At 43.6% G+C, this 271,447-nt stretch overlaps 2 protein-coding genes across 4 annotated transcripts; one reads left to right on the forward strand and one right to left on the reverse strand.

Annotated features, from left to right (window-relative positions):
* The first annotated feature begins 5,087 nt into the window (after positions 1–5,087).
* On the forward strand, positions 5,088–74,491 carry PLEKHG7 (pleckstrin homology and RhoGEF domain containing G7). 2 transcript variants are annotated; one of them, XM_030215329.1, is made up of 17 exons: positions 5,088–5,256; positions 7,806–8,484; positions 8,772–8,794; positions 38,005–38,132; positions 43,299–43,339; positions 43,439–43,534; positions 47,238–47,387; positions 49,760–49,855; positions 51,708–51,791; positions 53,008–53,121; positions 57,948–58,122; positions 63,662–63,777; positions 66,043–66,136; positions 67,218–67,297; positions 69,960–70,113; positions 72,224–72,321; positions 74,355–74,491. In XM_030215329.1, exons 2-17 carry the CDS (start codon positions 7,825–7,827, stop codon positions 74,460–74,462), a joined length of 2,217 nt encoding a protein of 738 aa, XP_030071189.1. In that variant the 5' UTR covers positions 5,088–5,256; positions 7,806–7,824; the 3' UTR covers positions 74,463–74,491. The 2 variants fall into 2 exon arrangements, with proteins under 2 accessions (XP_030071189.1, XP_030071190.1); XM_030215330.1 differs by lacking the exons at positions 69,960–70,113; positions 74,355–74,491.
* Positions 74,492–81,988: 7,497 nt separating this feature from the next.
* On the reverse strand, positions 81,989–220,077 carry EEA1 (early endosome antigen 1). 2 transcript variants are annotated; one of them, XM_030215573.1, is made up of 30 exons: positions 219,905–220,077; positions 208,853–208,945; positions 208,231–208,347; positions 203,830–203,954; positions 199,404–199,458; positions 199,176–199,241; positions 195,164–195,203; positions 189,193–189,306; positions 188,983–189,104; positions 187,278–187,433; positions 183,054–183,170; positions 176,685–177,023; positions 174,673–174,822; positions 173,407–173,526; positions 172,327–172,530; positions 156,130–156,330; positions 147,855–147,968; positions 137,028–137,183; positions 133,849–133,988; positions 129,315–129,645; positions 120,969–121,070; positions 114,723–114,917; positions 103,094–103,276; positions 102,598–102,783; positions 99,218–99,349; positions 98,708–98,893; positions 93,117–93,355; positions 92,667–92,787; positions 89,830–89,928; positions 81,989–82,560 (listed from the first exon to the last, which is right to left on the reverse strand). In XM_030215573.1, the coding sequence occupies exons 1-30, from the start codon at positions 219,926–219,928 to the stop codon at positions 82,438–82,440; spliced, it is 4,350 nt and encodes a 1,449-aa protein (XP_030071433.1). In that variant the 5' UTR covers positions 219,929–220,077; the 3' UTR covers positions 81,989–82,437. The 2 variants fall into 2 exon arrangements, with proteins under 2 accessions (XP_030071433.1, XP_030071434.1); XM_030215574.1 differs by lacking the exon at positions 208,231–208,347.
* Positions 220,078–271,447: the final 51,370 nt, after the last annotated feature.

The raw sequence follows: 271,447 nt of genomic DNA on the forward strand, positions 1-271,447 counted from the left end.
AATGGGGTACTGTGCTTGATGGACCTTCAGTCTGTTCCAGTATGGCAATGCTTATGTTCTAATAGTGCTCAGCTGCAAAGGGGGCATGGCCATGGGAGGGGCATGAGCAGGCCAAGGGCATTCCCTTAAAATGCACGCCATGTTAAAGAAATAGGGGGATCCGCACCCACCTTGCACACTGAGATTTATACTCGCACCCAAAGTTGAGCGTGAATCCTGGTGCTATGCACTATTCCGTAAAGGGCACCAACCCCAGAATCCCTGTTATAAAATACTGCTCAGCGACAATTTTTTTGGGGGGGGCGCTGAATTTTGAGAGTCATTTACAGAATTTTCCCCTATGTGTGTACTCGGTGTGTACAGTTATATAGGGTGAAACAAAAAAAAGTAACCCCACCCAGAGCTTGGAATTTCAAAGTGCAATTGTACAGTTTTATTTGCTGTTTCTACATTTACGTGCTGACTGGAATGAGATTATCTTTAAACACAGCGAAGTTACAGACTTTTTAGCGTGACCACCCAGCAATTTCTGCATATCCAAAAATGTTTCCACTGTAAAGCTACCATTATTTGAAAAAAAAGAAACGGGGTACTAGCTTACTGTTAATTACATCGCAGTGATGTAGACTTTTGTCTGGGAAGCAATGTTGAAGGCCTGTCACAAGCGCCACCCAAAGCCACAATCACCGAAGTCAAAGAACTGCTGCAGATGATCTGGGACAGCCTGTCACAGGGACCAATCAACAAGGCCCTTAAGTTCCCAAAGCGATTGAAGGCCTGTGTTAAAGCTGGGGGATTGGACACTGAGCATTCACAGTGACTGCGAAATTCTGACATTGTTAATTGTATCATTTGAATTACATTATTTTACTGTGTTTTAGCTCGAACATTTTTAATGTGCAAAAATCGGTAGGTGTGTAATGCTAAAATGTCAGTAACATCAATATAGCTTAAGATAGTTAAATGTTGTTTAATAGTAATATGTAAGTAAGGTGACTAACATGCTTATTTTCGAACGAGAAGGGCGCCCGTCTTTCGACCCAAATCAGCAGATGGGCGTCCTTCTCCCAGGATCACCCAAAGCGGCATAATCAAAAGCCGATTTTGGGCGTCCTCAACTGCTTTCCGTTGCGGGGTTGACCAAAGTTCACGGGAGCGTGTCAGAAGCATAGCGAAGTCGTGGCTGGGGCGTGCTTAACATATGGGCGTCCTCAACCAATAATGGAAAAAAGAAGGGCGTCCCTGACGAGCACTTGAGCAACTTTACTTGGTCCATTTTTTCTTACGACCAAGCCTCAAAAAGGTGCCCGAACTGACCAGATGACCACCGGAGGGAATTGGGAATGACCTCCCCTTACTCCCCCAGTGGTCACTAACCCCCTCCCACCCTAAAAAAAATTTTTAAAATATTTTTTGCCAGCCTCAAATGTCATACCCAGCTCCATGACAGCAGTATGCAGGTCCATCCCCCCTACCTGTTACACTTGTGGTGGTAAATGTGAGCCATTTAAAACCCACCAGAAACCCACTGTACCTACATGTAGGTGCCCCCCTTCACCCGTAAGGGCTATGGTAGTGTTGTACAGTTGTGGGTAGTGGGATTTGGGGGGCTCAGCACCCAAGGTAAGGGAGCTATGCACCTGGGAGCAATTTTCGAAGTCCATTGCAGTGCCCCCTAGGGTGTCCAGTTGGTGTCCTGGCATGTCAGGGGGACCAGTGCACTACGAATGAAGGCACCCTCCCACGACCAAATGGCTTGGATTTGGTCATTTCTGAGATGGGCATCCTCGGTTTCCATTATCACCGAAAATCGGGGACGACCATCTCTAAGGACGACCATCTCTAAGGTTGACCTAAATTTCGCGATTTGGGCATCCCTGACCGTATTATCGAAACAAAAGATGGACGCCCATCTTGTTTCGATAATACGGGTTTCCCCGCCCCTTCGCCAGGACGTCCTGCGAGGACGTCCTCAGGAAAACTTGGGCACCCCTTTCGATTATGCCCCTCCACGTATGTAAAATTTCTCGCTGATATTCAAAGTGGTTGAGAGAACTTTTTTAAAAATCTAATAGATTTACTTTTTTTTTGCCTCGCTTTGTAGAATGACAGGGTATCGGCCTTGTTGTTTTCTTTGTCCTGTTTTTGTATAATTTTATTCTCCTCGGGAGGGCTTAATAAATGGGTGTTATTCAAATTCCTATCATCCTCCTCTAAGGACTTCTTTTACAAAGCCGTGCTACTGATTCTCGGTACGGCAAATGAGAGGAATCCCATTCAATTCCTATGGGCTTCCTCTCATTTGCCGCATGGGAATTGCTAGCATGACTTTGTAAAAGAAGCTCCTAGTGATTTTTTTTCCAGCATGGGTTTTGTGTGTCTGTCCAGACCATATTCTGTCAGGGATCCTTTATACTTGGTCTGTGTGCATAGGAAGAGAGTGGTAGTGGAGATTTCTTTTCTTATATACTGCCTGCAAACTTATCAAAGTGATGAATGTTCAGGTACAGTAGATACTTTTCTGTCCTAGTTCACAGTTTGTTTGTACCTAAGGCAATGGAGGGTTAAGTGACTTGCCCAAGATCACAAGGAGCTGCAGTGAGATTTAAACTGGACTCCCCCTAAGCCTGCTGCTCTAACCACTAGGCCGCTCCTCCACTCACTTTTAAAATTAGAGCTACAAGCACACTCACCTCACCTATCACCTTCATGCCAACTAGAGGGAGCCAGCTATACATGGCTCTCACCAAAGGACTCTCAATGCAATGAATGGACTAAAGTAAACCAGGGTAGTCTGAATGAAGGTTTATGGTGTCAGTTCCTAACCCGGGTTTTGATTGAACAGGAAACCCAAAGGGCAAAGAGGAAACATAGTTCAAAAGAAAATACCAGACATGGACACGTTTCTATAGTTGAGTGACTGTACAGAGCTGGAGGATATTGAAAGATATCAACGCCTCCCTGCAAGAATGTCAACAACATACAATACACAACTCCAGCGTCAAATACTCATATTTCATATCAGGACCACCGAGAGACCCAGCTGGGCCCAGGGCAGGACCGGACCACTGTGCCCCACCCAACTCGGGCTGCTGCCTCTGCATTCACCACACCGCACCCACTTGCACCCCCACACACACACACACTCAGCCTGCCGCTGCACTGCCCGCCCCCTTACCGACTGCTGCTGTCCTCTCCTGCTTTGAGTGCATGCCGCCCGGGACCAGAATGATTGCATTAACATGATATTGCATTAATGCAGTCATCCAGGACCTGGGCAGCACGCAGCAGGAGAAGGAGAGAGACCTTGAGCAGGCAGGAAGAAGCTTGCCTGTGCCAGGCCCGGGTCTGGGGAATTTTGCCCCCCCCCCCCCAAAGGAGAAGTAGCCTAGTGGTTAGTGCAGTGGACTTTGATCATGGGGAACTGGGTTCAATTCCCACTGCAGCTCCTTGTGACTCTGGGCAAGTCACTTAACCCTCCATTGCCCCTGGTACAAAATAAGTACCTGAATATATGTAAACCGCTTTGAATGTAGTTGCAAAAACCTCAGAAAGGCAGTATATCAAGTCTCACTTCCCTTTCCCTTATGACATCACAGTATCAGAAGTGAGCCAAGTATCGGACAATCAAGCCATTGTGACATCACTGATGAGGTTGGCTCTTATTGGTGGCATGAGTGGAGGAGTAGCCTAGTGGTTAGTGCAGTCGTCTTTGATGCTGGGGAACTGAGTTTCATTCCCACTGCAGCTCCTTGTGACTCTGGGCAAGTCACTTAACCCTCCATTGCCCCTGGTACAAAATAAGTACCTGAATCTATGTAAACCACTTTGAATGTAGTTGCAAAAACCTCAGAAAGGCAGTATATCAAGTCTCACTTCCCTTTCCCTTATGACATCACAGTATCAGAAGTGAGCCAAGTATCGGACAATCAAGCCATTGTGACATCACTGATGAGGTTGGCTCTTATTGGTGGCATGAGTGGAGGAGTAGCCTAGTGGTTAGTGCAGTCGTCTTTGATGCTGGGGAACTGAGTTTGATTCCCACTGCAGCTCCTTGTGACTCTGGGCAAGTCACTTAACCCTCCATTGCCCTGGTACAAAATAAGTACCTGAATATATGTAAACTCCTTTGAATGTAGTTGCAAAAACCTCAGAAAGGCAGTATATCAAGTCTCACTTCCCTTTCCCTTATGACATCACAGTATCAGAAGTGAGCCAAGTATCGGGCAATCAAGCCATTGTGACATCACTGATGAGGTTGGCTCTTATTGGTGGAATGAGTGGAGGAGTAGCCTAGTGGTTAGTGCAGTGGACTTTGATCCTGGGGAGCTGAGTTCATTCCCCCTGCAGCACTTTGTGACTCTGGGCAAGTCACTTAACCCTCCATTGCCCCTGGTACAAAATAAGTACCTGAATATATGTAAACCGCTTTGAATGCCTCAGCAAGGCGGTATATCAATTCCCATTTCCCTTTGGCAGTCCTGTTTCATATTGCTTTCTATTGCAGGCAGTCAGGTAAAAGAGGAAAGGGAATGCACAAGGGACTAGAAGATAAGAAACGAGTTTGAGATCCAGGTTCAGGCGAACCTTTCTCATGCTTTTTTTTCTGGAAGAAAGAAGCTTGGGCACAGCCCTTTCATTCAGCTGTCATGCAGGACGATGTTTGCGTTCCCATACAAGATGATTCTTCCTGTAATCAATAGCATTAAATAAATAAATAAAAAATTATTGAGCTATATTTGAAACTTTGAGACATTAACATTACTTTGGTATTTAAATGACCAAAATGGGCTCTTAGGAATGGGGTGGAGGAGTGAAGTATTATTAGACAAACCTGTTCACTGACATACCTGTAGAGAGCAAATTTGCATGCAACCACTACCTGCCGGAGGTTTTCTGTAGGCAATGCTTTTGAGAGTAGACACAGAAAACCAGTAATCTTCCATGTAAATAATAATAATAATATTAATGAAAGCAAACCCACAGATCACGTGACTTGCTAACTGGACTTGAGCCATTAGTCACTGCCTCCTCCTGACCTTTGAAGCTGTCAGACCTCATGGGAAAGCTTCCAGTCACCATTTCACGTTTCATCCCGCAACACAAGAATGTTTAGGCAGGCTCCCAGTGATTGTGGCTGAGGAGCTGAACAAGTTACAGGAAAATGCACATGCTGCCCTCTCGGTCTTTGCATGGAGTCTGATCAACATAATTGTTTGCATTGCAATGAAGTCTTTCACTGTCTAAAGTTATACAGTAAGTCTACCATTTCTGTCTTGTGATATGTGTGTTAAATAAGCCTTCATTATTTCTTTATTTGGATTTTGCTCACACCTTTTTCAGTAGTAGCTCAAGGTGAGTTGCATTCAGGTGCTCTGGGTATTTCCCTGTCCCTGGAGGGCTCATATATGCATTAGGCATCATATATTTCAGTTGTATGGTTTTCAGATAATGGCATCTTATTAGGTAAATCTGCTTTTGAATCTTTAGCACTGAACCGATCAGATTATGATTTTTCTGCTTTTCTAGTCACTGGTTCAATGTATGGATTGATTTTCTTCAGGTTCCCTGGTAAGCACTGAATGTTGCCTGTGATTAACCCGGATGAGATTCTGCACAAGGTTCCACACTGTTTGCATAGGAAGAGACATTAGCAGAGATGTCGAGGAAAAGAAACTGATATGCAGGGGTGGCATCGTCCAATGTATGGTACATTACTTTGCAAGGGGGGGTGGGGGGAATATACCCACCGAATGAGCAACGGCAAAGATCAGTGGGTGAACTTTGTGCCTGAGGCCAGTTTCAAAATTAAAGTATGTGGTGTTTTTTCCCTTTGAAAATTGGTGTCAAGACCAAAAGGGAAAAAAAGTACCCACAGACAACAGCAGTTTGGAAACTGCCCTCCTCTGGCTGCTAATTCAAAATATGATACTAATTCTTAGCTGAATTGATTATGGGAATTGCTTATGGTTTTAAATTCTACAGTTTGGCACAGAACACATTTTATACCATCTAAAAGATTAATCATAGTTAATCAATCTTTTTTTTCCTATGATCCTTTTTGGGTGCGTGTTTTGAGATGTTTCCTGGGATGTGCCCAGTTTTTTTTTTTCCACTATGTAAGCCACCTTGAACGCTTTTTTTTTTGGTAATTGTGGGATATGAATGTCATGTAATAATAATAGACCAACGTGTTTTTCTTAGTTCATATATCTCCCAGCTTCGCTATTGTGAGCAATGAATGGCAGCTCAGCTTTCCTTAAACTGTTTCTCTGTATATACTGTATTGTATTTATATGGTCAGCACACAATAACTGTTTGCAGTTGGCTCAGTTTTCCTAGCTATAAAGCAAAATTGAGCTGGGAGTTGGCAGTTTCATAGTATTACTTACCAGTTCAACAGTCTCCTTTCTTGTTCAGACAGGACCTGTTAACTCTGGCAGTCCTTTCTGTGCATTACTCATGTGTACAGTGGGGCCAGGGACTGCCTGCAGGCTTTTCAGTTTTTTATTACCTCTTGGTTGAATGGTTTTGTTTTGTTATTCCAACAAAACCTCACAAACATGTTATTTTGCTGGTAGCAAAAGTTTAGGAAAATCTAGTGATAACTACCAAAACAAAACGTTCCTTTTCACTCAACTAGACGAGAATTGGAAATGTTTGAATTTTCACAAACATTAAAATACTTCCCTTTGTGCAAGTGTTGAATTTTTTTACCTCAAGAACTCAAAGAAAAAAAAAAGCATCCTAAAGAAAAAAAGTCAGTGGCAAAATGGATCATTAGCGCATACGGTCTTTTTCTGTAAAAATGTTAGAGCGTACTGGTGACTTATTTGGGCAAAAATGTGTCTTATTTTTCCACTTGCCTGAGTCTACGGCAATCTCTTATGAAGTTGTGATTTTGCGAGCCGCTTCTCCTAATATCTCTCTTCTAGATTCAGATAAGAAACTGTTCAATATACTGTTAGCTGTCGCTCTGCACTTAATTGTTTCAAATTGGAAAAATAATGTGAATCTCAATTACAATGAACGGTGTAAGACCAAGCACTACTATTTCATAATGGAATCTTAGCACCAAGACGCCATTGTAAAATTGGTATTAAGCACATGGCATTGGGGTGCCTAAACTGAAGCGTCAATTTACAGAATTGCTCTTTCAGCTCTTTTTAATATTTCGTTTTTAGTTTAGTTATGCATTCTTGTATCCCACTGTTATTCAAAAAACAAGTTTCGGTTCAAAGTGGTTTACAATTTACATTTTGCTGGAGTTGCAATAGTGTTGTGCAATGTGGAGAGGGCATCCGTGGTTCGTGTGGCTATTCATAGAATTTTTGAAGAGATAGATTTGAAGTGGAAAAGGTAGTGGTAACTTTCGTGTTCAATTGTAGAGTTTTGGTGATGTTCATATAGTATTTGAAAGGAAGCCAATGATATCTTTGTGATTAGCTGTAGAATGTTTTGAAGAGGTAGGTTTTCGTTTCTTTCCTGAATTGGAGATTTGCGATGCTTCTTATGGTTTTTACTTGAAAAGGAACCGTTTTCCTCTCCCTCACATAAACATCAAGAAAGAGTGACACAATGCTACATCCTAAAGAGAAAATATAAGAACAATTATATTTTTGTAGTGTATTCCCATTACTGACCTTAATGCACCTTTTCTAAATAGAATAGTTCAGTTCTCAGAGCCATTGATGGCTTCCGTGAGCATTAAGATTCATTAGGAGTAAACTGTTTATTGATTAACATTTAAATGATTAGAGAATCAATGCCTCTAACACCATGTTCATTACTTTATTTTAAAACAGATAAGGGTATTCAATCATTATGGATTTAGACAAAAAAGATGGACTACCTGAAAATGAGGTTGATGCATTGGAAAACTGTCAGTCAGAAGGTGTTCTTTCAAAGGGAACTGAAGCCCAGGCTTTGTCGATCTGTGTTAATAGAACGGGACTTCCAAACGTACCCATAAAAAGGAAAGGCTTCAGTGGGCCACCTCTCCTTTTGAAGATACCACCAGAAGACCTAGCTGTGTACAACACACCCTTTCAGTTTAATAGACTGGCTCCAGGTAGAATTTCGACATCTCCAACTTTGAGGAGGTTAAGAAAAAATACAGCGTCCCAACCTCTAGTATTACAGGAATTCTTTAATGAGGTAGGGTTCGAAAACCAGTTAAAGCAAATTGAAGAGACAAGCATGGTCAGTCACAGCTGGGAAGGTTCTCACTGGAGTCCCAAATCTTTATCATTACCACCACAGCCATCACCCTTATGCATTAGTTCAAGAGATGAACAAATATATTCCGAGAAAGACCAAGCTGGTGCGTCGTCAAACTGTTCTCATGACGAGGATACAAATCATGGCAATGATGCCATTCTCAATGAAAGACCCTCAAACTGTTCAGAGGACAGACACATGAGGAAGCCTTCACAAGAAGCAGATGCTGAGCAGGACTTCAACTCCCCGGATGACTGTGAGCAGGTAATTCATGAAGAAAGGAGATCCTCCTACATTTTCTTCATTCACGTTAACAGTAATTACATTTTAAAGGCTCATTATGGATAATATTAACAATTGAATTGAACACTTTTTAAAGTAGTAAACAGACTCCAAATTTGTTCACAGTGGCTTCTGACATTAAAACATCATAAAACAATCATCATTCCACCAACATTCTATGAAAAACCTATAATAACTCGGACCCAAAATTGTATTCTCATTTATTAAAGGTAAAATAAGGTCACTCTCTCTCTCTCTTTTTTTTTCAGAGGAGGAAATTTCTTCAATCCAGGTATGACTAATTGTTTTACCTTAATTGTTATTGTTGGTGGGAATTACCAGTGGGAACTGTAGTGTGGGTGTCTTCTCCACCTACCACCACGATTAAATAAATATATAAATGTGAAATACATGTATTATTTTGTTAAGTTTAATTAGAATCTGTTTGCTTAGAAAAGGAGAAGACAAAGGATATTTATTTTTTTATACAGGCTTATTCCTACCAACATAATGCTTTTCATGCATCAACGAAGTTGGGGTCTGTTCTCTAAGCTGTATGATTGTGTTGGTGTTTGTTGAATACCAGATTGGGATTATCAACCATGCTTGTTTAAGTGTTATAAATAGTAGGGCTGTTTATCTAATGCGATTAATCACGTTAACATTTCTTGCTTGCACCGATAATTTTAACTCGATTAATCGCATCATGCTGCTCTCTCCTATAAGAAGGAAGAAAAATGGCAGAAAGTTGAATGTGAAAGATGTCATAGGGGAAGAAGTGAAGATGAGAGGAGGAGAGAAAAGAAATAGTGAGGAGAGAGGAGACCCTGAAAATAGAGTTCAGAGCACAGAGGAACAGAGGAACAGAACCAGAGACAGGGAATAAGATAATTAGAAAAGTCAAATCACCGGACAACAAAGGTAAGGGAAATGATTTTATTTTCAGTTTAGTAAGTGAAATACAATATGTCCGTTTTGAGAATTGACCTCTGCAGCCTATATTTTGCACTATACAGGTGAAAATGTGAGGGGGACACTTTTTATGTGATTAACCATGGGATCACAAATTTTAATCACGATTAATCATATGATTAAAACTTTTAATTGATGAACAGCCCTAATAAATAGACAGTAACACTCATAGGGTACATGCTCACAGTGGCGTAGCCACAGGTGGGCCTGGGCCCACCCACTTAGGGCTCAGGCCCACCCAACAGTAGCACACGCTTAGCGGTAGCTGGTGGGGATCCCAAGGTCCGCCAGCTGAAGACAACCCCCTGATAGTAATTAAAACGCTGCTCTCCACGATACTGGCACCTGTGCATGCTCAGTTTTCAGCGCATGCCTACTGCAGACTGCCAAGGTGGAAAGAAGCATTTTCCCGCCAGCTCAGATATTTTTCTGGTGGGGGTTGGGAAGAACACTTGGTGCCCACCCATTTTTTGCCTAGGCCCACCCAAAATCTGTTGTCTGGCTACGCCCCTGCATGCTCATATTTATACCATCTTTGGAGTAGGCATAGAATAAATTTGTGCTTGTGAATTTGTGCACCGTTGGGGCTGTTTTGGGTCTTGTTTTATAAAGACACTAGCCATTGAGCCCGTTAAAACGGGCTGGTATTGGGGTTTTCGGAGGTCGCTGCTGCCCCCACCCACCCCCAGAGTCACTGCCGCCGCCAGCTCTCCACCCGGCCCAGGCCCTCTCTTCGCTATTGAACTTACATCCATTCGCCCGAACGCAGCACGCACATCAGCTGAGCTGCCGTCGGCCTTCCTCCTTCTCTGCCTGTGTCCCGCCCTCGTGTGACATAACGTCAGTGAGGGCGGGGCACAGGCAGAAAAGGAAGGCGGACGGCAGCTCAGCTGATGTGCGTGCTGCGTTCCGGCGAATGGATGTAAGTTCAGTAGTGGAGAGAGGGACTGGGCCGGGTGGAGGGCTGGCGGCGGCGACACCGGGTGTGGGGAGTGGTAGCGGCGACCTCGGGCGGGGGGGAGCGGTAGCGACCTCGGCGGCTTTGCGCAGTTTCCCTCTTTGTCCCGCCCCCGTCATCACGTATTGACGCGGGGCGGGACAGAGAGGGAAGTCTCTACTGCGCATTTGCGAGTGAGTCGGTCACTCGCTGTTTATATGTTTGATATAGGCTTCTGTTACCTTTATAACACGGGTGTCTTTTTGGACTTTTCATTTAAGCATCCTAACATAAAATCACTCCCATAATGGCTCAGTACAGCTGACTGTAAACCTTGCTATCCCTGTTAAGTAGCTCAGGAGGTGTAGTTACCATTTCCTGTGAACAGCAGTGGGTTAATATTCCTGACAATGCTCCTGGCAACACTACCTGGCCCATAATTGAGAATGGGCAAGTATCCAGTGGTGTGTTGGTACATGTTTTAACAATGGGCTCTTCCCCCCCCCCCCCCCAAACAAAATGGCGCACCCAGAGCATCGCCGCCCTTCCCTTACAGTGCTCAGGAGGAAGGAAACCCTGGGACCCCCAGTGGTACATTCACCCTTTTACTTTCCCCCCAACCTCCCCACCCATGATACAATCACCCTTTTACTCTGCCCCCAATCCCCCATTACTCACTCACCTTTTTCTGGCTCTGCTTACTCTGCCTTCTCCTCCCCCACTCCCTACTGCACAATAGGTCACTAAATGTCACTTCCTCCTCCAATGCCCTGACTTTTTTATGTGAACCCCGAGGTCACAGTTCACATAAACATTTGGGTCTAAGCCTGCGCAGAAGGAGGAAGTGACCTGCTGTGCAGCGGTTCACTTCCTCCTCTTCTTGCCGCATGAGCTGCACTGGAGGGCTCAACAAGCAGCTCGGAAACTTCAGGAAAAATTTACAACCAGCTCTTGCAAGCCAGCTCCAGCACACCACTGCATAAACAGCACACACTGGGATAAACATAAAGGAATCCTGTTCAGAAGGAATGGATCCTAAGGAGCTTAGCCGAGATTGGGTGGCAGAGCCGGTGGCGGGAGGCGGGGATAGTGCTGGGCAGACTTATAAGGTCTGTGCCCTGAAAAGGACAGGTACAAATCAAGGTAAGGTATACACAAAAAGTAGCGCACATGAGTTGTCTTGTAGGGCAGACTGGAAGGACCATGCAGGTCTTTTTCTGCCGTCATTTACTATGTTACTATGTTACTACTATGTTACTGCAAATATCCCTGAGTGTGCAATCTCCTCCAACAGATTTACCTATAGCAAAGCTTGCTCTCCCAAATCCCTGCGCCCCTAGACTCAATCCCCCACTACATGAGCTAATGAACTGGTAAACTGAACTCTTTCATGTGTAGGGATAAATTACAATGGCATGAGTATCACAGACGTTATAACTTATGCAGACTTAGAAGAGATAAACAAATTGCTCTTCATTTGTCTTAGGGCACGATGCACTCAAAAATCGTTAAAGCCCTTCCCTTACCGATTCCCTTAGCGAATCGGTAAGGAACGGGCATGCATCAAGGAAAAGGAATGCAAATGAGCTGCTCGTTGTAGCTCACTTGCATTCTCTATTCCATCGTTAAACAGTTGGCCAATTGGCCGGTCGAGCATGCGCAGAGCAGCCAAGCGTTATGCTGGCTGATCTGCGCATGCCAAGGACGTACTTTATGGACGTCCTTCACTATATATTTTTTTTTAAAAAGGCGAGCTGTGCCTATGGACGTCCTTTATGGACGTCCTTCACCCCCCCCCCCCCCTGAGATCGCCGCCGCTCCCCCCTCCCCCTGCATTAAAATGACAGCTTCCCGCAGCCTCGGCCTTCCCGCCATCCTCCACACCCCCGAGGCACCGCCTCCGCTGCCCCCCTTGAGGCCGTCGCTACTGCCGCTCCCCCCTCCACCCGCCCCCCTCCGTCTGCCACCGGGCCAGGCCCTCACAGCGCCTCTGTGAAGGCGCTGTAGCAGGCAACAGCTGATCGCCTCCCTTCGGACTTCCCTCCTTTCCTCCCTTACGTCAGACGAGGGCGGGCCAGGGAGGAAAGGAGGGAAGTCCGAAGGGAGGCGATCAGTTGTTGCCTGCTGCAGCGCCTTCACAGAGGCGCTGTGAGGGCCCGGCCCAGTGGCAGATGGAGGGGGGCGGCGGCGGCAACGACCTCAAGGGGGCGGCGGGGCGGAGCCACAGGGGTGCGGAGGATGGCGGGGAGGCCAGGGCTGCGGGAAGCTGTCATTTCAATGCAGGGGGAGGGGGAGCGGCGGCGACTTTGGGGGGGGGGGCTGAGCTAAACGCACTGTGCGAGACTTCCAGGTCTCTCAGCTGAGTGAAGCACGTCCATAAAGGACGTCCCTGATGAGCACTTTTTTCCCCGATTTTTTTTTTTGTAACATTTAATAGACGTTTTTCAATCTTGCGCAGCCCCAACGACAAGTACAGACCTCTCGTTAGATTTTCCAGCGTTAAGGCAATCGGAAAAGGTTAGTGCATCTCATTACAATAGGGTTTCTACACAATTTGCTCATCTGCATTCCGTTTTCGTTAGCTGCTACCGTCGTCTGAAAATGGCTCGGAGAAGTCTTTGGTGCATGTCAGGGTTTACTACTTGCTCGTTAATGGCTCGTTAAGTTTAGTGCATCTGGCCCCCAGTGAAAAACATTTTTTGACTTATATTACTTGAACTAATTATGAACTTCACAAGAATAAAGGATTCTATTTAGTCCAAGCGTACCATGTAATGCTTATCTAGTCCTAATAAAGATATCTCTCTCCCTCTTCATGGAAGACTCTCACCATGGCCCGGAGTGAGATCCCCTCTGCTCCGCATTTTGGCTGGGGTCTTTCACTCCATGGCTCTTCCTTTTGGTTCCTCATTGTATAGGGTGTGTGCCCATAGACAGTAATGTCTTATGCTTGTCATTGGATATAGACCAGTGAAAGTAGGTGCAGTGCTTTGCTGGCACTTTATGATTGGTCCGGACCTTGAAGCCTGTAGCCTGATCTTATCATGGTCTCAGCATCAGCTGCTGTTGAGTAGGGCCAGTACATGTATGTGAAAAGCACAGCCTAACATGTCATATATTTCACATACTGCCTTTCTGTGCTACAACCAAATTGGTTTACACTTATTACACGCAAGTACTTTCTCTGTCCCTCCTGTGCTCGCAAATCTAAGTTTTTGTAGCTGGGGCAATAGAGGGTTAAATGACTTGCCCAAAGTCACAAGGAGCTGCAGTGGGACTTGAACCCAGTTCCCAAGGGTTCAACTTCCACTGCAGGCTATTCCTCCACTCCATGGGATATTATGACAGTTGTTTACTTGCAGAGATGATTTGGACATATCGGTCAGGGCAGGGGGGGCCCTTTTACTAAGCTACCTTAGGCATGTGTGAAGCCCACAGGAGCAGTGGCGTAGGAAGGGGGGCGGTCCGCCCCGGGTGCATGCCACTGGGGGGTGTCGGCTCCGCGCTGGTGCACTGCCCTCTCTGCCCCAGAACAGGTTACTTCCTGTTCCGGGACACAGAGAGAGCAGTGAACCAGCGCGGAGCCGACACACCCCAGCAACGTGCTGTCGGGGCGGATCGGCCCTCCCGCCCGTCCCTCGCCGCAGGTATGCGCTCCGGGGGGGGTGCGCTTCAGCGGGAGGAGGGTGCGCCGTGCTGCACCCGGGGGGGGGGGTGCGCAGCGGCGACCCGCCCCGGGTATCAGCTCCCCTCGCTACGGCTCTGCATAGGAGCCCTGACCTACTCCACTGCAAGCTCAGACCAAGTTGTGCTCTGACTCTTAGTACCTGCAAAATCCAGATCTGGGCTTTTGTTTATCTCAAGGCAGTTTCTGCCTTTCAGGTATTTTTTTTTACCCATGTCTGGTTCAGCCTGAATGCACATGCCCTGGGGTTGCCTCCACACTGACTCCCAGCACAACTGGACATTAGCATATTGCAAAACAGCCTGGGTCAGAGACTGAGCCGGCCCCGAGTCCTCTGCTCCCAGACTTGGCATCAGGAAGCACCAGAAAAACCAGGGGACAGGGTGGCAGAACATAGATTGATACACACTTCTTTATAGTCATCTCAATAGCCGTTGCTGCCACTGCAGTTAAGCCTCAGGTCAGTCCAGGTCTGTGTGGCAAAAGAGCAGGAACAGCCTTTACCAGTCTGGAGGTGATCAAAGTCAGAGACCACAAGACACAGAAGAGAGCAAGGAAAACAGAACACCAGTAAAGTAAAAAGCGATGTTATCGACAAAATAATTCTTAAGACATAAGAGCTGATGCAACCACGTTTTGGAATCCACCTGCAGCAGGGGAATGACGATGTCCCTAAAACAATCATTGAAAAAAAAATAGATAAGGCAAATGGTATGTTAGTAAAAGCATTCAGAACAACTTCAGTGGGTTCTTTCAACAAGTCAGAGACCGCATGCTTGTTCAACTTCCTGCTGCAGTTGTACAGTTGTTCTGCTTCCCTTTACTGACTTCCATTTGCCTTATTTTTTTTTCAATGATTGTTTTAGTGATGTTGTTCTACCCCCCATTTGCATGGAGGCAGGAAATTGGGTTGTACCCTTGAACTACAAAACCCTGTAATCCTGTAGTCCCCTGTAATAGGCTCTTTCAGAGCACATGTCCAGCTCCATGTGTTATGGGACTCTTTCTATTGGCTTGCCTTGTTCTCTGTGCATGCTGGGCTAGTTACCCCCCCCCCCTTTATTTCTCTTTCTCCATTGGGTCTGTAACAGTTAGTCTGCAGCATATCTCCTCTGTGAACTGAAACTGTCTATGCCATAATTCTGCTGTGTGATCTGTTCAAGTTACTTTGACTCTAGCAAGATTGCACCAGCGTAAAAGTACAAACAACATCTGTACTCAGTGTGGTGTTGAATTCTCCCAGCCTCTTTCACTTGAGAGATAGAGAGCTGGTTAAGAACAGACTCCCAAGCAGTGGCGTAGCTACGTGGGGTCTGAGGGGGCCGGGGCCCCCGTAGATTTGGCCCTGGCCCCCTCCCGATGATCCCCTTGAACCCCTCCCTCCTGCCACCAACCCTCCCCCGCCGTCGCCACCTGCCCTACCACTTCAAATACCTTGTTGTTTGCTGGCCCCGCCAGCCGAGAATCTAGTTCTTCAGCGCCGGAGTAGCGCCTTCATTCAATGAAGTTCCTGGCGCCGTATGTGACGTACGTCATCAGAAACAGCTGATCACGCCAGGAACTTCATTGAATGAAGGCGCTACTCCGGCGCTGAAGAACTAGTTTCTCTTTGGCGGGGCCAGCAAACAACAAGGTACTTGAAGCAGCGGGGCGGGCGGCGACGACAGGGGAGGGTTGGTGGCGGGAGGGGGGTTCAAGGGGATCGTCGGGGGGGTTCAAAGGGGGTCGGCGGGAGATGGGGTGCAATGTGGCGTCGGCTGGGGGGGGCAGCAGCGGGAGGAGGGTTAAACAGTGCCCCCCCCCACCTAGGGCTGTGGCCCCCGCTCCCGGCAAGGTCTGGCTACGCCCCTGCTCCCAAGTTCGCAAGGCAAAAATTCTTGGCCAGCACATCTGAACTGTAAGTTATTCTTCCTTGTTTGATTACTGCATTAAGGAAGATTTGGGTTCAAAAGGTCTGAGTCTTCTCACAGTGATGTTCTACACTCTGGTTTAAGCTGCTTTCTAATTACACCCAGTAATAGGGTAGAACAGATGTAGACATTCCCCCCGAATGCAGGTGGCTGCCAAAACGCAGTTGCATCAGGTCTTGTTTCCAAGAATTATTTTGTCAATAAAGTTGCCTTTCCCCATATTGATGTTCTATTTTCTTTGCTCTCTCCTGTGACTTGTCTCCGACTTTGATTACCTTAGGTGTGACCATTCTGTTTTGTTTTTCTACCAGTCTGGAGGCTGATGCTTAAGAAGCACTTCCATTGATCAGTTTTCTGGTCGTGTTGGCTATCGTTTTCATTTAAGGAAAATTGACTAGGGTTGGCCAAATAGCAACAGATGACAAATCTTTACTACAAGGAAAGGAAGTTCTTACAGTACAGTCCTGTTAATTTCCTGACAGACAGAAGGTCCTGGAGAGAAGGGTTATTTGGCCAACTGGTATAATAAGTACTAGACTGATGACACTCTCAAAAAATGCTTGCAGGCTTACTCAGAGCAACACCTTTACATTAACACCACCTTTAGCTACAGTAAGCAATGACTGTCCCTGCTGTAATAAGGGTGGATGTCAGCAAGCAGCACGCACTAGAGAAACATTTAAGACCACATCCTCTTAAACATTACCTTGTGTTTACTAATGTGACATGGAATTTTTGCCCCAGGTAGTTTTATCTCACATAACTGAAAGACAACAAGTTGGGTGGATAAAAAAAAGATTCACAACCAAAATATTTCAACAAGAGGATTTGAAAAGGGCGGACTTAGGGCAAATCGTCCTCTCAGAAAATCAGGCATGTCCATGTGGAGCACTTAGTGGAAACATACAGTAAAATCTGTCTTGCTAGGGTGGCAGGGACTGTGGGGGTTGGTGAGTAGAGGCAGACTGTATGGTGTGTGTATGTGACTGGTGTGTATGAGGTGTATGTGATTTAGGGGTGTGGGGATGTTGTGTTTATGCGATTATATCTATGTTGAGAGTTGACGTGTGCATTATTGGGGATCTGAGGGGATGTTTGGGGGATAGGAGTAGTCTATGTATGTGGATGTGTATATCTGGGCCCTTGTGTGTGTTTGTGGTTTTTGTGATTAGATATTTTCTTCTATCCCTTCCCTCCCCTCCCCCTCACATGCTCACTGAATTCTCCAAAACCCTTGCACCCTCACCCATCCCCCTCCGCCTTGGACTGTTTCGTGCCCTCTAAACTCATTTCCTCTACCTTCCCTTCCTGCATTAACCCTTTTCTCTCACCCCCCCATGCGTTTTCCAAGAGCTGCTGAGAGACACAGCAGGCCCCTGGGCAAACAATTTTTAGGACCCCACCATTGCCCCCCCCCCCCCTCACACTGCTGCCGCTGCCCCACCACCACCACCACTGATGCTGCTTCCACCACTACCACCTCCCTTCTCCTGCAGCAGCAAACAAGGAGAGTGCTCTGCTGGCTTCCAGGGGCATAGCCAGACATCGGCGGGAGGGGGGCCAGAGCCCGAGGTGGGGGGCACTGTTTAGCCACCCCCCTGCCGCCGCGCACCCCCCCCCCCTCGCCACAACCCCCCAAAAAATGGTAGTGCATCTCATTATAATAGCCTTTGGATAATTTGCATTCCGTTTCCGTTGCCTGCTACCGTGACAGGGAAAATGCCCTTAGTGCATGCCCCCGGTAAACTACTTGCGTTTTAAACTGGCTGGAACCAGTTTAAAACGCAAGTTGTGGGCTCCTTAGGTTTAGTGCATCTGGCCCAAGGACAGGGGGAGGCAGAACCACAGGGAGCAGAGCAGAAGCTCAGCACAACAAAGGGAGCACAGAGAGAGAAAACTAAACAAACAAACTGAAACAATTCAAGGCACAAGCTTACCCCAGACAGCACAAGGTTAGAGCAGCAGAAAGCAAACCAGGTGTAGGGAAGTGAGGCAATCAGGCTCATGCTGGGAATACCCAGCACACACACACACACACACACACACGCAGAATAAACAAGCACAAGTAGAAAGGCTAAACTCCAACGTGAACACAAGCGCCCAAGAACAGGCTGGCTTCAGCTGAGCAAACAAAGCAATCAAATGCTAAAGCAAGAGATGCAGGGCAGTGGCGTTCCTAGGGGGGGCTGACACCGGGGCGGATTGCCGATGCGCCCTGCCCCGCGGATGCAGTGCAACCCCCCCCCCCCCCGGTAAAAGGACACCCCCCGCGAAAGAACCCCCCGGGGTGCACGCTGCTGGGGGGGGGGTGCCGTGCGTGCAAGCTAATTCTATAAAGGGCGCTCTGCACAGATCGGGTTTATGTAACCTCAGGTGCCATTTACTGAATCTGCCCCTGAATATCAATACTTTGGACCAGGGCCCCAGAACGTTCCTCCGGTTACTGAAAGGAAGGCACAGTTTGGTGTCCAGCTACATTTATTTCATACATTCAGTTATCAAATATTTACTATCGGGGGGGGGGGGCATAGCCAGCAGCCCATTTTTTAGGGAGAAGGCCCCGGGGTGGACTGGGGACCACCTCACCCACCCACCCCGATTAAAAATGGTTTGGCTGATGGGGATGCCTAAGCTGTGCTAGCTGTTCTCCATGGCCTGGCCTGACCCTCCCCTTCCCCCGGTACAAAGTCGGCAGCATGCTTTCTGGCTACCAATGCCAGCACTCTTCGCGCATTCTCAGGCCATGCGCATGAACACGGCATGCACGAGGACTGCCAGCGTCGGCAGCTGGAAAGCACGCTGATGACTTCTTAACATCAGGGGTGGTTCGGGCTGTGGTATACCCACCAGCCATTCAGGGTACTGCAGTTTGGGAGGTGGGGCCTGGGACCGAGCTCCCAAGCCCCCCCCCCCCCCCCCCCTGTGACTATGCCACTGTTACATGTGTCTAGCCCTGCTATAACCCCCATGGAAGCATCATAAAGTCCCCAAGAGGTGAACATAGTAAAATAGTAGATGACGGCAGAAAAAGACCTGCATGGTCCATCCAGTCTGCCCAACAAGATAAACTCATATGTGTATATCTTACCTTGATTTGTACCTGCCTTTTTCAGGGCACAGACCATACAAGTCTGCCCAGCAGTATTTCCCGCCTCCCAACCACCAGTCTCGCCTCCCATCACTGGCTCTGGCACAGACCGTATAAGTCTGCCCTCCACTATCCTCGCCTCCCAACCACCAACCTCTCTTCCCCCACCTGCTCTGCCACCCACAACAATCATAAGGTATTTTTCCTTATGACCTTTACAGCCCGAAAGACACACTTCAAATTGACAGGTGTTAACTTTTTCCTGATTTTTCACCCAGCTGCTCCCCTGGAAGAATTTACAAAATCACTCTTTAAATGAGCTGCCACCTGCCAGTCAAGATGCTTTTGAGTTTATTCTTGCGAAAGCAGTTTATGAACCCCTTAGTTAAAAAAAAAAATAACATTAAAAAAAAGTACTTGCAAAATTCTGTTTCCCTGTAGATATTTATTTTTGTTACATTTGTATCCCACGCTTTCCCACTCATGGCAGGCTCAATGCGGCTTACATGGGGCAATGGAGGGTTAAGTGACTTGCCCAGAGTCACAAGGAGCTGCCTGTGCCTGAAGTGGGAATTGAACTCAGTTCCTCAGGACCAAAGTCCACCACCCTAACCACTAGACCACTCCTCCACTGTTGCTACTATTTGAGGTTCTACTTGGAATGTTGCTATTCCACTAGCAACATTCCATGTAGAAGTCGGCCCTTGCAGATCACCAATGTGGCCGCGCAGGCTTCTGCATGGAATGTTGCTAGTGGAATAGCAACATTCCAAGTAGAACCTCCAATAGTAGCAACATTCCATGTAGAATCTCCAATAGTATCTATTTTATTTTTGTTACATTTGTACCCTGCGTTTTCCCACTCATGGCAGGCTCAATGTGGCTTACATGGGGCAATGGAGGGTTAAGTGACTTGCCCCGAGTCACAAGGAGCTGCCTGTGCCTGAAGTGGGAATGGAACTCAGTTCCCCAGGACCAAAGTCCACCACCCTAACCACTAGGCCACTCCCCTGTATGAAATCCAATGCCTTCCTTTTAGAGACTGCTGTAGGAATTCTGCGCAGCTTTTTCTTTGGTTCCTTTGGTGATAAGCTGCTTATTTGCTGTGCGAGGAAAATGGAAAATAGTATGGCGGACTGCTACACTTTGAAACGGCCAGTATTAAACGACAACAATGAAAGGAAACAAAGAATGGAAGCAAATAATACTACAGAAAGCAGTAACCAGGGCAGTCAACGGGGAAGTAAAAGGATACAAATAAACAGCAATGCCATGGCAAGCGTGAGGGAGTAGCGTAAATTAACTGGCGGGCAAATGCTTCTATAAGGGCACCTTGCAACACACGCATAAAATTCACCACGTCTTGATGATGCAATAATTTTACTGTATTAATTATACATGACAGACTTGACCAACCCTACCAACTAGAAACACCATCAGAATCAACAAGATCGTATCTGAATCTGCACTACCCAAGCTGCAAAGGACTTAAATAACAAATCGACGTACGCATCCAGCTTTTCCTACAAAAGCCTCGAAAACGACGTACGGCCACCTAAGCTTCCGGAAATCGCTAAAAACTAACCTGTTCAAAAAGGCATACCCCACCGATCCAACTTAAACGCTTGATCCCTGCAACACACCAAAACTAAAGCACGTAATGGACAAAACTCAACTCTTCCGAAACATGTCTCCCTAATGTGGCCGTGCCACATGAACGTTATCTTACCACAACACCACTTTGTATTTATTCTCACCGGAGTCTGCAAACGCCTCTCCGGTACTATGTAAGCCGCATTGAGCCTACAAATAGGTGGGAAAATGTGGGATACAAATGTAACAAGTAAATAAATAAATATTATTATTATTATTATTATTAACATTTGTATAGCGCTACCAGAAGCACGCAGCGCTGAACATTCAACATAGAGAGACAGTCCCTGCTCAGAGAGCTTACAATCTAAAAATAATACAGACAGACAAGACAATTAAGGACAAGGGAAGTACTGGGTGAGAAGGAACAAGGGGAGACAATTGAGTAGTAGGTAGGAGCCAAAAGCAGTGGTGAAAAGGTGGGTTTTCAGCATAGATTTGAAAACAGGTAGAGATGGAGCTAGACGTATAGGCTCAGGAAGTCTATTCCAGGCATAAGGTGCAGCGAAGGAAAAGGAACGAAGTCTGGAGTTGGCAGTGGAGGAGAAGGGGGACGACAAGAGAGATTTGTCCAGTTCTATAATTTTGAACATTAAAGGCTCCTTTTTACTAAGCTGCAGTACGCATTGGGGGATACTTACCACACACTGAGACATCCTGTGGTAAGTTCTGAACGTGTGTGCGGAAACTATTTACTAAAATATATTTTTAAATATTTCTGGCGGGAGCATATCTGGGGGTGGAAAGTGAGTATTTGTTTCTGTGCTGCCACATGCTAACTGATTAGGTCATGAGCTCCTACCGCCTGCAAAATAAGTTAGCACTTCACACACCATTGTGACCTCTAAGGTCCTCTCAATCAGCATCACTATCAGGGGAATTTTCGAAAGAGAAGGACGCCCGTCTTCCGACACAAATCGGGAGATGGGCGTCCTTCTCTCAGGGTCGCCCCAAATTGGCATAATCGAAAGGAGATTTTGGGCGTCCTGAATTGCTTTCCGTTGCGGGGATGACCAAAATTCATGGGAGCGTGTCGGCACCGTACTGAAGACGGGACTGGGGCATGATTTAGAGATGGGCGTCCTCAGCAGATAATGGAAAAAGAAGGGTGTCCCTGACAAGCATTCGGCCGACTTTACCTGGTCCATTTTTTTTCATGACCAAGTCTCGACACGCCCCCATGAACTTGGTCGTCCCCGCGACGGAAAGCAGTTGAGGATGCCCAAAATTGACTTTCGATTATGCCGATATGGGCAACCCTGGGAGAAGGACGCCCATCTCCCGATTTGTGTCGACAAATGGGCGCCCTTAACTTTCGAAAATAAGCCTGTTAGTCACGTATCCCTGGATTCTATATATGGTCCTAAAAATGTGTGCCAAACTTTGCACACAGATCAAAGATGCGTGCACAAATATATTAGCTAATGATCTACTAGCTTGCAATAAATTCAACAATCAATTGTTGCAGTTAATTGGCAGTAATTGGAATTTGCATGTGCATCTTCCTGCGCATTATTATATAACACCAGGCTCTCAAATCTACTAGTGTGGAACTGAAAAGGGGCAGGGCAGGGGCTTTCCAAAAAAAATTGCACTTTATAGAATAGGACCATTCCTGTGCCCAAATACAGGTATGCGCTGAAAACGGAGAATGCGTAGATGCAGTGCCGTAGCGAGGGCTAATGGCACCCGGGGCGGGTCACCGCTGCACACCCCCCCCCCCCCGGGTGTAGCACGGCGCAACCCCACCCTCTGCAGCGCAGCGCCCTCCGGACCGTGAAACCCCCCCCCCCCCCGGACTGCATTCATTCCTGCGGGAGGGCCGATCCGCCCCGAGTGCATGTCACTCGGAGCTGCGTCGACCCCGCTGGTTCCCTGCTCTGTTTGCCCCGGAACAGCAAGTAACCTGTTCCGGGGCAGAGGGAGCAGGGAACCAGCGGGGCCGGCACCCCCCGAGCGCGTGCACCCGGGGCGGACCGCCCCTCCCGTCCCCCTTCCTACGCCACTGCGTAGATGCTGGTATTGAAGAGAGTAGTGTTTTCATTACCATCGGGGAAGTCTTCAGCGGGCTGAGCTTGGGATTCCAACCAGCTACTGCTAAACGTATGCTACTGTTGGATGGGCCCACCCAGGCTCACCTGTGGCTACGCCACTGGGTGAGCCTGTACCACTAGGTCAATGGGTGGTGGTAAGGGCTCAGGCAGTAAATAGCCACGCACTAATTTTAATTTGAACACACGGCCATTTACTGTTCCATTAAAAAAAAAGCCTTTTTTCCTAGCTGCAGTAAAAAGAAATGGCCTAGCACACCCCAATTTCACCGTACACACTACCGCAAGCCACTTTTTACCGCATCTTAGTAAAAGAGACCCTTATTGCCATGTGGTTTATTTATTTATTGGGATTTAAGAGATTCATCGAAGGCAGGTGTACAGCAGGTACAATTTAACATAAAACTTACACTTTTGTTAACAGCATAACAATAGTAAAATGACCAAATATAAAAACATAAGTACAATAAATGAGGTAAAATTGAAAACAACAAATTGAAACCTAATAATAAGACTACCTTGAAACAGTATCAAAAATATTCATATTTAACAGCACTGAAATTCTAAAGACCAACTTATTTGAAAAGGCACACCCTTCTGATCGAACTTAAATGCTTAACTCAGCAATACAACAAACAAAAACTTATAATGAACACATTATAACCCCTCTTCTCTGTGATTCCCTACTGTGTTTGTAACATATTTATTTCACTGACTATAACATTACTCTGTATTTGTTTCATCACCGGAGGTAGATACCGCCTCACGGTATTATGTAAGCCACATTGAGCCTGCAAATAAGTGGGAAAATGTGGGGTACAAATGTAACAAATAAATACATAAAATAAATAAATAAATAACAGAGATGTATGATGTCAGCATAATGAAACATCTAATAAGCACACATTAGAACACTCAAATAACAGAGATATGATGCTAATGCTTTTCTACAATACAGCTTATCATATAGCGAGGGGCCAAGGGCAGATATATAGATGGGGACAAGATGGGTGGTACAGAGTCAGTGGGTAAATGGGTGGCTAAACCCATTTGTACAGTTTAACAAGATACAAGGAACTGGTCTAAGTTACAGTGTGCTCAGTTATTGTTTCAGTGAATCAGTCCCTAACAGCAGTTAAATGTATTCACTGGGCAGGCACCGTGTGTGTGTGTGTCAGTTTGCTGGCTGGATCCCACTGAAATATTAGCCCCTAAGTTCTTAACTGGAAGGCAAGGAGCTGTTGCTATGTCTGTTTGTCTGCTGCCTGAAATTAGATTGATTATAAGGAAGTTATATTTGCACAAATATTTGCAAATCTTGCCATGCCCAAACCTAGCCATTAATAAACACGCGATCTTTCATTCGAGCACATAACAATAAACATGAAAAAAAAAAATTAAACGGCACAATAAAAGTGTCAACATGTACAAGCTATAGGGCATAGAATATTCCAACTGAAGGAATATTTTAGCTGGAAAAAAATTCATCTGACTCGGCATGAACAACTAGCATTCAGAATTAAGACGCCACACTAATTTAGAACGTTCTACCATTTTTAGGGGACGCTAATACACTTGGGTTTTCAGGATCTCTCTAATGAATATACATACAAATCACTATTAGTTACAACATAAATTATGAACCATCAAGTAAGTACTTCACTCTTTATTGAAAATAAAAACTTACCTCTTCAAGCAAGCCTACTACTACTTAACATTTCTAAAGCGCTACTAGGGTTACACAGCGCTGTACATTTTAACAAAGAAGGACGATCCCTGCTCAAAGAAGCTTACAATCTAATGGACAACATGTGCAGACAGTCAAATTGGAGCAGTCCAGATTTCCTAGATAAGGTGAAATGGTTAGGTGCCGAAGGTGACATTGAAGAGATGGGCTTTGAGCAAGGATTTGAAGGTGGGCAGGGAGGGGGCTTGGCGTATGGGCTCAGGAAGTTTGTTCCAAGCATAGGGAGAGGCAAGGCAGAAAGGGCGGAGCCTGGAGTTGGTAATGGTGGAGAAGGGGACAGAGAAGAGGGATTTGTCCTGTGAGCGGAGGTTTCGGGTAGGAGCGTACGGGGAGATAAGGGTAAAGAGGTAATGAGGGGCTGCAGATTGAGTGCATTTGTAGGTTAGTAGGAGAAGCTTGAACTGTATGTGGTACCTGATCGGAAGCCAGTGAAGTGACTTGAGGAGAGGGATGATATGAGCATATCGGTCCAGGTGGAAGATAAGACGTGCAGCAGAGTTCTGAATGGATTTAAGGGGGGATAGATGGCTAAGTGGGAGGCCATTACGGAACAATGTAAGCCACATTGAGCCTGCAAATAGGTGGGAAAATGTGGGATACAAATGCAACAAATAAATACAGATAATTCACTTTTTTCACAGAAATAATCCCACATGTCATTCCTTAATAAGCGTCCATCAGATCTCAATTACTTTACAATAATGTCCACTTATCTCCATTGCTTTTATTCCAGTGATTGTGAAGACGTTGGATTTTACATCATTTGAATGTTGCGAGTTTTCAATAAAGAAGTTTTTGGAATTTTCAATAAAGAGTGAAGTAGGTACTTGATGGCTGATAATGAATATACATGAGAGAAATTTGTTGCATGCATACATATTTTCCTCATGCATATACATTAGGGATATCCTGAAATCCCAAGGAGATTGGTCTCCGTGGGAGGTGGAGGCTGCCTACCCCTGTAACTGACATGCTGAATTATGTGATGTGGAAAAACTGACCACTGAAAATCAGGGGGGAAAAAAAGCCAATAGATACGATTCAGATCTCTGTACATCAGCCAGATGATTTTTGACCCCTGAAAATTTGAATCAAAACTGTAAATATGGTTATCACATACTTTTGTTCGCAAAATCAATTTTAGCCATTTATAACAAGGAATTCGATGCATTTTACATGATTCCAGACCTTTCACCCCACCATTGTTTTTCTTATCTAAGCATTCTTTCTCTAGTCACTCACATTGGCTGTGCCAGCCTATGGATATACACATTAGTGTTGGAAAACCCCGAGAAGGAGATTTGGTGATAGGAAATTAAATTTACTGAAAGATTTACACTTGGGGAGTGAGACAGTGGAAACCAGGACCAGGTTTGCCCAAAAATTAAACAGTAGTCTCTCCTAAACAGGGAAGGGTTAGCCTCCCTGCCTTGTGGTTACTAATTAGACTGTAATTTTTTTTCCCTTTGTCTTTTATCAAACTGTCCTGGGAGATCTTCAAGCAAGAAGCTCTGTTGTAGGAGGCAAGTTTTGCATTCTGCATGAGCTTGCTGTCCTGCAGTTATAACTACGTTGAAATGAGTTCAAGCATGCACACAAAGTATGTGCAAGGCTTTCAGTTTTTCCTCCCCCTAACCAGGGGTGTGCTGGTAAATTTTTAACAACGGGCTCTCTCTCTCCGGGCATAGCCAGCCCTGAAATTTTTGTTTTGGGGGGTGGGGGAATACATGCCTCTCTCTCCCCTCCCTTGTGCGGGCACGCTAGGCATACCTTTGCCGAGCCCCACCAGCCAATAAATGGACTGCCACCATTCTCTGCTGCTTGTTTCTGGCTCTGAGCAGCATGATGGAACCTTCTTGCGCTTGCATGAAAAGTCCCAGCCTGATGCTCAGAGTCAGAAACAAGGAGAAGGGAGCAGCAGCAGTCTCTTTACTTGGCTGGTGGGGCTAGCATCACTGCCAGCAAAGTAAAAGAGAATTCAGGAGGGGGCCCAAGCCCACATTTTGGGAGTCAGTTGTTAACTTTAACAACCGGCTCCCAAAATTCTTAAAAACTTAAACGGCTCTCGCGAGCCTGTGAGAGCCCGCTCCAGCACACCACTTCCGAACCCCACCCTGGATCTGCCCCTTTTCCAACACAAGCAAAACTATCCACACTGGGCCCAATATTGAAATATGTTTAACCAGCCAGAAATGGCTCCTGACCACTTAAATAGCATTTTAGTGCCTAACCAGGGACATTTGGCAGGCGATAACTGGTTATTTCCCGTTGAATATCTGCTAATCTGCTATATTGTGTGACGTGGAGGGGCATAATCGAACGGCGCCGGCCATCTATATGGGCGGTGCCGCATAAGGCGGTCCCAAACCGTATTATCAAAAAAGATGGCCGCCCATCTTTCGTTTTGATAATACGGTTGGGGCCGGCCAAATGTCAGAGATGGCCGGCATCGGTTTTCGTCGATAATGGAAACTGAGGCCGGCCATCTCAAACCCGGCCAAATCCAAGGCATTTGGTCATGGGAGGAGCCAGCATTTGTAGTGCACTGGTCCCCCTGACATGCCAGGACACCAACCGGGCACCCTAGGGGGCACTTCTAAAAAAAAAAAAAAAAATTAAAATAGCTCCCAGGTGCATTGGGTGCTGAACCCCCCAAATCCCCCCCCCAATGCCCACTCCCCACAACTCTACACCATTACCATAGCCCTTATGGGGGGCACCTACATGTGGGTACAGTGGGTTTGGAGAGGGTTTGGAGGGCTCCCATTTACCACCACAAGTGTAACAGGTAGGGGGGGATGGGCCTGGGTCCACCTGCCTGAAGTGCACTGCACCCACTAAAAACTGTTCCAGGGACCTGCATACTGCTCTCAGGGAGCTGGGTATGACATTTCAGGCTGGCATAGAGGCTGGCAAAAAAGTTTGTTTTGTTTTGTTTTTTTTGGGTGGGAGGGGGTTGGTGACCACTGGGGGAGTAAGGGGAGGTGATCCCCGATTCCCTCCAGTGGTCATCTGGTCAATTGGGGCACTTTTTTGAGACTTGGTCCTAAAAACAATGGACCAAGTGAAGCCGGCGAAATGCTCCTCAAAGCCGGCCTTCTTTTTTCCATTATTAGCTGAAGCTGGCCATGTCTTAACAACAACCCCGTCCCGCCTTCCATACCCTTCCGAAACGCCCCCTTTAACTTTGGCCGACTCTGCGATGGAAAGCAGTTGGAGCCGGCCAAAATCGGCTTTCCATTATACCGATTTCGCCGGCTTCAGGAGATGGCCGGCCAAATCCCGATTTGTGTCGGAAGATGGCTGACGATCTCCTTTGAAAATAAGCTGGATAGCTGGCTAGGCATGGATATTCAATGCCAAACTGGCTATGGTTAGTGGTTAAATTAAACCGTATAAAAAGTGGGTCTGTCTTTAACCACTAAGCACTTAACAGGTTAACGATGAATATCTGCATTGAATATCTGACTTTAATGACGGCAGCAGACAGTAAAAGTGCTGCCTGCCACTAGCTGAATATCAGCGGGACTGTGAATAGTGCAGGGTACTGATGCCCCAGAGGCACTTGGGCAATTTTTAATGGCTGTTCAGCCATGTAATAACCTTTGAAAATTGCCTACCATGGGAGCACTTATGAATAATCTCCAATGGCTCTCAATCGTCTACTAATATGTTAAAATAATACATCAAAACAAAGTAGACTACAATGTTTTCTGTTCACTTTTACAATATGCTTGAGGATTTTCAGGTAGGAGGAAAAGGTCTCATCAATCACAGGGATGTATCACTGCATACTGATTCAGGTGTTAGCCAATGCCTTTTGTGATTGAAAATAATCACAGACTAAAAAAAAAAAAACCCTCTTTCCTCGATATATATTCTCAAAATCCAAATGACCAAACAGCTCAGCAAGAGCAAATGCCATTCCACTTATCTTTGAGCTCAGCCGGTCTCAACAGGCCCCCATTTCGCTGCCGTTTTTTCAAGGAACTGGAGCTGGGATTCACAGGGGTGTAGCCAGACAGCAGATTTTGGGTGGGCCTAGGCAAGAAGTGGGTGGGCACCAAGTGTTCTCCCCCTCCCACCAAAAAAATATCTCAGCTGGTGGGAAAATGCTTCTCTCTATCTTGCTGAAAACTGAGCATGCACAGTTGCCAGTATCATGGAGAGCAGCATTTTCGTTACCATCAGGGGGAAGTCTTCAGCTGGCAGAGCTTGGGATCCCCACCAGCTACCGCTAAACATGTGCTACTGTTAGGTGGGCCTGAGCCCTAAGTGGGTGGGCCCTAGCCCACCCAGGCCCACCTGTGGCTACGCCACTGGCTGGGAACGTTACTGGTTGTCTTGCTGCTGTCTTCTGTCATCTCCACCCTGAACTAACATCAGCCACTCTGACTTTAACACTGCAGCACCTAGTAGCGCACTGCCTCTCGGTGCGTAGCCTAAGGCATAAGCCAAAGGCGCACGCCTTAGCACGCTTCTTTGCACAGCAATGTGCACAGGAAGGAACTGGTTCTTGGTAACAACTGGGTTTCCTAGTAATATGAAATAATACCAGCAACATCAGGATTCTTGAAAGAGCATCCGCTACTGCTATTAAATAATTTGCCCTTTGTGTGAGATAAAAGTTGTCTATTCATTCGGGATGTGGGAGAAGCTCCGTTCACTGCTTTTGCCATCTTACACTGAACGTGGGAGAAGAATCCCCCACTAAATTGTATTTAGTGTATCACTTTCAAATTGATATGTGTTAGTTTATGTGTTAGGCGGGGAGAGTCTGATAGTTACGGACAGGGAGAGGGATCTTGGGGTGATAGTATCGGAGGATCTGAAGGCGATGAAACAGTGTGACAAGGCGGTGGCCGTAGCCAGAAGGTTGCTAGGCTGTATAGAGAGAGGTGTGACCAGCAGAAGAAAAGAGGTGTTGATGCCCCTGTATAAGTCGTTGGTGAGGCCCCACCTGGAGTATTGTGTTCAGTTTTGGAGGCCGTATCTTGCTAAGGATGTAAAAAAAATGGAAGCGGTGCAAAGAAAAGCTACGAGAATGGTATGGGATTTGCATTACAAGACGTATGAGGAGAGACTTGCGGACCTGAACATGTATACTCTGGAAGAAAGGAGAAACAGGGGTGATATGATACAGACGTTCAAATATTTGAAAATGTCAGGAAGTATTTTTTCACGGAGATAGTGGTAGATACTTGGAATGCCCTCCTGCGGGAGGTGGTGGAGATGAAAACGGTAGCGGAATTCAAGCATGCGTGGGATAAACATAAAGGAATCCTGTGCAGAAGGAATGGATCCTCAGAAGCTTAGCCGAGATTGGGAGGTGGGGCTGGTGTTTGGGTGGTGGGGCTAGTTCTGGGCAAGACTTCTACGGTCTGTGTCCTGAAAATGGCAGATACAAATCAAGGTAAGGTATACACAAGAAGTAGCACATATGAGTTTATCTTGTTGGGCAGACTAGATGGACCGTGCGGGTCTTTTTCTGCCGTCATCTATGTTACTATGTTACTATGATATATATAATTATGGAGTTGCTTTGGTGGATGATAGTATTGTGCTTATTGGGTTGTAGGAGGGGTTATGGTTTTAATGGTTTGAGAGGAACTAGGGAATTCTATTGTTATCGCTCACCCTCATTTACTGGTATGAAAAGGTTAAGGATGGTAGGAGAGAATCAATGTATTGATAGGAGAGAATTTAACTCGGAGGTTTATCCTATACAAGTAATTCTGGGCAAAAGGCCTTGTAGAAAAAGATTTGAACACAGAGGTGTTACTTTGAGTCGTGTTGAAATTGATAATGAAGCTGCTAGAGACAAAGGGCAACTGATTCCATGCTGTTATTCTAATGCAAGATCCGTTAGGAGAAAAACAATTGAGAGAATTTATTGAAGAATTAGATTCAGATTTAGTTTTTGTTTCTGAAACCTGGATTACAGATCAGAACAGCCCGGTTGTAGTTGGTTTATGTCCACCAGGTTATAAAATGATAGACTGTCCAAGCCTAAGAAAATTGGTGAAGGACTTGGAATAATTTATAAATCTTTTATGAAATTAAAGTTAGTAATGTCTGTAGCCACATCAGGGCTGGACGCTATGGTATGTCAGCATAAGGATGAGTTGTTAGATGAAACACCGGGGATTATTTTAATTGATAGAGTTCCCGGACGTTGGCAAAGAGTTCACGATCAGATTATGAAATTGATAACTCAGTATTCAACTCAGTTTTCTCAAAACCCTCTACCAAAACACTCATCCACACCCTTGTCACCTACTGCAATCTGTTTCTTGCTGGCCTCCCACTTAGTCACTTCTCCCCTCTCCAATCGGTTCAAAACTCTGCTGCCCGTCTCGTCTTCCACCAGGGTCGCTTTACTCATACTACCCCTCTCCTCAAGTCGCTTCACTGGCTCCCTATCCGTTTTCGCATCCTGTTCAAACTTCTTCTACTAACTTATAAATGTACTCACTCTGCTGCTCCCCAGTATCTCTCCACACTCGTCCTTCCCTACACCTCTTCCCGTGCACTCCGCTCCATGGATAAATCCTTCTCATCTGTTCCCTTCTCCACTACTGCCAACTCCAGACTTCGCGCCTTCTGTCTCGCTACACCCTACACCTGGAATAAACTTCCTGAGGCCCTACGTCTTGCCCCATCCTTGGCCACCTTTAAATCTAGACTGAAAGCCCACCTCTTTAACATTGCTTTTGATTCGTAACCACTTGTAACCACTCACCTCCACCTACCCTCCTCTCCTCTTTCCTGTACACATTAATTGATTTGATTTGCTTACTTTATTTTTTGTCTATTAGATTGTAAGCTCTTTGAGCAGGGACTGTCTTTCTTCTATGTTTGTGCAGCACTGCATATGCCTTGTAGCGCTATAGAAATGCTAAATAGTAGTAGTAGTAGCATTGCTAGGAAACAAATATTTGCACCTGGAAGATGAAACAGATCTAACAGTCACAAATTTTAAAAAACTTTTTAGAGTCTATGCAGTATCACTTTGAGATCAGAAGTCCTACACATGAGAAAAGGAATACATCAGATTTAGTTGCAACACTAACCCAGTCAGGGATGTATCAGATAAGGTCAGAAATGAATTGATTGCCTTTATTATGGTCGGTTCATTATTTAGCAAAGTTTACTGTATTTTAGTAATTTAGAAAAAAAATGAATGAGCAGATACGCGAAAATTTAGGTCCTAGAAGAAAGATAGAACCAGGTAAATTTTGGTCATGTGTTGATAGCAATCTGAATTTAATGAAAATTCAGCCATAATTATGTTATCAAACTGGGAAAAAAAACAATAAAGAATGCTTTAGACCAATTTCCGGAGGAAAGTATTAAATTACATAAAGGAGTTTAAATCTCCATGGTATTCTGATACACTCCGGGATTTGAAAAGATCATATCATAAGTTAGAAAGAGCTTGGAAGAAGTCTCAAGATCCATTGAGTAAAAGATCATGGTGATAAATGATTAAAAAATATAAAATCGAGGTAACTACAGCTAAAAAGCAATATTATAAAAAGTTGATAGGTGAAAGACCTCAAAATACAAAAATGCTTTTTAAAAGTTTTAATAATATGATAAGAACTTCATTAGTAACTGAAGCTTCAGAAATATAACATCCTTCAGCAGAATCATTAGCCAGTTACTTTATTGATAAGGTAGAGAAAATATGATTGTCTCTTATTTAGTGTTCCTTGTGTATCTAAGAAAGTTATAGTAAATCAAAGTGATGATATACCAACAGATAGGATCTGGTCAGCTATTCAAGTGATTCAAGAAACAGAGATAGCAAATTAAGTTGAAGGAATTAGGAAAAAAAATCATGTCTAGTAGATTCATGTCCATCATTTTTATTGAATAGCACACCAAAAGACATAGCATCATGGATAACTAACTTTGTGAATAATCACACCATACTGTTCTCTTCCTATCTCACGAAAATTCTTGGAGTCACCATTGATCGAAACCTCACTCTTGATACCCATGTGAAGAACACGACGAAAAAGATGTTTTACTCCATGTGGAAACTCAAAAGAGTAAAACCTTTCTTCCCGAGACACATCTTCCGCACCCTGGTACAGTCAATGGTAATAAGTCCTCTGGACTACTGCAATGCACTGTACGCTGGCTGCAAAGAACAGACTATCAAAAAACTCCAAACAGCTCAAAACACTGCCGCCAGACTCATATTTGGAAAAACCAAATATGAAAGTGCAAACCCCCTAAGAGAGAAACTACACTGGCTCCCACTTAAGGAACGCATTGCACGATTGTACACAAAATCATTCACGCAGAGGCCCCAGGTTACATGCTAAACCTCGTGGATCTACCTCCCAGAAACACCACAAAATCATCCCGCAAATTTCTCAACTTGCACGTCCCCAACTGTAAAGGACTAAAGTACAAGCTGATGCATGCCACTACCTTCTCTTACATGAGCACGCAGCTATGGAATGCACTACCTACAGACCTGAAAACAATCAACGAAACAACTATCTTTCGCAAATCTTTCAAGACATACGTCTTCAATAAGGCCTACAATGAGAACATATAACCTCACTATTCCACCTCACCAACCAACTCAGTTATGAAAGCCCACCTTCTACGCCTACCCTAATTATTCCCTTCTTTCTTCCTTTATGTAATCTCTGCACATCACTAACTGTATCTGATATCCTGGAACAACAATGTAATAAAACTATGTAAGCCACATTGAGTCTGCAAATAGGTGGGAAAATGTGGGATACAAATGTAATAAAATAAAATAAATAATTGTTTAAGGAGGGAGTTTTTCCAACTGACATGGGTGAAATAATCTTGACACCTATTCCAAAGTCAGAGGGAGCTGGTTTGACGTTGACTTTAAATTTTCGTCAACCTGGATGGCAAAGTTGATTGAATCTTTAGCAGCTTCTCAAACAATGGAGTTTATAGAAGCTTTTCAAGGCTTACATACATCACAGCATGGTTATAAACCTTTTCACAGTACAGAATCTTTGCTACTGACTTTAGTATTTAATATAAAAACATGTTTAGGCAAGAAAATACCATCTGTCCTATTGCACTTTGATGTTTCAGGAGCCTTCAATACAGTGGATCATGCTTTGTTGTTAGAATGATTGAGCGTTCTTGGTTTGGTAGGGGCGGTCTTGGACTGGTTTAAGAGGTTTTTTTTACAGAATAGGAGATACAAACCAAAAAAGATGGATAACCTGTTGAAAAGTTGGTCTCCTGTTTGCGGCGTTCCTCAGGGGTCACCTTTGTCTCCTATTTTATTTAATGTTTTTATGAGTACTTTGGGCCCAGCATTGGAATCCTGGGGGGGGGGGGGGGGGGGGGTTCATCTCTTTTTATGCTGATGATATTTTCATTCTAGTCCCTTTGGAAATGGGCAATGAAAATAGTCAAAAAATAATAGTGAATTGTATTGAAAGGACCCTTAGTTGGGCAACAGAGAACTTATTAAAATGAAACACTTCCACAACAAAATTTATTATATTTTAGTTACACTTTATTGAACAATCCTAAAGCTATTATATTAAAGTCCAAGAAACAACTAAATTTTGAAACTATTAGAAGAGTTTTAGGTGTGATATCGGATACTCAGCTGACAATGGAACATCAATTAAAGAACTTGAGTAAGAAGATTTACTTTAAATTATGCCAGTTAAGGACAATTAGATCTTTGTTTTTTTCCTGATCGTTATTGTATGTTGGTTCAAGCAATTGTCTTGACTTGGTTGGATTACTGCAATGTTTTATATGGTGGGATTAATAAGAAGCTAGTCAAAATTGCGGTTAATGAAGAATACTGTGGCAAAGCTGATTTGGGGTACTAAGAGGTTTGATCATGCGACGCCATCGTTGAGGGCTCTTACATTCCAGCTTATAATCGAAAGTAATTGCCGGCTATTTCCCGTCACAAATCGAGATATGGCCGGCGATTTCGCAAAAGCGGCGAAAAGCGTATAATCGAAAGCTACATTTGTGATAGCTTCGCCGCTTTCCCTTCGCCTCGCCGGCGAAAGTTCAAAGGGGCGTGTTGGCGGTGAAGCGAAGGCGGGACATGGGCAGGCTTGGGCGTGGCTACCAGATGGCCGACTTTCGCGGATAATGGAAAAAATAAAACCCGGCGATAAGCAGTATTTCGCCGGGTTTACTTGGTCCTTTTATTTTCACGACCAAGCCTCAAAAAGGTGCCCCAACTGACCAGATGACCACCGGAGGGAATGGGGGATGACCTCCCCTTACTCCCCCAGTGGTCGCCAACCCCCTCCCACACCAAAATTATTAAAATACAAACCTTTTTTGCCAGCCTGTATGCCAGCATCAAATGTCATACCCAGCACCCTGACAGCAGTATGCAGGTCCCTGGAACAGTTGTTGTTGGTTGCAGTGGACTGCAGAAAGGCAGAGCCAGGCCCATCCCCCCCCTACCTGTTCCACTTGTGGTGGGTAATGTTGAGCCCTCCCAAACCCCCCCAAAACCCACTGTACCCACATGTAGGTGCCCCCCTTCAGCCCTTAGGGCTATGGTAATGGTGCACACTTGTGGGCAGTGGGTTTTGGGGGGGATTTGGTGGACTCAGCACACAAGGGAAGGGTGCTATGCACCTGGAAGCTAATTTGGTTGTTTATAAAAGATGTTTGAAGTGCCCCCTAGGGTGCCCGGTTGGTGTCCTGGCATGTGAGGGGGACCATTGCACTACAAATGCCGGCTCCTCCCACGGCCAAATGCCTTGGATTTCGCCGGGTTGGAGATCGCCGGAAGTTTTTTCCATTATCGCGGAAAAACAAAAGTGGCGATCTCCAACCCGGCGAAATGCCCACACCGTATTATCGAAAAAAAAAGATGGCCGGCCATCTTTTTTGAAAATACGGTTCCGGCCAGCTGTTGCGCCGCCGCCAAAATAGATCGCCGGCGACCTATTTCGCCGGCGACGTTCGATTATTCCCCTCATTGGCTACTGGTTGAAGCCCATGTAGAATTTACGGTTGCTTGTACGGGCTTTAAAATTATCCATGGCTTTTGTCCGAGTACCCATTTACAATTATTGTCTGTGTATTCTGTCTTTTATTTTAACGTCTTGTTTTTCTTCTACTTTTAATTTAGGTTATTCCATAGTCAAAGGAGTTTTATTGGAAAAATTTCATGAAAGCTCATTCTGCTATCAATCAAGCAAGATGTGGAATAACCTTCCAGCACCCATAAGAAATACACTTAATTATTTAGCATTTTGAAAATTGCTAAAAGGCCCATTTATTCAATAAGTATTTAGATTGATTCCATTAGTTCTTTCTTCATCTATTTTTAACTGACTATTTTAGTTGTAACCTGCTCTGATTCTCTGGTTGAAAAAGGCAGGATATAAATGCTGGTTTGGATTGGATTGGATATCCTGAAAACCTGGGTGTGCTCAGAGGTCTAGATTGAGAACCATCGTCTCAGATCAATGGACAAATATCTGTAGTTATTCTACCTGTGGCATTTTATTTCTTGCAACAAAGGAGATATTTGAGCCGGCTTAAGTGATATTTAATTTCTCTGTCTCTTTTTTCATCCTGTTGTGGGCTCTGGTTATTTTGCTTATAGAGAGACAGATATCAAACAGTTGCACACAATATGCCTTTTGTTCCTGCTCTCAATGGCAACCTAATACGTGCAGAAGTGTACAGCCTCACTGTGTATAAGATGTACATTGCGTCCAGCCTCCTATGCTTAAGTGTTTGCATCTGAGAAAGGAACAGACACACAACCTGAAACCGATTTCTTATTTGTAAACATTTGGTAATCATTTCTTAAAGTCAAGGTGGCCCTGCACAACCACAGTGACACAGGGAGTCCTGCACATGTTCATTATAGAAACTCTCTAGAAACCCTGGGGTCCTTTTACAAAAGGTGCACTGAAAAATGGCCTGGGGTAGTGTAGACGCTTGTTTTGGGCGCGCACAGAATCATTGTTTAGCGTCCCTGTAAAAAAATGCCTTTTTAAAATTTTTTGCTGAAAATTGCCACGCATCCATTTTGGGTCTGAGACCTTACCGCCAGCCATTGACCTCGCAGTAAGGTCTCGTGCGGTACCCAGGCAGTAATGGTCTATGCGCGTACAATGACTATTACTGCCCATGCGCCAGAAAACAAATTTCCAGCGTGCGTAGCAGACGCTCGTCAAAAATGAAATTGCCGCAAGGGCCACGCGGTAGCCGGGCAGTAACTCAAAACTGGCGCATGTAGGCGCCCTACGCAGCTTAGTAAAAAGGCCCCTATGTTTACTGGGTGAGTTAAAGAAATGGATAAAGTTCATCCATTATCTTCACAGATAATAGGCAAAACTTGAACAGCAAAAATTAAGACATACAAGGCAATGAATACCCTCTTTCACTCTCTTCTCCCCTGAGATCCCTTGAATCTGCTGGGAAGACTCTTTTTCATCTCTGCACCATAGCAGCTCCTCTTAATCCTCAAAAATACTTCCAAACACTTCTCATTTTTCCTCTTTTCCTCATCCCAGGGAGGACTCTAGTCTAGCAACTACCTCATTTGTTTAGGCAAAATTCCAAGCTCTAATGCACACATCCTGCCTATTTTTCCCCCACTGTACCTCCAATCACTCTAAAGCAGGGGTGTCCAACCTCAGCCCTCGCCAGGTCGGGGTTTTCAGGATTTCCCCAATGAATATACATGAGATCTATTTGCATACAATGGAGGTGAGATATGCAAATAGACCTCATGCATATTCATTGGAGAAATCCTGAGAAAACAACTAGATTGTGGTCCTGAAGGACTGAGGTTGGACAACCCTGCTCTAAAGTAACTATCCAGTAGACGCATCCCATACCTGTACCTTTCAACCCTGACATATCATTGTTTGCTGACTCCACTCTACTTTCTTTTCTGGGTTAGAAAGGAGATAAGACCCAAACACTCACTTTTTCGTTTTCCCCAAGCCTTGTTCTGGTGCTTAAGGGTTCATCCTCCAAACAACTTGAGCATCCAGCCTGTTTTAAAGGACAGAAAAGAGGCAAAACACCATCTCTCCACCCCCCCCCCCCCCCAAACACCTAAATTTATAACCTATGTGACTTTCCTTGGCCATATCCCAATGGGAAAGGCCAACCACATAAATGCTTTCCTTGAGAAACTCAACTTGCTCGACAGTTGCAAGTTGTACCACAGTCAAGCAGTTGAACTAGATACAGCGTCAGTATTAAGAACCACTGAAGATTATAAATTACTGGGACACATGCCTCACAAAATAAAAGGAAAAACCGGAAGGAGGGTTCCGTGTTACTATCAAGAGAAAAATGCATTAATTTCTGACCATATACTAAAGCACTTCTAGCAGAAACATTGTTGATTTTAAGTACTTTGTGTTCATGCTCAAGATAACCCAAGAGTCCAGCATAGATATTAAATCTTCCTTAATTCTTTGTCCAGGGCATCGGAACGTAGGCGGAGCTCTGTGGTGGTAAATCTGGCCAAGTTCGAGGTATTTCCTGGAGACCTGCTAGTATCCGACGGGGCCATGGATAAGCTGCATTATTCAACCCTATTTCTCAATTCAGGTCAGAAAGGGTTTGACCTTGACTTTATTGTTGTTTCAAGATTGGGGGACTGACATGATTCTTGATTGAACCATCTAAAGTAAAAACACTGGAAAGTAGCATTACTGACTTTAAATTCACTGGAAAAAGATAGTTCATGTATGGGGCTACCCCTTTGACACGACTATGGCTGTATCATTTCATGCCTGGGCACAGCAGCAGGTGTATACTACGTTGGCCTTCAGCCCCATTTTAGACAGAACACAGAAATCAGAATTGTCACATCCAGGTTGAGACATGTAATTCAGGCAGTATTTTAGAAAAGGATCTGTTGACGTAGAGTCTTTGCTGAAATACACTCAGGAGTGCACGTGAAGTTGCAGTTGCTGGTGCATGCAGCAGCAGCGGCCATTTTATAATGATAGATGTTGATAGAGGAACAGTAGCAACTTAAAAGTGTAAGCGTTGACAACTACATGTGTAAGATGGTATTTGACATGTGTATCAGCCACTTACATATGTTATGCCTGCTATTTTACAAACTTATACATGGACTTGCTGCCAATTTACAGCAGCAGCAATCTTTAGTTATATGTAATTTGAAGGTGGAAGTTAGCAATGGGAGATTAATGGGGAAAACTCCCTTAATCCCTCCCGTAAAGAGCTAGTCGAAATGATCACTTTTGCAAAACATGTATGTGGGAAGCAGTGGCATAGCTGTGGGTGGACCTGGGCCCACCCACTTTGGGCTCAGGTCCACCCAAACTTCTGGCACCCTTATTAAGGCTGGTGGTGATTCCCAGGCTCCGCCAGTAGAAAAGGTCCTGCTCCTGTGGACCAAAATGCTCCTGTACTAACTACAGCCGGTGGCACTCCCTACGGGCCGCTGATACGTTGGCTCACCTCCCTCCTGTACAAGCTCGGTTTTTGCACGGGAGAGGAGTGAGCAGGTTTGACAGCAGGCCTATAGAAAGTGCCACCGGCTGCAGCGAGAATGGGAGTGTTCTAAGTCGCTGGAACAGGACCTCTTCAGCTGGCGGGACTTGGGGATCCCTGCCAGCTCAGGTTTTTTATTGAATTTGGGTAGTTTGTGCCCACCCACTTTGGACCTATGTCCACCCAAATTAGCACAACCGGTTATGCCACTGGTGTGAAGGAGTTCCAGTAAATCCCAATGTTGAATTATACACACGTATTCCCTTTCTGAAATGGAGAATAAACATGTAGATATTGGGCCTACCCAAACTGCATCCATTTGGAGTGGAGGAGTAGCCTACTGGTTAGAGCAGCGGGCTTTGATCCTGGTGAACTGGGTTTGATTTCCACTGCAGCTCCTTGTGACTCTGAGCAAATCACTTAACCCTCCGTTGCCCCAGGTACAACATAAGTACCTGTATATAATATATAAACCGCTTTGATTGTAACCACAGAAAGGCAATATATCAAGTCCCATCCTCTATCCGTTTGCAATCTACACATAGTGCAGGTCTACATGCTTTCTATGTTTAATTTGGACATTTATAGTCCACTTAACCATTAAGTACAATCAGTTGAGAAACTACAATAAAATGATCATATTAAAATTGAGGTACAGTTTACAGAACACTGAATGAATATCAATATTAACAAGAGTTAAACAATTGCAACAGTGAATTGAACAGTCATTTTACAAGTAATTGAAAAAACACAGATATGAAAGATTATATTGTTGGTCATGTCAGTGGCGTAGCCAAGGGTGGGCCTGGGTGGGCCTAGGCCCATCCACTTCGAGCTCAGGTCCACCCACTAGCAGCACACCTATGATGTGGCTGACAGGGATCCCCAATCCCCACCAGCCGAAAACTCCCAACAACTGTCCCTCCTACATACTTTTTAAATAGCAGATCTTCACCTGCAGTGAGCAGCGACTGATACTGCTTTCACCGGCCCCACAGCCTTCCCTCTGATGTATTCCCGCCTATGTGGAAACAAGAATTTGCATCAGAGAGACGGCTGTGGGGCCAACATGAGCAGTGTGTATTAGTTGCTGCAGGTGAAAGTCTGCTATTTAAAAGGTATGTGGGGGAGGGGGATATTTGAGAGACCCTATGGCATGCAGGTGAGAGAGGAGGAGACCAAATCACTTGTGGGACAAGGCAGAGTTCTTCTGCCCACCCATCTTGGGCCCAGGCCCACCCGAAATTGGGTGTCTGGCTACGCCCTTGGGTCATGTACAGTGAAGGATATGTGATTGGTGTCATATACCGCAAAAGGAAGTAAGGTTGGGTAGTGACAGGTAAGGTAAGAGTTAGTTATAGTGATACAATTGGGCATTGGCTGGAGTTGGGGGCTTAAAGTGCTGGAAGTGGTACACGAGTGTTAGAAAGTCTTGTCAGGTCTGGTTAGACCTCCTAAGAGCGGAAGATTTGGCAGGGTATAGATGTGTAAATGCCTAAGAGATCTTCTAATATAAGGGTCAGTGGCATACCAAGGGGGGGGGGCGGTGGGGGCGGTCCGCCCTGGGTGCACGCCGCTGGGGGGTGCCGCGGCGCACACCTGTCGGCTGCGACTTCGAATTGCTACGCTAAATTCTCTCGTTCACTGCAGCTCCCTCCCTCTGCTCCGGAACAGGTTACTTCCTGTTCCTGGGCAGAGGGAGGGAGCTGCAGCGAACGAGAGAATTTAGCGTAGCGATTCAAACTCGCAGCCGACAGGTGCGCGCCGCAGCACCCCCCCCTAGTGGCGTGCACCCGGGGGGTGGGTCATTTCGCTGGGGGGGGGGGGGTGCTGCACCCAGGGGGGGGGGGCGCATCAGCGATCTGCCCCAGGTGTCGTCGACGCTAGGAACACCACTGATAAGGGTCACTATCTTTTCTGCTAGAAGGTTGCACAAGTTAAAAAGTCAGACCCAGTCAACTATTTTGTGTTATGGGAGCTGCTAACTTCCCCTCTTTTATTTATTTAATTGGATGTGATTCTGTTGGCTTAATGGATGCTTTACACTGCAGTCATTTTAGGTATACTTCTGCTATTAATACAAAGCTGTTGTGTTTGGTTGGCTTCTGCATAATTACAAAAGCCATCTCTTAGAATTCTTCCATTTGTTTGCTCTTGTATTAATTTGCCGTTTACATGGATATTCCCCCATCACTCCGGCACTTCTGCAATCTTTTTAAATCCTGTTTTACTGAACACCTGTAAATGACACCCATTGTGTTCCTTCTCTGCTGTCTGGTTGTACCACAGAAAGGCGGTATATCAAATCCATGACCCTTTACCTCTAAGTTGTGTAAACGCTTTTCCCAAAAGAAAGTACCGGTAGGCTCTGGGCCTGCTTGGAACTTAACTGTGGAGATTTCCATTTGATATACCAGCTAACATGACTCTGAGGGCCGTCTCTCTTATGAATAGCTTGTAGGAACTGAGGAAATTGAAAATTAATCGGAGAACCATGTGTATATTCTGCATTCAGCAAAGAAACGGATATTGAAGGTTTTGGTTTGCTAATAACATGGAGAGAAGGGACAGACTTAAAGATCTCAATATGGATCTCAATTTGGAAGAAAGGCAAGTGAAGGGCGATATGATGGAGACAGTCAAATAGCTACATGGTATAAATGTACAGGAAGTGAGTCTTTCAACTGAAAGGATGTTCTAGAATGAGAGGGCATAGGATGAATGTGAAAGGGTGCAGACTCAGGAGTAACCTGAAGAAATGTGTCTTCATGGAAAGGGTGGTGGAGATAAAGACTGTATCTGAATTCAAACAAACTCTGTACAAGTACGGAGACTCTCTAAAGGAGAGGAATAGTAGATGGCATGGATATGCACCCTGGATAGGTCACGTGTTCTTTACCTTAATTTTTCTATGTTTCCTGCTGTGGCTAGGAAAGTGAATAGAATGTTGGGTATTATTAGGAAAGGTATGGAGAACAGATGTGAGGATGTTATAATGCCATTGTATCGCTCCATGGTGCGACCGCACCTTGAGCATTGTGTTCAATTCTGGTCACCGCATCTCAAGAAAGATATAATAGAACTGAAAAAGGTGCAGCGAAGGGCGACTAAAATGATAGCGGGGATGGGACGACTTCCCTATGAAGAAAGACTAAGGAGGCTAGGGCTTTTCAGCTTGGAGAAGAGACGGCTGAGGGGAGACATGATAGAGGTATATAAAATAATGAGTGGAGTGGAACAGGTGGATGTGAAGCATCTGTTCACGCTTTCCAAAAATACTAGGACTAGGGGGCATGCGATGAAACTACAGTGTAGTAAATTTAAAACAAATTGGAGAAACGTTTTCTTCACACAACGCATAATTAAACTCTGGAATTCGTTGCCGGAGAACGTAGTGAAGGCGGTTAGCTTGGCAGAGTTTAAAAAGGGGTTGGACGGTTTCCTAAAGGACAAGTCCATAGACCGCTACTAAATGGACTTGGGAAAAATCCACAATTTCGGGAATAACTTGTATAAAATGTTTGTACGTTTGGGTAGCTTGCCAGGTGCCCTTGACCTGGATTGGCTGCTGTCGGGGACAGGATGCTGGGCTCGATGGACCCTTGGTCTTTTCCCAGTGTGGCATTACTTATGTACTTATGTAAAAGCCCCCCTCCCCCAAGAAGCAATCTCTTCTACCTCAGTACCATCAGGAAAAACAGCACCAGAGCGGCAGGTGCAACTGAGGATCACTTCTATCCCTTGAAAGTCTGGAGATGGAGGCAGGGCCATGGGAGGGGAATGGGCGGGTCGGGGTTGTTCCTTCAGTTTATGCTCATTGTTATTGAATTAGCACAATCTGAGCCTAATAGGGATTTACACCATGTTTTCAATGGTGTAAGTGGCACACCTAAATGTAGTCGTGGTTCCTGGAAGGAAGCGCTATTCTATAAACTGCACCTAACTTTAAGTGCAGTTTATAGAATAATGGTAAGAGCTATTTTTTTCAGTGCTGATTTTTAGACACTATTTATAGAATCCAGTCCAATCTATGTATTCCTTATGTTCTGATAATGAATACATCGGAGGACCGCAGAACCTTCCTTTAGCCCACTCCATTCTCTAAACTTCTGATCAGCTCTTCTGTTGATATTTCCACATTTCTTTTCCTTCTGTCCTTATGATTTCTGTTCCTCCAACTTATAAAAATACAGGGTGAAAATTTGTATCATCCTCTAATCAGTAATGGTCTGTGTTTAATTTCCATGTTAGAAACAAAGAAAGCAAAATGGCCGTTCTCCAAGAGAGGACCTGTAAGTATTTCTGAACAAGTATATCTTTATGCTTCCAGTCCAAATGTATGTATGTATGTAGGTAAGTTGAAAATAACCATTTGTTATTTTTATTTTTAGACTAGAGACAGACATAAGCAGCTCTCTGACCTAGAAAGCTGTCTTGGAGCCTTTAAAATCTCTGATTTCAGAGACCATGACTTCCACAGTTTTAAGGTATGCCATGTCCATTGCTTATATGTCATTATGCCGCCTTGAATCTCTCACTTATTACATTCATTTATGACCACTGCCAGGGCAGGGTAATTTTCTAAACCATGTCTATGGGTGAAGTAGAGCTTAATTGCAGAAATAGGTTTATATAAAATTGTCTGCCCAGAAGTGGATAAAACAGTAGCATAGCCACAGCTGAGCAAGAGCCCACCCAAAATTGGTACTGCCCTAGGGGGTCCTTTTTATTAGCTGCAGTAGGCACTAGTGCAGTGTGTTCTGTCAGACCTGGAGTATCCCCTTGCTAGTCAGGTTTTCAAGATACCCACAATGAAAGGTTTGCATACACTGCCTCCATTGTGTGCAAATCTTTTATGCAGGGCCGCTGAGAGACTGGGCCGGGCCTGAGACAAGGCTGCTCCCAGGCCCCTGGCCCCACCCCTTGGGCCTTGCCCCCACTGCCACCCCCCACCCCCCCAGGTTGTCGTGGCACCCCTGAGGGGGGCCCGGCGCCACAGTCCCACCTGCCTCCACCACCGGGCCAGGCCCCTTCCACCCGCTCCTCTCAGCTGAACTTCGCTGTACTCTGCAGGGCTTCTGTGCGTCTGATGTCCTGCACGTCAGATGCACAGATGCACAGAAGCCCTGCAGAGTACAGCGAAGATCAGCTGAGAGGAGTGTGTCTGTGTGGGCCACGCACTCCGGAGTCAGAGCAGAAGACAGCACTTCTGCTGGTGGGTGTTTGGGTGGAAGGGGCCCGGTGGCGGTGGCGGGTGGGACTGTGGCACCGGGCCCCCTTGGAGGCCCGGGCCCCGGGAATTTTTCCCCCCCTCTCGGCGGCCCTGCTTTTATGCATACGCATTGTGGGTATGCTGAAAACCTGACTGCAAGGGGATACTCAAGGACTGACATGGGAAACACTGCAGCTTAAAAGGGCTTACCATGGGGCACACTCAGGAATCCCACCATAAGTTACAAATGTGCACATGCTACTCATGCACTAAAAATTATTTTTTATCGTTTGGCTGAGGGGGCATGTTTGGGGGCAGAGAGTGAACATCGCTGTGCTAATCAGTTAGTGCAGCTACTCCAGGACATGGAAAACACTGCACCAGTGACGTTCCTAGGTCGGCTGCCACCCGGGGCAGATCGCTGATGCGCATCCCCCCCAGGTGCAGCACGACCTCCCCACCAGCGCATCAACCCCCCGGGTGCATTCTTGGCTGCTAGGAGCAGCCGCGTAGCTCTTGGCTCCCTGCTCACTGCACTGCCGCTGCACTGCATTAACTCATTGTTTTCCAAGGGCGGTCCTGGAGTAGCCCTTGCCAGTCAGGTTTTCAGAATATCCATAATGAATATGCATGAGCTTAATTTGCATACACTGCCTCCATTATATCTAAATCTTTCATGCATCTTCATTGTGGATATCCTGAAAACTTGCAATGGCTACTCCAGGACCGGACTTGGGAAACACTGAGTTAGGGCATTTACTTTGCCATGTGCAACTGATTAGTGTGAGATTAGTACATGAGCCCTTACCAAACCATTGCAATCGAGACAGCTGATGGCACTGGCTCCGGCCTCCTTGACACCTCCCCCCCACCTTTTCATGCATGTGGTCATGGGATTGTTTTCACAGCTTTTGGGAGGCCATTCCATAGTTGTGCACTTATGTAGGAGAAGCCAATAAACAGGTATTCCAGGGATGACCTCAGGGTCGGGTCTGCACCTAGGTTCCTTATATCTTGTTTAACTGTACGAAGAACTTGCATTGAGTTTAGCCAATCATCTATTTATCCCAACTGACTCTGCACCACCCATCTTGTCCCCAACTATATATCTGTACTGTAGAAAATGCAATAGCATCGTACCTATGCTATTTTAATTTCTGTTTGTTTATTAGATGTTTCATTAGTATTATGCTGACACTGTATTACATCACTGGTATTTGAATTTCAGTGCTGTTAAATGTGTATATTGTTGATACTGTTTTATGTTAGTCCTATTATGAGGTTTTAATTTGCTGTTCTCAAGGTTACCTCATTTATTGTATTTATGTTTATATTTGTTCATTTTACTGATTTGCAGTTAATTTTTATTATCTTAAACTGTATGTGCTGTACACCACCTTGGGTGAATCTCTTCATAAAGGCGGTTCATAAATCCCAATAAATAAATGAATAAATATCTGCATACTTTGAAATCTTCAAATGTGCATGTGAAATTGTTTACAGAAAAATTGCACCTGCCAAATTGCAGATGTAAATGCATCGACATAGCTTTTCTGGAGTTATTTTCAAAGCTGGCGTGCACCCCTACTTTTCACTAATGTAACAATTATATACATTACCCCCTGGGAGATGAATTTTATAAGAGGGTCCTAGACTGTGAAGGCACATAGAACATACACTTTGTCCATCTTGTAAGCGTCACCCCCCACACCTAGAGATCCACGCTGAAATCCAAGCGGATTCTATAACAAATGTGCATAACTTAACAAGCAATGAGCACTAATTGGCAATAATTAGAATTTACACGTACAACTTGCTAAGCGTATTCTATAACAATATGCGCCAATCTTCGTAGGTAAAAAGGGGCATGGTTGTGGGTGCGGAGATGGATGCTTTGCGGGCATTCCGAAATTTACGCATGCAGTTATAGACTATGGCCCCCAGTACATGTAAATCTACATGTGGGATTTACGCCATGTTTTCATTGGTGTAAATGGATGCGCATAATTGTAGGCACCGAGAGATCAACTGACCATATTTTATATACCACGCCTAAATCTAGGTGCCAATTATACAATCCACTTAGTCGCAGTGATTTCAGCGTTCTTTTGGCGCCATAAATAGAATGTCCCCCATGTGCCCCTCTACGGATTGAGTCCCCAAAAGCTGCCAGTTATACATCTCTATCTATCGATCTGAGGTAGGTCCGGGGAGCCCATTGTGATTGGGGGGGGGGGAGGCAGTGGCGTACCAAGGGCGGGGTGGTGGGGGCGGTCCGCCCGGGGTGCATGCTGCTGGAGGGTGCAGAGAGCAGCCGCGCGCCCCTCCGCTGGTTCCCTACTCCCTCTGCCCCGGAACAGGTTACTTCCTGTTCTGGAGCAGGGACCCAGTGGAGCCGACAGGCAGGCGGCTGCTCTCTGCACCCTCCAGCAGTCAAGAATGCGCCGGGGGGGGGGGGGGGTGTCGTGCTGCACCCTGGGGGGAGGGTGCCCCGGGTGGCAGCTGATCCAGGATCGCCACTGGGGGGGAGGGAATCTTGATGTTGCCAGGACCCACATAAGCTCTATTGGCCAGTGCTGGAATGATTAGCACCAGCTTTTCATTGCAGGTCCTCAGATCTGGCCTGGCATTGAATATCTGGGGCAAATATAGCCAGTGATGGTCATTATTAAAAAAAAAAAAAGGTTGATCACTGCTGACTGAATATTGACTGGTGTATGTTTTGTGACCATCTGAACGTTGCCGTCTTTCACTAAAATATGTGATAACACATTATCATTAGAAGCTGGCTTATTATGCTACCTCTGCTAATGGATTTTTCCTGTAATTTTGGAAACATTTCACTGAGTGAGGTCCAATGCTCAAAAATGAGGCAAACTTTTAAAACAGCAATGCATTCTGTGTCATCAATGAGCAAATGTAGCTTTATTCAACGTTACAAAAATTCTACCAATACATGTTTTGTCTCCATTGACCAGGATAAGACTTGGAAGGAGTTTCTACAGTCCCAGAATGTTGAAAAGAAAGCCACTACTGATGAAAAAGATTTGAAGAAGCAGGAAGCAGTGTGGGAGCTTTTTACCAGTGAATGCATTTACTTTCTGGATCACCTCCTAGTTCTTAAGATGGTGAGATTTGAGAGTTCAAGTCGTCAATTTATAAAATGAGTAAAACACTAGAGCATGGTCTTGTTCATTTCCAGAGTCAGAAAATGTTCCACACCAATAAAGCTACTGTAAAGTGGACTACTACTATTTACCATTTTTATAGCGCTACAAAGCGTACGCAGCGCTGCACAAACATAGAAGAAAGACAGTCCCTGCTCAAAGAGCTTACAACCTAATAGACAAAAAATAAAGCAAACAAATCAATTAATTTGTAGAGGAAAGAGGAGAGGAGGGTAGGTGGAGGCAAGTGGTTAAAAGTCAAAAGCAATGTTAAAGAGGTGGGCTTTCAATCTAGATTTAAAGGTGGCCAAGGGTGGGGCAAGACGTAGGGAAGTTTATTCCAGGCGTAGGGTGCAGCGAGACAGAAGGCGCAAAGTCTGGAGTTGGCAGTAGTGGAGAAGGGAACAGATAAGAAGGATTTATCCATGGAGCGGAGTACACGAGAAGGGGTGTAGGGAAGAACGAGTGTGGAGAGATACTGGGGAGCAGCAGAGTGAGTACATTTATAGGTTAGTAGAAGAAGTTTAAACAGGATGCGAAAATGGATAGGGAGCCAGTGAAGTGACCTGAGGAGAGGGGTAGTATGAGTAAAGCGACCCTGGCGGAAGACGAAACGGGCAGCAGAGTTTTGAACCGATTGGAGAGGGGAGAGGTGACTAAGTGGGAGGCCAGCAAGAAGCAGATTGCAGTAGTCCAAACGAGAGGTGACGGGTGTGGATGAGGGTCCTGGTAGAGTGCTCGGAAAGAAAGGGGCGGATTTTACGGATGGTGTAAAGAAAGAAATGACAGGTCTTGGCGATCTGCTGGATATGGACAAGAAAGGAGAACTGTACAAATGAACCAGGGTGTGCTGGAATTTAAAAATGTCAGCAATTATCAACATACTCCCATCCCTGAGTAGTTATAAACTGACCCCCAACATTTGAGGCTTTGTTCCACGTTGTTTTCAATAAGAATGTACCTTCGGTTCAGTAGTGTACCTTAAAAAAATTGGTGTGCCTTACACTGATTTAATGCACTTTAACCTATGAACTAATCCATGTTGATTAGGACATGCTAAAACTTATTAAAATGGATGTGTGAAATGAACTGAAAAGAATGCCTGCAAACTGGGAACAATTTAAGAAAACCACAAAAATGAACTTTTCTTGCCAGAGCACATCCATAATTTTCAAGAGGAGAAACCTCTACATTTTCGTTGGTTTCATTTTGGGGTTTTAGGCTGCACTAAAACCATTTAGTGCACACTGGAACAAACTAAAGGAAGGAAATGGAGTTTGTTTTTTTCCTGCACACCCACATAGTATACAAGTGCTCAGTTATTTTCAGTTTTGCTTTATATAATTTTACTTACTGAGGGCACTTGCATTCACTTTTCCAACTGTGCATTTTCCCTGCTGCCTTAGGTTTTGTTTTGTTTTTCCAGTATGTAGGGTACAAATGTGTGATAGTCCTAATTCAATCCATCCAGCTGTCAGACCTTAATAGCTTGAAACTTGCAGAAATGGTTGCCCAATTGACAATGATCAGAAACTAATAAAGTTTTATTTTCAATACGGTAAAGAGAAAAAGCACCAAACGTTTGCATGAAATTCATGGTATTCACTCTCTTCCTACTAAGACAACATCAGATTTGCCCAGGCACGTAGCCAGACCTCAGATTTTGGGGGGCCCTAAAGCCAAGGTGAGGAGGGCACAGAATTTTGTCCCACCCACATCCACAGACCTGAGCTGGTGGGGATGCCAAGCTCTCTTCCTCACAAAGCCAGACAGTTGGCAGTATTTTTCCTGGACCCATGTCACTGTGCCTGTCGAACATACACGCACCACCACCATGCATATGCTTGTTTTTTGTGAAACTGAGCATGTGCATAGGGCAGGCCTCTCTCGTGCATGCTCAGTTTCACAAAAAGTATTGCGGGGGTAGCCGGCACAGCAGCAGCCCAGGAAAAGTGTCGCTAACTGCCTGGCTTCAAGAGGAAGGCTGCCGCTGACAGAGCACCAGCCAAAGCAGCAGACTGTGTCTCACGTTTTGGGAGGCCCAAGCTCCTCCCTCTCCTGGCTACACCACTGGATTTGCCATCAGTTGTAACAGCGTTCATACCTTACAGCTTCTTTTTCAGTTGTTCCAAGGAACCAGAGTCTACCTCTGGTGTCATTACTGTTACATAACCTTATTTCTATAGTGCCGATATTTCCAATGATTGATTCATGTTTCCACAATTCGTTGCCCTGCATTTTATTGTTCCATCCTACTGTTCCTGAAGGCTTGTCTAGGAAAGCTTCCTAAAGCATGAAAGTTAACAACAACAATGTACTACTGTCCCTTGTAGGTATTCATGAATACATTAAAATATCTCCAAAACAATGAACACCTCTTAGATGTGGACTTGTGGGGACTTTTTGCAAACCTAGAAGAATTAAGCCAGGTAAGAAAAACTGGAAAGATCAATGGAAATGTCTGTCCTACCCCGGGTTATTTCTCCAACCCAATGAATCAAAAATGGGCTAAGTTTTACTAGTGACAACCCCATTGCACGCCAGGGCTGCTGAGAGACTGGGCCAGGCCCGGGCTGCCCCCAGGGGGTCACCCCTGCCACCCTCGCTGCCCCAAGGTCGCCCGTCACCGCTCCCCCCTCCACCCCCCTGAGGTCGCCGCAGCCACTGCTGCCCCCTCCACCCCCCCCCCCCCAGGTTGCCGCCGCTCCCCCCTCTGTCCGCCACTGGGCCGGGCCCCCTGCATTGAAAGCGCAGTCTCACCTCCGTGAAAGCAGCGCTGCAGGCAGCAGAACGCCTCCCTTCAGCCTTCCTTCCCTCCTTGTGTCCCGCCCTCGTGGAAGTTACGTCAGAGGGCAGGACACAGGGAGGGAAGGAGGCCCGAAGGGAGGCGTTCTGCTGCCTGCAGCGCTGCTTTCACGGAGGTGAGACTGCGATTTCAATGCAGGGGGCAGACGGTCGACAACGGAGGGCATGTGGGACTGTGGCGCTGGGCCCCCCTTGGAGGCCCGGGGAATTTTGTCCCCCCTGCCCCCCCTCTCGGCAGCTATGTTGCACGCTGCAGATTTTGAGGAGGGGGAGAGGGAGTACTGTGGATCACTTAATGGTGTTTTCAGCCACATTCTGTTTTTTTTTATTGAAATCCTCAGCCATTATTCTTCTCTGTAATTATGAATCCTTCCCATTAGCACCTCCTGCAGTCAGGGGCGTAGCCAGACAACAGATTTTGGGTGGGCCTAGACAAGAAGTGGGTGGGCACCAAGTGTTCTCCCCTTCACCCACCACCAAAAAAAAAATCTCAGCTGGCAGGAAAACACTTCTTTCCACCTTAGCAGTCTGCAGCAGGCATGCGCTGAAAACTGAGCATGCGCAGGTGCTGATATCGTGGAGAATAGCGTTTTCATTACCATCAGGGGGAAGTCTTCAGCTGGCGGAGCTTGGGATCCCCACCTGCTACCGCTAATACGTGTGCTATTGTTGGGTGGGCCTGATCCCTAATTGGGTGGGCCCAGGCCCACCTGTGGCTACGCCACTGCCTGCAGTACTGAACATGGAGGGCTTCAGGTCAGTATTCAAAAGAACTAGATTTGATGCTATATTCAGAGAGAGCTTTGGTTCAATAATTTTATTTTCTCCACAATTTTCTTTTCTCCACAATTTAATTTTCTCCACAATTAATACTCCACCCACATATAAAATTGTTATACTATAAGGTTTTCGTGCTATTGTTCTATCGCCCTATCTTTTCCCCATTGTAACATTCCATTGTTTCTACGCTCCAAATGATGTTTTGACTTGACTTTGTCTTCCTATAACTCCTCATAATGTAACCCATAATCGTACTGTAACACATTGTATTTCCATCATTCACAATGTATTGTAAGCCACATTGAGCCCGCAAATAGGTGGGAAAATGTGGGATACAAATGCAATAAAATAAATAAAGTGAACCGGATTTGATTTAATTAGACCTGAAATATGTGCTGTCTGGCTTAACCAAAGAGCAATAATTGGATAATACTGAATATCATTGCTATCTGATTAAAGTTTTTACCCACCTCCTGCATTCCACTCAGTTAAATGTTAACATGACATCAGGTTGTCTACTTCAAATGTAACCAATAAGTGGATGCCAGATTTCAAAATGTCATTTACCTAGTTAACTCAAAGTCAACTAGATTAATTGGCCATGATTTCTAGCGTTATCCTTATTCACCAGCGTTTTGATTAAAACAACAAAGAAACAGTGTACAGTTCATTAATACTGTTCTTTATTTTACTCAGGTGAGCCTCAGTTTTCTAATTAGACTGTTCAAATCCATGAAGAACCAATCTGAACCTGATACCGTCACATCTACACTAACGAAGGTACACATTCAACTAATTTCTAGGGATGAACATGGGAGGAAAAACCTTCCTTGCATGATTGCTTCATTTCTGTATTTTAGCACACGCTAAATCACTTTAGCACGTGTGGATACCATCTAGCGAGCACACAAACAACTTTAGCATGCACTAAAACAGAAATAAAATGAACATTTATCTGTGTGTCATATCGGATGTGAAATGACACAGAACACGAAATATCATTTGAGTCTGAGGGTGATTTAAAAGACTTAAGACAAATAGGAGGAAATATTTTTTTTCACTTAACAAAATAGCTAAGCTCTGGAACTCATTGCTAGAGGATGCGGTTAGCCTATCTAGGTTTAAAAAATATATTTGGACAAGTTCTTGGAGGAAAAGTCCATAGTTTGCTATTGAGATAGACATGGGGGAAGCCACTGCTTGCCCTGGAATTGGTAGCATGAAATCTTGCTACTCTTTGGGATTCTGCCAGGTACTTGCCACCTGGATTGGCCACACAGTTCAAAGCAGGATACTTGGTCGGTCTGACCAAGTCTGACAGTTCTTATGTTCTTCCTGGGGTTTATTTCGATGATAACTTCAGTGTGTTTAGTTTTTTTTTTCCTATTAGATACAATGCGTTGGAATGTTCTATTACCTAAGGGGCCCTTTTACTAAGCTGTGGTAAAAAGTGCCCTGCGCTAGCACCGGGGGCTGTCTTTGCCACGCACCAAGGCCCTTTTTACCGCAGCAGGTAAAAAGGCTGAAAAAAAGACATGGCTATGCAGTAAGATTGCTCTTACCTCATAGCCATGTGTGGGGGAGGGGGAGCACTTACTGCCACCCCTTGAGGTGGCAGTAAGGACTCTCACGCTAACCCAGTGATAACCGGATATCACGCGGCTCCACCCCTGCAGCAATATTTTAATATTTCCGCCAGCGCCAGCAATGCAGCACACTGGGGGTGGAGCTACCCCTGGTGCCTGCGTTGGGCCAGTGGTAGCTCTAGATTGGCAAGTGTTAAACCCGCGGAGGGTTTACCGCCGCTTAGTAAAAGGGCCTCGAAGAGCTTTGTTTTATATTCAGATTCCTTATTATAAAAATGTTCTGTATATTGATATAAGAGAAGCCTTGGGCAGTTACAGGATTCAGATATTTTAATTCCTGTTCTAAAGTGCAGATGAGTACCATCTATCTGAAAATGCTTCTGCTAACCATCTAAGTTTTTGTTTTCTAGTATTTCAAGGGAATTCTCTGCCACAGTCACCAGCTGTACTGTCTCAATTACACATCAACTATTTTTTACCTCGAGAACCTGAAGTCGAGAGAAGACTTTGGAGTCTACCTAAAAGTAAAGTTTCTTCTTTTCTGTCCTATGCTAAATTACTCAGCAGAGCTTTCTATGTGAATAAACCACCATTTACCCATGTAAACAGCTTTGAAAAGTCACCTGCCTCCTGAAGAGGTATCGGTGTAATAAGACTGGGATCTACTGATACCAAATTTAATGCATATGGGGACAGCCTAATTTTTCCACCCTGACATAATCTGATTCACCGAGTAGTTAGTGAACTTGCAACCTGCAAGGGAGTGATGGAGGGAATTGGCAGTGGCGTTCCTAGGGCGGCTGACACCCGGGGCGGATCACCAATGCGCCCCCCCCCCCGGGTGCAGCACGACCTCCCCCACCCCCGCGAAAGGCCACCTCCCCCTGGTGAAAGGACACCCCCCCGGGTGCATTTTTACCTGCTGGGGGGGGGGGGGGGTGCCGCGCGCCTGTCTGCTTCACTCGTTCCATGCTCCCTCTGCCCCGGAACAGGAAGTAACCTGTTCCGGGGCAGAGGGAGCACAGAATGAGTGGAGTAGACAGGCGTGCAGCACCCCCCCCCCCCCCACCAGCAGCATGCACCCGGGGCAGACTGCCCCCACCGCTCCCCCCCCCCTTGGTACGCCACTGGGAATTGGAAAGGCTTGGATGAAAGTTTTGTTCCTCTGAAGCGGTTGGTGGCTTTTTGGAAGGTGCTGTGAAAAGATGTAAGGTCCGGCTCCTTAAGAAGCGTAGAGCGAAACAGGAGCTTGCTGTTGGGCACGGACATTCGCTATTATTCAAGCACAGCCACAGCTAAGTACTTTTTTAGACATAGAATCGGGTGAATTGGGAGGTACCTACAACTTGTTTTACTTAGGGAGAACAGAATAGAGAAACAGGCTGCTTGCCCTAGTGTCCATTCTTTTTTTTAAAGAAATGATCTAAGCAAGTTCAAAGCTGTGAAGATGGTGTTCTTACACCAGTAACTTGATTTGTACTAGCGACTACCCTCTAAGAACCCTGGACGCAGGTCATGGACCAAAACACCATTTTTTTCCTTTGTGGGCGTCGGGTGTTTTGCTGCCAGTTCGCTAGCACTGAGTACATTTTGAACATCTAAATAGATGCAGAGGCTTCTTTTTGTTGAACAGTATTTTCATGTTTCTTACTGTGGTTTCACGTAAACATTTTTGATATTTAGATCATTTCTTCAAAAATAAATATAGGATAAAGAACAGACACTATAGCAAGAGATTGATGAAAAGTTATAAAGCTCTGATCTGGAATAGCTTTCGACTATAAGAAATCTCGTAGCTTTCTTATAAACACCTGATACCTTTGTGTCCCATAATTAGATTATAATTAAATATTTAACATTACTTCAGGGATCTGCCACTTTTTACACTTCTTCTATGTGCTTTCTCTGTTATTCGATTGGGAGTGCGTTTTTCCCCCTTTATTTTTGTATGTATTGTTTGTTTGTAGGCAGTGCATTTTTTTTCTAGAGAAAAAGGTGCCGGTACTCAAATGCCAGGCCACCCTTCAGGGGTGAGGTGATCACGAGGGACCAACCCCACAATAGCCAGACCTCCTGCAACCAGTGACACAGAATCTATGACAAGGCAGAATTGTGTGTAGTGAGCCCAAGTTCTTTCATTAAAACATGGGGGGCCATGGGTCAATTTTAGCAGAGAATTGAAAAGGTGCCGGTACTCAGTACCCCCTCAAAAAAAGCCCTCATTGTAGGTATATTCAGTGCCATCTAGCATATAGCTCTGAAGAATGGATTTTTAAACAGCAGGGCCAGAAATATCATTCCCATTGAAAACTGGTTTAGCACTTTTCTGACTGATATTCCCAACATGGTCACTATCTGATGGTGTAACCTTGAAGGTTGTTTAAGATGCCCATGTGCTGCTAGGGGTCTTTTGGGATTCAACACTATCGTTTGAGACTAAAATTAATTATGTAGTTAAAGTGTTTTTTTTAAGTTAAAGCAGCTTATATCTGTACGCTTCAATTTTCATGACAAGGAGTTTGCTCTGGTTGTGCAAGCTATGATTTTATCAGTTCTCAACTATTATAACTCCATTTATCTTGGTTAATTGCAGAAATTGCAATTACTCCAAACACAGCTGTAAGGCTGATTTTTCATCATTCCAGATATGATAGTGTGTCTCCTGTAGAAGTCTTGTCGTTGGCTTTCTCTGCATGGCCGCACCTCGACTATTGTGTTCAATTCTGGTCGCCGCATCTCAAAAAAGATATAGTGGAATTAGAAAAGGTGCAGAGAAGGGCGACGAAAATGATAAAGGGGATGGGACGACTTCCCTATGAGGAAAGGCTAGGGCTCTTCAGCTTGGAGAAAAGGCGGCTGAGGGGAGATATGATAGAGGTCTATAAAATACTGAGTGGAGTTGAACAGGTAGATGTGAAGCGTCTGTTTACGCGTTCCAAAAATACTAGGACTAGGGGGCATGTGATGAAGCTACAGTGTAGGAAATTTAAAACAAATCAGCGAAAATATTTCTTCACTGAACGTGTAATCAAACTGTGGAATTCGTTGCCAGAGAATGTGGTAAAGGCGGCTAGCTTAGCGGTGTTTAAAAAAGGTTTGGACAGCTTCCTAAAGGAAAAGTCCATAGCATGTTATTAAATGGACTTGGGGAAAATCCATTCTTTCTGGGATAAGAAGTATAAAATGTTTTGTACTTTTTTGGGATCTTGCCGGGTATTTGTGACCTGGATTGGCCACTGTTGGAAACAGGATGCTGGGCTTGATGGACCTTTGGTCTTTCCCAGTATGGCAATACTTGTGTACTTATTTTTAAAAAAATGTTATGCTTTGTTCATAAAGGGGTTGTTTTACAAAGGTGTGCTACCGTTTTTAGTGCACTCTAAAAATAAGTGTGCGCTAACCACTAGAAATGTCCATATATTCCTATGGGTGTCTCTAGCTTGTAGCGCCTGCTTGTCAATAGCACGCACTAAAAATGCTAATGTGCCTTTGTAAAAGACCCCCAAAGTGATATATGGTCTTGGTTATCTTTCTTTATATTTAAAACTGAAATATTTGTGTGTGTGTGTGGGGGGGGGGGGGGGGGGGGAGGGAATCATTTTGCCATTGTATGGCGACATGAGACTTGGTTGAATTTCTGCTCTGTTTTGCAGCATATTGGTGTTGGCTTTTGGAGTGTTACAGAGGGAGGGGGTGGGGTGGGGTGGGATTAGGGGAAAAAAGGTAAACACTGATTGATGACTAATGATGAGATAACCTTTGTGAGCATATTGTTATTGGTATTTTTCTCCGACATGCATTATTTATTACATTTGTACCCCGCGCTTTCCCACACATAGCAGGCTCAATGCGGCTTACATAGTAACAGTAAAAAGAATTACAAAGTCTTTGAGAAGATTATACAAATTGTAATAAACGTAATAATAATGGGGTTAACAGATAAGTAAATTGAACATGGGAGGGATTGAGTGTAGAAGGAAATGAACGTTAGGAGGTAGGCGTAGGGAGGATGGAGAGGAAAAGATAGGGGTGTAGCAATAAGGAGAATGGGAGACATGGTCAACGTATAACAATCGTCGGTACAGAATCATGTGGGTAGGCTTTAGTTAAGTTGAATCATTGGGGTAGGCTTTCTTGAAGAGATGGGTCGTCAATGCTTTTCTGAAGGGCAAATGGCCGTTGATTGTTCGGATGGGTCTTGGTAGAGCATTCCAAAAGTTGGCTACCCAAAAAGGAAAAATTGGATGCATAGGAGGATCTGTAATTATGGTGAATTTGTTTTTCTGTTGGTCATCAATAAAAATGTTGAAACATAAAACTGAAATATTTGTCTTCTACTACTGAAAATGTACACTGTTCTAGAGACAGATACATGTTTTTTCCTTCCCCTATTGGGTTGCAATATAATAGGCATTGGAAGTCATCTTTTACTGGCGGCTCTGTCTGGAAACATTTGCCTTTGGAATTTAGGTTGGAACGTCCTTTACAAAACAATTGAAGACGTATCTTATGTTTTGTAGATATGTTTAATTTTGAAGTATTATTTTGATTAGTTTATTTAGAATGCATAGCTGTTTCTTTTTTCTTGATTTAATGTAAAGATGTTATATTGTATATTCTGGGTTTTAAATACTTTGTAAACCGCCTAGGACCATTTGTTTGGATTAAGCGGTATATAAACTTAAGAATAAAATGAATATCCTGAAAATCTAACAAAACTTGTGAGGGAGGGGAATCCAAGGACACTGCATACCCGATTCTGGGGAGAATCTACAAGGCTCCACCTACAGTTCTCCTAGTTTAAATACCAGTCCCTGTTTTTTTATTTATTTTTTATTTGTTGCATTTGTATCCCACATTTTCCCACCTATTTGCAGGCTCAATGTGGCTTACATAGTACCTTGGTGGCAGACACCACTTCCGGTATGAGAAATACAGAGTGGTAATTGATTCAAAGTACATGAGTCATAGAGTGAATTAAGTGGTTAAGAAGAGAATTTAAGCGTCCTGGTTTGGTAACAAGTTTTGTTGTGTTGCATGATTTGCCTCCTAGCCTAAGCTATTCTTGGTTCTCTGCAAGACCCAAACACAATACAAATTATCCTTACTAGACATAATGAAGGAGCTTGCTCAATATTGGGGGTGCTCTGCACCCACCAAGCTGGATCTTGTGAGTAAGGTTACCAGTAGTGACTACAGTGATATCTTCTTCCTATCCATCAATAACCTCCTGCAAATGCAGAAGCGATGTAAAGTCAAACCCTTGCAGCAGTGGCTTTGGCTTCAGTAGCCACAGCCTACGAGAGTGGACAGGACTCGGACACAACCAGTTCTCTTTTGTATTTAGTAGTGGTGTGAACATCATGAACAATGCAAAAGGCTACATCTGTCTGACCTACTGGTGGCTCCTTTGCACCGATTTACACGTTACCCTTTACTGATTAAGAACATCTGGAAAAGAAGTACCGAAGCAACAGAGAAGGTGACGGTCTATTCCATCCAAGAGAAAGTGGATACCTCTATACGTAAGTGTAAAATCAAGCATGCAAGACTTGTATTACAGGTCATCTTTTGATAGCTCTCTCATGCAGCTCTTTGTCGAGTAGTAGGCTAATGCGTTCTGTTCCACTGAGCTGTCAATGGGTATGAGCCGAGGTTTCAAACAGCCTTCTAATAGTATAACACTAAACTGACATCTACTTGAATTCTGGGAATCCAGGTAGATGGTCAGCTGACAATGGATTTGCAGGTACCAAAATTGTGAGACACTCGTTTATTTCATTGAGGAATCTAAGATCAGAAAATATTTTGAGCCACCTACTTTTAGGTTGATTGTACAATCACTCCTAAGTAGATCAATATTTAAGACTTTATATGGAGCTGTACTGCTTTATATGCTCCATCAGGTATACATGGAGGGAATGCTCCTTCTCTTAGGGACTAAGGGCCATATTCTGTGCATGGCACGTTGGAATAATGCACGTAACGCTATTCTATAAACCACATCTACAATAAGATGCATTTTATAGAATAGCGCATAGGTTGGGGAAATGCGTGGCCATTTATATTACTGAAAACCTGATTTAAATGCCCACGTCTAAATGTACACACATTCTCCCCAAATTCTATAACAAATTCTATGAGCGTAGATTTGATTGATGTCCCCGACACACCTACACTCCCTCCCATGGCCGTACCCCCTTTTCAGCAACGTACGTTGGAATTTATACACACCTCTTTTTAGAATACACCTAAAAAGAAGCACATGTAAATTCCAATTATTGCCAATCACTAATTGGCTCTTACTCAATTGAGTTGCACACATAAATTGGCCATGCGCACAATTTAACGTATGCTACTCACTGTACCTTATATAAAATCCATCCCCAAATGGTTTTGAGGAATACAGCAGCTAATAAAAAAAAAAAAATCCGATTCTAAGTATTAACTTCTTCCTTTTCATTTCAAGTGACAATGGTATGGAAAGGCTTTTCCGGTCTCAATTAGAATGTAAAGAGATTACCTTTTATTTAGAGGAAGGCACTGAATACTTTTCTGTTTCAGAAATATGTGTTGAATGCAGAAGCGTCATAGGAATTTTTCATTTGTAGTAAGGATAGTTTAAGCCAACTCTTATTGTGTTGTAATTTCCTTGGATTTATCCAAGCTTCTTACTCACCTAGAGCCTAAGTATCTACAGTTTATAATAATAATAATAATAATGATGATGTGATGTCATGCCCTTGGGTTCTAGTACAAGTACAGGAAACTGTTGTGAGCTCCTCTCTATTAAAATGTGCATTTCTCAACCCAGATATAGGCTATAGGTGCTATTCTGCTGTGAAATGAACCAAGTAGAGGAACCACAAGGAACAAAATCAGTCCCACAGATGAAGCCAAGCAGAAACCAAAGGAGTGGGAATGACCGTGCCAATGAACCAGAACGGCAAGCAGGATGTCCTTTATTCAAATCATGGATGTATAAATGAAACACAGGCCGTGTTTCGGCTACAAAACCTTCCTCAGGGGTCTTCACAATACACTGATATGTGCACGCTGCAAAATCAAAGAGCAAGTGCATAATATCTCCAAACTGCAAAAGAATGAGTTTTGCACAGAGCGCAGTGACTTCTGATAGCTGACCATCAAGGTTCTTTTACAGTTCGGAGACATATGCTTGCGTTCTCTATGATTTTGTACCTAAGGAGCGTGCACATATCAGTGTATTATGAAGACTTTGAGAAGGCTTTGCAGCCAAAACATGGTCTGTGTTGGGTCTATGCTTTCATTTACACATCCAAGATTTGAATCAAGGACTTGCTGCTTGCCATTCTGGTTCATTAGCATGGTCATTCCCACCCTTCTAGTTTCTGCATGAACCGAGCATACAAATATAAACCTGTTCGCCTGCTCTCTTGGCTAACACCTCTCAAGATTGACAAGTAACATATTTAACCTTCTCCAACACTGCAACAACCACTTTCACACACCATCAAGCACCGATACAAGCATTAAATCATTTGCTCAACACTCGTGCCATTGGTACTATAAAAGATTTTTTTTTTTTCCGCAAGGACTGCACAGCAGAATAATAAAAGTGTTTGTGACACATGGCCCACAAAGTTATTCCACAATCAAAAAACTGGAGAAACACACTAATATTTATAATCCTATATACAAAATAAAGTTTGTTAAATAAATAGCAAAAATCTTATCTTCTTAGGGTACCTAAACAATTAAATATTAAACAATTGAAACCTCAAATCTCGTGATCAAAGAATGCGACAATAACTTACTATTGTTGAAGGAGTCCAGTTACTATCATCTGTTTCCGAGAAGAGGAAAGAACCAGTGAAAAAAAAACCCCCAAACCTCCCAACTGACTGATTCTAACAAACCCTCTATCTCCAATACAAATTAGGATAACATAACTGGATGAGACTTGTCAAATCAAGAAAGGGTTCTTCCAGAAATATCAAAACAAAGTTACTCCTTCATAACTTATGACAGATGAACTCACTTGGTAACACTGGCAAACCATTTATCAAAAATGTAGATGTTAATTTGTTAAATCTTTTTTATTGAAAAAGTTAACATACATCTGAAGAACCATCACCATATCTCATTGCTTAACTTTTTTTTACACAAGTTTAACTCCTAACTTATCCCCTTCCCAATTCTATCCCCCACCCTTCAAAAAGGAGAAAAGAATGAAAGGTGGCAAAGGTACAAAGATACTAACAAATCACTCAAACCCCCCTAACCCCTCCATCGCTCCCCTCCCAATCATTATCAGAGGTTCCATAAACTGGAGAGAACCTGTATTCTTACAGCCCTCCCCGATGTTCAATATTAAAAAAAAAAAATCCCCTATCATTCAAAATATAGCTGTTAATTTAACGAACCAACAAATAAAAGGTCTAGTCATAGGTTCTGCATGAAAATGTGCTTGGACTTTTCTATGCAATTCTAATTCATAACTTCAGTAGTCTTTCTGCTCTGTGCTTTGTTCATATATTTTGAAGAGCCTAAACTGAGGATCTAAATTTTGGACTAAGAGCCTTGTTTACTAAGCAGCATTATAGGCGAGTTAACATTTTTAACATATGTTAACCATGTACATGCCTACAGTATCCCTATAGGCGCCTACATGGTTAGCGTGTTAACTAAGTGTAGGCGTGCTAAAAACACTAATGCACCTCAGTAAACAGGGCCCCAAGTATATACCTAAAAAGAGTAGGTCTAAATTAAGTGCCAAGTGTGGAAATTTGATGCTATGCTAATTTTGTTCCCATAGCCACCCCCTTTCTTGGGATCCTAATTTTAGAAACCTAGTGAATCTAAGTGCCTAAGTTTACACACTCAGTCCTAGTCAAATTAGGAATCTAACTACCAAAGTGATGCAATTAAATCTATTCAAATTGAACCCCAGGCAGTTGGTGCTTTATTTGCTAAACAAAATGTCTCTTCTTCTAGTCCTTGCTTACCTAGCTCCTACTCACAGACAAATTTAGGCAATACCTTGTCACTGGACAAGATTTCAAGAATTTATACGCTATTTATCTGGAATAAACAGAAGCAAGGGAGTGCTGTGAATCACTGGTTGAGTTACAATGGTGGTGGTCCTGTCTGAAGCCAAACCAGATGCTACAGGGAGAGATGAAGTAGGGAGGACCACCATAGGTATAGCAAACACCTATACGACACAATTTTGAGTTGTTGCCACCTGCTTTAGTCCTACTCCCATGACCCTCGGGTGCCATTACTTCAGAAGACATGACAGTGGAGGTAGAAAGGGCTGGGAGTCTCCCAGAGGATCCGAAAGACATGTCTTGTATCCTCCTCCTCATCACTTCACAAAACACATAAAACAAAAAAACAAATCCAATAAAAATAGAAATTAAGAATAAAACACAAAATAAATGGCAATTTCTAAACAGCAATTTAATTAACCTCCTTTAAACCACTCGGTCTTCAACCCCTTCCTAAATAACAGGTCTGTCTCACTTTTAACGGTAACTTATTCCATTAAGTTGGGCCACTCACCCTAATTGCCCTCTTGCCCAAGTTGCTCTTTGAAAAGATGGCACCTGCAAAAGATTACTCTGTGATGAGCACAAAGTCCTCCCAGGAGTATAAATAGTAATAATCTCTTAAATCATTAGCTTTGTGATAATTCAATTACCTTGAACAACAACACAAGAAGTGTACAAAATCATCGTTTCTGAACTAGCAACCAATAATTATTGTAAGAAAGGGTGAGAACTCTCCCAACTCTTTCTACCCAATAAACGTCAAGCCGCATCATTTTGAATAATGTTACAACCAACTCATCCATTTCAAATGAAGCCCTACATAATAGGACATTGTAATAAACTAATATACTCATTGTTTGTATTGCAACTGCCAACACGTTTTTGTCAACATATGGCTGTAACTGTTTCACTAACCTTTAACCTTGCATTGGCAGATCTAATAAAATTATTGATCTGCTCTTGAGCAATTCCAAGGCTGCTAATAAATACCCTTAAAACTACTTACTCCACCCAAGGCTAACTCAGTAAATCTACAAAGCCTATATCCTAAAAAAAACTTCAGACCGCCCAAAATGCAGCAGCAAGACTCATCTTTGGCAGATCACGTTTCGAGAGTGCAACTCCTCTCCGTGCAAGACTGCACTGGCTCCCAATCGAAGAACGTATCAATTTCAAAGCCCAGACTTTAATCCACAAGATAATACACGGAGAATCTCCGAACTATATGATAAATCTGGTCGACCTTCCAGCAAGAAACATGTCTGCATCCTCACGAGAGTACCTCGACCTGCACTACCCCAGCTGTAAAGATCTCAATTACAAAACTTATTATGGATCCAATTTCTCCTTCCTGGGAAGCGGTCTATGGAACGCTCTCCCTAGACCTATCCGAACAATCCATGACCACCTACCATTCAGAAAAGCACTAAAAACCCATCTATTCAAACAAGCCTACCCAAAAGACCCAGATTAATCTCATGAACCCATCTACCTTACATATACTGAAGAAAACACGACATTGACCCAGAATCTATCTCCCACCTTACCCTCCTCTCTCTATCACCTGTCTCTACCTACCTACCCATCCTATTACTAACCATCCATCCTTCTATTATGTTATACTTAATTTCCTACTTTACATAACAAAATTCTGTGTTACCTATTACTATGTAAGCCGCATTGAGCCTGCTTTTAGTGGGAAAGTGCGGGATACAAATATAATAAATAAATAATACATCAGGGTGTTTCTAAAAGAGAATCGTAAGCCAAGACAAGTGGTCTTTGCCAAATGAATAACTAAACAGCTTGCTGACATCCTTCAAACATTTATAATTCATTTCCTTCTAAAGGACACAGCAATTGTGTAGACATATAGAGATCCACTGTATGAGTTCTTATCAAACGACCCAAAGGCTGCACCAGCTATACCTCCTTGTAGGAGACTGTAGCCTCGAAGATATTATGACTGAAAATCATGTCTAAAAAAATGTAATAAAGATCTGATATATTGTTATTTTATGTGTTTCAGGCGAACTTGAAGGAAAAGTGAAATGGCTCGACAACTCTCAAAAATTTAAACAGCTTCAAGAGATTATTGTGTGGCCCTCACTTTGGAAGCGGGATAAAAGATTTTTCATTCCAGAGGTAGAGAAATACAAGCTTTGATCTCTTTTTTTCCTCTCAGAACTTCTGCATTTTGAGTACAGAAGATGATAGAGACTGACACGGAAACAAAGTCTGTCCCCATCCCATCCCTCATTCCCCACAATCTTTGACCCATCCCCACAAACTCAAACTCCACTGTAATAGTTCCATCATTTTCGATAAAAGACAATCGCTCACTTTTTGTATGAATGAGATTTTGTACTGTTGTGGGATAGAGATAGTGAAACTTTGTCCCCATGTCATTCTCTAGTTGACATATTGAAAAATAGTTCACTCAAGTAATTCCCATAACACTTTACCCACATGTCTGAAAGGAAGATCATAATTCAGGGTTTCCTAACCCCGTGAGGAGATCCCACAACCATTTGGGGGGGGGGGGGGGGGTTCAGATATCCACAACGAATATGTATGAGAAATCTGCATGCATTGAAAACCCAGTGTGTGCCGATTTAGCTCATGCATATATCTTATAGATATAACTAGTAAATAAGGCCCGTTTCTGAGACAAATGAAACAGGCGCTAGCAAGGTTTTCCTGGGAGTGTGTTTGCTTGAGTGTGTGTGAGAGAGTGTGTAAGTGAGAGAGTGAATGTGCAAGTGTGTGTGTGAGGCAGAGAGTGTGTGCGAGTGTGTATGAAACACAGTGACTGTGAGAGAGAGGGTTGCACACAGATACACTGTGTGTGAGAGAGTGTGAGAGAGTGTGCGAGAGTATGGTTGCAATACACAGACTCTCTGCGAGTCCAAGAGAGTGTATTTGAGCGACTGTGTGAGACCGACTGTGTGACACAGAGTGAATGTGATTCAGTGTGAGACATAGTGTAAGAGACTGTGTGAGAGAAAGAAACTGACTGTGAGAGTGTGTGTGACAGAGAGAGTGCACCTCCAGTGTTCTTTTGAAGCCTCCGAAAGTTCCAACTCTTGTGTAGTGGTGTAGATCGATGTCTGCCCCGCCCTTGCGTCAAACGTGATGACGTCGAGGGCGTAGCGATGCGATTGGTTGAGTGCCATTGCTCCGCCCTCTACATCATCACGTTTGCCACGAGGGTGGGGCAAACACTCATGGGCGAATTTTGATCTACACCACCATGGATTTAGAACGTTGGGACTTGTGGAGGCTTCATTAGAACGTTGGAGGTGCGTTTTATATAGAGAGGTATAGATTGTGAGCCCTCCAGCGAAGGGAAAATGGTAAAACTATAGGACATAAATTGAGGTTATGGGGGTGGTAGATTTAGGAGTAATGTCAGGGAATTCTTTTCATAGAGAGGGTGGTTGATGCCTGGAATACCCTCCCGAGGGAGATACTGTGGGGAAAAAAATGGTGACAGAATTCATAAAGGCATGGCATGAACACAGATGTCAAATTAGAAAATGAATGGTATTAAAAAAAAAAAAAAAAGGCCTGGGGATCATTGTGGCAGGTAGTGATCCCCAGGTCATGGCAGCTGAAGAGGAACCACATCAGTTGAAGAAAAATGACCAGCCGTAGATCCTGAGGCTTTAGCTGCAGCCAAAGAGGTGTGGATCCCAGACCTCACCAGGTGAAGACAAGGCATAGCCATCTAGGGCTGGAGTTTGTACTATTGCACCCTACTGCTCTATTTCCATTGCAAGATCGGCAGCACGAAACGCTAGCCCACAAATTTTCAACATGCTTGCAGTGACAGAAGAGATGAGGCAAAGCAGTGAAGAGCAAGCAGAACAGTGACACAGGCTCCCGCTAATCAGATAACCTGAAGGAGAAAAAGGCAAACGCTAGGAAGGACAAAGGATAGGGGAGGAACGCTGGATAAGGAAGAGGCAGCGGATCCTGTGGGGGAAGGGGAGATGTAGGGAGCAATTGATGGGTAAGGAAGAAAGCAGGAGAAAGAACATATGTTGAGCATCATGAGGCAGTGTGTAGGAGATGAGATGAATGGTGGGGAAAAGGGAAGAGGCATAGGAATGGGTGATGGGCAAGGGGACAAGTGGATGGGACGAGTTTGGAGGGCAGAAACTAGAGAACGGAGAGAAGAATAAAAGAGGGCAGATGCTAGAGAAGGGGACAGAAAGGAAAGGCAGGAGGCTGGATGCTGAGAAAGGGTGAGCAGTAGACAGGATGGGGGATACTGGGGAAGAGATAACTGCGGAAGTAGTGACAGCAAAGAGTAGGGAAAGGGGATGGGACTTGATATACCACCTTTCTGTGGTTACAAAGTGCTTCTGTGATTTAAAAAAAACGTGTTTTCTTTTATCTTGCAAGTATTTGAAACACCTTCTAAAGGAAAACATTGCAGAAAATGTCCTGTCATCCACAAACAGACACCTGCTGCATGAGGGAAGATTAACCCTTGCAGGTCAGTGTTTTGTTCACCACCATTATCTCACGTAGGGGGATTAATGTCTTACATAAGTACATAAGCATTGCCATACTAGGTCATTAAGCCCAATATCACAAGCACCCGGCAAGATCCCAAAAGAGTAAAACAGATTTTATGCTGCTTATCCCAAGAATAAGCAGTGGATTTTCTCAGCTTCATCTTAATGGCTTATGGACTTTTCTTTTAGGAACTTGCCAAACCTTTTTTAAACCCTGCTAACTGCTTTAACCACATTCTCTGGCAACAAATTCCAGAGTTTAATTACATGTTGAGTGAAAAAATATTTTCTGATGTTCTTAAATGTACTACTTAGTAGCTTCATTTCATACCCCCGAGTCCTTATATATTTAGAAAGAGAAAACATATGAGTCATGTCTATTTCACTCCACTCAGTATGTTATAGACCTCATCATCTGTCCTCAGCAGTGGCATACCAAGGGGGGGGGGGGGTCCGTCCCGGGTGCACGGTGCTGGGGGGGTGCCACACACCGGTCAGCTTCCTTCGTTTCCATGCTCCCTGTGCCCCGGAACAGGAAGTAACCTGTTCCGGGGCAGGAGCAGCATGGAAGCGAAGGAAGCTGACCGGCGCCGCACCCCCCCCCCCCCAGCGGCGTGCACCCAGGGGGGGGGGTCTTTCGCCAGGGTGGGGGTGTCCCTTCGCCGGGGGGGTCACGCTGCACTGGGGGGGGGGGGGGCGGGGCACATCGGCGATCCACCCCGGGTGTCAGTCCCCCTAGGAACGCCACTGGTCCTCAGCTGTCTCGTCTCCAAGCTGAAGAGTTCTACCATCTTTAGCCTTTCAGTAAGCTATGAGAATAGGGACTTCATTCTTAGGTGTTCCCAACCCTATCTCCCAGGAGAACCCCAGCCAGACAGGTTTCCAGGTTATCAACAATGAATATGGATGAGAAATTTGCATGCACCAGCAGTAGTGTATACAATCTCTTATGTACAGTATATTCACTGAAAGTGTCTTGAAAACCCAACCGCCTAGGGAATGCCCCAGGAAAAGTTTGGGAATTGTTACTTACTGATTTTTCCATTTCTCCCCCATCAGAAAGCACAAGACTCCTTGATGTTTATCTGTTTCTGTTTGATGACTTCCTATTAATCACAAAAATTAAGCACAATAAAAAGGTAATTATCTGCAGCCAACATTTTAGTATACGTGTGTTGTGCATATTTTAAATTTAATTGTGTGTTTCAAAATAATTATGAAAATGCAAGTTGTTTTATTGGGAAGATGACCTCCTGCAGGGGTTATAAATGTGCATCAGATGAACAAATCTGAAAACGGGTTTCATAGACCTTGAGGAAAAAAAGCATGCTTGTTCTGTCAAAGGGAACAGAGCTCTGGAGCTGTTCTTACCATCCTTTTCCCAGGAATCAGGCATCTGTTTCCCTCCCTCTCTCAGGTGGTTCTAACGTCCGCTGTTCGGGGTCAACGCCTGAAAGGGTGGTGTTCGGCCGATGACAGTTTTCTGGACCCTATCCATTTTTAATTTTTCCCATGTCTAGTGTTTAGCAACGTTAAACGACTGGTTTCCTATTTAATCCACCACCCCACCAATGATTTTATACACTTTAACCATAGGCCCTCAGTTATCTTTTCTCCCTATTGGAAATCTGGATATCTAAATAGCAGATGACATTCAGTGTGGACAAGTGCAATATGAAATCAAGGAGGAGCAGAGGATGACACTAATGACAACAAAGCAGGAAGCTGAATTTTAATAATTCTTTCCTGAAAGCACCAGAATAATGGACCTAACAGTCCGTGTTTCAGCAGATGCAGCTGCCTGCCTCAGGGGTCACAACCAAAACTACATTAAAAAAAAAAAAAAAAAAAAGAGATAAAACTCAAATATAGCAGTCCTAGTATTATTATTATTAGAATTTGTATAGTGCTACCAGACGCACGCAGCGCTGAACACCTGATACAAAGAGACAGTCTCTGCTCAAAAGAGCTTACAATCTAAATAATACAGACAGACAAGACAGTTACGGGTGAGGGAAGTACATGGTGAGAAGGAAGGAAGGGACAAGGGGAGGGCAACTGAGTAGCGGCTAGGAGCTAAAAAGCAGCAGTGAAAAGGTGGGTTTTCAGCATAGATTTGAAAACAGGTAGAGATGGAGCTAGACGTATAGGTCCAGGAAGTCTATTCCAGGCATAAGGTGCCACGAGAGAAAAGGAGCAAAGCCTGGAGTTAGCAGTGGAGGAGAAGGGGGACGACAAGAGAGATTTGTCCGGTGAGCGGAGTTCACGGGGAGGAATGTAGGGAGAAATGAGAGTGGAGAGGTAATTGGGGGGGGGGGGGGCTGCAGCGTGGATGAAAGATAATTGGGTTGGCCCAAATAAAGTGCCTTGTAAGTAAGCAGGATTTTAGAATGGATCCTGCTACTGATATGTAACTGGTGTTAAGCTGAAAGCAAAAGGGTAACCTGATCTCAGAATTATTTTTGAACCCCTCGACTTGTCAATTGAAGGTTACAATCATGATCTCTCAAGTTGTAGTAACAATACACTTTATTCAAAGAGACCTTTACTACTACAAATCATTTCTATAGTGCTACCAGTTGTACCCCATTCTCTGCCTAGTGGAAATATTTTTTACTGAATGAAGCCTAATGTGAAAAAAGTAGATGGCTTCTGTTGAAGAGTGCTATGGATGTTTCATAAAGTGTCCCAAACATTCATTGTTCATCTAACTTTCATCCTGAATACAACGGAGAAAAAAAGTGTTTTTTAAAACTTTTTAAGGGGACCATCAGGTATGATAGCCGCTCACACCATAGGGAACGATTGGTTCCTTTCTCAGTTTGACCAAAGAAAATGGTTGTGGTGCAGAATCTTCATTAGATCACCCTTCAAAGTCTTTTTTTAGAAACTATATATCTCATACTGCTTTTCGTGATCTAATGAAGATTCTGCACCACAACCATTTTCTTTGGTCAAACTGAGAAAGGAACCGATTGTTCCCTATGGTGTGAGCGGCTATCATACCTGATGGTCCCCTTAAAAAGTTTTTTTTAAAAACACCATTTTCTCCGTTGTATTCAGGATGAAAGTTAGATGAATAATGAATGTTTGGGACACAATGAGGCATATTTTCAAAGCACTTTGGGAGGCTAAGTTCCATAGGTTTCTATGGAACTTTGGGAGGCTAAGTGCTTTGAAAATAAGCCTCTTTATGAAACATTTGCTGAATTCAGTCCCCACACACACACACACACACACACACACACATATATATATATATATATATATATATATATATATATATATATATACACACACACAAGTTGGTCTACTCATTAGAATTATTAGGGATGAGCATTTTTGGATTATTTAGACTTTTAATAGTGTGCTTTTCTATTTAGTGCACACTAAATAATGAATGCAGCAACAGCATGCAGTATAATCAAGGAAAGTAATGTTCATGAGTGGTATTAGCACATGCTAACTTATTAAAGATGCTATTAACTGATTTACTAGATAACACTATCCAGAGTCTTAGTAAGAGTGCAATACCTTAGATGTTGTAGGTCATGAGCTTTTGAGAGCTTAGCTATTGGTCCTTTAAAACTGTATCACAACCTCTTAATAGGACTTCAGTTTTCTCCTGGATCAATGATACTAGAACTTCATTAAGGCAAAACTAAAATCCAGGTATAAGAATGCTTAATGATACAGTTGTAGAGCTGCAACAGAAGATCAGCCCGTATACGGCTGCAAACAGTTTGTAGACCAGGGCTTGTGCCAGTTGTGTTAAGTCCTTTGCTTTCTCCACTTTTACAGAAATTGGGGGGCTCAGAAACAGGGCTTATGTTCCCCTTACTTTCTCCTGCACTGCAATCTTTGATAAAAGAAGGCGGCTTTTGCAAAGTTATAGACCAGCCCATTCCTCTTGATCGACTGATGCTCAAAAATATTGATCCACTTCATGTGACAGGTACAGTTGTAAAGGCACACTTCATTCTCAAAGTCCTCAACTTTACAGGCTTGCTTTAGTTCAGTGTGGCAATGACTTAAAAAACCTTTAAGGCTAATAGATAATTCTTTCCAGCGATCTTTTACTTTTCTCGCATTTATCGAACTGTCTCCTTTCCGAGAAACACTGGTATGCTCTCAGACACCTTGTAAAGTTCTTACCTGTTTTAACTAACGATTCTGTACCATAGTATACAACCTATCATTCTTTTAACTAACTTCACCAGTACAAAATCCAATAGTGGCTATATACTAATACTTAGCACAATCTTTTTCTTAACCCCTTATGCCTTCTTTCCCTGATTCCCCCCCCCCCCTTAACAGAACACACAACATTTTTGTTCCTGTCGTCCTACACATAGTGCTTTTTGAAAAACAACATACACAGTAAAACCAACCTTAATTTCAAATGAGAAAGATGATTTTAGTTTCATGCAACTGTAATTAATTAATGTTCGAGATGTACAATTGATACATAGTTTTGAAGTTTCAATGTATTAGATATGCAATTGTAAATTCTCCCGAAGGACTTATTGTTTGTAATCCACTTAGAATCTCTTTTGAACTTAGCGGAATATAAGAATCATATAGCATAGCACAGCGTGACAAGCAAAAACAAAGCATGATAGATAGGAAGATAACATAGGAATAAGAATTAAAAAAAAAGAAGCATCAGTGACCAGCAATGAATTTTGAGATATATGGGTCGAGTTGCTGTTTTAGAGGTCTTATAATTGTTACAACAATAATCTCTTTGGTCCTTGCTCTTACTTAATGTTAATACAATATACGTAATGAGAGCAAGTATAAATCTCCGAAATGGCAACTGTTAATGCTAGTAGAGGAAAAGACTTCAGAATCTCGGTTTCAGCTGTTACCATATAATTCAATATTTAACTAGCTGACCGCTCTGCTCTGCGTGTTAAACTTTTCATACACGCTAGCGAGAATCCTCATCAGTCATAAAAACCTCTACTTCAACACTTTCTTTTGTTATATGACTATTATTCAAATAGTACTTAGCTGTAGTGTGTGCAAGGGCAAAATATACTAGTCCAAGCCCAACGGCAAGCTTCCGCTTCGCTCGTGGCTTCTTAAGGAGCTGGACGGCATAACCCTTCTTCGCACCTTCACAACCCCTCAGCTGAGGGGTTGTGAAGGTGCGAAGAAGGGTTATGCCGTCCAGCTCCTTAAGAAGCCACGAGCGAAGCGGAAGCTTGCCGTTGGGCTTGGACTAGTATATTTTGCCCTTGCACACACTACAGCTAAGTACTATTTGAATAATAGTCATATAACAAAAGAAAGTGTTGAAGTAGAGGTTTTTATGACTGATGAGGATTCTCGCTAGCGTGTATGAAAAGTTTAACACGCAGAGCAGAGCGGTCAGCTAGTTAAATATTGAATTATATGGTAACAGCTGAAACCGAGATTCTGAAGTCTTTTCCTCTACTAGCATTAACAGTTGCCATTTCGGAGATTTATACTTGCTCTCATTACGTATATTGTTTTAGAGGTCTGCAATTTGACACACACTCCTGACACTGTTTATGTATAAAATATAATTTATGATTTCAATGTATTTTAACAGATATACAGTCATTATTTTAAAGCATGGCATTCTGCATGTTATTTTGTCTTACGTTTTTATGAATAATTTTAATTGTTGATTTTAACTTTATATACAACTGGTTAACAGTGAATGTTAAACCTCTGACAAAGCCTTATTGGCAAACCATGGCCACATCGGGTGTTTGAGAATAAAGAATTATATCTGCACAGCAGTTGGTCTGCTTTCTCCTGTTTGTTAAGAAATTGTGCATAATATGGTATATGTTAGCAATTTTTGAAAACAGTATTTTTTTTTCTTATAGACAAATACACAAATAAAAACCACCATCATCACTTTGATGCCTTGGTTTCTTTCAGAAATACTTAGTTTCATATTCTTTATTGTATTGTCATTGTGGAATATTATTTCCAGTCATAAAATATTATGGTTAAAAAAATCTGTTCTGTGCTGAGAATTGAAAACATCAAGTGGTTTTATGTACAAGAAAATCTTCTCTTTACAGTATACGGCCTACAACATGCTTTCTTAATACAGCACGAAAACAGATATCAACAGTGTATAGCCGTTTTTCTACTAGCAGCACACACAGAGGCTATGAAGGTTAGTATGTACTGGTGCTTATCCCCTCTGCTTTCATTCCAAGAAGGTCCTGTAAGCCAGCTTATTTCTTTAAAACTATTTAGGTTTTTACCAACATATGGTTGGTAGAAAAATGCTAAACCCCGCCCCCCTACTTTGACCGTACTTTAATAAAATAAAATTTTACAGATAGACCCCGTTTTGAAACGCATGCAATAAAACGGATTCTGTTTTTATTATATAACATGACTGATGTTTCACTGCCTATTGGTCATATGACTAACAGAAAGTTGTGTAATGCTTACTCAATCCTGCTTCAAAACTTTGGCAGGATGGTGAAGCACAAATGCCATGGGCAGAAGTGGAGGGAAACATGGCTTCTTTCCGATAGTGGATGGGAAAACAAAATCAAGGCAATCTTGTATGATTTTGGATATAGGGTAGGGGGATGTGCACAGGAAAAAAAAAAAATGTTTTTTCAAACTTTTTCCTGATTTTCAGGCATTTGTTTTTCCAATATTTTAATGCATATTAGAACTTTTTAAAATTTATAATCAATTATATGCACATTACTATGTAGGATAAGATGCCTTAAATCAATTTTGCATGCACTAGATTTAAAGGCACACTAATTAACAGAATACATAGTAACAGTGTGATAAGAGACCACAGCAATAAGGCAGAAAAACAGCTGATAAGGTTCCAAAATCATTTGCTATTAAGACTATGATACTTTGGTAATGAGTGTTTCTCATTTGTATGTCCTTTGGAAAAATCTCATGCAAAGCTGGATACCAGAAATATGTTTGAAACTAGTTACAAGTGTGGTAGACTATATGTTTTTGAAGTTTTATTGTAAAGCTCATTGGTATTTTATTTTTGATATATTTGTACCCCGCGCTTTCCCACTCATGGCAGGCTCAATGCGGCTTACAGGTACTTATTTGTACCTGGGGCAATAGAGGGTTAAGTGACTTGCCCAGAGTCACAAGGAACTGCCTGCGCCTGAAGTGGGAATCGAACTCAGTTTCCCAGGACCAAAGTCCACCACACTAACCACTAGGCCAGTCCTCTTCCTGACTGAAGTAACATTGTTAAATAAATCCATATTTTTTTTCTTTATGCACAAGTCCTAGTACCATCAACCACTGAACTCATTAACCTGCCGCCCAGGAATTCCCAACGGTCGGCCCGCTCATACCTTAATCTTCACTACCCGACACCTCGTAGCCTCAAATATAAGCCCACCTATGGTTCCTCTTTCCCATTTCTCAGCACTCAATTGTGGAATGGCCTGCCTTGAGAGGTCAAACTCATTCCAGATCACCCAACCTTTAAGAAGCAACTCAAGACCTTCCTTTTCGGCAGAGCATATGCTGTGAGCCCTTCTGGTGCCACGCCCTCCTAGCTCACGGCTCTCTTTGTGATCATTTTCAACTCCCCCTCATCCTTTTCCTCCACTGTTCTTTCTTTCTTCCTCTGGTGACCTTATATATTGTAGTTGTTTGCTTATTAACTATTGTACGCCACATTGAGCCTGCCCTTGGGCGGGAATACTGTGGGATATAAATGTCAAAATAAAAAAATAAAACTGTTTGCTAATGAAAGTCATTTTGGCCATAAATTACTACTGTAACTAGTATATATGGTCTAGATCTGCAAAATATATGTTTTGCTTACCTTATTTCTTTGCTGACCAGATTAATGTTAGAAAACACATTACCATCATTACAACAGAACTGCCAAGTTAACCATTCCCAGGAGGGAAATTGAAGGCCAGTCCTGGATTTCTAACAATCCTATCCTAATGTTATATGGGCCTATCCTAATGTTATATGGGACCCGCATTGCTGATTTCAATGGGTGGAATTAGGGACCACAAATACCACTGCTCTGGGATGTAAATTTTAAAACAGGGCTGGCTACAGTGTCTCCCTCCTGGAACTGGGTAATTTGGCTCATCTGTTACAAAGATGATTAACAAAAACTGAAAAAAGTGGGGGAGGCAGTTTTATTTTGTATGTTTTAACTAATTTTTATGTTTTATTTTTCAGAAAATATGGATGTCTCAGATTGAAACTGCAATTTCAAGTTACACAGAAACATATGAAAACAAGAGATCTTCCATCTTCTGTTTATCCACAGAATCTGCTGAAATTTAAGTTACTGAAGCAGCACTCCTAGGGATATTTAAAAAAATAGCCTTATCCATCAGAACGGGGGGGGGGGGGGGGGGGGGGGGGGGGATTCCCAAGAAATCATTGTTTATAACTTTTGAAAGTTCTGCCTAGTTAGCTGTTGTCCCCATTATAAACCTATGTAAATCAGACCACCACGGCATTGGTCCTCAACACCACACCCAGGTGAGCGCCTAGAACGTATAGGCAGGGGTGTGCTGGTAAATTTTTAACAAGCTCTTTCTCCAGACGTAGCCAGCTCTGCAGTTGGAAGGGCCAGGGGTGGCCGGGGTGGGGTGGGGGGGGGGGGGGGGGAGAGAGCAACACTTGCCTCTCTCCTCCCTCCCTTCATGTGGGCACGCTAGGCATACCTTTGCTGGCAGCCAATAAATGGACTGCCACCACTCCCAACGTCTTGCTCTGAGCAGCATGCTGGAACTTCTCTCACATGCTCGAGAAGTCCCAGCCTGCTGCCCAGAGCTGGAAACAAGGAGCGGGGAGCAGCAGTAGTCTATTTACTTGGCTGACAGGGCTCAGCATCCCCACCAGCAAAGTAAAAGAGAATTCAGCAGGGGGCCCAAGCCCACATTTTGGGAGCCAGTTGTTAAAGTAGCCACGGAGGACCCTACTTTAACAACCGGCTCTTGCGAGCCTGTGAGAGCCTGCTCCAGCACACCACTGCGTATAGGTAAAGCCAGAGTACAATTTGGAAAAGCAAATAAAAACAGCGTAGTCATGGTCCACGTTACACACATTTCATACCAAAAAGTGTAAAAAATATATATATATGTACATTTAGAGCAAAAAACTATTACCCAGGAGTAATATTAAAGAAGGTGGCATGAAACAAATTAACATTTTGAATAATCCATCTTCAACAGCTGCTTTAAGCTCTCTAGCTTTTCATGTGCTTTTTCTAGTTATAAAGATTTAACTTATTTTTTCATTTCAAGTTTTTCTTTACAAGTTTTGTATGTGCTAAATTTCTCAGAATTTGGACGTATACAGCAACTAATAAATACAAAAGCAAAACATTTGACTTTAACTTATTTTATTTGGAGAAAGTGTGGAAATTATACTTACTTTATATCAAACTGATATGATAAATTAGCAGCAATTTTTTTTCACAGGTCATAAGTACACTGTTTTCTTCTGAGATATTTCTCTATTAGTAATCCACTCCTTTGACAAACAGAAAAAGGATGTTTAATTCTTAAGTGGTGAGGTTTGCCTCAGCAGCAACTGCAAAGATTACAGCTGGTGCAGAGTATTGCTGCAATGTTGATTTTTGGACATTGGAGATATGATAGTATGATGCCATTGTTGACCGAGTTGCATTGGCTACTGTTAGGGCCATAATCTATATAAATAATTCTCACCTCCAACGTTCTGAACCTCACTGTGTGGCAGGGAAACACTGAAGCCCTGTAGTCTTCTAGGCTGTCAGCACCACTCACTCTCACTCACAGACCCGCCCTCAGCCATGCCCCATCCACATATAATTCACAACCCCAACATTCTAAACGTAAATTTGTAGTTGCAAGATCCCATGAGTGTCTGCCCCGCCCTCGCGTCACAACGTGATGACGTGGAGGGTGGGGCTATGACACTCAGCCAATCGCCAGTTCCACCGCCCTCCGACGCCACCCCCCCCCCCCCGACGCACTGCGAGAAACAGCGGCCTACGCAGGGCCTCCACCCCCCCCCCCCGACGCACAGCGACAAACACCGAGCTATGCAGGGGGAGGAGTGCCGTCCGAACACCTGATCCGCCGGGACCCCGAAGCTGCCGCCCTCCAAAAAAAAAAAAACCCACCTGCACCATCCCCACACTGCCGTCCTGCGCCCTCCCGACGCTGCCACAGGTAAACCTTGCTAGCGCCCGTTTCATTGCTCAGAGAAACGGGCCTTTTTGCTAGTTAATGTTAATGTATCTGGTCTTTAAGTCTCTTAATGGTTTGGGCTCCGTTTATATGATTTGCTGCATCGCTGCACCAATTCCAGGTCTTTTAGGATTAAGAATAGTAATTTTCTTATATATCCAACTGTCAAATATCACTTCGAAATGTAATCATGAATGTTCTTATTCATATCAGGTTACCCATTATTGGAATTCATTGCCATTAGATCTGACAGGAAGCTTTCGCAGTTCAATCTGTAAAAATGTGAAAATTTTATTCCAAGAATATTTAGTTTTAAAATGTCAGACAATTTAGGTTTTTTAAAAAAATTTTGATTGTGTTTCTGCAAGTATGATTATTTGATTGTATACCGCTTTGGACCCACTGAGGAATTCAGTGGTATATCAAGTATGAGATTAGATTAAGAACTGCCTTAATGGGTCAGACCAAAGGTCCATCTAGTCAGCCAGCATCCTGTTTCCAACAGTGGCCAAGCCCAATTACCTGGCAGAATACCCAAACGTAGCAAGATTCCATGCTCCTTACAACCTTGGGAAAGCCACCGCTTACCCCTGGGAGTATTTTAACAGTTTATGGTCTCTTTTTAACCCATCTATGCTAACTGCTTTTACAACATCCTCTCCCAACAAGTTCCAGAGCTTATGTGTTGAGTGAAACAAAAATATTCTCTCTTGATGTACTTTGAAAGTACTATTTTGTAACTTCAAGGTACATCTCCCTAGTATTTGCACTTTTCCAAAAAGTAAACAAATGTATGGCTGGACACTAATCAAACATACACGATACAAAACAAACCAATTTTTTTTGCCTGCACACAGCCTTAATAATTGCTCCACATAACACAACAGAATTGAATGTGTAAAGAGTTGTACAATGGCCAGTCTAAAGTTGCTCCTTCTGTGCTCTGGTAGATGATTTAATGAGAACAAAGGTAGACCTCATTCAATGTTGTGTATCCATTTAAGTCTCAAACTGTTTTATTTACTGGGAATTCTGTGCTCATAAGATTTGCCAGACTAACAAGTACAGGAATCCAAAGTCATCCACTTATCTACGGTTCAGGTATACCACAAGCAAAAAGAGTGCAATTCTCCCTAAAAATTCCCTAGCAATGTATTTCAACCCTACTCTGACCAGACCCTTTCTATGGTGAGGCTATTCCATTTCCGTGCAATCTGACCTCCCCAAAACTGCAAATGGTGATTTTGAACAGGACAGAGGCCACTAACTTATTTCTCACAGGTTAAACTGCTCTTATATGGTAAAGATTGGTAGTCACCTCAGATCACGTTTGAACCACTGAAGAGATGAAAGGCTCCATAATCCTTGGGTAACCAATTGAGCCATCCAGTCTCTCTCATTTTCCTCTGCTAGAATTATGAACTAGCAATAAATTTGTTGAAAATATTTTTAATTTACTGCATTTCACACTGTGATGTGTCCTAGAAAGCTATTCATTTTTCTCTAAGAATTATACAATAAATTCATCCAAATGTAGCATTTGAAAGTTGGAAATTAAGCTATAGCAAGCAGCTCAAATTTCTAGTGACTAATACTATATTCCAAAGAAAGCCAACATGAATCTTCCTCCTGAACTAAACTGGGTTGCACTAAGACAATTTCTTTTGAATCTCTAGCTTTTTTTGTAAGTTTATTCAAATTACCACGATATTACACACTACACAGACCAATTTAGAAGGATTTTTTTTCTTTTTAATTTGTTATTCATTGTACAGATTAGAAAAGGGTAACATTTCAGTCTTCTATTGTTCTTCATACAGAATCAGGTAACCTGTGACCTTGTTTTGCTTTAACAATCAATACCTTCTGGATGGAGAGTTTAGACATAACAGTGCATATTGCACTAAAAACTCTTTCACCACATAAGGCACAACTACATGATCACAAGTAGTAAACACAACACTGAAAACAGGACTGGTAACAAATCAAATTTATGAACAAAAATATTCATGCAAAAAACATATCTACAGGTTCTGCAAACATATGATCCAGTTTAAAGATATGTATAGTGTCATGTTCATAAAACCGCACTGTACTAACTTCAGTTCATTCTATTTAGTGCATAACTTATTTCCTATTCTTTTATACAATTCAGTATTATGCATCAATCTAGTCAGTTTTATGCACAATATTCACATCTGCAATATTAAACTAATCTTCAAGATGCAGACAAGAGACGAGGATGCCTTTTTTTTTTTTTTTTAATGTGGCACGTCCATTGTTGAACACCATTAGTTTCATATACTTTATTTTTGAAAATGCTAATAGCACTATAAACTGAATTACAATAAAATGTTGCATATTAACCAGTTGTTGCACAACTGTAAGTTTGGGATGGACTACTGTCCCAAACTAAGCAGCTGTGAACAAATTTATAAGCTCAAAAGGTACAGCTTAATGTTAACACTAACTGCACATTTTTAAAAATGTCCACACAAAAAAAAAGGCCTATAGGAAAAATCATAAATGAACAGGGCCTCACATTTTTGTTTTTGTAGAGATGATGGGAAGGGGGATGATGCTATCAGTTTGGCATTCTCTACAATTTGAAGAAACCCTGTTCAGCTGGAGCACACCCAATGAATTTCACATTGAGAGGTAGTTTAAACAAAAATGTTTTATGCAGTGTTTAATGTAATTTTCTTTACAAAATGGCAACTCAGACTAATAAAATAGTTGTACTCATCTAAACAAGAACTTTCTATAGTTTGTAAAACTCATCAAATGAGCCCAGCTTCTTAAACAATTGGCATCAGAAGAAAGGGCTTTCTAGCCTAATACACCAGCATAGTCTTGACTCAGTGCTTCTTGTAGAACATTTATACACTAACTCACAGGAGTATCAATGATGGCACAGACAACATTCAAACTGTAGGTACATGAGGCAATTATTTGCTGAAAATGCAAAATAAAAATCTGTGTGTTTGTGTTGTGCAAGTCATCATAAGGCTTGCACTCCATGAGCACCTCAATACACATAGCACAATGGGTACTCCTGGCTAGAGAGGTAGAGCAGAAAACTTCTGGATCTAGACATCTAGGACAGATCTAATATTTTTGTGGAAAAGGGCAGTGGACATGTATCCAATAAAAAGCACTAGGTTATTAGCAAAAAAGTGGACTCGTATGTAACAACTTGCCATCCTATTCTTAAACTGGGCATGCTGCACAGTATGAACATAGTTTAGGAGGTGGTTAGCATAACAATGATATACTGTAGTGGTCTTTCAAGATTCGTCCTTCCCAAAACAGGACTGGTTTTCAAGGTAACCAAAAAGCTGAAATGAACCATTTTGTAGCTCCACTGTATGCAAATATATTTCGTGGACACTCATTGTGGCTATCCTGTAGGCCAGGCTTATTTGGAGGCTTTCGAAACCAAATTAGAAAGCCACCAAGATGCTCTATTGTGGAACAATTCTTGGCAAAATGCTATTTCATCACGGCTATTGAAATTGTTTAGTTAAGTGATTATTCAGCGTGCTGTATAAATATCTTTTTCGCATTGGAATGCATACTATACTGAAATTTAAAACAAAATATAAAATCATCACTATTTAACTGCTTCTTAAACCATATTCCACATGCCTTTTAAAGAACATCTTATGAATTTTTTGAATGTATCCACTACACATTAAGACACTTGGAGTGACTGCTATGGATTTGTGATTGAAAATGCTAGATCATTTCTGTACATGGAGGTATAATCATAGCTGATCATCATGAAAAATAACTGAAATAAACCATGTTAATTTCCTACTCTTCTAGGGCTCCCTTCTGGATTTAACCAATATTCTCTACAACATAATTCTATCCCTTAGATTTAAGGCAGAGTCAAATATTAAGTAATTCAAATCTAATCTATAGTGTTATAATCCTCTGTGACTAACAGTTCAACTTCTTAAACCTTTCTGCTATAAACTGTTTTTCTGGAGTTGGGAACATGATCTTTTATGCCACACTACAGAAGGGTTTAAGGGAACCACATTCTGGTAACATGCTACAGCAAAGAATCCGAGTTATCACACAAATAGCAGTATATAAAGTGTCAAACTACGGAAATGCATTTGATTATGGTTGACCTATGGGTCTGCTAAGAAAGTGTGAGCTTTAAAGTGAACACCACTATAACCGTAATGGGAAAGTTATCTTATAGCTAATTTTAAGCATAATTTTTATAATTATAAATAACTTGATTAGCACACAACAGATTTTAACAGAGCATAATATATGTTGTACTGTTATTTAAAAGCTGGTACAAGCCAAGTGATACTGATTTCACAAGAAAAATGTATGATTTAAGTGCCTTATTGTACGGTAAGGTGATTTACAGATTCCTTTTAGTATTTTTATTAAATTCTGTGCACTTGGAAGATACTCTTACACGAAAAGTCTACCATATGAAAGAGAAAAATTCTACCAGGGCAATAAAAAAATTACTGGCCTCCTTGGCTAAACTAGGGGTTCTCCATTACAAGATTGGGGAAAAAGTGAAATCCTTACCCCAACTGGTAGCAGGCAGTCATGGATAGTATGTTGTGGATATAGTGCATTGTTAAAGCTGCTAACTGCCCTCTATGGCAAAGATTTTCATCTCTAGCCACAAGTTATCAATAAACAAAGGGCATGGTACCTCAGCTTCAGGCTAGGAATATGCCCTAGCTAAACAAACCTCAGACACATAATAGGTGAACCAAATAGATGACGTAAAACATCTAATCAACACTTATGCTAAAGCCATAGGATTTAACCATTATCTTAGACAGTATATTTATATAAAATCTCACACAGTTTAATTTTTCTATATAGGTTGTAGAAGGCAAATTTTGTGAACTACTCAGGGGACCATCAGAACCTCAAAGTGAGATACTCTTCTTGTTAGATTAACTCTCTGTTAAAGGGACAGGAAATACATAGCTGGAAGAAAGATTTGTTAAATTTTATCCTTTATCTTATTTGGTATACATCTATTAATTTTGTTTGCAAGTAAAAATGTGTGGTAGTATTAAAATCTAACAGCCAGGCCATGGTCAGATTGGTTGCTGTAGTTTGGGATGAATTCCAGCATCTTAAGTCAGGGCACAAGAGTCATTTAAGCTGTGCTGTAGACAGCTTTGCTTCTAAACAGGTAAGGGAATGGGGTACAGAACAAAAGAAAGGAATGAAAAATGTTATCATACAAGACTTGCTGCATGTAAGAAATCTGGAAAAGGAAAGATCATGAAATTACATTCTGTAATACAAAGGGGGGCAGCAATTTGCTGGTAATTAACTTTTAAACGGTTACAAGTACGCATAAAAATAGTTTAAAAATAGAGATCTGAAAATCTGAAATATTTAGCTCCCCAAATATGCAACCAAGCATATTACCCATCCCCCACCCACCAAACCTACAAAATCAGTATACTGTATTAGACTTATCACATTTTTAGAAGAAAAATTAAACATGCATTTAAGTCCTTTGATGCTCTCTTGCATGATTATGTTAGTGCCCTTCATGGTTTATAGTGATTTAAAACATAGGACAACAAAGTTTCCAGAAAAGATAACTAAGCTTGAATCTTTTTGGAAAAACTGTAATGAACTTGAATATGAAACTATTATGCCAAAAATAAGCAGCAGTTTGTTAAAAAAAATTAAATCTGCTTGATATTCTGCAGCATATATAACAGGCATTTAAATAAACCATTACACAAATGTAGTTCCTTGATTACAGTCAAATTATAAAAAAATACATTGTTTCTCTTCAGTTCGCCCTATTATTTACAGACAGCCAGGAAATGCTAAACTAAATAGGCATAAAAGTTAAGGGCAGAGCAGAGGGTGGCAAGCTCTTGTTTCACAAAACAAAACAAAACCCCAATACGTTTACTTATAGCAATAAAACATTTCAAGATTTGCTTTGCCAAGTATTACAATCAATGTCCAAACCGAACAGTAGTCTGAGTGCCATACTAAGTGCATCAACAAAAATTCTAACTCTAGTGTAACTTCTAGGTGTTACCAAGAATGGCTACTTAGCTCTGCAAATCAACAAAACAAGTATTGCAGACTCGGACAGGCTTCTTGGAGGAAGGCGTTAAGGCATTTTTTGATGAACACTCCGCACAGAAAATATTTCCACACTGTCTGCAGTGATGCTGCAAAGAGAAGAAATAAACCAAATATGTTTTTTAAAATTTATATATACACACACTATTTTATATATATCCATATAGATATGTCTACATTTATATACACATATATATGCATCTTGTTCAAATTCACGACAGCTTGGTTCTACCTCAAAATGTTATAACCTTACCCTTTTTTCAATAAATTTTAAAAAGACATAAGTCACTCAGAAATAAAGCCAAATAGTTCTAAATTTCAAGCACAAATTCTAAACACAGAGGCAATGGCAGCGTGCCCCTCCAATTTAGCCAATTAACAAAATACAGTGCTCAGAAAGTCTGAACTCTATAGGATGGCCTGAATTTTAGCACACTTTCTCCAGGATTCTATACACCGTGCAGAGATTTCTACTCGGAAATCAAAGCGTATTCCATATCAACGCACATAACTTAGATAAGCTAATCAGTTCTGATAATTGGATGTTAAGCAATTAGCATTAAGAAGAAATTAGGTCTTAACTGCTAATTTGCTTTCCTTTAGTCCCGCCAGACCGGCCACGAATATGATCGATGGGTTGTGCACGCCTTCCAACAGGTTGAGACTGAGAACTCTGACTCAGAGCCAATAAGAGCCCTGGCTAGCTAGTTTCAATATGACCTTAAAGCAGGATAGAAAAGCAGAAAGAATAATGCCTGTGCAACTGGCGAACTTGAAAAGACACCTTAAGACACTGACACCTACCCTTAGTAGGTGAATCACTTTGAATAATGTGTGTCTGGAAATCACATCTTTGTCTCTTCTATTTATTTATTTATTTTTATGTTTCAACAATTTTTATTGATGATATAACAAAATTAACAGTCAACAATCTCAGTATATATCCATTTGAAAGCAAGACAAACGGAGTACAAGCATGGTGAAAATCTCATCATCAACATATTTAACATTTCTCCCCCTCCCCCTCCAACTCCACCCCCCACCCCACCCCCTCAGAGTGTATTCCACAAACACAAATGCTCGAAGAAGCTCCATGCGAAACCAAAAGAATCTGAATGACAGTAAACAAATGAAACAAACGAAAAACCACAGAATCTGATAACGGGAGGGATCTGAGCAGGTCCAGAGGGACTAAAGGAAAGCAAATTAGAACTCAAGACCTAATTTCTCCTTCCTTAGCGTCCCTCTGGACCGGCCCAGAATAAGACTGATGGAAAGTAACAAGCAGTGCATTCAAGGGAGTGACCCTAATAACCCTGCCATAAATACAGTCGCACCAAAAACTGCATCCTGACATCAATTCGTTAATGCTTGGAAAAAGAATGCAAAGAAGATCACGTCGCTGCTTTACAGATTTCCAAAGAAGGCACCAAGAAACGCTCAGCCCAGGACACAGCCTGTCCTCTATTAGAGTGCACTTCCACACCTTCTGAAACAGATTTACCAGAAAGCAGATAAGCTGAGACAATCATCTCCTTAAGCCACCTAGAAATGGTGGATTTAGATGCCGCCAGTCCTTTGTGGGAGCCACCAAGTAGCAGAAAACGATGATCCAATCATCTAAACTCCTCCGTAGTCTGCAAATATTGAGAACCCGTCCGATAAAGTTTATGCAAACGCCACTGTTCTTCAGATCCTGAAGAAGATCCAAGCACTAGCAAAACCACTACCTGGCTTAAATGAAATCGTGACAAAACCTTAAGAAGGAAAGAAGGTATGGGGCGTAAAATTACCCGCTCTTTAGAAAATTCCTGAAAAGGAGACTTGTGCGTGTTGGAATTACAAGCATTTTCCTGCATGGAAGAGGCCATGGCCACTAAAAATACCACCGTAAATCTTTAAGGGAACAAGCTGACAAAGGCTCAAAAGAAGGCCTAGTAAGGACTGAAAGTACCAAATTGAGATCCCAAGCCAGGAACATGGATCTAGGACGGATAAGACCCACTCCTAGAAGAAAACAACCTACATCCGGATGACTAGAGACTTTCCTTTGATGCGTCCATGAAAACAAGACAACGCGATCCACACTTTAAGAGAAGTGAGGGCTAAGCCTTTGTCAAAACCATCCCTGCAAAAAATCCCACACCTGAGCCACTGAAGCTCGAAGCGGAGAAACAGATTTGAGCTTCAGGCACACCAAGACTCAAAAACACGCCAAGTTTGAATATAGTTCAGAGAAGTGGAATGACGTCACAAGCGAGGCATCATGACAATTACATTCGCTGAATAACTTCTCTTAGTCAACCGTATCCTTTCAAGAGCCAAGAGGTAAGACAAAATCAGGAAGGCTCTGGGTGAAGTACCGGCCCCTGGACCAGGAGACTGTTGTATCTTCAGAGGAGTGTCCACTAGAAGATGCACAAGATCAGTGTACAAGGCCTGCAAGGCCAATCTGGAGCTACCAAGACTATGAGACCCATGTGCCTTGATCTACTGAATGAGACGCCCCAGGAGGGGCCATGGCGGAAAAACATACAAGAGCTCCAACGGCCACTGCTGCAGAAGAACATATATGCCCTCCACTTTGTGATCCTTTCTGCAACTAAAGAACTGCGGCACCTTGGAATTCAGACTTGTCACCATAAGATCCAGGAGCAGAAGTCCCCATCGGTTGCAAATGGTCTGAAATGCTGATGCAATGAGGGCCCATTCTCCTAGGTCTAGAGTGTGGTGACTTAGAAGTCTGTTGAATATTCATCATTCCCGCTACATGAGAGGCCGACAGCTCCAACAGATGACCACCGCATCAACCACAGGAGGCTTGAGAAGAGATTTGTCCTATCTGGAAATGGATATAAGGCACCTGCTACGAAAGCAGACCCCCATCTCAATCTTCGCAACCTCCGCATCAATCAAGGAGACGTTATCCGAAGTCCTAAGTCTCGTTCGGACCAGCAAAAGCAAGCCCTGGCCACTAGGAAACCACAGATAGCTGCCTTTACCGCCAGAGCAGAGACATCAAAACTATTCTTCAAAAGGGACTCCATACACCAGTCCTACACATCCTTCAAAGCTGTGCCTCCATCCAAGGGCACCATATTTTGCTTACTGAGATTTGTCCAGATCTGCAACTGGATAGAGATGAATCATGGATCTAGAAAGGCAAAATGAAGCATCCGGCACATTGTGCCTGGATGATATCCCTGATGCTCTGATGCATAGGAAAGGTCTTGCCAGCCTTTCTAATGCCCTAGACTAGAAGATCAACCTTATGCTCCTACACGACTGCGGACTCTTCCTCAAAGTTTAAGGTAGAAGATACCAAGGAGATGTGCTCTTGTAAATCTTCTTTATGAAACATCCTCACCACAGAGGGATCCTCTCCAGGAAGGAGCATATCCGCAACTGGCTTCACACACCCAGAATCCTCTGAGAATTCTGTATCCCCTATGCCACCATCCTTCTCCAGGAAAGACATGTCAGGATTCGTGTCTGAAGCAAATTCATCCTTCAAACTCCAGGAGAATCGAGGCCTTTTGAGAGAGGACTGAAGCTGTCCCAGAACATCAGATGGAAGAGCTGAAGAGGGTGCTGATTTCTCCAGTGGAAAAGCCCTATACATCTGTAGTACAAATTCAGGAGGAAACCCTCCTTCAGAAATGCCCTCCTGTTGAGGAACAGAGCACAAAAGGTACCATCAACTGCAGCGGTGCAATAGCAGGCCGTTCCATAGAAGCCGGCTGGCTCCTGTAAGATGACGGAGCTTCTTGCCAAAACCAAAGCCTGTGAGGAATGCGCACCTGAGTCAATTACCGAAGAGACCGCGCCCCCCGATTTAGATGCTATCTCCGACGAAAGAGGAATCGAAGGCACCTCCTTGGCAGTGCTTACAGGTCCTGGCCATTATAAGACCTCTGTGCTAACACACTGAGCAGCGACAGAGCTTATCTGTCATGGCGTTTTTTTTTTTCCAAACCAGAAAACCCCCTCTTGAACGCGAAGACAGACAGCAGCTAAGCCCTCACACCCACAGGGTGAACCGTAGCAAATCGTCTGGACCGGATGGTATTCGTCCCAGAGTATTGATAGAATTGAAAAATGAACTTGCAGAACCTACTGTTAGTAAAAGTCATTTATCTTTAAAATCAAGCATGGTACCGGAAGACTGGAAGGTGGCCAATGTAATGCCAATTTTTAAGAAAGGCTCCAGAGGTGATCCGGGAAATTACAGACCAGTGAGCCTGATGTTGGTGCCGGGCAAAATGGTAGAAACTATTATAAAGAACAAAATTACACAGCATATTCAAAAGCATGGATTAATGAGACAAAGCCTACATGGATTTAGTGAAGGGAAATCTTGCTTCACCAATCTATTACATTTCTTTGAAGGGGTGAACAAACAAAGGTGAGCTGATCGATATTGTGTATCTGGATTTTCAAAAGGCATTTGACAAATTACCTCATGAGACTCCAGAGGAAATTGGCAAAGTACCTCATGAAAGACTCCAGAAGAAATTGGGGAGTCATGGAATAGGAGGTAGTGTACTATTGTGGATTAAAAACTGGTTAAAATATAGAACACAGAGAATAGCGTTAAATGGTCAGTATTGTCAATGGAGAAGGTAGATAGTGGTGTTCTCCAGGGGTTTGTGCTGGGACTGCTGCTTTTTTAACATATTTATAAATGATCTAGAGATGGACGTAACTAGTGAGGTAAGTAAATTTGCTGACGACACAAAGTTATTCAAAGTTGTTAAATCACAAGAGGATTGTGAAAAATTAAAAGAGGACCTTAAGAGACTTGGCACTCTGATATTTGAGTGTTTTCTTCTGTGAACACTCACCTGCCCCAACATTTCAATAGCGATTAAGTTGGGAATTTGACATGACCAATTGGAAACATGAAATCTTTTCTTCAGCCACTCTGCAGATTTACTTAAATGCTTTAGGGAAGTCTTGCTACATGATCCACTTTCAGCTTAGCTTCAAAATCACACTGATGGTCCTTACGTACTCCTATAAACTTTTCTGATTAGATTTATTATTCCATCAATGCTGGAAAGCCATCCAGGTTGCAATGAAGCAAGACAGCACTACATCATGATACCTTCACCAGTGTGCTTGACAGCTAGGAAAAGGAAGGCACTATTTAACAAAATATTTGTCATTGTAAACAATGTTAAATTTTTGACTCATCTGCCCAGAGACCAGTATTCTAAAAGTTTTGTAAATCATTAAGGTGATCTTTGGCAAACCCGAGGCAGGCTAGATATCCTCCCATAAGAACCATTCCGATTCAGCCTTTTACCCAAAGGTTGATGCATGAACCCTTACATCAGCTGCAGTGAGAGGCCTACAGATCTTATGTCATTAGTCTAGTAGTTTCAGTTTACTTTTCAGGTGATCTTTGGATGACTGCTACTGGGTGCAGCCATTAGTCTTCGACTTTTTCTATTTGTCGACCAACTCACAGCAGATGGATGTAATTCTGGTGTATAGAAATGGTCTTGTAACCCTCTTCAGCAGCTGTTTTTTTGTGACATGATGCATTCTCTCCTAATTCTATGGTCAAAACCAAACTCAAAACCATTTGAACCTTTATATAAGATGGTTTACTTGTTAATTAAGCAAACTGATTCTAATTACCAATTAATTTTGCAAACTAGGTGTTCATTTACCATTTAATACACAATTTCTGAATTACTCTGATCTTACAAAGGGAGGAATCATGGATTGGATATATTGTCTTAGTTCCTATATTGTACACTGTGTCTCAATAGACAATTGTTTATCTATCCCCTATTTAAGGGTGTCATGGTAAGAATCTGTAATTGGACTGTATGCCCTAACATTCAGCATGTATTCTCTATTTCCTACTCCATACTACTGAACCATTGTGGTCCCCAGCAGACAGCCTCAACTCATCCAGAAAAAAAGGCTACATAACCCCGAAGTCCACAGCCAGGACACCCACCCTTTAGCAATACAAAGCTATGTTAATCCTAGCAGGTATTTATTAAGCTGTTGTAATGAACAGCCCATGACCTTTGATCTCTTGTGGCTACCCTTCATCCTGTCCAAAGCCCTCCCTCACAACAAATGCTCATAAAGCTGCTCAGATGGATCCATTGGGCCATGAGAATCATCTGTGGGTAACCTGCTCCTCTGCCAGATCCCAGGAAGGACAAATAACACTATCATGCCCCCAAGGTTCTCTTTGTTGCGATCACTCCCACCCCCATGTCCTCACAAACCTGCTATTCTGCATTACCATTAACCTTTTCAATCTATAGCTTCCATGGGTATGTGGAAAAGCCCAATACTGCAAGCACCCATTCCAATTGTGGCCTATTAATGGTCATGCAAGTGTTCAGATCCTGAGCTATCATGATCATCCCCCAGCAGTGATTTACACTGCAGAAACCCTTAAAGTTGAGCACTGATAGCAGCAGAAAGGTGGAAGTGGGGGAGGGGGGAGGAAGAGGGGCGAGCACAGCATTTTAGCCCTTTAAAGTCATCCCAGCTGAAAGATGAGTTTACCAATTCATCAAAACTCTGTAAAATGAACAAAAATACTTGCTGACAAGGTGTTCTTTTTTCACCGTTGAAAGTTAATTTAATATTGTCATTGAGCATTGGGAATTGTGAGCATTTTGGCACTGTTTAGAAAAGTGTTAGGACAACAGACTGAAGGCCCATTCAGTCTGCCCAATTCTCTTCCTGTTGCAGTATCATAAGGGCCTACATCAGAGGTACTCAAACTTGACAAAGGGGTTAACAGGCCAACTGGGTTTGTCAGGATATCCCTAATGAATATACATGAGAGTGATTTGCATGCCTGTCACCTCCATTATACACAAATTTCTCAAGCATATTCATTATTACTAACACAAGGGTTAAACATTCATTAATTAGACACATACATATCAGCTCTCCATATTGTTTGACTAATATTAACTTCAACACAAATTCAACATTACTACATTCAATAATATCAATAACGTTTGCTGAACTTATTGAACATTAACTCTTAACATACATATGGTAAAAAACGTAGTAGGGACTTTACCTGGTGTGTATGTATGTTAAGAGTTATTGTTCAATAAATGCAGCAAATGTTATTGTTGATATTATTGAATGTAGTAATGTTGAATTTGTATTGAAGTTAATATTAGTCAAACAATATGCAATGCATATTCATTAGACACATCCTAAAAACCTGACTGCCTGTGGACCCCTAGGATAAGTTTGAGTATCCCTGCCCTGCATAATACCTAGGTTTTCCATCTTTTGTGTAAGGATCCTCTAACCTCTATCCGATCCACATGAGTAATGTATGTATTCACAAATATACCAACCTTTCTCACTGTCACAGAAAAGCCTTTTCCACACTCCATACAATTCTGTACCTCATTGTCTTCAGCCCATTTTCTGTTCAGAGCCTGAGTGTGTTTAATCTGCACAAAATTAAGAAATTTTAAACCATTTGCTTTTTACCCAATTATGTTCTTATTTAATATCTATAAAAAACAAACAAAACCTTTGTGAAACAGTCCTTGAACGAATAAAGGTGGCTGTACAATGAGTTCATTTTGTACTGTCTATACCAAAACAATAAAGAGTCCAAAATTAAAGATATATTAGAAAACAATGGATTAAGCTGAAGGAAGAATGTACAGCATTAGCAAACACTCTCTTAGTCTGTACAATCTCGCAATATTGACATGCCAACACGGCAACTCAGATTACAATCAATTCAAAATACTGCTACTTATCTAGTTCTATGAGTAAGGATATATGAACATGTTACTTTAGTCTTAAAATCCCTTTCATTGGCCCCTGATTTCGTTTACAGCCAACTGTAAAGTTTTATCTGATTTTTTGAGCATTAGAAGACCCAAGTCTTAACTTGAGAACCACCTGGAACATTACCAGCCAGAGAGAATTATGTTTGACACATCTGAACTACTAAGACTGCACAGAGCCTTTAAGGGGAGAATCACAAAGAGCTATTATTCTGTCTCCATCAGGTTGGTAAATGCACACAGCCCACAGGCTTTTGTCTAGTCTGGTGAGGATGCTAAGGAGGCAAGCTTTCACATATATGCAGCACTTTTTGGAACACAATTATAAAGCAGCTTTATTCAAGAATTATCCTGCATGTCCAAGAAATCTTGGTTCTTACTTGTAACAGGTGCTTCTCTTCTGACAGCAGGACATAAGTCCTCACAGATGGGTGACACTCAACAGAGCTCAGTACAAGAAAGGTTTTCCTAGCTTTGCAAAATTGAAGTTTGATTTGTACCAAGCACTTGCATAAGTACATAAGTATTGCCATACTGGGAAAGACCTAAGGTCCATCAAGCCCAGCATCCTGTTTCCAACAGTGGCCAATCCAGGTCACAAATACCCGGCAAGATCCCCAAAATGTCCTCTTTTAAACCTTAATCTTTAAGTTAACAAGCACAGAATAAAATATCACTTACCCACAGCGATGTCCTCTTCTCTCAGAACTTCTCAGAAAAAAAGTTAAGTGGGACCTTTCCTCTCTATATAGTTTGGATTCTAAGGGGACTGTTTCAAACAAACTCTTTGAAGCCACAGATATGTCCTCTTCTCTCGGAACTTCTCAGAAAGAAAGTTAAGTGGGACCTTTACTATAGTTTGGATTCTAAGGAGACCAAAGAGATGTCCTCTTCTCTCAGAACTTCTCAGAAATTGGTTTTACTGTTCTGGGATTTTGCCAGGTACTTGTGACCTGGACTGACCACTGTTGGAAACAGGATACTGGGCATGATGGACCTCGGTCTGTCCCAGTATAGCAAATGCTTATGTTCTTGTGTTTCCATTCCACCAAGTAATCTCAAATGATCCTGAGAAAAAAAAAAACAGAGTTCTGTGGTGGCAGCTAGTTTCTCCAAGGTTATACAGGCCAAAGATGAGAGTGTCAGAGTCCAAATTTCAAGAATACATATTGCCACTCTGGTTATACATCCTGATGCAATATGCAATGATGCAAAGGTACATAGAATAGTTAAATGGTCTCCTGGGTTCTAAAACCATTCAGCCTCTCAGCACAACCAGGGATATCCTATATAATAATTCTCACCTCCAACAGGATGTGCTTGGGACCGTGCCTGCCGGAAGTGGTCTGCTAGGCAGGCACGCACTGAACTCAGTGACATCAGTGACAGACAATTTGGCAAAGCAAAACAATCTGAGTGCTGGCCATTAGAACACAGGGTTGATAGGAGAGTTTTAAAAGACTGAAGGAACCGAAAGTGTTAAATGGGGGCAGGGGGGGAGTTCTGAACAACTGAAAGACATGAACATTGGGGAAAGGAAAACAATCTGAATGCTGGCCATTAGGACACAGGGTAGATAGGAGAGTTTTAAAGACTGAAGGAAACGAAAGTGTTAAACTGGAGGGGGGGGGGGGGGGGAGTTGTGAATGACTGAAAGACATGCAAATTTGGGACAGGAAAACAATCTCAATGCTGGCCATTAGCACACAGGGTACATAGGGGAGTTTTAAAAGACTGAAGGAACCAAAAATGTTCGGGGGGGGGGGGGGGGGGGGGCATTTGTACACAGGGTAGATAGGACACTTTTTTAAAAAAATGAAGGATGTGAAAGTATTACATCTTGGGGGAGGGGTGAGGAGGAAAGCGGTGGGGTATCCGGATACTGGGCGTTAGGGCTACGGGGGTACACAGACTTTTGAAAGCCTTAAGGAACCCAAAGTGTGGGAAGGAGGAGGAAAAGGAGGGGAGGGAACGGGGTGAGGGGCATTAGGAACAGGGGAGGGGGCCCTGTCACACACTCTCATTCTCACACACACACTGTCACACAGACAGTCTCACTCTGTCACACACCTGCACATTCACTCTGACTCTCTCTCTCAAACATACACACTCCCAGGAAAACCTTGCTAGCGCCTGTTTCATTCATTCCACAAACGGGCCTTTTTTACTAGTAATAAATAAAATACTGCTGCTCTTCACCTTGACCAGGCTCTAGCTATCAGACTGAAGCTGCAACAAAGGGGGCTGTTTTATAAACACAAGAAACAGATAACTGGGGAGAAAACACAAAATTCTAAAAAAGATCAGTTTGTAGACAACGCTCTTGACCTGCATAATTATCTCACAAAAGACCTGTGTAATATACAGTGGATAGCAATACAATATTTTACCTGAAGCGACTGGTTCTCTCTTCCTAATTCCTGCATTGCTGCAGTAGTGTCATCTAATTTTCTTCGTAACTCTACAACTTTGGCTTGAAGCTTTTCAATTTCTCCTTCACTTTTAATACATCTAAAATGAAACAAATGGACACAAAATTATATTGTGCTGCAGAATTCTATTAGCGAACCAATATATAAATGACAGCTGCCACTGAGTGAACTCCTTCAAAAAGGCGGTAAATAAATCCTAATTAATAATTTGAAACTATGCAAGTGCCTTTCTCCAGATGCCACTGGCTTGCAAGTCTATCTTCTCACCTGCCTTATTTCTAAACATTTCAACCCTTCTTTGCTGTACAATGGAAAGGAAAAAATGCTCTTGAAGCCTACTGTAGAAAATTCCCTCTACCCAGACACACTAAATTCTTCACACCCAAGTAGAAAATAAACCCTTTTTACCTCTCTAACAGCGCTCTCCTCTCATCCTGATTATTTTGTACTGTTGCTTCCAATACTGCAATCTCCCCTCGTAAATCATCTGTCTGTTTCTCCAGCTCACTGACCCTGCGCTGGCTGCTCTGCCATTCCTTTTTCAGAGTGCCCAGATTTTCATTCAAGGCAGTAATCTGCATGGTGAGCTTGGCCTCTGCTTCCTCGTGGTTTTTCTTTTGTTTTTCTCTCTCTTTTACGTCTGTACTCTAGAAGAAAAGTGGAACAAAACCAGTATGTTTGACAAAGTCATTAGAAAGCTCTGATGCATCAAACCCGAAAAACAAGACTCTGCCTCCGGTAGATTTTCCGATTGTTTCCTGTGTAATGGCAACACTAGAAGATTATATGAATTGAAGATATTTACCTGTAGTAGATATTCTCCGAGGACAGCAGGCTTCACATTCTCAAAAGTGGGTAGACGATCCATGTTGCCCGGGAATAAACACATTAGCCAGCAATGAAAAAATTCCAGAGCCTTCTGGGGCACCTTCCCTCCTGCAATGTCTCCGCGTTTCTTTAGTTTAATACAATAGCATAAAAATGAAACAAATTACGAAGAAACAACTCCAAGGGGAGGTTGGCGGGATTGTGAGAATGTGAAGATTGCTGTCCTCGGAGAACACCTGCTACAGGTAAGTATCTTCATTTTCTCGGAGAACGAGCATGCTTACCATTCTCACAAGTGGGGAATCCCTAGCATCCAGGCTCACCCAAAACAAAACCAGTCAACTGGGCCTCGCAATAGTAAAGACAAAGATTAACCTGAAATAAAATACTAGATGAGGGTGCAGCCTGGAACAGAATAAAACAGGCCTAGGAGGGCAGAGTTGGATTCTAGACCCCAAACAGATTCTGCAACACTGACTGCCCAAACAGACTGTCACGTCAGGTGTCCTGCTCAAGGCAGTAGTGAGATGTGAATGTGTGGACTGAAGACCATGTCGCAGCCTTGCAAATCTCTTCAATGGAGGCTGACTTTATGTAAGCCACTGACGCAGCAATGGCTCTGACACTGTGAACTGTGACAATACCCTCCAAAGTCAGACCAGCATGGGCATAAGCAAAGGAAATGCAATCTACTAGCCAATTGGAAATGGTGCATTATCAATGGCGACTCCCCTCCTGTTGGGATCAAAAGAAAAACAACTAGGCGAACTGTCTGAAAGACTTCATCCACTCCATTTAAAAGGCCAATGCTTTCTTGCCATCCAAGGTATGCCTGAGGTCGGGGAAAAAATGCTGGCAAGACAATAGACTGGTTCAGATGGAACGCCAACACCAACTTCGGCAGGAAGTTGGGGTGCGTGCAGAGGACTACCCTATTGTGATGAAACTTAGTATAAGGTGCATCCACTACTAAGGTCTGAAGCTCACTGACCCTACGAGCTGAAGTATCAGCCACCAAGAAAACGACCTTCCTGGTCAAGTACTTCAGATGGCAGGAATTCAGTGGCTCAAAAGGAGCTTTCATCAGTTGGGTGAGAATGACATGGAGATCCCATGACACAGGTGGAGGTTTGACAGGGGGCTTTGACAAAAGCAAACCTCTCATGAAGTGAACAACTCAAGGCTGTCCACAGATAGGCTTACCCTCTACACGCCAATCATAAGGACTAATTGAACTGAGGAAGTTGGTCTTGAGACCAGACTCTGATAAGTGTAGAAGGCATTCAAGCAGAGTCTGTATAGGACAAGAAAGGGAATCTATTGCCTTGCTGTCACACCAGGCGGCAAACCTCCTCTATTTAAAAGAATAACACTTCTTCGACCTTCTCTCCCTTCTTTTCCAGGTCAGAAACATGCAGCCATGTGAGTCTGTGCATTGCTATACCCTGGGCAGAGATTATGGATGCCACGTTAAGTGTCGTAAGTGCCCCTGGCCAAGAACTTGCGACACGCCTTCTGCTGCTTGACCAACTGGCAAAAAGGCTCGGCTTGCTCCGGAGAGAGCACGTCGACTAAGTCGGACAGCTGCCTCACTGAGTTCTGCAAGTAGACGCTCGTGAAGGGCTGGTAAGACTCAATACTGGTGATGAGCATAGTGGCCTGTTACATCTTTCTCCCAAATGAGTCCAGGGTTCTAGATTCTCTACCTAGGGGAGCCGAGGCATAGTCCCCAGAACTCCTGGTCTTTTTGAGAGTGGCATCCACCACAATGGAGTCATAGGGTAACTGAGACCTCACCAACCGAGGTTCCCCGTGGATTCGATACTGGGTATCAATTTTCTTGGGGACCACAGGGACACCCAGTTCTGTACGAGGACTGCCTTGAGAACCTCATGGAGAGGAGCCATCACTGCCTCCTTAGGTGGAGAGTAGCCGTCCAGGACCTCGAGCATCTTGGCCCTGGACTCATCCTTTGCTTCTACAGGGAACGAAATGGCCTCAGCCATTTCCCGTACAAAAGAGGTGAAGGAGAGATTCTCCGGTGGAGAGTCTCCTCTCAGGTGAAGGCTCAGAAGGGATCCCATAGGACTCATTGGAGGAAAAGTATGTCCAGGAGCTGGCTCTTGCCTTGTCTCTGGCGAAGCGTACTCCACCGACGGAGAGCTGGCCTGGGTGGCAGTTGACACCAGCGCCGCAAGCAGCGCTGGCGTCAGAGGCCACAACATGGGCTGTAGGCCAGGCGGGGCCACAGCGGAAGGCATGGCAGGCACAGGCACCCCCGATACTGATGAATATCACTGCATCAATCCCTTCAAGAGCTCTGGGAGCAAGGCTCGGATATGCTCATCGAGAGCCACTATCAGTAAAGACTGAGGGGCCAGTGTGGGCTCAGGTTGCCGAACCGCCTGGGGTGCAGGAGTAGGATCTTGTCTGCTGGGAGAAACATGCATCAGCACCTCTTGGATGGAGGGGGAACTGTCCTCCCGGCATCGACACCATCTCTGGGCCAGGTCCAACGACGGTTGATCTCGGGGGGCTTGCATAGCAGGAGGCCTTGAGGCAGGTGGACACCCACTCGACACCTCGCTGCTCCCAGTGTCTTGCAGTAGCCATCTCTACCTCGACTCCTGACGCCGATGTCGAGACCGAAGAACTGGACCGAACTCCAGTTTTTTGTGTTGAGCTTCTCGGGAAATCTGTGCCCTTTTCTTCATACGAGACAAAGGACACAATTTGCCAGACTATGGTCGGGCCCAAGGCACTGAATACACCAAGAATGTGTATCAGTATCTGAGATAGTCCGGTTGCACCGGGAACAATGTTTGAAGCCACTGGGAGTCTTCAATGACATGGAAGGAAAAATGGCTTCGGCAAAATCAAAAGTCACAATTGTGCCTAATTTAAAAAGGGGAAAGGCACAAAAACAATACCTGTCCAAGCAGGCCTAAAAGGCGGCCTGCGACAAAAAAAGAAAGGAAACAAACGCAAGAAAAATGACTAAGAAATAAGGGAAATGTCCCCCCCCCCCCCCCCATTTCTTTTTAAAACAAAGAGGTACAAAAAACAATGCAAAAGCACGGTAAACACTCTTCCCGGGTATGTGAGGAGCAACTAAAACACAGCTGCTTCCTCCCACGGAAAGAAAACTGAAGAGATGCGGAGATGCTGCAGGTGGGAAGGCACTCACGCACGCATGGTGGGCCACTTGTGAGAATGGTAAGCCTGCTTGTCCTCGGAGAAAATTAAGTTTTATTACTTATGAGTCTGCTTAACCACTGCTCTGCGTACATATCAGGATCTGATTTATCTGGAGTTTATGTATTCTAAGAGCATCTTGTTAACACTTATGGGACTACTTAAAGTGAACAAATGCTTCATCTCGAGAAAGAGCAGAGAACGTTAAATACAATACAATGAAACCAAAGCTTTGTCTTCTTTGGAAATGATAAAAAAAACATTTCAGTTCCACTAAAGGTATAGCTTTACAAGATTTATAGCTAAGACACATGGTGTAGGGCAGTGTTCTCAACTCAGGGCACTCAGCCACATTTTGAAGATACTTGCAATTAATATGCACAAGAGAGATTTGAATACAACAGAGGAAGTGCATGCAAATTTATTCCATGCATATTCATTGTGAATATCTCAAAAAACCAGACTGCCTTGATGTGTCCCAAAGACTGGGCTGAGAACCTCTGATGTAGGATCAACTAACAATAATAGATGTTTAGTGGGCACACAACAACTGGCAAGTCATTAAGCTAATGAGATGTACAGCAGGAAACAAATGTGCAATGCTAATGAAAGAACAGATTTTTTTAAAAAGTGGGTGTTCTACAGATTTAAGTCCCTTGTGCTGACTAGACCAAAGTACAAAGGGAGGGAAGAGAAAGGGAAATGGGACTTGATATACCGCCTTTCTGTGGTATTTTGCAACTACATTCAAAACGGTTTACATATATACAGGTACTTATTTTGTACCTGGGGCAATGTTAAGTGACTTGCCCACAGTCACAAGGAGCTGCAGTGGGAATCAAACCTTGTTCCCCAGGATCAAAGTCCACTGCACTAACCACTAGGCTACTCCGCCAGTTAACATTGGAGAACCCCAGATCCCTTTTTCTCCCACTTGTACCTTACAAACAAATAATGGCCTCAAGTGTCTGTTACTCCTTCTCTGCAATCCCCAACCACCATAAACTACAGAACATTTTGTCAATGGGAGGAAGGGAACAGGGGTCAATTTCAGGTTGTCAGGACAGTGTGGATTTAGCAACATTAACACTCAATATAACAGAGCACTTGCTACAGAATAGCACAAGGGCTCAAAACTACCCTATTTAAGTATTTCCACGCACACTAATAATTTAGCCAATTTTCACAAAACGCTAAATAGCAAATTGGACACGATTACTGATGCTCACTAAGGGGCCCTTTTACAAAGGCGCAGCACAGTAGTGCTGTGCGCCAACAGCACTACTACCGGGCTACTGCAGGAGCCCAGCAGCAGTGCCTGCACCCTCTGTGCGCCATTTCTTGCGTGTCAGAATTTTTTGGGTTTTATTTTAGCGCCAGGGGCTTACCCGGCGGTAATCGGCAGTGCCGTGTGCTGCTCAGTTACCGCCAGACTCCCCCAGAAAATGGCTGCGCATCAAATGTTTCAATTACCACATAGCTATTTCCTTCCTCAGCCTGAAATTCCTTTTTACTGGGCGGTGGTAAAAGGCACCCTGCGATGGCGTCGGTGCTTGGGTTTGCCATGTGCCAATGCCACTGTAGGGCCCTTTTTACCACCACTTGGTAAAAGGGGCCCTAAGTGGGTTTAACAGCTACAGATACAGGCCTTTAGTGACTTGGCCCAAAATGAACTTAAACCAACTAGTTCAATCAGACAAGGTAGATATTCTATCAGAATGCATAGATTGTTAAAATTACTCCCAGTCTCAGAGGCTTGCATACCCTTTTAACTAAGGACAGGTATAAAATAAAATTCCTAACTCATGTAAAAAAAAACAACTCATTCTGTAATAGTGAATATATTAAAAAATGTTAAATAAATTGAATGTTCACTGGAACAATAAGGTACATATGATCTTTCTGGGATCATGTTCTATACCTAAAGTTTTGGTGTTCAAAAAACAGTTGTAACAGCAATGTGTGTGTAAATTTACCAGTTTAGCCTCAATCTCAGCACGTTCTTTCAGCCATTTTTCCTCCTCCCTTTTCATTTCATCTTTGATAAGAAGTTGTTTGCTCTTTTCTTGCTCCAGAGCTGAACCCATGCCATCTACTTTTCCTTGTAGTTCTAGTTTTTGCTGAATTAGCAACTGTTTGGCATCTTTAAAATTGATTAGCTTCTGTTTAAATAGAAAGGTTAAGAAAACAAAACAATGGTCACATTTGGAGCACATACCAGGGAACGTTGGCCATTGCACCTTCTAGATCAAGGTATGGGTATATATCATGTGATGCAAACTATTGTGATCTAGATTTACTAGAAGTTGCTACTGTATTACTGCACACTGTATTTATCACATTCCATTTTACACATTTGGACCCATTAACCAACACCACACATTAATGTCATTAGTATGGGTTAACAGTATCAACTGTTCCCTCATATAAACTTTATCAACCAGCAGATGTTATGTCCCTTCTTTAACCAGGCATATCATGTGTACCTTTTCATAATCTTGTTTCAAGGTTTTAAGATCTTCGCTCTGCTTGTTGAAGTTTTCTTCAATCTTTGTCTTCATCTCTTGAAGCTCTGCTGCTTTTGATTTTTCACTGGCTAATTCTTTTTCTATTGATATCTAAGACAAAAAAAATTCAAAATATTTTGGAGACAAAAACATTTATAGCAAGTGACTCAATATCTCATATATTGAAAAAGGAAAAAATGGCAGAATTTGGTGAAAGTATTTTGAATATGTAGACACCCTCCTGTAGCTGAGCCACTTCATTCCTGGCTAACTCTTCAACTAAACCTTATTACCACAGCCATCCCACATAGGCTCCTATTACCACTGCTTGAAGTATCCACTTCAACTGTAAGCTTTGAGGCAGAACATACTGTACCAGAACACTTATCCCTACTGTACCGCACTGCATATGTCACATAGTGCTATAAAAAATAATAACTATTATTATTGTGGGATTTGGTTACACATATGTATGTCCTCATAGCCACACACCCCACCATTTTAAAAAGAACTTGGAGCTTCAGTTGCAAATGCCACACATTGCCTTGTAAAGGGCTTGGGCTCAATTCTCAGGGAAGGCTACTCCCTGAGTCAGTAAGCCCTAAATGTATTACAGAGGTAGCATTCACCATCCCTACAAGGAGGTCTTACTGCTTAGCTATGAAAGCCTGTAACCAGATTAGGGCCCATACTAGCCAGGTACTGTAGAGAACTGCAGTTTACAAACCCTGGTCAAGACCTACTGTTGCAACAGTGGTGGTGTAGTAAGGGAGGAATGGGGGTGGGGAGACAGATGCTTGCAAATGAATGTTCACAGTGCCATAGTCCAATTTTGCTAGAAATCCAAACAGGAAGGAAAAAGACATGCATTAAAAAGATGGAATACATGTTAATTACTGTATATACTCTATACAAACCAAGATTATTTGGTCCCAAAATAAAGCCTAAAAGTTGGGATCTTGGTTTATATTTGAATTTTCCTCCTCCCCGGGTGACTGGTGTTTTTCACTCCTCCTCCTCAACCCCATCCCCCGCGGTCACCAAGAGCTACTATGTACAAATGGACAATGTGATCATACACACAGCTAAACATCTCCCAAGAGCATTATCAAGTGTTATCAGCATCAGATTTGCAGGTAGTCCACTGAAAAAAAAAACAAGCAACAGGGCAATATGCAGGAGATTATAAGATGCCAGACTTCGATCTTATCTGTCTTCTACCAATATCATCAAAGATCAGCTCACTTTCTGTCACAAGTACAAACAGTGGTCAGCTGATTAATGGAAGCGAATTATGTTTTCAGAGAAAAGCATTTTCACTCAGTTCTACAGTTTCTGTAGACATACAAGGAGACCTTTAAATCAGTCATAACCCGGAGGTATGCTATACCCACAGTGAAACAAGTACCAAAGGTTATGGTTTGGGGTGCAGAATCAGGACTGGATTATGTCAAAGAACACCACAATCAGTGGAACGGTATCTGAATGTTTTGAAGGAGAAACTGTCAAACTTTATGCTAATTTACAACACAACCCATTTCCAACAGGATGGTGGACTGGTGCCATGAAACAAAAGCTGTTAAGGCATGGCTGGCTCGTGAACAGACAACTGTTAAGAACCTTGGCTGGGCAACAGCCAAGATTTGAAGACTGAGAATGTGTGGACCATGATGAAGCAAGGGACCATACACAAACCAACATCTGAAGCAGACTTTATATATTGGATCTGCGTAGACTCAGGAGATAACTCTAGAATGCTGCAGAAAACTGGCCAGATCAATGCCAGAATGCAAACAGTTAAGAACAAAGGAAATCACTGTAAATACTGATATCCAGCAGAAAATGTCTGCAGACAAGATTTTAGATGCTAAAACAGCCAATTTGTAGCTTTAAAATCTAATTTGTTTCATGTGTTTGTTAAGTATTAGTCATAAATAATGAAAATGGTGGTGGTCACAAACATTTGGCCATGACTCTATATAGGGAAAGCACTTTCTGTGGTGTAAATAATTAGATCTGCCTCACCCACTTGGGCAGCGGAAGCCATGGGCTCTCTGTACTATCCTACAGAGAACTGCAAATCCCCTCTAGATGCTTAATTACCCCAACCTTAAATCTGCTCATGACGGGCTTACACCATCAAGGCAGTATAGACCCTTGTAATTAGAAAGGAACCCAGTATGTAGTAGATATAATAAGATAGTTTATTACAATCTTACCAATGGTAGTACAGGCAAGTTAAGCATTCACATAATGGAGCAGCATATCATAGCACGTCCTCTCTCTCTCTCTAGCCTTCTGGAGTTTTCCTTCTGTTCTTCTCCTCTTGTCTGATCTAATACTCTCCAGACTGGTCCTTATATACAATTTTGGCTTCATTGGTTCCAATGGACCCCAGTCTCTCTCACCAGGGCTCTTGGTTCTTATCAGTTGATCAGAATGACTTCACATGTTCCCAAACCTTCCTCTAGCCCCCCCTTTGGATGTTCTCACCCGGGGTGCAGCTGACCCAGTACTATCTCTACATAACCATAGCAACTCTTGCTCATGACGTCTTGCAGGTGCCAGTCCCAGAGCAAATGCCCCCCTTCCTTTGCCAGCTCAGCACTTGCTACAGTGAAATGTAACTGTGTCAAAGGTGATCACTGATTTTTACAGGCTAGCTCTTTTTTGTATCAGAGATGATTTTGATTTTAAGAAGCCTAGCTCTTATTATGAGCCATTGGCCTGTATTTTACTGAGAGCAAGGGCTAGCATAACTCTTCAGTGGCTACCCAACGGTTATAGAAATCTGCAACTCTGTAGTGGTTTCTACTATCCTAAAAAGGAATGCATATAATCACTGGAAAAATTCTTGAGGTTTACAGTGGATTCACCTCAGATTGTTTTTTTTTTGTTCTCGAAAGTTAATATTTAAAGGACAAACGAGCATAACTATCACTTATGCAACACACAAGAACAGTGCCCTCCATCAAGGTATGCAGGATTATAAAGAAGAGTAAATACATTCAGTTGTTTAAACCTTTAAAAGTCTTTCCAGAGTGGATGATAAAACTACTATGAAATGGGAAGGCCCTGAAATTCATCCTACAGGATATCTTCATGTGTTAGGCTGGAAGAATTCCAACTAAAAATGTGACTGAGCTACTGTAAATTGAGTGCCTTAAACCTTAATAAAATCTCACTAAGCCTACCACCATTTTACTTGGGGGAGAAAAAAAAAACTTCTACTTTTGTATTTTTAACTTTACTATAAGTTTTTTTTAACAAAGTGAATGCTTATGTTTGGTTTAAGAAACCAGTTGAATTAAGGAGAGAGAAAAAAAAAAAGAAAAGAAAGAAAGTAGAAATTCAATTACCCTCTCTTTCTGAAATTCCTGGAGTGCTTTCTCTTGCTTCTTGAGATGCTGTTCTTGCTTGGATGCATTCTGTTCCAGGCTAGCTTTTGTAGTTTTTAGTTCTTGGATTAACTTGTTATGACTACCAATTTCATTTCTGTTTGAAATTAATTCCTCCTGAGCCACAGCAAGCTTCTCTTCAATAGACTAAATGACAAAATTAAATTCTTAATCTCAGTTCAGTACCCTGTGATACAAATGCAGTTACAGTTCTTAGAATATTACAAGCTTAGTTCCTAACCATGACTCATTAAAAATGAGGAAATCATACCATAGTCCATGGCAAAAAATTAAGTAATAAAGTATCAGTGAGGGGAGCAAGAGTGCTGAATATAGATTTCCATCTCTTATGAAGCATAAAGAATGTGAACATGTACAGGGATTAGGAATTTTATAGAACAGGAGGCATGTGCAAGTCAACCTTTTCAGCCACACAGAACCATCATGACTGACTCACCTTGAGGTCCTGTCGTACTGCAGACACTTCTGATTCTTTACCATATAGATCTGATTGAAGCTTTTTTACATTTTCTAAATTATTTTCATTTACTTTCTGTAGCTCTGATAGTTTTTCTCTTTCTGATGCAAGTTCTGTTGTTAATACTGCTATCTGCTGTTGAAGTTTACTCTCACTTTCTTCCTGTAACATACAAAGGCACTAGATTAGTTACTTCAAAAATTAACAGTACACTGTATTCATACAGAGGCAGTAACTGGAAAATGTAACCTAGACAACAGCATGAAGCCACTCATCCTGGAACTCAAAGCCTCTCTCCATGATGCCTGAGAGGCCCTGAGAGATGGGGAAAGAACCCTCTGCCTTCTCTCATACACAGTGACAGTGATCTAAGGGTCAAAATATAATGTGTGAAAGCCTGAGAAATCTCAGGCCTTCACTATGCTCAATGACCTCTGCCAACACTAAAGTGGCACATACCAAAGTCATAACGGGGAGAATAAAGCCATTTACAAGGGTAAACTCATGTTTACCTGCATAAATTTGTGGGCTGACTGCTTCCTTTTTGTAGCTGTGTATGCGTTCACAGCACATTTGTTTCTACCCATCAAAGAAAACAGGCCAAGATAGATAAGAGAATGGGCATTATATGCATAGGACTGTATAATCAAAACTCCATGCAAATTTCACCATGTGTTTTGTGCCTGTTTCAATGTAGGCACTCTGTACCTGTGCTGTGTGCAAGGGAACAGCAGGGCAAACGATCCACAAGATCCAAAACAGCAAAAGGAGATAACACAATAAAAAGTCCCTTCGGAAATACTTTATTCATGTGAGGTCTATAAGTAAAAAGATGACCGACGCTGGCTGTGTTTCACCCACACAGGGGCTGAGGGGTTGCATCGGGGCAAAGACAACCAGGCAGTGTGCACAAGCCACTTCACCTCCTTGGTCTAAAGCAGTATATGCCAAAAGATGGCAGCCTCACACAGCAATTCAGTAACACAGCTAGAAGAACACACTTCTGAGGAACTCAAAGAAGATAGGAACAATTAATTTATACTCAAGCCTTGAGGCTGATGAGATCACACCTTTTGAAAAGGATCTTTTACATCAATTTTTTAAACTGCAATTTCCATTGAAAAATGCCCACAAAGGAACTACTGCAAAAGGGAAGGAATGAAAGATGACCTCTCCTGAATAAGGGCCTACAACCTCCAGGGACTGTATCTCCTCCTGTATGTGATTGGGCACAGGTTTGTCTTCATTTCCCATTGATCAAAGCATCCAAAGAGGTAGAGTATGTAGCCCAACATACCAAATATGGGAAATGCCGTGACCAATCACCTGACTCAACATAAGCCAATCATCATAGTTATCTGATAAAATTTAAAAGGGGTATCCAAGTTAGTCTAGTGTAACAAAATTGACAGAGCCAGGTGGCACCTTACAGACTAACCAATTAATTGAAGCATGCGATTTCAAGGACCAGAGCCCACTTGAACAGATGCATCTGATGGAGGACTCAAATGCTCATGCCTCAATAAATTGATTAGTATGTAAGATGCCATCTGCCTCTGTCGTATTTGATTGAACAGAAACACCAAAGAGTATCTTATTTAGGGAATAATTCAAATGTCACAAACCTGCATATAAACCATAGACATCCAAACATCTCAACCACAGGAATCAAATAATCACTGTATTTGGCACTCTTAAAATAACAGTCCAAAAGTATCTTTGGATATTTCAAACAACATTTAACACAAAATAAGACTTTGTTCTGATTTTCATTAAATTTCTGCAACAAAGTTAAAGTATCTGAATGTGACTTCTTTATAAATCATGTGTATAATTATAGTACAGCAAGAGGCCCTCACTGGATGCCCACCGGAAGGGTGGAAGGCCAGATTTTAGGACTCAGGCTGTAAAAATACCAGCTAGGTTTAAAAATCTATGACTGGCTGAGCAAGGACTTGCTTTTCCTGCAAGTTAATATGTGTCCCAGCTTGGGATCCATCCACTGGAATAATGGTGGGTCAATTTACATACCTTAAACAGCTTAAACTGCTAAAAGACACTGGCTAGGCCTGAAAAACTTATGACGGCCTGGTTGCTGAGCCCCTGCAGTAGCAGGGTTGCTTGGTAAGCCTTATTAGAATTTAGTGTGACATTCAAAAGCAGTGCAAAAGCCAAGATCAAGGAATTGATGGCTAAAATCCTAAAAAGTTTGGTTCAGAACACGGAGTCTGTTGCAGTTAAAATGGCAGCCAGAGTCACAAGATATGGAACTGATCTCTTCATCTTAGAAGAGATGGTTGCACAAGATTAGGAACAGTCCATATTAGGAGTTGACCATATTAGGAGTTATTTACAAGACAGGAAAAAGATTAAGAAACAGGTGGACACCTGACCTGTGGTTAAGTATGATTCAGAGATGAAGAAACATTAGAAAAAAAAGTCCCTCTCCAATTGAGTTGTATGTACTGAAAATGCTATATAAGAACTGTGCATCAGAGCTATTGTCGGAGTCCCTCCCCAACTTGACTCGGACAACGGCGAAGCTCTGGCCGGTTGAACCCAGAATCTGACTGATGTATGTACCAACTTGAAGTCCTGATTGGGTGAGACTAAAAGACTATTTCTATCTCAATATTCTCTAGTCTCTGTGTTAATTTCTCTGTTTCATTTCACACCTTATATCACATAAATAGACTATCTTTTAAACTCTAGTACATCATGTGGGAGAATAGATGCCCTAGGATGTCCTTGGAAATTAGGAGCCAGAAAACAGAGGTCATATTTAGGAGACTTATTATGAGCCTTCTGAAACCCTCTCTCCACCTCCGTGGGCAAGGGTCCTGCGGGGGTCTAGAGAAGGGTAATTAAAAACACATGCCAACCATTAAGAATTTAGATACACTGGCAGTAGGAGTGAGATAGGGTGGGGGCGAGGATGACAGGTAGGGGAGGATAAGGGGAAGCGAGTCAAGAGCAACATTAAACCCAATGCAATCACTTAACTTATACATACTTGCAATTACACATACAGAATACATTGAAAAGCACCCTCAAAAACAAGTTGTTTTTTTTCAAAGATATAACAAAATTAAAGTTTTCTAAAAGGAAAATCTAACACAATATAACATTTTCACTCATCCGTCCAGAGGACATTATGTCATTGAGATGCTCTTTGGTGAGCTTGAACAGTATTCTTTTTGGAAACTGGCAGTTTGTCCTAGCTATCCCTCCTATAAACACAATTCCCATTCAGTTTTTCCTGATGGTTGATACTTGAAATCATATCAGCTGCAATGAAAGGCTTGAAGATCTTTACACGTTAACCCTTCTGTGCCCCTAATTACTTGTTTCAGTTGCCGTATAACAACCAGGGACATGAAGGTTTATGGAGAAATTAGGTCTTACCTGCTAATTTCTTTCCTCAAGGCCCTCCAAAGCAGTCCAAACAAGTGAAGTGTGCTCTCCTACCAGCAGATAGAGACTGAGAACTAGCTGTGAATCACTCCTATAAGGGGACCTGTGCAGTCCTGAACCAGCCAGTATTACTACTGTCAAAGCAAGATGGGCAAACAATCTCAATAACCGAGGAGAAGAAAACAATCAAGCTAAAACACGTCTCAACCATACATAAAAGTCATGGTGACCTTCCAGCACTAGAACTCTGTTCCTCTAGCCATGAGAATAAAAGTCTTATTTCCAATCTGCATCTTCAAATATTTCCTTGCATCACCTATAAGGCAGAATTGCCACTGCTTGGGAGGGTTCTAGACCGGCTTAGAGGACATGAACAGATAAGATTCCTGACAGAAAAACACTTGTAGCTCCAAAATCCTTCTAGATGAAAAAAGTAGCAACCAAAATTACTACCTTCGAAGTAAGGTCCTTGATAGTTGCCTCCAAAGAGGCTGAAATGGCACCTGCACCAAGACTGACAACACAAGGTTTAAGTCCGGAGACACCACCAATCTAAGCGGAGGCCATATGTGGCAAAACAGTGCGCTTCCAAGCCTGTGAACTGTATTATTTCATGAAGTGCATGTCCCTTCTTTGGCCAGCAGATGGTGACTGTCTTCTTTTTGTAAAGCTGATATAGAAGTGACAGGTTTTTTTTTCTGCCCAAGCTGTGAGGTAATCTTTAGTCTCAGATAGGGAGAGGAGAGAGAAAGATCTCTTTACTGAGGCCCTGTGAGCAGCTATATTTCCTGAACTCTCCATGTACTACTTAGGTAGTAAACAAATGTTTAGTTAGTTTTAATATTAATACCCGTTTGAGTTACCTGTTATTGTTGCTATATTTTGACCATTTTTTCCCTCTTACCATTCACTGTTCAATTCCTTGACAATAAACCTTATTAGTTTATTGACTCTGCCATCATGGACTGACTAAGAATCCTGGTGGTTTGTGTTTTGGTCTGTGGGTGCTTTCTGAGAACTGTGGGACCCCTAGGATTGTGGCCCCAGTGTCCTTAGAAACTACTGAAACAACTTGCAGGTGGGAGACTTGCCCAGAGGCAAGTGGGAAGTGGGACCCAGCAGGCGGGTGAAAGGGTTTGCCAGTGTACAGCGTGTGCACAGGTGGTAGTGGACCTGAGAAGTGCTGGGACAGACCCTTTAGATGGCCGCAGGGTTAACCCCCCACCTCCCCCAAGGTGGGCTCTGGGCGTTTTGCGACAGACTTGTCATGACTTTTTTGGTGGCAGTGTGGTGGAATTGTCAGGCTCAGTTTGGGGGGGGGGGGGGGTTGAGGGTCACCATCCACTGAGTAGTTCAGAGTTTTTTTAATCTGTAACCTCCAGACAGAGCACAGTGAACGAGTGCAGCAATAACACGATCCCTTCCCCATTGTTGTTGTTGTTTTTTTTTTTTTGAAGTGTTAGGAGAATAGCAGCATGCTGATGGAGACCGACAGTGGCCTTCAGACATCAGATATGCCTGTCCTAACAAACGTGACCAATGACCTCATCGAGGAGGAGCTGCAGGACCTTACTGCGCAAGTTCTCCTGAGGGGAGACCAGACTCCTTGTGGGCAGAAGCCCGCGAGTTGGCAGGGCCAGATGCCACACCAACTGAGATCCGGTACATCTACATGGTAGAGTGACAGCAACTAGAACAGCAGCAGCTGTGGCGAGACGAACGAGAAAAGCGGCGAGAGGAAGACCAATGATGGTGTGAAGAGCACAAATTCCAGCTGCAGAAATTAAAGATGGAGATGGAAATGGCTTGCATCCAAAGCTCCAGAGGCAGGATACATGACCCATATCAGGCCCAACTTGTTTGCACAGTTTGATGATAGCCAAGGTGACAGTTATGTATACTAACTGCATCTGAAAAACTGGGTGTGCTATCTGGTAGAGCATTTGAGGCATTCCAAGGACTGTCCATGGAGACGTGCTCCCTGTTTGAGAAGATTATACCATTACTCCCAAGGCCTACAGACCAAAGTTCCGGACTTTGCAGAAGGGGGTGGATGATACTCACAGCGAGTCTGTGATCCAGTTAAGATACCAGCACCAGCAGTGGTTCAATGGAGCCGATGTTAAAACCCTGGAGGACTGCCAAAACCTGATGGTCCTAGAGCAGTTTTTACAGCGTTGTCGTCCAGAGAACATGTTAAGATCACCAGTCCCGTACTCCAGAGAAGGCGGCTGACATCTTTGTGGCTAACTGTCCCAGGTTAGCAAAGAGAAGCCATCTGCATCTTCAACAAGCCAAGATCTTAAGAGCAGCCAGGGCCCTAAGCCAACCATTCCTGCAACCTCAGAGACTGCCAGTAAACCCTCCGGTGTTCCCCCCAAAACCTGAAGACTTTAGGCATAACTGTTACCAGCATGGGCGTACAGGACATTTCAAAGCGGATTGCCAAAATACTCCTAAGCCTGCACTAAAGAGCATTCCTGCACCAAAGCTAGCGGCTTTCGTGGATGGCTCCAGTCCCATGGAGGCCCACACAATTGCTACAGCACAAAAGGTTAATGGCTATTCTTGAAGCAAGGAAGCAGATGGGTTTCCACAACACTACAGCACCCCAGTAACTGTGAATCAAACCCAGGTAGCTGGGCTTATGGATACTGGCTCTAGCATAGCTTTATTACGACCAGAGCTAGTGCCGGAAGATGCTATTCTTCAAGGGCACACTGTGGAGGTAGTGCTAGTCAATGGATCCAGAGACTGTACCCATTGCCAAGTATTCCTGGATTAGGGTACCAAGCCTGGATACAGAGAAGTAGGAAAAATGAAAACCATGCCGGTACTAATGCTGTGTAGAACCAAAACTGGTCCAATGCACATTACCATTGATAACAGAGTCAGCATTTCCGCTATGGTGACCCACAGTCAGGCACGGGTGGCCCAACAAGCGGAAGCAGCAGAAACAACCTCTCCAGTTCCAAATCTTAAGCCAGTCCAGGTGGTACCAGGTGGTACCAGCTGATCAAGTGTCAGGAGGAAGTAACCCAGTGATTCCAGCAGAGGCAGTTCCATAGGTGACCGAGGCCATGAGTATGGGATAGCCTGATTTGACAAACCTATTGATCCTGATTTGTCAGAGTCACCAGTAGAGACTCTTCCAGATATGGATACTGATATAGGACAGAGACATGCTTTTTAGGCAGCACAACACTGACCCTGACCTATAAGCCCTGAGGTAGAGGGCTGGTCAGCCAGCCAAGACTTGTAAAGATCGCATCCTATGGAAAGGGGGCTTGCTGTACAGAGTCTGATCCCATTGATCCTAACAGGCCCTGGACAGCAGGCAAACAGCTTATAGTGCCCAAAGCATACTGAGAACAGCTCCTACAGACTGCACATGACATTCCACGGTACCAAGGGGTGACACCCACACACTAGATTGACACAAAACTTCTAGACTGACCGCTGTCCCGGCGCCCTGAGATGCCAAGCAGGACAGAAACAAAGCCATTGAAGGCAGAGGGGCACACAACTTCACAATGAGTAGGAACCCACTGAGGTGCTCCAGGAGCAGGAACACTAGCTCCCAAAGACAGCCATCAGCAAGACCGGCACCACATGTCATATCGCACGCGGAACACCAATGGATGCACAGAAACCAATCACAGGACATCCAGATATCACGACGACCGGAAAGCAGTCCATCTATCGAATAACAAACGGGACTCCCATCGTCGAGATAAGAACCACACAAAGCAGAGCAACTGGGATATCAGAGTCAGACAGGAGGCTAAACTTACAGAAGACCCCACAAACCCCGACGCTGAGAGCAGAGTGAGGTAGAACCCAAATGAGGCATAACTTGTGCAGACACCAACTCTCCTACACACAAAGAAGAGCAACCGGGACATCAGAGTCAGACAGAAGGCTAAGCCCACAGAAGACCCCCACAAACCCCGATGCTGAGACTGGAGTGAGGCAGAAGCTGAATGAGGCATAACTTGTACAGACACCAACTTTCCTACACAACAGCACCACTTCATAACTCCAAAAAGACTGCTCTGCACATGGAAACAAATCCGACCGCAAGGAAATCACCCAGGTTAAAAAAATTTTTTTTACAGGATTACCAATCTGTGCCTCAACAAACTTAAAAAGGTACACATAAAAACACAGATACTATACCTAATGATCACAGTATGGATAACTGGGACACAAACTACACCACATAACAAATAGTATAAAATCCCCATACTAATCTCTAACAGACGAAGCTCTCAATACCAATTGGAACAAATTGCAACCCCACCAACATGATGATCAACAGCGAAAAATGAATCCGATTATCAACCAAAACAACCGCAACGCCAAAAATGTTAAACCGCACAGACAACTACAAACCGTTATAATCGATAGGTTATATAAATACGAGGTCAGTAGTCAACAAGACAGCAATACTTAGAGACTGGATTGAACATGAACAACTAGGCCCATTTATAACAGAAACCTGGTTGCACCTTAAAGATGACCCAGTACTGCTCGATCTATGCCTACCAGGATATAAAAGAATACACATCAATAGAACCAAAAAGAAAGAAGAAGGGGTTGCCCTTGTATTTAAGTCCTCCCTAACAGTAGAGCATGTTGCTGAACACATATCCCCAAACAATCAAAATCTTGGAATGCAAAAATCACAGACACAACATTAACAGGGCAATTACGCTGCACACTTTTTTACCCTCCCACAGGAAGCTGGTCCAAGGCCCAACAGGATTTAATAGATTTTGTATCAAATATCTGTACCAACTTCACCGACGTCCTTTTACTAGGAGATGGCAATCTGCACCTAGAAAAACACAATACCAACACCAAATCCTTCACAGAATTCCTAAACCAATGGAATTTCATAACACAAACCACCTCATCTCATGCAAAAAGCCACCAACTAGACATACTAGCCTACATGCTATCAGCCAAGAACAACCAAATAATAGAAAATCCTAACTGGGAAAAGGTAATATGGTCAGACTATAAAAAACTCTCATTCACACGTAAATGGAAAGAGAATGGTAAGACTAGAGCACCAAAAACACCACACACCTGTATAACCAGAGGAAAGATGGATAACCAGATATTCTGGACAACAATGCTGAATGAAATTCTGGACAACAATGCTGAATGAATTAAATCTATCACCCAATAATACCCACTGCCTGAGAAACTAGGATGAAATATTCTGGACGAAATAGCACCACTCAAAAAGAAAACAATAAGCAAAAAGCAACCATGACAATGAATTATTGGAGATGAAAAAACTCCGTAGGAAATTAGAACGAAAGTGGTCCAAAAACAAAACAGACACAAACAAAAATAAATGGAGAAAAGCTAATAAACCCGCTAGACAATATGGGAATTAGCGGGACAGTGACTGCATGGTTTAATGGGTTCCTGAGGATCAGATCCTATATTGTAAAGATGACCAACCAGCTTTCAGCCTCTTGGACCACTGAGTGTGGGGTACCACAGGGTTCACCAATATCACATTGTTGCATTTGTATCCCACATTTTCCCACCTATTTGCAGGCTCAATGTGGCTTACATTGTTCCGTCATGGCGATCGCCTTTTCCGGAGTGAGAGATACAAGTGGTATTACATTAAAGATCATGATTGACATAGTAGATTAAGCAGTCAAGTATAAAGACTTCATGTTCGGAATAAGAAAAAGTGGTAATGCGTTAAAGTTCATTTGTGGTAGAGTAGACCTTGGTAGTCGAGTATAGAGAGTTAGGTTTTCTCCAGTTTTTTTTTTTTTTTTTGTTACATTTGTACCCCGCGCTTTCCCACTCATTGCAGGCTCAATGCGGCTTACATGGGGCAATGGAGGGTTAAGTGACTTGCCCAGAGTCACAAGGAGCTGCCTGTGCCTGAAGTGGGAATCGAACTCAGTTCCTCAGGACCAAAGTCCACCACCCTAACCACTAGGCCACTCCTCCACTCCACTTCAGGCTTGAGTTTCGTTGTCTGGTAATTAGGATGGATCGTTGTGGTATGCCTTGTTGAACAGGTTGGTCTTCAGTGATCACCGAAAGTTAGTTAGGTCACGCATTTTTTTCACGGTGAGTGGTAGTGCTTACGTAGGAGAAGCTGGATCCATATGTTAATTTGTATTTTAGACCTTTGCAGCTGGGGTAGTGGAGATTCAGGAATGTGCGTGCTGATCTTTTAGTGTTCCTGGGTGGTAAGTCTATGAGGTCTGACATGTAGACCGGGGCCTCTCCATAAATGATTTTATGGACTAGTGTGCAGATTTTGAACGTAATACGTTCTTTAAGTGGGAGCCAGTGTAGTTTCTCTCTTAGGGGTTTGGCACTTTCATATTTCGTTTTTCAAAATACGAGTCTGGCTGCTGTGTTTTGGGCTGTTTGGAACCTCTTGATGATTTGTACTTTACATCCAGCATAGAGTGCATTGCAGTAATCTAGGTGACTTAGCACCATTGATTGTACCAGGCTGCAAAATATTTCCCTTGGGAAGAAAAGTTTTACTCTTTTGAGTTTCCACATTGATTGGAACATTTTCTTTATTGTATTTTTCGCATGGCTTTCTAGTGTGAGGTTTCGGTCAATTGTAACGTCAAGTATTTTCAGGCTACCTGAAACAGGAAGGGTGTAATTTGGGGTGTTTATAGTGGCGGGTGAGAGGATGCATCTGCCCATGAGTTCACGATTTGTAGGCTGTGATTGATTTCATTAGTGATTTCTTTTAGATCATGTTTGAACGGGATGTAGATCGTGAAATCATCTGCGTAGATGTATGGATTGAAGCCTTGGTTGGATAACGATTTGGCCAGAGGTGTCATCATTAGGTTGAAAAGGGTCGGTGAGAGCGGTGATCCTTTGGGTACTCCACATTCTGGTTTCCGTGGAGCTGATGTATTCGAATTAGATATCACTTGGTATATTCTTGCGGTTAGGAAGCCTTTGAACCAGCTAAGACAGTTTCCTCCAATCCCGAAGTATTCTAGGATGTTTAATAATATTTTATGGCTTACCATGTCGAATGCACTGGACATGTCAAATTGTAGAAGTACACTGTTGCCAGTTGCAATTGCTTGTTTGAATTTGGTTAGAAGAGTGATTAGTACTGTTTCAGTGCTGTGGTTGGATTGAAATCCTGATTGAGATTCGTGTAGTAGTGAGAATTTGTTTAAGTAGTCGGTAAACTGCTTGGTTACCATACTTTCCATTAGTTTGGTTGCCAGAGGGATAGATGCTACCGGGGGGTAGTTGGTTATGTCACTTGTTTTTTTCTTTGAATCCTTAGGTATTGATGATGGCTCCACTCGGCAAAAAACTAGAACAAATGGACTTTAATCCATGCATATTATATACCTTTCAGTAATAACTTCTCAGAAATATTGCCAAAGATCAAAAAGGACTAGATTCCGTGGAAAACTGGGCCGCAACTTTCAAACTCAAACTAAACAGAGATAAAACCAAATTCACAATTTTATGAAGCCCACACAACAAACTGTCACTGCCCCACTAGAAATATTTTCCTGGGTAGGATATCCACCACAAATACTCTCAGACCAACTAGGAACCTATTTGTGTCTTTATAAATTACTAGTGTAAGTGGCAAAAACCACATCTACTTTGAAAGTGTGGACACTTACACCTGCTCTTGAGAAGGTGTAAATGTCCGCCTAGATTATGCCAGTAAACAAATACTTGTGAACTCTACCCATGCTCTGCTCAAACTCTGCCCCTGAACACACACTACTAGCAGCATAAACTCCACCTTATTACTTGTGCTTTTATGTGTCATTATTTTATTAAAGAGGCAAAAAAAAAATGCACAAAAATGATTGTATAAAATTACCTCCATAGTAGCTGAAAATCCACAGATAATGGAGTTATATGTTCACCCATCAGCAGTGAACATACAACTCCATTTTAATATCAGATTCATTTCAATTTAACAAAAGAAATCTTAAGAACTTGTAATTCTCATTATAATTGGTGTTCACAAAATTCTTAACACTATCTTGTAAATCAGTCACATTATGAATTTTCTTCTACTTTTTTGATTCAGTTTACTCTCTCTTAGATGACATTTTATATATGATGTAACATTTAACATAATGACTATAACAGCTTTTTAAAGTACAGTATGAATGAAGCTAGGCTTAGCAATTACCTTTTGTGAAAGGACAGCTTTTGTATCTTTGAGCCGTGTTTCCTGTTGCTTTCTCTCCTGATCAAGTGATTGTTTGAGTCCATTTAACTCTGTTTGCAGCTGCTGCTCACTCTTTTCTTTCTCTTTTAGAACATTCTGTGCCTTTACTACTTCTCCCCGTAAGGAATCAAGCTCCGATGTCAACTGCTTTGAGACCTGATTTAAATAAAACAAAACGGTGCAAAAAGCTGCTCTGTATTAATTTAAGAAATAAGAACACCTCAAATAACAGGCTTTAATTGTTTGCTCTTACTTTGTGACATTAGCACTAACTAGATAGGAGTGTTTTAGTTTTTCAGGTTAACCAAGAATAAATTAGGTCTTACCTAATAATTTTCTTTCCTTTAGCCCTTCCCACTATTCTAGAAACTGTTGGGATAGTTATGTCCATCAATCAGCAGGTAGAGATAGAGAACTGGAAATTTAGCTGAGACGTATCTCTCATGACATCCAGACCAGCTCCTCAGTATTTACGTAGACAAGAAGTAAGGAGAAACTCAGAGCAAAACACAACCTTAAACAACTCTCTAACCTAACACTAACCAGACGAGCGAACGTGTGGACCCCTCATCTCTGGACAACTTTTAGAGAACAAGAGATATGTTGGAAGCATCATGCAAGGTGAGTATCATTATTTGACCCATTACTTTGCACCAACACCTCAGAAACCTCAGGCAGGCCTCTGTAATAGGGGGAAGGACTAATGGAAAGAAAATCATCATCAGGCAAGACCTAGTTTCCCCCTTCCATTATGTAGCTTCCCACTATTCCAGAACCTGTGGGATATTCAACAGCAATCCTTAGAGTGGGTGGGATCTTGAAGTCGCCGCCCTGAGGGCCAAAGCCCCAAAACTGGCTTCCAAGCGCACCGCAACATCCACCCTTGTAGTACTTGGCAAAAGATATCAACTGCCTTGCAAATATCCGCCAAGACAGTAAGGTAGTCTCTGCCCAGGATGTCGCTGTATGCCTCATAGAATGAGCCCGCAAGGCCCGAGGATCCTGCTTCCCCAAGCAAATAAGCAGATGCAATAGTCTCCTTCAGCCATCTAGCAATTGTGGGCTTGGAAGCCACGAGGCAAAGCCTCTGTTTACCACAAAGCACAGTCTGTCCAATTTGTGAAACTCATTCGTGACTTCCACATATCTAATGAGGACTCTACATAACATCAAGAAGTTTCAAGGAAGACTACGGAGTCTCTTCGTGTTCTCTGCGAAAGGATGGAAGCTCCACAGATTGGTTGAGATGAAATGCTGATACCACTTTTGGAAGAAAAGAAGGAACCATGAGCAGGGAGACCCATGCCTCCAAAAAGCAAAGAAAGAGATCCTGACAAGAGAGCCTGAAGCTATGAAACCCTGCATGCTGACACAACAGTCACCAAGAATGTCATCTTTAGTGTACGCTCTCTCAAGGTGGCCTTCTGGAGTGGATCAAAAGGAGGCTGCGGAAGAGCCCGAAGGACTAAATTAAATGTTCCATTCAGGACACGGCGTACAAAAAAGGAGGCCGCAAGTAGCCAGCTCCCCACAAGAATCAAATGATATCCAGGTGAACCACAAGAAACATCTTCTGTAGTCAGCCCCTGAAAAAAAGCCAAAGTCTCAACCTGAACTTTCAGAGATCCCAACACCAATCCTTTCTGAAGATCTGACTGGAGAAACGCTAGGATGTGCGTGATCCGAGCAAAGAAGAGATATAGCCCACACTCAGAACGGACCAGACCTCAGAACATCAGCCCTCAAACATCCTCCACACCCTCGCATACACCATGGATATACAGTGTTTGAGCCTAAAGCAAAGTAGCAATGACCGAATCAGAATAACCTTTTCATTTCAGAGCCCTTACAATGGCCAAAGCCATAAGACCAAAGGGGAATGGATCCTTCACGAGCACAAGACCTTATTTCAGTAGGCCGTGTACCTACGAAAGACAGTGGATCCCTTGTCCAGCAGTCAAAATCAGGTCCGCGCAACAGGGCCCCTGCAGCCAATCTGGGGCTACGAGAATTAATCAACTCCAGCACAACGCGATCCTTTTCAACACGCAACCTACCATGGTCCAAGGAGGGAAGACATACAGTAGGTTTATCTCCGGCCAGGGCTGCAGGACACTGATCTCCATCGAACCCGATTCTTTCCTACAGTTGAAGAACTTGAGCACTCCTTTTCATCACTATCAAATCCAGAAGTGAAGAACTCCATCAGTCCACTATAAACTGAAACTCCTAGTTGGAAAGATCCCATTCTCCTGGGTATAAGGAGTAATTGCTGAGGAAGTCCTCCTCCACATTCAAGGATCCCGTGATGTGAGCTGCCAACAAGCAAAGAAGAATTTTCTCCGCCCAACATAAGGGAGACCACCTCCACTGTCATCGGATTGCGGGTTCTGCCTTGCTTGTTGAAATAAGCTACTGCCGTCACACTGTGAGAAAACTCAGACTGGGTCCCCCGCCAGAAAGGGGGCAAAGTTGTGTAAGGCATTCTGCACTGCCCTGAGCTCCAAGTGATTTATCAACTATCAAGACTCCTGTTCCATCCAGGTGCCCTGTGCCAGATGGAACTTGAAATGAGCTCCCCTAGCTGGCATCAGTTGTCACCACCTTCCACTGTGTTACCGAAAATGGTCAAATTCCTGGGCAACAACCACCAATGCATATTCTGTCTGGAAACCAGCATTCAAGGAAGATGAAGGCTGTACTTCTGTGACACTGGAGACCGATGGCTGAGAAGAGATTCCTGTAATGGCCGCATATGAGCCCTTACTCATGGCACCATTTCCACTGTCACTAACACTGATCCCAGAACCTGGGTTTAGTCCCAGACATTGGGCAAGTCTTGTCTGAGATGACGACGAATCCAATGAACCAGCTTTGACCTCCTGCGCCCCGTGAGGAAGATACTCTCCAGGGCTGTCTCGAATAGAATGTCCAGATATTACAGGATCTACAATGGAGTTAGTCTGCTCTTCTCAAATTGATCACCAACCCGACTGAGTAGGATGGACCACTTTGTCCATCACTGTCATGCTGTCCAAATAGGATGATGCACGAATGAGCTAGTCATCGTGATATGAGTGAACTGATTCCCTGGCGCTGCAGGAAAAAAGCTATCACCATCATAACCCTGGTAAACATTCTTGGAGCCATGGCGAGACCAAAGGGCAAAGCCCTGAACTGGAATGACGTCCCAGCTGCACAAAGCGTAGAAACCTCTGATGCAGCAGGGTATATGAAATTATGCCTCCTTGAGATTGAGTGTGATGAGTAATTCTCCCGCTTGAACTGAGGCTTGGACTGCTTTTAGTGTCTCCATTTGAAAGTGGGATACTCGGGAGGCAGCAGTTTAAACCTTTGAGATCCAAGACTGGATGAAAAATGCCTTCCTTCTTTGGGACAATGAAGTAGACAAAGCATCTGCCTTGTCCTTGTTCGGCCTGGGGAAATGGAACAATGGTCTGGAGTGCCAGCAAGGAATCTACAGTGGCCTGAACCTCGATCGCCTTGGTTCCCTTTCATCAGGGAGATTGCAAGAAGAGAAGAGCAACCAGGCAGGAGAACGACAACTTATAGCCTTCTTTAAGAATATCCAGAACCAGAAGAACTCCAACTTATAGCCTTAAGAATATCCAGAACTCGCTGGTCTGTCGTGATTTTGGCCCACACCTCCCGAAACTCCTGAAGATGTCCTCTCACCGGAGGAAGAGAAGAGTGGACCAGCCTCGCATCATTGCAAATCTCTGGAGGTATTGGGAGCTGTAGCTGACTGAGCAGCTGAGACTTCCTGTTCACACGAAAGTTAGACTGGCATGCCTGAAAGTGGAACTTCTGACCATATTGCTGACGACCAGGCCAGTACCGTCTGCTGTCTCAAAATAAAGAGCCCCCTGAAGATGGACAACCAGAAACTTTCGCTTTATCCTCCATCAACTGCTGTGTCTTAGTTTCCCCCAGTTCTTCCACCAAGTTACTGATATCTTCTCCAAATAGCCACTTGCCCCAAAAGGACAGTTTAACTAGACATCACTGACGCTGTATCCACTGCCACAACCAATTGCTGAAGTGCCATAACAGTCAGAGATACTGCGGGCCGTAACCCATGTCAAACAGCATCCACTAAGTAGGCCAACCCCACTTCCAGCTGGGTTTTATGGCACCCATCTTGTGTTGCTAACTGCTAATGCCACTTCAGGCATGCTCTTGCCATGAACAAGCTGCACACTGTTGCTTGAAGGCTCAAGAGGCCACTTCAAAGGATTTTTTCAGCAAGCCTTCTAGTTTCTTATCCTTGCACCATGGTGGTCTTCTTAGTCACCACCGTAACAAGGGAGTCCACCCTGGGAAGCTGCAATTTATCTTTCTCCTCCAAAACAGGTAGAGGTAAGCCACAGCTCTTCCTACTCTCAACACCACGTCCAGCGAGATCCATTCTGCTATAATCAGGACCTGAATATTTGGATGCATCGGGAAGGACTTAAAAGGGACCAACCCCCTTCATGACTGAAGAAGATGGAACTCCTGATGCCAAAGTAGAAAGCTCCTCAATGGAAAACACTGCCAGGCCCTTAGAAATAAGAATACTGAGCTCCTCTTTATAAAACAACCTCAATACTTTTGTATCGTCTACTTCCTCTTAACGGCTCCTTCAACAATGGCTCCTCTGAATAGACCAAGGGCACATCAGATAAAGAGAAAGAAGCAGAGATAGCAATTGTGGGCTTGGAAGCCATGAAGTGAAGCCTCTGTTTACCAAAAAGCATCTGCCCACTCCTGGAGGTCTAACCGAGATCTCTCATGAGCCAGAGAGGCAGCGGGATGAGAAACTGAAGCATTGTGCAGCAACTCTGATGGTCCCTGCTTCAGTAAATAGGCCTGGTGTAAGAGCAATATAAACTCCAGAGAAAACAAAGAACCCAATGCAGCTGAATGCTCTGTAATCCCTGAGGCTGTAAAATGGTGGCTGTGCTCGGTGCCTGAACAGACAGAGGCTGCTGCTCACTGACAGTCGGCCCAGACAAAATGGTGCCCATTCTGCATCAAGCTGCACATTGGCCCTGCTGGAGAGCCTCAAGACCCCAGTATATTCGAATGCTGCACCAAATCTGAAGATGTGCCACCACAACTGTTTCCTCTGCGTCCTGTGTGTTTCCCAGGTTGCACACACTGCAATGTCTTGATGCTGGCCGGTAGATCCCATAGCAGGAAAACTGCTTAACTGCCTCTGCGGGAGTTGCCATTCAACCCAAGTGTCACAAGCAACATATCAAGCGGTAAGTCGGGATCCCTCCCCTGCACCAAGTAGAACTTGAAGTCCTCCAAACAGTTCCGAGTCAAACTCTAGTCGGACTTACCACTGCCAGCTGCTCCCCACAAGCTCACAGTCTCCACAACTCATACCACAGATGACCGATTCTCTGTCCCATGCTCTCCAGCAATCTTTTTTTTTTTTTTTTTTTTTTTTTTTAAGTTGATGTGCTGGAAAAAGAAAGCTCCACAGTAAACAGGAGAAAGGTGAAAGAAGAGATGAAGTAAATTTATGGGGCACCAGACACAGGGATCTGAAAAGCTCCAGATATGACTCTGCAGACTCAAGCCTCCTGCACAGCTCAACTGTCACCAGCTGATCAACTAGACCAGGAGCAAGCACTCAGAACCAGAGGCCGAAAAGTGTGTCCATCCACCTGCAAGAGATAGAAAATGGCATCCAGTCCAGCTATCTAAGACAGATATCTCTCAGCTCAGTTCTCTTACCCCACCCCTACTGATCGATGGACACAACTATCCCACAGGTTCTGGAATAGTGGAAAGCTACATAATGGAAGGAAGATTTTGGCCTGCTTCAACAGAAAAATGGTGAAATCTGTTTAATCTTTTCTAGCCAGTCTGGTGGAAGTGAAGGTGACACTCTGAAGCAGGTTCAGTCTCGGAGTTCTGTCAGTAAAAGCTCTTACGGATCAATGTGACAAACAGAATTATTTGCAGGTCTGTGGAACTGGGTTGCAAATTTTAAAATTTGCAATCTCTAAGCCTAACCTAAACAAATATCTTTGCCATGTCTGGTGGATTATACGGATAAAATTGTCTACTTAAATGGATATGTATAGCAGGCCTTCACTGAAGCAGCCCCTAAAATGACAAATTTAAGGACATTCCATTATTTTTATTTTGCTATTAAAAAAAAATATATAATATATATATATATATTACCTCATCCTTTTTCTCTACAGTGCTTATCAGTCCTTTTAGTTCCTTTGCTGCTGAGTCCGTCTGTATTTGCAGTTGATGTTTAACCACTTGGCAAGATTTTTCCTACAAATTTAGAAACATTTACAAAAGCTTACTTTCTTCTGAGACCACATGTTACAAAACACCTCCCCTTAACTGAAAGTGCATCATATGGAAATAAACTGTTGCATATTTGAGAAACTGGTGTGTTCACATAAAAGACTGTAAACCTGAAGTGGAGGTGTAGTCAAATATACTTCCAACTCCTTTAATCCTCATATAAAGCACCAAGTGTATTCAAAACAAGCAGATATATATTAGCTAGCATGCTTAAAGGTGAAATTTGGTCTACCTATTAATTTCCGTTATTTGAGTTCTGCTAGACCAGTCCAGCAGATGGATGCAGAGAGCACAAACTTTCATCATCTCCACCAATATAAGGAGTGGTGCAGCCCTGACACTTGCAAGTATACTATTGCCCAAGCTGATGTGAACACACACCCACACTTAGGAGAACCAAACATCCCACCTCCTCACCAAACATCATATTTGGAACATTTGATTATCAACACCTTTGATTCTCAGTATGGATAAAACCACCACCGTTAAATCCATAATCCAAGATACCAGAAGGAAAACATTCTGCAAACCTGGGAAAGGTCCTGTACTGGTCTAGAAGGTTCCAAAGAAAGGAAAATATCAGAAAGACCAAATTTCACTTTCCTTAGCATCCTGCTAAACCAGTCCAGAAAAGAGGGACATATCCAAGCTTTAGGACCCCAGGTGGGAAGAAGGCAAAGCACCCTCTAGAACCACTTCTCAAAGACCCTATCTTCTTTAACCCAAAATGATCTTTTATATTGCTCAACAAAAAAGTGCAGTGGCCCCTGTATATATTCTTTGGCGCAACTGCCTTAGACTCCATCCAGGCCCTTGTAGAGTGCACATAAAAGCCAGACGTAACTTCCCTTCGACTCAAATATGCTAAGTTGATGGCCTCTTGTCCAATGAAAAATTGAGGCCTTGAATGCCACTTCCCCTTTACATGGTGCACTAAAAAGAACAAAATGGGACCTGACTGGTTATCTTCAAATAAAGTAAAATCATGAGAACATCTAGGGCATGAAGTCCCCTGGAAACTTCCAGATCCTGCTTGGTAATGGCCGGCAGACAAACAGCCTGATAAAGGTGAAAGGCAGACACAATCTTCAGCAAAAAAGAGAACATACCACAGCAAAATCAAATCAACAAAAAATGAAAGGTAAAGGCAAAACTATTTCAGTTGGTAAAATGGCAGAATACAACCAATGCTCATACTACCACAACTGCTTTGACTGCACAAGATCTCACTATATATTTTTCAAGTAAAATACTCTTCTCTACAAGCATCTTTACAATCTACCTAGCCACCATGTACTGCAAATGATGATCAAATAACTCCTCACATAATATCAGGACATTACAGCACATTGTCTTGTTTCAATCTTACTATACATGTTCTTACATTCCACTAAATTTGAAAAGATTCTAAGCGGATAACAACTTAAATTCCTTCAGTCAAGGAAAAGTACAACAAGGTTATTAAGCGAAATTCTAACTCCTGATCATAATGTTTATAGATGTCAATATCACTAAACAGTAATGTTTTTAATGCTCTTCTAAAAGTATAGTAAAGCGATAATCTCCTAATAGTTAAAAGGTAAATTATTCCACAGTTTAAACCCCGATACAAAAAAGATAAGTACATAAGTAATGCCATACTGGGAAAAGACCAAGGGTCCATCGAGCCCAGCATCCTGTCCACGACAGCGGCCAATCCAGGCCAAGGGTACTTGGCAAGCTTCCCAAACGTACAAACATTCTATACATGTTATTCCTGGAATTTTGGATTTTTCCAAGTCCGTTTAGTAGCGGTTTATGGACTTGTCCTTTAGGAATCCGTCCAACCCCTTTTTAAACTCTGCTAAGCTAACCGCCTTCACCACTTTCTCCGGCAACGAATTCCAGAGTTTAATTACACGTTGGGTGAAGAAAAATTTTCTCCGATTTATTTTAAATTTACTACACTGTAGTTTCATCGCATGCCCCCTAGTCCTAGTATTTTTGGAAAGCGTGAACAGACGCTTCACATCCACCTGTTCCACTCCACTCATTATTTTATATACCTCTATCATGTCTCCCCTCAGCCGTCTCTTCTCCAAGCTGTATAGCCCTAGCCTCCTTAGTCTTTCTTCATAGGGAAGTCGTCCCATCCCCGCTATCATTTTAGTTGCCCTTCGCTGCACCTTTTCCAGTTCTACTATATCTTTCTTGAGATGCGGCGACCAGAATTGAACACAATACTCAAGGTGCGGTCGCACCATGGAGCGATACAACGGCATTATAACATCCTCACACCTGTTTTCCATACCCTTTCCTAATAATACCCAACATTCTATTCGCTTTCTTAGCCGCAGCAGCACACTGAGCAGAAGGTTTCAGTGTGTTATCGACGACGACACCCAGATCCCTTTCTTGGTCCGTAACTCCTAACGTGGAACCTTGCATGACGTAGCTATAATTCGGGTTCTTTTTTCCCCACATGCATCACCTTGCACTTGCTCACATTAAACATCATCTGCCATTTAGCCGCCCAGTCTCCCAGTCTCGTAAGGTCCTCTTGTAATTTTTCACAATCCTGTCGCGATTTAACGACTTTGAATAACTTTGTGTCATCAGCAAATTTAATTACCTCACTAGTTACTCCCATCTCTAAATCATTTATAAATATATTAAAAAGCAGCGGTCCTAGCAGGGACCCCTGAGGAACCCCACTAACTACCCTTCTCCATTGTGAATACTGCCCATTTAACCCCACTCTCTGTTTCCTATCCTTCAACCAGTTTTTAATCCACAATAGGACATTTCCTCCTATCCCATGACCCTCCAATTTCCTCTGTAGCCTTTCATGAGGTACCTTGTCAAACGCCTTTTGAAAATCCAGATACACAATATCAACCGACTCCCCTTTGTCCACATGTTTGTTCACTCCTTCAAAGAATTGAAGTAAATTGGTCAGGCAAGATTTCCCCACACAAAAGCCATGCTGACTTGGTCTCAGTAATCCATGTCCTCGGATGTGCTCTGTAAGTTTTTAATAATAGCCTCTACCATTTTCCCCGGCACCGACGTCAGACTCACCGGTCTATAATTTCCCGGCTCTCCCCTGGAGCCTTTTTTAAAAATGGGCGTTACATTGGCCACCTTCCAATCTTCCGGTACCACGCTCGATTTTAAGGTTAAGTTGCATATCACTAGCAGTAGCTCCGCAAGCTCGTTTTTCAGTTCTATCAGTACTCTAGGATGAATACCATCCGGTCCAGGAGATTTGCTACTCTTCAGTTTGCCGAACTGCCCCATTACGTCCTCCAGGTTTACCGTGAAGTCAGTAAGTTTCTCCGATTCGTCCGCTTGAAATACCATTTCCGACACCGGTATCCCACCCAAATCTTCCTCGGTGAAGACCAAAGCAAAGAATTCATTCAGTCTCTCCGCTACGTCTTTGTCTTCCTTGATCGCCCCTTTTACCCCTCGGTCATCCAGCGGCCCAACCGATTCTTTTGCCGGCTTCCTGCTTTTAATATACCAAAAAAATTTTTTACTATGTTTTTTTGCCTCTAATGCTATCTTTTTTTCATACTCCCTCTTGGCCTTCTTAATCTGCGCCTTGCATTTGCTTTGACACTCCTTATTAGAGAGCTGCACGGCTTCCGTCCCCACGGGAATCCCGCAGAACCCGCGGGATTCCCGCAGGGACGGAGGCAGTTCCTGCGGGGTTCCCGCGGGGATGGAAGCTGTTCTGCGGGGTTCCCGCGGGGACGGAGTCAGTTCCTGCGGGGTTCCCGCGGGGATGGAACCAGTTCTGTGGGCTTCCTGTGGAATTGTAAGCTCCACCTGCACCAGCCTCTCATCTACCGAATACCAATTTCTTTGAGTGCTGTCTCCTCCTCCTCCTCCTCTTTGCTTTAACAGCATAAATGTGGAAAGTCTTCCATTAAGGAGGTGGTAGAGTCACAAATGATGACGGAATTCAAAAAGGCATGGGATGAACACAGAGGATCTCTAATTAGAAAATGGAAGTTATATAAAACCTAACCTTAAATGGCTGCATGTGTGTGGATGTGTCAAGTGACGCTTAGATGGGGACTCTGGCTGTGATGAATTAGAGCCGATACCTGGCAGACTTGTATGGTCTGTGTCTCATACATGGCAATCTGGTGTAGGATGGGCTGGAAAGGGCTTAGACAGCAACTTCAGTGGCTGGAACATGAGGACAGTGCTGGACAGACTTTTATGGTCTGTGTCCCACAAATGAGAACATGAATAGGCTGGAGTGGGCTTCGATGGCAACTCCAGCAGTTGGAACATAAGGATGGGGCCAGATAGACTTCTGTGGTTTTTGTTCCAGAAACACGAAAGAAAGACCATAATCAAGTATATAATATCACACTCGTTGATTTAATGATGAATTGATCATGAGTGTGACTATTGGGCAGAGTGGATGGACCGTTCAGGTCTATTTGCTGTCACTTACTATGTTACTATTAATCCTCTTTGCTCCCAGGCTGGTGCACAGACCTCAGCTCTGACACAGGCACGAGAATCAGATGTCACCTGACCTACTGGCGCGTGCATGTGGCAACCTCTCAGCACACACTGCCAGTGAATCAGAGACAAATCTTACATGTGCGCACCAGAGTGTTCCAAGTTCCAACTTCCGTTCCTTCCTTGCCTACAGTGCTGTGGCTCAAATCCAGAGAGAGACTGAGGGAGCTGACTGGAACTTTCTTTTATGTACTATTAAATTCTTACGGGGATGGGTGGGGATGGTTTAAATTCTTGCGGGGACGGGTGGGGACGGGTTGGGATGGTTTAAATTTTTGCGGGGATGGGTGGGGATGGGTAAGATTCCAGTGGGGATGGGTGGGGATGGGTAAGATTCCAGCGGGGACGGGCGGGGATGGGTAAGATTTCTGTCCCCGGGCGGGGATGGGTAAGATTTCTGTCCCCGGGCAACTCTCTACTCCTTATGCTGTTTCTTGTTATTTTCAGACGGTTCCTTCTTCCATTTTCTGAAGGCGTTTCTTTTAGCCCTAATAGCTTCCTTCACCTCACTTTTCAACCAGGCCGGGTGTCTTTTGGACTTCCGTCTTTCTTTTCTAATTCGCGGAATATGTATGGCCTGGGCCTCCAGGATGGTATTTTTGAACAGCGTCCACGCCTGTTGTACAGTTTTTACTCTCTCAGTTGCCCCCCTAAGTTTTTTTTTTACCGTTCTTCTCATTTTATCATAGTCTCCTTTTTTAAAGTTAAACGCTAACGTATTTGACTTTCTGTGTACAGTTACTTCAAGGTCGATGTCAAAACTGATCATATTATGGTCACTGTTATCAAGCGGCCCCAGTACCATAACGTCCCTCACCAGATCATGCACTCCACTAAGGACCAAGTCTAGAATTTTTCCTTCTCTCGTCGGCTCCTGCACCAGTTGCTCCATAAAGCTGTCCTTGATTTCATCAAGGAATTGTATCGCTGTAGCGTGTCCCGATGTTACATTTACCCAGTCTATATTTGGATAATTGAAGTCACCCATTATTATCACATTGCCCATTTTGTTCGCGTCTCTGATTGAAAAATGGTGATAGGAGTGTACTACCGTCCGCCTCGCCAGGATGAGCAGGTAGACACACTCCTATCACCATTTTTTTCCCTTTTATACATGGAATTTCAACCCACAATGATTCAAAGGTGTGATTTGTGTCCTGCTGAATTTGTAATCTATCTGAGTCAAGATGATTCCAGTACTGATTTTTTTTAAAACACCTTTCAAAGTAGGATAGTTCAACTTCAAGCAGTGCTTAGATCTTACTAAGGCAAAAGAAGAAGGGAAGTCCAAATAAGTAATCAACTTATTGAAGCACTCACCATATAATGATTTATACACCATACAAATAATTTTAAACTGTATTCTTAGATTAACTGGAAGCCAGTGTAATTCCTTCAATAAATGTGACACCCCATTATATTTTCCCAGACCATGTATCAGCCTAGCAGCCGTATTTTTCAAAAACTGTAGTCTGTATATAAGCTTTTTACTACAACACCCAAGCAATGAGTTACACTAGACAAGATATGGGATCAAAATTGCTTGTGGTATGCTCTAAAGCTTTTAAAATGAAGCTTACAGCGAATCACTCTGAGCTGCCTCAGACGAAAAAAGAATCTCTTGGACAAGGCCTTCACACGTAGCAACTCCCAAAACTTTGGAATAATTCTCTATTACTAGTATCTCTCCTGTTTCTAATTTAAAACTTTTATAGCAATAAGTCATGTTTTCCAAACTACAAAACTTTAGTCTTTAACCTATTCGATTTCAAAAAATTCATTCCGGCCCAATTATCAGTACAAATAATCCTTTTCAGCATGGATATAGTGTCTCCAATCCTATCTTCACATAGTAGAAAAATGTCAACAGCATATGAATAAACCAAACTCCCAAGAAGGACAGCACATTACCCATCAATCTTAAATAGATATTAAATAAAGAAGGTGACAATGGTGACCTCTGTGGGACACCACAATTCGCACTCCACTCTAATATCATCTTAGAATCCTTCTTCACTAAGTTCTTCCCTTCAAAAATTCTCCAAATCACTAAACATCACTCACTCCAATCTGACAGGCTATGTAATAGTTGGTCATGATCCACTGTGTCAAAAAAAGCAGAAATTTCAAACTGTAAAAGAATCATCTGCTTTCCCCTACTTAAAGCAATCTTAATTTCTGTTACTATCTCTAACAGCAAGGTTTCCGTGCTATGTAATGGTTTAAACCATGTTGTGAAACATGAAGACTGAATTTTTTAAAAATATAATCACTACTGATGCCAAAGGACAGTATGCCATTGGCTGTGGATGAAATGTGGCACCAGAGACAGATCTGGATGTCTGTCTTCTGGGAAACCTTCACATGAACAATTGTCTGAGCCGATGTGGGTTGGGATGGTAGGACCTGGGGTACTGTCCTTGGAAACTATGGTGTGCACTTCAAGCTCTGGGTAATTCCTAAGTAGCAGCAACTTCTAAATATGCTCAATATTTTCACACAGTTGGCTGGCCAGATTCAAGCACAGAGTCTAGCCAGTGGAAGCTTGAGTGAATGAATTAAAGAGTTTCAATCTGGCTCAAGTTAAGGAAAAGGGGTTTAATGCCGCACAGGCTGGAATATATGTAAAAAAAATATCAAGGTAGAAGAATGTCTTAAATATTTTACTTTTCTTATGTTGCCCTTGGTGTCTACAGTGGATACAGTATGGAGATATTTTTTTTGGAAGCGTTGGGCTTGCCATTGTATAATCTCCCTCTTGCTTGAGCCATATTTTGTCTGCCTCCAAGAGATGAGCCTGGGTTTGCAGTTCACCAAGAATGAGCTCAGACAGATCCTATGAATCTGACTTAGTTTCTTGAGAGTTCTTTGGAGTTGATAACAGAAAGGTCTACTCTCTTGGTTACAACTTGTACTTGAGCTGGGCTGCAATACTGTATTTGAGACAATACATCTAAAGAATAAATGAGCATTCCTTGGATAATGTATATTTCATTATTTCCTTATATGCCTTAACACAGGCCAAACCAGGAGCGCAGCCAGACCTCAAGGTGGGAGGGGACCAGAACCCAAGGTGGGGGGGGGGGGGGGGCATTTTGGTCCGCCACCCCCTCTACCGCCTTGCCGCCCTGCCTCTCCCCACCCACTTCTGCCACTGTCCCCAACCCCCGCCAGCTGAAGAATTCATCCACCACTTGTCTCCGGCGCCACCACATTACCTGCCTTGCTCTCTCTTCCCCTCATGTCTGGCTCTGAGCCCCGCCTGACCAGAGACCCAGGCCCCCGTGGCCCCACTTAGCTATGCCACTGCGCCAAACAGGGTGCAGATTACATTTACATTTAAATTTGTCATTAATTTATAAGATATGCTTTTTATTTTCCCAAGGGAAGAACCAGTTCTGCTTAGAGGAGTTAATCTACATTAAAATCCTTAACCAACTGTCATAGAAATTATGTCTTTCCCTTAGGTTCTCTTCTGCATGCAAAATAACATTTTTGCTTCAATTCCAAAGTGTTAAAAAATGCCAGCACTGCCAACATAATCATAGAAGACCTATAAGCATGTTTACATGTTTGACAGTTGAAAAAGAAAAACAGTGTCACTAGAATCAATACAAATTATTCTTGGGTAAAATCAGAACCAGAGAAGTGGCCCTCAGTATCACAGGGGTCAAGTCAACTCACCGCTTCTTCTAAAGCTGCTTTTCCTCTCTGTTTTTCTTTTTCCAGTTTATCTTGTGTCTCTTTCAAGGAGCTAATTGTCCTTGATAATTTGTCTTTGGTATCTTCAAGTTCTTTAAGCAAGGAGTCCTTTTCTACTACCACCTTCTGCAAATCTTGTGTTACTGTTTGGATCTTATTATCTGTTTCTTTTTTCTGTTCCTTTATATCTTGATTTAATTTCTGAAGATCTTGTTTCAGGGTGGCTTTTTCCTGCTCTTTCTGTGAACATTTTTCTTTTGCCTGCTTCAGGGCATCAGTCTTGTTTTGTAGCTCTAATTTAGTATTAGCCAATCTGTGTAAATAAAAATGAAAAATCTGCTAAACTGAAGAAAGCATGTAGGAGTTAATTCTAGCACAGTTGTTTTTCCCTCCATACATTTTGTCATCCGATTTCCTACATAAACCATTTGGGGACAACACAGAAAATCCACAGAACAAAGATTTTTTTCTAATCATCGTCCTGAGAACATTTACGCTCAGCCTGCTGGAGCAAGCCCTTCCCTTCCAATAAATTATGATGTATTTGAGTGTTGGTACAGAATGATTTACGAAAGTGTCTCAGATCCAAAATAAATAAGGCTCTTCCACACAACATTCTGGACCACTGGAGCTGGTGAGCAGATTTTACAAATGTAGAGGGGAAACAGGTTGCTACCAGCATAACCCCTTTCAGAGAGAACAGAAGTACAATCTTTGGCTATATTACTATTTTAGTCACATTTTGCAATAAGTGCCCATTGTTGAGGCTGCATGTCTGTCTATCCATATGTACCCTTGTTTTCCAAACGCATGGCTTGACACAGACAGAGCTGTCAGCCATGGAGTGCTGGACCCTGCCATCCAAAAATGATAGCTGAAATGGCAGTCACCATAAGCTCACTAAAGTAGGGGTCAGTCCAAGGCCTGATTGCACTGTAGCAGCATGGAATTGAGGAGGCATTCAGGGGGCCATCAGTGCATGCTCTTATCTCAAACTCCACTTCCTCTAGAAAATAGGGCAAAAAAAAAAAAAAAGGAGCATGCTCAGAGGACTCCACACATCTTAAACTTATGATGCTGCCACCACCAAAAGGCACTAGGGGCCAGATGCACTAAACTTAACAAGCCATTAACGAGCAAGTAGTAAACCCTGACATGCACTAAAGACTTTTTTCCAATGATGGTAGCAGCTAACGAAAACGGAATGCAGATGAGCAAATTGTGTAGAAACCCTATTGTAATGAGATGCACTAAGCTTTTCCGATTGCCTTAACGCTGGAAAATCTAACGAGAGGTTTGTACCTCTCGTTGGGGCTGCGTGGGATTGAAAAACTACAACAAAAAAACAAAAAAAATAGTGCTCCGCTTTAAAAAAAAAAAATGTCAATTTTGGTCTCCCCCCCCCCCCCCCCCCCCGAAGACGCCGCGCTGCTCACCCCCTCTGATGCGGCTCGATCCAGAGGACAGTGCAGTTGAGGATGCCCATCAAAAAAAAAAACGTCCACTTTGGCCATCATTCCCCCCTTGAAATAATAAAAACGTCTTTTTTGGCAGTGCTTCACTCAGCCGAGAGACCAGGAAGTCTCTGAGCCAATCACAGCGCGTTTAGCCGAGGTAAACGTGCTGTGATTGGCTCAGAGACTTCCTGGTCTCTCAGCTGAGTGAAGCACTGCCAAAAAAAGACGTTTTTATTATTTCAAGGGGGGGAATGACGGCCAAAATGGACTTTTTTGGATGGGCGTCCTCAACTGCTCTGTCCTCTGGATCAAGCCGCATCGAAGGGGTGAGCAGCGCGGTGTCTTCGGGTGGCACAGGGAGGCGTGTTTGGCATGCGCAGAGCAGACAGCATAATGCTTGGCTGCTCTGCGCATACTTGACCGGCCAACTGGCTGACTGTTTAACGATGGAATAGAAAATGCAAGTGAGCTACAATGAGCAGCTCATTTGCATTCCCTTTCCTCAATGCATGCCCGTTCCTTACCGATTCACTAAGGGAATCGGTAAGGGAAGAGCTCTAATGATTGTTTAGTGCATCTGGCCCTAGGTCACCCCTATTTAATAAGGGTATTTTCACAGGCACAAGAATGAGCGAGAAGAAATGGTTTTATCATTGTGCCACACTAAACTACACACATTATAAGTTGCTTTTTTCTTGGGTCAGACTGGTATTTGGGCTGTTTGTTTTGTCCCTACCTTATGGGAGGGGAGGTGGGAATAGAAAAGAGGGCAGCTATGCCAACAAACAATATAACTTCACGTTACAATGAATACAGTTCTCTTATTACCCAAGTGTCTCAAACATGGAGGGAAAAAAGCCTCAGAAGCGGATAGGCGTCACATAACTCTGCGCCTCCCATTTTCAATCACTAGCTTAAAAAAAAAAAACCTCAAATCTTTTAATTCAACTACTGCTTCTTTTTAAATTTTCATTGTTCTAATCATTTTTATAAAAAATATATTTACATAACTTGTGATCATATCAGGCCTCCCCAACGCTGGCCACCGTTTCGCAGTATCAAATCCCGCTGCTTCAGGGGGTATTGACCTTTAAACAATTGTTTCAGGTTCTACCTCGATCTCCCCTCAGTGAAGTTATATTTTTTGGCATTTAGTTGCTTCACTCCTTGTCGAAGAAGAGGGCAGCTATTGTATTTTGATGCAAAGTTTGAATACGCTATTGTATTTTATTTAAAATGATTCTCTAAGTGGCGCAAAAAAACACATTCATAATCTACAACCAGAAACTAAGACAATAAGACACTACTTATATAATTATAAACCAGTACATTACTGTATTGCTATGCTATAAGCTCCGATGAGAGCAGTATATAAATATATAGTGTAATATAAAAATACATTTTAATAAACCTTAGTCTTCTTCCAAATAAATTGTAGGTGGATCAGATATATGGTCTGTTTTGTGAAAAGACCAAACTGTATTTTTGCACGTCCAAAACTATTGCTTCATCTTTTTATTAATATTTTAACAGAGTACAAATACATAATCTCCAGAACTTCTCAACAACCATATGTATACCATAATACATCAGTATGCACACTTAATTTCCTATTATATTCCCTCTCCCCTACAACAGCTCAATAACAATTACATCACCGATCAATCTGTGCTTCTAGAGCATCCCTTTTTTCTACATTACTATTTCATAGATTCATATTTTACTTTTCTTCCACCAGTTCTCGAAGGGACTGTATACCTTTTTGTGATGTATTTTTCAACCCGAAAGTCATAAATCTTATTCATTGTTCATATGTCTCCCACTTTCTATATCACATACCCCCTTGTTGGCAAAGCTGCCTGTTACCAATGGCTGTAATAATCTATTTTGCCACCAACATGCAGAAATTTAATACATTTATTCTCCTTCTGGTCCCTCTTTCATGAGTTTGCTAAATAATGTTCAGGGAATTTGTCTCCCCATCACTTCCCTAATCATACCTAGTACAGCCATCCAAAATTTTATAACTTACTGGGCCTTGCCACCAGATATGGAAGTATATGAGATAGACTTGCACAAAATGGAGGTAGCACATTCAAATCTCTCATGGATATCCTGAAAATCTGATTGGTTAGGTGTGTCCCAAGAAATGGGACAAGAACCCCTGTTCCAAAATAACCCACTCTTCCGTGCTTATATTGTTTATTAATTTCATATACCACCTACCTTGCAAACAAATTGAGGCAGTTTACATATACAAAACCCAAGAAATAGAAAAGAATGCCATTAATACCAAAAACAAATAAAATATATTAACCTGTAAATGAATATACAAGAGTTTTTGAACAAGTCATTTAACTGCCCATGCTTGAAGACAGCATACTTTATAGGGCAGATACATTAGCTACATCAACTCTTGTATGATGTTGCATACGTTGCTGGCACTATAAACAAATGCAAAAGCTTGGACCACAGAAGAAGAGATAATTGAACTGAGTAAAATTAAGTAATTTCTCTGCTGTACTCTTAGGTAACAAGAGTACAGTAAACAACCCAAAAAAGCAGGGAACCAGACACAAAGCTTGCGTGTTGCCTTTCCTTGTGAAGATATGGGAGATGAGGTAACAAGAAAAGGCAACAAACTAGCCCATAAACTTGGTATTTTCAAAGAATATCACACACAAACTGTGTGGCTGGCTCCCTGCTTTTTCAGGTTGTTTACAGCTAGGCCTGTGACATTTTGTGGGCAAGTATCCTTGTTGGGGTAGAGTGGGAGATGGAGAAACAAATGTCACATGGCTCTGTCTCCTACAACACCCTTCTTCCTGTGATATAGGAAAATTACCAGTAATAGCAAGACCACCAAATCCATTGATCAGCAGCAGCATTAGCAAAATGGATCAGCTTTTCTTTAAGATTCTTTGAGCAAAACTCTCTTGCTAAGGCGCTAGGAGAGATTTCTCTACATATTACTTCACACAACTTCAAGATACATCACTTCAGTTTTATGCTCTCCTCTATGTGTTTCCCTGAAAAGTACTAAAATTTGAATTACTTACAATTCTTTTTCAGCTTCAAGTTGTCTGCTGAGTTCTGTAGCTTGGAGTCCAAGCTCTGAACATTGCTGCTTTTGCTGCTGTAGCTCTTGTATCACTTGTTCTCTGCTTGCCTTGAGATCAAGAATATCAGTTTCAAGTTTCTACAAGAGTGGAAACATGACATAACATTATTTGTACAGAACATGCCTTATACCTGTCATAACTAAATGATTCCAGTCATAATATAGTTTGCTTAAACGCTCTCACTTATTTTAAGCCTGCATGAAGTGGAGGTAACCTTAAACAGCAGTGGTATGATTGTTCTGGGCTTCCAAGAAAGCACTTGAATTATATGCATGAGACGAACATTATAATAATCACTGGGTTTCCAAGATCATTGAGGTGCCTTCAAGGAAAATTGGAAAGTTGGTCATTTTTCTCCGCCTCACTAGCCTTGGATACTGTGGAGATGAACAAAGATCTACTGAATAAGTCAAAGAAGCGTGTCTGCCTCAGTATGATTAATAAAAAAAACAATATGAAGGTGGTAATATCCAGAATGACCTACCAGAAGAGGCCATTAATAGTTTGGGTATGCTACTACAGATATGGAGGCTAATGATGGGACAAGAGTTGAGAGGTCAGGTGAAAGACATGGATAGGGGAGCTGGTATTGGACTGCATAAAGAATTTAAACATGCATCTACTCTGAACAAATATTAATACTGGATGGAGCATTTTGGTCTTTAACTGCTGTCATTTACTATTCTTATATTCAGCTTCATCAAAATTGTTTTTACACAAATCAATCTGTTAGACACACACTTCTAAATGGTGGAGTAGCCTGGTGTTAGAGCACTGGGCTGACAACCAGGGAAGCCCAATTCTAGTTCAACTGCTGCTCCTGGTGATATTGGGAGAGTCACTTAACCCTCCATTGCCTCAAATACTAAATTAGGTTGCAAGACCTCTGGGAACAGAGAAACAGCTAGTGCACCTGAATGTCTAAATCGTGCTACTACTGAAAAATGTGAGCGCTAAATCCTGTGTGTTAATGCTGTGGATGCTTGGGGGGGGGGGGGGGGGGGGGGGGAAATCAGCAAAAATAACCCCCTCTCCCCAATATTCAGTACACACTTTACAAAACAAACTAGATACTGCATATTTAAAATGTATAGCAGTTGCCAATTTATGTTCTGTAAAACAACTGCTATATATTTGACAATATTACAATATTACAATTTCTGCCATTTTGTGTCTCCCACAAGTTTTTTTCATTCCCATGTATCCCCCCCCCCACCCACCCCCCCCCCAAAAAAAAAGAGCATTTTCCCCTTTGAAAGGTTTCATTTCCTAGCACATATGAATCAAGGGTACTATGAGAATAAAAGGATTCCTAGCAGTTAACAGAAAAGAGCGAGAAAGGGAAGATAGATCACACTACGCTAAGGAAATAAACTTTGGGCCCAAATTCAGACCAACCCAGTCTGTACATAGTGCTAGCATAGGATTTTCATTGCCTGTGTACTTAATTCATGCCACTACACCGGTGATTCCAAAGAATGTTTTAACTATGGCGGAACACCTAACACAGTTTTTCATACACCAAGGAACCCTCAATTTATGTGAACGTATATACGTTCATACAAACAGATTTTATAATCTAATTTCTTGAGAAACCCTAGGGTTCCCAGGAACTCAGTTTGGGAATCACCGCACTACACCAGCTCTAGAAAACCCCTGAACTAAGAGAAAAGGTCAAATATCCGAAATGTAGTCTTGCGATATTTTTAACTGCATAAGGAAAAACTATCTGCAATGGCACAGGAGACATTTAGTTCTATTTTGGAGATATTCCTGTGCATGACTATCCAAGCTTATTTTCGAAACAGAAAGACGCCCATATTTCGACCCAAATCAGGAGATGTGCGCCTTTCTCCCGTGGGCATCCAAATCGGTATAATCAAAAGCCGATTTTGGGCGCCTCCAACTGCAGTCTGTCGCGGGAATGACGGGGGTGCGTCGGAGGCGTGGTGAAGGCGGGACGGGCGTGTTTATCGGCCGAGGAGAGATGGGCGCACTCGGCTGATAATCGAAAAAAGAAGGGCGCGAGAAGCGAAAATTTTCTGGACCCTTTTATTTCACGAAGTCCCCAAAAAGTGCCCTAACTGACCAGATAACCACCTGAGGGAATCGGGGATGACCTCCCCTGACTCCCCCAGTGGTCACTAATCCCCTCCCACCCAAAAAAAAGAACTTTAAAAACTTTTTTTGCCAGCCTGTATGCCAGCCTCAAATGTCATACCCAGCTCCATCATAGCAGTATGCAGGTCCCTGGAGAAGTTGTTAGTGGGTGCAGTGGACTTCAGGCAGATGGACCCAGGCCCATCCCCCCCTTACCTGTTACACTTGTGCTGGTAAATGGGAGCCCTAAACCCCCCCCCCCCCCCCAAAACCCACTGTACCCACATCTAGGCGCCCCCCTTCAGCCATAAGTGCTATAGTAATGGTGTAGAGTTCTGGGCAGTGGGGTTTTTTTTGGGGGGGGGGGGGGGATTTGGGGGGCTCAGCACCCAAGGTAAGGGAGCTATGGACTTGGGAGGTATTTAAAATTTTTTAGTTGTTACAAGTGCCCCCTAGGGTGCCCGGTTGGTGTCCTGGCATGTGAGGGGGACCAGTGCACTACGAATTCTGGCCTCTCCCACGACCAAATGCCTTGGATTTGTTAGTTTTTGAGCTGGGCGCCTTCGGTTTCCATTATTGCTGAAAACCGATACCGCCCAGCTCAAATCCGCCCAAAATCGATGCATTTGACCAGCACCAACCGTATTATCGAAACAAAAGATGGACGCCCATCTTTTTCAAAATACGGTCTGTCCCGCCCCTTCGCGTATCCGTCCTCTGAGATAGGCACCCATGGAGATGGGCATTCGCGTTCGATTATGCCCCTCTATGTATCTCTCATACTTGGGGCAAGGGCGTAAAGAATTAAAATCAGGCTACTTTCATCATTTTAGTTTTTAGGTGTTTTTTTTTTTTTTTTTTAAGCTCCGGCCTTTTCACTAGCAGTTCAAGATTCAAGTACAATAGTTATACCCCTGTACCTGAAGAACTTATCTAATTTTTTGAGAGAGGCAGTGGAGGATGAAGTGACTTGTTCTTGACAACAGGATTTGAACCCTAGCTGAATCCATGCATACCTTAAGCTGTCCTTTTAACTCTTCTGCTTGCTGTTCTAGACCAAGATGTTTTTCCTTGTACTCTTTAATGGTGGCTTCCAGCTGAGTACAGTGCTCTTGCTTGTCATGTAGCTTTGCAGTGATCTGATCCAGCTGAGTGCTAACCTTGTTTAACTCCTACAAAATGAAATACGCATTAAGACATTATTTTATTTTATTTATTGCATTTGTATCCCACATTTTCCCACCTATTTGCAGGCTCAATGTGGCTTACAATACATCATGAAAAGTGGAAATATAAGAAAATATTCTTTTAATATAACAGAAGGATCTTGAGTAACATAACAATAAAACATGATAAAAGTTTGACGAGTAAATACTGTAAGGCAATTCTGGATAAATGTATCGGAGTTCATATTTGTTGATCTTTGTGGTATGCCTTGTTGAAGAGATGGGTCTTCAGTAGTTTGTGGAAGTTGGTTAATTCATAGATCGTTTTTAAGCTGCGCGGCAGCGCATTCCAGAATTGTGTGCTCAGGTAGGAAAAGGTTGACGCATGCATTAGTTTATATTTTAGACCTTTGCAGTTGGGGAAGTGAAGATTAAGGAATGTGTGGGATGATTTTTTCGCATTCCTGGGTGGTAAGTCTATCAGGTCTGGGGCATCTCCGTGAATGATTTTGTGAACTAGGGTGCATATTTTGAACGTGATGTGTTCTTTTGAGTGGGAGCCAGTGTAGCTTTTCTCGCCGGGGTTTAGCACTTTCATATTTTGTTTTACCGAATATAGCTGCGGTGTTCTGAGCTGTCTGAAGATTCTTGATTATTTGCTCTTTGCAGCCAGCGTAGAGTGCATTGCAGTAATCTAGATGACTGAGTACCATTGATTGTTTTGGTTTGCATTAATATTGAGGAAACACTAAGGAAAAATTGTGCCCTACCTGATAATTTTCTGTATTTTAGTCCTACTAGACCAGTCCAGACAAGTGGGTTGTGTCCATCTACCAGCAGATGGAGACAGAGATAGAAAACAGTTCCAAGTGATTCATTCCTTAAGAGTCTAGCCATAGAATGTTCAGTATTTTAATTAGCCAAGCAGTGGTTCAGTATTTTAATTAGCCAAGCAGTGGTGCTCGTAAACAGATTCAGTCAACATAGAAAAGTCAAGATGACCTGATCCATTCAGCAAATAACTTGTAGAATAAATGAAGAATACACTCTACCGACAAACAGGCATTGAACTGAGTCAGAAGAAGTAAGAAATGCTGCTTGCTTGGGAAGTCTAGAGTCAGAGAAACCTATGAATGAGGAAACTAAAGATCAGCAAGTAAGGAGGGGTTCTGGACCATTTGTGAAGTCCCACCCAGTGCATCCCAAGATACACTGGGCACGGAGCCGCCATTTTGCAGGCGGCACTGAAGGAAGAGGAGGTAGGCAGGCTACCTCCAACTCAAGGTAGGGGGTGGGGGAGTAGGGGGATTGACAATGGACCACCAGGGATCCCTTGCTAATGCTGGGGGGGGGGTTTGGGGGGGCTGGAGACCCAACGGTCGAGGGACCGGAGGTCTGCCGGACCTCCAGCTCCCCTGTCACTGGGGGGGAGGGGTTTGGTCACCCACTGGCCACCAGGGACTTTTTAGAAATGCTAAGGGGAGTTGGGGGGGCTGGAGACCCACTGGATCTCCAGCCCTCCCTGAACCTGGGGGGTGGGGGAACGTTCCCTACCAAAGCAGCTTGATCTGAAATATGGTACTGGTACAGGAAAAAGGCAAGCTGAAGGAGGCAGGATGCTGATGCAACAGAGATTTGCAGGCCCAATTTGACACAGACCACGAGTGTGATATGGAAAGCACCGAAGCAGCCGTCACTGGAGCTGAAATAGCAAATCTGCAAAAGGAAGCAGGCTGAGGCAGAGACAACATGCTGCAGCTTGGACGGGAAGGCTGCTTTCGTAGTTGAGCAGGTAGGCTGCTGTCACAGGAGGACTGGAAAAAAACTGCTGTTGCAGTTGGACAGGACAGGAAGGCTGCCATCTCCACCATGAAAGGTGGGTAAATGTCTCAACTTGGGATGAAGACTTTTGCTGTAGCCACGACTGGCAGGCTGATGTTGCAGTTGCTAAATGAAGATTACTGTGGCAGCAAGAACAAAGACTGCTGCTGTATCTGGCGTACACAAGGAGTGGAGCTATGGCAATGGCTATACGAGAGCTGTTGCAGTAGTATGCCATCAGGCGTTGTTGCAGCCGTGGGAAAGAGGCAGCCATGCTGAAAAGGAAGGCTGCTATTATAGCCATTGTAAAGAAATGCAACTCAAATGCAGAATGCACAGCTCACAGGAAACCAATTGACAGTTATCACAAAACCAACATCTAGCTGCCGCCACTGCATCCAAGCCATCTGTACTTCAAAAAACAAAACTACAGCAGAGTGGGATGCAGTACCTTATAGCTGTAGAACTAGCAGGGTAGAACACACCCACACGGTGATACCGCCGCTGTCTGCCAAGCCCCAATGGGAAGGTAGCCGACGATAGTCAGTACAAGTGGCTGATGAGAAACGACGCTCAATGTAAGGGACAACTCACCAACATAGTAAAAAGTTAATCACTATGGTGAGAAAGCCCCAGGAACAAGCCCAGAGATGTAAACACAAATACAACTCACTTGCCTAGAAGATAAAACCCCTAGCCAATGCAAACCGCCTCAAAACTCAAACTCCTGGGACAGAGTAACACCCCAGCAGACAAATTGATAATCCCTATAGATACCACAACTAGAGCCATTCTAACAACTGGAAAGAGAAACAAACCAAAAGGAAAAAGAGCTCGGCAAAACAATGAAAACCAGACAAGCTCATGAAAGGAGCTGTTTTTTTTTTTTTTTTAAAGTAGGCATGGATTGCTAGTGAAGTGCAACCATTGAGAAACTGCTTAAGCCCACCAAGGCTTCTGAGAAAAACTGTCAAACAGTTTCTACCCTGCAAGGACGGCACAGAATAGAGCCAATACGGAAGAAAGAGGCATAGTTAGAAAATACTACAGCTGAAAATCTCTTCAGCTGAAAAAGAGAAATATCGTATTGAAGTAACAGTGTGGACAGAACTCTCAACATCTGAGGACTGTTGAAATGGAGAGTAACAAAACAGAGGCACAGAAGGCTATGAAAGGAAAATATGAATTTACCTCCAGGAAAATTTAAATAAAAAGAGCAACGCATTTATGATGAGTAAACCAACTTACAGAATCAAGTAGGTTTGAGCCTCCACATGCTGCCACAGCAAAACTGCAGAGGAGTAAGAAGGGTGGGGGGATCAGCACTACTCTGTCACCAAGCTCTGGCCAAGTTTTCAAAAAAGGAAATGGAGCTAAAGTCCTCCAAGAGGAAACCCCCTGGTCAACTGATACCCAAGCTTGAACTGTGTCAGAAGCTGGCTGAGAAGCACCCAGTAGGAGCTGAATGTTCCATCAACCGTCCTCTTGGAGGCAGAATATACTATACATTCTATGGCTGCACAATACCTTAAGGGGTGAATCACTTGAAGCTATTTTCTATCTGTTTCCACCCACTGATAGACAGACACAACCCACTTGTCTAGACTAGTCTGGTAAGGGTGCTAAGGGGGGGGGGGGGGCATTTTAACAGTTTTCTCTACAAATTTTCTTTGGATTTCTTAAAAAAAAAATAAAACTTTCACTCAAACTATAGTTATCATGCAAATCCATTTACTTCTATGATTTTTACAATGGTTATTAGGCTATATGTCCAAAGGTGAAATTAGGCCTTACCTGCTAATTTTCTTTCCTCTAGATCCTCCAGACCGTTCAAGACGCTTGGGTTATGCACTCCTAACAGCAGAGGGAGACTGAGAACACTAAAACTTCTTATACAAGTAGCCTGTGCAGACCTTCTACTAACCAGTAAAACAGTAAAGCAGAGGAACAAAACACCTCCACCTAAACAAAACCACTGAATCCACACTCAGATCTCCTCCCCTTAAGACGGGGGAATTCAACTGCAGATGGGCAAAAACGATACCACAAACTGCCCTTAGTAAAACTCCAGGACCCAAATCACAGGAGGTACTAGAAATATCAGCAACTGAAGTCTAAAGAAATTATCATACTGAACTGTCCGATATACTGGGTGGGTTCTTGAACGGTCTGGAGGATCTAGAGGAAAGAAAATTAGCAGGTAAGGCCTAATTTCACCTTCCTCAGCAATCCTCCAGACCATTCAAGACGCTTGGGACGTACGAAAGCAGTAAACACATCTAAGGGTGGGACCTGCGAAGCCCAGAGGACAGGACTGCAGCTCCAAAACTGGCATCCTCCCTTGCCTGTACATCCACTCTGTAATGTTTGACAAAAGAATGCAGGGAGGACCACACCGCCGCTCTACAAATGTCCACCGGTGGAACAAAACTACTCTGCCCAAGCCGCCGCCGCCATCCCCCTAGTGGAATGTGCCTTGAGCTCCACCAGCACCGTACGGCCATGCAATATGTAAGCCGAAGAGATGGCATCTTTCAACCACTGAGCTATAGATGCCTTAGACGCAGCCGCTCCCTTCTTGGGCCCCCCCCCATGAAGTACAAATAACCTGTCCGAAGACCTGAATTCCTCCGACCGCGCAAGTAACCCTTCAACACTATGCGCACATCCAATTTCACCAAACGACACTGAGAAGCATCCCCCATCTGGTCCCTCAAGACCTGCAACAAAATCACCTGATTGACATGAAAGGAGGATACCACCTTAGGCAAAAACGAAGGCACTGGACGCAGCGAAACCTTTTCCTTAGAAAACCACAGAAACGGAGGCCTACATGAAAGAGCCTGAAGTTCCAAAATCCTGCGAGCCGACGATATAGCTACCAAAAAGACCACCTTCATAGTAAGGTCTTTTATCAAAGACTCCAAGGGCTCAAAAGGAGAACCCGCCAAAGAGTCAAGAACGATATTAAGATCCCACTGAGGAACTACCGGCCACTGAGGAGGACGAAGCAACTTCACCCCCCCCCCCTCAAAAAAACGGACCACATCCGGGGAAGACGCAACCGACCTGCCCTGCACCTTACCCTGAAAACACGCCAAAGCAGCCAGCTGCACCTTCAAAGATGACAATGAAAGGCCCTTCTCAAAACCATCCTGCAAGAAATCTAAAATGCACGACACAGAAGCTGTCGAAGGGACACACGCCCGGTCCCCACACCAATCTTCAAATACGCGCCACACACGCACATAGGCCAAAGACGTTGAACGTTTGCGAGACTGCAGCATCGTCTGAATCACCTGAGGGGAAAATCATTTCCTTCTCAACCGTTCCCTCTCAAGGGCCACACCGTGAGAACCGAGCCGGATCTGGCATGACAATTGGACCCTGACACAACAGCACCGATGATCGCCCCCAGCCGCAGGGGCTCGCCTTCTAACAAGCGCATCAGATCCCCGAACCATGGCCGACGCGGTCAATTCGGAGCCACCAACACCGGACCCGCATGACATTCTACCCTCTGCAGGACTCGACCTATCAAGGACCACAGGGGAAACACGTACAGCAACACCCGCTGAGGCCACGGAAGTACCAACGCATCGATCCCTTCTGCTCACGGATCCCGACACCAACTGAAATACCGAGGAACCTGAGCATTCTGTGCCGACGCCATGAGATCCACTACTGGCATTCCCCACTTTAGAACTATCTGGTTGAACACCGACCGGTGCAGAGACCATTCTCCGGGGTCCAACATGCGTCTGCTTAGAAAATCCGCGTTCACGTTGCCCATCCCGGCCACCTGCACCGCTGAAATCTGCACTAGATGCCTTTCCGCCCAACTCAAGAGCAGAGTCGTCTCGATTGCCAACCACGGACTCTTTGTACCGCCCTGCCGGTTGACATACGCTACCGCTGTCGCGTTGTCGGACATGACTCTTACTGCCTTTCCGACCACACTGGAGCAAAACAAGAGCTAGCCGAATCGCCCTCGTCTCCAACCGGTTGATAGACCACTGAGCTTCCTCCGTTGACCACCGCCCCTGCACGGACTGACCGAGACACTGAGCTCCCCAGCCCAGCAGACTGGCATCCGTTACCAGAATCACCCACTGAGGAGGTTCCAACGGCATGCCCTTTTTCAGATGGGCCGAGCACATCCACCACTGGAGACTGCACCGAGGAGCCCCCCTCAATGGCAACCGCAACTCCAAACTGTGTACCTGGGAAGACCACCGGGACAACAGAGCCGCCTGAAGCTGACGCATATGCCCCCTGGCCCATGGTACTACCTCAACTGTCGCTACCATGAGGCCCAGAACCCAAAAGGTACATTCGAACCGTCGGACTCTGAACGGACATTAACAGCCGGACCTGCTGCTGAAGAGAGGCAATCCGAGAACCCGGCAGAAAAACAAGACCCACTGCTGTGTCGAACCGCACTCCCAAGTACTCCAGACTCTGCACTGGGATCAACTGACTTTTGACTACATTCACTACCCATCCAACCGATTCCAGAAACGCGACCACCTGAGCCATCGCCGCAACACTGTGAGCCCGAGACTTCGCCCGGATCAACCAGTCGTCCAGATATGGATGCACCAGAATTCCCTGCCTCCGCAAAGCCGCTGCTACCACCACCATTATCTTGGAGAAGGTGCGTGGAGCTGTTGCCAGACCAAAAGGCAGAGCACAGAACTGAAAGTGCCTCCCTAAAACAGCAAAACGAAGGAAACGCTGATGGGCCTCTCGAATCGGCACATGCAGATACACTTCCATGAGATCCAGTGACGTGAGAAATTCTCCCTGACGAACAGCCACACTATGACCGAGCGCGGAAGGATGGCACCTTGAGCGCCCCATTGACCATCTTGCGATCTAAAATGGGTCGAAACTGGTCCTCCTTCTTCGGCACCACAAAGTAAATGGAATAACAACCCATTCCCTGCTCGTGCCGAGGAACGGGTACCACAGCTCCCAACTGGATTAAGCGACCCAGAGTCTCTTGAATAGCCTTTAACTTGACTCGAGAGTGACAAGGAGAGGGAAGAAACAGATCCGGCAGGGGGTGCTCGAACTCGAGCGCATAACCGTCGCAAATGACCTCCAGCACCCACTGATCTGAAGTAATTTGGGTCCACCCCTGATAAAACAGACTAAGTCGCGCCCCGACCTTCACCAGAGGCTGGACCCACACACCTAAGGAGGACTTATTACCATTTCCGGCACCTCCGGAGGAGTCCCGACCTCCTCGACGACCCCCTCGAAAGGACTGCGTCCGATGGAAAAACCGGCTTTTAGGAGGAGATGCAAATCAGCCCGGCCTGTACCGCCTCGCGTCCTTAAACCAACCTCTAGCCAAACCACCTCGACTAGCCGCCTTAGGCCGTAACTCCAGCAACCGTGAGACCTTGGTATCCCCAAGACCACATCAGTTTATCCAAGTCCTCTCCAAACAACATAGAACCTTAGAAAGGTAGAGAACACAACTTTGCTTTAGAGGCCACATCTGCCACCCAGCCCCTAAGCCAAAGAGCCCTGCGAGCCGTCACCGCCAGAGCCATATTCTTAGCCGAAGCCCTTAGCAAATCATAAAGTGTGTCCGCCAAAAACGAAGACCCCATCTCCAATTTGGCCAGGACCGGAACCAAACCAGTCCTATCTAACGCAGGCTCATCCAAGAGCTTCTCCACCCAACTGAAACAAGCTCTGGCTACCAAGCCCCCACACACAGAGGCTTGCAAGGCCAAAGCCGACAAATCAAAGCTGCACTTCAGAAAGGACTCTAGCTTCCTATCCTGAGGATCCCGTAAGGCTGTACCGCCATCCTCCGGAATGGCCGTAGGCCTTAGTAACCGCCGTAACCACCGCATCCACAGTAGGTGGTTTCAGCAGGGCCAAATCTTCCGGAGGCAATGGATACAGCCGCGCCATAGCCCTAGACACCTTACAAGCAGCCTCCGGCACAGACCATTCCTGAAAAACCATGTCTCTAATGTCTGAATTCATGGGAAAGGAACGGGAGGGCTCTCCGAATCCCCTTAACCAAGGGATCTACCTGGGGTCCCTCCGCAGAGGGAGTGGCCGCCGGAGCAAACATCAAAGCAGAGATCACCTGATCAATGAACTCTTACAACTCCTCCTTATGCTCCTCTCCTGGGTCACTCCAAACCTCCGACCCAGGCAGAGAAAGTATCTCCATAGGCTACGAAATATCCACCCGCGGGCGCTCAACTCCTACTGAGCTAGCAGCCTCCGGGGAACAAACAGCCTGAGAGGGGCCAGCTCTCCAGGCATTATACAGAGACCACACAAACTCAGGGGGGAAACCAGACCCCCCTCCCCCCGATGCTGCTGAAGCCCCAACAACACTTCCCGCAGTCTCAGCGACGGACCCCCCTCACTCCCAAAACGGCAGGTCCATCGCGTGATCCGCGGCTAAACTAGGCGTGCTTCCCACCACACAGGGGTCCCCCGGCGCCGGTACGGAATGTGCTTCCCGCCAAAAACGGCTCCGTCGAGGCCGACATGGGACGCGCAGCCAAAATAGCCGCCGTTCCCACCAAAACCGGCCCCGCTGTTGCCGGCCCAGAATGTGCGGTCAAATCGCCGTCCAACACCTCCGCCGACGCAGGGGAAAGCATGGGGTGCAAGAGCGCTGACAATGTAGGCTCCCCACAAAATTTACATTGGCCACCTTTCACTTCAACGCCACGCTTCGCACAAAACCGACATCTCGCCAGCTTAGACATAATGGCCGCGAACACAAAAAAAACAAACAGTTGCTTTGTGCTCTGACAGACTAATAGGCAAAACCGCCTAAGGCAAGAACGCCCTTGAAGACGTTTTATCTCTGGACTGCCACAAGAACGGCCAAAATAGCCGCCTTTTAAAAACGTTAATTTTTTTCTTTTTTTTTTTTAAACCTCGTTGCTGATGCCTAAACGCCTCAAGGGTACAGAACGAGGTCTATAGCTGAGGTCAAACAGTCCTCCAGAGGAAGAGCACAGGGGGAGGGACTCGGCCACCCGGGTGTGATACCCCACAGGGAATAAGAAGCCCCTTAGGACTTACACTCTGTAATAGAGATCCAAGTGTGGGTTCTCTAACATTTACAACCCAACCTAGAAAGCCCAAACGGGCCTACCAGACTGAGTACACTGCACAGGTTGCACACATCTACCCTCTGCTGAGACTGAGAAAATACTGGTTAGTAGAAGGTCTGCACAGGCTACTTGTATAAGAAGTTTTAGTGTTCTCAGTCTCCCTCTGCTGGTAGGCGTGCATAGCCCAAGCGTCTTGAACGGTCTGTCTGGAGGATTGCTGAGGAAATTGCTATTTATAAAAAGCACTCAAGAGTCACGTACTGTTTATAGAATTGCGTTTAGAGCCAATTTCTGCGCCAAACTTTGGGCACAGGGGATTTATAGTACTGAAAAGGTGTGAGCAAAATCTAAATAAATAAATAGTAACTGAAACCTGGTTTAAATCCTGGTGCTAAGTTAGACGTAGATCCCCTGTATTCAGTAATTCTGCACACATCTTTAGTGAACAGCACTATGGCCATGCCCCCCTTTTGAGTTACACACTACGATTTCAGCACAGATCTTTATAGGATAGCGCTTAGCAAATGCACGCACAAATTCAAATTGCTGCCAACACCAATAATTGTTAGCACCCAATTATTGGGGCTAATTGGCTCACTAGCCAATTTACTTGCACGTGCATCTCAGGATAGCACCCAATTTTGCACAAATAAATTTGGGTGTAATTTATAGAATCGGGGAAAAAGGAATTGCAATGAAAAGGGTAATGGGATTTAATATACCGCCTCTTTGTGGTACAATCAAAGCAGTTTATAATTATTATATGCAGGTACATACTCTGTAGTTGCTTCAAAAATACATCAATTCACAAATACACAATGCTAGAAATGAGCCAGATTCCAAGCAAGTCTGTTCACATTCTTGTCATTTTTATCTATGGCAATTATAAAAACATTACAGATTCTGAATAAAGTGAAATTTTAAAGAGTCCTCTGAATAAAGTGAAATTTTCAAGAGTCCTTTGCATAGGGTTACTTATCTGGATAATAGATTTTTTAGAAACTGAATACCTGAAGCACAAATGACCAGACTTCAACTTTCATACTTTGGATACATCATGAAGAGAAAGAACTTTAGACATTATGATTGGCAAGTTTGAAGTTCAGCGAAAAACAAAGAGACCAGCAATGCAAGGAATCAAAACAAACATGGATGCCATTATCAATGCTTAGATGCCTGACTGAAAACCAAACACAGTTCAAAGCAACTATCCAGAGGATTACCATGAGTTGACACTGACTTGATGGCACTTAACATAATACCTTTTTGTTGAACAATTTTCAAAGGGAAAGCATAGCCATGGCCCTCAGAAAATTGGTGCAAAATCCATCTGTGGACTTTGCAACAGTCACAGTTTTGAAAACAGTCACCAAAAAGTATAATTAAACTATTGGATTCTGACCCATTTACATTTTAATTTTAAAAAGTTATACATACACATATATGTATACGCACATACATATATCTCTCACAGTGTGCTCAAATTTTCCACAGACACATGCTGGGGTTGTAGCATCAATGAACTTAGATACTTTGGTATAGCACAACACTCAAGTGCATGGAAATTCATACCCATTTACCTGATTATTTTCAGCAGAAAATACAAAAATGCATAAAAATCTCAGTGGCTTTATGCTTGTGTCAATATTCCCATAAATGCACTGCCAAAACTGGTACCATTATTTCCATCAAATCCACTTCTCTCAGTTCAACTTACTGGACACAAGACTGGTGTTTTATTTTACCCTACCTGTTGCTTATCCTGAAGTGCATTTTGGGCTGTATCCAAATGATTCTGAAGATCTGCTCTCTGAGCAGCTTTGGCTGCTTCCGTGGACAGCAATAATTCCGTCTTTGCTTTTAGCTGAAACCCATTAATTGTAAATTTAGAAATACAGAAACGCCAGTTTTAAACCAATAGTATATATCGCAAGAAATCAAGCAATTCAAAATACATTTTTCTTCAGAATGTTCTGTACACACTACTAAATCTGAGAAGAAATAGTATTAGAACATTTCTATACAGTCCTTTTAGAAAACAGCTAAATTCTACACACTAACCCCTTAATTCTATGAACTTGCATGCCCAATTTTGTGCTTAGTGTGTAAAGTAGCACACGCAAGTTATAGAATAATGATAAACATGTAAAATTAGCTAATTGGTTTTAACCAATTATTGGCTATAATTGGTGTTGATGGGTACTAAGGAGAAATGAGACCTTACATGCTAATTTGCTTTCCATTAGTCCCTCCGGACCAGCCCAGAATGTGACTGATGGGTTGTGCATGCCTTCCAGCAAGTGGAGACTGAGAAAAAAAAAACCTGTGACTCTAGAGAGAGCCAATAAGAGCCCTTGGCTACAGGAGAAAGATCCAGTAAAAGTACCAAAGCAGAAGGAAGTAAAACAATAAGTAAATGGTCTGTGCATACGAAAGCCTGAGCAGCCACCGGAACACTGCCAACACAGGGTGTGTGCCACCAATATAATGTGACCAATGACATGCCCCCGCATATCATGCACAAAAGGTTACATACTAAACCATAGAATTTGTGTTTTCTTTTTCTTTTTTTAACAATGAAACCAGAAACCAGCAACACCGCTCCCAAGAAAACAATATCACGTAACTCTTGAAGACAAGGAATACCTAAAGGGAGGGATCTGGGCCGGTCCAGAGGAACTAAAGGAAAGCAAATTAGCAGGTAAAGTCTAATGTCTCCTTCCTTAGCGTCCCTCCGAACTGGCCCAAAATGATGGGAAGTAACAAAGCAATAAGATTATGGAAGGGACCCTTACAGCCCCGCCATCAAAACGTGTGCCCCGAAAACAACTTGCAATCGATAGTGCTTAGAAAAGGAATGCAAAGAAGACCAAGTCGCCACCATACAAATGTCCTCCGGAGGCACCAGACAACGATCTGCCCAAGAAGTAGCCTGACCTCTGGTAGAGTGAGCCATAACTCCTTCCGGAACAGCTTTCCCAGAAAGAAGGTAAGCTGATGCAATAATTTCCTTAAGCCAATGAGAACTAGTGAGCTTAGAAGCCATAAGCCCTTTGCGTGAATCTCCGATGAGAATAAACAAACGATTGGACCAACAAATCTCCTCTGTAGACTTGACATATTGCTTCAGAACTCTTTTGACATCCAAACGCTTCAAGAGACGCTGCTCCTCCAACCCAGAGTAAGAACCTAGAACAGGCAACACCACCGGTTGAATGAAAACAAGTCAATACCTTGGGCAGAAAAGGAACTAAAACCACTCAATCCAAGCTGAATTCCAAAAACGGAGACCTACACGAAACAGCCTGCAACTCCAAAACTCTCCTAGCTGAAGCAATAGCCACTAAAAACAATGCCTTCAGGGTTAAGTCCTTCAAAGTACAAGAAGATAAAGGCTCAAAGGGAGGCTTGGTAAGAACCGAGTAACAAATTAAGATCCCAGTGAGAAAAAGAACAGCAAGACGGAGGACGCAGGAGGTTAACCCCTCTTTAAAAACCAGAACACATCCAGGTGGCTAAGCCAGAGATCTTCCTTGAACACGACCTCGAAAACACGACAGAGCTGCAAAGTGCACTTTAAGAGAAGTCAAAACAAGGCCTTTGTTGAAACTACGCTGCACAAAATCCAAAATTTGCAAGACGGACGCGCGAAAGGGAGCTATCCAATCTCCTCACACCAGGCCTCAAAAATCCTCCAGGTGCAAACATAATTCAAAGAGGTAGAACGCCGATGAGAGCGAAGCATAGTAGCAATTACGTTAGCAGAGTATCCCTTCTTGTCAGTCTCACCCTCTCAAGAGCCAGGCCGTAAGACAGAATCGACCCAGATCTGGATGAAACACCAGGCCCTGAGCCAAAAGATCCTGCCTGACCGGAAGCTTGAACGGATCTTCTACTAGAAGCCGCTGAAGGTCGGCGTACCTCGGTCTGCAAGGCAAATCTGGCGCCACCAAGATCAGACTGCCCCTGTGCATCTTGACTCTTTGAAGTAGACGCCCTATCAATGGCCAGGGAGGAAAGGCATAAAGAAGACCGGTCAGCCAGGGAGCAAACAGGTCCATCTTGGGGAACCCCCAACGGGTCACCACTGCCCGAAACACCACATCGCTTAGATCCCACTCCCCGAGATCTAGCATGTTTCGACTGAGAAAGTCTGCATGAACATTTTGAACTCCTGCCACATGAGCCGCTGACAGCGCCACCAGATGCACCTCCGATTAACAGCTGTGACGCTTCTTGCTCTAACTGCCGACTCCTCATTCCTCCTTGCCGATTGATGTAAGCCACCGCAGTGGCATTTTCTGACATCACACAGACTGCTTCGTCCCTCAACAGATGGAGAAAGGTCTGGATTGCTACTCTAACTGCCCTGGTCTCTAACAGATTTATTGAGCAAGATCTCTCCTAAGGAGACCACAGGCCTTGAGCATACTGTCCCTGACAGTGAGCTCCCCATCCCTGGAGACTGACATCTGCTGTAACCACCCTCCAGCTGGGCTGATCCAGAGGCATTCCCTTGGTCATACTGGCATCTCGCAGCCACCAACGTAGGCTGCTCTTCACCTGGGCCGGAAGTGACAATTTCTGATGTACAGAGTCCTTCTGCGATGACCACTGAGAAAGAAGCAACCTCTGAAGTGGCCTCATGTGAACACTGGCCCAGGACACTGCCTCGATCGCCGCCACCATTGAACTCAGGACCTGAAGGTAATCCTTGGCTGCTAGTCTCGGTGACTGCAATAAGTGACGAATCTGAGACTGCTGTTTGAGGACACAAGCTGGCGGAAGAAAAACACGGCCCTGCAACATGTTGAAACAGACTCCCAGGTACTCCAATGACTGAGATGGCTGCAGTCAGATCTTTTGTGCAGTGACTACCCAACCTAGAGACTTCAAGAAGTCTACTACTCGAGCTGTCACCTGAACACTCTCCTGGTAAGACTTTGCTCTAATCAACCAATCGTCTAAATAAGGATGGAGTAGAATGCCTTCCATTCTGAGGGCTGCGGCTACTTCGACCATGACTTTGGTAAACGTCCGAGCAGCAGTCACAAGCTCGAAGGGAACAGTCCAAGAATGAAAATGCTGGCCGAGTACTGCAAACTGAAGGAAAAGTTGGTGTGCCAATCGAATAGGGATATGCAAGTAGGTTTCTGTGAGGTCGAGCGATGTCAGAAACTCCACGGTCTGCACCGCCAAAATGATCGACCGCAAAGTCTCCATATGAAACGAGGGCACCCTGAGGGCTCAATTGACCGTCTGGAGCCCTAAAATCGGCCTGAAGGAACCCTCTTGCTTGGGAACCAGAAAGTATATGGAGTAACGTCCTAGACGCTGCTCTGCCAAAGGAACTGGACAAATAGCCTGAAGGTCGAGAAGTCTGCGTAGTGTGTCCCTGACAGCCCTGGTTTTAAGCAGAGAACGGCAGGGCGACTCCATGAAAGCATTTGACAACGAACGAGCAAACTAAGGCGAACCCCATCGTGAATAACCTCTAGAACCCACTGGTCTGAAGTAATTTGGGCCCACCTCCCATAAAACTGCGCCAACCGAGCTCCTACGTGAACTGGAGGCTGGGCCCACAAACCTTCATTGCTGAGGACGGGAGGAAGACGAGAAAGAATTTCCCGTTTCCTGACCGACTCTACGACTACCCCAAAAGGAGTGGGTCCTCTGAAAAAAAAAAACAAAAAAAAACTTGGATCGTTGAAACGGAACTACTTTGCTGGTCTATACCGAAAATCACGGTTCCTACCACGGCCGGAAAAAACACCACATCCAGGCCCCCTGGGACAATCCTCAGGAAGCCTCAGAACTTTAGCCTCACCCAGGCTACGTAGCAGCTTATCCAACTCATCGCCAAAGAGAAAAGAACCCTTAAAAGGAAATTTACTAAGCTTGAACAGAGGCCGCATCTGCAGACCAGCCAAGAAACCAAAGAGGCTGCCACACAAAGAGCCATAGACTTAGAAGAGGCCCGAAGTTGTAAAGAGCATCCGCCAAAAAGGCTGAACCCATTTCCAACTTCGCCACTTCAGCATCTATCGCTGAAAAATCATCAGAACGGTCCAAGACCTTTTCAGACCAACAAAAACAGGCTCTCGCTACTAAAGAACCACAGATAGCAGCCTGAACTGCCACGGCAGAAATATCAAAACTATTCTTTAACAAGGATTCTATACAGCGATCCTGGACATCCCTCAAAGCCGTCCTGCCATCCACAGGAACCGTATTTCGTTTAGTGACTGCGGACACCACGGCATCCACCACTGGAGGCCGTAAAAGATCCTTGTCTGAATCCGGAACAGGATAAAGCCTGAGCATGGATCTGGCAAGACGAAAGGCAGAATCTGGCACCTCCCACTATACCTGAATGATGTCCCTAATATCCTGATGCATTGGAAAAGTGTTACCTGGCCTACGAATACCTTTCACCAGTAAATCTACCTTTCTGGACTCCGCCACTGGAGTATCCTGCTCCTCAAATCGCAAGGTAGTGGAAACCTGAGAAATAAGCTCCTGCAGGTCATCTTTATGAAAAATTCTCACCACTGAAGGACCCTCCCCTGCAGGGAGAGGCTCTGCACCACCTTCCAGCTGACCGAGGTCCTCAGGAAAATGACCTTCCGGAAACACCTATGTCTCCTCCAAGGACGGCATTTCATGGTCCAAAATCAGAAGAAAAATCCTCTTCTAAATCCCAAAACTGCCTGGCCGCTTAGCAGCCACTGCTTGACCCTCCTGAGACCTTTTTTTTCTTCCTCTCGTGGCTGCCTCTCCCTGCCTCAAAAGCTCTTCCCCTGAAGAGCTTGAGGAAACTGACTTTCTATGCTAATTTTTTTTTTTTTTTTTTTAACTCAAGCACAGCTTAAAAGAATACCAGGGAGGTCATGGGGGGAGTATGCTAATTTTTTTTTTTTTTTTTTTAACTCAAGCACAGCTTAAAAGAATACCAGGGAGGTCATGGGGGGAGGGACATGGCTACCCGAGTTTGACACCCCCGAGGCGCTAAGAGACCCCCACAGGCCTCTGCCCCTAAATAACAGGCCTTTTATAGATAGATAGCTAGATATCCGGATGCACAGAAGAAATAAATTCACCCAAACCAAGATATTAAAACCAACTAAAAGAATTACAGCAATAAATAGAAAAAATATAAAGAATATAACATAACAAATATAATATAAAGAATGAGACTGAAGGGCTCACCACCTTCCACCTGCTGGAGACTGAGATTACTGGATCTTTCTCTTGTTGCCAAGGGCTCTCTTATTGGCTCTCTAGAGTCACTTTTTTTTTCTCAGTCTCCACCTGCTGGAAGGAATGCACAACCCATAAGTCACATTCTAGGCCGGTGGGGAGGGACGCTAAGCAGTTACACACAACTACCATTAGTTGGTATTCTACAACATGTGCATACAAAATCCATCATTTACAACTGCAAAGGGAGGCATGGACCTGGGGAGGGGCATAGGTGGGTCAGGGGTGTGCCTAGCACTTACTCGGATACTTTATAGAAAACTAGCATTTATTTATTTTATTTATGACATTTCTATCCCACATTAGCCCAAGTGGAACTCTGGTTCAATGTGGCTTACAATATAAACAAAAAAGAAAAGAAAAGAAATAGGAGTTACATTTAAAGAATAAATCATAAAAAATATTATACAGGAAGTGATAGGGGCAAATTCAGTGGGGCATCAGGAAGAAGTGAAATATTAGGAACTAAATAATATTCAAGACCGAGTTCTAACACTGCTGAAGATAGAGCTAAAAAGTAAGTTTTCAATAAATTACAAAATAATCCATAATCACTAGTATATCTAATTTGTTTAGGAAAAGAATTCCACATTTTGGTGCATTGATAAGAAAAGTTAGCATTGTAAGATACATTTCTGCAACTGGGGAAATGTAAAATGAGATATTCCCTGGCTGACACGGAAGCATTGTGTGGAGGTAAATCAATGAGTTCATTCATATAGGACAGTGACATACCAAATAAAATGCACATAGCTTGAACAAAATTCTGCTCTTTATAGGTTACCAGTGTAGATTATGGAGTGGGGTAGTTTTAAAAAGCGTGGCGACTTACAAATTAGACAAGCAGCCCTCTCCACTCAACCGAAACTGCGCTTACTAAAGTCTCCAATGACCTATTACTGGCTAAATCCAGAGGTCACTATTCTCTCCTCATTCTTCTTGATCTTTCCGCTGCTTTTGACACTGTCAATCACAGCATACTTCTCGATACCCTGTCCTCACTTGGATTCCAGGGCTCTGTCCTTTCCTGGTTCTCTTCCTACCTCTCCCTCCGCACCTTTAGTGTTCACTCTGGTGGATCCTCTTCTACTTCTATCCCTCTGCCTGTCGGCATACCTCAGGGTTCTGTTCTTGGTCCCCTCCTCTTTTCTATCTACACTTCTTCCCTTGGTTCATTGATCTCATCCCATGGCTTTTCCTACCATCTCTACGCTGACGACTCCCAAATCTACCTTTCTACCCCTGATATCTCACCTTGCATCCAAACAAAAGTTGCAGCGTGCTTGTCTGACATTGCTGTCTGGATGTCTCAATGTCACCTGAAATTAAATATGACCAAAACTGAGCTTCTCATTTTCCCCCCCAAACCCACCTCCCCGCTCCCCCCGTTTTCTATTTCTGTTGATGGCTCTCTCATTCTCCCTGTCTTCTCAGCTCAAAACCTTGGGGTTATCTTTGACTCTTCTTTCTCCTTCTCTGCTCATATCCAGCAGATCGCCAAGACCTGTCGTTTCTTTCTTTGCAACATCCGTAAAATCCGCCCCTTTCTTTCTGAGCACTCTACCAAAACTCTCATCCACACCCTTGTCACCTCTCGTTTGGACTACTGCAATCTGCTTCTTGCTGGCCTCCCACTTAGTCACCTCTCCCCTCTCCAGTCGGTTCAAAACTCTGCTGCCTGTCTCGTCTTCCGCCAGGGTCGCTTTACTCATACTACCTCCTCTCCTCAAGTCGCTTCACTGGCTCCCTATCCGTTTTCGCATCCTGTTCAAACTTCTTCTACTAACCTATAAATGTACTCACGCTGCTGCTCCCCAGTATCTCTCCACACTCTTCCTTCCCTACACCCCTTCCCTGGATATATCCTTCTTATCTGTTCCCTTCTCCGCTACTGCCAACTCCAGACTTCGCTCCTTCTGTCTTGCTGCGCCCTATGCCTGGAATAGACTTCCTGCGCCCCTACGTCTTGCCCCATCCTTGACCATCTTTAAATCTAGATTGAAAGCCCACCTCCAACATTGCTTTTGACTCGTAACCACTTGTATCCACTCGCCTCCGCCTACCCTCCTCTCCTTCCTCTACACATTGATTTGTTTGCTTTATTTTTTGTCTACTAGATTGTAAGCTCTTTCAGCAGGGACTGTCTTTCTTCTATGTTTGTGCAGCGCTGCATATGCTTTGTATCGCTATAGAAATGCTAAATAGCAGCAGTAGTAGTTTTGAAGTTTGTAGTTTTTGAACAAGGCCTCATTTAATTCCAGCACAGATGGAATTACAATAGTCGATTTTGTATTTATGTGCCTGTCTACATTTAGTCAAGCATTTAAACCAGCCTCTTAGCTAGCTTAAGTGCTCTCCCCTAAAGTTAGGCGTGTAAATGCCAACAAGCTAATTTTCTATATTGGTAGTTGTGTAAGTAACCACCATTATAGAAAACTAGCTTGTTACACATAATTGCAGTTACAGAATGCATGTTTAACGTGTATTATCTCAACACTCAACTTTAGGCAACCTATATAAAATTACCCCTAAATGCAGAACAGTTAACAAATCCTTCATGCAGCTAGCTGACAGTTTCTCTTTTATTGTCCTTTGTTAAAACTTAAGGCCTGGAAACTACTCTAGTCTCGAAATTAATGCATCATAAAAAAGGGGCATGCAGACATATTAAAAATAAAGCATAGGTTATTGTTGCTAGGAAATAGTGGCTGCATTCCTTCAGACTAAAACTCAAAGGTAATTTGGTAGGACAACAACAGTATTACCTGTGAATCCAACTGAGACACTTTCTTATTACTTTCACTCAGTTGACTATTGAGCTCATTGATGTTTGTCTCCAGTGACAGAACTTGATCCTGTGCAGCTCTTAGTTGGGACTTTTGCTCCTGTACCTGCTCATGCAAATTCTCTTGGGCCTGCTTATGGCTCTCAGATTGATTCTTCAGCTTTTCCGTTAGTTGGGCTACCTACCAAACATCAAATCAAAGTATTACATAAACATCTCAGAAAAGAAGAAGGCTTCAACACTGTTTTACTGCTTTGTCAAACCACTTCATGCCCTTTATAAGCTATGCACGGTCCTCATTTGTCATCAGCATGTTTCAAATACTAAGAGGGTTCTCATTTCCTCAAGGAGGGAACAGAAACAGATTGTTAAGCTCTTTCTCCAGATTAGAAACAGATTCTTTGTTAATAAATTATGTTTAAATACAGCTAAAACTATCAAACATATAAACGGCAAGTGACCGACTCACCTGCAAATGCGCAGTAGAGTCACTCAGAACGCTAAGAGTGTAGAAGTCCAAGCCCCGCCTCCACCAGCAGTACAGCCCAATAGGGAGGAGGGTTTGGATATGGGCGTGGAAATCGGAGGAGGAGGGAGCAGGGAGGGAAGGAGGGGATGGAACTGAGGGAAACACGCTGGGGGGAGGGCAGAGGAGAGAGCAGGGTTGGTGGACCCGTGGGGGGAGGGCATAGGAAAACAAACAAACTAGCCCGTTGTTATGGGCTTAACGGCTAGTAGTATTATAAGTAGGAAAGAAACCTAGTAATATAGTCAATGAAGATAAAGACCAGTGCCAAGCAGGCTACTCCCCCCATGACATTAAAGATTGCAGAGTTGGGTGGGAGATTATTTCCAGTTAATATTAGATTGTAAACAACTATCGTCAATAGCAACTGTTTAGGATTTGGGAATCATGTTGGTTGTGAAACAATGTATAGGTATACATATTACTGGAGTAGCAATGGGCACCTTTTCTCAGCTGCACAGACTGCCCCGATCATGGACATTTTTTTTCTGCATCTGACTTTTCTTTTTTTTTTTAAATATCTTTATTATGTCTTTGGTGCATAATAATGTCAAGATAAAATACAAATGCATGTCCCTACAGGGGGACTTCCGCTGGTACAACAACAAACAAAGTGAAAGCCAATACACAAGTATATCACAAAATAGACTTCACGTCTATGGCTTATAGTTATGTAAAACACCTTTGACTTTTTGTTTATGGTTAAACTTCCCACCCCTCCCATCCCCCCCACCCCCCCCTGTTGTCCACTGCTAGTAACCAGGCAATTCTAGTCTCTCTGATTTCCTCTTGGAGATTCCTTTCACTCCCCTCTCCCGAGTGTTAGCTTAGCATCATTTAGTCCTCAATTATTCTCAGCCGAGGGATCCAGCAACAATGCTTCAGCCTCAGGAATTCTACCCCATAGCAGTCGGTATTGCTGCAATCCTGGAGATGCATGAGGTTGTATTGTCTTCATTACCCAGCTAGCCATTTCTCTCATCAGGCCCATCCACACTTTGAGATGGGGAGGGGCAGTGTCTATCCATGACATCAGAATACACTTTTTGACTAGTATGGTGGCCACTATTACAAACTTACATTGGGCCTCACTCAGCCCTTGCTCTCTCAGATTCATCGAGCTACCCAAATATGCAACTGAGTAGGACCATTCAAATTCATCTTGCACCAAGCGTTCTATATGTGTAAGGGCGCCCTGCCAAAGCTCACCCAGCTTAGGACATTCCATAAAGGAGTGCAGTAGTGTTCCCACATGCGCTCTACATTTCACACATTGATCATCGAGCCACAACCCCAGTGCTTTCCCTTTTGCCCTGGAGACGTGAACCCTGTGCAAAATGCGAAATTGTATCTCCTGTAAAGCAGTGTTTGGTGTAACCTTGCAAAGCTCTCCAAAGGCCTTCCCTAATTCTTCCTCAGTTACTGTGAACCCAATTTCTTTACTCCAGGTGTGCGCTAATTGCTGCAGATATGTAACTTGTCTATTGTCCCTGATAATCTTATGCCACATAGACAACTTATTTAATATGGGTGGCACTTGCATAAACACCAAATCCAGTTTACCAAAGGTTACCGGGCCCCCATATTTACGCTCTATTGACAAAACATAGTCCCTGGCTTGCAAAAAGGCAAAAAACTGGGTATTATGGAAGTTCCATGCGCGCCTGAGCTGTTCGAAGGACGGGAAAGTCTGCTCACCCACCCGGCGGAATTCCCCAATGTATCTACACCCCTTTGCTCTCCACGAGTGGAATACCGTGTTTCCAAGACCTGCTGGGAAGTCCGAGTTTCCTGTCAAAGTGACAAAAGGACCCACTCCTCCCCTTGTTCCACCCAGCTCTCTCCACCATTTCCAAGCCCTCCGCAATGCAAGCAAATATGGATTAATTTTTACCCTGCCGAAGCCACTAGCCTGTGCCGTGTCTATAAGTACGAATGGATCTAGAGGAGCACACCAACTCTCCCAGAAATCTTCCGGAGAGAAGGTCGTCCCCCCGGAATGTAACTCACGTATCCAGCGCATCAGCGCTGCCACATTGTATGCTCTGAGATCAGGCAGCCGAAGGCCCCCCTGTGTTTTATCTAGGACCAGTTTAGCAAATGAAATTCTGGGTCTCTTCGCATGCCATGTAAACGAGGTAATTAAACTGCGATATTGACTCTCCTCCCGTTTGCGAACCCATAAGGGCACCATCTGTAAAGGGTATAATACTTTCGGTAGCAGGACCATTTTTACTAAAGCCACTCGCCCCATAAAACTGACTGGGAGATCTTTCCATTTGCAGCATAACTTCTTAATAGCTTCCAATCTTTCCACTACATTTTTCTTATACACCCATTCTACCTTTGCACTTAAGTACACTCCCAGATATTTGATCCCCTCCCTGGCCCATCCCAGCGGGAAGTCTGACATCTGTACACATGCACAGGGGATACTAATTGGGAGCACCTCAGATTTTCCAAAGTTGATGCACAAACCCGAAAATTGACCAAACTTTTTAATAAGGTCCATCACTTGGAAGATACCTGTGGAAGCATCATCCACCAACAGCAACATGTCGTCAGCAAACATATTTATGCGGTATTCCCGACCTCCTACCTGAACCCCTTTCAGAGTCGGTTCTTGTCTGATTTTAGCTGCTAGTGGTTCGAGGGTGAGGATAAACAGAAGAGGCGACAATGGGCACCCCTGTCTGGTGCCTCCCCCCAAGCGCACAACAGGTGTCAACATATCATTTATTATAATTTGGGCAGTGGGATTGCTGTATAGTGCCTGAACCCACTCCAAAAACTCGCCCGTAATCCCATATTTTCGGAGCACCCAAAACAAATATTCCCACACTACCTTGTCGAAAGCCTTTTCGGCATCTAGGCTTGCCATAATCTTGTCCCCTGCTGTTTTACTACCCTCCAACAGAATGCGGCTGACCTTCAATATGTTAGCTGATGCGAATCGGCCCTTTACAAAACCCACTTGACCTTGATGGACCAGATGTGGCACCACTGTGCCCAAACGCGCTGCTAAAACCGCCGCCAAAATCTTAATGTCCTGATTCAACAGGGAAATGGGGCGGTAAGAGCCTACAAGCTCCACATCCTTACCAGGTTTTGGTAGTACCGTGATGTGCACGTGATTCAGAACTGTGCCCATGTCACCTGAGTCACGTATTTCCTCACACATGGCCACAAATGATGGGACTATCTCACCCTGCAGTATTTTATAGAACTCTGTCCCCAGGCCATCTGGTCCGGGAGCTTTTGCTAATTTCAATTGTTTTATGACATTCAGCACCTCCCGACCCTCAATCGGCCCATTCAGGCTAGCTACCTGTGTCTCTGTAAGGGATGGCAATCTCAGCCCTGCAAAGAAGCTCTCGCAGCTGGCCTCTGAGAAGGAACCCTTTGCGTAGAGGGAAGAATAAAACCGGACAAATTCTTGTTGAATCTCTGCCCTCCCCGTTTGTGCTTTACCTTGTGCATCCTTAATTTTTCCTATGAAACTTTTTCCGCTTCTTTGCCGCACCAGGGACGCTAGCAGTTTCCCCGTTTTGTTGCCCCATCTGTGCATGCGATATTTGTATAAACGGATATCATACAATGCTCTAGCATCTAGCGCTGTCTGCAGCCTCTTTCTCGCTGCCACATACTCTTCTGACTTTTCTAAAGCTAGCTCTAGAGTAACTACTCAAAGTATATATTAGGGTGGGCAATTATTTCAAAGGGCTACATTATTGGCTCTCTCCTACATCAAGTAGCTGGAAGAGGGTGCATCTCTTGACATTTGCTCAGGGAGCCAAGTTGTGTGATTTAAAAAAAAACAAAGTTTGCTCACTTATGACCTACCTACTGTAATATTAAAGGCTTTTACCCTTTTTAATGAAAACTTTCATTGCTGATTTCACAGTGAAAACTTCAGAAGACCAGACGTCTTTCTTGGTATTTCTCTGCACTGCCCTGGATGTTTTGCTAATGCGTTTTTTTTTCTTTTGTCACCATTTTTACTCCCATAAGGATTACATGGCAATCAAAGGCAGAAAGACGATATTGAGAAAGCTGCAAAATCTTTTCCTTTAAAAAAAAAAAAAAGTGTGTGTGTGTGGGGGGGGGGGGGGGGGGGGGAGCAAAGCAAAGTATTCCAAAAGAAAACAGCATGCTCCACAGAAATTTGGCAACATTATCACAGGGGTTCTCAACCCTATCCTCAGAAGACACCCAGGCTGTCAGATTTCAGGACATCCACATGAATATGCATAATAATCTGCAAGTACTACCTCCATCTGATAACACAAAAGTTATTCAAAGTTGTTAAATTGCAAGAGGAGTGTGAAAAATTGCAAGAGAACCTAATGAGACTGGACATCCAAACAGCAGATGATGTTTAAATGTAAGCAAGTGCAAAGTGATGCACATGGGAAAGAAGTCCAAACTATAGAGAAAGGGAATGGAACTTGATATACTGTCTTTCTGTGGTTTTTGCAGCTACATTCAAAGCAGATTACATAGTATATATACTTATTTGTACCTGGGCCAATGGAGGGTTAAGTGACTTGCCCAGAGTCACAAGGAGCTGCAGTGGGAATCGAACCCAGCTCCCCAGTTTAAAAGTCTGCCGCACTACCCACTAGGCTACTTCTCCACTCCATAGCTACTCGATGCAAAGTTCCACAGGAGTTATCAACCAGGAAAACAATCTAGGTGTCATCACTGACGATGCATTGAAACTCTCTGCTCAGTGAACAGCAGAAGAGAACAAAGCAAATAGAATGTTATATATTAGGAAAGGAACAGAAAACAAAAATGAAGATGTTATAATGCCTTTGTATCGCTCCATGGTGTGGCCACACCTTGAATACTGTGTGCAATTCTGGTCACTGCATCTCAAAAAAAGATATAGTGGAATTAGAAAAGGTACAGAGAAGGGCAACGAAAATGATAAAGGGGTTGGGACGACTTCTGTAAGAGAAAAGGCTAAAGCAGCTAGGGCTCTTCAGCTTGGACAAAAGATGGATGAGATGAGATATGAGAGAGATATATAAAATAATGAGTGGAGTGGAACGGGTAGACTTGAATCACTTGTTTAAAACAAATCAGAGAAAATATTTCTTCACTTGTAATTAAGCTTTGGAATCCACTACCAGAGAATGTAAAGGGGGAAGGGGAAATGGGACTTGATATACCGCCTTTCTGAGGTTTTTGCCACTACATTCAAAGAGGTTTACATATATTCAGGTACTTATTTTGTACCAGGGGCAATGGAGGGTTAAGTGACTTGCCCAGAGTCACAAGGAGCTGCAGAGGGAATCGAACCCAGTTCCCCAGGATCAAAGTCCGCTGCACTAACCACTAGGCTACTCCTAGTAGTAAAAGAAGCTAGCTTAGAGGGATTTAAAAAAGGTTTGGATATCTTCCTAAAAGAAAAGTCCATAAGCCAATATTAGGATGGACTTGGGAAAATCCACTGCTTATTTCTAGGATAACCAGTATGGTGAAATTAGATCTTACCTGCTAATTTTCTTTCCTCTAGACCCTCCAGACCGGTCAAGACGCGTGGGTTATGTCCTCCTACCAGCAGAGGGAGACTGAGAAAACACTAAGCTTTTGAAGCCTGTATATATAACCTGTGCAGAACCTCCACTAGCCAGTATAACCCTGACAAAGCAGAGAAACAAAAAACACTAACAACAACTAGCAACCCTGTACGTGGTCACAGTAAACTGCAAAAACAAGAAACATCTTCCGCTTGCTCTTACGGAAACATGTTCCTTTGCCTTTGATAAAACAGTTGGGCTTCTACAGGTGGACTATCAAAGAAGAGCCTCACCTGTCCCAGACTCCTATCACAAAACAGAAATAAACAGAGTCTGCAATTAGAGAAACAACAATCTACAGCAGCCAAGAATTATCCAACAAACACACCTCCTGGCCTCCAATACAGACAGGGCGGGCTCTTGACCGGTCTGGAGGGTCTAGAGGAAAGAAAATTAGCAGGTAAGATCTAATTTCACCTTCCTCAGCGACCCTCCAGACCGGTCAAGACGCGTGGGACGTACCAGAGCAGTAACTAACTTACGGGAGGGACCTACTAAGGCCAGAGGTCAAAACTGCTGCCCCAAAGCGCACCTCGTCCTTCGCATGCACAGGAATCCTATAATGCTTCACAAAGGAATGCAACGAAAACCAAACCGCAGCCCGACAAATATCTAATGGAGAAATCATACTATTCTCCGCCCACGAGGCTGCCATTCCCCTAGTGGAATGAGCAGACCAGCACTAGGCACCACAGGACCCTTCACCAAGTAAGCAGATGCAACCGCCTCCTTCAACCACCGTGCTATGGTCACCTTAGGAGCCGCTGCACCCTTCTTTGGGCCACCATGAAGAACGAACAAACGGTCAGAGGCTCTGAAGTCCTGAGTTCCAGAGAGATAACAACTCAAAACTCTCCTGACATCCAGCTTGGCAATACCACGTTGCTCCGAATCTCCAGCCATATCACTGAACACTGGCAGAGAGATGACCTGATTAACATGGAACTCGGAAACCACCTTGGGCAAAAAAGGAAAGCACCGTCCGCAACGAAACCTTCCCTCAGAAAGGACAAAAATGGTTCCCTACAAGACAAAGCCTGAAGCTCTGAAACCCTCCGTGCTGAAGTAATCGCCACCAACAAGACCATCTTTAAAGATAAATCCTTACAAGATGCCGATACCAGAGGCCCAAACGGAGGCCTGATCAAAGCATTCAAAACTAGCTTCAAATCCCACGGAGGCACCATCCGTCACTGAGGCGGACGCAGCAACTTAACACCCTTCAAAAAACGCACTACCTGAGGCACAGAAGCGAAGGACTTTCACTGAAGCTTCCCACGAAAACATGACAAAGCTGCCACCTGAACCTTCAGTGTAGACAAGGCCAGACCCCTATCAACACCATCATGCAAAAATTCCAAAACTTCCACCACCGAAGAGCGAAACGGCCGAACTCGATGGTCTTCACACAAGTGCTCAAAGATTCTCCAAACCCGGACCTACGCCAAGGAAGTGGATCGTCTACGGCAACTCAACATCGTAGCAAAGCCACTGGACGAAAGCCCCTTCTTCTTCAACTTGTGCCGCTCAAGAGCCAAGCCGTAAGCGAAAACCGAGCCGGATCCGACTTGATTATCGGGCCTTGACACAGAACTGATCCCAACAAAGGCAGGGCCGCCGCCCCTGCCAACCGCACCAGGTCTCCGTACCATGGTCGACGCTGCCAATCCGGAGCCACCAGAATCACCCGACCGGAGTGATGTTCGATGCGCTATATTACTTGACCGACTAACAGCCACGGAGGAAACACATACAGCCACTCCCGAGGCCAAGGCAACAGAAGAGCGTCTATTCCCTCCGCTCGAGGGTCTCTTCAGCAACTGAAAAAAAAAAAAATCTCTGAACTTGCGCATAGCGAGCCGTTGCCCTAAGATCTATCACCGAAAGTCCCCAGACCGACACAACTCGCTGGAACACTGACCGAAGAAAAGACCACTCTCTGGGATCTAGAGTGTGCCTGCTGAGATAATCTGCATCTATGTGACCTACCCCGGCCACATGCGCTGCCAAGAGAGCCTGAGGATGAGTTCAACTGCGCCGCCAAGGCTCTTCGTCCCCCCTTGACGGTTGACATACGCTACTGCCATGGCGTTGTCGCAGAGCACTCGGACTGCCTTGTGGCGAACCACCGACGGCAAGGCCTGGAGCGCCACCCGAATGGCCCGAGTTCCAGCCGGTTTGATGGACCACTCTGCTTCTGCCCGAGACCACCGGCCTTGAGCTACCTGACTGAGACAATGTGGCCCCCCAACCTTGCAGACTGGCATCCGTGACCATTACCAGCCCCTGTGGGGACTCCCAAATTGCGCGGGTTGAGCCACCATCGAAGACTGAGACGAGGGGCCACCGACAGCGGACAACACCTCTCCAAGTCCTGCGACAGAGGGGACCAACGACTGAGCCGAGCTGACTGTACCTGACGCATGTGCGCCCTGGCCCACGGAACTACCTCTATGGTTGCCGCCATCAGGCCCAGGACCTGACGATAAGTATGGGCCGTCGGCGCCTTCTCTGCAAGGAACCGACGAATCGGACCCTGTAACTTGGAACCAAAAGGCCGCACGAAGGAAAGTGAAGATAAGCTTCCGTCAAATCCAGGGAAGTGAGAAACTCTCCTTTCCAGACCGCACCAGTGACCGACCGCAACATCTCCATTCGGAAAGAGGGCACCTTGAGTGCCGCATTGACCCTTTTGAGATCTAAAATGGGACGAAAAGTGTCCTCTTTCTTGTGGGCCACAAAATAGATCAAATAGCACCCTGAGCGGTGCTGATCTGAAGGAACAGGAACCACGGCTCCCAACGCGAGCAGCCACCGCAGAGTGTCCCTCACTGCTGCCCTCTTGCTCCAAGACCGACAGAGGGATTCCAGAAACACTTCGGGAGAACAGCTTTCGAATTACAGCGCATATCCGCCTCGAAACACCTTGAGAACGCACTGATCTGACCTGATTTGGGCCCAGCTCTGGTAAAACAGACTCAGCCGAGCCCCAACATGCAACAGAGCCTAAGCCGCCACACCTTCATTGGGAATTGCGGCCTGAATACTAACCTCCCGCGGAAAAGCCACGCCCTCCGCGACGACTCTCACGAAAGAACTGTGTGCGCTGGAAAAACCGACCCCTAGAGGTCCTACTACTACTACTATTAAACATTTCTATAGCGCTACTAGACTTACGCAGCGCTGTACAAATTAACATGAAAAGACAGTCCCTGCTCAACAGAGCTTACAATCTAAATTGGACAGACGAACAGACAGCTAGGGGTAGGTCCCACTCGATCTGCCCGGCCTATACCGCTGAGCCTCCCTAAACCGTCCCCGAGAGGAACTAGTTCTGGCCCCTGCCTTGAACCGAAAATCTGGAAGCCATAGAACCTTGGTATCACTAAGACCTCACACTAACTTGTCCAAATCTTCTCCAAAGAGCATAGCTCCCTTAAGTGGCAGAGACCCACAACCATAGCCATATTTTTTGTCTGAAGTACGCAACAAATCATAAAAGCCTCAGACAAAAAGGATGAAGCAACATCTACCGAATCATCCAGGAGCTTCTCGGCCCAACGAAAACATGCCCGAGCTACCAGACCCCCACAAACCAAGGCCTGCAGGGCTAGAGCCGACAAAACAAAACTACGCTTGAGAAAAGATCCCAACCTTCTATCCTGAGGATCACGGAGGGCCGTTCCTCCATCAACCAGGATAGCCGTAGCTATAATTACTGCCGTCACTACTGCATCTACCATGGGAGCCTTAAAGGAATCCCTATCGTCCTGAGGGAGGGGATAAAGCCTCACCATTGCCTTTGCCACCTTACACGGCAAATCCCATTCCTGACAAATCATCTCCCGGAGATCCTTGTTCATAGGGAAGGATCACGCCTGACGCTGAATGCCCTTCACCAACGGATCCTGGACAGTTTCCCCCAAAGCCTCCTCAGGACCAAACTGAAGGGTGGACGACACCTGATCTATGAGTTCTGACAGCTCATCTTTATGGAAAATCCGCACTACTGAAGGATCCTCTCCAGGAATCCAACAATCCTGCTCCTGAGAGCCGTCAATTCCATCTGACTCCCCCAGATCACTAAGCGCAGCTTCTGCAGCTACAGGAGAAAAACATTGCCTGTCCTCTGACCACTCTAACCGTGGTCTCTCAGCCAAGCAGAAAACAGCCCCCTCTTCCAATTGGGGGGGGGGAGGGGGTCCCGATCTCCAGGCCTGATACCGCGTCCAGACAAAATCTGGAGGAAAGCCCACCATTCCTGGACCGTCATTAGGCCCTTTTGTGCCAAAAACGGAGGCCGCAGGCCCAAAAACAGCTGGCTCCACGGGCCGTGTCGGACTCAAGATGGCGGCTGTTCCCGCCGAAACTGTTCCCGCTGACAGCGGCCCTGCCTACGCTCTCGCTGACCCGGAGACTCCCGACACCATCGATCCCTCCGCGGTCAAGTCGGGGGGAGCCACAGCCACTTTTATAGGTGCACTGCAAAGCTACACTGAGCGCCCGGTGCCTCTACCCCTCGCCACAAGCACGCGCGACATCGGAGGAGCTGGGCCGCCATAAACCATGAGGGACGGGAAAAGCTGTTCAGCAAACGCGCCAAACCAAAATCTCACTCACACTGCAAAAGCACTGAAGAAAGCGCTGCTCCCTCGTTCCAGCAAGGAATCTAAACCCCGCTGAAAATAAAGAAATAAATGCCCTTAAAGGCACAGTACTCCAACTCTGGCAGCTGGAAATTGTAAGGCACTCAAGGCTACAATACTGAGAAAGCAGCCGAGGCACAAAGCTGCCAAGCAAAACGAAATAGAATAACTGACCTTAAAGGCACAGTACTCTAATTCTGGCATCTGGAAATTGTAAGGCACTCAAGGCTACAATACTGAGAAAGCAGCCGAGGCACAAAGCTGCCAAGCAAAACGAAATAGAATAACTGACCTTAAAGGCACAGTACTCTAATTCTGGCATCTGGAAATTGTAAGGCACTCAAGGCTACAATACTGAGAAAGCAGCCGAGGCACAAAGCTGGCAAGCAAAATGAAATACAATAACTGACCTTAAAGGCACAGTACTCTAACTCTGGCATCTGGAAATTGTAAGGCACTCAAGGCTACAATACTGAGAAAGCAGCCGAGGCACAAAGCTGCCAAGCAAACAGAAATAGAGAGCAGCACAGGGGGAGGGACCCAAACATAGGTGTAACACCCCAGGGGGAAAAAACTGGGCCCCACCAGACCCAGGGCCCCAAAGCACTTTTTTTTTTTTTTTTTTTTTTTTACACACACGTACAGGGTACTGCAACAGAATAAAGTTTGGAAGGAAAAAATCCTACGACCCAATGACAAACTACCTCACCAGATTATTGGAGACTGCACAGGCTGTCAACTGCTACCTCTGCTGAGACTGAGAAAATACTGGCTAGTGGAGGTTCTGCACAGGTTATATATACAGGCTTCAAAAGCTTAGTGTTTTCTCAGTCTCCCTCTGCTGGTAGGAGGACATAACCCACGCGTCTTGACCGGTCTGGAGGGTCGCTGAGGAAAAAATGTATTGTACTGTTTTGGAATCTTGCCAGGTACTTGTGACCTGGATTGGCCACTGTTAGAAACAGGATACTGGGCTTGACAGACCTTCGCTTATGTTCTTATGTAAATCTAATTCATGCATATTTATTGTAGGCATCCTGGAAACCTGATTGGCTGGGTGTGTTCTGAGCACTGGGTTGAGACCTGCACTAGGCAATGTTTCATTGTTAGTGTGAAAGTTATCACCTTTGGTCAAATGGCTGCAGATGTCAGTCCTGCAAATTGAGATCTACATTACATATAAGAATGCCAATATTTTTGCTTGCAGGCTTCTGACTTGACATTTAAGAACACAAGTCCCCATATGGGAGAGGGCTGGTGGCATCACAGCCCTTTCCTACTGACCCACTGGTGACTTTTTGCCTCTTTTCTTTTCTGTCATCCATCACCTTTCTTGTTCTCGCATGGCCAATTTTAAATCATACGTCTGTGTGGTTCCTCCAGCCCATCTGAAGCTACCAGTGGTCCTCAAACATCTATAGGATGGCGGTGATTAAAAAAAAAATCAATTATCAGCTGTTTGAGTATCAAGGAGGCATCAGTGGGCAAGGACAGTGCAGAACAGGGACTACCACAGGGCAGAACATGGGGCTGCCTAGGGCTCATTGTGGCCCATGTGCTTATACACTGGCCTTCCTGGATGCCTATTGCACTTTGTAAACTTCACACCCTTCCACTTATTTTTTAATTTTTTATATCTGATCCCCAAACAATAGCAAACCAAAACCTTGTCACCCCCTCTCCCTCCCTAAAGCCAGTACTTCAAGCTATAAATTCAAAAGGCAACTACAAGCACGAAGTGGCAAATGATCCCACACTGGGGCCCAAATTTGTTGAAAGGTTTTCCAGGCCCTAGGAGACCACCGACTAACATCCAATCTCTTCATCTTCATCAGTGGCGAACTAAGAGTGGTCTGGGCCCCCTTACTAACTCTGAATGGCTTGAATACACCATTTTGGTTTTAACTTCTCTCCCATCACGCTTTTAGTGTATGCTCTAGTGGATTCTCCTCCACTGCTAAATCACTATCAGTCAGGGTATCTCAGGGCTCTGTCTTGGGAGAGCTCTTTTCTCTCTTCATATTTGTTACCTTGATTGGATCTCCTCTTACAGTGTCCAGTACCATCTAGACTGCTGGCTTCCAAATCTACCTCTCTGCACCAGAAAATTCACACCCAAGTCTCAGTCTGCTTGGCCGACACTGTTGCCTGGATGTCCCATCACTACCTGAAAGTAAACATGGCCAAGACTAAGCTTCTTATCTTTCTCACCAAACCCACCTCTCCTTTTTCCCCATTCTCCATTTCTGTGGATAACACTATCATCCTTCCTGCCATGATATGCTATATGATTCTTATATTCCACTAAGTTCAAAAGAGATTCTAAGCGGATTACAAACAATAAGTCCTTCTAAAGGAGAATTTAGAATTGCATATGGAAAAATTAATTCTTACCTGATAATTTTCTTTCCATTAGTCCCAACAGATCAATCCAGAGACTTGTGGTTGTGTCCCTCTACCAGCAGGTGGAGATAGAGAGAACCTCCGAGGTTTGCTATATGTGGACCTATGCTGCTAACTGAACCTCAGTATGAACAATACAAAAGCAGTAGAATGGAAACAATAGAAAACTCTCCTGACATTGTCAGATCAATTGCCCAACATACTTCCACCACTTCTATATTTATTTATTTTTTAATCAAATGAAGGAACATTCAGAACAGAACCCCCCCCCCCCCCCCCCCCAAAAAAAAAAAAAAAAAAAAACTAACCAACCGCAACAAAACTGCAGACAGTAAACCCAGGGGGGGCCTCAGGATTATCTGTTGGGGCTAATGGAAAGAAAATTATCAGGTAAGAATTAATTTTTCCTTCCATGGCGTCCCACAGATCAATCCAGCGACATGTGGGATGTACCCAAGCAGTCCTCAAGTAGGGCAGGACACCCCCAACCCGGCAGAAATCACCAACAAGCCAAACACCACATCTTGATGAGCTGTCACATCCACCCGATAATGACGAGTGAATGTATGGACCGAAGCCCATGTAGCTGCCTGCAGATATCTTCCAGAAAAACCAAATGGGACTCTGCATAGGAGGAATCTTGAGCTCACGTAGAATGAGCACGAACTTGCAAAGGGGCTTGCTTGCCCAATGCCACGTATGCCAAAGAGAAGGCCTCCTGCAACCAACTGGCTATGGTGTCCTTGGACGCCATATGACCCTTCTTACTGCCTCCAAAAAGGACGAAGGTCAGAAAGACGAAATTCATTAGTTACCTTCAAATACCTGAGAAGAGCCTGGAATTGCTCAGGGTAATCTTCCCGGTGGAAGGCTGGCAATTGCCGGGACTGCCCCAAGTGGAAACCTTGGCAAAAACGAAGGAACTGTCCTAATTGATACCCCCACCTCCATAAAACGCAGGAAGAGGTCTCTGCAAAAAAGGGCCTGCACTCTGAAATTCTCTGAGCAAAAGTAATGGCTACTAGGAAAATCGCCTTCAAGGTGAGATCCTTAATCGTAATCCCCGATAAAGGTTCGAAAGGAGGACGCTGAAGCGCTTTGAGAACTAGATTAAGGTTCCAGGATGGCAGAACTGGCACTTGAGGAGGGCGGAAACGATTTATGCCCCTCAAGAAACGAACCACATCCAGGTGGGAAGTGATGGATGCCCCCTGAAGCCGGTCTCTAAAACACGCCAGAGCTGCCACCTGCACCTTAAGAGAACTCAACACGAGTGATTTTTGTACAGCCTCCTGAAGAAACGCGAGGGTAACCGATACTGAAGCCGATGCCGCTGAAAATCCCAAATTCGCACACCACGAATCGAAGGTACGCCACACCCTAGCATAAGCTATCGAGGTGGATCTTTTCCGAACCTACAGCATCGTAGCGATAACCGTGTCCGGATACCCTTTTCTTCTCAACCTCACCCTTTCAAGGGCCAGGCCATAAGACCAAAGGGGGAGGGATCCTCCATCGTGACTTGCCCCTGCAGCAGGAGACGGTGCTGCGCCAGTAGCAGAACAGGATGATTGAAAGAAGCCTGATCACATCTGCGTACCAGGGTCGTCTGGGTCAATCCAGGGCCACTAGGATGACTTGACCGGGATGACTGGCAATGCGAGTCAGTAACCTGTCCACCATTGGCCACAAGGAAAAGGACTAGAGCAGGCCCCTGGGCCAAGGTTGAAGAAGGGCATCAATGCCTTCTGAGCCCAGCTCTCGTCCCCTGCTGTTTGTTTTTTTCATTTAAATACATTTGAAACTTCAACACACTAGCTGACAGTGAGGGATCTCTTATCCCTCAAATTTTCCCAGTGAAAATCTCAGCTAGTCTATCCCATAGATTAAATGTGCATGCTATAAACAGCACATATACTCGCCCCCCCCCCCCCCCCCCCCCCCCCCCCGCCAATGAGAACCCATGACAATTTATAAAGGCCCCTTTTTCTATGTGTGCACATCTGTTTACCCATGGAGGCAGCCTTCAAAACTGGTCTCCAATTATGGCCCTCTTATTGTCTTTTAAAGTCAATATTTATACAGCAATTTGTACCAGCACATAAAATTATTTAAAAGGAAACCAACAAAGCAAAAGGAGCATAGACAAGGCCTTCATAAGATGAGAACTAAACTGTCACATCTAGAGGGACAAACTGAGCCAGTCCTTCCCCCCCCCACCCCCAAACACCATTGCACAGAGGATGTAGTCCTAATTTGTTTTAGCTCAACTTGTCCCCTACACATGGAGCTATATGATCAAGCCATTTATAATGGGCTCTCATGATTCCAGCAATTTTGTTTTTTCTGTAAATTGTTTACATTATCCCCTGAATTCTATATATGGTGCCCAGATTTGCTCATGTCCAAGATGTGCGTGCAAATTCAACAAGCCCTTAACTATCAATAATTAGGTGCTACCAAGTTAATCGGCACTTATTAAAATGTTTGCACGCATCTGGCTGCATGCTATTCTATAAGACATGGCATTTAACTCCTAGCGTGCAACTCAAAAGGGGATACCACCATGGATGTGTCAGGGGGTATTCCAAAAATCTGTGCGTGTAGTTATAAAATACTGCCTCAGCATGCCTAACTTGGGTGCCAACATTTACACCAGGTTACAGCAGGTGTGAGTCTGGCACCCAAAGTTAGTCGCAGGAATCAGTGCTATGTGCTATTCTATAAAGGGTGAGTACCCTTTACAAAATAGTGTTTAACATTGATTTTTTTCTGGTGCCCACTTTTGATCACTGTTTACAGAGTTCCCCCTTATCAATACATCTGTTATAAAACAAAACTAGTATGAAAACTGTCATTTCATTTGGGTATACCAGTGAAAAAACAGTACACTTGTTTTCAGTATTTGGTTTCATATCTGATTAAATCTATTTTTAACTATTTGCTATAAGCCATTTACAATCTCTCATTAATAGGAATATTAAATTGGGTTTCCACCTATCCCATTTCTCCACCTGTGCTTGTAGTGCGTGGCTCTTTTCTTGAAGCTGATTAAGCACTGCAGTTTCTCCTTCACCAGCTTGAATTTTTGCATACAAGTCTTCCCTCTCCTTTTCAAGCACCGATATGTTTTCTTTGCTCTTCTGAAGTAGGGCCTCAAGGTTTTGAATCTTTTGGTCCTTATCTCCAATTTGGCGTAACACTTGCTCCAAATCATTCTGAAATGAAAGTAAAAAGGCATCAGGATGGGCAGAGGCTATAAATTACCGTTTTAATTCATAATGGATACACATACTGATTCATATTCACATTTTATCACCATTTGCTTGGAGAGTCTTTAGCTTTGCAACCCCCTCAAACCCAGCAAACTCCCACTGTGGTTGACTAGTGGATACAACCACATTAATCTGTCCAGGAAACATCCAAGACGGCAAGGCAGCTGTGCAAAAAATATGGGTAGGTTTATGGAAGTAAAAGGCAGATTTTTCCTAAACCCTTCACATAGCTTTAACAAAAAAAAAAAAAAAAACTTACACTAATACACTAAACATTCTTTGCCCCAACAGCCAGCTTAAATAAGTATTGGCTATCTAATACTTATTAAAGGTCAGAAAACCTATTCTGCTCTCAAAGGTAATGCCTCTTGTTTACCAGTAGCCCACATTAATTGGCCAAATCTTTAAATTAACCAGTGTTTCCAAGCATTTCTAGGTTTGTTTAGATAAAACATAAAATTTAGGACCAACTCAGTTGAGAGACTTCTTGAGCAAGAATGGAAAGAAACTGCCATACAAGTTGTTCCAAGCTGAGGGTGCTGATTTGAACTTCAACCTTCATTATGGGGGCGCAGGGGGACATAAAAAAATACATTTTGAAGGCAGCATGTCTTTCTCCCCAAACTGCTCAGAGCTACTCAGCAGAACTATATGTGCCTATAAAATATGCCCTGGTGCTTTAAATGTCTATGGTACAACAGATCATGTTTAACCGTTCTCAAGTACATTTAAGCATCAACCAAAATATTTTGACACTATTTAGTTTCACCAATACTTCCATACATTATGAAAAGTTTGAGATTTACATGTCCTTTTTACCTGAGCTTCTCGCAATTTTGCTGTAGTGCCTTGCTGAAAGGTTTGCTGTTCTTGATGTTGTTGTCTTGCTTTCTCGAGCTGGTGCTGTAATTCCGTTGAGTTTGCTATTTTTTCCTTTAGCTTGAAATAAGAAAACAACCTCACCTCAGACTTATCTATGAACCAATAAGAAAAGGTAGCCAAACTCAATAACATGCTCTCATCTACATTCTGTTCCGTAAGTCCTGTACAATTACCTAAATGTACATATACACGACTGTTGGTCATATCTACTCAAAAGAAGTGGAAAGTTATAGATTTTGATTTCAGTATTCCTTTTTCCATAGATCAAGGTGAGTGTTACATTCAGATACAGTAGGTATGTTCCCGTCCCCTCCTGTCCTGGAGTGCTTACAGTCTAAGTATGTACCTGAGGCAATGGAGAATTACATGACTTGCCCAAGATCAATTATAATTTTAAATGTGTTAAGATTACATCCAAAACGTTTTAAAAACTATTATAGATTTATTACCTGTCTGATCAACAAATGTTCCAGACATTGCATAATAACAAACACAATCCACAACAAAAAAAAACATCTACAAATGAATACATCCAACTATAACAAATACAAAAACCCAATTACACAAAATTAATAACTTGCATTTCTAAATTGGTGTTTGTCTGTTCTTTCTTCTGAATTATTCTATTTGTCCAAACCCTTACTTATAAGTCTAAGTTAAAATGCACATCTACTTAATTTCTATATCAAGGTGGTATATCCCCAGAAAGAGGCCAAATATATGGCATGTTCAGCAAGAAACCTATACAGAAAAACTCAAAACGTGACAAAAATCGGGCTTGTAAACGGAATTAAAAAACAGCAGCATTACAGTGGCATGCATACATCTGCGGGTACTTTCATCGATGAGCTTCACACTAGTTTTCAAAGGGAATATATAAAGTATACTTTCCCTTTGAAAATTGCCATAAAAAAATATTCTAAACACTTGCACCTGTTTTTACCAAGGGTACTTTTCTAAGGAACTCACCATAACGATTTAAAAATGTAAAACTATCAGTGCTATGGTCTCTCCCAACTGAAACTACAGCTGGGAATGCCTTGCACAGAGTTGTACCCATATTACAACTAAGGATGAGCTTTATTTTTTTGCTTTTCTCAGAAAAGTCAACATATACACTAGTAAAAAGCATTTGAACCTTGCCTTCCAAATGCATTATCCGCATATGTGAACTCAGGTTTCAGAGCCCACATATAAGCTTACCTGCTCCTCGGCACGTGAAAGTTTTAACTGAAGATCTGCCACCTGTTGCTCTTTGTCCATCAGCTTCTCACTAGACAGCTGTCTCTGTTCTTTAAGCCTCCCATGTGCCTCCCCTAGCTGGCGCTCTGTCTCCAGCAGTTTGCTATGCAGCTGGGGAAAAATACTGGAATTGTTTTCCAAGCACAATACATTGTTCATTGACTTTTCCAGTATGATTTTCCTCTGTGCTTACCATACTCTAAATATACATATGTGTGTCTTATAAACCACTGAGCGATTTTGATGGGTCAAGGAGCTGGCACAGAATTACTGTTTAGAGAAAAATAAATATCACCAAAATATCAGTTTTCAACATCAAATTCCTAGTTATTCATCAGCAAAACCCTGAAGACTAGTCAGAATAAATCTGTCTAATCTTTCAGATTTTTTACAAATCAAATTTTGCCTGGCTCAGTGAAAGTACTGTGCATTGACATGCAGAGTAAGTGGATTTTATTACTGGCTTAGGCCTTGTTATCAGTGTTGGTTAGGGATGCAACATAGGCAACACTCATACTCTGGTTTACTGCCTCCTACAAGGGGTCTACGTAACTTCATGTTGACACTAAGTTTAATCTCATTGCTTATGTAGAGCTTTAAAGGAGCATAGTTTCATAGAGACCCTAAAGAACTTATTGTCACTTATCTAAAAAATAGATAGCAGAATGATAAAACAAAATACTACTACTACTACTACATGACATTTCTAAAGCGCTACTAGGGTTACGCAGCGCTGTACAATTTAACATAGAAGGACAGTCCCTGCTCAAAGGAGCTTACAATCTAAAGGACAAATGTACAGTCAGTCAAATAGGGGCAGTCTAGATTTCCTGAAAATAGGAAAATAAGCATTTTCATTAAAAAATAAAATATCCAGACACAAAATTCAACAGAAGAGATGCGAACACTATGCTGCTGGTCTTGCAGGGAAAGCAAGTCTATGCGTCTCCCCTTAGCAGAAGAGTTTCTGCGCTAGTATGCATATTCTTAATCAGCACTTTGGCCACTGTTGACGAAAAGGATCTCCCATATGCTCCAAAAGTGGCTCCACTGTAAACCTGAAAACCTCAGGGGATAGTCAAGTCCAATCTAACTAATGTCTGGTGCATCCCTTGGGAAACTGGACTCTTAGGTTACTGTATCAAGAGACTGATGGCCTTTCCATGGAAGAGTCTCGACTAGTATGCACAGATGTACGAGTATTCTGTACCAAGGAATTCTTGGCCAATTTTTAGAAGACAGTTTTACAGAAGATATTACGTGCTAAGGAGAGCACTGTGCACAGGAAGGGCCACACATACTGAGAACTTTACACTATGTTCTGAGCTGTAAGACAGCAGGTGGGGGGGAAGAGGGGTTGGTGGTTGGGAGGCGAGGATAGTGGAGAGCAGACTTATACGGTCTGTGCCAGAGCCGGTGATGGGAGGCGGGACTGGTGGTTGGGAGGCGGGGAATCCTGCTGGGAAGACTTATACGGTCTGTGCCCTGAAAAGGCAGGTACAAATCAAGGTAAGGTATACACATATGAATTTATCTTGTTGGTCAGACTGGATGGACCATGCAGGTCTTTTTCTGCCGTCATCTACTATGTTACTATGTTAGTTCCAATGCCGTCACCCACTGACTTTAGTCCTGTTTGTCAAAAGAAAATATCTTTAGTGGGTTTGGCCCTCAAATATTGCTTCACTTCACCCCAATATCATTTTCTCCTTTTTCTTGGGGAAAAACAGAGTGAACTGAGAGAAAATGTGATCAAGCAATACAGTGCAGCTGCAGACTATGCCAGAATGCTTTCACATCAGATAGCACAAATAAGCTTCAATTATGTTAACATATGATTTAGCAGAAGCTAAAGATTATTGCTTTACAACGAATTAGCTGTTTCTGTGAACAGCCAACATGAGAGTAATAAATAGGAAAGTATTAGGAATAAAAAAACTGAAACCACTCTGTCTTCCTTGAAGGAATCTCACCTGATTGATCTCCCCCTGAAGCTGCAGGCTATGCTGCTCCTTCTCTTCTTTCTGTTGCTGGAGCTGTTTAAATTCTACCTTGAGATGCTGGCATTTTGTTTCCACTTCTGACAGCTCTTCCTTCAATTTCTGGTTTGCTTCCCCCTTTTCTCCTAGTTCTGTCTGGACTCTCTGTAGTGAGGCCTCAGCTACAGACAGCCGGGATTGGAGCTGCTGACAGTCCAGATCCTTCTGGTGAAAACTTGCCTGCAAGTTCTTTTTGCTAACAAATTCTTCATTTTGCTTCTTCTCCAGCTGGCTATAATCTGTTTCTTTCTTCAATAACTTTTCTGTTAAACTCTGCAAAATTTAGATTAATATTGCATGATGTTTGTGTGCTTCATAGCATACTGTATTTCATAAAGTTCAGTTTACACACAGATCCACTACAAGTAGACCTAAACTCTTATGGCATAATATTCTAAAGTCTCTAAGGAAAGTGCCCTATCATTTTTCAAGGGCATTATCCGGATAATGCCACTGAAAATTCTTACATACCACCTGGAAGGAGCAGGGGCAGAGTGTGGACATTGTGCTTAACTTCATGGCTAGTTTGACATTCACAAAGATGTGGCAATTCAGATACTATTTCTTCGTATTCTGGACCATCAATAAATGCAATAACTAGTATCCAGCGATCTATATATGCTACAAGAAGAGTGGTGAAATGACTTCAGAAATGCCACACCGGGATGATCACAGCGAATTACACACTATAATCGTCACTGGTCAAACTCCACCTTCCTTCCTATTAAGTTATGCTACCTTATAATTTTATTCTCTTCTCCAATTAAATATAAAGAAAGTTTTACTCATCTTAAGTGTTGGTGTTTTTTTCTATAATGTCGGCTTACGGGGAAGTTAAAATCCGACATGGCACATGTTTCGCTAATCGCTTCCTCAAGGATATCCTTTAAATATAAAACAATAAATTAGTGCAATGTTCATGTAAACATTTCTCAAAGTATACACAACATAGGTATACATAAGTATATCTGTGTTGTGTATAATTTGAGAAAGTGTGTAATTCGCTGTGATTAACGTATATCACGGCGTGGCACTTCTGAGGTCATTTCACCACTTTTCTTGAAGTGTATATAGATTGCTGGATACTAGTTATTGCATAGTTTGATATTCAGCCATTATTCATAAAGCTATGTGGATAAAATTTGGCCAGCAAAAAGGTTGCCCTAACAAACCACAAAGCTATACAGAAAGTGGCTGAATTTTGGCACTACAAGTAGAGTCCGTGGTAGTCACAACTGACCATGTACATTCAGTGGTGCTCAAGAGCCAGATAACAGTACTGAATATACAGAATAGATTTAAATGTCATGGCCACTGTTTAAAAAAACAATGACCACAACAATTGAAAATTGACCCTTCAAATGAGTATTTATCCAGTTTAGTGAGTTAAGCATAAGTTAACTCCTTCATGCTCAGCCCAAATAGAAAAGGTGATCCAGAAAATGACAAGGTGAGGGTTCAAGCCAAACAAGTTTTACTGAGGGTCCCTCCTCAATAAAATTTGTTTGGTTGAACCCTCGTATGTTCTTCATTCTGTAGATCATCACCTTTTCTGTCTGTGCTAGTTATGTGTTTTTGCAGATGTTGTTCTCCTGTTTTCTCCCCCAACTCTGTCATGCCCATCAAAATTAATATTAAGGAACACAAAGTCAAAAAAATACTTCTTTTCCACCAGCCTCTTGACTCTTGCTATTAAGGTGATCTGTATAAACCTACAAAAATAACTCATGGATGAGAATGTATTAAGCTTCTGTATTTAATTGCTCTAAATTCTAGTGAGTAAGAAAACATTTAGCCCTACTTAATTTTCTTTGGGTCCTACCAAACCAGTCCAGATATCTGGTTTGTTCCTCTGCAAGCAAACGGAGGCAAAGAACAATTAGATTGCTGTTGTCACCCTATGGCCTCCTTAATCCAGCAAGCTACTGAAGAATTAGATACAGCCTCTCCATTCATTTTACCCCTCACACAGCAAATAAAGTGGTCTGATTTCCTGAAAGGATTGATAATCTTTAAATAAAAGCCCTACGAACATTCAACAGATGGATGTCTTTAAAATTCCCCAATGAATCCTTTCTCCAGAAGGACAGGAGATTGTGACTCATTGACATGAAAGGGGATCATCATCTTGGGAAGAAAGGATGAACTATCCAAACTGTAAACTCAGCTTCTGAAAACAAAAAGGATATGCTGCAAGTGAAAGCCTACAATCTTGAAATCCATCATGCAGAGAATACTGCAACCAAACACAATATTAAGAGTGAAATCCAACAGAGGTTCTCTCAATTGGCCAAAAACAGAGACATAACTCTAAGCACTACTTTGCTATCCCAGTATGGAACTACTACTCAGAGTGCAAATGCACTTCATGCCCAAGAAAATGAGAAATATCTGAGTGTGCAAAAAAGAAGCCCTCCCTCCACAGAATTCTTATAATAAGCAACAGCTGCAACCTGGACCTAGAAATAATTCAAGGTTAAACCTCTCTCCAATCTACCCTGAAAAGCTAAATGAGAAACAGTAGCTTAAATCAAGGCTGTGGAGTCAGAGTTGGAAGCAATTTTGGGTGGCGTTGAAATCAGTAAAAATATACCAACAAACTTCAGCTTCAAAATAAATATCATGATACATGTTAAAACATAACTGTTTCTCATCTACCTTTTCTTCAGGGTAGATATATATACACACATACACACAGTGCAATCCCCATAAGTGCAAGGGTCTGGGACCAAAGAAATGCATGTACATATGTACAGTACTGTTTATTATTTATTATACATACAGTATACAGTCTCAATTAACTGACATTAGGCTTACTTGAAGTAATCAGTTATAGTCATCTGTACACTCTTGGGTCTGTAAGTTCCAGACTACGTCTGCCAGACGGTAAAAACTGTCATAGCACTGACATCCAGTGGCCTCCAGATAGGCCCGCACAGTGTTGAGACTCTCCAGCGCTCTTGCAAAAGTGAAAGGAGGAGGTTGTTGAATTTCGTCAGCATGCACCTCGCTGCTCATTTCTTCATCTGTTCCATCATCAGCCGTTGTTGCATGCGTGTAGGCGCATATCTCGACATTGGTGCTGTCTTCAGCGGTTTGTAGATCGTAATCAACAGATATGTAGCGATGGAACTCCTCTTCAGTAAAACCGGCTGGGATGTCAATAACCTCTTCATCTGACGCGTTTGCAACAGCTGCATCTGTTTCGTCCCTCTCCACATCATTAACAAAGCTTGCCCGCTTGTAGCAGTTCACAATGGTTGCCTGTGTAACATGATTCCAGGCTTCTTTCTACATATGTAGGGAAACCAACAGTGATAGATTAGAGCCAGTTCAACAGCACGTTTCTCCTTGCCAGTCTAGTCATCCATAACGCTCATCAAACGATGTAACACAAGAGCCCGATAATGTTTTTTGAAATTGGCTATTATGCCCTGATCCATAGGTTGGATCAGAGAGGTAGTGTTTGGTGGCAGGAAGACCACCTTGACGTTAGACAACCTGACATCATCCCTGTGTGCAGCACAAATTATCACAAAGCAGCAAAATCTGATTCTTTTGTGCCCGCATTCTAGTGTCTAACTTCTTTAGCCACTGCTTCCAGATTTACCCAGTCATCCATGAATTTGCGTTAGCCTCGAATGACACAGAAAGTCGCTTAACTTTCTTGAAGCAACGGGGCTGTTTGCTCTTTCCAATGACGAGTGGTTCCAACTTCACGCCCATCCATATTGCAGCAAAGGAGGATCGTCAGTCGGTCCTTCGATGTTTTACCTCCAGTAGTTTTGGCATGTTTGAATGCAAGTGTTCCATCAGGAATCGCTCGCCAGTAGAGACCATTTTCGTCAGCATTGAAAATGTCACGAGGTGCAAACTCGTTCAAGATGGTAGGAAGAACTGAAACAACCCAATTTTCAGCACCAAACTCATCAGTGTCTTGTTTCTCACCATGCTGTTTCTTGAATTTTATGCCGTTCCTCTCCTTCCATCTTTCCAACCATCCAACAGTGGCTTTGAATTCAGTTAGTCCAAGACTTTCAGCTAGCTGGTTAGCTTTCTCCATAAGCAGTGGACCACTGACAGGAAACTGTCTGCTCCTGACTCTTCTTTTTTCTCGGTTTTGTAATATATTGTAGTCCTTTTCAGTTATATCATAAGTGTATGTAAACCACTCGTCAGGCCTCCTCCCAGGTGGTATATCGTCCTAACAAAACGTGAAAGTTGAAACTTGATCATGACTCCATTTCGCTCTCCTCAGAGGCCAATTAAGGAAAAATGCCTTACTTGATCATTTTCTTTCCAGACGAATGGGTTATGTCCGTCAACCAGGGGATAGAGAAAGAAAAATATACTTCTCATGATTTTCCCCCTTGAGGGTATCACACAGCCTGGAATGTTCAGTGTTTCGACAGTCAAACAGTGGTGCTCCCAACCATATTGCCGCTCACCTCTGAAAACGAGTGTCTCTCCCATTCAGCTCGTAAATCCATCAAGAAGGGAGGTGTATACTCCTACCTACAGGTATTTCACTGAGGAAGGAGGTGTGTGAGGCTGAGTACAGAGAAAAACACCTGAAAATAGACTGAACAAAATCTGTCACAGACCAACAGAAAGGACCACCACATGGTGGAAATAAGAACAATGAATGAGTCAGGGTAGGTATTTTGACTGGTCTGATAGAACTAAAAGGAAGAAAATCATCAAGACAGACATTATCCTTCCTTGTCATCCATACCAAACCAGTCCAAATAAATGGGATGTAGCAAAGCATTGAAAAAAAAGGAGCAGGACCAGTAGCGTAGCCAAGGGTGGGCCAAGGTCCATCCACTTTGGGTTCAGGCCCACCCAGTAGCAGCATATCTACAATATGGCTGGCATCGATTCCCAAGCCCCACTAGCCAAAAACTCACAACTGTCCCCTTCTGCATACCTTTTAAATAGCAGATCTTTGCGAGCAGCAACTGATGCATACTGCTCAAACCGGCTCCACAGCCTTCCCTCTGATGTATTCCCATCTATGTGGAAACAGTAAGTAGCATCAGAGGGAAGGCTGTGGGGCTAACATGAGCAGTGTGTATTAGTTGTTGCTCGCTGCCGGTGAAAATCTGCTACTTAAAAGGTATACGGGGGAGGAGGGATGTTTGAAGAGACCATATGGCAAGCAGACGAGAGAGGGAGAGACCAAATCACTTGTGGGACAAGACAAAGTTCTGCCCACCCATCTTGGGCCCAGGCCCACCCAAAATTGGGTCTCTGGCTACGCCCCTGAGCAGGACTACAGAGGCAAAACTTGTCCAACCTCAGAGTCAAGAAGGAGAACACAGTATACCCGCAGCCTGATCCAAGATCTACAGAATGCGACGGGAGAGAACATGAACAAAAGCCACAAAAAAAAAAAAAAAAAAAAAAAAGATTGCAAAATGATAGCCACAGAACAGGAAATTCTCCTAGACTAGATACAGAACTGGCACATAAGCTGGTGAACATTCCTCAACCAGTGAGCGCAAAACATGGTATATGAGCCTCGTAGAGGAACAGGCGGTTTAAGAAACCTAAAAGGTTGTTGGGTGTGGAAGTCTAGAACACAACAGAACAAACAGGTGCAAGGCAGATCTAACCACTCCCTCCTGAATTAACAGGAAGTACAAATGCACCAACCAATAAAGAATCAAACTTGTTAATCAGCTGACCAACAGAGGAATGGTGCATCTTGGGCAGACAATGAAACCTAAGAGGTTGTAGAGAAAAATCCCTTCTGCTTCACAGCACAGTCTACCTGAAGAAAGGTGCTAACACTCCTATGGTACTGCCTGGGACACTTTTTTTTTTTTAAGAAGTCTAGACTTTTTTTTCCCCTCTGTCTCCATCTGTTAGTTATCAGATGTAAGCCATTCATCTGGACTGGTATGGTATGGATGACAAGGAACACTACCTTTGTAGCATACCCAGTCCACAAAGGAATGTAAAGGACCCAATCCAGGAATCAAACCAGGGTTCCTCCAGAAGCAGCACACTTTGCCACTGAAATACCAAGTTGGCCTAGTGTAAATATATTTTCAAAACTGCTGCAAACAGTGTTTGGTCATTTTCTTTCATATTTTTAATTATTCCTTTTATTAAAAAAATATCCACCTTTGCAAAAATTGATAAAAGCAAAGAACGGCATATTCAAGAACATACATGTATATCAGGCAGATTATCTACTTGATTCTTAAGAATTCTTTAAGCCATAAAACACATTACACATAAAATGTAGTTAAAGTCAGTGTAAGAACTATTTCAGTTCTAGTATTTATAATTTACCTGATTTTTTTCTGTAAAATTATTCAATGAACTTTGAAGCTTCTGCAGTTCCTGTACGTACACAGCAACCTCCTGAGGACCTTTGGCAAGCTCTCCTCTTAATTGCTTTATGGTAGCCTAGAGGAAAAAAAAAAAATCAGACATGAAATCCTAGGCTAAAAAATAAGAAACGTTATGAAGCCAGTTTTAAGTTGGAGCTGCACATGCAAATTGATGCTTGCAAGGGCATTGTTTAAGGCAAAACACAGCACCCTCTCTAAGGGGCCCTTTTACTAAGCAGAGGTAAGCCCACCGTGAGCTTACCTTAACTATCATCTGCCCAATGCGGGTGCTGGCAGTAGTTCCACCCCCAGCGCATGCTATTTCCAGAGCTAGGGAACAGGGTCCCTAATATTTATTGCAGCAGTTACCCAGCGGTAAATTGAGCAGGGTTACCACCAGGTTAGCGCGGGAGCCATTACTGCCACCTCAATGGGTGGAAGTGCTTCCCCCCCTCCCCCCCACATGGCCACACGGTAAGTGCATTTCTTTTTTTGTAAACAAATTAGGATTTTGTAAAAGGGCATTAACAGCTAGAATGGTGAACAATCATGCTTTTTGTGCAACCAGAGTTTGGTGAGTCACAAAAAAATGTTTTGTGAATATTAACGGGTGGGATGATAAAAATTCTTTTATATATTAGACTGGAAAATAAAGTATTGTCATTTTAAATATATGATGTATACATAAGTCTTTATAGTGATTTTTGATCATTTCTTTTTTTTTTTGGCCTTTTTACCTGCTGCGGTAAAATGGGCCCCAGCGCGTGGCAAGAACAGCCGCCGCTGCTAGTACAGGGCCCCTTTAACCACAGCTTAGTAAAAAGGGCCCCTAAGTTTCCAGTTTACCCTGGACATAGAACTCACTCATCATTGAGTCTTTCCCACCACCAAACAACCCTTGTGTAATGCAATTACTACATTTCCCCTCTTATGTACTTTATCCATAAAACAGCTCAGATGGCATCAATCCTAAACAAAAAGAGTCCCACCAAGTTATTTCGAAGCACTTTCACTCACATACAGAATTGTCAATCGTATTCTCCATGATGCAACAAATGAAAACGTTATTAAAGTATGTGATCACTCATTTAAACAAAGTTAAGTATGTCCAGAAAAAAATTCATGTTTAGTGGTTAATACATTAAACCTCTTAAGAGCTGTTTATTTTGCTCTACATAAAATGTCTTGGTCCTAGTTTATTGCGTTTATAGTCTTCATACTGTTATGCATGTAAATCTGGCATTTTGAATCTTGTGTCCAGTAGGTTCTTAATAAAATAAAAAAATACACTAAAAAAAAAAAGTTATACTTGACAAAAAAATTATTCCAATTTTTATAGGTAAACATTATTTCTGTTTTTGCATCAGAAGAATGCTTCAATTTCACAGAACACCTATAATTTAACCTTCACAATCTCAGAAGATACTCCTCGGAGAGTTCTGTGCCATTGTGGAATGCAGAATATTGTACAAGGGACCGTGAGGCGGGGGCAATTTGCATAGTTTCTCACACCCCCAACTTGTCCTCTTCCTCGCCTCCCTCTCCCAGCATTGATCAGCACAAAAGCTGGGCTACATCCTCAGACTCCTAAAATTTGAACCACACAGGGCTGTACAATAGCTTGTGTGGTTCAAATTCAGTAGTCTGAGCCACAGCAGCAGAGTAGAACACAGCCCAAATGCAGTTCTCCTCCTCCTCTTGTGGGTAGGAGGGAAAGTTTGAGTAAGGGAAGAAAGGCAGAAGGGATATAATAATAGACATTCAAATTTCTCTGTGGCACTAGTGTATAGGAGATGAGCCTTTTTCAAATGAAGAAAAAAAACACTCTAGAATGAGAGGGCATAGGATAAAAGTTAAAGGCTCAGGAGTAAGGAAATACTGTTTCATGGAAAGGGAGGTGGACGTGTGGAATAGCCTCCCAGTGGAGGTGGTGGAGACAAGGACTATCAATTTAAGAAAGCGTGGGACAGATATGTGGGATCTCTTATGGGGAGGAGGAGAAAGTGGATGCTAAGGATGGGCAGACTAGATAGGCCATTTGACCTTTATCTGCCATCATGTTTCTGTGTTTCTAAAACAACAACAAAAAATCTACGCAGCTGTTTGTACCAGGAAAAGGAAAGCCGAAGAAAGAGCAATGATGACATGTACACTTAGGGTGGTGGTGAAGTTTCATAAAGAGATAGCTATGACTGTGTGTATTTGGAGTGGAGGGGGGTGGCCTATGAATCAAAGAATTAGGGTGAACAGGGGTAGATTCAAAAGCAATCCAAGGCAATATTTCTTTACAGAAGGATGACAGGTGCTTGAAACAGTCTCCCAGGGGAGAGTGTAGAGGGGAGATATTTGAATTCAATAACACAGAGCCAGTACACAGAATTTCTGAAGGAGAGAAAGGAATTGTAGATTTAGCAGTTAGTGTGGATGAACAGACTAGATAGGAATAAAATGGGCCCTGCTGCACATAACTCGAGCTAAGCTTTAGTAAAAGACCCCCCAGCCCACCGAGGAGGAGCAGTTGCTAGATTAAAAGTCAATGTCTATATTACAAATCCTTATGAAGCTCATGTTGAGGTAAAAATGTTACACGGCAATTAAAAATTGTCCAGAAAACCAGTTACCTCAAATGTACGTATCTCCATGAGAAAGCAGACAAAAAGAATGAAAAATGATGGATGTAAGATGGAAATTGACAAAAACTGTTAAGCCAATTCATGAATAAATACATTAAATTCCTTATTCTAACAGGTATACACCTGTTCCCTCTTAACACAGGCTACAATGTTATATAGTTCTCTTTTTAATTGCTCCCAAATTCAAACTTCTAGAGATATTTTCATTTTCCACCCCCTGTGTGAAATTCAAATGCAATATTCTATTTTATGCTAAACATATTGAAACAAAAAAAAGATGGAAAATGGCTTGTTAGGGTCTGAAAAACACACACATTGCTTTCTTATGAAGAGACAAGCTAAAGAGTTATGTTAGAGAAGGCAAAGTATATACAGCTTCAGCATTTTCAAATTACTCTGGGGATCTTCTGGCACATATTCCAATGCAAATGAAAATAGATGAGTACAAAGTTCCTGAATTTAGAAATAAGTACATTTTACCTTGGAAAATTCACTTGTAGGCCAGTGGCTACAAATTGTGGTGATTCCGAATTATCCTCTATATAGTGTTAAATGTGAGCAGCCCAGAGGACTTATCAGTACATCAAGTTATAAACTTAAAATATCTAATTGCAATTTTTGCAATTGTTATTAACTACTTCTGTTTGACACTGTCTGCTTCTATGTATAGAATAAATGATCTTTCTTATCTATACTTCATAAAAAAATATTTCTTTGGTTCATTAAAACATGCATTTTAACAGAATTTCATGGGGAAAACCCCACAGAACTTAAAATCCATGGGTCAGTTGTGGAAGAGAGGTAGTATTCTACTCAGATAAAAAGGTAAAGTGTAATGTCAAAACTGGATAAAAGTACTAAAACTTTCTAACATTTATTTGAAGAAGTTCTGGCATAAAACTAAATAAAGTACAAACACAACCAATCAAAATGACACTTGGAAATCAATTTCTCATTGACTCTATAAAACAAATGACAATAAGTGAAGGAGATGTTTCCAAATGCAATCAGTTTCCATATTCAGAGAATGAAAGAGTACCTGCTTAAAAACAAAGCCCTAGATCACACAACACAGCAAGCTTCATATTAACAGTCTTAATCAAATCTGCTGGTTATGTATCTAAAAGGCTAATAAATTGTTTAAAATAATGGCAAGTAGTAATTTACATGCTATGATTTAAAACAACTTGTGTTTCCTGGTTCTATTTCTTCATTCTCCTACTCGATGCAACAAAATAGAAATGTTTTCTTACCATATAAGGTGATCTTGCCTTTCTTTTCCTGGGCTCGCCTGTACAAATCTAAATATTTTGAAATCTTAAAAGTCCACCATCCAGAATATACATAATTGAGCACTCTATTATAACAAGGCAGTAAGAACCTTGGCCCAGCCAAGAGGCAAAGTGAAATACTAAAAAAAGTTGGAAGTAGAATTCTATGGCAGAATTTTGATCTCTGTATATCATGTGCTTAAGTATGACATTGGTTTCCTATTATTTTGGAAGTACTAGCCATCAAAAACATTTTATGAATTTGTTTTGTTACCCTACCTCCGAGTTAACCTTCTCTGTCTGCAACTGTTTGTATTCATCTTTTAGCTTTTCAGACTCTCTCTCGCATTCCAAGGTCATTTTGTCCATCAGTGTCTGAACCTGAACTAGCTCCTTCTTTAGAACAGCAACATCTTCAACACCAGGTCTCTGAAGCTAAGAATTGAAAAAAGAAATATTAAAAAGGCTGCAAGTGTTAAACTTATACATAATCCCACACCACTAGAATTACCCATACTCCAATCCTTTCCCCATATCTCTTACTAATGTCCTACTCTATGTAATTATGTCATCTCTGTAATACTTTGTTCCATACTTTGTTATACATTGTTCCATAAATTGTATTATCTCTGTGATACTTTGTAAGCCGCACTGAACCTGCTACCGAGCGGGAAAGAGCGGGGTATAAATGCCACAAATAAATAATCAAATTCTTTGCCATATGCTTATGAAGCATACCAGCATAATAGTGAAAGATTTTCTTTTCTAATTTCTCTCGAGTCTCTAAATGACAAAAAACGAGGACATCTCTGTGATTGAATCCTTTAATACCACTCCAGAGTCAATGGCTGGTGTGAAGATCAACCCTTGCCCATAATTAGGGCTTCTATTATACGATTTTGAGAGTAGAAAAAAAACAGTGCTTTGATCAGCATGTTTTCAATGGAAGCAAATACATATATTTGCACAACTGCTGAGGTGTCAACATCAAAACAGCACAAAAGAGAGAGAATCCAAGGCAGGCAAGAAAAGTACCATATATATTCTAATATAAAACCATCCAAATATAAAGAGATTAAAAAAAAAAAAAAAAAAGAGAGAGATGACGACTTAACTCAAATATAAACTATATTCCAGCATTTCTCTCCTCCCCTACCTTGTGGTGACCGGCATTTCTCCATCCCTCCCTCCCCACCCATGGTGACTGGCATTGCCTCTTCTTACCTCCCTCCTGGCGGACACAGACGCAGAAATGACCGTGCTTGGTCAGTGCGGGGCTTTGAGCACCTATGCATGTTCAAGGCCTGATGCTTCCCACTCCCTTCAAAGCTTCTAGTCTGAAAGAGTGGGAAGCCAGCAGGCCTTGAGCATGCACAGATGCTCAAGGCTCCACACTGGCCAGGCATGATCATTTCTATGTCAGCGTCAGCCAGGAGAGAGCAGAGAAACAATACTGGTCACCATGGGAGGGGGAGGTAGGGTGATCTGGAGAAACAGCAGTCACCACAGAGGGAGGGATAGAGAAATGGCAGTCACCATGGAGGAGAAGGGAAGGAGAGAAATTTTTGCACCAATAAATATAAACCAAGATCCCAATTTTCTTTTGGGGGTGGCGAGGGAATTTAGATCAAAAAAAAAAAGTTTATATTGATAAAGGAAGTTGCTGTTTACTGTGTTTTTCCAATACATATCTATTTTACATTTTCACACCCAGACATTAAATTGGTGCTTATCAGTTACAACCTAATCACAAACCTTACCCAAAGTTTAAACATAAAACTATTCACAAAATACCCAAATCGAGTGGACAGTTATCTGACATCTATTCAGCCCAATGTGTAACTAGGGGTTCCAAGTTCTGCAACGTTTTATGGTCCAATATATTATATAATACTTTCATAGAAAATGTGCTACCTTAATCTGCAGTAGTCTTCCTTCTACAAATGACAGGTTCAGCATAAAAACAAAAAGGACTTTAAATTACCAATTCAGTCTTTAAATTTTCTATCACAGACTTCTCTCTCTGTATTTCTTGCGTCAAGCTTCTCACTTTCTCATCTGCTGCTTCCCGGAGGCCCTTTTCCTCATCATATTTTGACTTTATCTCTGATTTAAGAGAAAATAAAACCATATGAACCACATGCTCATTTTAGAGGTAGAACACATAGGCAGAATATGTGCTTAACATACTTACCCACAATTTCAGTTGCCAGTTGGGCTGCTTTCTGCTCAAAGAGGTCTTTCATCTGCTTAATATTAAAATTTTCAGTGTGAGCTTCTTCTAACTGCCTTTCTAGTGACTGCACCTCTGGAACAAAAATGTGATAAGCCATATTCATACCAAAGCAGACTTCTCAGGAGACAGTATTGGCAGATAAACACTTTATTTATCTAAGTAGGGCACATCTCAGGGTATTGTTTTCTTGGCAGATTACTACTATTACTACTACTTATTTCTATAGCGCTACTAGATGTACACAGCGCTGTACACTTGAACATGAAGAGACAGACACTGCTTGACAAAGCTTACAATCTAATTAGGACAGAGAAACAGGACAAATAAGAGATAAGGGAATTACTAAGGTGGGGAAGATAAAATAAGGGTACTGAACAAGTGAGTAAGGGTTAGGAGTTAAAAAGCAGCATCAAAAAGGTGGGCTTTTAGCCTAGCTTTGAAGACAGACAGAGATGGAGCTTGACGTACCGGCTCAGGAAGTTTATTCCAGGCATATGGTGCAGCAAGATAAAAGGAACGAGTCTGGAGTTAGCGGTGGAGGAGAAGGGGGGCAGATAAGAGAGATTTGCCCAGTGAACAGAGTTCCCGGAGAAGAGTGTAGGGAGAGACAGATAAGGAAGCTGACAGATAAGGGAGCTGTACTGTTAGGCTGAAGCTTGCTACTCCACGGAGGGAGACAAAATGGCAGCGTTTCCCACCAAAACAGAAACCGCCGGAGCATCAGCGTGAACCGCCAAGACCAGACACCCCCCCCCCCCCCCCGAGGTAGTCAAAGGCGCGGTAGAAGGCCCCAAAAACTTGCGACTGCTGGCTCTGACGCCACGATGCTGACAGACCGCGCACTGTTTGTTTCTCTGCCATTCCGGCAGTCTAACAGACGCGCGCCCAAACTCAGTGCTTCCCCCAGCGTGCTGTTTTTTTTTTGTTTTAAACTTCCTGACAGCCTGGCCGAACAGAGAGCCTCAAGACACCACGAAGGGGAAAAAGAAGCGAGACACTTTTACTGTAAACAGTGTGAAAACAGTGCTTTTTTTTTTTTTTTTTTTACCAGAATGTAATGGCTGCCTCTCCCAGACCCAGAATCTCTTCCCCTGAAGAGACTGGGTTCTACAGCCCCAGGGCATACACCAAAAACAGGGAGGAATTGGGGCAGAGGGACCTGGCTTTCCAGATGTAACACCCCCGAGACCCCAAAGGAGCCCCTCAGACCTCTGCCTCTCACCAAGGTTCCCAAAATTAGGTGCACAGACCGAACCCTTTTAAATAAGTATATTTTAACCAAAGATAGAAGGACAGAAATAAGAGAGACTGATAGGGCTCACCACCTTCCACCTGCTGAAGACTGAGAATACTGGATTCTTCTCTCTCTGACAAGGTCTCTTATTGGCAAACAGGGATGAGTCAGAATTCTCAGTCTCCACCTGCTGGAAGGCGTGCACAACCCATCAGTCAAGCTCTGGACCATTCCGGAGGGACGTTAAGGAAAGTAATCAATTAGATATATTAGCAACGAAATTTGCAGACCCAACTATTTTTTTAATCTCAGATTTTCATTGGACCTCAATACCTTGGTCAGAACACAATAACCTCTTCTTTCAAATTGTACTGGAAGGAAATTGTCATTCCAAACTCCAAAATTTGTTACATTCCTTTAAAACTAGAGGTAAAATTGACCTTTTAAAATTCTGGTCCAATGAATGCATTACTTATCTCAAACCTTTCCCTGAATTTTATTCTGCAATAGAATGATACTTGTAAAGCAGTCCTTTATGTTATTGCACCTGTGACTGTCAAATCTCATCCAAAAAGATTATCTCCGTGGTTCAATGATGATCTTTTACAAATAAAATGTAAATGCAAGAGACAGGAGAGAATCTGGGCTAAGGACAAATCCACTGAAGAATGGATCGCTTGAAAAAAGTGTTTTGAAAATCTACAAAAGGTATGATCTCCAAAGTGAAAACCTCCTACTATTCCAATTTCATTTGTGATACAGTAGTTAACCCGAGGAAACTTTACTTTTTATGGAATCTTAAGATTGCCCAGGATCTCTCTGAGCAAACTTAAGCACCCAAAAGGGCATGGAGGTGTGAAATTTCCTGATCTCCTGCTTTATCATAAAGCCTTCATTATGCGGCAGGGCATGGAATGGATCTCCCCTATAAATGCTGTTTCCCCGCCCAGATGGTTAACCTTTGAACAGGCCCTTATTGATCCGTTACAACATTCCCATATCATTGGCATGCGCCTCCCCAAGAGCATTGTCTCTAATCCGTTCATTCACACCGCCTATAAATTAATGGTATCCTTAGATAAATTAATGGATAACCCTTGGTCTGCTACGCCACTCACCCCTATATGGAATAATCCTAACTTTAAAATTGGCAAAAAACAAGTTTCGTGGTCAGTGGCAGCAAATAGGTATTTGGGCCTTAAAAGATATGATCCATATGAGTAGGTAAACATGGAAAACCTTCTCAGAGATGAAATCAGAATTTGCACTGACACCCAATTTTACCAATGGCTTCAGATTAGCTCCATGGTAAAAAAGAAATCCAATGATAGGTTACACGCCCAGTTCCTGACCCAAACTCCAGAGCTTACTGATTTTACTCTGAAGCTTCAGCACATTGGTCACACTGCTTCCCACATTTACAAGTACCTTCTTAGCAACTCCCGCACTAAATGTACTGGTTTACTGCGGGTATGTTCTGCTGGAGCCAGTCAAAAGCTCGACCCTTGCTTTGCCTGGGGAGAAGTAGGAGCCTCTGGCGCATGATGTTGACGTGAACGAGCAGGCTGAGGTTGAGCCTGAACAGGCTGGCGAGCCGAAGGGTTGTACCTATGCCTCTGACAGTAACATGTACTCCTGTTTGGTTTGCCAAAAGTCCTCCTAACTAAGGAGGTAGATGCAGAAGGCGCCCGAGGGGGAGAGAGAAGAGATAGCATCAGTATGTTTTTTCATTTGGTCTGTGACCTCTCCCTGCATGAGGCATCCACCAACCTCTGCTGAACAGAATGTTCCAAGTCAGAAACACGCAGTTATGACAGTCTGCACATTGCTATATTCCAAGCAGAGATCCTGGCTGCCACATCCAAGTGTCATAAGTACCCCTGGACAAGAACTTTCGACACGCCTTCTGCTGCTTGACCAACTGGCGAAGTGACTCGGCCTGATCCGGAGGGAGCGTCTCAGCCAAGTCCAATAACTTACGTACTGAGTTTTACAAGCAGACGCTCATGAAGAGCTGGTACGATTGTATTCAGGAGATGAGTATTGAAGCCTGGTACGTCTTTCTCCCAAAAGAATCCATGGTTGTAGCTTCTCTACCTGGGGGCAACGAGGCACAGTCCATGGAGCTCCTGGCTCTTTGGAGACTGGATTCCACCACCATGGAATTGTGAAGCAACTGAGGCTTATCAAAACCAGGTGTGCTGTGGATCCTCTACACGGTAATCAATCTTCTTGGGCATGACCGGGACCGACAGAGGGGACTCCCAGCTCCTGGAGTACCTCGTGGAAAGGGACAGTCAGCCTCCTTAGGAGGAGACATGTAGTCCATGACCTCAAGCATCTTGGCCCTGGGCTCGTCCTCCATTTCCAAAGGAAATGGCATGGCATCAGCCATTTCCTTGACAAAAGAAGGGAACGAAAGGCTCTTCAGAAAAGACTTTCTCCTTTCAGGTGGAAGGGAGGGTTCAGAGGGAATTCTATAGGACTCATCCAAGGAAAAGTACATTGGATCCTCCTCCGATTCCTATGAGCGCTCCTTTTTGGTGTCAGACAATACCTCCTGATGGGAGTAAAAACTGAACCTGCCTCGATGTGGGGAAGCTATTTCCTTGGGAATGACGTTGAGAAGTTGGTTCCCGCCTCGATTCCGGCAAAGCTTCCTCCACAGACTTCGAGGGAGTGCCGGCTCGGGTGGCAGTTGACACTGGAGCCGCAAGCAGCATTGATGTCTGAGGCCGCACCGCAGACTGAAGGCCAAACGGAGTCGCAATGGGAGGTAGGGTAGGCACAAGCACCCCCAATGCACACTGTTGCATAAGGCCATCCAGATGCTTACGGAGCAAGGCCCGGATGTGCTCATTGAGGGCTGACATTGGGAAAAAATGAGATGCAGGTTCAGGCACAGATTGCATAGCCACCAGGGTCGATACAAGGAGCTGGGTCTTGACTGCTGGGAGACCAATGCATCAGCACCTCCTGTGTGAAGGGGTAGCAATCCTCCCAGTGTCGACACTTCTCGAGTGCCAAATCCCAGCACCATGTGTCAAGGGCGATCGATGACGATGCTTCTTAGCCTTCACCCAAAGCGTGTCACAGAGGCTCCTCGGTGCCATGGACGACGTGAAATCCACACGTCGCCTACAGCTCGGGTATGTCGATGGACAGTCCCGGGGAGGCTGCAGAGCAGGAGGCCTCGAGGCCAGTGGAGACCCAATCGATGATTCACTGCTCTCAAGTGTCTAAGGGTCTAGCAGCAGCCATACTTACTGACACTCCCGATGCCAGCGCCTCCGACCTCGATGCCGGTGTCGAGGAACCGGGCTTGGCTCCAAAAATCCTCTCTTGTTGAGCCTCTCTGGAAACCTAGGTCCATGCGAAGACAGAGAACACAGTTAGTGAGGCTATGGTCGGACTAGAGACACTAAAGACACAAAGAACTGGTGTCCTTCCCACATATCGTCCGATTGCACCGGGTACAGTGTTTAAAGTCACTGGGAACCTTCGTGAACATGGAAGGAAAAACTTTCTCGGCTAAATCAAAAAAAAAAAAGAGATGGTGCTCAAAAAAGGGGAAAGGCACAGCAAAAAATGAAGGGAAAAATCCTGACCGAAGTCAAGGCCTAAAAGTGGCCGAACGATGACAAAAAAGAAAGCAAACTTAAAACCAGTAAAATAAACTAAAAATATACAGGACATTGCCACATAGAGCTAGGAGTTTGATTATTAATTCAAATTGATTTTCTGGGCCTTGGTGGTGATGCAAGGAGACTCCTTTCAGTAAAGGTGGGATGATTTCAGGGACTCTGGTTGTAAGTGTTGAATATGGTGAGCAACCTTCTCCCCCCCCCCCCCTTCTTTTTTTTTTTTCCCCTCTGAAACAGGATGTAAGTGCTGTTGTTTTATGGTGGAGGGAGGGGAGGGAGGGAAATTCCTGTTACTGTGTTTGATGACTAATGCAGTAATTTGTCTGATATGCACTATGGAGGTTTACATCTATTGTATACTGATCTGATTGGTTGTTTTGCACGTGTCACCAATAAAAATTGTTGAAACATTAAAAAAACATATACAGGAAAATCAAATGAGTCGGGTTCCACAACTGGGAACACAATTAAGGACGAAAATAATCACTGAAAGGCACAAAAAAAGCTCTTCAAGGACAATTAAAAACCACGCCCTCTCCATAACATAGTAGAAAAAGAACTGAGGAAATTTGTGTTCTCGTGGCTGGCGGGAAGGCACTCGCGCATGAGCAGTAGAGCATGGGTCATGCTCCACAAAGTTCTACTTTTGCTTTTCGTAAGTCCCAGACCAGGCGACGTGGGTTGGCCTCACCCACTTTTGAGAATCTATAAGCCTGCTTGTCCTTGGAGAAAACACCTTTATTTTTACCGAAGGCGATAGCAAAAGTGTCACCTGAGACAAGTGTGGAAGTCTCTTCAGAGGATAACTTACAGCTCTAAGAAATTGTAGAGAGTACAACTAGTCAAAGTTTAAATTATATACGTGCATTTTATAAATAGGTAGTACTTTCTTTTTCTAGCGTGGATTTTTGCTCTACACAAAAGAAAAACAAAGCATTTTGTATTCTAATTATCATGCCATTAGACAGTAAATAAGTTAATGAAATCTGTTAATGTAGCATATTTGCCCCACACAGTAATAAAACCATGAAATAGCACAATGTCAGTTTACCTGTAGATGCCACTGTTGTCATCCCATCAGGAACAGAATCCTAAAAAAGAAAATATAGGCATACACAAAAAAACATCACTTATACACACATAGGAGAACAAAATTCAGAAAAATTTGACACTATTTCAAACTTTTATAGCCTACAAGCATGCATGGAAATAAGTTTCTCATTTAAAATGGACTTCTGATAATGTCACTTTTTTGGAAAAACAAAATCCTCAAGATGTTATCTGTTCAAATAACTGGTTACATGCACATCCACAAAAAAAAAAAAAAAAAAAAAAGAATTCTGGCATTTACTTCATTTTTTCCCTGTAGTAATTTAAATGTAAACTGTCTTCAGATGACATTTACAGAAAATGATGAGAGAATGCCCAATAAAAAAAAAATCCAAAAAGATTACAGTGTACTAAAGCTCTCTCACTGGAGGGCCACTTTAAACTAGTCTGATGGTTAAAGGAGCAGGCTGGGGAACCTGGGAAGCCAGGGTTCAAAAACTGGCACTTCTTGTGCCCTTTTGACAACTCACTTTACCCTTTATTGCTTCAGGTACAAACTAGTAAGGGGTCTTTTTCTAAGTGGCAGTAGCATTTTTAGCTCGTGGTAGAGATCAGCAGGCAGTTAATTCCGAGATGCCCATAGGAATATAACAGGCGTCTTGGCTTTTACCACCAGTTGATTTCTACCACAAGCTTAAAACGCTACCACGGCTTAGTAAAAGACCCTCTTAGATTGTAAGCCCTGTGAGGATAGGAAAATACTTATTGCACTTTACTGCAATATGCTTTCAACTACCAATGAAAAGGAATGAGCTAAATAAAAAATAATAATAACTTGTACCTTTGTATATGGGCAGCATTTTAGCATAAACTACAAACTATCCTATATAATAAAAAGCACCTCCAACATTCTAAAGCTGAGTCTGTGGCACTGTGGCAGTGTAGGGTTCGTAAGTCTGTAGTTCAGTGTTTCATTGGCTCTCACTGTCCCCGCCCTCACGTCGAGGAAACGGAATGCTGCATAGTTGCCAAGCAAACGTGACGTCACAGGAACGAAGAACCAATCAGACAGAACGGAACTTGGAGGAGGGAAGTGGAATGGATTGAATCTCTAACAAACAATCATATACAGGGAGGTACGAACATCAGTGGAGGCAAATGCACAGAACGGAAGGGAATACAAACATTTAATCCCTTTGTCACTCACAGACATCACACACACACTCAATCAATCACTTGTATCTCTCTTACACCGTCTGTAAAACACACTGTCACTCTCATTCTCTCACATGGGCAACTGTATGTTGCATTCTCACGAATAAGGAGCTCTTCTGATGTGATTGTTAAACTGATTGAAGGGCCTGAACAAGGAAAACTTTTACCATATTGTAACCCAGTTTACACAAAAAATATTGTATATAAAGAAATCTTACACATGTAAACAACAATTATATTCAGAATACAACCGTGGAAACATTAACGGCAGGAACTCATTACATTGCGTTAAGAAACGGGCCTTTTTTACTAGTAATTAAGAATTGGGCATTTACAACCTCTGTAACAGCAAAAGCCAATAATAGCCAATAATAGCATCCCATTCAATGGATTTGATGGGTCTTCACTATTCTCAATACAGATGCCCTCCAGGTATCTGGGAATGAAGAGGGCTACTTAAAAACTGTAAAGAAAAATACCAATGCCACAGAAATTCTTTCCTCTTACTCCATAATTTTATCAACTATTTTTCCATCTGGAAAGCTTGGAAATTGAACAGCCAACTGTCAAACAGCAACCAGAGACTCCACTAACTCTACCACTGAACTAGGCCTAGGCTTTTAACCAGGTTGTTCATATCCATGCCACTTATTACTCTATTATAGCACCCTTTTCCAGACAATCCCTATTCTGCTTTCCTTTTAGTGTCACGTTTGGGATCCAATTGCTACCACTCTATGAATAGGTTTACCACTTACTATGCAGGATTTCCCAACTAAAAAGCTTGGGACATAAATCTAGTGCCAACATAAAGAAGTGGCTCCAATAGCTGAGCTAGTTGAAAAACCTCCACCTACATTAATACTGGGATGGAGATGAGTAACTTGGCCATTCTATTCTCAGTCTCCTTTTGAGATACTGAGAAGTACACAGAAGACAGGGCTTTCTTTTACAAAATAGGGGAAGGAGTTAAGACTTAAACTTACTAACTGGAAACTTACAGGTCTTGCAATTCTTGCATTTATTTATGTACAGAAACCTCTTCAAAAAGATTGATGGGGTTCAATCAACAATGCTAGTTTTTAAGAGTGTTATACAAAATATGGTTTAATGAACACGTTCCATGTTTAACTCTAAAAAGTAGTTCATGGCTCTATTTGTCCGACCTGCAAAAGTAGCATTGAAAAGTTAACAACTTTGGGGAAGACAGCACTGGTGGCCACACTAGTAACTGACAGTTCATATCAGCTTTATAAGCTATGATGAAAAGGGAAGCAGAACTTTGCATCTGTAGCTTCAAAAGTTCGATGTGTTAATTCTTCTCTGAACCCCCACCATCCCATACAGATTTCAGTTCAGATAACAAAACATGCATGAAAAGTTTGGAGGTCACACAAACAATTTATAAATATTAAGGGGTCCTTTTACTGAGCCGCGGTAAGAAGTGGCCTGTGCTAGTGTAGGCGCGTGTTTTGGGCGCGCACTGGGCCACTTTTTACCACGTCTGCAAAAAAGGTGTTTTTTTTTTTTTTTTTTAATGGGACAGGAAAATGGCATGTGGTAAAACTGAAATCATCGTGTGCCTAAAACCGGCCTGAGCCCTTAACGCCACCCACTGATCTAGTGGTAAAGGTTCACATGGTACACGTGCGGTGACCGGTTGGCGTGCTCCAATTTCCTGTTGGAGGGGATGGGAGTAGCAGGCGATGAATGTGTGCACAGGTGCTGAAAGGTGCACTTGCAGTGCTGACAGTTGCTGTTTTGCTGGCTGTGCCAATTCTGCTGCACCCCTCCCCCTTTCTGGCCTGCTAATCTGGGTGTACACCTAGTCTGCCCAGTGGACAGGCTGGCCCTGGGTTTTCCACAGTGAACATTCATAAGACTTGAATGTGTTTGGGCTAAGAACCAGTGTAATTTTCATATTTTGGTTAAAAAAAGGTAAGGCTCTAATGTTCTGCTATGGTACCCCCCCCCCCCCCCCCCCCCCAAAAAAAAAAAAAAAAAAAAAAAATCCTTTAGCATCTACTTATGGAAGGAAGTGAAGAAATAACTTAGGGTCCCTTTTACAAAGGTGCATTAGGCTCTACGCATGTGTAGCACGCGCCAGAATGAGACTACTGCCAGGCTACTGGGCCCCCCTGGTGGTAATTTCAGATTTGCTGCATGCCTGGATGATTTATTTCCTCCCACGTGCGACAGTAATCAGCAGTTTGTGTTAGAGGAGGGGCAGCAGTTAGCAGCACCCAGCAGGCCATGAGAATGCAGAGTGGTCAAAGACCCACTGCCACGCTGTTACTTTTTAGTGTGGACTGTCTCTCTAGAGGACGGAGGTAGAATGGTGGCAGGTGCAGCAGTGGCAAAGGGATGGAAAGAAGAGGAGATGTTGGACAACAGCATGAGAGTTAGGGAAGGAAAGGGGAGAAGCTGAGCACCTGAAGGTTTGCCTATGGCATCAGACATCCTTGGTCCTACCTTGGTTAAGCCTAAAAAAAGGAGTGCAGAATCTTATGAAAGCAAACATATAACCTCAAGTATAGAATGATTGGAAGTGTAGGTAACAAGCAATTCCTATTAGCAATGAAGAACTTTAAAACATGCAGAATATTAACAATTTTAGAAATTTAGAGAAATTGTTCAATTTTATAAATTGCCAAATTCCAAAGTGAAACTTCATTAACAGAAAAATCAAGAATACTAGAAGAACACAAATTAACAAGCTCTTGCACTGTACAACACCCCTGTTATACAAAGGTTGTTCATGACTTATCAAACTGCTTTAATAACTTTAAAGGAATTACTTGCTTCAGTTGCCCTTGAACTTTTTCCAATTCTTTCTTCAGTTCTTCTGAGTACCATTTCTCTTCCTAGGAAGACAGAACATCAGAATTTCAGTACTTCTAGTATTACTGCTATCAATACTACTACTAATTCTTACAGCACTATCAGAAGTATACAGTGCTGTACACAAACACTAAAATCCAAGTTCAAATTCCCACTCTCTCCCTGGAAAAAAAATATGGGTCTACCTTAAGTGACGCTTGTAGATCTTTGACTTCTTGTTGAAGTAATATTATGTCTCCTCTGCGTGTGCAAAAAAAAAAAAAAGAAGTATTAAACATTAAGGAACCTATAAAGCTGCATAAGCAATTATTGTGGCAGCTAGAGAGCACTAATATCCATGTTAACACTTAATAGAACAAAGCAGAAAATGGACAACAAATGGAATGGGACGGTGCCTTACAGTTAACATGGAGGTAGTTATTGCATGTTAATTGTTAATAAGCCACTATTAACATCACCTGTATCCTATTACCTGCAATACAGTTAATGCATAGTAAAGACATTTCCTCTGTATTAACTGTATGGGCAGATGCTGACAATGTCCCAACAGTTAACACAGGTCTTGCAATTACCATGCCATAATTTTGGTAATTAAAGCATAGTAACAAACCACTCACTTGAGCAAACAGACACACCCAAATGATAACTCAACGGGACTAAAAATGACAGAAAAGCAAAGTTGTTAATAAAGACCATGTAAAAGAAAAAAATTATAGCAGCATTACACTATTTGGGAGAGGGAGGATGTTGGAGAAGACAGAAGAAGGAAGAGGGAAAGGGGAAAGATTTGATCTTAAGCATTAGCAGATCAAGTTTCATGGAGATCAAAAATAATGTCTCTCAGCATCATCAGCAGCTTTGACACAAGGGCAATTTTAGTTGAGCAAGCCAAGATGGCCCAGTGACAGCATTCACTGTGTCAAACTAATGGAGCAGCTTTTGCTCCTCAGGCTGGCAAGAGCAGGGAATGCTATGCAAGCAATACTGACAGGCCCTAGTGAGGAGGGAGATTGCAGCTGTTGCTCAGGGCAACATCAATTGACTGGGTATAGAATAACACTTGGGTTTGGGTTTAGAGGAAAACTCATGCTTCAGTCGTAATAGGGAGTGTCACTGCTATAGCTGGGCTAGACAGGAAGAGTAAGTAAGAGGAATCATAAGACTGGTTGGGGAGACAGGGAAGAGTGGGGGGGGGGGGGGGGGGGGGTCCTAAGTTGTAGCCAATGAAGGCTCATTGTGCAAACAGCCCCAGTTAGAGACAGTTTCAACTGAAGTCCCAAGGAGCAGAATCATCCTGCTATGCAAAAAAAAAAGAAAAAAAAATACCATTTTGCTTCTTTGACCATCAAAAAATATGTATTCAAATATTTCATTAGTAGTTTAACACAACTAACCTACGCTTTGCAATACTAAAATTGTAGAAATATGCACCATTTTTTGTCTCAAAAAACTTTTTCTGCCACGTTATTACTTTTGATATTCATTAGTTGATCACCTATCCTGGCTGCAGCACAACTCTGAACAGTCAGTCTCACCACATGTGAAAGAGGATCCAATAACTATTTGAGTGTGAAATTATCTCTGTGCCACTGTCACAATGGACGAAGACAGTGAATGAGAGGACATTTTAAAACTCTCCTGCTACCATGTTTATTCCTTGAGGCTCAAAAGAATTTCAAGAGAATCAAAGGATTCAACTATCAGTTTCACGTATTCCATGTGTAGTAGCCTTCAAGCAAACCCTTGCTCAAAGACATTATCTGGGACTATACAACAATAAGATGGGTTCTATTGGATGGAAGGGGGGGGGGGGAGGAAGGTAGAATTATCTTCAAGGCCATTACTCCTACAGATAGCAGAGAGATTAAATGAATTCTTTGCTTCGATCTTCATCGAGGAAGGATTTGGGTGGGATACCGGTGCCGGAAATGGTATTCGAAGCTGACGAGTCGGAGAAACTTATTGAATTCTCTTTAAACCTGGAGGATGTAATAAGGCAGCTCTACAAACTGAAGAGTAGCAAATCTCCTGGACCGGATGGTATTCATCCCAAAGAACTGATAGAACTGAAAAATGAGCTTGCAGAGCTATTGTTAGTAATATGTCATTTATCCTTAAAATCGAGCGTGGTACCGGAAGATTGGAGGGTGGCCAATGTAACGCCGATTTTTTAAAAAGGTTCCAGAGGAGATCCGGGAAATTATAGACCGGTGAGTCTGACGTCGGTGCCGGGCAAAATCATAGAGACTATGATTAAGAACAAAATTACAGAGCATATTCAAAAGCATGGATTAACGAGACAAAGTCAACATGGATTTAGTGAAGGGAAATCTTGCCTCACCAATCTACTACATTTCTTTGAAGTGGTGAACAAACATGGAGCCGGTTGATATTGTGTAAAGGGGAGCCGGTTGATATTGTGTAACTGGATTTTCAGAAGGCATTTGACAAAGTACCTCATGAAAGACTCCAAAGGAAATTGGAGAATCATGGGATAGGAGGTAGTGTTCTATTGTGGATTAAAAACTGGTTAAAAGATAGAAAACAGAGTAGGGTTAAATGGTCAGTATTCTCAATAGAGAAGGGTAGTTAGTGGTCACAGACCAAGAAAGGGATCTAGGTGTAGTCATTGACGATACGTTGAAACCCTCTGCTCAGTGTGCTGCTGCGGCTAAGAAAGCAAATAGAATGTTAGGTATTATTAGGAAAGGAATGGAAAACAAAAATGAGGATGTTATAATGCCTTTATATCGCTCCATGGTGCGACCACACCTCGAATACTGTGTTTAATTCTGGTCGCCGCATCTCAAAAAAGATATAGTGGAATTAGAAAAGGTGCAGAGAAGGGCGACGAAAATGATAAAGGGGATGGGACGACTTCCCTATTAGGAAAGGCTAAAGCGGCTAGGGTTCTTCAGCTTGGAGAAAAGGCGGCTGAGGGGAGATATGATAGAGGTCTATAAAATAATGAGTGGAGTTGAACGGGTAGATGTGAAGCGTCTGTTTACGCTTTCCAAAAATACTAGGACTAGGGGGCATGCGATGAAGCCAGAGAATGTGGTAAAGGTGGTAAGCTTAGCGGAGTTTTAAAAATGTTTGGACGGCTTCCTAAAGGAAAAGTCCATAGACCATTATTAAATGTATTTAGATTTTGCTCAAACCTCTCTCAGTAGTAGCTCAAGGTGAGTTACATTCAGGTACACTGGATATTTCTCTGTCCAAGGAGGGCTCACAATCTAAGTTTGTATCTGAGGCAATGGAAGGTTAAGTGACTTGCCCAAATGGACTTGGGGAAAATCCACTATTTCTGGGATAAGCAGTATAAAATGTTTTGTACTTTTTTTGGGATCTTGCCAGAAATTTGTGACCTGGATTGGCCACTGTTGGAAACAGGATGCTGGGCTTGATGGACCTTTGGTCTTTCCCAGTACGGCAATACTTTTGTACTTATGTAATGTTGAAACAATCCAAAGACCTACGTCATGGCACACAGAAGGACCACAAAAAGTTGCAAGGCCTAATGACAGTCTCAAAGGTTTGAACTGAAGATAAGAAGGGTAGAGCCAGGCAGTCCCCAATCTGTTAGGGGTGCTGAGGACACCATGGACATGAAAAGACGTATCAGGAAGCAAAAGATCAAGACGGGCTAAATCTGAGTTGGAATATAAGCAGTATGCAAATGAAATACGACCTTGAAAAATAAAAGATGACAATACAGTGCTTAGCAACCTCCAGCCATGAGAAGAAAAATGCTTATAGGAGCCACGTAGCATGCTAGTTTCCCGCTGACCACATTAGCGCAGCCATTGTGACTGGAACAAATGAGCCTAAAAGAAAAAGGGCCCCCCAAAAAAACATATGTCCCACAAAACAAAATACTGCAAATGCAAACACCCCCCCCTGCCCCCCCCCCCCCCAAAAGAAAAAAAAACGACATAACACTTACCTCAACAGCTAGAAAAGCATAGAGAACAAAAAGCATTAAACAGAAACAGAATACTCCTTGGTTGAGAGAGTACAGCCTTTTCTGTTTTTCTCCACACAGAGCAGTGTGCCTGTCTTATCCTGTTTATCTGTCTCATTTCACTCCTTATAGGAACAAGCCAGTGAAGATGAATAGCTAGAAGATGAGGGACCTGGAACCACTGGGTGTCATCTAGCTCAAGGAGGAGTTCCAGAGAAAGAACAAATTCATCCAGCAGTAACCCCATGCTCAACTGATACCAGTAAGAAACTGCACAATCCATCTACTATCCACTAGGAGACAAATACTGAACATATTCCAGGCTGCACAATATCCTTAAGGGAAGGATTACTTGGAACTACTTCTCTGTCTCCATCTATTAGTAGATGGACATAACCCATTAGTCTATACTGGTGTGGTAAACATGACAAGGAATGTCCGTTAGCGTACGCTAAGCTTCATTAAGAGATCCCCTCAATTTGTGAAGCTGACTTCTAAAATTTAAGAAATAAAAGTGAAAAAAAAAAAAAAAAAAAAGATTTGGAAGTCTATAGTTTCCATTTTTAAATACATTAAGCACAAATCAACTGATTTGATAAACTGTTTCAGATCCTTATCCCGTACCAGAATAAAGTTATTTCATTCACCTGTTTGAAGACACATTAATTCCTCCACCAAGGTTGGAGTCATCTGATTCATGAGCTGCTTCATAATGCATAAAAAGCTCTTCTGCTGATCCATGAGATTTCATGCACAATGGGCAAATAAAACCCTAATACAAACGAAAGATCAAGAGCAGAGTTTGGCTTTTCCCTTCCTTGGATCTTTAAATAAAGACATTTTTAGTATTTTGTAAATAAAACATTTTTCCTCAGATTTTCTGTTGTCTTCCTACTCTAGACCATTCCCAAATATGTACTGCAAATGTGTTACTGTTGTTATTTTAAAGTGGCAATTATCAGTTTGACATTGCCATATCTAATTTAAGATGAGCAAAATATTCCGATAGCCAAAAAGAAACACAATAGGAAGAAAACAAAAATAAAAATGGTTAGGTTAGGTTACAAAATGACAGCAGTGAGGGCCAGAATTGCTCATTCCTGGGAGAAAGATACTTTTTGCAATCTGTAGGATACCTACTATCTGAAACAGGATAGGTTTTTTTTTATATTACTGTGTAAGAGAAAACACTATAGAATGGAGAAAAAAATAAGAAGGGTACACAATGAAAGCCAACTACAACACATAAGAAACAATTAAATGCAGCTTTATGTGGACATGGAAACACCGAACAGGAGAATTTGAAAAATTGGAACAAAGCATATCGTAAGATCCGAGGATAAAAGGAAAGATTCCTGCTTAAGCAGCAGACAGTATAACAATGTTCTGATTGACAATGGGGTAAAACCCTTGAGATTTCAGGAGTGATTTAGACTGAAGTAGGATTTTTATGATATTGGTGAAGAAACAGAAGAATTGCAAGCCTGTGACATCAGTAATAATGATTCTCTCTAAATGTGTGATTTGCGTATAACACACTCGCGTTGCTATTTTTGAACACACTGGGGAAGCAGAATCAGAGTAAAGGTGTGTGCTCAACGTTAGAAACACAAGACTGGATTATATGTCATGTGATCAAAATAATTTTTGTGATAAAGGGACGTGACCATTTAATAAGACATGAATAATAAGCGCGATCTTGATTAGTTTTAATTCATAAAGGTTAGCTGATGAAGGAAACAGTAGTTTTGATAATGATATTTGCTGGTGATGTTTTAAACACTGATCCCATCAAGAAAGTGGAATTGGAGTAGCGATGTAAGTGTTCTAAGAGAACAAATTTCATGTTGTGAATATGATAGGTTTGTGATTAAAGGTTTAACCATTTTCAAGTGTGTTTATGTGAGCATTGCCTTAGTTATCAAGTTTATAAGTCCTCATGCAGGACTGAAAAGGCATTTTATAGAGGAAGAATGCGCTCTACTTCTACTGAAATACCATTGGTATTGGAGGTTAAGGATGAAGTAGCATAGTAGATTAGCCTGCTGAGGACCTCTGTAATGGCTTGACAACTGGAGTGCCAATGTCTCAGCAGGGGGGTCCTGGGAGGATCCCTGTTTTCTCTCCCACCCTTGGCACCGAGACTTCCTCAGATAGTGTGGGAGAAACACAATCCAGGGACAAACTGGCTACCATTCCCATCAAAATCTGCTGAGCTGCAGTGAGGCCTACGGGACACGCTCCACTTCAGTACAGGGCAGCTCTGAGGTACTCCCCAAGCCACTGGAATGCTGACAATCAGCTCCTATCATGTACAACACAAGAGCAGCCAGCGGCACTATTCATCTACAAACATCCACAGCCCCTGCATCATCTGCTTGCTGTGGCAAGGCTCTTTGAAAAGGTTTCCTGCTCCAATTAGGCTTAGGAAAATCCTTAGGTCCTGTCTAAGCAGGCCGGACGCAAGAAAAGAATACTCTGACTTTTTTAAAAATTACAAACTTCTTTATTCTCTGTACAAAAGGAATGACGTTATAGCAGCCTGATCTGTCTTATCTTTTGTCCGTTATTTAAAAAATGGAGATGCCCTGTAGATATGGAAGGGGAAGCACCCTCACTAGAAGTGACCTGGGAACCTATGCCACTCAGGCAGCCACACCATACAAATGAGAGTAACGGACACCTGTGGTTTCTACTACAGAAAGTAATATAGCCAAGTCCCAATGAGATACTGCCACTGGATCACAGGCCTTAGTCTGTGGTCCAGGAAGACAGGCCTATCAAACAAACTGCTATCGTACCAGTCCACAGAAATACTGAAGCGTTCCAGGCTGCAGTGCTTCTTATACCAGTTATGTTACTGGAATCTTCTGTTTTCTCTGCCTCGGTCTGCTGATAGGGCAATATAACCCATTGGTCTGTATTAGTCAAGCACAGGGTATTCTTAACCCAGTACACTGGACACATCCAGTCAGTCATGTTTCCAGGATACCCACAATGAATACGCATGAGAGATTTTCATACAATGGAAGAAGTATATGCAAGTTTACCTCATGCATATTCATTGTGGATATCTTGCAACCCTGTCCTGAGGACTATGTTGAGAACCTCTGATCTAGCAGGATAAGTCGTCTGAAATAAACTGGTAACAGCAGACACTGAACACGAGTAATGAGAGGCAGTTACTTTTCTTAATGATTGCTTTCATAATTTAATGTTACCAATGATTACCAACCCTGGTGTCCTTGAGACCATTAGGAGGTGGTCTACTAAAAGGAAGCAAAACGTACAATTACTCCAAAGAAGTTCTGCTCTAAGTCTGCTCCTGCTGCCTAATTCCAGGCTACCTATGCTACAAAAAGGAATATCACAGCCTCAAAGAGCCCAAATTTATGCAGAAAGAAGATGAAAGCGACCGAGATTGAATCATCAATGAGAAGAGGTAAGGATGATCACCACCAAGAGCCTAAATCAGCATGGAAAACAGATGGTGGGAATGAGTATAGCTGATTCTCTTAGTGCAGCTTCTGGCTTCTAACAATGGAGAAAGTAACACCATCAGCTGCCACCCCAGAAAACTGGAGGTGGAAAGCAGAGCGATAGACTTGAGAAGCATTCTGACAATGCTGCATTTGTTCTGTGAGGTAGAAAAGCTGCTCCGAGTATGGCTACCTTGGGACAAGGAGGAAGGTGACAGTCATTACTGGATCCAGAATTTTCTAAGGAAAATGCACTACATGGCATTTCCCTTCAAAAATTCATTAGTGTACCATGCTGTGAAGGGGAAGAGAGGCTGAAAGGGGCAGAAATTGATGACTAGCAGGGCTGAAGAAAGATCAGACGAGTGGCAATGGAGAGAGAAATTGGCAGGGGAGAGGGAGAGACACTGGTGGGTTGACAACTTGTAGTATCAGAGACTAGTGAGGAGGAGACCTGAAGTGGGGGAAGAGATTGTCTCTTCCAAACTAGAAAGGGCAGGGATAAGCTATATAGAAAATAAAACTGGGAGAAAATAACCAAGGATGAACAATAAAATGATGACAAACTAGTGGGATACTGCTAAGCAGGAATAGGGAGAAAGATACTTGTGAAAAACAGATAGGTGGTGATAGAAACGTTTGGATAGCAGTGATGGGAAGAGGAGGGAGAGAAATTAATAGGGAGGGAATGAAGATGGAAAGACCGATGGAAAGTAGATTGGCTAAGATAAAGAAAGAACACAGTGAGCAAGGGGCTTGGCAAGACCTTGAGAAGAGAGGTAGAGGGGGAGCAAAACTGATGGGGAATGAATTGGAGTCCCTAAAACATGTTTGGATATTGTAAAGGGGATTCCACACATTAAAACGTTGAGAACCCCTGTTAAGACCTATTGAAAAACAGTAGGGTTCTCCATACAAAACAGAGTGGTGGATTAGAAGACTGAAAAGCAGATTCTTTGTTCACATTTTCTGAATAATCTGTAGGATCAAAATGTTTATTCTAAGGTAATTTTAGTCTATAGCTTAACCTAGGAATTTTCTACTTTAAAAAAAATATATATCATGAAATGTTCAGTGTATGTATGTAGTTGTAAATGTCCCCCTAAATTAATGTTTTCTTCAAATGGTATGCAAAAATAAACATCTAAAAAATGACAGTAGAGAAAACTGTATACCTCTTTATGTCTAATAAAAAAAGCAAAAAGATAAAATGTTGGTTCTTTCCCCAGATATTTCCTTAACACTAAATATTAAAAATCCACCTAATAAGCATGCAATCTTGCAGCCAGAATATTAAAAGCAAATGCTTGATCTTCTTAGTCATTGCACAGGATAGTGATCTGCATTCTGCACACCACAGAAAACAGCATAGTACATCCAAAGGACATTTGCCTTTCCAGTAATTTACTATTTTTAAAGCATGCACGTGATTACAACCCGCATTTCCTCACAGCAGAAATTCAGCATAGAGCAGAAAGACACCGAAGCAGTCTAGAAGGCATTTATATAAATCCCACCATTTATTCAACCAAATTCCCAATCACCAAAACAAAGACATACAAAACCCACAGTGGCAGCAGGCAAGTCAATGGGACCAGTCTTTAGCTCAGCATGCTGATTCTGGTAGTGATCAGCCAGTTCAGTGGCACTCAAATACATGTTCATACACAGAGGACAGATGAAACCCTGTGAAACAATAATCTGTTTGGACTACACATTCATCTAGGTGGCATGTGTAATACAACACGTTACTCACTTCACACTAGGATGATATGACTACATGGTGCTATATCATCCTGTTGCTCATGCTAGTAAAAAAAAAATATATATATATATATATATTAGACCATGTACAGCAACTTCAGTTTTCAGCGGATGGAAGGCTCACGAGCTGTCACTGACCATTCCTATACCATTCTTTTGTAACAGCAGACCAAAAATGGCATTTGCTACATACTACAAGATAAATACAAAATTTCCAAGTCCCAGTATACATCAGAGACTTTCTCCTAAATGTAAAAGGTTCTGTCCCTACAAAGTTACAGGCACATACTTTTATCAAGAAAATCATAACATACAATATTCAACAAAACTCACTACAGATACAACTTTGGTTTGTTCAGAAGTCTTGTGTGCCAAACACATTTTCCCAGGTCAAATGAAAAACCTGTTTAAAAAATTAGCCAATTACCTCTGAAGATCCTTCATTGCTCACATCCAATGTGTTTCCTGAGGATGCAGGAGTATCAGAGTCTGAACTCTGAGAACCAACTCTCCCCGGAGTCTAAAAAAAAAACAAAACAGCAACAGAGAGAGAAATCATTTCAGTTAGAATTGTGCTATTATCAACAGCTTTATTACATTGAAGCACACAGCAACACTACTAAAATTACTACACAATCTATGAACAAAAAGGAAATGGTACAGTCAACAAGATTTACCTCAAATGTGATAAGCAGCCAGTTTTGTATTTAAAAGAAAAGGGAAAAAAATTAAACATGTCTCCCAGCAGCTTCTCAATAGAGAAATCTTAAGTAACGTTATTAGTAACATTTGATTACTTTTTCTAGTTCTGCTTGGTTAGGTATGCTTGCAGGCCAGCATTTTATTCACAGAAGTTCCTACAAATTTTTAAGCTAAGATGTAGGTTACTATTATTTTTGTAGTCACAAAAAATATGAATATGAAAAATCAAGAAATTTAACTTTAACCTGGCTTTATTCAAAATTTAAATGAATGATATCAAGAATGATTTAGGGTATCCAGCAGGAACTAAGGAATGAAGTTTGTTCAGTTTCTCACATGATAAAGTTACATGAATACTAGAATAACAGTAAAGCAAAGTTACTTACCTGTAGCAGGTGTTCTCCAAGGACAGCAGGACAGGTATCTTTACTTATGGGTAATGTCATCCTGACAGAGTCCACCGCAGATGCTGCCCAGCATTCTATAGTTTTTAAAGGCTTTTGGCAGCGGCCGCACTGCACATGCGCAACTGCCTTCCTGACAGACGCATGAGCACATGATCCTCAGTAACAAAATAGGTAAAACAGAATGCAACTCCAAGGGAAGGTAGGAGGGTTGTCCTGCTGTTCTTTCAGAATGCCTGCTACAGTTAAGTAACTTCGCTTTCTCAGAGGACAAGCAGGACAGTGGTATCCTTACATATGGGAATTCCTAGCTATCAGGCTCACCGAAAACAACAGTAGGACAAGAGAGCCTTGCAAGACTATTTTGAACCAATTAACCTCAAACCATATACAAACTGGCTGTAAAGGTACAGCCTGGAACCGAATTTAAAAAGGGCCTATGAAGCTGGAGTTGGATTCTAGATACCAAACAAATTCTGCAGAACTGTCTGGGCAAACTGACTATTGTGTCAGGTATTCTGCTCAAGGCAGTAGTGAGATATGCAAAGCTGTGACATGGTCTTCAATCCACATAGTCACATCTCCTCAATTGAGGCTGACCTCAAGAGATTGCAGAAAAAAAGAAGACAGGCAACAATATCTGAAAAAGCTAACAGAAGCTGGTAGAGTGGTCAGGAAAGAATAGATGCAAATGGAAGAAAAAATAGCCAATACAATAAAATGGGGAGAGGGGGGGATGAGACCTTTTTTTAGATATAGGAAGAAGTGCAAAGTGACAGACTCAAAAGTGAAGGGGAGGAATATGTAGAGCGATAAAGATAAGGCAGAATTGTTTAACAAATATTTCTGTTCTGGATTCAAAGCTGAAGAGCTGGGAGCAGGACTGCAGAACACAAATACAAACAGGAATGGAGGGGTGGTACTCCCTGAACAATTTTCAGAGAACTGTTTGTGAGGAGCTGGCTAAAATAAAGGTGGACAAAGCGATGGGACCAGATGGCATACATCCGAGGATACTAAAGGAGCTTAGGGAAGTTCTAGCAGTTCTGCTGGCTGACCTTTTCAGTGCTTCTCTAGAGTTGGGAGTGGTCCCGAAGGACTGGAGAAGAGAATATGTGGACCCTCACCTCAAAAGCAGAAGAAAGGAAGAGGTTGGGAACTACAGGCTGCTAAGTTTGACTTCTGCTGTAAGTAAATTAATGGAAATGATTTTAAAACAGAGAAGGTTTTGGAATCCAATGGATTACAGAACCCAAGGCAACATGGTTTCGCTAGAGGCAGGTCTTGTTAGACAAAACCAATTAATTTTGTTGACTAGGTGACAGAGTTAGATCAAGGGAGAGCACTAGAAGTGTATATTTAGATTTAGTAAAACTTTTGACACGGTTCCACGTAGAATACTAAGTGCCCTTGGTACAGGCTCTAAAGTGACTGGGTTAGGAACTGGTTGAGTGGAAGGTCACAGAGGATAGTGGTAAATGGAGCTCATTCCAAGGAACAGGATGTTACCAGTGGTGTGCCGCAAGGTTTGGTTCTTGGGCCGGTTCTTTAACATTTCTGTAAGCGATATTGCTGAAGGGCTGTCTAGTAAGGTTAGCCTCTTTGTGGATCATACCAAAATCTGCAATAGGGTAGACACCCCTGATGGTGTGGATAACATGAGGAAGGACTTAACAAAACTAGAAGAACAGTCTGGAATTTGGTAGATTAAATTTAATGCTAAAAAAATAATTTAAAAAAATGCAGGGTCATAAATCTGGGCTGCAAAAAGTACATAAGTATTGCCATATTGGGACAGACCAAAGGTCCATCAAGACCAGCATCCTGTTTCCAACAGTAGCCAATCCAGGTCACAAGTACCTGGATTGTAATTAGATTGTAAACTCTGTCGAGCAGGGACTGTCTCTTCATGTTCAAGTGTACAGTGCTGCGTATGTCTAGTAGCGCTTTAGAAATGATAAGTAGTAGTAGTAGCAAGTACCCAACAAGATCCCAAAACAGTACAATACATTTTACGCTGCTTATCCTAGAAATAAGCAGTGGATTTTTCCCAAGTCCAATTTAATAATGGCTTATGGACTTTTATTTATTTAGATTTTGCTTACACCTTTTTCAGTAGTACCTCAAGGTGAGTTACATTCAGGCAATAGAGGGTTAAGTGACTTGCCCAAGATCACAAGCAGCAGTAGTGAGATTTGAACTGGCCACCACTGGATTGCAAGACCGGTGCTCTAATCACTAGGCCACTCCTCCACAATGTAGCTTCATTGCATGCCCACTAGTCCTAGTATTCTTGGAAAAAGTAAACAAGCAATTCACGTCTACTCATTCCACTCCACTCATTTTATAGACCTCTATCATATCTCTCCTCAGCCATCTCTTCTCCAAGTTGAAGAGCCCTAGCTACTTTAATCTTTCCTCATAGGGAAGTCATCCCATCCCCTTTATCATTTTCGTCACCTTTCTCTGTACCTTTTCTAATTCCATTATATCTTTTTTGAAATGCAGTGACCAGAATTACATACAATATTCAAGGTGTGACAGCACCACGGAGAGATACAAAGGCATTATAACGTCCTCATTTTTGTTTTCCATTCCTTTCCTAATAATACCTATCATTCTATTTGCTTTCTTAGCCGCCACTGCCGCACACTGAGCACAGGGTTTCAACGTATCATCAACAATGACACCTAGATCCTTTTCCTGGTTGGCGACTCCTAATGTGGAACCTTCATTACACAGCTATAGTTAAGGTTCCTCTTTCCCATACCCAACATGCATCACTTTGCATTTGTTCACATTAAACATCATCTGCTATTTGGATGCCCCGTCTCCCAGTGTTGTAAGGTTCTCTTGCCATTTTTCACAATCCTCTTGTAATTTAACAACTTTGAATAACTTTTTGTCATCAGCAAATTTAATTACCTCACTAGATCATTTATAAATATGTTAAAAAGAAAGCGGTCCCAGCACAGACTCCTGGGGAACCCCATATCTACCCTTCTCCATTGAGAATACTTATCTTTAAACCAGTTTTTAATACACAATAGTACACTACTTCCTATCCCATGTCTCTCAAATTTCCTCTGGAGTCTTTCATGTGGTATTTTGTCAAATGCCTTTTGAAAATCTAGATACACAATCTTGACCGGCTCACCTTTATCCACATATTTGTTCACCCCTTCGAAGAAATGTAATAGATTGGTGAGGCAAGATTTGATTTACATAGAAACATGACGGCAGATAAGGGCCAAGTGGCCCATCCAGTCTGCCCATCCTCAGTAAACACTAACTCTTCCTTTCTTAAGGGATCCCACATGCCTGTCCCATGCTTTCTTAAATTCTGACACAGTCCTCATATCCACAACTTCCACCGCCCTTTCAGTGAAAGCGTATTTTCTTAGATTCCTTCTAAGTCTCTTTTCTCAACTTCATCATATGCTCCCTCATTCCAGAGTTTTCCTTCATTTGAAAAAGGCTTGCCTGCTGTATATTGATGCCACTGAGGTATTTAAACTTCTCTTAGCATATCACCTCTCTATCTCGCCTCTCTTCTAGCGTATACATGTTGAGGTTCCTAAGCCTGTTCCTGTATGTTTTAGGACAGAGACCACGTAGTGCAGTGGACTTTGATCCTGGAGAACTGAGTTTGATTCCCACTGCAGCTCCTTGTGACTCTGGGCAAGTCACTTAACCCTCCATTGCCCCTGGTACAAAATAAGTACCTGAATATATGTAAACCGCTTTGAATGTAGTTGCAAAAACCTCAGAAAGGCGGTATATCAAGTCCCATTTCCCTTACTAATTTTGTAGCCACCCTCTGGACTGACTCCATGCTGTTTATATCTTTCCATAGGTACAGTCTTCAGAATTGCATGCAGTACTCAAAATGGGACCTCACCAGAGACTTATACAAGGGCACTATCACCTCTTCTTATTTCCTGCTGGTCATCCCTCTCGTTAAGCACCCAAGCACCTTTCTGGCTTTGGTCGATGCCTTTTCTACCTGTCTGGCCGCCTTAAGCTCATTACGCACAGACACAATCACCCCCAAGTCCTGTTCTTTCATACACAGAAGCACTTCACCCCCTATAATGTATCGTTCCCTTGGATTCTTGCAATCCAAGTACATGACCCTTCATTTCTTAGCATTAAATCTTAGTTGCCAATTATCGGACCATTTTTCAAGCTTCACTAGATCCTTCTTAATACCTTCCGTTGTGTCCACTCTATTAGAGAGTTTGGTATCATCCACGCAAAGACACAAACCTTATCAGACAGTCCTTCCGTAATATCACTCATGAAGATGTTTAAGAAAGCCAGCCCGAGGAACGAACCCTACGGTACAACACTGATAACAGCCCTTTCCCTCAGAGCAAGCTCCATTTACCATTACCCTCTGTCTTCTTCCACTTAATCAGTTTTCAACCCAGTCAAGTCATTTTTGATCCCATACAGAGGGCAGTCAGTTTATCTATCAGTTGCATGTGCGGGACTGTGTCAAAGGCTTTGCCAAAATTCAAGTACACCACATCTAGCATCCCTCCCACGTCCAACTGTTTGATCACCTAGTCAAAGAAATCAGATTCATCTGACACAACCTGCCTTGGGTCCTGCAGTCTATTCAATTCAAGAAACCTCACTATCCTCCACTTTAGTAGCATTTTCATTAGTTTTCTGACCACTGAGATCAGACCAACAGGTCTGTAATTCCCAACCTCCTCCTTATTTCCACTTTTGTGTAGAGGGACCACATCCGCCTTTCTCCAGTCCTCCGGGACCACTCCAGACTAAGGAAGCATTGAAGAAGTCAGACAGCGGTGCCACCAGAACATCTCAGAGTTCCCCGAGTACCCTCGGATGTATCCCATCAGGCTCCATCACTTTGTCTACTTTTAGTTTAGCCAGCTCCTCCCAACAGTCGCTTCTGAAAATCGGTCCCGGTCTACCATCCATCCATCCCCATTAGCATTTGTTTTCTGCGGTCCTACCCCGGGCCTTTCATCTGAACACAAAACAGAAATAATTGTTAAGCTTTATCCTTATCAGCTTCTACATATTCCTCCCCCTCAACTTTGAGTCTCACAATACTATTACGGCACTTCCTCCTCTCATTTATATATCTGAATGTCTTGTCCCCCAATTTTATCATATTGGCTATCCTTTCTTCCATTTGCCTCTTCGCATTCCTGACAGCTTTTTCAACTTCTCTTAGCTTTTCCAGGTATTTTTGACTGTCCTCCTCTTTCCGAGTCTTCTTGTAACATATGAAAGCTAACCTTCTTTCCCTTACCTTTTCAGCTACTGTGTTCAAGAACTAAAGCGACCTTCTTTTCCTCTTACTTTTATGTAGTTTTCTAACATAAAGGTTGCCTTTAAAATAGCTTCTTTCAGTTTCGCCCACTGCTGTTCTACTTCCTTCAGCTGTTTCCATCCATATAACGTTTTCCTAAGAAATTCCCCCAACTCAGCAAAGTCAGTTCTTTTGAAATCTAGGACCTTCAATCTTGAATAAGCCCTTTCTGCTACATCTCGAATCTTGGCACCAGGCAGACAGCACACACCCTTGGACATCATGTCTGGTCAGCAGATGGGCGCTTCAGTAACCCTCAGAAGAGAATCACCAACAACCACTACCTTTCGCTTCTTATTGACCACCGATCCAGCGGCTTTTGAATTATTGATCGTTGTCTCCTCTTGTTCCTGAGATGTTTTCAGCTCTTCTGCCTCCAAGGCTGTGAACTAATTCTTAACAGAAAATGGAGTCTGGGGTTGATTTTGAAGATCTGGTAACTTGTGTCCAGCTGCCCTCTTTCTGCACAAGATCTTCTCTCCCTTTGCTTGAGATGTCTAATATTTCAACATGCATCTCTAGGGTGAATTTCCAGTGGTCACAGATGCTTCTTAGTTCTGCCACCTCCTCTCTCAGTTCTTGTACTTTTTTCATGAGGGATTCAATATGCATACATTTATCACATGAAACCAGACTCTTGCCTTGGACCAAGCATTCAGTCTGGACAGAGGCAAGAGCTGTAATGAGAGCTGCAGCTTTAGGGGCACAGTGTTGCTTTGCCATATTTCAAGTGCAGGAGCTTTTTGTGCCTGCGGATCAAAGGAAATTAAAGGACTACCAAGTCCCAACTCTCTATTTGTTATACACCTGAGGGATACATGAAGCAAATAGATTTATTGTGACATATCTAGGAACTTGTTCAAATTTACTCTGTGGGTGTAGTTAAATGTACTTCCTTGCCTATTAATGGGAAAACTTTTAATGGAAAGAGAAGGTTAATTAATATCCTTCTACTAGAGGTATATAAACAAGTAACACTAAATCCATGCTGGCTTTGTTAATTAATCCATGCTTTTGAATATGCTCTGTAATTTTGTTCTACCATTTTGTCCGATACCGATGTCATGCTCACCGGTCTGTAATTTCCAGGATCACTTCTAGAACCTTTTGTTTGGCCACCCTCCAATCTTCCAGTACCATGCTTGATTTTAAAAATAAATTATATATTACTAACAACAGTTCTCCAAATTAATTTTTCAATTCTATCAGTACTCTGGGACAAATACCATCCAGTCCACGGAACAGTACAGTTTAAGAGAAGCGGGACTTGGGTGTGACCGTATGTGATTATCTTAAGGTGGCCAAACAGGTAGAAAAGATGGCAAAAGCTAGATGGATGCTTGGGTGCATAGGGAGAGGAATGGACAGTAACATATCTTGTTTAACCTATAAAGGGAAAGGGAACAGAACTTGATATACCACCTTTCTGTGGTTTTTGCAACTACATTCAAAGTGGTTTACATAGTATATACAGGTACTTATTTGTATCTGGGGCAATGGAAAGTTAAGTTATAATGCCGTTGTATCGCTCCATGGTGCGACCGCACCTGGAGTATTGTGTTCAGTACTGGTCTCCGTATCTCAAAAAAGATATAGTAGAATTGGAAAAGGTACAGCGAAGGGCGACGAAAATGATAGTGGGGATGGGACGACTTTCCTATGAAGAGAGGCTGAGAAGGCTAGGGCTTTTCAGCTTGGAGAAGAGACGGCTGAGGGGAGATATGATAGAAGTGTATAAAATAATGAGTGGAATGGATCGGGTGGATGTGAAGCGACTGTTCACGCTATCCAAAAATACTAGGACTAGAGGGCATGAGTTGAAGCTACAGTGTAGTAAATTTAAAACGAATCGGAGAAAATGTTTCTTCACCCAACGTGTAATTAGACTCTGGAATTCGTTGCCGGAGAACGTGGTACGGGCGGTTAGCTTGACGGAGTTTAAAAAGGGGTTAGATAGATTCCTAAAGGACAAGTCCATAGACCGCTATTAAATGGACTTGGAAAAATTCCGCATTTTTAGGTATAACTTGTCTGGAATGTTTTTACGTTTGGGGAGCGTGCCAGGTGCCCTTGACCTGGATTGGCCACTGTCGGTGACAGGATGCTGGGCTAGATGGACCTTTGGTCTTTCCCAGTATGGCACTACTTATGTACTTATGTACTTATGACTTGCACAGAGTCACAAGGAGCTGCAGTGGGAATCGAACCCAGTTCCCCAGGATTAAAGTCCACTGCATTAACCACTAGGGTACTCCTCCACTCTACTTGCCTTTAGTTTAGCCAGCCATCTATTTATCCCAACTGACTCTGCACTTGGCCCCTCAGCTATAAGGTAAGCTGTACTGTAGAAAAGCATTAGTATCATAGCAATGTTATTTCAATATTCTAATTGTGTAAGTATTATTTGAATTTCAGCACTGTTAAATGTGTATATTTTTGATCCTGTTTCATGGTAGTCCTATTACATTTCAATTTGCTGTTTTCAAGTTTACTTCATTCATAGTATTTAGGTTTATACTTGGTCATTTTACTATTGTTATACTGTTAACAAAATTCTAAGTTTTTCTGTTAAACTGTACCTGCTGTACACCGCCTTGGGTGACTCTTCATAAGGCGGTTAATAAAGCCCAATAAAAATACATTGTTATATTAAGTTTTGTTCATAGAAAAATAGAACATAGAAACTGATGACAGATAAGGGTCATGTGATAACTAATACAGGAATCACCATAAAAAGGTGACCTACAGATGAGCTGACTGGCTAGTTGAGAGAGACTGAAATTTGGGGGTTTAAGAATGTGCTTTGAACCTGCATTTATTTTCTCCCTCTGCTCCAACTACCATTTGCTGCCAATTATGTTATGAAGCTTAGCCAAGATTGGGAGGCGGGGCTGGTGTTTGGGTGGTGGGGCTAGTTCTGGGCAAGACGTCTACGGTCTGTGTCCTGAAAATGGGGCTAGTTCTGGGCAAGACTTCTACGATCTGTGTCCTGAAAATGGCAGATACAAATCAAGGTAAGGTATACACAAGAAGTAGCACATATGAGTTTATCTTGTTGGGCAGACTAGATGGACCGTGCAGGTCTTGTCTCTCCCTAGGCCCCCCCCCCCTCGGGTACTCCGTTCTGTAGTTAAATCTCTCTTATCCGTCCCCTTCTCCTCTACTGCTAATTCTAGACTCCGTTCCTTTTGTCTTGCAGCACTTCACGCATGGAATAGACTTCCAGAGCCTGTGCATCTAGCCCCGTCTTTAGCCGTTTTCAAGTCCAAACTTAAAGCCCACCTCTTTACCACTGCTTTTGACTCCTAACCACTACTCAGTTGCCCTGTCCTTTAACCTCACCTATTTATTCCCTTCCCATTAATTGTTCTGTCTGTTTACCTGTCTCATCTAGATTGTAAGCTCTTTGAGCAGGGACTTTCTTTTTTGTGTATGGTGTACAGCGCTGCCTACGCCTTGTAGCGCTACAGAAATGATAAATAGTAGTAGTATTAAAACTACAACAGTACAGTATGATCTGCTACAGTTGCCACTGATTAGTATGCACCATTGTTGCACCTTCACAGCACGCTATTTAGCTGTGTGGTGGCACTGGCAGGCGATGTATCCAGAACAGTCCAACGATGGTTGCTTTTAGGGGAACTGAGACCCCAAATTTGTACAGCTTTAACTAAATTAGATAAGTGAATTATAAGCCTTACCATCTGACACTACACTCCCCTATAACCCACCTGATTTAAATCTTCCCTTACTATTTGAAGTCAGAATTCTCTATGCCATTTGTTTCTGTTGGCTGTAAGCTCCAAAGAACAGTGTCTCTTGCTGTAATTGGTTTCTGTTCAGCACTGCACACACTACAAAATAATGTATTATGAAGTAACACCCAATTCTCTAGTATGCAACTACAGGATGCACGATACTAGAATGTCCTAATTCGTTGGGAGACAGACGTACAACGCAGTTAACTCGCTGTCCTTTTAAAGGGAGCTGTTCAGCGAGTCATGCAGATGTCACTAACAGGCAGAGAGCCATTCCAACTGTGCGTGTCAATAGAAAACAGGATAAAAACGGTGCTGCACTTAAATATTGCGAGGCCCATCAGAACCATGAGGAACCTGCAATAAAATACGTGCAATACAAAAACCCCTATATACTTAAACAGCTGCACCGCACACGCATTGCAGCCGACTCTGTGGGTGCTTGAGCACCCCCCATTGAGAAAATTTCCTTGTATGTGGCCAGGGAGGGGTTATTTTCATTGGGCTTAGCACCCCTAATAATTTTGAAAAGTCGGCTCCTATGCGCGCACAGCAGGTCAAATACTTGATGCCAGTTCAACAATTTAAAGTGCTGACCTTCACGCGCAGATGGAAGCGACTCTCAACTACTTAAAGTTTCCTGAAAGTGACAGGCTAAATCTGCGACCACGGACTACAAATGTTAACAAGTCATTTGGGAAAGAAGGCCCTTGATTGATGGTTCCCCCGAATTTTAGTTTTGGCCCACACAGGACAAGAAATAGAGTTTCCCCCAACACTAGAGCAATTATTAAGCCCCCTTAGAATAACAGGGGCCACATGAAACGCACCGCAGACAAAGGGAGCGTTAGCTTTAAAAGTGTCGTTCTCGGAAGCAGCCCGAAACGAAACGGTTCATATCCGCCATCTCCATCTTAATAACGACTGACGCATCGAGGCCGGCGCACGCCCACGGCCAACACAACTTCCACCACCACCACCACATCCCTGTCAAGGAACTGCTGCTGCTTCTGCTCCTCTTCCCAGCGCGGAACACCCGCTTCTGTCCCCCTCCTGGGTTCTGACACCCGGCCGCGGTGGGGCGAACGGGACAGAAACGACCGAGAGAGGCCGCGGCGACGCCAAAGGCCCTGACCGTTGAGGAATGGGGGCGGGGGAGGTAGAGAGACCAGAGTCTGAGAAGGAGCGGCGCGCGACGCCAAGCAGCAGACAGACGCGCTCTCTTCCCCGAGGAGGAGGCAAGCGCGCGACGGGCTTCTTACCAGCTGCAAGATGCGCCGCAACATTGTTGTCACCCGCTAGTCAGTTGGCCCGGACGGGGTGCCCTGCTGCTCTCTCTTTCTCTTTCTCCCTGGCTGTGACAGACACACACGCGCGCACGCTCTCCCAGCAGGAGGCGGGGCGTAAAAGACACCGCCCTCTCCTTCCTTTTCAGTGACTTGGCCTCACTCACTCCCCACCCTCCGGGAAGCAGATACGACGCTAAACCCCGCCTAGGCCGGCAAGGGAACGAGTCTGGAACGCTGTGGGCGGGGCGTAAGAGACACCGCCCTCTCCTTCCTTTTCGGTGACCTGGCCTCGCTCACTCCCCACCCTCCGGGAAGCAGATGCGACACACTAAACCCCGCCTAGGCCGGCAAGGGAACGAGTCTCTGGAACGCTGTGGGCGGGGCGTAAAAGACACCGCCCTCTCCTTCCTTTTCGGTGACTTGGCCTCACTCACTCCCCACCCTCCAGCGAAGCAAATGCGACGCTAAACCCCGCCTAGGCCGGCAAGGGAACGAGTCTCTGGAACGCTGTGGCGTGGGCGGGACGTAAAAGACACCGCCCTCTCCTTCCTTTCCGGTGACTTGGCCTCACTCACTCCCCACCCTCCAGCGAAGCAAATGCGACGCTAAACCCCGCCTAGGCCGGCAAGGGAATGAGTCTCTGGAACGCTGTGGGCGGGGCGTAAAGGACACCGCCCTCTCCTTCCTTTTCGGTGACCTGGCCTCGCTCACTCCCCACCCTCCGGGAAGCAGATGCGACGCTAAACCCCGCCTACTAGGCCTGCAAGGAAACGACTCTCTGGAACGCTGTGGGCGGGGCGTAAAAGACACCGCCCTCTCCTTCCTTTTCGGTGACCTGGCCTCGCTCACTCCCACCCTCCGGGAAGCAGGTGCGACGCTAAACCCCGCCTACTAGGCCTGCAAGGAAACGAGTCTCTGGAACGCTGTGGGCGGGGCGTAAAAGACACCGCCCTCTCCTTCCTTTTCGGTGACCTGGCCTCGCTCACTCCCACCCTCCGGGAAGCAGATGCGACGCTAAACCCCGCCTGGGCCGGCAAGGAAACGAGTCTCTGGAACGCTGTGGGCGGGGCTTCGTCGTTGCCGGGTCTAGTGGGTGGAGCCAGACGTATGTTGATTGGCAAGTACAGGGCATATAACTTAACTTTCAGTGAAAGACTGAAGCCTATCCCAAATTTTGCTTTGTGATTGGCTGTCCCATTCCTCGGTCCTCGCGAAGTGAGTGAAGTTAGCGTAGGTGGGAAAGTGAATGGGGAAGAGTGAGCGCGAGGCGGTTCATAAAGCTGTATTGACTTTAATGGTTTGGGCCGGTGTTAAGGATATATGATGTAAAGAATGACAAAGTTTGTTCCCGCCCCATCCCTGTGAGCTCTGTCCTTGACCCTGCAAGCGCTGATGACCCATAGGCGTAGTTCGACTGTTCCATGGGGGGGGGGCAAAATGTGGGCTGTGACACGTTATATTTATTTGCATATATGTATCTCATACATATTCATTATGGTTATCCAAAAAAAAAAAAACCAGACCCGATAGGAATCCAGTTTATTGGATAGTGAAGATTGTTTCATGTCATTCTCTACTGCTGAATGTCCCCAGAGACTGCCTGCCCAAACTAAAAGTGGGCAGGACCTCAGGGGCGATGCTGAGGGCGGCACTGGGGAGGATCCCCCCAGGTTATGTGGTTGCTGAAATCTAAAGAGAATCCAGGTAGGTGCCTCAGTAGATCCCACCAAGAAGCATAAAATGAAATTAAGAAGAGGTGGGAATAAACCAGGCTATCCAAAGAAACTGGAACCAACCAAAGTCAATTGAATATTAAAACAAAAAATGTTTATTAATTTCACATTAAAAACGATTCGACACAACGCTGTGTTTCGGCCTGGTGGCCTACATCAGGAGTCTTATGTCTAAGATAAAAATTAAAGAAAGATCATACATTGATGATATGAAGAAATCTCAAATCTCAGGTAAAAAAAAAACTCTAATAAAAAATCTGCAGACAAGGACATAAAAAAAAGGTCTTGAAAAAGACCGTTTAGAAAATGAAGCATCTAACACTGCAGTCTGCAAACAAGCAATTGCGGAAACAGGAAATGAGGGCGGGACCAGACCAGAGCCGAGAGACAGAAGGGAAGGCTGAAGCGCCGACGAGCCTGCAGTGCACGCTTTTCACTGGCACGAGTTAAGAATAGGGCTTTAAAAAATTTGGACGGAGGGAGGGGTGGCCTTGGAACTCGGAGGGTAGTAGAGTAGTTTTAAAATTCTGGCTGGGCTGGAAGGGAACTTCCGGTCCGTAAAATATTGGGGGTGCTCGAGCACCCACAGCACCCACAGAGTCGGCACCTATGATCACTGGTGGTCCAGCGAGGTCGTTGAGGACAGGAGCACAGTCTCCTCACTCCTGCCCCTTGCGATGCCTTTCTAAAATGGCTACCGTGACCTCTTGCGGCAGCTTGCAGTACTACACTACATTACTTTGAATGACACGCATGGATAGAGATTTTAAGCCAGGATCAGTGTTGGTGATTTGTGTTTTCAGCATTTTGCTTCTATTGGCTCCTTGCCTGGACTCCTGATGAAGGCATAGGTCGAAACATGGACCGTGTTGAGTTCACATTCCAGTGAGGGCGGGGAGCAGCGGCAGCCCTGTGAGGTACGGAGGCAGAGGTGGTCCATCCTTTGCTTCGGGAGAAGGTAATGAAAACATGCGACAGGTGGCAGCAGAACTGGAAGGAAAACATCACATGGTAAAATCTGTGATGTGGGGTTTTTTGTTGTTGTTTTTTACCGCAGGAATGAGTTGCTACTGTTTCTGCAGGATGGTAAACGCTTCCACTTCTGCAGCCATGGTAATTCTTGCAACAGTTTTCTAGTTACCACGGTTACCTGCATCTCCCTGTCCCCCTGCCATTTTCTAATATGATGATGGAACATATATATTTCCTTCCGGGTGCTAGCAGTGTGATATAAGCAAATTAATTTAATACAGAGACATTGTGGATGCCTAAAAACCTCACTAGAGAAGTGGGAAGCCTTTATAGTTGGCACGTACCTTATCAGTCACGAGACTCTGAAAAGCCAATGGGACTCTTTTACAAAAGCCGCGCTACCAATTCTCAGTGCGGCAAATGAGAGGAAGCCCATTCAGGGGGTCTTTTACTAAAGCTTAGCTCAACTTATCTGAAGCACAGCCCATAGGCATAAAATGGGCCCTGATCAGATAACGCGAGTTAAGCTTTAGTAAAAGACCCTCTGAATTCCTATGGGCTTTCTCTCATTTGCCCCCGCGGGAATCGCTAGCGCAGCTTTGCAAAAGAAGCCCAATGTGCATTAAGAATATTTATGGAAAGTAAGCTCACTGTTTCTTAAAGCACTATGGAAAAATCACTGTTCTACCAATGCAGTAAACTAATAGCATGCATGCACATTATTGTGGAATTACATTTAAAAAGTACACAAACCTGTGCACACAGCCAGTTTTCAGTGCTTACCTAAGATTAAAATAATTTTGCAATGATCTGATTTCTAGCAGAAGTTCGTTCCAAATAAGAGGAGCTTAATACCTCTTTAAGGGGCCCTTTCACTAAGCCACGTACATGTCTATGAATGCCCAACGCACACCAAAATGGAGTTACTGCACGGCTACCACGTGGCCCTTGCACGTTTTAGTGTGAAGTCTTTCCCACATCAGTTGTCAAGACAGTGGTAGAATCTCTAGCACAGTTGCAGGTATGTCAGTGATACCAATCTGCCAGGCATTTGACCTATAGCCACATTAAACTAATCAATGAAAACATTTATCCTTCGAAAATCCTTGAAGACATTCTTCTTCTTCTACAATGAGAACCTATAACCTCACTAAGTCACCCCACTAACCCACTGAAATAGGAATGCCTACCTCTTTAACTACCCTAATCACTCTCTTCCTTCTTCTCTTACCCCTCCTAAACATTACACATTAATAATTGTATCTGATATCCTGTAATGACAATGTTTCAAATCTATGTAAGCCACATTGAGCCTGCAAATAGGTGGGGGAATGTGGGATACAAATGCAATAAATAAATAAATCTTTGGAGGGCCTCAACCAGCTGAAGCATTGAGAGGGCTCTTCTCCTTCCTCCTCCCCACATACACACTGTCTGCTTGGGGAAGCATTTAGTCTTGCCACAGTCTTGGATTTGAGAATAACTGGTATAATGTAATTCATTCTCTAACATTAAGCAACCCCCAATGCTGTCCTTGAAGGGTCACATGACCTGTTGGATGGAACTTCTACCAGGCACTAGCTTGAATTTTCCTATTGCCCACGCATCACTAGAAAGTGTTAAAACAGTTGCTGGGCTCTGTTCCTTATTGTCATTTCATAAAACTCATTTGGTTGCCCTGATTGTAAATATGGATACTTAGAAATACAGATCAACAAACTGCAGTAAAGTAAAATCTTTTCATTGGATTAATATATTAGTTTAATGAAGGGAGTGTAGCTTCCAAGACGTAGTCCCAAACACTACGGTAGAAAAAGATCAATCAGCACGTCTAGTTCACTCAGTTATTCATATCCATGCAAAGCAGGGATGCAAATTAATTCGGTTTGTTAAGGCACCTGCAAAATGTGCATTAATGCTCAAATTAACATGTATATTATTGACTTCCATGCATTAACAAGTTCTAATGCGGTTAAAACAAAATTGCCAGCAACATGAAAGGATGAAATCAACAGAAAAAAAAACATTCATGAAAATTGATGACAAAAGCCAGATTTTCCTAAAATGAACCAACATTTTTTTGTCTCTGCATATAACTAATGCCAAGGCTATATCCCAGCTTCTAGTAGAGCATAATCACTTGGAGGATATTGCTCCATTGTCATTATCATCTTGGGCACATAAAATGCCCCATTTTATTTATTTACTAGTAAGAAATGCCCGTTTCGTCAAAAAATGAAACGGGCGCTAGCAAGGTAATCCCCCCCCCCCGCACCATCCTCCCTCCCTCCTGAGTTCAAGCCCCCCCCCCCCCTCCTTTCCGAGTTCCACAGCCCCCTTTCCCTCCCTCCATTCCTCACTAACTTGTTTTCGAGTTTGTGGTCAAAGTTCGCAGCTCTCTCCCCGCTGCTGCTGTCAGAATCTGTGGAAGTTGGAACTCGTGCGTTATGCCTTCGCCGCCCCGCCCTCAATGTCATCGCGTTTTGACGCGAGGGCGGAGCTACAGTGACTGCAGGGCAAACCGGATATCTCGGGCGCCTCATCCAGCTTGAGGCTTCATTGGAACGTTGGAGGTGCCTTTTATATATATACTAGCCGTTAAGCCCGTTAAAACGGGCAAGTATTGGTATGCTCTATTTTGATGTATAACTCCCTCCCTCCCTCCCCTCGGCTCCCCGCCCTTCCTCCTTCCCTCCCTCCCAGCTCCAAGGCCCGATTCCCTCCCAGCTCCATGGGCCCCCCCTCCGTCCCTCCCAGCCAGCTGCAAGGCCCCCCTCTGTACATCCCTCCCAGCTCCAAGGCCCCCCTACTTCTGACCTCCTATGTCCAGCATCCTCCCTCCTTCCCTGCCAGCTTCAAGGCCCCCAGTCTTTCCCTCCCTCCCTAGCTCCAAGGCCCCATTCCCTCCCCTCCCAGCTCCAAGGCCCTCCGTCCCTCCCCTCCCTCGCAGCTCCAAGGCCCCCTCCTCCTTCTGAGCATTTATCCTGCCTTCCCCTCCCCCCCCGAGGTCGCTGTTGTCGCCGCTACCGCTCCCCCCCCCGAGGCGCCACCGGCCCCTCCCTCCCAGCTCCAAGGCCCGATTCCCTCCCAGCTCCAAGGGCCCCCCTCCATCCCTCCCAGCCAGCTGCAAGGCCCCCCTCTGTACATCCCTCCCAGCTCCAAGGCCCCCCTACTTCTGACCTCCCATGTCCAGCATCCTCCCTCCTTCCCTGCCAGCTTCAAGGCCCCCAGTCTCTCCCTCCCTCCTAGCTCCAAGGCCCCATTCCCTCCCCTCCCCGCTCCAAGGCCCCCCCGTCCAAGCCAGCTCCAAGGCCCCCTCCGTCCCTCCCTTCCCCTCCCTCGCAGCTCCAAGGCCCCCCTCCTCCTTCTGAGCATTTCTCCTGCCTTCCCCTCCCCCCCCCCGAGGTCGCTGTTGTCGCCGCTACCCGCTCCCCCCCCCCCCCGAGGTCGCCACTGGCCCCTCCCTCCCAGCTCCAAGGCCCGATTCCCTCCCCGCTCCAAGGGCCCCCCTCCATCCCTCCCAGCCAGCTGCAAGGCCCCCCCCTCCTCCTTCTGAGCATTTCTCCTGCCTTCCCCTCCCCCCCCGAGGTCGCTGCTATCGCCCCTCCCCCCCCCCGAGATCGCCACCGGCCCCCTCCACCCGGGCCCTCTGTTCTACATTTAACTTACAGCGCCGAAACCGCAGGCAGATCAGCTCCGTCGGCCTTCCTTCTCTGCCTGTGTCCCGCCCTCGTGTGACGTAACGTCAGCGAGGGCGGGGCACACAGGCTGGGAAGGAAGGCCGACGGGAGCTGATCTGCCTGCGGTTTCGGCGCTGTAAGTTAAATGTAGAAGAGAGGGCCTGGCCTGGTGGAGGGGGTTGGCTGCGACCTTGGGGGGGGGGACGGCAGCGGCGACCTGCAGGGGGGAGCGGCAGCGGCGACCTCCGGGGGGGGGGGGGGTAGCGGTACCATTAGCGGCAGCGTCGACGGTCCGTGTGGCAGTGACTGCACTCCTCCTCAGCGCAGAGTTTCCCTCTCTGTTCCGTCATCACGTCTTGACGTGGGGGCGGGACAGAGAGGGAAGTCTCTACTGCGCATTTGCAGGTGAGTCGGTCACTTGCCATTTATAGGTTTGATAGATCAGGATTTATTTACCGCCTTTATGAAGGAATTCATTCAAGGCGGTGTAAAGTAAGAATAGCTCAAACATGAGCAATAGACAATTACAGCAGTAAAAATATTCAAATAATACAAAGTATGGCATAGTATACTACTTATAATATCGAATATAGAGCTAGAGAGCAAAAATATAATAGAAACTGCACATCTATAGATACTCTCACTATATCGTCATGGATAATGGACTTTCTAAACATTAAATTCAGTTTAAACAAGTGAAACCTCAAGAGTCCAGGGTGCCTGCAGAGATGTTCTAACCTTTAATGGACTCGTCATCATGGGTTTCATAGAAACCTCCGAAACCAACCACAGTGTGAAAAAGCTCCTTAATGGAGAAAAACACTAGCAAAAAACCGGAGGAATCTATTTATTTATTAGCAAAAGTCTCTTATCCATAACCATATGTTTCAAAAAACTGGAAAAATCTAACAATAATTCAAGAACGGGTGCACCACGTGTATAATATATAAGAAAACCATTACTTAGCTCTGACCAACTGGTCTTCAGTCCAGCATAAGAGCTAAGTAATGGTTTTCTTATATATACACTAGTAAAAAAAGGCCCGTTTCTGGAGCCAATGAAACGGGCACTAGCAAGGCTTTCCTCTGGCCCCCCCCCCCACCCAACGCTTCGTTGTTAGTGACGCCATTGTGCCACCGTGGTCGCCGTCGATGTGTGACTCTGGCCCCCCCACCCAACGCACCTTCGTCGTCGGCGACGCCATTGCGCCGCCCTGGCCGCCGTTGATGTGAGTGAATTGCTCCGCCCTCAACGTCATAACGTTTGACGCGAGGGCGGGGCCCCGAGACTGTGTTTTTCGTGGCTTCAGAGCTTCAAACTTACGAACCTTGGCTTCAGTGACGTCAGACAATAGAACGTTGAGGGTGAGTTTTATATATATACATGTGGTGCACCCGTTCTTGAATTATTGTTAGATTTTTCCAGTTTTTTTAAACATATGGTTATGGATAAGGGACTTTTTCTAATAAGATTAGATTGTAAGCTCTTTGAGCAGGGACTGTCTTTCTTCTATGTTTGTGTAGCGCTGCGTACGCCTTGTAGCGCTATAGAAATGCTAAATAGTAGTAGTAGTAGTAGTAGTCTCTTGTAACCAGAGCTAATAGTGTGATGTCATAATGCCTCAGTCCACCAATAAGAGCTAACCTCATCAGTGATGTCACAATGGCTTGATTGTCCTATACTTGGTTCACTTTTATTACATAGCTCTTTGAGCAGGGACTGTCTTTCTTCTATGTTTGTGTAGCGCTGCGTACGCCTTGTAGCGCTATAGAAATGCTAAATAGTAGTAGTAGTAGTAGTAGTCTCTTGTAACCAGAGCTAATAGTGTGATGTCATAATGCCTCAGTCCACCAATAAGAGCTAACCTCATCAGTGATGTCACAATGGCTTGATTGTCCTATACTTGGTTCACTTTTATTACATAGCTCTTTGAGCAGGGACTGTCTTTCTTCTATGTTTGTGTAGCGCTGCGTACGCCTTGTAGCGCTATAGAAATGCTAAATAGTAGTAGTAGTAGTAGTAGTCTCTTGTAACCAGAGCTAATAGTGTGATGTCATAATGCCTCAGTCCACCAATAAGAGCTAACCTCATCAGTGATGTCACAATGGCTTGATTGTCCTATACTTGGTTCACTTTTATTACATAGCTCTTTGAGCAGGGACTGTCTTTCTTCTATGTTTGTGTAGCGCTGCGTACACCTTGTAGTGCTATAGAAATGTTAAATAGTAGTAGTAGTACTAATAAATAAATAGATTCCTCCGTTTTTTTCCTACAGTGTTTTTTCTCCATTAAGGAGCTTTTTTACACTGTGGTTGGTTTCGGAGATTTCTATGAAACCCATGATGACGAGTCCGTTAAAGGGTAGACCATCTCTGTAGGCACCCTGGACTCTTGAGGTTTCACTTGTTTAAATTGAATTTAATGTTTAGAAAGTCCGTTTTCCATGACGATATAGTGAGAGTATCTATAGGTGTGCAGTTTCTATAGTATACTACTTACAATGTCTCACCCAGTACTTCCTTCTTTTCCATGTCTAATCGCAAAGCTTTGTAATAATCAAACATATAAATGGCAAGTGACCGACTCACCTGCAAATGCGCAGTAGAGACTTCCCTCTCTGTCCCGCCCTTGCGTCAAGACGTGATGACGTCAGAGGGCGGAACAGAGAGGGAAACGGAGTTGGACTGTCGGACGCTGCCGCTGGAGCCTGGAAACGAACATTGCGCGCACCAACCTCCACCCTCCCCCCCCCCCCCCCCCCCTCCGTATCGGGCCCCCTGCACTGACCTGACAGCGCCTCTCACCTCCGTGTGGTGAGAGGCGCTGTCAGGTCAGTGCAGGGGGCCCGGCACGGAGGGGGGAGGGAGCGGCAGCGAGGAGGGTAGCTGGAAATCTCGCCCGTTTTAACGGGCTTAACGGCTACTTAAAAAAAATGATTTAGCAGTATTTAATTTCACATGTCCCTGAAATCGTCCTAGGCAAGGTAAGAATGATAAAATCAAACTAGAAGATATGTAATGGATCTAGTCATCTGTCTAAAAGATACATTTTTAATAAACATAGGGCGTCTTTTACTAAGGCGCGCTCATGTTTTTAGTACGCACTAAAATTGTGGGTGCCCTAAATGTTAGAGACACCCAGAGGCATCTCTAATGTTTAGCGCGCCCACAATTTCAGCGCGCACTAAAAACGTGAGCGCGCTTTTGTAAAAGACCCTCATAGACTTTTTGTAAATTATTGTAAATACAGAAAACATTTATCTTGCGCCCCCTCGCTGGAGGAGAAGGGGTGGTCGCCAGCATCAGGGAAGCCTTGTTGTGGGGGGGGGGGGGGGGCTTTGGGGGGTGAAAAAGGCAGCTGGAAGGACAGGAGGAAAGCTACACTCTACCTAGCTTTTTTCATCTACTGCTGGCCAATGCTTGCATTTCAGTCATTGCTTTTAAACTGTTTACACGTTGCCCTTCCCAGCCAATACACAGCTTTCTGCCACATTCACTTATTTCTGCAGCTTAGACACCCTCATGCTGTGTCTCTCTCAGCACTGGTCTTTCATCTAACTCACACAGCTGTTGTCCTCAATGGAATTCATGTTTCCCGTCTTTCTGCACTGCGACAGCTCTGCATGCATGCCAGAACCCAATGCTGTTTTCCTGTTTCTCAGCCAGAGCCTAACAGTGTCCCTTTGAACAGGTTCCCAAGAGAATTCCATAATATTGGGTTTGCTCAGAACTCTATGGTGGCTACAAAATGAACCATAATTCCAGACTTAAGTTCCAGCATCTTTATGGGAATCATTTCATTGTGAAACCTGTTGATTGCTGTTGATGTTCTCTGCAGTCATCCTTCTGTTTTTAGTCTTCCATTTATTCCTTCATGTCAAAATACAGATAAGTCTCATACGGGATCTAGAGGGAAAGGATAGAAGATCTGATATTTTTAGCTATACCAGCTGCCTTTGACTCATGGATCATGATGACATAACTGTGATGGCAGTTGCAATCCACTGGGATAGCTCGGTGGTCCTTTGGTGGTTCCGGTCTTACTTGTTGGACCATGTATAAGAAGTAAGGTTGGGCAGTTCCACTTCCTCATGGTGCGGGTGGGGGGTTCTGCTCTCTACTCTTCTGTTCAATATCTACGTACCACCATTATAAGGGCAATTTTATAAAGGGCAATTCTATAACTGGATCTAGGCACCCAAATTCTGTCTATGGCAGATGTAAATATGTGCACCCGGTGACTTGAACTGGGTCCTGGACTATATCATTTCAGCACTGAGACATTTCGGTACTGGAACAGTTCGGCACAGGCATATTTCGGCACTGGGACACTTCAGCACTGGGACATTTCAGCACAGGCACATTTCGGCACTGGGACAATTCAGCAAAGGCACATTTTGGCATAGGCATATTTCGGCACAGGCAGATGTTGGCACAGGCACATTTCGGCACTGAGACACTTTGGCATAGGCACAATTTGGCACTGGGACACTTCAGCACAGGCACATTTCGGCACTGGGACACTTCGGCACAAGCACAGTTCGGCACTGGGACACTTCAGCACAGACACATTTCAGCACAGGCACAAATTGGCACTGGGACACTACGGCACAGGCACATTCCGACACTGGGACACCTTGGCACAGACATATTTTGGCACTGGACACTTCGGCACAGGCACATTTCAGCACTGAGACACTTTGGCACAGGCACATTTCGGCACTGGGACACTTCATCACAGGCAGAGTTCGACACTGGGACACTTCGGCACAGGCAGATTTCAGCACTGGGACACTTCCGCACAAGCATGTTTTGGCACTGGGACACTTCAGCACAGGTACATTTTAGCACTGGGACATTTCAGCACATTTTGGCACAAGCACACTATGGCACAGGCACATTTTGGCACAGGCACATTTCGTCATTGGGAAACATTGGCAGAGGCATATTTCGCACTGGGACATTTTGGAACAGGCACATTTTGGCACTGGGACACTCCTGCACTGGCACATTTCGGCACTGGGACATTTAAGCACCGGGAAGCTTCAGCACAGGCACATTTCGGCACAGTCATATTTCAGCACAGGGACACTTCGGCACCAGCACATTTCAGCACTCGGACACTTAGGCACAGGCACATTTCGGCACTGGGACACTTCAGCACAAGCACATTTCGGCATTGGGACACTTTGGCACATGCACATTTTGGCACCGCCATATTTCGGCATTGGGACACTTTGGCACAGGCACATTTCAGCACAGGCACAATTCGGCACAGGCACATGTCAGCACAGGCACATTTCGGCACTGGGACACTACGGCACTGGGACACTTCAGCACAGGCACCTTTCGGCACTAGGACATTTTGGCACTGCGACAGCGGCACTGGCACATTTCAGCACAGGCACATTTCGGCACTGGCACATTTCGTCATAGGAACATTTTGGCACAGACACATTTCGGCATAGGTACATTTTAGCAGAGGCACTCTTCGGCACATGCACACATCGGCACAGGCACATTTCGGCACTGGGACACCGGCACAGGACTACACTTAACTACACTTAGCTTAACCACACTTAACTTTACTACACTTAACTACACTTAACTTAACTACACTTAATTTAACTACACTTAACTTCACTTCAGTTAACTACACTTAACTGCACTTATCAACACTGAACTACACTGAACTACACTTAACTACACTTAACTACACTTCAGTTAACTACACTTAACTTCACTTCAGTTAACTACACTTAACTTCACTTAACTGCACTTAACTACACTTATCAACACTTAACTACACTGAACTTCACTTAACTTAACTACACTTAACTTAAATACACTTACCTTAACTACACTTAACTTCACTTCACTTCACTTAGCTGCACGTAAATACACTTAACTTATCTATACTTAACTACACTTAATTTAACTACACTGAACTTCACTTAGCTTAACAACACTTAAATACACTTAACTACACCGCTTGGTAAAAGATCTCTATTTCTTGAAAAGTCAGCTGCCTATATGACTTGATACTTGATCCCAAATTTGTGGAGTAACTTAAGAGCGCTCAACTTAAGAGCACTTAAACCTAAGAGCACGAGCTCTTATTTTAAGAGCACTTAACTTAAGAGCACTTAACTCTAAGAGCACTTAACTTAAGAGCACTTAAACCTAAGAGCACTTAACAAGAGTAAACTGCACGTAACTGGTCCACTTGGTAAAAGATCTCTATAAAGTCAGCTGTCTATATGACTTGAGACTTCTTGATCCCAAATTTGTGGACTAACTTAAGAGCGCTTAAACCTAATAGCACTTAACTTAAGAGCACTTAACTCTAAGAGCACTTAACTCTAAGAGCACTTAACTTAAGAGCACTTAACTCTAAGAGCACTTAAACCTAAGAGCACTTAAACCTAAGAGCACTTAACAAGAGTACTTAACTGCAGGTAACTGGTCCACTTGGTAAAAGATCTCTATAAAGTCAGCTGTCTATATGACTTGAGACTTCTTGATCCCAAATTTGTGGACTAACTTAAGAGCGCTTAAACCTAATAGCACTTAACTTAAGAGCACTTAACTCTAAGAGCACTTAACTTAAGAGCACTTAACTTTAAGAGCACTTAAATCTAAGAGCACTTAACAAGAGTACTTAACTGCAGGTAACTGGTCCACTTGGTAAAAGATCTCTATAAAGTCAGCTGTCTATATGACTTGAGACTTCTTGATCCCAAATTTGTGGACTAACTTAAGAGCGCTTAAACCTAATAGCACTTAACTTAAGAGCACTTAACTCTAAGAGCACTTAACTTAAGAGCACTTAACTTTAAGAGCACTTAAATCTAAGAGCACTTAACTTAAGAGCACTTAACTCTAAGAGCACTTAACTTAAGAGCACTTAAACTTAAGAGCACTTAACTTAAGAGCACTTAACTCTAAGAGCACTTAACTCTAAGAGCACTTAACTCTAAGAGCACTTAAACTTAAGAGCACTTAACTTAAGAGCACTTAAACCTAAGAGCACTTAACAAGAGTAAACTGCACGTAACTGGTCCACTTGGTAAAAGATCTCTATAAAGTCAGCTGTCTATATGACTTGAGACTTCTTGATCCCAAATTTGTGGACTAACTTAAGAGCGCTTAAACCTAATAGCACTTAACTTAAGAGCACTTAACTTAAGAGCACTTAAACTTAAGAGCACTTAACAAGAGCACTTAAACCTAAGAGCACTTAACAAGAGTACTTAACTGCAGGTAACTGGTCCACTTGGTAAAAGATCTCTATAAAGTCAGCTGTCTATATGACTTGAGACTTCTTGATCCCAAATTTGTGGACTAACTTAAGAGCGCTTAAACCTAATAGCACTTAACTTAAGAGCACTTAACTCTAAGAGCACTTAACTTAAGAGCACTTAACTCTAAGAGCACTTAACTTAAGAGCACTTAACTTTAAGAGCACTTAAATCTAAGAGCACTTAACTCTAAGAGCACTTAACTTAAGAGCACTTAACTTAAGAGCACTTAACTCTAAGAGCACTTAACTTAAGAGCACTTAACTCTAAGAGCACTTAACTTAAGAGCACTTAAACCTAAGAGCACTTAAACCTAAGAGCACTTAACAAGAGTAAACTGCACGTAACTGGTCCACTTGGTAAAAGATCTCTATAAAGTCAGCTGTCTATATGACTTGAGACTTCTTGATCCCAAATTTGTGGACTAACTTAAGAGCGCTTAAACCTAATAGCACTTAACTTAAGAGCACTTAACTTAAGAGCACTTAAACTTAAGAGCACTTAACTTAAGAGCACTTAAACTTAAGAGCACTTAAGAGCACTTAAACTTAAGAGCACTTAACTTAAGAGCACTTAACTCTAAGAGCACTTAACTTAAGAGCACTTAAACCTAAGAGCACTTAACAAGAGTAAACTGCACGTAACTGGTCCACTTGGTAAAAGATCTCTATAAAGTCAGCTGTCTATATGACTTGAGACTTCTTGATCCCAAATTTGTGGACTAACTTAAGAGCGCTTAAACCTAATAGCACTTAACTTAAGAGCACTTAACTTAAGAGCACTTAAACTTAAGAGCACTTAACAAGAGCACTTAAACCTAAGAGCACTTAACTTAAGAGCACTTAAACAAGAGCACTTAACTTAAGAGCACTTAAACAAGAGCACTTAACTTAAGAGCACTTAACTCTAAGAGCACTTAACTTAAGAGCACTTAAACCTAAGAGCACTTAACAAGAGTAAACTGCACGTAACTGGTCCACTTGGTAAAAGATCTCTATAAAGTCAGCTGTCTATATGACTTGAGACTTCTTGATCCCAAATTTGTGGACTAACTTAAGAGCGCTTAAACCTAATAGCACTTAACTTAAGAGCACTTAACTTAAGAGCACTTAAACTTAAGAGCACTTAACTTAAGAGCACTTAAACTTAAGAGCACTTAACTTAAGAGCACTTAAACTTAAGAGCACTTAACTTAAGAGCACTTAAACCTAAGAGCACTTAACAAGAGTAAACTGCACGTAACTGGTCCACTTGGTAAAAGATCTCTATAAAGTCAGCTGTCTATATGACTTGAGACTTCTTGATCCCAAATTTGTGGACTAACTTAAGAGCGCTTAAACCTAATAGCACTTAACTTAAGAGCACTTAACTTAAGAGCACTTAAACTTAAGAGCACTTAACAAGAGCACTTAAACCTAAGAGCACTTAACTTAAGAGCACTTAAACTTAAGAGCACTTAACTTAAGAGCACTTAACTCTAAGAGCACTTAACTTAAGAGCACTTAAACCTAAGAGCACTTAACAAGAGTAAACTGCACGTAACTGGTCCACTTGGTAAAAGATCTCTATAAAGTCAGCTGTCTATATGACTTGAGACTTCTTGATCCCAAATTTGTGGACTAACTTAAGAGCGCTTAAACCTAATAGCACTTAACTTAAGAGCACTTAACTTAAGAGCACTTAACTCTAAGAGCACTTAACTTAAGAGCACTTAAACCTAAGAGCACTTAAGAGCACTTAACAAGAGCACTTAACTTAAGAGCACTTAAACCTAAGAGCACTTAACTTAAGAGCGCTAAACCTAAGAGCACTTAACTTAAGGGCTTCACTTAACTTCACTTCAGTTAACTGCACTTAACTACACTTAACAACACTTAAGTATACTTAAATACACTTGTTGGGCAGACTAGATGGACCGTGCAGGTCTTTTTCTGCCGTCATCTACTATGTTACTATGTTACACTTAACTACACTTAACTTATCTACACTTTACTAAACTTAACTACACTTAACTCGGAACACCTGAGTGCACCCCCCCCCCCCCCCCCCCCGGTAGAGCATTTTAATGTGTAGTAAGCACGCATTAGTGTTTACCACAGCTTAGTAAAAGGGCCCTAAAGATAGGACTGTGTATTATGCGGCCCCATTTATGGGGGTACCCTGGCCAGTCAAGTGCCAACTCTGCCCTGGAACGCCCCCAAAATAGCCAGTTTTCACTTAGGCGCTTCCTGCTAATTTTCAGTGGTGATGGCCAGTTATTTGCTGCTGAAAATTAGAGGATAGCCCTGTTTCTGGCTGGCTAAATCATTTTGAACATCGAGCAGAGAATATATAAACATGTGAGCAGCACAACAAAGCTGAGCATGTCAGTTTCACTCTCTGTTCCAACACATGAAATATTCTAGCTGATCACTAGAGGTCAGTGGCAACGCACAACAAATTAATACGTTAGAAACTATTCAACAGGCATAGACATATGTTTTCTATCTTGATACTGGCTGAATATCGCTCAGCTTTGCTCTGTCTCTGACCCAGCCCCATTTTGTATGGATAGTGTGGAATCAGTCAGTCACAAATTCAGCCCCATACTATCTGTATACAATTTTTAAAATCAACAGATAATTGATGCTGGTGGCTGGTAGCCAAATTAGGGATTGGCTGTCCTTTGGAGCGATATAGGAAATGAATATAACATATTTTATGTCATTACCAAATAATGAGCAGAAAAAGACCACTGCATTTTGTGTTTTATTATTCACTGATGATAATAGTGCCCACACCCTATTTACAATCGTGTGTGCACTATTTCAGAAACAAGATGCACTATTTCCCAATAGTGAAATCACCACATATGGACAAATAGTTGTACATGCACAAACTAGTGCACCTACACAAACTTGTGCATGCATGCACTCATGTCTTATCGTAGAAAGAGTGCTCTCTCTTTTCACCTACTGTGCACTATTTCCAAATGAAAATGAATAAAATGAAAACTCCTGGAAATGACACAAAATATTTTTCTAGCTGTTCATTCTTATATGCATCCTTCTAAATATTGACTTGAATAATGTTAAGATACTGTTGAATGCTGTACAGAATCTTGAGGTTAAAATTCAGAAGATGTGAATGAAAAAAAAATAATTGTGGTTTGATTAACAGAAGTAACAAATATTGATCAGCATGTTAAAATTGTGAAACATGTCAGACTTAAATAGTTATGGCTACATTAAAGGTAATTTAAATTTGCAAAGACAAAAGGCCCTTATATGGCAGCTTGAACCCTAGTGGTAGTACTGTGAAACTACCACTAGGGGTGTCTGGCACCATTTAGAAAACAGTGCCAGAAAGGGACAGGAACAACCATTTGCCCTTATTTGGCAGCTTGAACCATAGTGGTGGTATGTGAGACTACTCTAGGCGTCCTTAGTGCCATTCTGAAACTGGCACCAGCAAGGGGTAAGACCAACTGGCAATCACTCCTGCCCCAAACCCACTAAACACCAGGGATTACTTAAGATAGACTCTTAGGGGGAATAGGGGAGGGTGGGAGGTGCTTTGGCTAATTGAAGGGGGGGTCTTCTGGCCAGGGGAGGCATTGGGAGGAAGGCTTCTTTGCAGGAGGGCATCAGGAGGCAAAGCTTTGGGGCAGAGAGGAATTGACTGAAGGGGGACAGAGCAGCTCCTTCTTTAGAGAACTATTCCCTTTAAGAAGCTCCTGGGAGCATTGGACCACCCATAGGAAGTTGCATCAGAGAGTCGAGATGCAGGCAGAAGAAAAGTCCTGCTGGCTGGAGGCATCTAGTTTTCAGCGCTACCTCTGCTGGCCACCCACTGCAGCACTGGGGAAAAGCCAGAGAGATTGAGGGGGGAGGGAATGGAGAGCAGGAGAGATGCTGGGGGAGCAGGTGTGGTGGGAGAGAAAGAGAGCTTAGGGAAATGGGAAGAGAGAGGCAGTAATGCTGGACTTTGGGGGGGGGGGGGGGCAGATGGAAGAGTAAGAGAGAGACCTGGACCAAAGGAGAGAAGAGTGGGGAAGGGATGGAGAACAGATGGAGGGGGGGGGGGGGGAGAGAGAGAGAGACCAAAGGAGAAGAGAGGGTATAGATGCTGGACTGGAGGGGTGAAGAACATATGGAAGAAAGAGAAAGAGATCTGGACCAAATAGGAGGGAGAAGAGAAAGGGCAGATGCAGGATTAGGGGAGGAGACAGAGAGAGAAACTGGACTAGGGAAGAGAGGGGTAGAGATGCTGGACCAATGGAAGGTGGTAGAGAGAGATGCCACACCACAGAGGGTAGGGGGTGCAAGAGGAAGGGAAGAGAGAGAGGAAAGAAGCAGGGACACAGAAGAGGTGCTGGTTGTGGAGGACGCATAGGGCTAGGGACACAGAGGGGTAATGCTGGACACAAGGAGATGGATAGGGACACACAGGAAAGATTAATGGTGGACATAGAGAGAGACACTGGTGAGAATAAAGAAAAAAATACAGAAAAAAACCAAAAGAGAGACAGTAGGACCAAAGCGTGCTCCGGCAAGAAAGGTAGAAAAAAGTATTTTCTTCTGCTTGGGACCCATTCATTCCTGCTCTCCACAAGCTGTGGCTTCCTTTGGCTCAGTCGTCATGCTTTCTTCCTCAGGAGCAGGGGCGTATCTGCGTGGGGCCACAGGGGCCTGGGCCCCCGCAGATTTCGCCCTGGCCCCCCTCCCCGCCGTCAACCCTCCCCCGCTGCTTACTTTTGCTGGCGGGGTCCGACCCGCAATCTCCATATTTCGGCTTCCTCCGTGGCCATGTGCTTCCAGGAAGTAACGCTGCAGTGCTGATTCGTTGAATCCAGTTCGGCGTCTGACGTCCCAGCACGTCAGACGCCGAACTAGATTCAACGAATCAGCGCTGCAGCGTTACTTCCTGGAAGCACATGGCCACGGAGGAAGCCGAAATATGGAGATTGCGGGTCGGACCCCGCCAGCAAAAGTAAGCAGCGGGGTAGGGTTGACGGCGGGGAGGGGTGGAGAGAGGCGGCGGCGGCGGGGGGGGGGGGAGGCAGGCAAAAATGTGCCCCCCCTCTCTGGCTCTGGCCCCCCCTACCGCCGGATTCCAGATACGCCCCTGCTCAGGAGATGGGCAAAGTTTTCCTCATTAAGTGGGGAAAATCACCTTCTTTGTGCTGCAGGCCCTGAACTGTAAGTTATGGGAATAAACCTCCTATGCTATAAAAGCTAGTCTTTTCCTTAGCTGAAAGCCTCTCTTGCTTGGAGTCATCGTTCTTAATAAATTCAATTCTGGCTCCACCCACCACCTTAACCTCCCTACGCTGACCCCAAAGTCTCATGGGAGATGTAGTCCTCCTGGTGGCCATATTTGTTTATAGTCCCATACTGCTTTGCAAATCATTTTCATACAGACAGCTGATTGATGCACGATTGTAAATAGATCTAAAAATTGCCCTCCCTTTGGCACCTGATTTTCTTGTAAATGCCAGTAGATGGCATCAAAGAACAACCAGGCACAGCATAGGTTACAGCGTTTCATAGATCTTACTAGCTCAAAGAGTTGAGTATCAAATTTAACATTCCATAAGTGTGTATAGTAAGAATCTCAGATGGTGTCATTCAGTAATATTCTACCCCTGAATGTGGGCTGGAAAGTTAGTTTATCTGAGTTATGCAATACAGTTAGAACATAAGAGTTGCCGTGCTGGGCCAGACCATGGGTCCATTTAACCCAGTATGCTGTTTCCAACAATGGCCAGTCCAGTTCACAAGCATCTGGCAGCATCTCAAAAAGTAGCTAGCCTCCGTGATAGGCAAGAGCTAGGAGTGGAGAAGTAGCCCAGTGGTTAGTGCAGTAGACTTTCATCCTGGTTAATTGGGTTCCATTCCCATTGGAGCTCTTTGTGACTTTGGGCAAGTCACTTAACCCTCCATTTCCCCAGTAACAAAATAAGTACCTGTATATAATAGGTAAACCACTTTGATTGTACCCATACAAAAGCAGAATATCAAGTCCTATCCCCTTTCCCTTCACCTCAGAGCTAAGCAGTGACTTTCCCCAGGTCTACCTTAGTAACAGTATGTGACCTTTTCCTCCAGGAAGTAAGTGTACATGTATGTGGTAGAAAGGAGATCCTTTAGCACAGGGATGGGCAACTTCGGTCCTCAAAGGCTACATACAACCTAGTCAGATTATCAGGATTTACCCAATGAATATGCATGAGATTATTTGCATGCACTGCCTCCACTGTATGCAAATAGAGCTCATGCATATTCATTGGGTAAATCCTGATAATCTGACTGGGTTGTGGCCCTTGAGGACCAAGGCTGCCCACCCCTGTTTTAGCAAATAGTACACTAACATTTAATGCCGGTGCAATACATTCAGCACCCAAATGGTCAAAAGTTATTGAGGGAGAAAATTATAGACATGTATTCAATCCATTCTCCTTCTTCTACTGAAATGCAATATGGTGGAAATAGTCCCTCCTGTGAAGACACCATTGGCAACATAGCACTGAATGCAGAATTCTGCTTCTGAAGAACTGAAATATCACAAATATAATCCCACAGTCTTTGGTGATGAGTAACAGGGGCGTAGCCAGACACCCAATTTTGGGTGGGCCTGGGCCGAAGATGGGTGGGCAGAAGTACTCCGCAAGTGATTTGGTCTCTCCCTCTCTCACCTGCATGCCATATGGTCCTTCAAACATCAGCCCCTCCTCTGCATACCTTTTAAATAGCAGATTTTCACCGACAGCGAGCAGCAACTAATACACACTGCTCATGTTGGCCTCACAGCCTTCCCTCTGATGTAACTTCCTGTTTCCGCATAGGCAGGAATACATCAGCGGGAAGGCTGTGGGGCTGGTACGAGCAGTATGTATCAGTCGCTGCTCACTGCAGGCATCTGGTATTTACAAGGTATGCAGGAGGGACAGTTGTTGGGAGTTTTCAGCTGGTGGGGCTTGGGGAATCCCTGCCAGCCACATCATAGATGTGCTGCTACTGGGTGGGCCTGAGCCCAAAATGGGTGGGCCTGGGCCCACCCAAGCCCACCCTTGGCTATGCCACTGATGAGTAATCATACAACAAATAGGAACCGAGACTAATTGCTGCTACTAGAATACATTTGTCAATAATGTAAACCCAAACATGAGCATAAAGCATGTATCTGTTGACTTTTAAACTTTTTGGAGAGTGCCCTCAGCAAAAACCACTGTTTCTTAGGTAATACAGTTTCATTGCCAAGTGGCATAGCACCTCTTTCATTGGGCTACTCTCTTATTTTTTCAAATGTGCTATAATTAATGTGCTCAGTGCTACCACACAAATAAATGAAACAAAAATGAACTTATCTAAAAAAATGTTTTCATCTGATCGTAAAATTCTTGAATCATTTAACCGGCTTCCCCTGGAAACGCCCGACACCATGGGTTTCAAGAAATCTTTCATCAGGGACTTGGGTTAAAGCAGTGGCGATCCTAGCCGGCATGACACCCGGGGCGGATCGCCGATGCGCCCCCCCCCGGGTGCACACCACTGGGGGGGCGCTGCGGCGTGCACCTGTCAGCTGAGTTCGCTGACTTCGCTGCAGCTCCCTCTGCCCCGGCCGGAACAGGAAGTAACCTGTTCCAGGGCAGAGGGAGCTGCAGTGAAGTCAGCAAAGTCAGCTGAAAGGCGCGCGCCACGGCACCCCCCCCAGCGGCGTGCACCCGGGGCGGACCGCCCCCATCGCCCCCCCCCCCTTGGTACGCCACTGGGTTAAAGCCATATAACAACTCAACGTAGAGGCATCTTCTGTATTGCCTAAGAAACACTGGTTTTTGCTGAGGGCACTCTCCAAAAAGTTTAAAAGTCAACAGATACATGTTTTATGCACATGTTTGGGTTTACATTATTTTTTTTTTAGTTCCAATATTTTTATTGTGTTTTATAAATGATAACAAATGGCTAAACTAAAGCAATTAGCCAGCTTAACAGGTTAACAGTAACAAGCATCAGCATACATGTTCAAGTTAGGGCAAGTCAGGGATTATTTCAATAACAGATCATAAGTCACAGGAGTAATACATAATTTCAATTCTGACAAAGGTTATTACGTAGTGAGTTTAGTAAAGGAGACCATATTTTGTTGTACTTAACAAGTGAGTTATGTTTTTCAGCCGCAGCATATTCATATTTAGCTAAAATACACACAGAATTCCACCATGATAAATAAGTTACTTTGTCAAGATCTTTCCAACAAAAGAAAAGTGTTCTAAGGGCTTGATGTAACATTAAATCCAGTAATTGTGCTTGATATTTGTCTATTGATGATTGTAACATTAGTGATCCACATATAACTATATTATATGATAAAACATCTTGAATATTCAAGGTGGAAGATATTGTGTCCCATACAGAATTCCAATATTCTTGAATATATGGGCAAGAATAGATGATATGTTTAAGATTTCCAACATCTTTTTCACAGGTCCAGCATTTATTCGCACTGTTTTTTGGTTTTATTGTGTTCAATTTGGCGAGTTTAGCAGGAGTCCATAGGGCTCTGTGTACTAAGTAGAACATAGATTGTGAAATGGACGCTGATTTGGTGGTATGAGTAATTTTAAACCAAAATTTTTCCCAAGTTTTTTCATCTAGTTGGGCATTTAGATCGCATTCCCATGATTGCATGGTATTAGTAGGTTCTTTGAATTTAGCTAACTGTAGTATTTTGTACCATTTAGATGCGACTTTTTTGGAAGTCATAAAAGACTTGCAAAGTTGCCAACAAGAAGGGTAATCAGTAGTTAATTTTTTGATATCTACGGAGTTAGTTACACAGTGTTTGAGTTGAACCCATTTATAGTATTGAGAACTCCTAAAGCAACACAAAATCTGCTCGACCTAATATCTCAATTTAAACTTTGTGATATATGGAGAATTACACATACGACAGAACATGATTATACCTTTTATTCAAATCCCCATAACTCATACTCCAGGATTGATTATTTTTTAATATCGTCAACTTTGATAGCTGATGTACTTAACACGGACATTGGCAATATTTTATTATCAGATCACGCACACATTACGCTGCAGCTCAGCATCAACCAAACACAAATAAATAGACATCGTTGGAGATTTAATTCCACACTCCTAACTAATCCTAATTTCATAGAATATATTATCAAAAGCAATGCAAGAATATTTTCACTTCAACTGGGTTTACATTATTGACAAATGTGTTCTAGTAGCAGCCATTAGGCTTGGTTCCTATTTGTTGTCTGAAGAACCGAGTCATCTCAGAACACAATATTTTTGTGTGCTGAAATTACAGACCCATAAAGTCAAGAACAACTTGAAAGAAAGAAGCAATAAAAGTAGGCTGAATAAGGCAAATAATGCATTTGTTTGTTTACATTTTTGTTTGTTTGTTTTTTTGCATCTTTGGGTGTCTTCCTTGCTTTGATCCTGGGCTGAGATCTGATGACAGTAAGATCCTTCATTCACAACTAGCCAGGGATTTTTTTCTCCTCTTCTGTATTCCCTTCTTACCCATTTATCCTTGTCATTGCAACCATAGGCGCCAACTTTTCAAAATTATTGGGGGTGCTAAGCACAATGGAAATAACCCCTCCCTGGACACATACAAGGAATCTTCTCAATATTGGGGGTGCTGAAGCACCCACAGAGCCGGCTCCTACGATTGCAACAATAGTTCTCAGATGCTGGACATTTACTAAGGATCTTTCGCAAACCTTGCAAATGTGGGCCTGCAGAGGGTAGTTTTATGGCAAGTAAAAACATAAAATCCACCAATCAAGTGCAGCTATCTTTATTAATGTCTAAGATGACATGACACGGTCCATGTTTCGGCTATATGGCCTTCATCAGGAATCTGATATAATCCAAAAGTGTACCGTATATAACAACTGTTGTATGCTGCTGTATCCAACACACTAAAATGCGTTGTAAATACATTGTAAATAAGACAAATTGACAATTGTCAAATAGGCAAATTCGGAGATTCACCGCACTCTGTACAAGCGTTACTGGCTGCTACAGAATCCTTGATTCAGTGAATCCCTTGCCAGTAACACTGGTACAGAGTGCGGTGAACCTCTGAATTTGCCTATTTGACAATTGTCAATTTGTCGTGTTTACAATGTGTTTACTACTCGTTTTAGTCTGTTGGATACAGCAGTACACAATAGTTGTTTATATACGCCACACTTCTAGATTAAGTCAGACTCCTGATGCAGTATCACGTTATTAATGGAGAATAAGATGACCAATATAAAGTTTGTAGTCAATGTCCAAAAAATAGTGATTATTTTTAATCAATTCTGTTTAAGAAAATTTTTTTCTTTTATCATTCTTTTTTTCAACTATTTAAATGTTTAGTTAACGGAGGAAAAAGAGCCTCAGTCAGTGCTGGGAACTCTACATTGTATTCAAGAGCTTCATATCATAATATCATAACGCTCTGAATCCAGCTTCACTCAGTCATTGGCTCTACAAAACCTCCGTATTCATAATATATTTTATACTTTGTTTATATCAACTTTTCCTTATAAACACAAAAATCGTTCACTAAACAGGCTCAACCTGTGTACTTATATACGCAGGAGAGAGGGGCAGTCATCTTGCAACCGGACCATCCCAATGGGGACCCGTTTCACCACCGCTTCTTCAGGGGAAGTCCTCTTCTGTCCCACTCTCTAAAATGCAAAAAATATCAACATTCACATTCTGTTACAACTATAGGTTGTCCATAATGCAACAAGCGCAAATCATTGACCAATATACTAGTTGCTCACTCGTCCCGTTCTTCTTGATTTCAAAAACAGCACTGCAGTTTGAACGCTAAAGCATGCGCGCTAGCGGGTAGTCCCTTTAAAGAAATACAGACCACTCAATCATATTATTCAATCCATCTTCTGGATTAATTGTTTTCAAATGATGAATCCAGCGTTGCTCACATTGTGTCAGTCTTCTGATGCTCGGAGTCAATTTATCAATTACTAGTAAAAAAGGCCTGTTTCTGACACAAATGAAACGGGCGCTAGCAAGGTTTTCCTCGGAGTGTGTATGTTTGAGAGAGGGTATGTGAGAGTGACTGTGTGTGAGAGAGAGTGAATGTGCAAGTGTGTGTGTGTGTGTGTGTGTGAGAGAGTGAGTCTGGGTGCGAGTGTGTGTGTGTGAGAATGAGAGTGTGTGCAAGTGCGTATGTGAGACACAGTGTGAGAGAGAGAGAGAGAGTGTGTTTCACACAGATACAGTGTGTGCAAGAGAGAGAGTGTGTGTGAGACACAGACTCTCTGTGAGACTGAGTGTATGAGACCAAGAGAGTGTGTGAGTGACTGTGTGACACATAGAGAGTGAATGTGATACAGTGTGAGACATAGAGTGTGTGAGAGTGAGAGAGAGAAAGACATTGACTGTGAGAGAGAGAGTGTGTGTGTGACAGAGATACCTCCCCCCTCTCTGGTGTCAGGCCCCCCTCCCCCCCTCTCTCTGGTGTCAGCCCCCCCCCCCCCCCCCTCTCTCTCTCTGGTGTCTGAGTGTTACTGTGCAGGACGCTGAGCTCTGGCTGTGCTTCAAGGAACTGACCAATCCTATTTAATAGAATGCACCTCCAACATTCTGAAGCCGAGAAACCTTGTGTGGTTGGTCACTTCTGCTTGTGACGAACCCAGAAGTACGTGATGTCAATTCAGGAGATGGATACAGAGAGCAGGAATGCCTCAGCCATGCAGTCCGCTTCAGAATGTTGGAGGTGCATTTTATTATATAGGATTATAAAAATGAAATCTTCAAATTTATGTTGCAAAACTTGACAGTGTGATACCAACGGAGCAGTGACATTTTGATGTTGGATATCAAATCTGTGTTCATTCATTCTCACATGTACTGGACGTGTCGTTTTGCCGACATAGGTTTTACCACATGGAGATTGTAAAGTATATATCACAAAACTTGATTTACAACCTGTCTGATGTTTTAGTCTATATGCTTTTCTATCTGAAGGGTTAATAAACTCTGTGCATTCCTTCATGATTTTGCATGATTTGTACCGACCACATTTGTTATGTGTTCCAACAGCCTGCTCTTCATCTATAGCTGGTAACGCTGCTGGGCTTTATATTAGAGCCTCGAGAATATGCCACACGTAAAAATCTAGATTCAAAAACTGGATGTCTTGTCATGATGTCCCCAAAAAACATCTCTTATCATCAAACATCGCATCTGTGTGCTTATTTTGTAACAACCAACTTCTGATGCAGGCCATCTAGCCGAAACACAGTCTGTGTTGAGTCGTCTTAAAAGTTAATAACGATAGCTGTGCACGATAGGTGGCTGCTTTGTCTTTACTGGTCATCTCCACTGTGTCTTTTCTGAGTACTGAGAACTGTGAAGGCTTGTTCTTCTTTTCTTCGCTGAGGGTACTTTTATAACAGGCAGGAAAGTGCCTATTTTTAGCCTGTTTTATAAAGACACATAAGCATCTGGCTGGCTTTCTAAAATACTAGCAAATGACCATACATCCAAGCAGTAGAGTATCTCTATAAACACTGTATGGTACTTTAATTGTAATTTTTTGAAAAATCTCTTATTTTTCTCTACATTGACTGGAATATTTAAAATATAGGAAGAAAAAACCTGATTAAGACCTTAAGCAAATCAAGGTCAGGTATACACATAAAGTAGCACATATGAGTTTATCTTGTTGGGTAGACTGGATGGACCATGCAGGTCTTTTTCTGCCGTCATCTACTATGTTACTATGTTAAGCCACACTTTTGGAACTTATTGTTTCCTGTATATGTGGTTGGTCAAACAAGTCATCATTGGTCTAAAAAACCACTCCGTTCACTGTTGTTGAATAAACAAAAAATGTTTCATACTTTAATTCACCGTCACTTTCATCCAACAACTGCATATGTAAAAATTGTCACTTAGCTTAGGGAAGCCCACCTCGTAGTCAGCTTCAAGTGATCGCCAATTGATTATTGAAAAACGCTGTCAAATCGTGGGTAGAGGTCCCAAATACTAGCAAAATTGTGCCTACATTGAAGGTACAAGACCAGATGTAAATTTTAGTGCGCACTTTGCATGTATAAGTCTTGCCATACTGGGACCAGCCAAAGGTCCATCAAGCCCAGTATCCTGTTTCCAATCCAGGTCACAAATACCTGGCAGAAACCTAAACGATAGCAACATTCCATTCAGAATCTCAAATAGTAGCATAAGTACATAAGTATTGCCATACTGGGACAGGCCAACGGTCCATCAAGCCCAGCATCCTGTCTCCAACAGTGGCCAATCCAGGTCACAAGTACCTGGCAAGATCCCAAAACAGTACAATAAATTTTATGCTGCTGATTCTAGAAATAAGCAGTGGATTTTCCCCAAGTCCATTTTAATGCATCTTTTATAACTCATAACTCTTGTTATACTCCGCTCTAGCCCCCCCCCCCCCCCCCCCCCCCACACACACTTTCCTGAGTGGTGTAGAACGAGTAGAAGTAAATCGATTTTTTACTCATTCCAAAAGTACAAAGACTAGGGAACACTCAAGGAACTTACAAGGCATAAAACAAATAGGAGGAAATATTTTTTCACTCAACGAATAGTTACGCTCTGGAACTCTTTGCCGGAGGAAGTGGTAACAGCGGTTAGTGCATCTGGGTTAAAAAAGGTTTGGACAAGTTCTTGGAGGAAAATTCCATAGTCTGCTATTGAAACAGACATGGGAAGCAATTGCTTGCCCTTGGATTTGTAGAATGTTGACACGATTTGGGTTTCTGCCAGGCACTTGTGACCTGACTTTGGCCACTGTTTGGAAAACAGGATACTGGGCTAGACGGACCATTGGTCTGACCCAGTATGGCTACTCTTATGTTCTTACGGAATAGTTTCCAAATAGACACTTTCTTGATGTTTAGAAATAGATGTCCCTTTATAGGTGCACGAACCTTCACCTTTTATTGGAAGCTGGTTGTTTTGTTTTTCTTTCATTTACGCCCTCAATCCAGATTCTATACCTGAATAAAAGATAGTACCTGCAGCCGGTTAAAACAAGACACCTTTATTATATTTTGAACAACCCAACAAAACCGAGATTCCTGTGTGGGAAGAGAAGTTTCAGGAACCGCCACAGACACTCAGATCGTGCAAGGACTTCTCTTAAAGAAACAGCATACCACAGAGTCACAATAATTCACATGCAAAGACATGGTACCCACATGTTGGATTCACTTTGACCCCTGACACGATCTATCCTTACAACATCATTCTTCACATGATTATACAATAAGTAAAACTGTTGTCTCAGCAAGATACCCGAGTAGAAAAGCCACCGTTGGCATGCAGTGCTACCCAGTAAAGAGTAAGATAGGAAGGGTGTGAATCAGACTGACCCTTTCTGTGGCTGCGCTGTCAGCAATATGAAAACTCATCCGTCGATGAGTTACAGCAAGTGTGTCATTATCTAGAATTGTGGTGGCCTTTCTGGTAATGATTTTAATCTATTTTGACTAAGCCATTGTCCCAGTAAACACTAGAATTTCCTGGAGAGACTGTGGATCAGCATCCTTGTCTGAACTGCAGGCCCTTAATCTGCTTGTAAGCATAAAGGCAGCATGTTATTATATTCAGGGAGGTTTACTTTCTTCACTGTCTGCTATATAGCAAATCAGCAAGGCAATATAATTAACCTCACAATAGCTATCATGAGCACACTGGAGCTATAGTCTCTATCCAGAAGAAAGATGGAATAATTCTACTGCACAAATTACCCGTGTGCAGGGCAGCTTTGTAAAGTTCATACTCACAGTTATATGCTGACTGTGCATACATTCCATTAAAACAGTGCATATATGTGTGTTTGTGTGCACATAATCATGTAGGTGTCGATATTCAAAGCGACTTCACCGGCTAGAAATGGCGCCCGGGTTAAGTCGCCTGAAAATGACCGGTTAGTGCCGAACTGAAAACCAGCTATTAGGGGGGACGTCCTATTTTTATGCGTTAACCCATAGCCAATTAAGTGCTGAATATCTCACTTTAATCGGCTATGTTTTTACTGGCTCCGTAATCCCGGACATCCAATGCCAGAGCCCGGACTTGGCCTGGCGTTGAATTTCCAGGTTTAACACTGGCGGTGATAAGCAAAACGTTGATCACTACCGACTGAATATTAAGCCCGTAGATACTAAAACTACGCCTAAATGCTATTCTCTAAATACTACTACTACTACTACTCATCATTTCTATAGCGCTACTAGACGTACGCAGCGCTGTACAGCTGAACATGAAGAGACAGTCCCTGCTCGACAGAGCTTACAATCTAATCAGAACAGACAAATAGGCCAGATAAGGGATAAGGACAAAGAGTATCAAGATTCCGGAATCCCAAAGAGTAGGAAGATTCCGGAATCCCAAAGAGTAGCAAGATTCTGTGCAGAATCCCAAAGAGTAGCAAGATTCCGGAATCCCAAAGACTAATACTACTTATCATTTCAATAGTGCTACTAGATGTACGCAGCGCTGTACACTTGAACATGAAGAGACAGTCCCTGCTGGACAGAGCTTACAATCTAATTAGGACAGACAAACAGGACAAACAAGAGATAAGGGAATATTAAAGTGAGGATGATAAAATAAGGATTCTGAACAAGCGAATAAGGGTTAGGAGTTAAAAGCAGCATCAAAAAGGTGGGTTTTTAGCTTAGATTTGAAGACGGCCAGAGATAGGGACCCCCCACACAATTAGAGGAACTAGATAAAGATCTGATTGCAGATATTCAAAAATTAGGAAAGAAAAAAGAGGTTCTATTGATGGGAGATTTCAATCTGCCGGATGTAGATTGGAAGGTTCCATCTGCCAAATCGGAAAGAAGTAGAGAGATCGTTAATGCTTTCCAAAGTGCTCTGCTCAGACAGATGGTGACGGAACCCACGAGGGAGGGAGCGATGCTGGATCTGGTGCTCACAAATGGGGATAGTGTGTCAAATGTGCGAGTGTGTGCACATCTGGGAAACAGTGACCATCAAACGGTTTGGTTTGATATAACGGCTGAAGTGGAGGGCGGCCACTCTAAACTCAAAGTCCTGGATTTCAAGCGTGCTGACTTTAGTAAAATGGGGGAATACCTGAGGAAGGAGATGATGGGCTGGGAGGACAAACAGGAAGTGGAAGGGCAGTGGTCCAGGCTGAAAGAAGCAATAAATAGGGCCACAGACCTTTATGTAAGGAGAGTAAATAAAAGCAAGAGGAAAAGGAAACCGATATGGTTCTCCAAGCAAGTGGCTGAGAAAATAAAGGCTAAAGAGTTGGCGTTCCAGAAATATAGACAATCTCAAGAAGAGGAACACGGGGAGGAATACCGGATGAAACTGAAAGAAGCCAAGAGAGAGGTACGTCTGGCGAAGGCGCAAGCGGAAGAACAAATGGCTAGAAATGTAAGGAGGGGCGACAAAAATTTCTTCAGATATATTAGTGAAAGAAGAAGGACTAAAAAGGGAATTGTGAGACTAAAAGATACAGCGAACCGCTTTGTAGATAATGATGAAGAAAAAGCCAATTTACTAAATAGCTACTTTTGTTCGGTTTTCACTGAAGAAAATCCTGGAGAAGGACCGCGAGGGACTGGCAAAAGTACACCTGAGAATGGAATGGATATAGCACCATTCACGGAAGAGAGTGTGTATCAACAACTTGGAAAGCTAAAGGTGGACAAAGCCATGGGACCGGACGGGATCCACCCCAGAATATTGAGGGAGCTCAGAGAGGTCCTGGCAAGTCCTCTTAAAGATTTGTTTAATAAATCCTTGGAGACGGGAGAGGTTCCGAGGGATTGGAGAACGGCGGAGGTGGTCCCTCTTCACAAAAGTGGGGATAGGGAAGAAGCTGGAAACTACAGGCCGGTAAGCCTCACTTCGGTTATTGGAAAAGTAATGGAAACCATGCTGAAGGAAAGGATAGTGAATTTCCTGGAAGCCAATAAGTTGCAAGATCCAAAACAACATGGTTTCACCAAAGGGAAATCGTGCCAAACGAATCTCATTGAATTCTTTGACTGGGTGACGGGAGAATTAAATCAAGGACGTGCTATGGACGTCATCTACTTAGATTTCAGCAAGGCTTTTGACACGGTTCCCCACAGGAGGCTCTTAAATAAACTAGACGGCCTGAAGATAGGACCCGAAGTGGTGAACTGGATTAGGAACTGGTTGACGGACAGACGCCAGAGGATGGTGGTCAATGGAGTTCGCTCGGAGGAGGGAAAGGTGAGTAGTGGAGTGCCTCAGGGATCGGTGCTGGGGCCGATTCTGTTCAATATATTTGTGAGTGACATTGCCGAAGGGTTACAAGGTAAGTTTGCCTTTTTGCGGATGACACCAAGATTTCCAACAGAGTGGACACCCCGGAGGGTGTGGAAAACATGAAAAAAGATCTGAAGAAGCTAGAAGAATGGTCTAACGTTTGGCAATTAAAATTCAATGCAAAGAAATGCAAAGTGATGCACTTAGGGAGTAGAAATCCAAGGGAGACGTATGTGTTAGGCGGAGAGAGTCTGATAGGCACGGACGGGGAGAGGGATCTTGGGGTGATAGTATCTGAGGACTTGAAGGCGACGAAACAGTGCGACAAGGCGGTGGCAGTAGCTAGAAGATTGCTAGGCTGTATAGAGAGAGGAGTGATCAGCAGAAGAAAGGAGGTTTTAATGCCCCTGTATAAGACGTTGGTGAGGCCCCACCTGGAGTATTGTGTTCAGTTTTGCGAAGGATGTTAAAAAAATGGAAGCGGTGCAAAGGAAAGCTACGAGGATGGTATGGGATTTACGTTCCAAGACGTATGAAGAGAGGCTTGCCGACCTGAACATGTACACCCTGGAGGAAAGGAGGAACAGGGGTGATATGATACAGACGTTCAAATATTTGAAAGGTATTAATCCGCAAACGAATCTTTTCCGGAGATGGGAAGGCGGTAGAACGAGAGGACATGAAATGAGATTGACGGGGGGCAGACTCAGGAAAGATGTCAGGAAGTATTTTTTCACGGAGAGGGTGGTGGACGCTTGGAATGCCCTCCCGCGGGAGGTGGTGGAGATGAAAACGGTAACGGAGTTCAAACATGCGTGGGATATGCATAGAGGAATCCTGTGCAGAAGGAATGGATCCTCAGAAGCTTAGCTGAAATTGGGTGGTGGAGCAGTTGGGGGGAAGAGGGGGGTGGTTGGGAGGCGAGGATAGGGGAGGGCAGACTTATAAGGTCTGTACCAGAGCCGGTGATGGGAGGCGGGACTGGTGGTTGGGAGGCGGGTAATACTGCTGGGCAGACTTATATGGTCTGTGCCCTGAAAAGGACAGGTACAAATTCAAGGTAATGTATACACATATGAGTTTGTCTTGGGCAGACTGGATGGACCATGCAGGTCTTTTTCTGCCGTCATCTACTATGTTACTATGTTACTATGACGTACCGGCTTAGGAAGTCTATTCCAGGCATATAGTGCAACAAGATAAAAGGAACGGAGTCTGGAGTTAGCGGTGGAGGAGAAGGGTGCAGATAAGAGAGATTTACCCAGTGAACAGAGTTCCAGGGGAGGAATGTAGGGAGAGATGAGAGTGGAGAGGTACTGAGGAGCTGCAGAGTGAATGCACTTATAGGTCAATAAGAGGAGTTTGAACTGTATGCGGAAACGGATAAGAAACCAGTGAAGTGACTTGAGGAGAGGGCTAATATGAGTGTAATGACACTGGCGGAATATTAGTTGTGCAGCTGAATTTTGAACAGATTGAACAGGAGAGAGATGGCTATAGTCAAAGCGAGAGGTGGTAAGAGTGTGGATGAGGGTTCTGGTAGTGTGCTCAGAAAGGAAAGGGCGAATTTTGGTGATATTATAGAGAAAGAAATGACAGGTTTTAGCATTCTGCTGAATACGCATGTTTCTTCCAAAGTGTATATTCGGGGGGTAATTCTCAAAAGGTTGCCAAAAGTTAAGCAACGGGATGATGCGCACTAAGCTTCAATTCTATATCGGCCATTACGTGCATTATCGCCGTTAGAGACACATTAGCATAAGTCCAAAATTATGCACTTAACTGTAGTCATGAGCACCTAAGCTAGCTCATTGGCCGATGTGGAACAGTTTACCATTGAGACTTAAGAAAATACAGGCGGTAAAACAGTTTAAACGAGTATTAAAGACCTAGGGGCCTGTTTACTAAGCCACAGGGCTTGGAGCTTGGCAGGAACTCGGAGACAAGGCAGGATCCACCAAAAACCTACTGTACCCAACTGTACATCACTACAATAGCCCTTTTGGGTGAAGGGGGTCGCCTACATGTGGGTACTGTAGGTTTTTAGAGGGCTCACACTTTCCACCACAAATGATAGGTAGAGTGAGTTATGGGCCTGGGTCCCCTTCTCTGCAGTCCACTGCAATGACCACTACACTACTCCAGGGACCTGCTTGCTTCTCTAACAGAACTGGCTATAAATCTGAAGCTGTCATAGAGGCTGGTAATATTTTTAATTACATCTTTGGGGGGGGTCAGAGGGGATCAGTGACCACAGGGTGATTAAGGGGGTCATCCTTGATTCTCTCCGGTGGTCATCTGGTCATTTAGGGCACATTTTTGTGCCTTATTCGTTCTAAAAACAGGTCTAGACCACAACGTTGAAGTTTCAGCCCTAGACATTTTCATTTTGTTCCATTATGGCTGTAAAATGTCCAAGCGTTAGGAATGTCCTAAGCCCACTCCCCCAAAACACCCCTGACACACCCCTTTGTGGTTTGGATGCACTGCAGACGAATTGTGTAGATAAACGTCTGCAAAACATGTTTCAAAAATACCGATTTGGACGTTTTGAGAAGAAGTGGAGGAGTGGCCTAGTGGTTAGTGTGGTGAACTTTGGTCCTGGGGAACTGGGTTCGATTCCCACTGCAGTCACAGGCAGCTCCATGTGACTCTGGGCAAGTCACTTAACCCTCCATTGCCCCAGGTACAAATAAGTACCTGTATATAATATGTAAGCCACATTGAACCTGCTATGAGTGGGAAAGTGCAGGGTACAAATGTAAGAAATGTAGAGTGGAGGAGTGGCCTAATGGTTAGGGTGGTGGACTTTGGTCCTGAGGAACTGAGTTCAATTCCCACTTCAGGCACAGACAGCTCCTTGTGACTCTGGGCAAGTCACTTAACCCTCCATTGCCCCAGGTACAAATAAGTACCTGTATATAATATGTAAGCCACATTGAGCCTGCTATCAGTGGGAAAGCGCAGGGTACAAATGTAATAAAAATAAATTTCATCCAAATGCTGCTTTTAGGCACTTTTTGGACATTTTTCTCTTTTGAAAATGAGCCCCCCCCCCCACCTAATCAACTACAAAGATCCCCCTCAGTGCTGTACCTCCATCCCCCCCCCCCCAATCAGCAATTTTGTCAGATGTGCCAATATAAGTATCCAGGTTATGCAACCTGTCCTTCAATAAATGTCTTTTTTCCTAATCCTAATCCTAATTTATGTTTCATCATTTGATGCGTAGCACAGGCTGTATCAGCCCTAGTGATGTCTTGGTGGTTTCTCTAAGTCAAATGGAAGCTCTCACTGAGGTGAGATGGGAGTGCCAGTGGTTGCCCTTTACCGGGGGGGGGGGGGGGGGGGGCATGGCACTTGAAAAATTTGACAAGTGCTGTATTGCACCAGTGTGTGAGATGGTGACGACAGCATCAGAGAACGTCATTTTTAATTAAAGGATGTTAGTGGCTTAGCTTCCCAGGTGCTGACACACAGCTGTTTTCTATTCCCCTGATACGTGGAGGGTTTCTGCTGCTTACGCATCAGCCTCTCAGCAGTGGTATTTTATGAAAGAATTATGCCTACATGTGCATTTTCTGATTAAACCCTAAAACTCCTTCAATTGCATGGTGTATGGTACAAACGGATCTCACGAAATCAGCAATTTCCTGGTTCCTGCCCGCACCCGTGCTGAGACAGGTGGACGTGCAAGAGTGAGTTAATGTCAGCTGTATCCATGAGAGTTTTACTAACTCAGGTTTTCTGCTGAATAATGAAGCCCTGCACCGTTGCTACTAAGCAGTGATCATTTTGCTGCCAGGGTAGGTTACGTCACCAAGTGGGAATCTTTTTGAACTTGCGTCCTTTTCCCCAATCCAGCTGGGGTGGAAGGCGGATGCTACCTCCAACTCCAAATCACCTAACTTCCTTCCCTAAGTCAGGTCATCACTGGACTGATCATCCCTGGAGATGGAAGAGGAATTCCTTCAAAAGTTCTGAGCAGCTACAGAGTGAAAAGAGGGGAAGGGGGAGTCTGAGGCTCCTTCTAATCAAACAGTGGCATAGCCAAACACCTAATGTTAGGTGGGCCTGAGCCCTAAGTGGGAGGGCATGAGAACTCCGCCCCACCTGGCTTTTCTCCCTTCTGCTCTCCCCCACAGACACTCTGGTATCTCTCCCCCCCCCCCCCCCCCCCCCCCATACAGTTCTTCACCAACAGCGAGTAGTAACTGTCTTTGTGTGTTTTTTCTAGCAAAAAAGGTGCCGGTACTCAAATGCTAGGCCACCCTTCAGGAGTGGGGTGATCACTGAGGGACCCAACCCATAATAGCCAGGCCCCCTGCAACCAGTCACAGCATCTATGACAAGACAGAATTGGTGTGTAGAACCGGAGCTCTAGCATTAAAACTTGGGTTCCATGGGTCAATTTTAACAGACAATGGAAAAGGTGCCGGTACTCAGTACCCCCTCAAAAAAAGCCCTGCTTAAAGACAATGCTCGTGCCTGCCCCAGAGTCTTCCCTCTGATGCAACATCCTGTTTCCACATTGGCAGGACCACATCAGAGGGAAGACTCGGGGAGGGGGGGGGAGGCGGTACAAGCATTGTGTATGAGTCACTGTTCGCTGCTAGTGAAGAACTGAAGTGGTACAAGGGGTGGGGATGGAGGATTGAGAGACACTGGATCACCTGCAGAAGAGGGGAGAGAGAAATGCCAGGAGTCTTCAGCTATGAAAAAGGGAACAAAAGAAACTGTGATGTGAATAAAAAGAAAGAAAAAAGGAGGAGAAAAGGAACTGGAGGAATCAGATATAAACCAGTGGCCAGGCTATTAGGTCTCTTTGAAATCAATCCGCTATTTCAAACCCTTGAGCCTACTGTGTAACATCAGTCACTTGCCAAACCGGAACCAAAACCTCCAAGAAAATCAAATATTACTTTATTGAAAGACCATGTATTAACATGTATTACACACTAACTTTTGGGGGAAAAAAAAAAAAGAAAAGTCAGCGCTGATTGAAAAACTCTACTGCCTGATGCTGAAGGAGTCTTCAGCTGGCAAGGCTTGGGGATCCCCACCAACCACATCACAGGTGTGCCGCTGCTGGGTGGGCCTGTGCCCACCTCGGCCCACCCATGGCTACACATTCTAATGATGTGGGTGCACAAGAACTTAAAAACTGAGAGCTTATACTGCCACTGTAGCAACAAAACAACACGTGACAAAAATAATTTCCGAAAATTACTGAAAACCAACCTATTCAAAAAAGCATATCACAAAGATCCATCCTAAACACCAGTAAGAAATTTCCACCGGAACCACACAAAACGTAACCTTTAATTTTCTGATTGTTCAAACTAACCTATTCACGATTGAAGTTTTTTCAAACTGATTTATCACGATTGAAGCTTAATCTTATACCTTTTTACTTCTCAGCACGAAAATGAACTTTCTTTACCTGAATATCTAACGCACTCTGTCACCTCTATCTAAACTATGTATTTTCTCTTTTCCGGAATTGGTGATCACCGTTACGGAACAATGTAAGCCACATTGAACCTGCAAATAGGTGGGAAAATGTGGGATACAAATGTAACAAATAAATAAATTGCAGTGGTGGCATGGTGTGCTGAGCCTTGCCCCCTCCCCCTTTCCAACAGCCCTCCTCTTCGTTTTAAAGATGGGGGAGAGAGACTAAGGTGTGCGTGAGTAGTGACAGTTCAATTCCTTTCTCCATTTTGAGCCACAGATGTGCCAGAAGTTCAGAACAAGTATTAAGGGCAACTCTCTCCAAAATTGCTATTATAGGAGAAAATATTCAGCCACTGGTAGTCAGTGATATTTTAGCTGCCACTGGTTTTATGCCGAATATTCAATGTTGAACCAGGTCGAGGCAGTGGCACTGAATATCCAGACATGTGTAGCTAGGGTTACCATATTTTGTCCCCCAAAAAGAAAGAAACATGCCCCGCCCCCCACCACACACCCCGCCCCGCCCCCTTTCACACCCTCGCTCCACCCCGTCACATTTTCCCCTCCCCCCTGTCACACACCCCGTCACCCCCCTCCCCTTACCTTACTACTGCCCTGGTGGTCTAGTGACCTCTTCGGGGCAGGAAAGAGCCCCCTCTTTCCTGCCCGGAGCGCTGCCCTGCATGCGTCCTTCCTGTTGCTGATCTGGGCGCCGATTCAAAATGGCCACCGAGAGTTGAAGTCTCGCGAGGTCACTTCAACTCTCAGCGGCCATTTTGAATCAACGCCGAGATCAGCAACAGGAAGGATGCATGTAGGGCAGCGCTCCGGGCAAGAAAGAGGGGGCTCTTTCCTGCCCCGAAGGCGGAAGACGTCACTAGACCACCAGGGAGGCTAGCAATCTGCCTGTTTGTCCAGAAATCCGGACAAACGGGCAGATTGGCAAAACCCGCCTGGTTGCCCGGACATGTCCTCAAAAAGAGGACATGTCCGGGTAAATCCGGACATATGGTAACCCTATGTGCAGCCAGCCAGCACTTATCCAGTTAAGGGGCCAATATTCAGCCCTTAACTGGATACGTGAAAGTGGTCAAAGATAGGACTGTGTTTTATGCAATATGGTACCTTATCCGATTAAGGGCCCCTTTTACCAAGCTGCAGCAAAAGGGAGCCAGCGCTGGCGTCGGCGTGTGATTAACATGCGTGCCGAGGCCCCCTTTTACCGCAGCCGGTAAAAGGGAAGTCTTGCTTTCTTACAGGAAATGGCTTGGCGGGAAGTAAAGCACTTGCTACAAAGCCATTTCAGGGGGAAGCCCTTATCGCCATTCATTTTGGTGGCGGTAAGGGACGTCAGACTCAGAAACAGAACGAAGCCTTGCGCCGGAAGAAGAGGACCTCGGCTGGCGGGGGTTGGGGTCCCTCGCCAGCAAAGGTAGCCCACGGAGGCGGCGGGCTCGAGAGGGTCGTCAGCAGGGGGGTCTAGGGCCAAATCTATGGGGGCCCAGGCCCCCGTGGCCCCACGTAGATACACCACTGTTCAGTAGTACTGTCCAGTTGAGTTCCATGGCCTTCTCACCACACTTCACCTTTCCTGAAGCAGCCGCATTAGTTTGTGAGTGAGGAGGGGATTGTGCAAGCACAGGGCTTTTTTTGAGGGGGTACTTGGGGGTACTGAGTACCGGCACCTTTTTCCAGTATCTGCAAAAATTGACTTATGGTCCCCAAGTTTTAATGAAAGAGCTCAGGCTCTACCAACAAATTCTGCCTTGTCATAAATTCTGTGACTGGTTGCAGGGGGCCTGGCTATTTATTTTTATTATTTATTTTTGTTACATTTGTACCCCGCACTTTCCCACTCATGGCAGACTCAATGCGGCAGGCAATGGAGAGTTAAGTGACTTGCCCAGAGTCACAAGGAGCTGCCTGTGCTGGGAATCGAACTCAGTTCCTCAGGACCAAAGTCCACCACCCTAACTACTAGGCCACTCCTCCACTGCCACTGTGGGGTGGGTCCCTCTGTGATTACCCCATCCCCGAAGGGTGGCCTGGCGTTTGAGTACCGGCACCTTTTTTGCTAGAAAAAACGCACTGTGCAAGCATATGCTTTGAGTAGAGTGGCCAAGCAGTAAGAGCAGTGAAGTGAGAACCAGGGAAGCTGGGCAACTCATTTTCACCCTCTGTTGCCTCTGCTAACAAATCAGAGATGTCAAGGGTGGACTGCACCAAAGAGTGACATTTACAGGCAAGGTGTCTGAGGTATAAATTTACACAGTTTTATATGTGAAAAAAGCTTCAGAAAGGATTTAGACAAAGAAGAGGCAGCATTAGGACAGTTTTCAACTTGTCAGCTGGTAAATTCCCCAGTCTGAAAACTTCCCTTCACTTAGTATGAAACACAAATGCATTTGTACATGTGGACTTCTCCATTCCAGCCCAAATGTTCCAATGGAAACTTTATTTACAGTATATGAGCTTGTCCCATCAGCAGTGGCGTAGGAAGGGGGGACGGGAGGGGCGGTCCGCCCCGGGTGCACGCACTCGGGTGGTACCGGCCCCGCTGGTTCCCTGCTGTCTCTGCCCCGGAACAGGTTACTTCCTGTTCCGGGGCAGAGAGAGCAGGGAACCAGTGGGGCCGACGCAGCTCCGAGTGACGTGCACTCGGGGCGGATCGGCCCCCCCCCCCGCAGGTAAGAATGCGGTCCGGGGGAGGGTTCGCTCTGGAGGGGGGGGGGTGCGCCGCAGAGGGGGGGTCGCGCCGTGCTGCACCCGGGGGGGGGGGTGCGCAGCGGCGACCCGCCCCGGGTGTCATTAGCCCTCGCTATGGCACTGCCCATCAGAGATAATGAAAAACACATACACACGTTGTGCTCCTGCCTCCTGTAAAGGTATGAAGGGTGGGCCTGTGTGAGGGGTTGGGGGATGGAGGGGGCCACTAGACTACCAGGGAAAATGTTTGAAGTGTGGGTAAGGGGAGTCAGGCTGTTGGGTAGAGGAGGGAGGGGGGGCCTGCTAGACCACCAGGTGGAAGGTCTTCAGTTCAGGGAAGAAGGGAGGGTGCCAATGCTAGGTATCCAGGGCGCGGTGGTCGGGTTTATTTATTTATTTGTTGCATTTGTACCCCACATTTTCCCACCTCTTTGCAGGCTCAGTGTGGCTTACGTGGTACCGTGAGGTGTTGGCCACCTCCGGTGATGAAACAAATACAGAGTGATGTTGTTACAGAACGTTAGAGAATCAAGAGAAGAGCGATATATTGTTCATTGCAGGTTATGGCTTTGTTGTGTTGCTGAGTTCAGTTACCTAAGTTGGATCAGTAGGGTATGCCTTTTCGAACAGATCGGCCTTTAGTGATTTCCGGAAATTGAGGTGATCCTGCGTTGTCTTTATGGCTTTCGGTAATGCGTTCCATAGTTGCGTGCTTATATAGGAGAAGCTGGATCCGTAAATTGATTTGTACTTGAGTCCCTTGCAGCTAGGGTAGTGAAGATTTAGGTATGTTCGTGATGTTCTAATTGTATTTCTGGTTGGTAGGTCTATGAGATCAGCCACATAACTCGGGGCATCGCCATAGATAATCTTGTGGACCAGGGTGCAGATTTTGAAAGTAATACGTTCTTTGATTGGGAGCCAATGCAGTTTTTCTCGTAGGGGTTTGGCGCTGTCGAATCGGGATTTACCAAATATAAGCCTGGCTGCTGTGTTTTGAGCAGTCTGTCGTTTCTTTATGAGTAGTTCTTTACATCCTGCGTACAGTCCATTGCAATCGTCAGCATGGCTTAATACCATTGATTGTATCAGGTTGCGGAAAGTTGCGCGTTTAAGTTGGGGAAGAGATTCCTCTGAACCACCCCTATTACGCTGCCTCAGACCCTGGCACAAAATTTCCTGTGTCAGCTGATCACCACATTTGCCTTCACTAATGCAGTGTGTGGTCAGAGTTTCTGTGTGAGTTAACACCCTTTTTTGCATTGCAAACCTGCGCCAGGAAGTTTTCTGCATTGGCCCCAGAGTAACTGCCCATCTTTACTCATTGAAATGGCTTTGAAATGACCCTAAAAATCGGAGACAAGCCTTAGTAAATCAGGCGGTGGCGTTCAGTGTTTTTTTGGCCACTGATGAATTGATCCCCGGATATCCAAGTCTGGACACTGGCATTGAATATCCGGCCATACGCAGCCAGTTAAAATTTCTGCGGTTCAGTGCGATATTCAACACTTAACCGTAAAAAGTGAACCGCATACAGATAGGTCTGTGTTTTATGTAGTTCTGTTTATGGGGTTAAATGCTGAACATCAGCACTTAACCACATAAGTTCTGACTCCACCCCCAGAATACCCACAAAATAGCCAGTTTCAGCTTAGGCCTAACCGGGCAGATTCAGCAGTGCTATCCGGTTGAGTGCCACTCAATATGCCCAGTTAACCCCAAGCAAGTGATTTAAATGGCCAAGAGCCAATTCTGACCATTTAAATCGTTTTAAATACCAACCCTCAGGTTACTTGGCACTCCTTCTGCAGGTTTTATTTTGCATGTAAGAGGTTTTTAGTAATTGTTTTCTCGATTTGCCTGTGCGCATGTGTCAAATGCCCATCCTTAAAAATGAAGTTCTAAAATCAATAAAAAACTGATTGAACTAAAAAAAAAAAAAAATGAAGTTCTGGAGACGCTTCAGTTCACCTTATTCAGAACCTATGGATTTTCTTCAAAAAGGCCTTTTTAAAGACCATATTTCTCCATCTTCTTGCATCAACGTTTATTGACCATTTGATGTTTTTACGTATTTTATATAAAGACTCCTGAAGCAGGACAGAAGCCGAAACACGGTACTGTGTTGAGTCTTCACCAATAAACTGTCTACCACACCGCACCTTGAATATTGTGTTCAATTCTGGTCACCGCATCTCAAAAAGATATAGTGGAATTAGAAAAGGTGCAGAGAAGGGCGACGAAAATGATAAAGGGGATGGGAAGACTTCCCTATGAGGAAAGGCTAAAGCGGCTAGGGCTCTTCAGCTTGGAGAAAAGGCGGCTGAGGGGAGATATGATAGAGGTCTATAAAATAATGAGTGGAGTTGAACGGGTAGATGTGAAGTGTCTAGTTACGCTTTCCAAAAATACTAGGACTAGGGGGCATGCGATGAAGCTACAATGTAGTAAATTTAAAACAAATCGGAGAAAATGTTTCTTCACTCAACGTGTAATTAAACTCTGGAATTCGTTGCCAGAGAATGTGGTAAAGGCGGTTAGCTTAGCGGAGTTTTAAAAAGGTTTGGACGGCTTCCTAAAGGAAAAGTCCATAGACCGTTATTAAATGGACTTGGGGAAAATCCACTATTTCTGGGATAAGCAGTATAAAATGTTTTGTACTTTTTTGGGATCTTGCCAGTTATTTGTGACCTGGATTGGCCACTGTTGGAAACAGGATGCTGGGCTTGATGGACCTTTGGTCTTTCCTAGTATGGCAATACTTATGTACTTATGTACCATCGAATGAAGTCTTCTTGTTTGTTTCTGGTTAGCCCGGTCTATTCCCACTCCTTTTGTTCTCCTGTTATTTCATTGTGGGATCTCGGCGTTCCTCCGCCTTGGCGGGCCTTCACCGACAATTTTATTTGTCCATAAGTATTACAACGTCCCCACATTTTGCACAGGTACTGCTCCTGAACACATTCTGCAGACTAAGTGGGTAGTTAATGTCAGTGGCATAGCCACGGGGGGGGGGGGGGCCTTGGGGACGTGGCCCCTCTACTTTGGGCTCAGGCCCCCTCCAGAACCGCAGCACCCCTTTACCTTTGCTAGCGGGAATGCTGAGGTCCCGCCAGTCAAATAAATACAGTGCCGCTATGCTCCTTCTCTTCGTGCTGCTTCCTTCCTGCTTCTCACCTATGCTCAGAGCATGAAGCAACCCAACTCTTCCTGTTATCGTAGTTGGCTTTCTGCACTTTGATAGACGGCAATGTAAAGATTCCAGAAATGCTGATTTGCTGTTTAATGTCTTGCTCTAAACAACTCTCTCTGCCTGTTGGAACAAAAGGTCTACCATTTGCAAAGCCCTTTCCTTCTGTGATGATGGAAGCACACTGCATCCTGGGCAATCTTGTCTTTCTGAGGGCAAACTATAATAGACTGAGACCATAAGGAAGAAGATTGCTGCTTGTTGAACACTTCTAAATATGTTCAAGATGCTTTGGGGGGATGAGTAGAAGCAGCTACAGTCTGTCCAACAAGATCTACAAATGCCTCGAAAATGGCTTTAGTAGGAACTGTGTGATGTATCGCATTGGAGCCGACTCTGTGGGTGCTGAGGGTGCTTGAGCACCCCCAATATTGAGAAAATTCCATGTGTGTGTCCAGGGAGGGGTCATTTCCATTGGGCTTAGCACCCCCAATAATTTTGAAAAGTTGGCTCCTATGATGTATCGCCCAACTCATATTCCCCTTATGCCAATATTGTCATCAAGCTTTATGAGTCACTTCTGGACTCACCATAACTGGTTAGGTAGAAAATAGGTTTAAGAATGGGGGAAAGAGCAGGAGTGAAGTAGAAGGATCCAGAGCAATCCCTTTCCATGGACTTACAACTTCTTTTTTTTTATTCTGCTTGATATAAAGAGGGCAGTATTAAGTATCAGTTGATGGGTACTGCTCAAATAAAGCAAGTCCCAGAGCTTTCAAAGGGGTAGGCAGGGGCGTATCTGCGTGGGGCCACAGGGGCCTGGGCCCCCGCAGATTCCGCCCTGGACCCCCCTACCATCGACCCTCTCTCCACCTCCCCCTCCCTCCCTCCCGCCCGTCACCAACCTGTCGCCGATCTTTGCTGGCGGGGGACCCCAAGCCCCCGCCAGCCGAAGTCCTCTCTTCCGTGCAGGATGCAAGTTGCAACGCTTCCTGTTCTTCTGAGTCTGACGTCCTGCACGTACAACGTGCAGGACGTCAGACTCAGAATTTGGAACTCAGTCTGACGTCCTGCGCGTTGTACGTGCAGGACGTCAGACTCAGAAGACCAGGAAGCATTGCAACTTGCAGCCTGCATGGAAGAGAGGACCTCGGCTGGCGGGGGGTTGGGGTCCCCCGCCAGCAAAGGTAAGTGACAGCAGCAGGGGAGGGTTGGCGGCGGCGGGAGGGGGTGGAGAGTGTCATTGGTGGCGAGGGGGGGTCTAGCAGTGGCGGGGGGGTCCGGAAATGGCGGGGGGGGATGGGTGGCGCCGGGGGGGGGGCTAAAATGTGCCCCCTCCCTCTGGCTCTGGCCCCCCCTACCGCCAGTCCAGATACGCCCCTGGGGGTAGGCCATGGGTAGGGACACTTTTTGACTAACCAATTTACTCAGGCATGAGCTTTCAAGGACCGGCGTCCACTTTGTCAAATGCATCTGATGAAGTGGATTCTGCTACTCAAAAGCTCATGTCTCAGTAAATTGGGGTCCCTAGCAGGTGCCCAATTTCCCTAGTTGTTCATTTTATGGATTTTATTTTATTTATTACATTTGTACCCCGCGCTTTCCCACACATTGCAGGTTCAGTGCGGCTTACATAGCAAATAGAATTACATAGTCTTGAAGGAGAGTGTTACAAGTTGTAATAAACATAGTAATAAGGGTTTTTTTTTTTAAGGATATGTAAATTGAACACGGAGAGGTAAAACAAAGATAAGATGAGCAAAGGAAAAGAGATTGGGAGGGATAAGGAGTGGGAAGGATGGAGAGGAAAAGATTGAGGAATAGTCATAAGGAGATTGGGAGATATGGTCAAAGGTATGATAATCGTCAGGACAGGAATCATGGCTCAGTACATTGGTTAGTCCATAAGGCACGAACTGCATCTTATTTTTTCAAGTCCTAGAATACAATCCTAGACAGGTTGAAGCATATCCCTAGTAATGGAAATGTGTAACCTCATAATGACGCAGCTTTGCTCTATTCGCTGTTTGATCGGTGTCTGTAACAAACAGGTGTTTTTAAGTAATTAACTGTAATCAGTGAGATCCAAAGGGTGAGAGAATGTCTTATGTTCTACGCTACTCATTTATTCAAGATATATAGCTTTCTCTGGAAATACGTTTCTCCAGTAGGCCTGGTGACTCAGGCATGTAAGGAACTGATTCTAGATTTCTCGTTATTTGGGGTTGCTGGATTCTGGCATGCTCAGGTCTTTAGCTGGGACTGCAAGAAGTACTCAAAACCAGTATATCTGTTTACCTTTAACTGGCTATTGTGTTTAGTTTCTAAATTAGGCTGTACCAAATAGCATATTTTACTAATCAGCCAAATACAAATCATCAAAAATATAATTCAACCGAATATGAAAAATGTGCATTGAGCTTTAACATAACAAATAATAAAAGAAGGAACGTGAAATCAGAGCTCAAGTGTGTATTTCAGTAGGATTTAGCACAGTAGAGCCCTGGATTATTCGTACTCAAATTTAAATCACTATTCAGCTGAATACAAATAATGTATTCGGGGCATTATTCAGGGCCGCATTGAATCAAATATGAACATTCAGTACTGCTGTAGTCTCTATGGAAAGGATTGATGTGAATTCACCACATAGGATGAGATCTGAGGGGAGTGGAGGAGTGGCCTAGTGGTTAGGGTGGTGGACTTTGGTCCTGGGGAACTGAGTGCGATTCCCACTTCAGGCACAGGCAGCTCCTTGTGACTCTGGGCAAGTCACTTAACCCTCCATTGCCCCATGTAAGCCGCATTGAGCCTGCCATATGTGGGAAAGCGCGGGGTACAAATGTAACAAAAATAAAATAGATACTATTGGAGATTCTACATGGAATGTTGCTATTCCACTAGCAACATTCCATGCAGAAGCCTGCGCGACCACATTGGTGATCTGCAAGGGCCGACTTCTACATGGAATGTTGCTAGTGGAATAGCAACATTCCATGTAGAATCTCAAATAGTAGCAACAGTGGAGGAGTGGCCTAGTGGTTAGGGTGGTGGACTTTGGTCCTGGGGAACTGGGTTTGATTCCCTCTGCAGGCACAGGCAGCTCGTTGTGACTCTGGGCAAGTCACTTAACCCTCCATTGCCACATTGAGCCTGCCTTGAGTGGGAAAGTGCGGGGTACAAATGTAACTAAAATAAAAATAAAATAAAACAGCAGTGCCTTTAAGGATACCTCATGTGCCTATGACAGAATGTAACAGGAAGGGGTCAGGTTCTGATAGGACATAAGTAAAAATAAGCAATTGAAGCAAAACCTGTATCAGAATTCAAGAAATTACCAGACACAAGCACAGGATCCCTAGATGTGGTGAAGCAATGGTGAAATCTGAGACTAAGGTGGGTTGGTAGGGCTTCAGTACAAGGGTAAGCAGCCTTCGATATCTGTGGACACCAATCTGCTGTGGTTGTCAGAACATCCCTTTTGCAAATGCATGAGGTAGATTGACATACTGTTGCAGCAGCGTGCATGCAAAATCTATCTCACAGTATCTCAGAGGCACTTCAGATTTGCAACGCTTTCAGCGCAGGAACGAGCAGATCCAGAAATAAAATCCAAAGAGTAACTTTATTAAAACGGAACCCGTCGTGGTTCCACGTTTCTCCCACTCAAGGACTGCTTCAGGGGTACAGTACAGCTGTAAGAGTGCAAGGCAACTCACACACCCAGTACAGAAAAAGTTAACAATGTACTCCAGCACACTGTTAGTAGCAGCACATCACAATCTCCTCTCAACAGCGGTGTTCAAGCCCCTGATGGGAGGTAAAAAAAAAAAATAATCCTTCCCTATGTTTGGAGTGTGAGTTGCCTTGCACTCTTACAAAAGTTTTTCTAATGAATGGTTACGCTGAATATATGAGAATATCTCATGTGTGCCTGTGATGTAATATCTGGATCAATTGTTGCAACTGTATTGGAATATAGTTACCCTGGTTTTGTAGATTGTGGAGCACCTGACTTTGGGTGCTATTTACTGAATTTCTTCCACTGTCCTGCCAACTGCAATCTATGCTTCTGAAACACGAAACATGGAACATGATTATCAGGGTGGCACAAAAATGCAGTGGCATTCCTAGGGGGGCTGGCACCCGGGGCGGATCGCCGATGCGCCCCGCCCCCCCCCCCCGGTGCAGCGCCCCCCGATGCAGCGTGGACCCCCCCCCCCCCCCGGTGAAAGGACACTCCCATGAAGGACCCCCCCCCGCCGGGTGCACGCCGCCGGGGGGGGGGGGGGTGCCGCGCGCCTGTCCTCTGTTGTTCGATGCTTCTTCTCTGCCCTGGAACAGGAAGTAACCTGTTCCGGGGCAGAGAAGAAGCATGGAACAACGGAGGACAGGCGCGTGTGGCACCCCCCCTGGTGGCGTGCACCCGGGGCGGACCGCACCCACTGCCCCCCCCTAGGAACGCCACTGCAAAAATGTAGTTGCTGAGACGCTCACAGAGGGTCCTGTGCTGGACTCGTGATTCCTAAGGGAAATGTTCCTCCTGAAGAAGGGGTGTTCGAAATGCTTCTCCCTCAAAAGAGAGAAGGTGTGAAGAGTTAGAAGGTGCTTAAAGACTGGAAACAGTATGTAAATTCCAGGAAGCCCTTGACACAGGGCACTGATTCACTCTGATGAAATAACAATACTCTGAGAAGAGTGCTGGAGAGACTTTGTTGTGAACATTGTGCTCCCCGTTTGATGTGATTCAGGAGATTTTCATGATTTATAAGGACCATAATTTGAATCTTTAAGGACAATAACTAAGACACACGTGGAAGATTTGAAACTGAGGAAATAACATCAATGTGTAAAATAAGTGGGGAGAATGTACACAGTTTGTGGATATATAGAAATGTTTCCACATAAGGTTTATGTGAGTGGGTGGTGAAGTGAAAGGTGTGACTGGAGGAGTTCCGGAACTTGCATAGTATACGTTGTTTTATATATGTATTGTAACAAAAGAAATGAAATATTTTAAAGGAAGAACGTTTTTTTGTGATATAGCTTTGAGATCTGTTCTTCTAGTTTAAATATTTATCCCCAGTAATATATATATAACAAAAATGTGGTGCCTTCAAGGTCACCCATGATAGCTGTATAGCAGGTGTGATCTTCAATAACTATACTGGGAGGGAAGGGGGGAGGGGGGAACGGGGGGGGGGGGGATCTAAGGGAAGGGGAGGGGGGTAGAATGATCAAAATGATATAATGGACAATGCACAGTTACAAATTGGAAATGTTGTGATCCGGTGTGTTGTTTTGGAAGTTGGCTGTGTCAATTTACAATGCGACTAAATGTGTTTACTTAATAAGAAATGTATAAAGATAAGTAGGTTGGGGTGGGGGATGTAAAGGCTATAAAATGGTGACTGTCTGTAATGGGTATACTCCCGTCTAATGTATAGTGTGATATGGAAAAGTTTTGCTTACTGGTTGACAGCTTGTATGCACTGACTTGTCATCAATAAAAATTGTTAAATATTAAAGTCACCCATGATATTATAGCTGAGCAAAGGGCCCTGCTGACTGGGCATATTCTGTGGCATGTGAACTAAGAATGCACAAGGAGTAGCTCCTTTGAGCAGGGACCGTCATTCTTTGATTATTGTACAGCGCTGCGTAACCCTAGTAGCGCTCTATAAATGTCAAATAGTAGTAGTAGTGGAGTGTGGCATCAGCAGCTCGAAGGGCACTGCCAACTTCCCCGCTGTTCATTCTGGAGGATTCCTGCAGAGGGCATCTTCAGCAACACCACCGCCTCCTCATGGTTACATCTCCTTTCAAGAGCCATCTCTGCAGCCTCTCTATCCCAGGTCTTTTCAGAGTTTCAAATGCGTTCGTCACACCTCTTGTCTCTTCTACTTCAAACCAGTCATCACTACACAGATCTCATACAGCACTGTTTTGACAACAGCCGTTTGTATTATTCATCATCTTTTTTTGTTTCTTTTTTTTTTTTTTTGGCCCGGCAGCTTCCAGCTGAATTATAACTTTTATCTCTTCTGTTGTAGTACCATAAGCATTCAGTCACAATTACCCAGGGATTCTTCCCTTATTTTATAATCCCTGTGTGTCTCAGGCCAGGCATCATAGCAACGGCTCGCTCCGCAATCCGGCTAACATGAAACTAAGGGGTCTTTTTACTAAGGCACGCTAACAGATCAAGCATATGATTATTACCAGTGGCGTAGCTACGTGGGGCCAGGGGGTCTGGGCCCCCGTAGATTTGGCTCTGGACCCCCCTGCCGATGACCCACCCGACCCCCCTCCCGCCGCCAACCCGCCGTCACTGATTTCAACGGGCAGAATCAGGCACTACAAATTTCACATTGCTTTGGGATGTAAGTTCAAAACCAGTACTGCCTCAAAATCTCCAGCCTGGAACTGGGTAACTTGGCATCTCTGCTGTTGAGCAAAGACCCGAAGCCACTTTACAGAGACAAGATAGGAGACGGTCAATATTTCATTCTAGTTCTGTTCCTCTCCTGAGATTCCCACCGCCATGATCAACATCCCCCACTTCCTTGGCAATGAGATCTTCTGGAAGACCGTTCACACTTTGCATCAAGGAGGGGGCGGCATGAGTCAGGCTGCTGGAGCTCTCTTTGTCTTAGACAGAGATGGATCATCTCAGGCAAGCTACACACAATTACATATGCTGGATTCAGCAGGGACCATGATCAGAACAGTCAATTACTATTCTGCTTTGGGGGCCAGTCAGATGCTCAGAGGAGTCTGAAAACAGAAAATGCATGGTCAACACAAGACTCCATAATGTGAGATGTGTGTTTATAAAAAGAAAAGCAAATATTTTGGGTTAGAAGTGTACAATGTATTGCTTGTTAAGTTAAAACTGCAGTAATTTCACAGAAAAAACAAACAGGAAAATGTTGCAATGTAGTTTGTCTAGTTTTTAGGTCACCCTGACAGAGCTTCTAGGTTACTCTTTTCCTAAAGAAAGACTTTTTGGCCTGTCCACATTTTGGACTTACAGCCCCAAAAGCAGCGTGGTACTTGTAGTGTCTGATCCTGCCCGCTGAAATCAGTACTGCAGGTCCCATAATGCATCAGGATGGGGGACTGGCTCAAAATCTCCTTCCTGACAGCAGCAATTTGACTACTTTACCATGCGAATCCAGGGCTAAGGTAATTATCGTATGATCTGATAATTCCTGTATGTATGAGCTCTGAGGACTTTTCAGGGATTTTTTTCATTACTTTGTACCTGGGGTAACGGAGGGTTGAGTGACTTGCCCAGAGTCACAAGGAGCTGCAGTGGGAAATTGAACTCAGTTCCCCAGGATCAAGGTCCACGGCACTAACCACTAGGCTACTCCTCCCATAGGGCTGAAAAACCTCCTTAATGGTGGTGTGGTAGGAAAAACTTGAATCCTTAATCTTTAATTCAAATTCAAAAACTTCTATCTACCGCCAAATAAAGATCACCATTAAGGAGGTTTTCCAGACCTATGATGACTTTTTGACCAATCACATTGATATGTGGCGTTGAGCCACACTAGTGTTGATAAGGTTTTAATGAGGTCTTTTCTTCCTTATTTTTAGATAATTGAATTAAGACACCTGTATTTCCTGCATATCCACCATAATTGATATTACAAGTATTTTGTGCTTTTTTGATGCATGGTGTGTTGATCCTTCTTTTTTGGTTCTTTAAGGGCAAATAACACATATTTTTACTAACACAAGTTAGTAACTCCGTCCTTAGATGACTGAATATCTATTTGCATGCACTCAAACAATCTACCCACATAACACTTTTACAAAATTACCCCCACAGCCTTCAAACACTGCTGACAGCAAGTAGGTCAGTACTCCTGAGCATAATCCAGACACTTTACATCCTAGTCTGGCGTCGCTTTACACTCACACTGATCATTTTACTTAACTACTTGTGCACCTGTTTTCTTAAGATCTATGGGGCAGAACTGATATCCATAACATGTGGAAATGCTGACTGAGTAAGGACCTGAAATAATTACACCACAAAAGAACATTTTAACTTCAAGAAAAGTGAGACTTTGTAACACCTTGGTAACAGTTTCTTGTTTTTTTTACACTTCAACAAAACACAGTAAATATTTAAGAAATGTTATGTGTATATATCTTTGTATACATAAAATGTGTGTTTCTGTTTCTTTTTCTCATTATTTCTGATAGATAGATAGATAGATAGATTTGTCCTAGGTATCTATCAACTGTCACCACTGAGAAGGCAATATTAGGTGAATGTGCCTCCAAAGTTCTGTATTATGTGATAAATATAGGACATGCCTTGACAGGTCCTAGCCACCAGAGGGAGCTCTTAGGGTGGAAGACTGTTGTAATGACCTTTCGGAAGCCACTAGAAGATGCTCAGAAGAAGCTTGCTTAGATAGGTAGTGATCACTAGAGGACATTCTAATGGTGGAGGCCCTTGTGTTATTTTGTAGAGCCCTGCCTCAATGATAGCCCTGACACAGATAGCTGGGGAGGAGGAGGGGTGGAGGTTACCCTTGTGCTAAGTTAAAAGGGGAGGGCCCATGGCAGAAGGAAGGAATAGTTCCCTTCAGTGGGCAAGTCCATTGCAGAAGGTTCTGTACCTTTTCCAGAACAGAGGAGGAGCCCAGGAAGGGTGGGGTTGGTAGGAAGCAGCCCTTTAAAAATGCCTTTTCCCAAGAAGAGAGGAGGAGGAGAGGCCCTCCAAGAAGAATGCCAAGTGACTGATGATTGGGCACTAAAGGAAAGGATCCATAAAGATGGGCTGGAAACCCTGGTGCTTGGACCCCAAAGGAGAATCCCTAAAGAAAGATAAGGTACTCACCTAAGTCCAGAATAATGGGTAGAATAAGGAACTTTGATTTGGCCACAGTGTGCAGGTAACACTGTCAGCTTTGAAATAAGACTCTGATATCAACAGCCAGGGGTGGAGGATAGGATTGTAAAGTTGAGATGAAGTAAAGTCCTATCCAAGGGGTGATGGCTGTTTTTTTGCTGAGACCCTCATCTCCCAGTGGAGGGCTCAGTTGAAGAGAATGTACTGAATTACTACTACTACTTAATATTTCTAAAGCGCTACTAGGGTTACGCAGCGTTGTACAATTTAACAAAGAAGGACATTCCCTGC

Source organism: Microcaecilia unicolor, chromosome 9 (assembly GCF_901765095.1).
Source record: "Microcaecilia unicolor chromosome 9, aMicUni1.1, whole genome shotgun sequence".
Taxonomy (NCBI): domain Eukaryota; kingdom Metazoa; phylum Chordata; class Amphibia; order Gymnophiona; family Siphonopidae; genus Microcaecilia; species Microcaecilia unicolor.

Excerpts from the sequence above, each read along its gene's own strand:
- PLEKHG7 (XM_030215329.1), top strand. The coding sequence starts at position 7,825 with ATGGATTTAGACAAAAAAGATGGACTACCTGAAAATGAGGTTGATGCA. Across the intron at positions 38,133-43,298 it reads AACCCTATTTCTCAATTCAG|AAACAAAGAAAGCAAAATGG; the intron begins GTCAGAAAGGGT and ends TTTCCATGTTAG. Across the intron at positions 53,122-57,947 it reads ACTTTGGAGTCTACCTAAAA|TGGTGTGAACATCATGAACA; the intron begins GTAAAGTTTCTT and ends TGTATTTAGTAG.
- EEA1 (XM_030215573.1), bottom strand. The coding sequence starts at position 219,928 with ATGTTGCGGCGCATCTTGCAGCTG. Across the intron at positions 203,955-208,230 it reads TTGACTTGCCTGCTGCCACT|GGTTTTATTTGCCCATTGTG; the intron begins GTGGGTTTTGTA and ends CGTTTGTATTAG. Across the intron at positions 177,024-183,053 it reads ATTTTACAGAAAAAAATCAG|AGTTTAACAGAAAAGTTATT; the intron begins GTAAATTATAAA and ends TAAATTTTGCAG.